At 33.7% G+C, this 284241-nt stretch overlaps 11 protein-coding genes and 2 long non-coding RNA genes across 37 annotated transcripts in view; 5 read left to right on the top strand and 8 right to left on the bottom strand.

The window, feature by feature from the left end:
- Positions 1 to 4915: 4915 nt before the first annotated feature.
- LOC105322178 (caspase-7) lies at positions 4916 to 13317 on the bottom strand. Its single transcript, XM_011420734.4, has 5 exons — positions 13180 to 13317; positions 8830 to 9029; positions 6929 to 7140; positions 6427 to 6544; positions 4916 to 6094 (listed from the first exon to the last, which is right to left on the bottom strand). The coding sequence occupies exons 1-5, from the start codon at positions 13191 to 13193 to the stop codon at positions 5874 to 5876; spliced, it is 765 nt and encodes a 254-aa protein (XP_011419036.3). The 5' UTR covers positions 13194 to 13317; the 3' UTR covers positions 4916 to 5873.
- Positions 13318 to 13482: 165 nt separating this feature from the next.
- LOC105322177 (spermatogenesis-associated protein 20) lies at positions 13483 to 23953 on the top strand. 2 transcript variants are annotated; one of them, XM_034446718.2, is made up of 14 exons: positions 13483 to 13619; positions 14384 to 14494; positions 15344 to 15563; positions 16254 to 16400; positions 16609 to 16810; positions 16982 to 17118; positions 17361 to 17465; positions 17690 to 17764; positions 17889 to 18092; positions 18456 to 18648; positions 18820 to 18985; positions 21428 to 21636; positions 22373 to 22572; positions 23529 to 23953. In XM_034446718.2, the coding sequence occupies exons 1-14, from the start codon at positions 13498 to 13500 to the stop codon at positions 23784 to 23786; spliced, it is 2349 nt and encodes a 782-aa protein (XP_034302609.2). In that variant the 5' UTR covers positions 13483 to 13497; the 3' UTR covers positions 23787 to 23953. The 2 variants fall into 2 exon arrangements, with proteins under 2 accessions (XP_034302609.2, XP_034302610.2); XM_034446719.2 differs by having other exon boundaries at positions 13484 to 13619; positions 14387 to 14494.
- A 3718-nt stretch (positions 23954 to 27671) lies between these two features.
- Positions 27672 to 36920, top strand: LOC105322176 (histone-lysine N-methyltransferase SMYD3). Its single transcript, XM_011420731.4, has 13 exons — positions 27672 to 27820; positions 28390 to 28453; positions 28541 to 28651; positions 28787 to 28856; positions 29166 to 29296; positions 29623 to 29690; positions 29915 to 30023; positions 30212 to 30322; positions 34475 to 34544; positions 35037 to 35171; positions 35408 to 35582; positions 35842 to 35950; positions 36609 to 36920. Exons 1-13 carry the CDS (start codon positions 27702 to 27704, stop codon positions 36723 to 36725), a joined length of 1389 nt encoding a protein of 462 aa, XP_011419033.3. The 5' UTR covers positions 27672 to 27701; the 3' UTR covers positions 36726 to 36920.
- On the bottom strand, positions 29141 to 34194 carry LOC117681578 (tripartite motif-containing protein 2). Its single transcript, XM_034446716.2, has one exon. It carries the CDS (start codon positions 32735 to 32737, stop codon positions 30647 to 30649), a length of 2091 nt encoding a protein of 696 aa, XP_034302607.2. The 5' UTR covers positions 32738 to 34194; the 3' UTR covers positions 29141 to 30646.
- An 812-nt stretch (positions 36921 to 37732) lies between the features above and the next one.
- Positions 37733 to 65175, bottom strand: LOC105322175 (choline transporter-like protein 2). Of its 6 annotated transcripts, none has more exons than XM_034446709.2 (23): positions 64981 to 65175; positions 47661 to 47709; positions 47464 to 47537; positions 46793 to 46871; positions 46615 to 46702; positions 45363 to 45473; positions 45189 to 45249; positions 44767 to 44911; positions 44588 to 44671; positions 44363 to 44475; positions 43906 to 44022; positions 43190 to 43289; positions 42935 to 43027; positions 42336 to 42471; positions 41708 to 41760; positions 41187 to 41363; positions 40871 to 40999; positions 40689 to 40758; positions 40446 to 40519; positions 40107 to 40177; positions 39700 to 39788; positions 39523 to 39607; positions 37733 to 39196 (listed from the first exon to the last, which is right to left on the bottom strand). In XM_034446709.2, exons 1-23 carry the CDS (start codon positions 65051 to 65053, stop codon positions 39078 to 39080), a joined length of 2190 nt encoding a protein of 729 aa, XP_034302600.2. In that variant the 5' UTR covers positions 65054 to 65175; the 3' UTR covers positions 37733 to 39077. The 6 variants fall into 6 exon arrangements, with proteins under 6 accessions (XP_034302600.2, XP_034302603.2, XP_034302599.2 ...); XM_034446712.2 differs by lacking the exon at positions 64981 to 65175 and adding an exon at positions 64237 to 64752; XM_034446708.2 differs by lacking the exon at positions 64981 to 65175 and adding an exon at positions 55763 to 55918.
- A 2244-nt stretch (positions 65176 to 67419) lies between these two features.
- Positions 67420 to 86990, bottom strand: LOC105322174 (choline transporter-like protein 2). 2 transcript variants are annotated; one of them, XM_034446714.2, is made up of 23 exons: positions 86611 to 86990; positions 82286 to 82334; positions 77451 to 77524; positions 77048 to 77129; positions 76379 to 76466; positions 75782 to 75922; positions 75454 to 75517; positions 74976 to 75120; positions 74507 to 74590; positions 73922 to 74034; positions 73456 to 73587; positions 73254 to 73353; positions 72683 to 72775; positions 72408 to 72510; positions 72223 to 72272; positions 71865 to 72041; positions 71587 to 71715; positions 71389 to 71458; positions 71192 to 71265; positions 71018 to 71088; positions 70744 to 70835; positions 70414 to 70498; positions 67420 to 69971 (listed from the first exon to the last, which is right to left on the bottom strand). In XM_034446714.2, the coding sequence occupies exons 1-23, from the start codon at positions 86675 to 86677 to the stop codon at positions 69844 to 69846; spliced, it is 2211 nt and encodes a 736-aa protein (XP_034302605.2). In that variant the 5' UTR covers positions 86678 to 86990; the 3' UTR covers positions 67420 to 69843. The 2 variants fall into 2 exon arrangements, with proteins under 2 accessions (XP_034302605.2, XP_065931442.1); XM_066075370.1 differs by lacking the exon at positions 86611 to 86990 and adding an exon at positions 83284 to 83395.
- A 38732-nt stretch (positions 86991 to 125722) lies between these two features.
- Positions 125723 to 189069, bottom strand: LOC105344015 (Regulator of G-protein signaling 3). 14 transcript variants are annotated; one of them, XM_011451583.4, is made up of 9 exons: positions 188946 to 189069; positions 184871 to 185038; positions 155348 to 155473; positions 151158 to 151393; positions 132332 to 132928; positions 129242 to 129417; positions 127184 to 127341; positions 126878 to 127044; positions 125723 to 126668 (listed from the first exon to the last, which is right to left on the bottom strand). In XM_011451583.4, the coding sequence occupies exons 5-9, from the start codon at positions 132776 to 132778 to the stop codon at positions 126483 to 126485; spliced, it is 1134 nt and encodes a 377-aa protein (XP_011449885.2). In that variant the 5' UTR covers positions 132779 to 132928; positions 151158 to 151393; positions 155348 to 155473; positions 184871 to 185038; positions 188946 to 189069; the 3' UTR covers positions 125723 to 126482. The 14 variants fall into 14 exon arrangements, with proteins under 14 accessions (XP_011449885.2, XP_011449881.2, XP_065931440.1 ...); XM_011451579.4 differs by lacking the exons at positions 151158 to 151393; positions 155348 to 155473; positions 184871 to 185038; positions 188946 to 189069 and adding exons at positions 144096 to 144109; positions 144417 to 144843; XM_066075368.1 differs by lacking the exons at positions 151158 to 151393; positions 155348 to 155473; positions 184871 to 185038; positions 188946 to 189069 and adding an exon at positions 146800 to 146818.
- Positions 189070 to 189269: 200 nt separating this feature from the next.
- On the top strand, positions 189270 to 197750 carry LOC105344018 (uncharacterized). 2 transcript variants are annotated; one of them, XM_011451591.4, is made up of 12 exons: positions 189270 to 189642; positions 190031 to 190244; positions 190583 to 190695; positions 191398 to 191431; positions 191968 to 192054; positions 192444 to 192523; positions 192871 to 193020; positions 193458 to 193641; positions 194686 to 194839; positions 195286 to 195377; positions 195928 to 196042; positions 196299 to 197750. In XM_011451591.4, the coding sequence occupies exons 1-11, from the start codon at positions 189362 to 189364 to the stop codon at positions 196012 to 196014; spliced, it is 1476 nt and encodes a 491-aa protein (XP_011449893.3). In that variant the 5' UTR covers positions 189270 to 189361; the 3' UTR covers positions 196015 to 196042; positions 196299 to 197750. The 2 variants fall into 2 exon arrangements, with proteins under 2 accessions (XP_011449893.3, XP_011449894.3); XM_011451592.4 differs by lacking the exon at positions 195928 to 196042.
- Positions 197751 to 200591: 2841 nt separating this feature from the next.
- On the top strand, positions 200592 to 259900 carry LOC105322268 (centrosome-associated protein 350). Of its 4 annotated transcripts, none has more exons than XM_066075363.1 (41): positions 200592 to 200646; positions 203491 to 203605; positions 210119 to 210162; positions 215151 to 215288; positions 217767 to 217845; positions 219163 to 219747; positions 225712 to 225774; positions 230163 to 230366; positions 230593 to 230727; positions 230995 to 231087; positions 231630 to 231719; positions 232678 to 232848; positions 233064 to 233162; positions 235566 to 235894; positions 236758 to 236891; positions 239325 to 239683; positions 246187 to 246300; positions 246554 to 246726; positions 246939 to 247019; positions 247220 to 247406; positions 247634 to 247895; positions 248114 to 248224; positions 248480 to 248615; positions 248704 to 248928; positions 249424 to 249624; positions 249911 to 250008; positions 250398 to 250672; positions 250805 to 250932; positions 251139 to 251306; positions 251440 to 251547; positions 251642 to 251710; positions 251833 to 251878; positions 251997 to 252105; positions 252705 to 252922; positions 253239 to 253515; positions 253705 to 253952; positions 254093 to 254271; positions 254364 to 254568; positions 254714 to 256350; positions 256653 to 256767; positions 256899 to 259900. In XM_066075363.1, the coding sequence occupies exons 2-41, from the start codon at positions 203527 to 203529 to the stop codon at positions 257543 to 257545; spliced, it is 8619 nt and encodes a 2872-aa protein (XP_065931435.1). In that variant the 5' UTR covers positions 200592 to 200646; positions 203491 to 203526; the 3' UTR covers positions 257546 to 259900. The 4 variants fall into 4 exon arrangements, with proteins under 4 accessions (XP_065931435.1, XP_065931434.1, XP_065931436.1 ...); XM_066075362.1 differs by having other exon boundaries at positions 247631 to 247895; XM_066075364.1 differs by lacking the exon at positions 249424 to 249624 and having other exon boundaries at positions 247631 to 247895.
- On the bottom strand, positions 203781 to 206200 carry LOC117681576 (uncharacterized). Its single transcript, XR_004596212.2, has 3 exons — positions 205886 to 206200; positions 204614 to 204830; positions 203781 to 204456 (listed from the first exon to the last, which is right to left on the bottom strand). It is a non-coding gene; the product is annotated as an uncharacterized lncRNA (long non-coding RNA).
- Positions 259901 to 262029: 2129 nt separating the features above from the next.
- LOC105322265 (glutamine synthetase) lies at positions 262030 to 266415 on the bottom strand. The gene is made up of 7 exons (XM_011420906.4): positions 266282 to 266415; positions 265353 to 265524; positions 264375 to 264536; positions 264055 to 264201; positions 263491 to 263618; positions 263125 to 263324; positions 262030 to 263010 (listed from the first exon to the last, which is right to left on the bottom strand). Exons 2-7 carry the CDS (start codon positions 265513 to 265515, stop codon positions 262725 to 262727), a joined length of 1086 nt encoding a protein of 361 aa, XP_011419208.3. The 5' UTR covers positions 265516 to 265524; positions 266282 to 266415; the 3' UTR covers positions 262030 to 262724.
- Positions 266416 to 274388: 7973 nt separating this feature from the next.
- LOC105322262 (glutamine synthetase 2 cytoplasmic-like) lies at positions 274389 to 277123 on the bottom strand. The gene is given in 7 exon segments (NM_001308841.1): positions 274389 to 274876; positions 275000 to 275199; positions 275402 to 275529; positions 275787 to 275933; positions 276053 to 276214; positions 276641 to 276805; positions 277079 to 277123. Coding segments are annotated over 6 exon segments (1086 nt in total). The 5' UTR covers positions 276798 to 276805; positions 277079 to 277123; the 3' UTR covers positions 274389 to 274584.
- A 4370-nt stretch (positions 277124 to 281493) lies between these two features.
- The window catches only part of LOC117681573 (uncharacterized), a 13756-nt gene continuing 11008 nt past the window's right edge, over positions 281494 to 284241 (top strand). Inside the window, exon 1 of the long non-coding RNA XR_004596210.2 lies at positions 281494 to 281619. This is a non-coding gene — a long non-coding RNA (uncharacterized lncRNA). The remainder of the gene's footprint in view (positions 281620 to 284241) is intronic.

Here is a 284241-nt window from a genome sequence, read left to right as displayed (position 1 = left end):
GCGATCTTCGTGAGCGGATCAAAGGATCTGATTTTAATCAGACTGGTGCATTATAACTGTCATTTAAAAATATACAATTTAAAGGACGTAATGATAAAAGACCATTGCAACGAAAAATATGAAACGAACTAAAATATAGAAAACTTTGAATTCACAAAAAATAGTACAATTTATTGAGATATACCAAAAAATACAGAATTTTAATTCCATCAAAGCAGATGTTGATATTTTTACAAGGACTATTAAGGTGGCAGCATTGCATAACCCCACTTTTTGTCATATCCGATCCTTTAGACATTTGTTTAACAAGGCAATTGATAACAAGTTTTTCTCTACCCCACTATTACGAAAAGAGAATTCTCATTTCCCAAACTTCTTGTGGATTATTCTTAGAAACTATAAGCTGCTAGGAAATCTTGCTAACTGAATTTAAAGTTGTTGCATTTGATATGGCATTTATGCGGATTCATTTTAAAAATTGATGAATAATAAAACATTACGTTTTTTGCGCTTCAAATTTGTTTTCCATTTGGGATATTATATATGCCAATTTTAACGGGCTATTCTAAACTATTTCGGCGAATGGTCCTAACTTGTTTATACTTTTGGGTCTGGTTTGCAACGTCATTCAGAATGTAGTAATCAAATTAAAAAATGGGGAGGACTTCAGCCTTGTCCCAGGACACAGTTATATCATTCTAATTATAATGAGGAATTTGAAAATAAATTGAACGAATTAGTTTTTTATTCCTCTTGAGACCTTTAGCTTTACTCTTATGGGACGCAACTTAATACAATTTCTGCAAAATGTGGATGAGATTATTTACTAAAGGAAGCCTATTGGTTTATGTTTGGTAGCGTATTGATCCGACTCTCCAGACCAACGTTACTTCCTTCCTATCCAAAACTGAAACAACACAGCACAAGCTACCATTGTGACGTCATCTGATTACATCGAAGATGAGCGTGTACATTGACGACGGACCCAATTCGCTTTGGGCATACAGTTTAGTTGTACAGCACAGGGGAGTGAATTGCAACGATAATTATAAATTCACAATTAAAAACAAAACCCTTTTGACTTATGTCTAGCTTCTGACCTCAATGTATATTGTGTATGTCACAATTCTTTTTAGACTGTAATTTTTAAAGCACATAATAATATAAACAATAAAATGCTTTCTTTGGTGATTCATTCAGGATATGAAGGTAGCGACATTGCAGAAAAAATACATAACCCGCATTAGCAGGTTATGTTAATTTTTTCTGCAATGATCGCTACCTTCATAACCCACAATTACCACAATTAACATCTCTCTTTAACAAATCAATAATTTGATTATGAAAAGTAAGTAAAATTACTGTTAATGTACGTAAGTAGGTTAGCTAAAAGGAACAGCCTAATCGTCTCCTGTGAGACTGAGAGTCTGGCATCATCATGATTATTTCGTGAAGTCCGTGATATTTTGTAGGTCGCTGAATGTTTAGACCAATCGATAAACAGGGCGTGTCAATGTCAGACCTGTCAATTTCTACTCAAGTTTCAGCCGCTGTCGTTTTCGACCAATCGATGAACGGGGCATGCAGATTTCAGTCTGGCTGTTTCTATAGAGCTATGAATTAACTATAAGTTTTCGTAAGAAATAGAGGGAATAATACTTTGTAGATGTATATATTTAAACAATAAAATGCTGTCTTTGGTGATTCATTCGAGATTTGAAGGTAACGACATTACAGAAAAAATACATAACCCGCGTTAGCAGGTTATTTAAATTTTTTCTGCATTGATCGCAACCTTCATAACCAGAATGAATCATCAAAGAAAGCATTTTATTGTTTATATTAACATCTTTCTTTTAGCTAATTGATAAATTGATTATGAAAAGTAAGTAAAATTCACTAAATTACTGTCAATGTACGTAAGTACGTTAGCTAAAAGAAACAGCCAAATCGTCTCCTGTCAGACTTTGAGTCTTACATCGTCATGATTGTTTCGTGCAGTCCGTGATTTTTTCTAGGTCGCTTTAGGTTTGGACCAACTGATAAACAGGGCTTGTCTATATCTGTCCTGTCAGTTTCTTATCAGTTTCAGCAGCTGCAGATTTCGACCAATCGATAAACAGGGAGTGTAGATTTCAGTCTGGCTGTTTCTATAGAGCTATGAATTAACTATAGGTTTCCGTAAGAAATAGAGGGAATAATACTTTGTAGATGTAAATATAATAGTGATCACTTGTGTTCTACAGATCTACACAAATTAGTAAATGGTACATATCATTTAGATAAGAAGATTGAGAGTAACATGTTTATTAAGAGAAATATCGGAACATTATTAATTTTCAAAGTTTTCCATTTGGAATATTTCATTGTACGTATGTAAAGTTTTATCAATCCACCTATGAAGTCATCATTATATACTTTCCGTATAGGCTAAAAGCTTTTGTAGGAAATTGATGACAAACACATGATCCATTATAACTTTGTATTCTTATTTATCATGCTGTTAAAAAAATTTGATCGGTAGAAGGGAAAATATGTTAAACAGTTTACACATATTAAGTGACCGTCATGCACCATAATATTTTGCTAGCGCTATTTTGTATGTTCAAAAGATCTAGAAACTTGAATATTAACAAGAGGCCCATGGGCCACATCGCTCACCTGAGCAACACTAGGCATGATAAAATCAGCTTAATGGAGTCATAATAAAAATATGTGGACAATGTGGTATATTACGCTCCTGTATAAATAAAAGTCCACCCCCCCCCCGGATATTTTTGTGTTTATGATCCAGTCCCAGATGATTTTATAGTCATATCGCATGTTGAGCATTGCAGTTGTCAAAAAGATCCTAAACAATTGTTTATTTATAAAACGGGATATAAATCTATATCACACTCACTTTGAACCCCTTGTGAGGCCAAAAAATCGTCCTGGGGCTAGAGTCTAAACAATTTTAATGAATCAGCAATATGTCAAAATGCTTGCATATAAGTAAAACCATACATGATAACATTTCAGTTTTTGTGAATAATCAAAGTGTTTTCCTTTGTACAACTAGATCCCCAATGTGGCCCCATCCTACTCCTCAAAATTTTGATTTTAACGAATATGAGTCCACACTATCTGAAGTTGATTTCACTTAAGTTACAGCTTTTCTAGGCAAATGGTTTTTTAGAAGATTTTAAGATTTTTCTTTATATATTCCTATGTTAAAATTTGCCCCCCCCCCCCCACCTGTTGTGACCCCATCCTACCCCCGGGGATCATGATTTGAACAAACTTGAATCTACACAACCTGAGAATGCTTCCACAACAGTTTCAGCTTTCCTGGCTGATTAGTTTCTGAGAAGAAGATTTTAACAGACTGTTCACTATATACTCCTATGTAAAATTTGACCCCCCCCCCCCCAATTGTGGGCCCACCCTACATCTACACAACCTGAGAATGATTCCACAAAAGTTTTAGCTCTCCTGGCTGATTGGTTTCTGAGAAGAAGATTTTTAAAGATTTACTCAATATATTCCTATGTAAATTGTGACCCCAAATTGTGGCCCCATCCAACCCCCGGGAGTAAAGCTTTTCACAGCTTTGAATCTACACTACCTGAGGATGCTTCAACATAAGTTTCAGCTTTCCTGGCCACATGGTTCATGAGAAGAAGATTTTTAATGATTTGTGCAATACCGGTAAAATCCTTTGTAAAATTTGACCCCCCCCCCCCTTCCCATTGTGGGCCCGCCCTAACCCTGGAAGTCATGATTCTATACTACCTGAGGATGCTTCCACATAAGTTTCAGCTTTCCTGGCTGATTGGTCTCCGAGAAGATTTTTAAAGATTAACTCTATATACTCCTATGTAAAAATTCCAACCCCCCAGCCCCCCCCCCATTGTGGGCCCGCCCTACCCCTGGGAGTCATGATTTTCACAACCTTTAACCTATACTACTGAAAGATGTCTCCACATAAGTTTCAGCTTTCATGGCTTATTGGTCTCTGAGAAGAAGATTTTTAAGGATTTACTCTCTATATTCCTATGTAAAAATTTGACCCCCAATTGTGGCCCCACCCTACCTACGGGGTCATAATTTTCAAAACAACTGAATGTACACAACCTAAAGGATGCTTCCACACAAGTGTCAGCTCTCCTGGCCAAATGGTTCTTGAGACGAAGATTTTTATAGATTTACTCTATATATTCCTATGTAAAATTCGACCAATTGTGGCCCCACCCTACCCCTGGAGGTCTAAATGTTCACCACTTTGAATCTTCACTACCTGAGGATGCTTCTACAAAAGTTTCAGCTTTCCTGGCCAAATGGTTCTTGAGAAGAAGATTTTTAAAGATTTCTCAAAAAATTTCAATAGTTCCTAATTATCTCCCCTTGTAAAAGGGTGTGGTCCTTAATTTTCACAACTTTGAATCCCCTTTGCTTAAGGATGCATTGTGCTTATTTTGGTTGAAATTGGTCCAGCGGTTCTGGAGAAGATGTTGAAAATGTGAAAAGTTTACGGACAGGTGGACGACAGACAAAATGTGATCAGAATAGCTCATTTGAGCTTTCAGCTCAGGTGAGCTAAAAAGATTATATCTGCACTTATCTGTCTTATCAATATATTACGGAAGCGTATTAGTGCCACGTTGTAAAAAAAAAAGTTCTTTAAAATTCCAACTTAAAAATAAACAAATTGCAAGGTTTTCTTTTGATTTTAATTAGCTCTTATTGTGCTTCTTTCTAAACCTGCATTTAATTGACAGACACAACTACAAGTTTGCCAGTGATATAATATATACAGTTGAGATGAAAGGTCTAATTTTAATTATATTTGTCAATGCCCCCCAAAATTAAAATTATCGATCTGCACAGTGTTGAATGCCATGATCACATAAACAAATAACACAAAACAAGTATAGGAAATGGGTAAAAGTTTATTTTTATAATGTATAAAAGCTACAATTATATAACAACAACCATTCTTAACAACTTTTCATCATGCCACATGAGTGTATATAAGTAAATTTTGGTAACATATATAAAAATATCGTAATATAATTGAAAAGGTTCAATATCTTACCCTGTTTTTATAAATGTTGAAATTTATCACAACAGACTGGATAATATACTGTCAACATCATGTATGATACCAGAATAAATAGCACACTGTCAGATAATAGTAATTCATCTCCTTCTTGAGCAATCAGAGGTTCCAGTTTCTCACACTGGTTATAAAAATTATCTTTGCATAGAAATTCAAAAGAGATCACCGTTTGATGATTGAGCAAAGTTAGATATGTGAATAATGGGACCAATAAAATGATACAACTCTTAAGGACAGCAACATTTTTTCATAAAAATCAAATCCTCTTGAATAAACATTTTTGCTCGAGACAAATTTGATGATCAGAAACTTTACAATCAAGCACAGATATTATAGCATTAATAATAAATAGCACTTACAGCTAGATAAAAATTTAGCAGGAAATTTTATCTTAAATCACTTTAGTGAAAGACTAGAGGTCACAAGAATAATGTCTTCAACAATACAACTATCATAAATCAATATCATTAAAGCCTACAGATACTTCATCAACAAAACACCAAATGTTAACAAAAAGGAGAATGCATGAAAACTCACATTTCTATCATTTTAACAATTGAATAACAATTTGATTTTCTAATGAATACATGCTATAAAATTTAATCCAACTTATATAAGCGACATTTTTTAAAAAAGTTATCCAAGCTTATTGGAATTACATGTATATTAAAAAATCATCATTATACTGTCATTTAACCATTACTTGAGTAATTTATAACAAACATATACAAACTGGTTGAAGGTTCATGTATAGTAGGGACAACAAACTATGTTACTTTGGGCTTGGCTCCTCTATCTTCAGATAAGCTTCTCTGGTAAGAAGTGAGGTCACGCAAGGTGCATCCACTGTCATTTTTTCATCACTGTAATGTTTACAATATAGACGGTTCATCCGTGTGAGGAGTTTTTGGATCTCTAAGGGATGTTCAGGTTGTCCGGGTTGTTCAGGTTTCAGGACATACTGTTCAAATCCTTCAATCCAGGTGGCAAGAGCTGTTAAATACATTCCAAACAAACTGACATATATCTCAATGCTCAAGTTTGAAGACAACATAGACCTTAATTGTTTGACAATGTTATTGTCTAATAATTATGAGTCAGATGTTGATTGCATGTTCATAAAATGTATGTAAAGTTGTATTATGAGGTCAAACATGGTTTAACAAGAGGCCAAATGGTTATTTACATCCACTTGGTATGTATAGTAAGAGTATTGATTTTGTTCATACTGCTTGAGAAAAAAAGGAAATATCATAATCTATAACCTTAAATTGTGAATTAATTTGTCTATGTATGAGGAAAAAGGTGATTTTTTTTTAAATTACCAATTTCTTTAGCACATGTATATATCAAAAAGTCTGCCTCTTTTGGAATCTTCTTTGGCTGTGGTGCCTCTGTTTCTGCCTTTGTACCGTCCTTTTTGTCACCTGGAGCTTCTTCCAACTGTAAAAAAATTTCAAATTATATCTTGAGGTTTCATTATTTCATGCAAATTCTCAATTCTGAGATTCTACAGTATTGTATCAAGTCATGAGAATATAAAATTGCAAGAGCCAAATTTTTGTTTAACTTTCATATAATACACAACTGTTAATGAAATAAAAGCGTAATTTTAGAAACCCTCTTTATATATTCTTTAATAATAATTTGATTAATTGTTTGTTAAGGTTTGTTCTATACATTTATCCATGCCAATTTTAATTAAAATCTGTCACTTAGAAAGGAAAACATTTGGGTTTTCTCAAAAACTTTCAAACAATCCTCATATATGATGATGATGATGATAAATTTTGGAAGTTTAACTGAATTAAAGTACATTATAAGTACCTGTAACATGAATATCTTGGGTTTCAAGAGAAGACCTCTACATTTGTTTCCCTTCAGACATTCTTGAAGTTCAGAGACAGGTAGTTGCATACCTGCTGTGGGATTTTTGGGTGATTGAGTCTCATCATAACAAGTAATTACACCATCTTGTCCATAAGACAAGACCATGCAGATAAAACAATAATCATCCTCTAAGTCCTTTCTAGCAGCCACTATAAATAAAGATGAAATAAAAGTCAACAACATTGAATTGAAAAAAGCATGAAATTCTATTCCTAAAGAAGTGATGTTTGTGAAACACTTATGCCCCCTCCCTTGGAGACTTCTGCGAAAATAATGAATGGAATGTTGTTGGAATGAAATAATTGAAATTTTTTGAAGTCCAAGGGGCATAACTCAGCTTTCAAAAATTGCTCAATTGTACCAAAAATGACTAGATATTATTAAGATAAAGCTGAACAACAAATTTCATTTGATTAAGTGCAACCCCTGAAAAGAAAACGAAAGGAAACTGCAAATAAATGGAATTTTTCTAGGTCAAAGGGGCATAACTCTGTCAAAAATTGGTCGATTGCACCTGACCTAGATATTATTAAGATAAAGCTGAACAACAAATTTCATTTGATTTAAAAGTGTAACCCCGGTAAAGAAATTTAGAAAATGAAAGGAAACTGCAAATAAATGGAATTTTTCTAAGTCAAAGGGGCCATAACTCTGTCAAAAATTGCTCCATTGCACCAAAAATCTAGAAATTACCGGGTATTATGATAAATATGTATACCAAATTTCATTTCAGTATGTGCAAACTTGGCAAAGAAGAATGAACAGAAACCATTGGTGGACTGACAAACTGACTGACAGACAGACAGCAAAAAAGCAATATGCCCTCCCTTCTTCTTATCATGGGGGCATTATAAACAACAGGCCCATGGGCCACATCGCCAACATAAGCAACAATAGCCATTATGAAAATAGATTTACGGAGTCTTTATATACCGGTACAAACTACCTGTAAAATGTAGAAGAATAGATCCTGTGTATTTTCAAGTTTTTCTCTAGATATTCTCATGTTAAACATTGAGCTCCTTTTGTAACAGGATGAATTCATTGTCATATCAAACACTGAGTATTGCAGTTCTCAAGATCTGAAACAATTGTTGAGTTCATATATCCATAAACCTACCGGGTACATCAAATGTTGAGCCCCTGGGGTGGCTGGGGTGTCCCACCTACCCCCAAATATAATGATTTGGATAAACTTGAATCTAAACAATCTGTGGATGCCATCCTTTTAAGAAAATGTTACACCTATGCAGATGGTTTTTTTTAAAAGAGATATCATTTTTTAAGATTTTTCTATGTACACATTGATATGTAAAAATTTTACCTAATTAGTTTTAGCTTTTCTGGAAGTTTTCTGGAAATTTTGAAGAGAAGATTTTTTAAAATTACCAATTAATTTTCATACTTTTTTAATTAATTATCTCCCTTTGAAGCAGGATGTGGCCCTTCATTTTACCAAATTTTAATCCCCTTTACACAGTTAAGCTTTGTGTCAAATTTGGTTGAAATTGGCCCAGTGGTTCTGGAGAGGAACTCAAAAATGTAAAAAAAAGTTTATGTAAGGACAGGCAGATAAACAGATCGACAGACAAGCACTTGACAAAAAGTGAACAGAAAAGCTGACTTGAGTTTTCAGATGAGGTAAAATCAATGAAAGAAAAAAATTTAAAGAAATTTAGAATGCACAGCACAACAAAATATTCTGACCAATTAAAGTTATTGTCCATATAAGTTAATGAAAAACTAATTTATAGTAACAATTTAGCATTCATTGTGGTCTTGTGTACCAATTCTAAAAAAAAAATTACTTAATTACCTGTAGATTTAAATATACTTACTATTTTGCAATAATTGGATCATTTGTGATTTGGTTTGGTTTTCGTGAACTTCAATACATGCATCTGTAAACCCCATCTTGTTTAATGTTTCCTTCATTTTAACCAAGTTCTCATCCTCTGCTTTAACTTCTCGAGTCAGGCCAGCGTAATCCTTATTCTGGACAATGAGCACTTTGCCCATGTGTTTTTTAGGACTATACCTATAACAAACAAACAAAATAAAAAAGTATCTTACAATACAAAATTGTATCATAAGCTATTGTATGATATGAAATAAATCTAATTTATGTTCCTATAATGTTGAATCACATTAACATATTATTCTAAAGCATATGTTATATATGCATATAACATATGTATTGAGGTACAAAATTATAATTCTATATCTATACATTAAATGTACCTTTAAGTCTCCAGGCATTATGGATTTCTGATAGTCTAACACTAAAAGCTTCCCCTAATAATCATCTCTTCAGTCAACAATTTTGAAACTCTATCAGCTTTAACCTTAGTATTTGTATATCGCCAATACTAAATCAAAGTAGTCATCATAATATACAGTTTCTAGCTATATAAAATGGATGCTGCATTTGACCTGTGAAAATAAGCATCAAGTGTTTCTGATAGTACAAAATGTATGATATTCGATCATCACCAAATTTTTACAAAACTAGTTATTATAAATTAAAGTGAAATAACCCTTTGAATATATCTTTTATTTTTAATTTTCTACTCTATAATATGTTTCATTGACTTTGAAGGTTTTATTCTAAATTGAATAGTTCAATTACTAAATGCACTGTAATTCACCCCATAACCGCAATTCACCACTGATGCGTTTTACAATACCATTATTTGTATGATTTTTAGGTACCTTTTTTTTTATTACAGAAAAAGATTAATTTTTAGGGCTCTTAGGCTTCAAAACTAAAAAAAAAATTTGAGCAGTCACGTGAAAATTCTAGCATGAAAATGGTTCATCAAATCTTGAAGTATGTTCTACCACACAATAAGCAAGTTAAGATACTGTGATATTATTGTTAAGATTTAAAGTAATTATATGGACGTAAACTAAAGTGATAGTAAAAATTGAGTAATTGTGTGATTTTAAGCTTTTTTATGCAGCGTAACTTCAGTGTTATATTAGACAAAAAGAATTTCTATACATCCCATGTCCTAAGCAATAACAGAATGTCATTTTTGGGAAAATTGACTATTGGAGACAAATGAGTGTCATAATTTTATACATTTTTTGACATTTTATGCTCATAGACTTGAAGTAACAGTTAATTTTACACTGAGCTCTGGTTGACATTTACACAATAGAATGCTTACTATGATGATGATCATGAACTTGAAGGTATGAAAATAGTGATCATTGCAGAAAAAATACATAACCCATTAAGGTACTTCACTAGTCCTGTTCACTACACCTACACTTATACTTTTTAAGACACTACGTCACAAGATGGCGATATAAATGTTTTGTTATAATGTTTATATCATTCAATTGGGTTGTATATCGTCGTAGCTCAGTGGTTAAAGTATTGGGCTTCTAAACCGCAGATCATGAGTTCGAATACATCTGGAGCTTTTGTTCATGTTAACTTAATTAAATTTTCAAAAATGTAATTTTTCATCCAAAATTGCACATATTTTTAGCATATTAGACTTAAATATGTCTTATCCATTATGATATATATCATAATCGAGTAAATTTCTGCTGATTTGAGAAAATATTTCACGGTGTAGTGAGCCACCTTAATGCTGGTTGTGTGAATTTTTTTCTGCAATGATCACTACCTTCATGAGCCTGCATGAATCAAAGAAAGTATTTTATTGTTTATATTTACATCTTTCTTTTAAAAATTTATTGAATTAATCATAAAGAGTAAGTATTTAAAGTAACTAAATTTTTGTTAATGAACATCAGTAAATTAAATAGAAGAAAGAGCCTTATCATGTTATGGCTAGCCAAATGCACAAAATTGAGCTTAACATAGTTCCATTTATGATAAACTATGTTTATCAACTGTAATCTATATAGTGTACAATTCATAGTTTTACAAATTGTGAACTTATACAGAGTATACTTATCAGATAACAATGTTTTGCAATCACAAATGATTGTTTTCAGTGTTAAACATAGTTTACACTTTTGAAACATAGATTATTGTGTTAACTTTGGTTTACAGATGTAATATACTGTGGTTTCATTAATTTTCAAGGGCATCAATTTTCGTGGATAAAGTGAAAATCACAGTTTCAAGGATTACATAAATTCGTGGCCAATGACCCTATCAATACAAAATGTTAATAAAAAATGCACTTCAATGAATATTTAATTTCGTGGATCAACTAAACAACGAAATCCACGAAAATTGGTATTCAACGAAAATTGATGAAACCACAGTATAGATCAACGTCGTTATTATTAACTATAATTCACAACTGATAAACCTATAAGTCTGTCCCAAATTGTTGCTTCCATCACTTTTTGATGATTTGTAATTAAAATATAAACAAACCAGCTGTCAATGAATTACAATTCAAATTGATAAAAGGGGAAAAATCTAAGATTTCGTAATTGATACCTAGAGAATTTCACAGGAACGAAAACAAACATCGTACGGAGATTCAAAATGGGACATGCTTACATCTTCTCTCCATTCAGAAGTACTGATCAGGACACCTCACACAATTTTTTAACGTTATCATCTGGGGTACTTTCACGCATGTCTCTTAAATTGCACTGCAAACAAATCCCTGTAGACTTATTCTAAATTTGGTTTTGTATTGAAACCTGAAGCGGCAGAGGGGGCATTTCAAAACTTACAGATAATATGGACTATTTTCATTTTAGTGAATGAATGTAGTTTAGGTGCAAGGTATTTATGATTATCGAGATATTAAGCAAAATGTGATGGAAGCAGAAACTTGGGACAGAGTAGACTCTTTATATAATTGCGTGCGATCAGTTCTCGCCATGTACCATTTCTCGCAAGTCGTTATTGCATTAATTGTTCCGTCATTTTCATGTATGATTTTCTGAGTTGATAAAATGACATATCATATACCTAGTAGTGTATCAGCCCTGATACACGTGTTTTGGACTAGGTGAGACAGCAACCGAAAGCTAGGGCTGTATCGCCCTCGGGGCTGATATTTCTCTGTCTCAGCCCGTCGTCAAGGGGGTGTATTGCCCTCAAATTTGAAATCGATAATTTTCATATATCTTCGCTTTAAATTAAAACTAGTTTGTGAAATAACGATAGAATTACGAATATATAATACAAATGATCACCTTACACGTCGGAACATTTTTATTTATTACCGAAAATTGAAAAATAATAATTCAAAAATAGCGCCAAAGAGTGATGTGTATCCAAATAAGGGGAGGTTACCTACACAACGGTTGTGTATTTAGAACCATAGCACGCTTTATTTAATATCAATCAACGTTTAAATTATGGAGGATATAGAGAAGGATGGAACAAGACTTAATCTTAGAAAACCAGAGATTAGACTGTAAAAATTAAGGGGTTAAAGTAATGGACGTGCTTACATGTATGAACGTTCTCAAACAACTTTCTAGTTGCTATAACAGTATGGATCTTTATGAATGGAATCTGACGGGAAACTTACTAAATCACAGTGAAAGAATTTGACTCATAACGAAGCTGCGTAGAAGGGAAGTTTCTCTCTCGATAATTTTGAATTCTAGAAGATATTGCTTCAATTCAGACGACAGACTCCCTTCTACTGTATTTCAAATGACGATGGTTTGTCAACAAAGTCCGACAACTCTTACAGTTTTAACACATATAAAAAGAAATAAAAACGAACAAGTTTTGTAAATCCGAAAAAAATCTATAGCTTCTTCGTGGTACATTATATTCCTTATTTGGAATTTAAATTTGAATTAAAGTCTTTGATTTTAGATATATGATATAAACAACATCACACTTTTGTTTTGATCTCGTCCCTGGTATCAGCCCTCGGATGGTATCGGCCCGCGCCCTTCGGGCTTGGGCCGATACCAACCGCTCGTGCTGATACCAGGGCCGAGATCAAAACCAAAATTTGATATTCTATATGTAACAGTGCAGTGGCGAGAAATGGTACTAAGCCAGAACTGGTCGCACGCCAGTATAGTTTATCACCTGTGAAAGTATGTTTATACAGGGACATATATACTAACTATACTTAGTATATACGTCCCTGGTTTTTAGCTCATTTTTGTGAATGTGTCGCCCTGTTCATATTGTTTTTTTATATGTCAATTGTTATAACTTTAATAAATTAACTGAAATATAAAACAAAATCTACTCGCTTTGCCATTTTTCATACCTTAATCCCGGCATTTCCAAAATAACAAATGTTCTACTTTCGGTTTCACGTTGATCTCTGAACAATTAGCAACCTTTGGCTAGCTCCGCTGGCTACGCTCCCCACGGATTTACGTCATTGTCGACAGTGTGACGAGAAATTCTGAATGTATGACAAGGACACAAACTTAGCATGGGCCTAATCAGTGTACAAAACACGATAAACTGATAGTTTTTATTATATATCAGTCTTGACTAAACACGAAATAACAATGAACGAGAAGACAAATTTCTACCAGACCGGAAATTAAAACACTCTCCTCTGTTTACTCTTTACCTGATGCAGAGACTGAAACATTTAAGATGGTTATCGAGCCATGTAATATCTCGTAGAGTAAATGGCGTCAAATATTTTGGATCTTCATTATTTGGTGTTAAACAGCATCAATTCTTTTTAAGCAGGTGAGGTAACATTAATCTGCAATTTAATCACGAAGCTCGCTGGTAGGATTTTGCCTGTTGTTCATTTATTTGTAATAAATAATTAAAATTTTCAAATCATGTGGTGAGATTGAATTCTATGGGTAACCTGGATAACTGGACTAAAGCGTAGAAACTACCCCAGTGCTTAGTCAGGATATACATTTTAATATAGTCATGCAGTTTTATTTCTTTCCTTGTCAGTTTGATGATTATACTGTCCCAACTCCCAAGATATTTATACAACACATTTTCGTACATTATTTAATAATAATGAGAATTCACATTTCTGGAAAGCTACGGCAATTATAACACCATAACATAGAAAGGGTGTTCAAAGGATATAATCCATATTGAATACTCACATGCAGTTAACAAAGTGCAACGTCACAATTAAAATTCAAACTTGTGGCTGTTACATTAACTCTTCCAATAATTTGAACTTACCCATATGATAAAACAGATTTTAAGTTGCAGACAATGAAGAAAGTTGAAAATATTTAGATATAAGCATCAAATCATTATTTTTTCTCTTATACATGTATATTGTTTCCTTGCTTTGGCCAGATCTTTTTTTAATGTCTAAATGTATATTTCTTCATGGCGATTTTATTAGCCAGAATAATTCATTTTCTAAGAAAGTACAATTATTTTTATCTATGTTATATTGTTATAAATGCTATGTACAATTATTTATTTAACCATTAAGCAATTTTTGACTTTCATGTTCTTCAATGTGTCACCAGTAGAGCCATGGCATCAGGTGGAGTAACAAGCAAGAGCAATGAAAAAAGGAATAGACTGTCCAAGGAGCTGTCTCCATATTTGCTGCAACATGCATCAAATCCTGTTGACTGGTATTATGATTTATTTACAATTTAAAATAAATATAATATGTACTGGTGGTATGCAAAATGAACCATTTTCTCAACCTCAATCATGGAATCACAGCGGGACACCAAAATAAATGGAAGATGAAAATTTGTACAATTGAAACTAAGAATATGGTAAGCAAAGTAGCCTTACTGCCTCTACCCAAATTGTCAAATTCATGGCCCCAGGGGCTCTGGTTTCACTGGGCTCTGTTGGTCATGTAGTGAATTTTAATGAATTATGTAAAAAAAAAAAATCTTCTTATCTATATTCTTATTTTTGACAAGTAAGTATTACATGGTTATAATGAACAACTGTGACTCTACCAAGTTTGTGAAGTTCATGGTTTCTGGGTCATATAGTGAATTTGTATAAATTATTTAAAAATTGCCTGTACACCTAGCTGACAGTCTTCGAACATCCTTATCATGTACTTAATGTGCCTGCCAGGATTAGGAAAAAAGTCACTACAAAGATTTTAAATTCATAACCGCTGGTGTGGTTTTGATGCTGGGTGAAGCTACTGTGGAATCATTAGAATTCGTGGTGGCTCAATTTTCGTGGTATTCGTGGATATCCATCTCCCACAAATTTAAATCCTCCACGAAAACATATTTTGAAAGAGTTATTTTTTTTTTACTGAAACTGAAAACCGACGCTTCCATGAAATTACATCCCCATGATCCAGCAAAAAACCCACAATCCACGAAAATTGGCGCCCACTAATTTAAATGATTCCACAGTATATTAGTTTTAAAACGCATTTTCTAATTTTTATAAAATATCCCTATACTCTTGTTGCTTTGAAAAAATGTTCTATTTTGCCTTATCAGGTATCCATGGGGTCAGGAAGCTTTCGATAAATCAAAGGTGGAAAACAAGTTGATTTTCCTGTCAGTTGGGTATTCTACATGTCACTGGTGTCATGTGATGGAACGAGAATCATTCGAAAATGAAGAAATTGGTCGTATATTGAATGAGAACTTTGTCTCCATTAAGGTAGACAGGGAGGAGAGGCCAGATGTAGACAGGGTCTACATGACATTTATTCAGGTAATTTTAAGGTACTCAACACTACAATGTTTATGAATTGATATGGATTTTAGAATGTGATGTCACAAACAACAGACAGATGCCCGTTCTTTGTTATTTGCAAAATAATGGTTTTCTATTTTTAAAGGAAGACCTTATTTTCTGTGGATTTTTATATTATTATTTAGTTTTTGAAATTTCTTTTTCAATTGAAAATTATAACATAAGTGGAGGACCCACCTTCTCTTGTTTTTTATTAGTATATTTTTGGAGAAATTGGAATTATTTTGATATTTTGTAAATCTGTTGACAAACAGTGATCCATCAAATACCATGCATATACAGGGAAATATTTGCCCCCATTTTATTTTCATCCCTTTTGTCCTCAACGTCAGAAAACAAATTTAACAGGTCAAATAACAGGTAATCTCTCTCTTGTTTCAACAAATTCAAAACAAGGTGAATTTGTTTGCAATTGAAAAAGAACAAAAAAAACTTGAGGCTGTATACCATATATATAATGCATTGGTGTGTTGAGTGTGCGTAAAGAGGTCAAGCATTTAAGGCACGGTTTTTTTAGATAGCAAAATGAACAGACTCTCACAGTTTCAAACATTAATATTTGGTCATAAATTCTGGAAATAAAAATTTTTGCTGCATAGCTATAAATTCAACAGTTTCTGTGTAGTGACACAGATTTTTATGTTGTAGGCCACTGTAGGAGGGGGAGGGTGGCCAATGAGTGTGTGGCTGACTCCAGAATTGAAGCCGTTATTTGGAGGGACCTACTTTCCGCCAGATGACAGATATTACGGACGACCAGGGTTTAAAACAGTTTTGACAAGTCTTGCTGAGCAAGTAGGAAATTTATTTTTCTCAAAAAGCATGAATCAACCAGTATGCATTGTAAAACTGTGACGATCAACTTATAAGAAAAGTTAAATGAATTTCTCTTATGAACCTGTGCATGTACTACGAAGCATGGCTTAAACTTAATAAGATTTAAAACTGTAATATCTTCAATGATTATGAACTTGAAACATCTGTATCTATTGAACTCCTACAGTGGAAGACAAAGGGACCTGTTTTAAAAGAGCAGTCCTCGGTCATTCTACGGACCCTCCAGGAGGGGACCAGTGCCTCCGAAGCCCCGGGACAATCCCTTCCTGACCTCAAAGACTGTACAGAGAAATTGTATTATCAGCTTGAAAGATCCTTTGATCAGGAAGATGGAGGGTTTTCAAAAGAACCCAAATTTCCCCAACCAGGTCTGTGGAGTTTCTTTTTTATCAATATCTGCATGAAACAATCAGCATACAGTAATTTAAATTTTTTAAAATGACTGATTTCTTTTAACTAACCCAGTAATAAATTCCAGGTACAAGACTTCATATATTTGTTGCAGACTGTGTAAATGATTTAACAATCTTTTTTTTCAGTCAATTTCAATTTCCTTTTCCGTTTGTATGCCAAATATAAGGATTCCTTCAGTGATATGGCAAACAGCAGTCTAGAAATGGCAACATTTACACTCAACAAAATGGCAAAAGGAGGGATATTTGATCACATTTCTAAGGTACATGTATTATCAATAATGATATTCTCCTTGATTACTGCATGGTATATCTTTAAGTTAAGTGATATTGCTAGTTGATAAAAAAAGGTTTAAAGTTATTAATAGATATGAATTAACCACTTCAGTTTTTTCCAACATTTTACCACCATTTTCCTGCTGTATGTAAACATGCATGCATGTACCATGTATGATGTCAGTAGTGTTATAGATGCAAATAAAAGAAATGATATTTTACACCCTAGGGCTTTCACAGATATTCTACAGATGCTGTTTGGCATGTTCCTCATTTTGAGAAGATGCTATATGACCAGGGGCAGCTTCTGTTTAGCTATGCTGAAGCATATCAGGCAAGTCTAGACACTTAGCATACAACCATTGTAAACTGTGTACCTACAACTTTGATTAAAATTTTTCAACAGAATGATGTTTAAAATAAAGTTATTGCTGTCTCTGTTCTACTCTTTGCCAGCTAGATGGTATATATAGTGTTGATATTTAGCAAGCAGCATCATTATCCCCAAGTATGTATATGTATAAATGTACCGGTACTTATATTGGCATTGTATTTCAGATCACGAAACAAGATAACTTTGCAGAGGTTGTACGGGACATAGCTGAGTACACCATGAGAGATTTACTGAACCCAGTAAGTTTTTTAAAGACAATTAATTTACACATAGATAGACAACTGAAACAAGGTATTTTAGTTTAAAAGTTAAATATCCAAGGGTTTTATCAGAGAATGCTTATCTAAGTGATTCTGTCCACAGTGTGGAGGGTTTTATAGTGCTGAGGATGCAGACTCTTTACCAACTGCAGAGAGTCCAGAAAAGAAAGAGGGGGCCTTCTGTGTCTGGACTTATCAACAGATACAGGATATCCTAAAGGAGAAGGTCAAGGACAACCTTTCTCTGGCCCAGATCTTTTGTTATCACTTCAACATCAAAGAAAAAGGAAATGTTAATCCGATGCAGGTGAATCCAATAGTGCTATTGCTGTAGTTTGTTAAGTGTTCTACCTTTTCACACTGACCAGATAATTAAAGTATTGATGGAGTTAAACAATCGAACAGGGGGAGTATAATTATTGAAAAAAAATGGCTAAGACAATATCAGTGTACCTCATTTTCAGAGAATTTGCAGACATATATTTTTATGGTTTTAGTAAAAAAAATCACACTTTCATGGATATATAATCAGTGGACCTACGAGTGAAGATTGGTGTCACTTTATCAGTAATTCATTATATCTCTTGAATCAAATCTTGAATAATGAAGCTAACACTTATAGCATCTTGTTTTGTCATTTATTGTCATTTATTCTCTCCCTGTTAAACAGGATCCTCATGATGAGTTACTGAACCAAAATGTGTTGATAGTAAAAGACTCAGTGGAGGAAACAGCTCAGAAGTTCTCTTTGAATCCTGTTGAAGTAAAAGATGTTCTTGAGAAGTGTAGAACTCTTCTGTACAAGGAGAGACAAAACAGGCCCAGACCACACCTTGATGATAAGATAGTAGCTGCTTGGAATGGTATTTTAAAAAATAAAACATTACTTCATTTGCTGAAAAAAAATGAAATTGTAATATTTATGGCTGATAGGGGTTAGTTAAGTCATCTTATACAAGATCTTAAGGGTTTTTACAGGTAAACAGAAGTCCTAGTACAATTTTTATAGGTTCATTGACTTTGATATTTGACAGGTTTGATGATTTCTGGACTGTCCAAGGCAGGGCAAGCCCTAGGGGAGTCTCTGTTTGTAGATCAGGCTGTAAAGACTGCCTCATTCCTCCAGAACCACATGTATGACAAGACCAGCAGTACCCTGTACAGAACCAGCTATGTGGAGAAGGACTCCATCTCCACGGGGCAAGTTACTAGACTTACTGAACATTGAATCAACAGACACTGAGTCAAATACCGTAGATGTTAAGTTACTGTCACAACTGATTGATTACTGGTACATGTATCTGGTAACAGGCAGTGAGTTCACAGACCTAAGTGTTAGCAGGCAGAAAGTAATAGACACCAAAGTCAAAAGACAATTGTTAGTAGACATTAAATCAAAAGACTGGAGACAATAGACCTAAAGATGTAGATAATAGACATCGAAACAAATAGACACTACCAGGGTAATTTAATTAGGACATTTGCTTGAATCAACAGATTTCAAGTCAATTACATGTATATTGTATACACAATGTTACTACATTTACCAATACATATTGAATAAGTTCACATTGAACTAAAGTCAAACAAAATTTTAAGTCAAGGCCAAAAAAAATTAATCATTAGTTTCTCGGGCCAAAATTTTGAAATTTTGATGAGGCAGGCAGGTTTTTTTTTTTTTTTTTTTTTTTTAAGACAAAATTTACAATGACGTTAACCAATATTTTATGATTTATTTGTGTACTCATCAGCAGATATTCATCAAGCTGATACATTGGCAAAGTTTAAATATTTGTTTTAATTTGTTCTTTTTAGCTGTTTCTGTTTCCTTTTCAAAGGTTGAGTTTTTGTAATTGAACAAACATGACAAATGGTTTGTGCCCCTGCTTCATTTTGTGGCCCATCTTTCCCCTCCACAGTAACAACACAAGTCTGAACTGAAATAGGGGAATTTCTATGGCATTTCACTAGTTGAATTTGCCATATAAAAATTTATCAAATAAAGCATTCATTTGGGGTGTTTTCTTATCAATCTCCAGTGCCTTGAGGACAGAAATCAAGAAAAAGTAAATTAGTCATCATAAAATTCTCAAACAATACAATTGTCCTTTATTCCTGCTACTAGGCAATATCACAGAGGCCTCAATTTCTTAAGATAACAGAGAAATTTCAGTGGTATAGTGTTAACAGGGACCAACCTAGAGCAAACTTTCTGAAATTCTCCCTCACAGAAAAATAGGGAGAAATTTGAGAAATCAGGTAGACTTCCATTCTTTGAAAATGACATAATGCTAATGATAATACATGTATAGAATATACAGATTCAACCTTAATTTGAACTGGATTAAAAGCAAGTCAATTAAAAATAAAACAACTCCTAAAAAAATTAAAATCTTATCCATTTTTTTAAATATAATTTATTAGGTGTATTCATACATTTTGTAGATGAAATATTTCGTTATTGTTTTGGCTAAATGACAAATGAAATCAGTCTATGTGTTTCAGTGTATTTTGGAGGTATTAGTCCAACCCTTTGACCCAATTACAACCGTTATATAGTTGGATCTGTTTTATTTTAAAGATAACTGTAGACAAACGGTTTTAAGATTATTTTAGCACGAACTTAGCAGAGTTATTAACTAATTACTATTTTTTTTTTTTTTTACAGTTACCAACTAATTGCATTATCAGCACCTAAAGTTATAAACATCGGTTGTAATTTTCAGTGCACAGTATGAGAATGCATCAACCGTATCTATAACCTCTAAAAATAAGACAGTCGCTAGTTATTAATCACAACAGGATTTAACTTAGGCTATGAAAATGTCTGTTGAATTAGATGATTATCATTTTATTGCTTTTGGGGTTAACTTTCACGATCGTAAACTCAGAATACAGGGCAACTTCAACCTCTCTTTCTGAGGAAATTCTGGCGAAGTAACCGACCATAAAGCGAGTACTTATATTTACATAAACTTTTAGTTAGCCCAAGTAGCCCCCTAGGTTGGTCACTGGGTAGATGTGTCAGATAAAATAACGTTTTTACTGACAGAGACAAGCCTTTATTCTGAGCGTTTGTTTACATTGATTTTATAATAGAGAAAACCGATATTGATAAGATATGAAAAATCCGGAAAAATAACAATAAAAAAGTTTGATGCGGCGATGATTTTACTGATGCGGCGGTGCCTGAGAAACAAATCATTAATTTTTTTTAGCCCAACAGATTCAAGTTACATGCATCCAAACACTTCATATTGAGAGACATGAGAACAGAAGACCTTCATTTAGCTAAAAAAACACAGTCAAAAGGCATTTGGTTGTAAGTCACCAAGGATGTTGCTTGGGACAATTACAGCAAGTCAATTGATACAAAAATATCCCTTCAAATATCTATCTCATGTTAATGCTTACAACTCATGTCCCAACCATAGTTTAAGCACTTTTAATGATGGTCTGATTAAGCCATGATTGGATTGCTATCATGTTAAAAATAATCTGAAAATCACGTTGAAAATGACAAATTATGATAGACTTTCATAAAAGAATTCTTAAAATATACAGAATCAGGGAGTGCAAATGTTCGTCACCTAGTATGTGTTCAGATTTATTTTCGTTATCACCCTTGGGATTCATTTTTAGGTCCTCTCCAATAGAAGGCTTTGTGGATGATTATGCTTACGTTATCCGGGGTCTTCTAGACTTGTACGAGGTCTGTCAGGATGAGCAATGGGTACAGTGGGCCGAGGAATTACAGGAGCAACAGAACGGTTTGTTCTGGGACAGCGAGGGCGGGGCTTATTTCAGCAACAGCGGCAGAGATGCCTCCATTGTCCTTAGGCTCAAGGATGGTATGTACTTTCAGTGTTGTGTCATATGCTCCTTGAAAGCCCAACAAAAAAAAGCAAAAATCCAGGATTCTTTATGACACCTATTATGACACTTATGAAACATTGTCAATTAATGCAATCATGTACTACTATAGTCTGTCCCAAGATATTTATGCAGCACATTTGGACGATTTTTGAAAAAATTACACATACCTGTGAAAGAAGTGCAATTGAAATCAATGAAAGAGAAAATTTCCAAGATAACTTCATTCACTCATTATCATTTTTCACTTGGAAAAATTCACAGGAACGAAAACAGATTTCCTACAGAGATTTATAATGGGGAATTTTGACATCTTTTCTCCATTCAGGAGTCACTCGGAATACATCGCACACTTTTTCAACGTTATCATCTGGGCTTAATCCCCGTAGACTTTCTATTTTTACCCATGTATTGAAACCTGACAAGCTAGAGGGAAATCTTTGGATTTTTTCATACTATTGAATGAATGTTGTCTGAACCAAGAGGTATTTATAACTATTGAATAATTTAAGAAAATATGCGACAAAAATAACTTGGGACAGACTATACCAGTTTTCTTTTTACTGAGATACACTGATTTTGTTCTTGATTCTTAAATGGTAATTTACCCTTTTTCATCTGCAGTATTATGATTATCTTTTACAACCATGCATTTTTATTCCTGCATGTTTAAGGTTTTTAGACCTCAAGCTTTATTTTCTTTGTTCGTTGTAGATCAGGATGGTGCAGAGCCGTGTCCTAACTCGGTGTCCGTCAGCAATCTGGTCAGGCTTGGAGCTCTATTAAACAATCAGGATTACACAGAGAAAGCTGCGACCACTCTCAAGGTGTTCTACGAGAGACTGACAAAGATACCCATTGCTATACCAGAGATGGTGTGTGGACTAATTCTTCTACAGGACACTCCTAAACAGGTGATTTTGTTTGTCTCTGATTTGACTGTAGTGGTACCATAGTTAATTAACATTCATTGAGATTCGTTGAGACTAAAAACATTTGACAGACATCTCTTCCAAAAGAGATGTCCTTCAAAATGCTTTAGTCTCAACAAATCTTGCAGAGGTTATACCATAGCCTTTGTGAAGAAGTTTAGAATTAAAAGCTGTTTTATATGTGAATGTCAAATCATTTTACCCCGGATTCGAAGGAGAAGGGGGTATACTGTTTTACCCTTGTGTGTCTGTCTGTCCTTCTGTCTGTCATTCTGTCCGTAACAAAAATTTCTGTCACATTTTTCTCAGCAACTATTTATCGCAGATGCTTGAAATTTTTAACACACTTTGCCATATTATATGAAAAGGGCAGGATTACCCTCTGAAAATCCCCCCCCCTTCCCACAAATTCTAGGGTAGGATTTCTCTCACAGAAATTGCATTCTAGCAACAGGTTTCCGAGGAAATGATATTTACTTTAGAGTAGAACTTTTCCATTGAGCCAGTTTTTCCCTTCAAAGCTTCTCATCATAAGTTCAATAATTTGAATGCCGTAGTTATTTTCCTTTTCCATGATCATCACTTTACTCAGAAGATGTAAAAAAGATGGGGGAAGGGGTCACTATGCTTGTAGATTTAAAATTCTCTTTAAACTCACACAACATGAGTCAACATTCTAAAAGAGTGTTTAATCAGTTACTACTTCTTTAAAAATCCCATTCTGGATGACAATAGAAAAGGAAAATGGCGAGAGCAAGGACACCTACCCCCCTCCCCACTTTGAAAGTCTGCAGTTGAGCTGAACAGAATTTCCTCTTTTCGGAAGGGGGGGGTATATAATAATTTTCAGTGCAATATCCTTCTCTATAATACCAGTACTCACAAAATACTAATTATTCAGGTATTAAACTATGATGGTTTTTCTTTATTTTTAACAGATTGTTTTGGTTGGAGATCCAAACTCGGATGATCTTATTGCACTTAAAAACTGTGTTGCCAAGCATTATTTGCCAAACAAAATTACTATAACATGTGATGGAACAAGTGACAAATTCATGAAGGCAAAATTGGAGTTTTTGAACTCATTAACAAAGAAAGATGGCAAAGCGACTGCCTATGTGTGCGAGAACTACACCTGTGATCTTCCTGTTACCTCTGTCGCTGATTTAGAGAGGGTTCTAAAAGTTAATCTTTAAGTGCTACTGTGTAGTAACTTGATCAATATGAATTTTATACATATGTTGTGTGTTTTTAAAATATATACAGATATACTGTTTGTGTAATGGTTTCAAACTAATTATACCAGAAAAAGCAAATGTTTTGAACTTGTTCGTGTATATATAATTAAACCAAAATATACCAGTATGTTTTTACATGAGTGGAATGATTTGAATGAGAGCATTAATGTATTTCTAATCAATTTTTAAGATTAAAATCAAAATTGTCATGACATTTTCTAATCATAAAGTTCATGCTGCATTGAAAGTTGCTGTAAAGACATAAACACAGAATTGTTTCAACTACCACGTAGTGGGGTACTTCAAAACTTTTAAGAAGCTGTAATATGCAAGACTGATAATTTAGGTATATAGTTTGGTCGATTGGAGAGCTGCAAGAGTAATCCTAATTTGCTTGTTGGCAATATGGAGATCTCAGGTAGATCTACTTTCCATGTAGCAGATAGATGTTGGAGATATCCTGGACCAGTTCTAGCAGAGGAATACACCCCTAGAGAAAATCCCCCTTTTTTTAGGACAATTAAGAGCAGGTTCAAGTTTTTAGCTCACCTGAGCTGAAAGCTCAAGTGAGCTATTCTGATCACATTTTGTCTGTCGTCCGTCTGTCCGTAAACTTTTCACATTTTCAACATCTTCTCAAGAACTACCGGGCCAATTTCAACCAAACTTGACACAAATCATCCTTAGGCAAAGGGGATTCAAAATTGTGAAAATTAAGGGCCACGCCCTTTTTCAAGGGGAGATAATTAGAAATTAATTAAAAATTTTGAGAAATTTTCAAAAATCTTCTTCTCAAGAACCATAAAGCCAGGAAAGCTGAAACTTGTGTGGAAGCATCCTCAGGTAGTGTAGATTCAAAGTTGTGAAATTCATGGCCCCCGGGGGTTGGGTGGGGCTACAATGGGGGCTCGAAGTTTTACATAGGAATATATAGAGTAAATCTTTAAAAATCTTCTTCTCAGAAACTAATCAGCCAGAAAAGCTGAAACTTGTGTGGAATTATCCTCAAGAAGTGTAGATTCAAAGTTGTGAAAATCATGAGCCCCGGGGTTAGGCTGGGGCCACAAATGGAGGTCGATGTTTTACATAGGAATAAACAGAGTAAATCTTTAAAAATCTTCTTCTCAGAAACTAATCAGCCAGGAAAGCTGAAATTGTGTGGAAGTATCCCCAGGTAGTGTAGATTCAAAGTTGTGAAATTCATGGCCCCCAGGGGTTGGGTGGGGCCACAATGGGGGCTCGAAGTTTTACATAGGAATATATAGAGTAAATCTTTAAAAATCTTCTTCTCAGAAACTAATCAGCCAGGAGCTGAAACTTGTGTGCAATTATCCTCAAGAAGTGTAGATTCAAAGTTGTGAAAATCATGAGCCCCGGGGTTAGGGTGGGGCCACAATGGGGGGTCGAAGTTTTACATAGGAATTTATGGAGTAAATCTTTAAAAATCTTCTTCTCAGAAACTAATCAGCCAAGAAAGCTGAAACTTGTGTGGAAGCATCCTCAGGTAGTGTAGACTCAGAGTTGTGAAATTCATGATCCCTGGGGGTGGGTGGGGCCACAATGGGGGCTCGAAGTTCTACATTGTAATATATAGAGTAAATCTTTAAAAATCTTCTTCTCAGAAACTAATCAGCCAGGAAAGCTGAAACTTGTGTGGAAGTATCCCCAGGTAGTGTAGATTTAAAGTTGTGAAAATCATGATCCCTGGGGGTAAGGTGGGGCCACAATGGGGGGGTCAAAATTTTACATAGGAATATATAGAGTAAATCTTTAAAAATCTTCTTCTCAGAAACTAATCAGCCAGGAAAGCTGAAACTTGTGTGGAAGCATCTTCAGGTAGTGTAGATTCAAAGTTGTGAAAATCGTGATCCCTGGGGGTAGGGTGGGCCACATGGGGGGGGGGGAGGGGGGGTCGAAGTTTTACATAAGAATATATAGTTTAAATCTTTAAAAATCTTCTTCCCAAAAACTAATCAGCTAGGAAAGCTGATACTTGTGTGGAAGCATCCTCAGGTAGTGTAGATTCAAAGTTGTGAAAATCATGATCCCTGGGGGTAGGGTGGGGCACAATGGAGGGTCCAAGTTTTACATAGGAATATATAGAGTAAATCTTTAAAAATCTTCTTCTCAGAAACTAATCAGCCAGGAAAGCTGAAACTTGTGTGGAAGCATCTTCAGGTAGTGTAGATTCAAAGTTGTGAAAATCGTGATCCCTGGGGGTAGGGTGGGCCACATGGGGGGGGGAGGGGGGGTCGAAGTTTTACATAAGAATATATAGTGTAAATCTTTAAAAATCTTCTTCCCAAAAACTAATCAGCTAGGAAAGCTGATACTTGTGTGGAAGCATCCTCAGGTAGTGTAGATTCAAAGTTGTGAAAATCATGATCCCTGGGGGTAGGGTGGGGCACAATGGAGGGTCCAAGTTTTACATAGGAATATATAGAGTAAATCTTTAAAAATCTTCTTCTCAGAAACTAATCAGCCAGGAAAGCTGAAACTTGTGTGGAAGCATCTTCAGGTAGTGTAGATTCAAAGTTGTGTAAATTGTGATCCCTGGGGGTAGGGTGGGGCACAATGGAGGGTCCAAGTTTTACATAGGAATATATAGAGTAAATCTTTAAAAATCTTCTTCTCAGAAACTAATCAGCCAGGAAAGCTGAAACTTGTGTGGAAGTATCCTTAGGTAGTGTAGATTCAAAGTTGTGAAAATCATGATCCCTGGGGGTAGGGTGGAGCCACATGGGGGGAGGGGGGGGTCGAAGTTTTACATAAGAATATATAGTTTAAATCTTTAAAAATCTTCTTCCCAAAAACTAATCAGCTAGGAAAGCTGATACTTGTGTGGAAGCATCCTCAGGTAGTGTAGATTCAAAGTTGTGAAAATCATGATCCCTGGGGGTAGGGTGGGGCACAATGGAGGGTCCAAGTTTTACATAGGAATATATAGAGTAAATCTTTAAAAATCTTCTTCTCAGAAACTAATCAGCCAGGAAAGCTGAAACTTGTGTGGAAGTATCCTTAGGTAGTGTAGATTCAAAGTTGTGAAAATCATGATCCCTGGGGGTAGGGTGGAGCCACATGGGGGGGGGGGGGGGGGGGGGGGTTAAAGTTTTACATAGCAATATATAGAGTAAAACTTTTAAAATCTTCTCAGAAACTATAATCAGCCAGATGATTCTTTATAATTGTTAAGACTTTGGCTCCAGGACAATTCTTCGGCCTCACAAGAAGGTTCAGAGTTTGATGTAGCTTTATATCTCATAGATAAACAATTATTAAGGATCTTTTTGAGAACTGCAATACTCATCATGTGATATGACTATAAAACCATCCTGTTAGAAAAGGGACTAATGATTATAAACATAAAAAATATCCAGGGGGGAAAATGGATTTTATTTATACAGGATCTACATGTATTATTGTACATTGTCCAGATTGTTTGTAATATGATTCCATTGAGCTAATTTTATCATACCTATTGTTCCTCAGGTGAGCGATGTGGCCCATGGGCCTCTTGTTAGAGTATGGGTAGGTGAACTGTGATGGTCATATTTAAATTAATTATTACTGGTCCAGTCTTCACCAAACTTGGAGTGATGGTGCATCTTAGTATGACAGAGACAGGGTCATGATTTTTGGAAATTTAAAAAAAAAAATTTTTTAATAGTATTGTCAATTTGTGTATTTTGAAGTGAGTGAGTGTGTATTGAATTGAACAGAGCCTCTACCTCAAATCGACTAATTATTGTGCTTTTTAATAAAAATTGTTAGGCACATCCTAAAACTGTTTTCTTTCTGACGTCCTAAAACTAGTTTGACTCTTTTCGGAAAAAGTAAGTTTGAGCAATCTTGGTTTTTCATTTAGCAAACTCGATGGAGTTCCAGTTTAAAAATATGGTTGAACCTGGCACTATTCTCTGCGTTTCTGAGCCTTTCGCTCACGTTTTGTCAAATAAAGAACATGATTATAGATGCGAAAACTGCATGAAAAGGTAACTGAGAATCCAAAGGCAATTTAGGTTAGAATGTCATATTGATATAATGCTTTCACGTTCCTGTGACCGTTTCGCAAAATTGTAACAATCCTCAGGGTTTATTGGATAAGCATGTTAATGACTCGTTTGGGAGAAAATTACTATAAACAGTTCGTTGAGATAAAATTCCTTACACATACAAAAGTAAAATTAAAATGATCTGGGTTGGGTTTATTACCCTTGCATTTTCTAATGCATTCTGTGAAAGAATTATACAATGTTGAACATGCCTCTGAAGTTTTTTAAATAACTCTTGTCATATACATAAAACATTGGAGTGTTAACACTGAAGCTGAGTCCACTCCATTAAGGGAAGAAGAATAAGTACAGATGTGTTGGGTTTTAAACTTTTAAAAAGGCTTTTTTTCGTGAATTTATTGATTTAGGCTGTTTTATATAAGAAAAATTCTTGGATAAGAAAGGGATGGTACATGTATCTGAGCCCATCATCTATAATTAAAGTTTATTTTCTTCTTATTTTTAATGGGTTGAATTTTTCAGTTTAATATATAAATTTGTTTTTACAGAGCAGGTGAATTGAAAAGATGTAGTGCCTGTGCATCTGTAAAATATTGTAGTACAAGGTGTCAGGTAAAGATAAAATCAATCATTTAAATTGAAATGATATTTAGTGCTTTTTTTTAGTTATATAACTGCTGTTATTTATTTGAAATATAGAAGTCTGACTGGTCTATTCACAAGAAGGAATGTCCATGTCTGAAGAGATTCCAGCCAAAGATTCCCACCGATAGTACCAGACTGTTGCTAAGACTGGTCATCAGATTCAATGTAGGTCCTATTTATTTATAACAACATAATAGTTGACAGATTCAAATTTTCCTCAAAGAGCTTTAGTTTTGCAGCTACATGTATGGTTATGAAATCCAAATACTGTACAGAATACGATATGTTTTTTGTTTGCAGGATAGCTCTACTGTACAAGAGTCAAAAGGAGTTCTTGCATTGAGGAGGTCTTTCAATAATCTTATGTCACGTAAGTTAACTGTATATATATCCATAGTAACTGTAAAACCCAAATTATCTATAATTATTTTTTTATTCAAAGTTTTTTATTGTTACACAAAATGTTTTTGCTGTAGGTAAAAAATTAATTGTAAGTTTCTCAATTCAAAAGCTTAAAAAAGGGAGAAAAAAAATGCAAAAGACTAATATTTCATTTGTACTGAAAGATGTGTTTCTTTCTTTTTTTTGGAGAAAGGTAATTGCTTAACTTTTGGGGCAATAATGAAAAACAATACAATTTAAAAACCACAGTCATGAGATAGAGACGTTTTAATTGTAGATGAAAAAGAAATAACAAATGATAAAAACCGATGTGATCAGCTCTCCCAGCATTTGTTCACTTTACAAAAGGTCACTGCTGGTGTCCTTGACCTTCCTTCTTCACATGACCTTCTACAGATATTTGGAAAGGTTAATGCATATTTATTTGTAGCTATTATGATAATGAAAGTAGGTTTTAAAAAATTCTATACACATGCGTTTAGTAAAAATCAGAACCCAGGAAAATGATGTATACCAGGTATTAATTTTCAATTTTGGTATATTAATACAGTATTGATGAACTTTTATAGTTCATTTTCTTTACCTTGCCTATATCTTAGTTTTTTTCTGACATCTTTCATTTTTTCGCTTAATTTTTGACAGTGCATGCATATACATTGTATGGAAATGTAGTCAACAGAATGAATAAGCTAGTATTAAAGTGATAATCTGCTAATTACAACTTTACGTAACAGATGACCACCAACAGTTTCACCATCTGTGGGGAGGAGATGCAGCCTATAGGTGTGGGGATATATTTAGGGTCAGTACTTGAAAACTGTACTTGATATTCAGTATATGTATAGAAGGGGGAATTAAAAGTAATAAAGTTTCGATAATTCCTACAGTAGCAATTGTTTTTGAAAGTGATAATAATGTCTTACTCTGCACTTTCCACCCCTAATATCTGTAACTTTTTAAACACATTATGTTTGTTTAAATGATATATAGATTTTTCTGACACACAAACAATTCTGTCACTTCCAGGCCCTCTCTACTGGACCACAGGTGTACACCTAATGCTGTCATCACATTCCAGGGCAAGTCTCTACACTTGAGAGCAGTTGCACAAATAGCAGATCCTACCCCTTCCAATGTAAGTTTTCCTGAAACTTGTAAGTTCTTTCTGAAAAAGTGGGGTTTTCTTTATTATATACTGCACAAATTTTATTTAGAAGTGTTGGGATTAAAGAAAACAATTTGTACTGGTACTGATAGTTTCATTACTTTATCAAGCCAGTTTTGTAGGTAGGGATCCTAATTTCTTGTGTATGTATCCTGTAGGTGTTCATCAGTTACATTGATCAGTTGAATTCCACAGCTGAGAGAAGGAGGATGCTGATGGAGCAGTATTACTTTAAGTGTAACTGTTCCTGGTGTCAGGACAAAGATTTGGTAAGATCAGTCTGTAGGGAATACATGTGTAAATTTCTGTACATGTGCTAATAAATTTGATTTTCTGCATCATCATCAATATCATCAATTCTATTATGATCCTTTCTTTTCACATAAAATATTACCAAGGTTAATACAATTTTATTAGTTATAAAGAAGAAAATTTGATTAAAATGCATAAAATTCTATCATTGTGAAAGGTAAAATACAATGCAAAAATCAGAAGTCCAAAATTAATATTAATCAATGTTCAACAGCTGGGAAGACGTATGAAAATGTGTGGCCAACATTATAATATAATATGTGTCAAGAACACATTCAAGACTAAAATTGACTTGGAATTGAATTGTCAAGCTGATACACAAATATTTCATGTTTGTCTGGCATGGAGACAGCAAGGAGTCCAGTGGGACTATACGCCAGGCCCGTCGGTCTTTCAATCCCATACTTCCTATCCACCAAGACTGACAGAAAGAATCCAAGCCTGGAGAAGACTACGACTCGGTCATTTCCAGCATCTGCTACATAAATTAGCCCATTATTATCCACAGCTATTCCTTTTGGATATCTCAGTTGTCCTTCTTTGACTCCATCATTGCCAAACTGGAAGAGAAACATTCCATATTTGTTGTACACTTTGATTTTATGGTTTCCTGAGTCGGATACAAAGATGTTGTCTTCGGAATCCGTAGCAAGGTACGAGGGGTTGTCATACACATTGCTAGGGTCCTCCTCTCCTAATTGTTTCTCTATAACACCAGTAGAAGAAGTTAGTGTGACAGTTTCATAAATCATGTCTGAGATGACAAATCTCCCATCACAAAGGGAAGCAACTCCAAAAGGAAATGACACAGTTCTTTCAGTGTATCGATTGGTAATGGAAGATATTTCAAAGGTTTCTAAATTAATTATTTTCAGACACTTTTCATTTTCGTCAGTGAAAACCACTTTCTGGTCCTTAAGTAAGCTTAATGATCGTGGACAACATCTTGGAAGGGGTACCATTTTGAGAAAAACTCCTTCTTTGGTATACATTTGAATTCTTCCATTGCCATTTTCTGCAACTACAAGCTTTTCATCTGCTGAAAATGCTATTCCATATGGAAGACTTAGTTGATACTGTTTTGTTCCCTTTCCTCCAATGTGACACAGTAGTTTTGCCACTGGGTAGCTAGGCTTGTGGTCCACTGGGTGACTCGCTATGGGACTTGACCTTCCATGGAAAAGTTTCATATCTTGTCTCCCCTTGACTCTGGATTCATAAATCCTACCAGGTATTTGATCTGAATGACCGTACTTCTTATGGAGGTCTATACATGTTGGTTTGAAGGTTGTTTGATCTCCATATATTATGTGACCAAGTTTTCCTACATTGCTAGACATATATTGAGCACATTTTGGAATGTCGACTAATTCTTTAGTGTAAATTTCCATGGTTTCAGTATCTTGGGTATCTTTCAATAGGGACTGGAAATTATCTAAAACTGTGTTGATATCTGGGACTCTGAGAAGAGATTCTAGTTTAGATTGTAGATTTGTTAAATGATGTATAAATCCCTTACAATTTTCTTTTCTTCTACTGAGGTCATCATATTTTTGTTGGTAGTCAACGTCTGTTTCTTTCAGCAATCTGCTCTGTTCTTGGTAGACATGATTTATCATCTTGTTGGAATGTTTCCTAATTTGAAGTTTTGTCTGTTCATGCTGACTTCTGATGTGACCTTCAATACTGGTCAAATTAAACATGACTTCATTTAAGAGGGAAAGCTGGGTTTGAAGTTGAGACATACTGTTTCTCATTTCAACCTTTTGAGGATTGCTGCTATATTGAACATTGATGACTTTGTGATTTCCATGCTCTTCCATGATGCATTTCACACAAATTCCCAAGCTGCAAGTTTCACAGTGATATTTCATTTGTTCATCCAAATGCACTGTACACTTTATGCTTTCATTTTCTCCTTGTCCAGATAAAACATGGAACATGATGTGATTTGATAAAACAGAATGAGAGTTGTGGTATGTGCAACACTGGGCACATAGGTACTTTTGACAATCGGCACAATAATGGTCCAAGGGATCGCTAAAGTCTTTCTCACACAGCCCACAAGTCAGGATTTTCTCACTGCTGCCTTTTTTCTTCCATTCTTTTAAAGCATCTTTCAATTTGACGACCCTAAAATCTTTAGTAAAGTCCAAGACCCCACTACCAGGGGAGTTAATCCATACTCTGCAGGTTGGACAGGGAAACCTCTTCAGTTTCAGTGTTTTGGAGACCTTTTTCTGGGACACGGAGATGTGGCCTTGTAAACACTGGGAACAGAAGGAGTGAAGGCAGGGGAGGGCAAAGGCATCCTCCAGCTCCCCAAGGCAGATAGCACACTGTAGCAGTTCAGAGGTCAAAGGCGACTCCATAGCTGTTCAACTTTTATTTCACGTTAATGCCTTCTTCTTTTGCTGTTTGAAATTTTATTTTGGTAAATGTCTCCAGTATTTTCTCACATCAATGTTGTGTACAGTTCAGTATAAAAACTGGCTCAGATTAAACAGGTGATATATGTCCCAGTACCAGTAATAGAAACTGTTTCTTGTTTGGTAACTAATGCCAATCACTAGTAATTTTACATGTATTTTCAATAAACTTTTATTCCATGCATCTTCCTCTTCAGTTTCTTCTCCATAGTTTGACACAGTGAAACTCCTTAATCTTTATATACCTCTGTTGCATCCATCGTAAGACAACATGACATGCACTATATCCTTAAACAAGAAACATGCTCCATGTTTCTCGATATATAGTAACAGCACTGAATCTCTCCAGGACCTTGTAAGACGTACTACACCTAGTACATGTGCATCATGTGCACGTGTCAGATAGTAGTGGCCATGTCATACAGGATCCTGTCAAGTACTGTGAGGGACCAGATGTTGTTTTAATCAAACTTCATAATCACCCTCAATCAATAGCTGAGACAGGAGTAGGGGTGGGGAGGGACTCATATTGATGTATGAGCCTCGCATGTGTTTTAATGTTCTATACGGTATAGACTTAGTAGGGACTCTTTCATTAGATTGATTACTGCCCCAGTATATTGGGATTTTACTTTTAGCACCAAATTAGATTGAGTGCTTATTTGGATGTTGTTCATTTTGGAGCTTTTTTATAGTTTGAGTTAGAGAAATGAAATACGGTACCAGTAGAATCAATTACCAGTATGCACATCTTTATCTATAAGTTGTTTACAGTTGTAATAGACCATTAAGTAGCATTTTATCGTTTTTGATCCCAATTTAAAAAATTTCCATCTAATTAAAAGAAAAAAATATTTAAATAGTTGAGTTGAAATAATCAGGTAGTAGGACTTTATTCACACAAGCACAAATGACAAGAGTGAAATAGCTGGATCAGTAATAAATTAAATTGGTTAAAGAATTGTTGTACATCTGTGTCCATCTCAGTGTGTACATACGAAGTGTGTATTGATTGATTGGTATTCTTGTATTGAGAGGAGAGGGTGACATCTGTGTGTAAGGAAACAGCTGTGAATGACATCAATAATATGCTGAATCTTCATTTGTATAAATCAATACAGTAATAACAAAATATATAACAGTTACACACAGATATTAAATAATTTGTTTTACAATACAATTTAGTATGAATCTTTATCATGTATAATATATGCCACAAAGTATCTGAAAGGTACACAATAAAAAAAAAAAATGTTTAAGTTAGTAAAGTAGTTATTAGAAGGAAGTTGAGAGGCTTTATTCATTCAGTCATGTAATGGCTAGATCACACATTTGTAAATTTATTGATTTTCCATGCATGAGTGACAGATTGATGCAAGTAATGCCAGTGGCAGTAAATTTTTTTCCTCAATCTATATAAATGATAGGTGATGTAGATGATGAATAACAAGATAGAGCTAAAGACATGTTTCCTAATCAGCATTTAGTACAAGTCATATTTACAGGTACTTTGCATTGAATGAAATCATACGATAATTAATTTACTAAAAAGTATATACTTTTTTAGTGCAGAATACTATATAGTGTCTGTACAGATACATGTACATATATGAAGACTGCATGATCATCATGGAATAATTTAATCATACCAATTCACTTTAGGTGATTTTTTGTCTTTAGGAGATTTCTATGCATGCAATAAAATGCCCAGACAAGGCCTGTGTGGAGGGGTTTATCTCACTGACTGATGGTGAGTAGTTTGTTCCCCATAGACGTGTACTGTAGATTCCTAATTAAACGCGAGGAAATTATATCTGCATAAAATTGCGAGAAGCACATCTCGCGAGTTTTAAAATCTAGCTTTAATTTTCTGACATATATAAACTAAATGAAATTATGATAACAATTTGGCATTCGCAATTTTATATTTTCGTGATTTGTTGCAAACCAGTTTAATTCTTGCGTAAAATATGGAACCTACAGTATACTAGAGCAAGCTAATAGGAGTGACTTTTCAGTCTTAAAGGTTATTTAAATATGTAATTAATAGTACCGGTATGTAGATAGCATTAACGCGTGTTTCTGTTGTTTATTTTTCAAGAAGAGAGAATGTAAGACATCATTGGAAACCCAGGGTAGTTTCTGCTACATTCTTATTTCTATTTTTTCTTTGGAGCAGAATCAATCTCGGGTTTCAGCTGATGATAGTTAGTGATCTAAGTAAAAAAAGAAATCTTTTCAGATGGTGCAATGCTAACTTCCTGCTTTGTTTGTGGTCAGTCAGTCAGTGACCACAAGTTTATTCAGACGGCCTTGGGATTGGAAGAGGAATGCCGAGGATGTCTGGAGGAAGCCAAGAAAGCCAAGCAGTTAAATGGCAAGTCTGTGTTATAAATGTGTTATAAATGGTGCTGTTACTGAAATGTACATGTATGAGAAAGATGCACATGTATTGGTACTCTTTCTATATGGGATCAAATATTGATACTATCAATAATTACCCCGTACTTGTGTCTTCATCCTTTCAATTTTTTTTTAATTTTTGATCAATTAATTAATGCATGTAATTTTTCTTTAAAATCTCTTATCTTATTGTTGCATATTTCCTTTTAGATCCAGAAAGAATCTTAAATATGTGTGAGAGCTGCTTAAATCAGAACAAAGACATTTTACATCCCCTTAATCTGAGCTGTGTAAAGATTTTAGACTGTTTATTTGATGCCTCAGTGGATCTCCAGTTATGGGACAAAGCTTTAATGTATGGAAGTGAAACTCTGCCTGCATACAGGTATTTTTGTACCATTACTAATGTAGTTGCCTTTTATTATAGTAATTAAATATCATCAAAATATGTAAATATGTTTCGTCTATGTTTAATTATAATAATGGTTGCTTCATCTGATATTATTACAATGGTGACTGCAGATAAAGACAGTGTTTTTAGGATACATAAGCCAAATACTTCAGATCTGCTGAATTTGTTTTTATTTATTTTGGTCATTCAATTTCTTGAAAGATATATTTTTTCAGTTTTGTTTTTTACCCAGGAAGTATTATCCCCCAAACAGTCCAAATCTAGGAATTCAGCTTTTAAAACTCGGGAAAATCCACCTCTATATACACAACTTAAAGGAAGCTCTCAAGCTCTTACAACAGGTTTGAAATCTTTTGTCAATTGAATTACTTTTTATTTCCAAGATAACATACCGGTAATTTTAAATTTGATAAATTATTTTTAAATATCAGATGCAAAGTTAATGGCAGTGTTGTTGAAAAAGTTGGACCTTTCATGTTAATACCCTGAAATGGTTGTGTCACTCACATGTACCTCTTCTCATCCATTAATCAGTCTCTTAATAGGTATTTTCCTAAATATTTTGCAGCATTTTAAAATGAGATATTCTTATTTATATCTTGATTGCATTCAATTTTCACCTTGATTGACATATTTTACCAAAGTTATCCCCCTTGGATATTTGATTTTCAAACAAGACCTTTCATACTGACACAACTAGTTTCTTTTTCTTGATTTTGCTATAAAGATGACGTGTTAATGTAATATACCAGTATTTTATTCCATATAGAGTAAAACATGCTTATAACGATGTGCCAGGGACAGATGATTTTGCCTCATTCTAAGCTTAAATTGTTATTTCCATCAAGTTTACGACATATAATAAAGTCACGGGCATTGAAAATCACTTTTCTCTAAGCATCAATTCATTTTAAGCATGTTCGCTATAACTGTGTTTTACTGTATTAATTATTATTGCACTAAATTTGACCAGAATATTTATTGTACTTTCACTTCCAGGCAAGAGATATTCTGTTGGTCACGCATGGACGAGATCATGTGCTTTATTCCCAACTTCTGGAGCTGTTAGACCAGACACAGGAAGAAATGAGAACGGAGCTGGAGTTTGACAGCTGATATTTCGTGATTGGACATTGAAACTGTGATCATGTTTTAGGATTCTAGTTAGCTGTAGCTACACAACAATTGAGTGACCATCATAAGGATAGCTAGGCTACACATACAGCAATCTGATTGTGCTATTTTTCACAAAGAACTTTGAACATACACATAAAAAACATCAATTACTATGAGGACTATGACTGCTATTAAAGTTTCTTTATAGAAAACAATGTAGTTGGTTTGTTGTTTTTTACTTATTAATTCACAAAAAACTATCTGAAAACAAATCATATTTTGCCTGTACGATATTTTGTGGAAATTGATTTTTCAACAAGTTAATGTAGCATATTTTTGAAAGTAACCATAATTCTTATTCATGTATGCAAGACTTTAGCAATAACTTGATTTAGCAGAAGCTTAATAGAATACACAGCAAAATGTAATACATTTACAGTACTGCTTAGGCTATTTTATAATTAATCCTCTTGCACCATTTAAGATGATGAATGAACTTAATACTGAATTAAATATTTTGGCCAAAATGACTTCGACACTGGCAAGACTGCTGCTTCAATTCATTTTATTGCTATATTGAAAAGGGGAACAACTTCATTTTTTAAATATGAAAATTCCACTTTGCAAATCTTGCATTAAATACTGCTTTAATATCTTGTCTGCCGCATTATATTTCAAATTTTTTTTGGCCCCAGAAACTATGAATTAATTTTTCTAGCCAAAATTCCCAAAATGTTTTATAGAATTCACAAGCCTTGTAATTGGTCAACAACGCATCAACTAAGTTAGAGGATTTACAATTTGCTTGCATGTACATTGGGAAAGCAGAAACGTATGCTTTGGAGTTTTTTTAATCACTACTCTCAAAACCTACAGTTTTATTACCGGTATCAATTCATCTTCCCTAGCCAAGGGTTTTTGGTCCACTCTATTTATGAGGTGCAGAGTGGACTGAAAACCCTTGGTTAGCAAAGATTGTAGTAAAATTGATTTCAAGAACAACTTAGATCTGCAATTATTATTTTATTTCAAACCGATCTCTGATTGTGACATAGCAACAGAAACATTACCAATTAATTAAAACAACAGTAAAAATAACTTCTACAGTACAAAAAAGTTTCAAATTACAAAAATAAAATAGGGAATGAGGAATTTATACTCATTAGTCTTCATAAAATGACATGGAAGCTAGACTTCATTACTAATGGCAAGTTTCAAGGTATTTCAAGTTAACTTTGGAGTATAATATAGTTTGTTTTTCTTGCATTTCAGTGTGCATTCTTGTAATACTTAAAGGAGGCTGGATGGTCAACAGACTTACCATCAGATCTACCGAAAATTTCAAGATATGATTTGATAGATAAATTATTGTTTAGTAAAGAAAAATTCCATAAATTTTACCTATGAAAATTGGGTATTTTCCAACATTTTTATATAGAGTTCTTCTTCTTAAGAAGATCAATACAGTCTAAAGTAGCCACAGCCATCAAGCCCCCTTAAATTACAGTTTTTGGCAAGATCTCTTGCATTGGGAACTAGGTGATCTTTTTAAAGGAATGGAAAAAGGAAAAAAAATAATAACATATAGGGAGTCTAAATTAAAATCTATTAGCCAAGTCTATTCCCATCTATCATAAAGTTAGCAAATCTAAACCCATTTGGCAATTAATACATAGATGTAATACTAATATGGTCTCTTTAGTACATGTGTGTACAAATATATATTCCAAATATAATAGTAAAACAAAGGAATTCATAACATATTGCATTGACAACATTAAATATTAAGCAAAAATAACCAAGCTGTCTTATTCATCACAAACACCCACTGACTGATCTTAATGATGCTGTTGTTCACCATTCTGACAGAGATCTGATGTTACGTACTACAGTACTAAATCATTAAGTTTAAAGCTTTAGCTGATATCTACATTTGTAAATGTCAACCCCTCGGTAAATTTGACACTTTGTCATAATTTGTTGATTCATATTAAAATATCAAAAGTGTGGCTGATTTTTCAAAATCACAGAGCAAATGCAAATCGATGGTGAAGCGCTAATGCCTTAATGATAATGATTAGTGATTTTCTCTTTGATATGCATATATTGATACCTGAGGGACATGCAACCTAGAATCTATTACAATTGCATGAGAAATCATCAGTGTATATACAAATGATCGGTTGGAAATGCGTGTTAACTTTTCTTTTTTAACAAAAAGTTATATATTTATAAGCACAGAAACTCAACTATTAATTTTAACAAATAACAATAAGAAATTGCATATCACAAAAAAAAAATAAAGTCATTAGAATTTCTTGATGAGGACAAGCCTAATTATCACAGACTTCATTAGAATTCTTTCTTATCACTGGGTGAAATGACATTTTTCTTCCCCAGGATTTTGCGTAGGTCTTTGCTCATGAAGTAAGGTTTCTCAGCAGAACCATCATTTCTCTCCAAATCTTCCACTACAAGTAAGAACATTGAATGATTATGAGGGACAGATACACTTTCTCCTACCAATGTGTACCGGTAACTAAGGTCATATCTCAAACATTTTTTGTGCATAGACAAAATGTTTATAATTCCTTTGAGGTCTATGGGCAGTATTGCTCACTTGCATGGTCAGCATAATCTGACCACCCAGCTAGATGAGCTCAGATGAGCTAAATGGTAAACAGAATCTTGCCAAGTTGGCAAGATGATAGATGTGCTGTCCATCTGCTGTACACTAAGTTGATTAGGAGAGTTTATTCTAAATGCTATTCATATGGTTTTTCAAGTATAAACTTACAGAAGCAGAGGAACAGTGTATCCACAGCCATCTCATATACACTGAAGAAACAGCTAGCTATGACATAGGAGCCCAGTGTGACCAGCTGAAAATATACATTGAAACCATGAGGCCTTAAGTTATTGAGCTGTAAATGTAAAACTACTCCGTAAAATACTTTAAGCAAAAGGTACTCACCACAATAGGGACTACGTAGAAGTTGAGGGACGGAGTGAAGGAAGCCAAGAATTCTATCCTGCCATCAAAAAAGAAGTAGGAGGAGGCAGCTGTAATAGAGGATGAAAAAAGTTAGAAAATTGAATACAGTAAATTCCTTAATATATTAATTGAGTACTTAATTTAGCAATCTTGCTGCTTTGTATCAAATCGCAATGAAAATAAAAAGCAAACGTGGAATTTTTCACTTTGTTTCTTATAGTTTTTAACTCTAAGAAAATGATTGCGAGATTTTAAAATCTTCGAAGGGTGCTTTTCGCCATTTTATGCAGATAATTATTCCTTGCGTTTAATTAGAAATCTACAGTAATCAAATTCATTCTAATTAGAGACAAACATCTGGGAGTAATGGACTCCCTGGTATTTACCTGCGAATGCCACCACCACCAGTTTACTGATTAACAGCAGGAAGTCTGTGACTTTGTCTATCACCACCACTCTGTCAAAATAACGGTGTTACATATCATACAGTCTAATTAGGTCATGTTAACATAAATTGAATTGAGGAGTATATGCAGCAGATCTAGAATTGAGAATATTTAGTGAAAAATACAATGTTAATGCATGAGAACTAAAGAAAAACTGGTGTAGTATCAATTTCAGGAGAGAGAGAGAGAGATTCTGTACCAGAATTGAGTTAAGATTTGGGGCAATTCAGTGATGTACATGTAGCTAATAATGCACACCCAAAGCCTAAGTTGTCTCACCTGACAATGTTCCTCATGATGAGCATAAAAGCATTCTTTGCTGAAGTACAAAAGTTTTTACCATGTGCTGCAATCTGTAGAATAGAAAGAAACAAAAGGACTAAATCATCTGTAATTCAATACTCTAAAAATTCCTTTAACAATTAATGACTGATAATGAATTAGATAAAGAATCTTTCCTTCAACAAGTACATTGCATAAATACATGAGTATTTAGCTTTTTTGAACGATACACTAGCTTACAAGAATGTATGCATTTTTGTTCAGGAATTTCAGGAATTTTTCAAGGCACCAGAAGCAGCATTTGAGACACCTACAGGAAAATAAAATGTGCACAAATATTATTGCTGTCCTTTTGCAAGTTGTTTTTTCAAAATCAGCACTATAAAAATGATCTATACAATGACAGTTTTAACTGCACTCACTTGACAAAAAATTTTGCGACGGGGTTTTCCTTTCCCTTTAGTTTTGCATCCACATACTCAAGAAGAAGGCGGATCATCTGTACTATGGCTATGATTAAAGCCCCAAAAGCCAGGGACCCCAAGTGATACCTAGCAAAGAGAAACCAGCCTAAATCATTGTAACTAATGATGATTATAATGTACTACTGGTTATTTTAATCAGAATATAAGACAGACATACTATTAGGTCTTCACTTTCTTCAGTTATACAGCTTGTATACTCTATATTATGTATTATTCTTTTCAGATTACTAATTTCATTAAAATTAATGTTTACCTAAAACATCGCCAGAGCGAACTCAGAATTGGGAATGCTGGGATGTCTTTCGGCTTCTCGAATGCCCAGTAGTAAGAAGCGAAGGCTCCAGCCAAAGTCATCTGTCCCAGAGCAACCACAAAGTTCACCAACCAGAACATCATGAAGAGGTTGAAGATTTGGGAGTAGAGGACAAAACTAAACAACAAAAAAACACTTTAATATACATTTATGTGTACATGTGCTTCATTATATCTAACAATAGTTATATATGTATGTAACTACTATGCAAGGTTCTGTGAGTTTGTGAGGGTTGGGGGGCTCAGCTGAGTCCCCATGCTTTTTTTGCAAAGTTGGACATAACCATAACCGTACTCCCGAACAACACTGTGCTGTAAACGTTATTTTATCCTCATTGGTGATATAAAATTTCCCTCGATAAAAACCCTTTTTAACTCCATTTTCTTTTATATTTAATGTATTTATTGATAAATATAATAATCGTGCAATTCTTGGTGAATTTGATTTCGGATAGCACATACTTTTCTTCCTGGTTCTTTAAAAAGGAACAAAACTCGGAGGCCGATAATGAAGTCTGAAAATTAAAATAACAAAACTATTGATATCAATGAATTCATGGCACAAAAGGGTCAATCAAGAAAACTCATTCACAAATGCATGTACCTGTACATCCATGTACACCTAATTTATCATTAAAAATTATCCTTATTGAAATGGACAAGCACATTCATGTACGCGTACATGTATATATACTGTAAACCAACCTTTATTCTCACACAAGAAAATTTCAAGAGGTTTGCGAAAGCCTCGTCATGAATATTTTTTACCGCGAACCAGTCCTTGTCATATGGTTATTAAAACAACTCGGGTCTGGATAAGGCTTAATCGCAAACATAAGTCGTTGCAAACCAATTTATCAGAAGTAAATTGTGAAATAAAATCGTCACAAATAAAAGTTGGTTTAAAGTGCATTTTTTCGTTCTTATTGAGGCTTTCAGGTAATCTGCGCTGAATGACTAAAGTGATATATATCGCTTTAATACAAATTTAAGCTAATTATTTACTTGCATTGTTTTTCAAACTTTCAACATTTTCTGAATCTGAAATGGATGCATTGATCATATCTTTTCTTTGAGTTGATTAACTCACATTGTCACAAGCTTGTCCAAAAAACTGAGATGTGGCGCCCTTTATCTTATCATAGTCGTAGGTACCATTGGGATATTTATAATTAGAGCTGTTGTTGAATTCAAAACTTTGGTTTCTTCCAGTGGATGCCAGAAATCTAGAAAGCTTGTAAAGGAAAGCTTGCGTGGCAGTACACTATAAGTTCTAAACACAATCTGATTGAGGCCTATATAAGTATTTACATACAATGTTTGATACCCTTGTAAGTAATCTCTATATAAAGACATCACCGCATAGCGTTTTATTATATGATATACCATATACATCAGTGGCCCAGCAGGTTCTACACAGTCATCTTAATTATTAGGTATTCTCTATTTGACACAGTAGCATGTTTAGATTTCTGTTTTTTAACTCCATGGACAGCCTTCATTGAGTAAGTGATTGCTTTTAATTTCTTCATTTAAGAGATAGTATAAATAAAAAGCATTTTGAATCTAATTTTAAATAATTTGACTATTGTTAGTACATGTAGTTGCTAACGTTTAGTAGCTATCTAGTTGAAGTTTTAGAATAAACTAACACACGTATGTTAAGCACAAACTGATGAAGAAGGATACACAGCTACAGTCAACCAGAACCCAATCACCACTATCTGTAGGAAGAACGGGAATATGGGACAAATAAGGGTAAACATCATCGTCCCCACAGCTCTGAAAAAACAGTTTGTTAGGTTCATTATGTGAAATTCATGTTAATCTCAAACTTGTTCATGAAACGGCAATTTCATATTTCTAATTTTTGACATAAAAATATTAAGAAGATTGCTGATTTGGAAGTTGGATTAAAAGATGATTTCAAGATTTTCTTAGTACCTGCTTCCTTCTTTGATGAGTGAGACAGCAATTCTGATCCTTGAGCACAGAAACAGTAGGATTAGGACTGCAATAAGTAGGATTATTCCTGATATGATGCCTAGAAAAAGAGAGCATTGGCCTTTGATCTTTATTATTCATAGAAATGAATCCAAGAATTAATAGCCCTATGAATGTCAAAATGTCGGTGAAAATTGGTAATCTACCAGTAACAAAATTGGCTGAGACAAATTTAAATTTCACAAAATTAAAACAGAGCAGCATGTACAGTACTAGTATTCGTACGTACTTCATCTATTTCCATGAATGCATGCATATTCTGCAGTGATATCACTCTCAAATTTTAACTTTAATTAATTAAAAGTCTTTTAGCAATTTCAAACATAACTTTTTATTAAAAGACAAACATGTAAAATTCAAAGAACTTTGAAATCATAATCAATGCTAATATAATTTGAAATACATACTGTGGAATCATTTAATTTCATGGGGGCCAATTTTCATGGATTGTGGGTCTTTTGCTGATTCGTGGGGGTGTAATTTCGTGGATGCATCAGTTTTCAGTTTCAGTATGTAAACTAAATCTTTAATAATTAGTTTTAGTTAGGATGTGAATTCATGGGCGAGGGCTACCCTCGAAATATACCACGAAAATTGAGCCACCACGAATTCTAATGATTCCACAGTATTGCATAATGCATATCATGCATGCATACCAAAAGCCAGGAATAGCTTGGGTTTGGACATGGTCATCTGGATGACGGAAAACTGTATATGAAAGCTTTGGTCAGTGTCCTTTAGTTGGTAGTACTGGTACAAAGTCCAGCCGGTCGCTAAAATAGAAAGGGATGAGGGATGATAATTACATTATTTATATACCCGGTATATACTGTGTACATAATAAAATATTGGCCCCCATTTTATTTTCAACCTGAGTCATCAGCGAGCAAATTTAAGACTGGGCGAATTCCATTTCTCAAGTCATTTTCTTTTAACACAAATGATCCAGTCTGAGTGAATTTAACCACTATGGGACAAAGCCATTAGCAACTGTAAAATGGAGAAAATAACATGGGGCATAAATGACTCTGCATACAGCACATTACTCTCAGATTTACAATAAGTTAAATTGTAAATATCAATGCAGATGAGAGTTCTGCACAATTAACTCACAGAATCCAAACAGGCTGATGAAGGCGAGGATGGTGAACCAGACCATGAATCCAGCGATCCATCGCATGATGATGATCCAAATCAGGGCAAAGATCATCGCCAGGATCAGGCCTCTGTTAATTCCATAAAGGTGACAAATAATGAATTCAAATAAAATAGCAATATTATAGCTTTCAGCTGAGGTGAACTAATAAAATGAACCTAAATTAATCTAAGGGGTCTTACATCAGAATCATCCACCAGGCTGTGACAACATCCTCAATGATTTTCTCCCCATATTCTTTGGCTTTCAGGAAGGTTCCATACACACTTTAAATGAGAAAATTCCAGTGTAACAATTTGATTTTAAAATGTTGAATAATGTCAACATCAACATTTTATAACATCAATTAATCCATATTCACCTAAGGCCGCCTTCCATCACTGCACTGTTATAAGGGTTTCCATTAGCATCTGTGGCATTGGCATTTGAGTTGCTAATTTCTGTTGCTAAATTTTTACCTTTCTCCAAGACATCAATCAGAAATGAAGGGACACAGCGATTAATCACTACAACAGAAGAATAGGTCAGCAAGCTCACATTCCTCTCACTTCCACTTTACTTGACATTAAGTTACAACACATAATGGCAGAGTATGCATTAATGCACACAAAAAATAAAAAAGGGACATAACTACTAAAAAATCATCACATCAAAAGTTTCTCCAACAATGCACATCTTTACTTTTCCCATCAATAATACAAAATTTTAAGTTCAAAAGGGCCATATTTTGCAGGGGGGAAAATGGTATTTTAATTTCTTGAGACTGATCAAATTAAATCTTACATGGTTGACTCTTAAACCAGTAGGCAGCACAATCCTCATCTTTCAGAATATTTTCCACTGACTGAAAAAATACCCATATTTATGATTAATTCCATTAATTTCTGTCCGATAATTCTTAAGATTCTATTAAACTGATAAAAACAAACATCATGTGCATCTTCCTTGCATGAATACCTTTGAACTTGAGGCTGCATCAAAATCATCTTTGCAGTACTTAAGATCGTTTACAGTGTCGGTTAATGATACTATCACTTTGTTTTCAGTTGGACAGGCGGCAACACATATCTGTAATAAAGATAAGGGTAAAAAGTAAAATCAAAGTTAGTATTAACCAGAGCTGAACGCATTAAAAAAGTTCTCATTTTATTACCTATACCAGTATAGTCGTGAAGGTTTACATTCAATTTGACATACTGTAAATTCCTTATATTACACCAGTACTTATTTCCGTGATACTGCTGTTTTGCATCAAATCGCGAGAATATAAAATCGCAGACGCGGAACTTTTCTCCTTATTCCTTATAATTCTCAACTCTTAATCATGAAATAATGGAAGCATTTTAAAATCAGCAATTTCGCGGATATTAATTCCTCGCATTTAATTAGGAATCTACAGTACTGCTTGAACTCTGATATCATAATGCTGACAAACTGAGTTCTTATTTGGCATATTTGCCACTTAGACAACTAAACCATCACTCTTTAAAGTGTTTCAGGTATGGTTAATTGTTTTATCATTTTGTAGATTCTGAAGATTTCACGGATACTTTGAATATTTCTTAAATTTATCTTTGAAAACACACAGATTCTCCTGGTGTACATATGTTTATGTCAATAATTTTCTAAGATACAGAAAAAATCGTTTCATACGAACACAGATATGGTGAAATCTGAGATATACAGCAAAGTTTGTTTAAATTAGTTTTAAAATTTTTATCAAATATTTGCAAAATTTTACAGTTATAATGCAGTTATAAATTTTTCAATTTACAATCCGATTAATTAAAGGTATCAGAAGAATGAGTTTTCATTCTAAGCCTCAAATAGCCAACATTCTCGTCTGGTGAAAGAAAACATGTGTATAGTGAATTTGCTATAGTAATTATTATTAGGAATTCGTTTTATGGATAAAACGAATAATGGATATAACAAAGTAAATCCAAGTAAATCCATTAGTCCCTTGGACTATATTTGCTTATAACCAAGTTTTACTGTAGTTGGTTTGTATGGATAATTATTTGATACCTACTGTATATAAGCCAAAAAATTGGACCAATTACGCGGCTTTAAATTAATGTAAGTACTATAGCCATATTATATGATCAAATATTTAGTTTTGGCATAAGAACCTCCTTTATGTAACTTTACGTATCTATTTATGATATTCATTTATGAAGAATTTATATAACTTTAGGGAGAGGGTTACCTGTGGGGTGGGGCACCCTGTGACAAAGACTCCCATACCCATGCGACCGCAGGCCACCAGGTCAAAGAACAGTAGGTATGGCTTTCCCCTGGAAAAAAAAGTGACTGTCCTCTTAAAGATAATACAGTAATCAAACATGGTGCATTTAAAACATTCTGCTTAAGAACAGTTAGCTTACAGTTGTTTGCCATATCCACAGATTTCATTGTTGGAGTTTACTGGGTAGACCAACAGGCGAGGATCCCCATACTTAAATGCTGAAAATAGAATGTAAATTAAAGAATATTCACCAGACAGACTTCTTAAATAAAATAAAGCAAACTTATTATAATATCATTCATTGATGTTTGATAATCAACAACAAATGTATATGCACATTTTGAGTAGCACAGGTACATGTACATTGATGATTTACATATTATGTACTTTCAAATGAAATGTGTACAATAAAAGTCATTGTGGTAAGTTAACACAATCCTGTAGCGAGTATAAAGTAAACAATATTTTACTCTCCTCCATTTTTCTTTATCTTTTAACCAGCAAAGCACCCTACTCCAGAATACTCAAAATTGAGGGCCAGTAGCACATGTACCAAGAGATACTGTGGAATCATTTTTATTTGTGGAGGTCAATGTTTGTGGGTACATATAGCCAAAGATTTCCTGGTTCGTGAGGATGTAATTTCATTGGTAGCACTAAGTTCTACTTCATAAATAAATATTAAACAAATGCTTGTATATGCATTTGTGGGGATGAAAATTTGCATGGGCAAGGGTTACCCATGAAAGCCACAAACATTGGTCTCCCAGGAAATTGACGATTCCACAGTATATAGATATGTCCACTCACCAAAGAAGGCCACAACAACAAGTCCGACGATAAAAATCAGGAACAACAGGCAGCATATTATGTCTGTACAGGACCTAAAAACAAATCGCAAGATCTTCTAACATTTGTTGCTAACATCATATATATACAAATTCAGGTTTTAAAAGGTTTACACCTTTTATACCAAAATATGGTTAACTAATATATGTAGTTAATACCTGTCCTTGATAGGGCCTTTGAAGTTCTTGTCATATGTCAGTGGTTTACCTAAAATAATACAACAAAAATATAGAATAAATCAGAGTTTGTTAAAAAAAAATTGAAAAAAAATACTGAATTATTTCCGTAATGTAAGCACAAGGGCCGCACTTCAATGTATTGGTACCTTCCAGTAATTGGAATATGCTGTAAGCACTTGAATAAAAAATAAAACCTCTATTTAATTAACAGAGCTTGAGGACATTTTTTAAAGAATTTACATTATCTTTACTGTACTTGAGGAGTAGAGGGCCTGACACATTAAGACTTCATGTACAGTAATTATGAATTAAAAAATAATTAAGATTTTGATTAGAGCATACGTATCAATATGTCATGTTTGCACTTGTCCCCTTTCAGGAAATGTCCTCTTATAAAGGATATCTCCAATTCAACCTTTGTCCAAAAATAGTGTGCATAGCCATGTACATGTACATACTACACAACACCTTTAAATACAAAAGTTGAACATTTCAATAAAGCCTGAATTTGGAATCTGAGAACTTTTTTCAATGCACTAGCTGAAATATGTTTTGTAAATTACATTTCAAATCTTTAAAGCCAAGACATAAAATTTTGTGAGGCTTGTCAGTTAAAATTCAAATTTATGAAATTATCACATATATCATTCAGCTATGAAATGTTGACTCCTTGGTATATGGCTAATTAACTCGACAGAGTGCAATGATTTTGACTTCGTTCCCTATTCTGTGCGCATGAACCATGAAAGACTTTGATCCATCCGCCAGTCGGATTATCCCAGTCTCCTTTAGGAGTATTAGACCATGCATGGTTATATATCCTTGCTACTATAACTATAAACTTGTTCACTAGGCAGACTGATGTGCTGCTCAAGTCAGTACAATTAATACTCTTTCAGATTGAGTAATATATACATGCATATGATTGAAACTTAATGGCTGAAATGTATTCTGTTTTGTTTTTATTAGAATAGCACTGACAATTAAGAACTACTAATTAAAGTACGCACCCAAAAATATCAAACAATGCTAACGAGTATATGGCGTTGGATGCTGTTAACTTCATCAAAACCTTTTCATCAATTAAATCCATACATTGAACTTGTATTTGAATTCAGAGAATTTATATTAAATCAATCATTTAGCATATAAAAGTGTGTAAAATTCAGCCCACATGCAATTAATAGTTTATATGCTTAATTCCATCATCACATATATAGTCAACAGGTTAGCAGTTGTCTTTGACATCCACTTGTTGGTTCCTTCCTGCGTCAGTGATATTTAGATTTTTCCGGCAACCCTTTTCCAGTAAAACTATATATATATGAAACATCAAGGGTTTACAAGCCAGTAATAACTTCCACGCCCTCTTATACTAGTACATGTACCAGTAGATCAATATCAATTTGTGGATTGTATACCGGTAGTTACGAGTGTAGCAGTATGGCAGGTCGATCCCCATGTCAACACATACTTAAAGCAGCACATACATGTAAAGACCAATAGATGCAATGTTAAAATATCTATTGTTCCTTTTCTAATCTTCTCACACTATTAATCAAATATGAACGACAGCTCACCTTTATGTAAGAAGAAATTATTAAATCGTAACCATAGTCACAGCTGCATGCAAATATCAATCTTCATAAAATTGATTAGAAAAGACAAAATATCCAAGCCTAACCCACCATATAAATTTTCATCATAAACTGCTGGACCAAAATCAAATTCATCCTCCCCCTCCTCCTCCCCCTCCTTGCGAGCTTTCTCTGGGGGTGGATCCTGCAAAGATTCCTGTTGATCTTCTGGTGGTACTTCCAATTCAATGTCCTTAGATTCCATTGAAACGCAAATTACATAAACAACTTATATAAAATTAACTTTATGAAACTATAAACATCTTGCGTGTACTGTATTTACACTTCATGACACATTTCATATTCATTGACACAGCTCACGACTTTTTTTCTCACTCACTTCCTTTACATGGTTTATATTTTATCTTGATCTGAAAATCAGCTCAGAATGCACAACATGAAGACATTGAGTGCACTCCAGTATAAGGTGTAACAACTCCTTGCTGCAAAAATTGCATCTTTCAAATCATGCTTTGTTTTGAAAATGAAAATGACACAAGTATTTCCAGTTTGTCTTCAGATCTGATAATTCAATCCAAGATATGAGCATTGTAAAGGCTGGCTAATATCTCTGTCACCTGCGTATACTAACATGTGTCACAAGCAATCAGTTGCTATGGCAAATATTGTCTTCAACAAATCATTTATTGGAATCAAGTGTCAGCTCAAAGCAATATAAGTATTTTTCTACTCTCCAGTTTCCCCAATCAAGTTGTGTTTACTGTCAACAGCAAAATTAGTAATTCACTGCCTGCTTCTCTGATTTCTAGTACATTGTATTTGAAATGAACATAGGATATCCAGTGAACGTGGTGACACTTGCCTGTTCTAAATGTAACTGATACATTTTGCTCACGTAAATAAAACACATCCTTCTTCAGCACCTATATATAACCACCTCATGTACATCCCAAATAGAGGCTCCAATTTAGGAAAAATACATCTTTAAATGACTTTATTTGCTTGAAATCACTTATTCCATACAATGTATCACCTATTATATTAACTACTTTCAAGGGTTTAAACTGGAATTTTCAAGTATTTGTTAACATATTTCTTCTAATTTGTATAACTAAGTGCTGTCATATCAATTGCTGGAGCTGTTTAAAGATTAAACTTGCATCACTAATAAACCTAATTAAGTCCCCGATACGTACATTAAACACATATCTGATGGATATGATTTCAATGCTTCAGTGCATACATGATCATTAATACCAAGGCAGTTTTCTAGCAGCCATTAAAATAAATAGTTTTATGACTGTATGAACTGAGGTTTTGCAAATGTTTATATTAGACTTCAAGATGAGTAAGATTAAACCTCAAAATGGATTACTCATATGTCTAATATGAAATTACATATAATATGCCACAGTGCAGTTTTATTTGTTATAAATTTCCCAAGACTAGGACATACACCTTCAAATTGATGGTTAGATTTAAGGAATAAGGAATCATTCTTTGAGTATTATGAGGTGATCATTTCGGTTGGGGTGTGGTCAAATCCAATAAAGTTTTATGATAGATTTGACCATGCTCCGACCGAATTTATCACCTCATAATATTCAAAGAATGATTCCTTATAACTTATATTTATATGATTTCCAATTTGTATACTTTCAAACAACATTATTTTAAAATCTGACTATTTTTTTTTTAATGTAGCACATGCTATGCATTACTACTATATGCTGCACAGCCAATGCCACTTTTGGGTTTTTCTATAAAACACGCCCATTTTGTGTTACTCATGTTTTATGAAGTTATTGGGTTTTAGGGTTCAAAATTGATTCATAATGTTATCACAATGACAGTTGAAAATGTAAATATATTGGAATAACAAAATGTCTATCATGAGTTAAAAACAAACATACAAGAGATGATCAGTAGATCATAAAAAATATCCTGGTCTGGACTTTTTACATTAAAATTTCCTTCACTTTAAAGTCATCTTAACTGACTCATAATAAACAGACAAATTGCTCTGCATGGCTATAGACTTTTTCCTTCAGGAGATTGAACCTATAGATAGAATCATACACACTCTTCTGTATCGGTATAAGAAAATCAATATTACACCTGTATCATACCTGTATTATACCTATATGAAATATTTACATGTTTTTGACCTTGCTATCAATTTCTATTTCTGTCAAGAAAAATGTTCATTATTCCAAGTTATAACCACACCCCCAAAAAATTAACCAATATGTAGTTTTAAATACTGTGTACACTTCAGATCAAATTGTAAGGGATGATGTTCTGTATAGTCATCATCCACCCCCGAAAAACAAACTCACATACAATTAAAGCATAAGCTGAAGTTGACTTGATGGGGATTTAACTAAAATAGATAAAAGAAAATGAATAAATGCAGGTTTAAGTGCAGGAATGAATATATCTGACTTGTAAATTTCATACAGCACTGAAAAGTTCTAAGATAGCCCAGTGATAACATGCTTAGGATTTTCCCTGCAGCTACTTTACAAGTAAAATATATTTGATATAAACAGGAAAAGTACAATAATCAATTTTCATCTTTCAGAATAAAAAGCATATAATGTAATCTAAAAGTTAACTCCCCTTACTAGGAGCTTTTATAGCAAACATTCAGCTGTTTCATTGATGATTAAATTTCAGAGACAAAGGAGCAAGACTTTAACTTTATAAGACATCAAACTATTTTTTAAAAGTCTTCCCTTTTCATATATATGAAAACATTAACCATATTTCTCCTTTTCTGGGCATGTTTCCTCTGCAGTCATAGCATACTTTGAATCTGGGTGGACAGACATCAAAGACTCTAAGGGTCTTAAAAATAACTATAAGTGCAAGTTTGTTGACATCAGTGTATATACATGTATGTACACAACCCCTAAGGCTCAATATCATGATGAGCACATGTAAGAACTACTCACCTCACTCTACACAACATTTAACACCGCTACACTGGGACAGGTGTTTAGTCATTTGATCAAGCAACTATTACTTGGTGAATGCTAGGTAAAAAACATGTATTTGTCTGGTAAGCTCTTCAAGCTGTTGCAGTTTCTCACCCAGACAAATCAATGTATGGAATAAACAAAATGCATTAAATGAATTGTAACATTTCTTGGTTGACACCAGCAGGAGAGAGAGAGAGAGAGAGAGAGAGAGAGAGAGAATTTTCTATGATTTACATATGAACACTAAATCCATGGTAAAAATTTTAAACTGTGCTGTAAAAATCTTATTCAATATAAAAATCTCAGCTCTTTTATCATTAGGAAAAAGTATACATGTACATAAAACCAATGGCCATTTATATGGCTTAGAGTTATAGCATAAATTTCTTATCATTTATTTATTATTTATTGCAAAATTTCAAAGTACGAGGTAGTTGTAATATGACACCCCAAAAATCAGGCACAGCATACTGGCATGAGATGCTAACTTGAAATATGATTAGATAAATTGAACATGAATAAGTCTTACTTTCATCCACTGTTTCCAATTGCTCCATGATGGAGACTTTATAATCCTCAGATCAAGCTCCTGACATTAATCAAACTTGTGACAGGTGTGTTTTAAGATAAAAATAAATTTTCACAACCATAATGGTGGGCTATGCCCCTCAAAACTTATCAATATATACAGGATACCATATGTGACAGAATTTGTCATCTTTACAATCCCTGTACCAAATGTTTCCCACCTATCAGACTCTCTCACACAAATATGTAAATAAGTAACAAACTTTTCGTGTGTTAAATCAATAAAGATGTACATGTACTTTCCTCTGTTACAATAAATAAAATAGATCAAAATCAAAACAGCTAGATTTATATTTTTTAAAGGACTTGTGATCTTAAAGGATACAAAAAAGGATTAATTTGTTTTGATTCGATCCAACAAGAAATGTTTTAAGGGCATTTATAACTCCATCTTTTTCATAAGATATCAACTCTGTTGGGGCATAGCTGTTTTCTTTGTTTAGCAAGGTTGATTTTACTACCATGCAGTAAAAGGTACATTTCACTTTGAAAAACTGAGAAATTCTCTGATTACTAAATGGGGCTTAATTTATATCAAAAATATACTTCAAGGTTGTTTTATTACCATTTTCTTTTTGGTCAGTATATTCTCCTTAGATGGTACCTCTTTTCCAAGTTTTATGCTTAATTAAAAGAATTAAAACTCAGTCCAAAAATATTAGGCAGACCGAATTTTCCTTTATCAAGAATAGTTTGATTTACCCATGATGAAGCTGAGTTATATAATTTACAGGCAGAAAGTTTAAATCTCTAGTATACATAATGTACATTCCTTATAAAACGTGAAGAATTAATATCCGTGTAAAATCACGAGAAGTATATCTTGCAGATTATAAAATGCCGCTATTATTTTTCGGCCAGATGCACACTTAATGGAACTATGATAAACATTCAGCGTTCGCAATTTAATATTTTTGTGATTTGATGCAAAACAATTGAAAAAGGTTGGGTCTGATCGGTACTGTAAGGCAAGGAAACTTGCTGAAAGTATTATAATATCGTACCCGAGATAACTAATGAAATGCCTCAGCATCAACGAACCAATACAGCTCTCCATTCCTGCCTCCCTTTAATAATTAGACTACAGATATTTTTAATTAATGGTAAGTAAAAGAATTGTACCGCCGATAAAAAGTTAAATTTCGGAGCAAGCAAATCAGTGGGGAGAATTTATCAACTAGTACTTTGATCTGCATGCATTTCCTTAAATTTTGCAGACTGTTTTTCTCAAAAAAGTCATGCAATATTTAGTTTTTGTAGTATAAAGATGTAGTACTATTTGATTTGATTTTGAGTGACAAGTTGCTTTGTGAACATCATTATTGCATTATTCATGTGTTTAATGGGGAAATTTTCAGCTGAAAATCAGATAAAGAAAAGACCTTAAAATTAAGTGTTGCAGCTTCACCACTGCACAATATAGTTCCGAATTGTGTTTGCTTGATAGAAAAGCTGCAAATATAAGATACATACTCGATACTTGGTAATCAGTGAGAAATAAATGTCATTTTTTTCATGAAAAAATAAATATACAGAGACTGTTTAGAGCATTAACTTATTCCAAAGAACAACATCCAGCATGATTTATGGAGATGCTGATAATGTCACTGTGGCTAAATTGATTTTCTCAAGCTAAAAGTTCACATTTTTAGTGAAAAATTTCCCAGTTTGAGCAAATTGTGTACCAAATAGTAAATATTCCACTTGAAGCATTTCAACTTCTGTTTCACAAAGATTTTATCGTTTTATAGAATGGGTGACTCATAGAGTTGATATCCATATTGCAAAGGTATGATACAAAAGGTCTTTAGTGGTAAAGTATATCTATGCAGTGGTCAGATTCTGCTATCCCCCATGTTTGTCATATTGTCCAATAAAAATTTAAACCTCTTCAAACTTGAAATTACTCTTACTAGTACTTAATTAGTTTTTATTCAAGGGTCATCAAACAGGGACCACAAAACGTAAACATAAAGTAATTTATATGACCTTCAGTGGTCAAATTATCTGTAGACTTATAAATCTTTAAATAGATAATGTGCAGAGTGGTTTTCAATGCTATATATCAGTCATTAAAGGCTTGGTTTTGAGATATTAATTTTAACTTCCGTGTGGTAGCTAGTTTTATTATATCATTTTGGTAGAAGCAACTTGTGTCAATATAAGGTCTTTTTCTTTTTATTGCAAATAAAAAAAGTTACAGGAAAAGATTCCCTCATTATTGCACTATGGGCTGTTTTACAGAGAAAGGTCATTCTTGTAACAACATGTTCTTGCAGTTTCATTTCACTTCCTGTTTTTGGCTACCATACAACAGCTAGAATTTTATTCCTGTTGTCGAGAACTTTTTCTTTTGTATAACTTGTTGTTGCAGATCATGCAATGAAACATTTCGTTTTCAAAGTAAAACATAGTTTGCTTTATTGATTGCCATAGATTTTGTAGTTTATGACATTTGACAATAAGAATTTCATATTCTTGGAAAAAAATTAAATTGTGAAAAGTCATCATTAATAAAATTTATGGTTTAGCAGTATAATATATGAATTGCATCGATAAAATCATACAATGTCATCCAATATCAGAAAAAAAGAAAAAGTTCCATGTTGCATAGTTAAATTGACTACAAAAATATTAAGTTTTCGATATACACATGTATATATAAATTATTATCTTCAATTTAATTTATTTCATATCGCAAAAATGTTATAAAAAATTAATTTTCAGTGTATTTTATACTCCATTTTACACAAATTAGGATACATGAAAACTACAAAAAGAAGCAAAAAAGTTTGCCCACCCAAAAACCAAAACTGATAAAAATAAACATGGCTGCAAAGTATGCACCAGGAAGCCATTTCATATCGATCTATCAGCCAATCAAAATGAAAACCTGAATAAATTCTTTTACCATATTCTGTTTCTTTGACCACAGGTTCCGATTCGGTCATGGATCCCCGGTATCTTTGGTCCCTTTTCTCCTTTTTACCCATTTTTTTGGTATATTTTTACATTTCATCAATTCATATTGCACTGCAAATTCCAGCTATATGTCCTGGACAGAACACAATACAGACAGCGTAAGCTATTTATCTTATCGAACACGGGTCATTTGTGAGGGTTTGATAAGGGACCCCAGGTAAAAATGTATAACATCCTCTCTCTACCTAGTAACCAGGTATGCATTTGAAGCATGGAATCTTTCTAATTGGTAGGATTATATGCCATTTGAAATCATTAAATTTTTGCTGGTGTGCAATAATGTTACTTGACTTATTGTTGAAAGAAATCATCAATACTTTTTCACTCCTTTTATCTTATATGACTGTCCCTTAATCCTGATCTGGTGCAGCTCTCTCTCTCTCTCTCTCTCTCTTTCTCTCATTTGTTTCGTTTCGCTCTTTTTGTCAGTAAGTAGATTAATACCTTGCAAATTCCAAAGTTTCATATTATCTCTCTTTTACCACAATATCATTGGGGCAAATTCAAAACGAGGCAAAAGCGTATGGAGAAGCGAAAATAACATGAGCCCTGTATCCAGTATATTTTAGTGGCAAAGCAAGTAAACTGAAACCAATAAATCTTGCAATGATAGTAAAATGTTGCAAGATTACATGAGACACGTTGAGCAACAGTCTCATGGTCGCACGACACACGCAAAAACAGCTGCAATCTAATTTGACTATCTTTGAAAATCGTGCATCGCTCTTTTGCGAGCACACAAAATGTTGTAAAACATTCGTACCAATGTTCGTGCGTTGTATTGCACTAATTTGGATTGCATTCGGTCGCGTCTGAATAGTGCGCATGTCCACAATTTTTAAGAGACTTGATGCAACCACAAAAACGCATGCAATGACTGTGAGAGTTTGTGCAACGTATGCGATAGCTCATGCATTAAAGCCAAAAAAATTTGATCGCAAAGTGTTATAAAGTGCTTGTGCGCCAATTGTGAAAGGGGCTTAAGATATTGTAATGGGATGGGAGAAATAGTGATGGAACAGACCAGGATTCCAACCCAGACCTCCATCAATTTCCAGTCAGGAGCTTTACTCACTAAGCTATCTGGTGTTGAGTATTCGAACTATAACACGTACGTAGTCTGACGGTCACAATACAATATGGGAAAAACTATAATTTTTATTTGAGTGAATTGGAAAGACTATACTGCAAATGCATTCATCCTTTAGTTAAATCTAGTAATCATGCAGTGAAGGGATACATAAGTACCAATTATGTAAATCAGCTACAGTACTAGTTGACAAATTTTTGGCTGGGTGTCTAAAAGGGGTGTAGATACAAGAAAAGTATTACATTCTGTGCCCTGCATATGTACAGTATTCCCTCCAATTTTTCTTAAGAAATCCAATTGTGTTTCAGAAAGCCTCTCACTAAACTGTCAGAATCAGTATCACATCAATTTGAATAAATTTTTAGCAAATAAATCATTCATTTTTTTAAACTGCTTTCAAATGCATTTTTTAACTCCTTAAATGTCAATGTTAATTCAAAGACAAGTATCTTTAATATCATTCAAAGATTTTTTCTTCACAGGCTGAATTTACGTAGATTTTCTTTTTTTTTAAGATTATGATTAAAACTTAAGCAGCATTGGGAGTTTTTTTGAGATTGATTAAAACTTTAGCAGCATTGAGAGCACAATGCAATTATCTCCTCGAACTGCAAAGGCTGTGACTTCAGACTTCATTTTCAATTGATGAACATGTAGTAACCACCACATATATGGAACAGTTAATGGCTGTTACTTCTATATCATTACAATAAAAACAATTATAAACTTGCATACATCTGCTTACTTCATTATCTATGAATATTAAATGGAAGCAGAATTCTTAAGGAAGTTGCAAGGGACCAAAAGAACTTCACTATCATTATTTATGAAGTTAATTTGCTACGTGCATATTTCTTTCATGCATCAACAAAGGCTGTTAAAATTTATATCCTATTGATTTTTATTCTGCAGAAATTGAATGTAGGTGCATATAAAAAAAAATAGACAGCTGAAAGCCAAGCCAGCTGTGTAAACAAGAACAGAACTGTTTGATTATTTCCTTCCTTTTAAGAAGGAATAACTTTTTTCCAATATACTTTTAGTTCTTCCATGCATAAATTCCGCTTTATTGTTCAGTGCCAGCCTGTCCAGATATCCATATCAATACACCACAACTAGTTTATGTGTCCATGATTGAACAATAACTTCCTGATCGGGTAAACAATGAAATATTCATGACCATAATCACTCCCTGTATTGTATGCCTAAACTAATGCTGTTGTTTCAGTAATCGCCATAGTAATGCTATCAGGGTTCTTTATCCGCATGCACTCGATCCTTGCAGTCTATAGTCCAGAAGGTATCAATCAAGCAGTTTTTTAAAATCATGATAAGAATACAATAGCCTTCCAGGCCTTTTCAAAGTTACGTACTACAACTTTGAAAATTTCTTTAATAGTTCTTTTCGTAATGATCAAATTTACAATATGCATATCTTTGCAGTATAACATGTATATTATTACTTACCGGTATATGATTTGATGGAACTTTAAAAAGGAATTAAGTTTCACAACATTTAAATTGCCCGGCAAAATTGACACCAATAAAAATGAACTTTAAAAGTAAACCTTAGTTGTTTGATATTTGTGCAGTTTCAAGAAGATTGATATCCACTGCACACAAGCAATTCATTTTGACAAACTCTTTTTCAGTACATTAAGTTAATGGTAGCTGACAAGCCAATTTCTCTCAAATTTCCATTCTTACAAGGAATTGATTGTTTAGCAATTTCTAATCAGTTGTTTGTACTCTTTTTAAAAAGCTAAAGTGATGAGATTAACATTAGACTTTTGGCTTGTTTCTCAATCTTTTATGTACTGTTATTGTAATACATGTATGTATGATGCTAATTACTAAATAAATATAGTTAAAACTAAAAAGCTATTATATATTCATATGTAAAAATGGCCAAAAGAATACAGTTAGGCATAATGAAAGATTTCAATTCTATTAGATGCTGTCTTATCGACAGTGTCTTCAAAGTAATTGTGAATACATGTACAACAGCAGTGTTATACAAAACAGTATTTATTAAGCCTCATGCATCAGACTAAACAGCTATACAAGCTACTAGATGAAAAAGTAGATGAATGAAATACCCTCAATATTCTAAAACCTTTGAACTAGAAGCTAATCACATAAGATCCCAATGATGTTATGAACACCCTCCTACCAGTGCGGAAGAAGCCTAGCAAGTACCATATATGCCAATAAAGGAAGTAAAATTTATCATATAGGAATACTTTTATAAAAAAAAAAAATTATATCAAATAATGTATGTGTGAGAGTGTGAGTGTGTGTGTGTGGGGGGGGGGGGGGGGGGAGCAAGTGGTTATCACTGGTAATCATTACAAAAGGTGCTTATGGTGTTCACATAACGTAAATTACAACTTCACAATTTTATCGAAGAAAACCTCATCAATCTAGGTTAAGAAGGAACAAAATTAATCAACTTAAAATTTTTAATTAATTATGCATTTTTATCATTCATCATTCAAAGTTATATTTGAAATCGATACATTAAAGTTCCTCACGATAATATAATGGATTTATACATTAAATTTGCTAAAAAAAACTGTTGATCCTGAGTACACAGTAATCTCCTGGTAAGATATCCCACAATGCACCTACCGAGTCCTTTCATAGATAAAACATGCTAGATTTTCTATTTCTTTTGATACATTTACCTTCCAAAACAGTTTAGATATATTTCTGATCAGACATTTATCTTTTGATCAATATAATGACAAGACGGAATCTTGAGCCATATAACGCAGATACACACATAATCTCTCAATCCTAGTTACGCTACTATGTAAACTTCGAATTCTGATGGCATATATCTTGCACCAGTAATATCCCACAGAGAACATTATTTTACCGCTTTTTTACTGATAGGAAGTTTTTATTGACAGGTACATGGTGTGAAAAGAACTAAATGTTAATCATTCTATTTATAACAAAATGATATACATACAGCAAAAATTTGTAAGCAATTATCAAGCTTTACTTGCAAGTTGTATCATTGTAATGATGAAAACAAATACATCAAATGGGAAAAAATTGATTTTAAAGATTTTCCTTCCACTCTAATGAATTTTTAACTCAATCTCCTGAATATTTAATATTGTTTTGCATGGTTTACTCTTTTATAGCGATTTTATAAATTCTGAATGTACTTTCCAGTATCAAATTCATTTTTGACATTTTCAAAGTTTATAAAACGGAATTTAATGGACAATGTATGGTACATGTAGGCCTCATTTTTACCATAGATTTGATTTCTCTGAAATTCAGTGTTGAATCTACAGACACAAGAATAGGGAACCAAAGCTTCAATAATCATTTTTAGAAATATGATGTCTCCAAAATACCTACCAGTAAAGGTACATCTGGTTTTACACTTTTCCAAATATTGTCAACAAATCAAGTGAACATAGGTTTTTTTTTACTAGAAAACAATGTCAACCATAATGAGTCCAAGTATTTGTGGCTGCATGAACTTATATTATTGTGTGAGCAGTATTTCCTTTCTACAGTTAAAAAGACAGGGAAAATGCTTAAGAACTATATACGATATTAGTCAAATTTGGCCCCCAAAATTCACTATTTTTAAAATGATTCAGATACATTAATTTGTTGTGTTATTTTAAAAAAGAGTTGACATGAAATATGTTTTTCACCTATTTATTTGATTTATCTGCACTCACTGGCAGTATATGACGTCAGAAGTGACGCTATTTTTATAATTTAATCAAAATCAATCAAAAATTGACATTTTTCTTGTCTTTTTTCGAATGGGAAATATAGAGCGACTCTTTGAACAAGAACGAACTTTTTGTCACTTATAAGTATTGGAGAGATACATCTTTGGTGAAAATATTTTGTTTGTTCAAGCAGTCGCTCAATGTTTCCTTAAAGAAAAACTGCCTCAAAACAAGCCTTTTTATGCTAAAAATGAGAAAATGGCGGGAAAAGGTCAACTTTATGATGTCATACTTTTAAATTGTGGGCACTAAAATCAAAATGAAAATTATGAAGAAACTTCAAATGTATATGTGTGCAAATAAAACAAAGAATTACAGTAAAATGACAATGTACATTTTAGGGGGCCATTTTAGGCCCAAACCATATATAGTCCTTTGGTCAATTTGATTGGAAATGTTGTTGTGTATATATATATATATATATATATATATATATATATATATATATATATATATATATATATATATATATATATATATATATATATATATATGCCTTTGATTGAGACATGATATACATATTAAACTTTGTTTTTTATGCATGTGAATTATAGGTATATTCTAAACTTATAATGCACAGTAGTTTAAAATACTAAGTGCATTGATTTATTCACTGTAACCTCTCTCTCTCTCTCTCTCTCTCTCTCTCTCTCTCTCTCTCTCTCTCTCTCTCTGAGAGTAATTATTTATCAAAGAGATGTAGCTACTAGAGCAGCAATAGTGAAGCAGTATGTATAACTGCCATCTCAAAGGTTTCTATGTAAAGTCTAGTTTACACACACTCTTTATTTTGGGCTGACTTGTTTACACAATAGACTAAACAAATGTATTTTCATTACAAGTAACTATCTGCTATCTGCTTTTCTTGCATGTTTTACAGGTCATGTAGAATAACTACACATCAGTTTCTTTTAAAGTACATGTACCTATTACTAATTAATACATATTTTTCAGTATAACATAAACAGAGCCACTTGACTAAGAGAATACCAGTAATGTTGAGAGCAGATGCTTCCACCCATCATTAGAATATATGACGCATACAATATGTAGAACTTTATTTCATTGGTAGGGTGACCAAACTGACCATATTTTAAAAGGCCCTCACCTCTAGGACATCTGAGTGAAAGGAACTTGTTAAGGTTTGTTTTTTACCTTAACCTTTGACTTAGAAACTTACTTCGAGGTCGCTGTACGTGTACATACTTTTGACACTACCACTCTTTGCTTGAAGTAAACTGTACCATTAAAGGTATAAAAAAAAATACATGTTCCCACAAAGGCTGACTAACAGAGAGAGAGAGAGAAAGAGAGAGATCTGTTTCAACTTTGACCTTCTGAGACCAATATTCACTGCTTGGATGAATAATGAGCTGGGTTGGGCTAGTGCTTTGGACAAGGATTTTATGTTTAAATCTGCTTTGACCTTGACCTCTGACCTTGAAACTTGGTTAAAAGTCACCCTGTTCCCACAAGCATTCCATGGGTGAAATGTGAGCCAGAGGATCAAGAGAATAGAAATTATGCAGCCATCAAAAATTTTACACAGAAATGTGATCTAAAAGAGTGTTTTAGGTCACTACACACCTAGCTTTCATCCAAAGACATTGGGTCAAGTTTGAAACAGAAGAAGTCCAGGGTATAGAAAATACATATTGCAAATCAAATTGATTCACAAAAGTAACATTGGTCAGACACAGAAATGTACATAGTTAGCAGTTATAAATTCTACTTATATAAAATTTCATCTGAAGCCAACATGTGCAGTTGTTCATGTTACCTGGTATATGAACAGAACTCCCAGGTAAAATGAATAAATAGTTAAACAGTTGTTTACATGTAACTACAGTATTCATGTTCATGCACACCTCGAAATTATAAACTAAACAGATGTTGCCAGCTGATTCTCCTATTGCATGAAGTATAGTTACTGCTATAGAAGTTATCATCTTTGATCAAAATAGTTTACACTGGTTACTAAAATGAGGGAATGCATGACTGTAATCACAGAAAAGAAAAAAGTGCTTAATTGGGACATTAGGAAATCAATGCCATCAATTGTCAACATTAATTTTTATACTGAACGAGTTAACTTCCACCATGCATGAAAAATTATCTCAGAGATCGACTTTAATTAACAACAAAACCAATGGTTCATTTATAAAAAGTTCTTTGTGTGTAACCTTTTACATTTATCAAGCTGGGGTTTTTACCCTGATAATTTAATATCGCTTCCTTGTTCTCTGTTTCCTTTTTATTTGTATTTCATTTTTCTTAAATATGAAATGAATGACAATGAACAATTATGATAGTTTATAAAGTAAGACATTAAGTCTTCATCACATTTAAATTATCCTAAAAACCTTATACTTCTTTGAATTTTCTGTTCCCAAAGTTAAATTTTGTTTCTGATTTTTTCTTAAAATCTTTCTTCCAAGTATTGAAATATGTTTTAATTGTTAATTTTTTTGATGTATCTTCTATTCAATTACAAATTAGAACCCAGTAGTTCTGTCCTGATGGAGAGGAAAGACATAGATATTGAATTTACATGTAATATTTTACATTGTATATACATATACAATGTAAATTAATTGTCATTCCTGTAACTTTATACATTTAATTCTCACAATGAGTTCCTTGTGAAACCTCCTCTCCCTCTAGACTTTCCTTAATACTAACCCTGAAACTTACAAATAGAGGAGTCGTCTTTTCAACAAATTAACCATGCCATTCATCTGTCTTTTGTACACTGTACAAAACAGATTTTGATTTGAACAAATTGACATGCATGCTAATCCATTATAGGTTTTTAAGCAACAAATAAGAGTTTGATGATTCTCTGTATTAACTTAACACATGCAATCATATTCATGGATATTTCTCCTAATGTGTGATTTTCTTACATATATTTATTTAACAGACTTATGTGTCAGTTCAATGTTTTATAATATAGCAAAATATAATATTTTGAAAGTGATTCTTTGAAATATATATGACATGCAGGAATTTTGCTAGAAAAAAACAAAATATTTACTCCTTTCTATTACTAAAGGGGGATAATTAAGCAACACTGGCAAAAAGTCAGTTAGTGAAGGGAGAATATTCCAATCAAGAAGTTAAAGTAGTGGTTTGAAGATATTGATCACTGATATGTTTTGTCTCTTCACAGTTTCTGTTGTTTATTCTATTAGTATAATAATGCATCATTTGTATTTTTAGACTCATTACATTAACTTTAGTTCATTGTTTTCTGGACAAATATCCTGCACTTTAACAAACATGGTAGAACAATTGGAGCTTAAGATCCTAGTAACTTTAAAACTTTGAAGAAATCAATCTTCTCCTGCTCAGTATTGGCACCAGAACGATGAAGACAGGCAAACTGACCTACTTTCTCTCAGAGAGAGAGAGAGAGAGAGAGAGAGAGAGAGAGAGAGAAAGAGAGAGAGAGAGAGAGAGAGAGAGAGAGAGAGAGAGAGAGAGAGAGAGAGAGACTGGGGGAGGAGGGAAAGAGAGGGGTTTCAATAAATGTATCATTCTCACCATAAGGTTTTTCCTCATCAATATCTCCCACTTTGTTACTCATTTTCCTATTTTCCACTGTGTCACTGATAAGTCATGTTTATGATCTACTTCAAGTGTCGAATCAGCCCGTCCATTGTTCAATATTTAAACGTGGTCGTAAAAACTCAGATTCTTAGACAGAAAAAAAACCCAAATGGTACGGAGACATTACATCACAGATACCCCCGTGTACCCGGTAGTTGTCATTGTTTAGGCCGGGCACAGGCGTATCATTTACAGGTAATGGTCCTCATGTGCATGAAAATTACCAAGGCAACCTGTGTAAACAATATCCGTATCACTTGTTAGGATAAACACCAGATATGTCAGGAGCACATGTCCTATCTAAAATTCCGGCGTATCCGTGTAATTGGGTTTTTATCGCATTTAGATCGATGCTAATTCATTACCTATCGGTTGGCCATCCAACAATCTAAAACTAAGACTACCTACATGTCCAACGCTGCATCCGTATAACTTGATCGTCTCACCTGAGTGCCACCTGTAGATCGATCACGTGTGTGATTCTCCGCAATTTTCTCTATCGATTGTTGTTCGGATGGGAAATTATGCAAAGCTATTCAGATATTTTATTTTACTCCTTGATGTTAAAGGAACCCAATTATTGTGTTTTAAGACCTTTTAACTTGTTGCCATCCGATGTTGGACGCGAACATTACCGATTTTCGAACCCAAAAGTATACATATTGAAAAACTACTCACCTCCTTGCTCCTTTTCGGTCTTTTTCTCTTTGGCGGTGTCAAGATCTTCTACTTTTGACTTTCCCGAGCCCATCGCAGTCAACCCTTACCCATCCAACATAGTTTTGAACGTGTGACAAAATAGACGTGCCAAACAACTCAATAGTCTTTTAAATATTAATTAATCAGCATTCAGAATCTCTCGACTCCCGTTGTCTCTTTGTGTCCAATGAAGCGGAACGTTTATGACGTAGATGGTAATTGTCATTAATTGGTTGCCGATTTCTGTTGGGTAGAACTAGAAACAGGATACCAAACACAGCTACTTTTTCTTTGGAATGCTAATTATTTCGTTTGACTCCTATTATTTCGCTTAGTTGCTTTAAATATCAAACTATATTTTGTGTATTTATATTTTCTTGCATGTACCCAACGAAAAACATCTGAATCTTTTGATTTGATATTTTTGTTGTAAAAAAAAAAAAAAAGAACAAGGAAAAAAAAATACAGTAGCCTAGAGGATGAGCATGTACACATCTCGGACATCCTCAACGGAAACAATGCAAACTAAAGTAAATACATTTGAAAACATGTTTTAAAAAAAACAACCAACTCCTTTGATGAAATACGATGAGATTTAAATGTTGCAAATCTGTACGTTTATAATTCAAATGTCTGAATCACGCTCTATGTCTCCCTGGGTCTCATTTACTTATTTTTCGCTTATTTTCCATAATTTATGCTATACCTCTGATATGTTGTCATTATGCCAACAATTGGAAATTCAGTTCTACAATATGTACCTCATTTACAGTCATGTTGATGGTATGAGTAAAATAAATTGAATTTGAAAGGCACTTCAAATTAAATCATATATTCATATATTTATACGACGCGTAATTCATGAAGAAGATAATCGTTAATTGATTTTCATTAACATTGGAAAATCAACCTGGCACAAATGCATGGCAAAACTTATTTACAGTAGCAAACTCACGATGATTTTCTTTACACCAGATTAACTCCTAAAATTAAATGACGAATCCCGAAAGCGTATTATATTTTTACTTTGTATGTTATCAGTATCTAGCGACGGGGCCCACGGGCATGTATATGTATATACAGATAGCGAATTTTGCATTAAGTTTACATTTTAAAACGTTTTATTTACACTGTAGGCAGACTAGATATATCTGTCGATATGTGCATCTGCATAAGTAAACAAGTCGATAAACGACTTTACATTGAAGATTTTCTTTCTTATTCCAGATAATACGCGAAAATTCCTTTAAAATACATTCGACGGGTTCCTGACATTTATCTATATACTTAGTACATTTGATTCATTGGGTTCCAAACATTTATCTATATACTAAGTTCATTTGATAATTTATTCTACCATCTTCCCCTTATGACAAAAGTACTGTAGCATATCTGTAATAACTAAATCAACGAATTAAGAAGGTTGGAGTAGATTTGTGTACAAGTATAATTTCTTGATCAGTCAGTTGTTAGAGGTTTTCTTGAAAATCTGTACGAAAAACTTTATAAATGTGTGTCTCTTTCGATAGTAAATTTAACTTATCTCAATTCTAATTAAATCAGCCGAGCATTTTTTTTAGTTTGTTATGCCTACGGAATAACAAACAGTAAGACGTAATGGCTAATTTTAATACGGCATAACCATGCAACAAAAAAACTGTAACAAAAAATAGGAGCTAATTTTAATTAGACTGACTCATCTCAATTAATAACTAGTGACGGAGAATAACTTTAAATAATTATGACTTCTTACGCTTTACTAGAGAGGCCGGCATGGTATTGCCAGTATCGTGATATCATGCAGTTCATAGAGAAAATGTGCTTTTTAAATACTTTGTAAATGCGATTGCTGTGCATAACAAAATGCATACACGTCTCATTTCCAGTTGAATGCCAATTGGTTTTGCAACATAAATAAAGACAACCATTTTCTTTGCAAAAAATAATAAATTGTATATATTGTTGGCTCCTTTGTGTTCGAAATTTGATTTACAAGTCTGGAATATTTCGCACACATCTCGGCTTAAGTATTAACAAAAAATATCTTTTTTTTTTTTTTGAGATAAGCAGAATTTAAAACTTGGGGGACAAGATCACAGAACCTTACAACTTTAAGAGAAAAAGAAATTGTAACTTTATGGAAAAATCATAATATTAGGTTACGATATATTTACATAAAACGACAGATTCCCTTTTAGTCAAAAGACATATCCATCATCTTCACAACGTCAAGGTTTTGTGATTACGGAACTCAACACAAACGTTTGCGTGGAGTTCCGTAATCACAAAACCTTGACGTTGTGAAGATGAATATCCATATGCATGTGTATTTTTTTTATATTTTTAAACGGCTCAAAATGGCCTCAAAACTTGCATACAAAACCAGTGACCAAATTTAACAAAAAGAAAGAACATTGAGACATTTTGCATGATTTATATTTTGCATGACTTATATTTAATAAATCAACATAATAGGTGGCAGATCATAAATTAAAAAAGATACATTAGTAGAGTAAAGTTATAACAACTCCTTCCTTGACACTGTACAAAAATTTCATTGTGTCAATATCAACACATACAATGTATATTACATGTATATTACAAGGACAACACTGTAGTGTAATGTGCAAGGTTATAAAATTATCTGGTAAAATATCATTACATTAAATTGCCATAATTTTTTATTCATACATGCACATACCAAAGTTGATTCTTATAATGAACTTTACATTGAAAAAAAAATAAGCATGAAAAATTAACCAGTAAATAAACATTACAGGGACCTTGTTTCAGTGTGCATGTAATTATCAGTACAGCTGTACTTGTATGTAAAGCATCAGTTTTGGACAGCTAGGTCAGATTATCACAGATAATTATAGCAAAATCAGAACATAATTATATACTAGAATCCACTGTCAAAAACGTCATTCAAAATAAGTGCACCATTTTATAGCTGGGCTGCATTTTACAAAAGAACTTCACAACTTACGACCAATTTTATATATGTTAATTATTCATCACCCACACAAATAAAAAAAAAAATACCATTTACTTATTCATGTTGCTACTGATAAAGTTTGGAATACATGTACATGGGTTTTGTTTTTATAAATAAAATTGCACTTTGAGGATCGTTCAATGAGACTAAGAAGATCGTTCTACAAATTTGTTGTAAGATTGGTTGGTAAATGCAGCCCTGAGATGCAAGCTAGTACATTGTATATGCATCATTATCTTATGTATATTTTCACAACTCCTGGTAGAGACATTTTCAATTCACACCAAGGTTTTATATTTTATCAAACCAGGCGTGGATAATCCTTTAACATCACTATCAATCAGTTGCTATAACGATCCAATCCTAATAATGTAGACCCCCAATCAAAACATCCACTCGATCAACATTGATTTCTATAGTATAGTCTAATCTTACTTCTTTTGTCTTACAAATATACAGACACATATATTATGCCATATTATGTAAAATTTATTACAAGACAAAGATATGACATTGAAAGCATGCCATACCTATTGAAGATTGAAAAAGCATTAATAATAATATAAAGGTGAACATAAATCTGACTATATGATTTTAACAAAATGAAAATGATAACTAATTAAAATAAAGGGTACATTGATGATTGGGAAAGGGGGAGGGGTAATCCTGGACCAGCCAAGAGGTTACAATAAAAACATCTATAAAAAGTTATACAAAAATAGAAGATCATTACACATGTATATACACCAGACATCTAATAATTTCTAGAAATCCTAATAAAAATCATATAATAAAATGATATAGACAGACTTCCATTTACATTTGCTTCCATATAAATTTTCAGATTGCAGCTTAAAAATCCAATGATTTTAAGCACATGTTAAAACATATTTGACATGGATAAGGCACTTGACAAAAATCAGATGTTGCTTTGTTTTAAAATTGTTCCTCAAACTTACGAGCTCAGTATGCAATCTTTATATCACCAGTGCTTTTAAAGAGCTGATATTACCATCATAAGATAATTACTTTTACAAGCTAGAACTAAATGACTAGATCTTGTCACAATTTTCTTATTCTAACATTTTCAATTTCTTCTCCACATTATTAACAAAACTTTAAAGGATGTAACCATTGTAATACAGGAATAATACTAACAACTGGATTTCATTCACTTTTTTAAACTGTACACTTATAGTTTCTTTCACAAAGTTCCCTATGTCTAATATCATAAAACAAGGAGTTGTATAAATAGTAAGAAAATCATACAAAAAACAAAATAAATAAAATCAATGTTTGAGATTGCAAATGAGCATGGATTTATAGACAAACTTTTTGAGTATCTCTAAGAAATTAATCAAATGATGATATGAAAATCAAGAAAATAAATGTAGATACACATTCATATAAATTTTGTTTAGTTTTCAATTCAGTTTTTACACACACTTTGATATGAAAATTTGGACACTGTGAGGATGATCAATTTCAGCTTCAACAATGTTAAAACTCCCTGATTTATTTTTTGATTATATTTAAGAGGAATTACAATAAAATTGTTCATAGTAACAATGATATATTATTACCAAAAAAATTTGATGATTTAATTTGCTTAAGATCGATTGTCATTAATAAATCCTGACATATACTCCAATTACAAACAGAAAACTCATACATTCAGTAACATTCTCGTATATTTTATAATCTCAAATAACCAACAATAACAAGAGAGACATCCCCTGGACCCCTCACACTTAAGTACATCTGTACTTCCTGTTACTAAATAAGTCAAGGTTGCATATCAAATACATTTGCATTATTGAAGTTTTTGCAGATAAGTTTTAGTTTTAACAGCAGCCGCAGCATTTCTTTTTCTCACCGGGCTTGAGATTTTTCTTTCCCAGAATGCTCATCAGACCTTTACTCATGAAGTAGGGTTTCTCTGCTGATCCGTCATTCATCTCAAGATCCTCCACTGTAAATAAACAGGGATAAAAACATGAACAATAGGCTATCAGTGGCTTTCATAGTTGGAAGTGTATGCAAGGTTTTTAAAAGCATCTGAACCTCAATTTAAAACCCTACATAAAAAAATCAGATTTAACAACTTATTACACAACTAAAATTGAGTCTCCCTAATCTTTGTACATACTGAAGGAGTAAGTATGTTTGTATACACAAGGAGTTTATATGCTTATATGACCAAGACATTGCCGAAAGACCTTCCTTACTTATTTTTCTTGTTTTATTTGTCTGATCCACTCATATTTTTCTTTCATTAGGACTTCTAAGACAGACCATCTTGTATCAATCTTTACAATGAGGTACAGTCAATTTTTACCTAAATTTACTAACAGAAATGGGGTACATTCAATCATCTATGAGGTACATTCAATCATCTACCTCAATTTACTTACAGAAACAGAGGAAAAGAGTGTCCACAGCCATTGCATAGACGCTGAAGAAACAGGTGCAGATAAGGAAGGTTCCAATGATGACCAGCTGGAAAGTAAATCAGTCAATATTCAAGTATCAAATAGATCAATTGTAAGATGACAACATGATTGATGATGATGATGATGATGATGATGATGATGATGATGATGATGATGATGACGACAATGATGATTGTAAAGAATCTTGAATGTAAAATGATAAGTAATGATGATAAGACAATTTCTTAAAGACTGAATAAACAATAAAATGGGATAACAAAATTGTCAAGGAATGGAAGACAGAATACTTACAATAACAGGGGTGATGTAGTAGTTTAGATTGGTGGGCACATAGTTCGAAAAATAGGTGACCTTTCCTTGGAACCAAAAGTATGCAGCAACACCTGAAGAAAATGTCAGAAAATAGTAAGGACACGTAGAATTTTGCCATTGATCTTGATCTTTGTTATCTTAAAATGCTTTCCCTCCAACTAACTGAAATTATTTTTAAGTTGGAATATTACTCAATATAGAAACACATTGTTGATACATTTTGGCGAAAGGTCACATTGCTGCATGAACTTACCAACAGATGCTGTAACCAGAAGTTTACTGAGAAACAGGACATAGTCTGTGATTTTGTCCAGTACCACCACTCTGAAATGAAGAAACCCATCAATAAAGTAATGAACGTATAACAATCATACTGGTGTCAATGTATATCTAAATTCAGCACAAGTATATATACACTGTAGATTACCTGACAATATTCCGTAATATAAGGAAGAAAGCGTCTTTGGCTGATGTACAAAAGTTTTTACCATACACTGCAATCTAAATTAGAAAAGAAACAAATTTGTGTCAATATTTTTGTTTGATGGTTCCATATCAATGCAAACATATATGTGAGCTAGTAATCATTCAATAGTGTTTATTCTTCCCTGTTACAATACTTACCAGAATGTATGCATTTCTGTTCAAAAATTTCATGAACTTCTCTAAACACCAGAAACAACATTTCAGGCATCTGGAACAAATAGAAAAATAACAGTCAGAAGATGCATACACTGGTACATTTAAGCCAGTACAAAAGAGGACCAAAGGAGAATAACTCCTGCAAACACTTATATCAGAGTAAATCCAAGAATGTCATACTTGAGAAAGAACTTGGCTAATCTGTTTTCGGAGCCTTTCAGTTTATGGTCCAGATATTCCAGAGCAACTCTTATCATCTGGATGATGGCTATGATCAAAGATCCAAACGCCAACGATCCAAAGTGGTATCTGAAAAAATAAAGTTCATCAAAATAAGAAGTCACTATTTGATTCCTTGATTTATTTGGTCTTGGATAGCATTGGATAGCAATTTGCTTCTTCACAAGCAGCTAAACAATGTAAAAGGTACAACAAAATATCATAAGTATGACCCTGACCTAAATGTTCTGTACAGTGAGGCTGAGAGAGGGAATGCTGGGATGTCCTTTGGCTTCTCAAATGCCCAGTAATAGGAAGCAAATGCCCCTGCCAACACCATCTGTCCCATAGCAACCACAAAATTCATGGTCCAGAAAAACATAAACAGCATGAAGACCTGCATCACTACAATATACCTACAAGGAAGAGAGCACATTGTGGTTTGTCTGGTACAATCAATGCACAGATTCTGGAACAATTTAATTTCTCATCAGGTGATGTTAGGTGTTCATAAATGCATCTACTATTATAATTATTTCAAAGTACCAGGGATACAGATATAAAGGCTTTGTAATAAGGTGAGAGATTTGTTCTTACTCTGTTCCTCCGTATTTCACAAAATCACAGTACGAGCCCTGGGTTGAATCCTGAAACAAATTACAAGGACAATGTACTCATGAGAGAGAGAGAGAGAGAGAGAGAGAGAGAGAGAGAGAGAGAGAGAGAGAGAGAGAGACTGGGAAAGGTAAGAGAGAGAGAAAGAGAGAGAGAGAATGACTTACATCCGGGGTACAAGGGATCCTTGAGAGATAGTAGTTGATACCATCATCAGTTGTGTTGGTACCATTTGTGTAATACTTCTGGTCACCAATGGATGCTATATATCTTTGGTGGAGTTAAGAGAAACTTTCGATTGTTTATTAAAGCTAAACATTAATGATCGGACGAGAATTTACCAGACAAACTGTTTGCATAGCAGGTAAAAACACAAAATCAATGTGAATATAGTTTAAGCTATACTGTACATTGAAACTAATAAGACTATGTATAAGGATACACTGAGCTAAAGCCAAAGTATCCGACAATGGCAAGCTGAATGAAAAACGGGATGATGGGCCAGAATAAGGTGAAAATCATGTTCCCGATGGCTCTACAAAATAAACAAACAATTATTTGAATGTCGATCATAAAATGGGAAAGAGAACTCCCTATTTCTTATTGAAAACCTGTCATGATTTTATGATTCTAATTGTCTTTCTTTGTCTGTATTTTCCAACATTAAACATTTACAAATGTACTTTGCAACAACGATAGGAGCAATCATAGTGCAACCTGTTTTATCTAGGTGCAGAGTACTGTTGATTCCTTTTTTACACAAGTTCCTAATTCAAGGATTCCGCTGTTTCATTTCAAATTGCGAAAATAAATAAGCAAGCACTGAACTTTTGTTTAAATTTTATGTACGGTAGTTCACAACTGTGAAAAAATAAAAGCAAGATTTTCAAAATCTGTAAGCAGTGCTTCCCGCGATTTTACTTAGATAATAATTCCTCGCATATAATTAGGAGTCAAAAGGATACAGAAACACAGGACAATGCATAACTATTAAACCAAACTTAACAACTAACCTGCTGGATTCCTTGATCAACTCGATAGCGATACAGATTCTGTCCAGAAGGAAAATCAGCAGTAGGACAAATATGGCTAAAAATGTTGCAGTTCCACAGCCTGTTATAATCCAAAAAGAAGGAAAAATTTATTTATTTCCATAGAACTTTTTTCAAGCCATCTAGAATTTTCAGAATAAACAAATGATATTTCTTTATGTACCAAAGGCAAGCCAGGTTTCTTTGAGTTTAAGGTAGTAGCTGAAGTTCAAGGCAAATGCTTCAGAGTAGCCCCATGTTCCTGTAACGTTGGTCGACTTCAGATCATAGTACTGTACATAGCTGTAGTAGCAGGCTAAAAACACAGAAACACATTGTCATCAATATTCAACCAAGAGTAAAACACTACCAACAAACAAGCAATTGTTAACAGAGTGACAAGATAATCATGTTTTATAAATTAATTATTCTATTGACTTGAGGAAACATTTCTTCAACATTGTACATGTACTTCCTCTTAATTTTTTTAAAGATTTTTAAAATAGGTAGAGATTTTTACATAATGTTGGGGGCAAACTTAATTATAAAAAGTTTGGTTTGGAACCGGCATTCAAAACACCAACACTAAACTACTGGTCACAGCCAACAAACATTTATTGCTTGAATGTGATTTTTGAAAAATAGCTCACCATAAGAAATAACGCCCAAAACAGCAAAGATACTGAACCAAACAATAATTCCTGTCAGCCATCTCATCAGCACGATCCAGATGAAGCAGACGACCATAGCTATACCCAGAAACCTACAGGGAGAAACAATCAGTAATGTTAAATGCCAGTGTTTATTTGTTTTGAGCATTTTTTAAGACCCCTTAATTAAATATACATTAAAATTGTGCAGTCTTTGAATGGTCAAATTCACTATACAATATCAATTTGAAAGCTTGTTTATAAAGATATAGTAACAAATACATGTATTGAGGTGTTAATCCAGAAATAAACAACAATTTATGTATTTTTGAGCACTTTGCTGCATAGCTAAACAATTTCACAATATGTAAAAATGATGTCATAAATAAATCTTTACACTGTATTAAATTTGACCACTAGCTAAAGACAAGTCTGTAAGGTTCTAAGCAGTTCATACGAATGGACTTTCATGAGGCACATGCAGTACATACAATATGGCATTAGCATACCCATACCTTTTTTATTTTAAAATATAAATGCAGGTTTAACACAACATTTCAATCACAAAAGTAATTTAATACTTACGCTAGAATTAGCCACCAAGAAGCAATGACATCCTTATAAATCATCTCTATGACTTGAGTGACGGACATAAATTTAGCCAACCAACTAGAGGGGAAAAAATACAGGTTGCAATGAAGTAAAAACAAGCAAGCAAATGGAGGTACTTCAACAATACTGTAAATTCCTAATTAAACGCGAGGAATTAATATCCGCGTAAAATCGCGAGAAGCATCCTTCGCGGATTTTAAAATCTCGCCATTATTTTCCGAGTGTTGAAAACTATAAGGAATAAGGAGAAAAGTTCAACGTTCGCGATTTTATATTCTCGCGATTTCGTACAAACCAGCGGGATCGCGGAATTAAGTACTCGCGTAATATAAGGAATTTACAGTATAAGCAAAGCAATGTATGAATTTTACAGCTTGAATTGGGTACACAGTTATTTGGAATCTGCCAAACACATGGAGGGTATGCATCCTTATATACTTACTAGCTAGCCTCGTTCATGGCTGTTCCCGTAATCCCCTCCCCGGCAGAGTTGGTCAGGTTGTAGTCAATGCCGGATGCTGTGACATACAGATTCTGAGCCAAGTCAGTGATCTCGAGGAAAAATGAGGGTATACATCGACCAACCACTGCAAAGTAGGTCAAATAAAATAAAAAAAACTTTAAATGACCATGGAAAGGGTTGAATCAATTAACTGTGAATTTCTAAACTAAAAGATGACAGCAAATATTGAATTAATTGTGATTTATGATGATTTGAGTTTGATTAAAATCATAATCCATAACAATTGCTAAAGTAGGAGAAATTCTTTGTATGATATGTTTGACCACTCTTTGTGTCTATGAATTAATTCATATTTAAAACGTGTGTAGCTTTTTAGATTCAAAAAATCAACAGTAATGCATAATAATTCAGTGTAACTTCATCAGAGCCTAACACTTTTGGATACTAGTCAATTTACCTGGTGTTGATTTCACATAGTAAGTAGCACAAGCATCTGTGTCAACCAAGTTCTGAATAGTGCCCTGAAAATCAAAATTTTACAGTAAAAATCTAGTAAAATGAATAAATCACAAAAAAAACAGATTTCCTTCATTTATGCAAAATTTGCAACACACAAAAAAGAGATTCAGTACTGATAAACTAACAGTACATTTTAATTGATCATACAGTTAATAATATGTACTATGTATGCATACAAAAAGCCAAAAAGCATCATTCTCTTGGTTTCAAATTCCATCTAAAAAGAGTTTTCTAAATTATGGCATGATACATGTACATAAACTCACAACAGAGGTGTCTGTTCCTGGTTTACAAATCATGTCTGTAGCCCGGTCAGCTGTAGTCTTAGTTGGAGATGGAAGTTGTGCTTCCAGGGCAACTTGATATAGATAATGCCAGTATGTTGTTGGACAGCTATCCACACAAATCTGTAATACAATATGTTACATCAGAAATATCATATTTATATATCCATGTATATCCTTTCTATAAAGTGTCATATTTTATATTTACATAATATACATTCTCATTTTTAGCATTTATAGATAGAGATATATTGAATAATATTTGATTGATTGAATACTGTGGAATCATTAAAATTCGTGGTGGCTCAATATTCGTGGTATTCGTGGGTAGCCCTCCCCCACGAATTTACATCCTCGACGAAAACAAATTTTGAAAGAGTTTGTTATCTTACTGATACTAAAAACCGACAAATCCACGAAATGACATCCCCACGAATAAGCAAACATCCCACAATCCACGAAAATTGACCCCCACGAATTTAAATGATTCCACAGTATGGCTTTCAGTTACTGGACATAATCAAAAGGAATCAAAATGTAAGATTTTGATGCAAATATTACGACTTCAGTGACTCGTACCTGTGGGGTGGGGCAACCTGTGATGATGACCGCTGTGCCTGTTTTAGCACACTGTAACATGTCAAAATATACCAAATATGGCTTCCCCCTAAAAACAAGATAATAAAATAGTTTTAAAGTACGTACTATAAAACTTAATTTTTGGGGACACACAAAGGTCATCTAAAGATATGATTTTTCAGTGCATTAGGCATGTGTAAAATATGACTTTAAAACGGTAACCCAATACAATTTTGTACGCAAATGTAAACAAAAAAATTCATACTTCTTACACTCTGCTACAATTATGTAAAAATGTGCATGCAATTGAAAAAACTTTTTAAGTTTTAATATTAACTCTTTAACACTTAGTGAACAAATTAACAGAATTTAGCTTATTCAAGTTTGCTTCTTAAGATATCATTTAAAAGGCTTAAGCATTGTCAAAACTTGGGGGGTTGTTTGGATACCATTTTTATACAGTATATTTTGTACAATCACTTGTTCTTGTGTGGGAAATAAGTCATTTCCAAACAGATATTAATATATTCTTCAAAAATTCTTTAAAATGCCAAATTGCTCTGAGTGGATACACTCATTATTGTCAAACCACGCAATTTTAAACAACCGATTTACATCCAATAAGAGAGTCAGACATGATGACATCCAGATATCAATCAATTTACTTACGTATAACCAGTATCATATCCACAAATGTTTCCACTGGAGTCTGTGGGATAAAGAAGTTTGTAAGGGTTTCCTCGGGCGTACCCTACAACAATCACATAGAAACCTCTCATCTGACATTCATACATTTTATGCGGTTTATAGTTGGTGTTTAAAAACCTTGCATTTGCATATTTTCTAAGATAAATACAATATATTTAAGTAAAATATAGGAGTCTGACATATCTAAATCATTTGCAAAGTCTACAGTCTGTAATTTTCACGACATGTCATTGAAATAAGCATGTAGTCCTGTCACGTTGCTCAAAGTTTGATTAACACTTGGAGGCGTATTTCCTCCTTAAACTAAACTTTCAAATTAACAAGTCGTCAAGAACTGACCAATGAATTGTGCTCCTTTACTTACCTATGATAGAGCAGGCAGCCATTCCCAGGAGGAAGACGAGGAATAACAAGCAACAGATAACATCTGTGCAGGATCTGATTAAAGAGAAAATAACAAAATACCGGTAATTAAATTAAAAAACGTCTCAAAATAATTTGTGGTAAGTTCCTGTCATGAGATTTTAAGAGTTACTCCCCTTTTGAAAGAGCAGTGTTGGGCATTTAAATATAAGGCTGATAACTTCACATTTAAAATATTCAATCTTACCTCCTTTGATGTCATTTCAAATCTTATTATGACAAATAATACCTAATCAAATCAAAGTGGGCTTGTTGGCCACATTTATTCTCCATATAATAATCTCTCGAGTGGTCATAATAACAAATATAACAGAGAAGCTTTAAAGCAATGACGGAAATTTGACAGTTACCATACTTCAACCGTTGACCAGAGTAAATAAGGAACAAAATAACTAAGAAACCATACTGTCTAAGACAATAGTTACTGGGAAACAACTCATCTTCTGTGGAATCATTAAAATTCTTGGGAGTCAATTTTTGTGGATTCCTTAAATTCTACAGGTTCCTGAGGACATAATTTCATGCACTCTCTTTAACTTACAAAAGCAAATACAACTTCATAACTATAATTTATTAATTCGTGGATGAATTTAAGGTACCCACGCTTTCCACAAAAATTGAGCCACCATGAATTCTAATGATTCCACAGTGTTCACTCTCCAATGTGGTTCTCTATTTAGTATCAATGGGTTACGGTATGGACCAACCAGCTAAGGTTCATAAAAACATAGATATTCAGAATGCATAAACTGAAATTATTATTCACTGCGCTAATGACTAGTAATCAAATCCATGAAACAAGTCGGCCACTTTAAAGACTTGAATGAAAACACCAAGATATCCATTACGAATTGTGTTTTATAGTTCCCAACATCAATATTATTAAATTCCAAGGAGTACGTGGTAATCAGCAGTCTGCTCTTAATTCTTTTGTAAATTGAATTCAATAAAGACTTTTAAAATAATTTACAAAAAGGTATCCAAAGTTGTTTTACAGAGTTAAAACAATTAATTTAGCAGAATTCATGATATGGACAAATATCTACTTTACCCAATGTCTTTTTGAGAGGTATTATATAACAACAAAGGAATCCAGCCATTTTCATATCAGAAATTTCCTCTAAATCATTAGCTGCTTGATTATGAAAACTTCATTCCAGTGGATGAAAAATTCTAAAATGTTTTTATATTTGATGTGTATTCTAAATGTATTCATGACCTTTTGATTCCATGTATTTGAATTCTGGTGGACAGATACATCTGCATCTATCATGGTATTACTTCAGAGAGATGGTGCCATTGAAAAACTACTTGTGCCTCCCGATCTAAAGCAGTGTTTTAATTTTCTGTAATCTTTTATAGTACAAGTATGGAATACAGAGAGAGAGAGAGCAAGAGAGAGAGAGAGAGGATACTTATTTCACATCTACTAATATATCTAAGTTCAATATTTAGTTATTTTACTATCATCAAGTAGTACCACCCCTGGTAGCTAGCTTCACAGTTTATTTTTCAACAAAACACAACTTGACACCCCAGCTGTGACAGCTTTGAGTAAAATTTTGATTACAGAAAATTAGTTTATCTTATTGATCACCAACTAAGCAGGCTATATATATGTATGTCTGGTGTATTGTCATATATACACTCTAAGAAGTGTTCACCCATTTTAATATATTACCTATATGAAATAAGCAAATTTATTTGTCTTGTTGCGGGGGTTACTAATTTCTGCTTAACTTTTAAACACTAAAAAAACAATGCTTTGACCTTGACCTCTGGTGGCCACCAGAGACCTTATATATAAATACTTGTATCACAAACATTTTGATGTTTCGTCATGGATAATATATTAGTACTGTAGCTGTTGTATTATTTTATCTGTGCTATTGATGAAAAGATATATATCAGTTACAAAATGTTGAAAATTTCATATTTTATTTCGTATGTTACAAATTATCAGAGTGAACACTTAGAAGTTTTGTTGATCAGTGTATGTCTAACAGAAGCGGTTATGAGTCTCAAACAAATATTAAATATCTCTTCTGAATGTGATATGTCGCTTTTTTCAAATTGAAAAGGAAATTCAATGCTAGATAGAACTTGAATTAATATTCCAGTGCAAGAATGAGCGAAGTCATTTTATCTCCTTTGTCACCCACACAATTACCAGTTGGTTTCAGACGAATCTCCATTTTTTTTCAAATCCCCCCAAATTATCTGCTCCTGCTTTATTATTTTTCTTTTCGGCAACTGAAATCTGCTCTCCATTCGAAAGAAGAAAATATGTGGCTACAGATATATACATATTTAGCTATAGGGACATTACCAATTCTGCTGAACTCTAAGAGTCAAATTTTATATTTTAAAACACTCTTTGATAAAATAATATACCGGTAGTCTCTCTTTAACTAAATTACTTCTTTGATTTTAAAAAACTATTGTTTCATTTCATAGGTTTTGAATTTTAGGTGCTTCATAGAATTAATTTTGAAGACAGTTTAAAGTTTCCTTTTCTATTCAATGGCCTCAATATCAACGCCTAATTTAAATCCTGCAATTTGAACCTCTACTGACATTCAGATTTGGACCTGTAAAAAATTCTTTCAGCCATAAATCCTTTTAAAGTACACAAGCATGGCATGTGGCCATTTACTTATAATTAAAAACACAAGTCAACGTTCATTTCGCAACATTCTAAATTTTACCATGTGATAGAGAATACCTCCATTCCAGTTCATGTACTAGACCAATGCTTTGTTGGAAATTAAAAGTAATTAAAATTTTTGTTGAGAGAAAATTTTACCACATTTTTGTGGAGGAGTGGTTTAATCTATCTTTAAGAATATAAAACATGAATATCATGCAGTCATCATTTATTGTTTGTCACAGTGGTATATGAAACAGAGGTCAATAAAAAATCTGATCATTTTTAAAGAAAATATATTTCTGCAACAATGATCACGATTATAAGGTCATGAAATCAGATATGAATACATGTATAATTCCTTTTATTCTCCATTTATGTATTTTGTTTAATTTCCTTAACATATGATTGTGCTGGGAGGACCAGAGTATGTGTATAGTTACATGATTTTTGTTATCCCTCCTACATGTACTGATAATATGGACCCCTGCTACAAAATGGATACAAGCTGACCTTTTCACCTGCATTTATTTCCACTAACTGCTTCAGCAGTTTTCATCAATATCGAGGACTTGAACTAGCTCCTGGATGTACAGAATCTAACTACTTAACATCTATCTCATGGTAACGAGATGGAATGAAGCTACCATGTATCAACATTTAAAAAGTCGAAGAGCTAAAACAGGTCAAGATGATATGCAGGACAAATATCGCAAATGATACGGAGATATATTGGTTGAATGAATCAAAATATGAAGATATTAGAAAATTTGTCAATATTTAGTATCAGCTTGTATTATTCAACAATATTATCCTTAAACATATTTATAAGGATACTGCACCTTAAAAGCACAAACAACAATAGTGTATACAGTGTAGGGTGATAAGGATTAAGGAAACAAGCACTGAACTCTCAAACTCTCATATTTCTTGATTGTGTATAAATAAGTCTCCTTTATGTCGTTTACCTTAAATTATCATATATACGGTATACACTGTATTTACAATTTTTGAATAAACAGAGTTAGCTTGACTATGCAACAGTCATGCACATGCTCAAGTTCCCTAGGTATTGTCATTGTTTACTCAGTATACAGAGATTTTATGACATGTACACTGTATTTATGACACACCTTTCTCATCTTAAAGTACACAAGTCAAAGCCATAAAATTCCTCCTTACAAATATCCAGGTATAATGTTTATCCTCCTAAATCACCAAAATCAATATTTTCAAACATCAGAAATTATATCATATGAAAGGCTCACATTCTCTAAAAGTTTTAGGGCATATATTTTTTACCCCACCCTCCCAAAAAAAATGAACAACAAACCCAGTTGTTTAGCAACCACACAACCATAATCAGTAAGAAAATATCATACATCCTACAAATCCATGTTAAATTAATTAAAACAATAATCAGCACCTTTTACCCCAACAGCTGTCTGCAGGCTACACGTACAGTAACCACTATATAAATAGTGCCTGTTTGGGAGGGTAACTGTTGAAACTGACACCCCGAGAAAACCATTGTTAACCGATGCGAAGCAGAGGTTGACAATGATTTTCGAGGAGTGTCAATTTCAACAGTTACCCTCCCAAACAGGCACTATTTATTTTATTACTGTGGTTTCATTAATATTCAAGGGTATCAATTTTCATGGATAAAGTGAAAATCACAGTTTCAAGGATATGTAAATTCGTGGCCAATGACCCGTTCAGTACAGAATGTTAATAGAAATTGCGTTTGAATGAACATTTAATTTCATGGATCAACTTAACAACGAAATCCACGAAAATTGGTATTCAATGAATTATTGATGAAACCACAGTATACTGAATGTCTTATTTTTGAAGAAAATTTTACTGCTTTTATATAGAAATGAAGTGAATTCTACGGCGAACCGTACGCGCATAATTTACGCGCATGTAACAATTCGTTGTGTTACCCGTTGCCAAGTGTGTTGCTAACGCTGAGGGTAATAGAACGGATTACCAACTGTGTCTAAATCAATCAGATTTCAGTATTTAACATGAAAGTATAACATTTACAAAATGAAATGTACTGGGGTGGGGTATATAATCTTGCTGTGACCTCTGCCCAGTGACTTATACATTTTCTGACCTACCTGTTTTTAATAGGACCATTGAAGGTTGGATCATATTTTCGAACTTCCCCTGAAAAAAACAAAAGATCAATTATTCAATCCTCACTCTCAAATGAATTTAACAATTTTAAAAAGAGAAAATGAAAGAAAATGAAATTTTTATGGATGCAGTATAAACATTTACTACAAAAGATTGTCTAATCAGCTTATTAGCTTCTAAATCCCAAAAAGGTAACGTTATACAATAATCTTCAAGTCTTCAAATGAAAAACAAATATCTTCAATATGCTTTATAAAAAAGCCTATTTAAGGTTAAATATATCTACCATCACACTAGGATTCAATAATTAAATTATACTAGCTAGCATGCATTGGAATATCACTCCAACATATACCGATACATGTAAAGTACTATATATAATGTATATGTATATTCTTGGCAATTTCTTTATGTATATATATAATGAAACACTGTTTACTCTTTGTTTTTAAAACGACCTGCAGGACTATATCACATTACAAGGAGGCCACCAGCTGCACTTGTATGTAGATATGTTCATCTCTGCCAGTGGCCTCCATGTCTGGATAAACAAAGAAGGGAGAAACTCGGATTGATCATCCCTCATCCTTTGTTTGCTTAACAATAGTTATATCTATCCATGTACACTTAAACCCAATACTGCAGCATTAGTAAAGAAGAGTATATTTAATAATTTGAGTGATAATGCTGTACAGAAGAGATGTAGGATGTCTATGATGATAAATGTATGATTTAAATGAGCAATTTTTAATTTAAAGGGAAAGATTTTTACACTGAACAATGCATAACACTTGAGATTCAATATTTTTTACATCATCAAATGCAAACACTGTCTGCATAATTATATTGAACACCACCATGCATTCCAGGTTATGTCAATATATTTCAATTTACACAGCTTACACACACTTAAAACAGAGTAAAGTTACTGGTTATTACAGAAAACTTTACAACAGAAAACAGTATTATTCTGAGATACCCATGTTTTCTGACGTCTTTTTGCCGTCATTGCATGTACAAATTTTGGCATCAGATTTTCCAGTCTCCTGTTCATCATCAGGTGTGTCTCTCCCCATCTCCTCAAGCTTAACCTCTTCTCCTTTTATGAAATTTTCATTTCTTTAGATATTTAGGACATAAGATTGGCTAGACTACTAGTATATGTGACAGCTGTTATTGTTTTCAGTGGTTTGATAAATCACAGTTTAATAAATGAAAACTCACAAGATTAACCTCACTTTGATATATCACAAGAACCTCTGATTGGTTAATTCTTACTTCCTAGATTTCAAAGGGCAAATATTTGAGGATCGATATAAACATATGCAGCTCAACTGCATGAAGATCGAAAATTGCAGCTCCAAACCCTAACAGATTACATATATATTCCAATTAATAAGAATCACAGACAGAATCACACTCGATATATATCATTCAAATCCACGTCACAGTGAAGTTTTTCTTGTTTTTAGCTGATCAACCACACAAATATGGAGGATTTGATTGTTAATGATTGCATTAATATGTATATATACTCTTCATGTTAAGATTCCATCAAATGTTTACTTATGTTTATACATATTATCAAAATCTGGTCTTCAAAGACCAGGTATATATAATGCCGGGGTTTTGACTTGCATTTTTATTAATAGCTGAAATATACTGGTACCAAAGATATGAACACTCTTGTCCCCTACTGTTTTAAAACTTATAAATATACTTGATTGGTTATATAATACCCTGGTAGTCTATCCCACATGCAATTATCTCAAGAGGATACAATAAATCAGTATGACACATCACTACTTAACATTAATACAGATGATAAGCTTGAAACAACTGTGAAACAAGTGCTTGTACTTATATAATCCCCAATATGAGACCAAATCTTGGGGCAAAACCTTCAATTAGACAGACAAAGCAAGTTTACAAAACAAGAATAAACAAAACAAAAAGTCCATTGCCTTCTGAATTGAAGCACTGATAACACCATAGGTGGTACCAATAAAGACATCATTGCAAGAAAAGAAAGACCTAACTGCAAACCAAATCAACAAAAAATGATATTCATGTATGTAGCATTTATTGGAACATGAATAAAACTTTTAAATTGAGTTTCTAAGTGAATAAATAGTTCAGACGTGACATTTGAAGTCTTCTACATGGATTAAATCCATTATTGTGTTAATAATAAGACACAGTACACAGACATTCTCAAAACACTGAACCAGGTTCAAGGATAAGAAAGTTTCAGGTCAAGTCATTAGACAGAACATACCATCAAGAATGGCTGAAGAAATAGAATACAGTAAAATACACTTATAGCGAACACGCTTACAATGAACTGATGCTTATAGTGAAGTGATTTCCATTCCCCATGGCTTTTAAACATATAGAGAAGCTGGCAGAATAAAAAGAATAAGTTTGGGAAAGAAATATCAACCCCGCTCAGCATTTTGTTTATAAGCGTGTTTTACTATATGCATAATCAACAACAAGTGATGCCTTTAAACTACAGGTACATGTACAGTCAATCTAAATAGGGAAGTAAATTCCACCAGTCTGCATCAGCATGGTCAGACCTTCAACATTGTTGTTGCATGTTACTACATGTATACATCTGTTGGTTTGTGTGAGAAATACATGTAGACTCCAATAGACATTCGCCGAAGGAGAGCCAGCTCAGTGTATGCATGTTATGATATACATGTTATTTAGTTGATGGCATGTGGGTTATCTAATTGCCTTATAAGAGAAAAAGAGGACATTTTAAACAAAAGAAACATGGAGTTCCCATATAGAGAAATGACATATAATGACTGGAATTAATGACCACAATTAAAGAGCAAGGGGAGGGGGAGGGCTAGTTTAGTCCTAGTATAATTATGGCACATTGTACTTTAATTATTACAAGGATGCATATAACTTGAAACTACATGTATATCTTAATATGTATGTACATGTTAATACTTGCACATCCACCTTTTTCAAAATTACCAGTGTATCCTATCATTCTGAATCAATGTACCGTATTTATTATTACCCGAATCATATCTGTCTGTTTCAATCAGTTTATCTCATTTCAAAATATGGGATAGTTTGTGTCTAGACCTTAAAGCTGAACACCGCTCGTAAATAGGCACTGTCCGCCATATTTCTCTTTAATCACTGCTGTCCCTACAACCCTTACTGTAAATTCCTTATATTACGCGAGTACTTAATTCCGCGATCCCGCTGGTTTGTATCAAATTGCGAGAATATAAAATCGCGAACGTGGAACTCTTCCCCTTATTTCTTATATTTTTCAACTCTCAGAAAATAATGGCGAGATTTTGAAATCCGCGAAGGATGCTTCTCGCAGTTTTGCGCGGATATTAATTCCTCGCGTTTAATAAGGAATTTACAGTATACAAGGGACAGACCTCTAAACAGTTCAAAGTACTTCGCTGTAGAGGTTTCACCTGTATGGACGTACATTTTGCCTCGCCGTGTTACCCGGTCGCGATGAAATTATCAAATTTACGCACTTTTTGAAGCCAGGAGAATACTAACATCAAATAAATTGGTCAATGCATTATTTACGAACAGCAAATGAACATAAGATAAGAAAAAAATGCATAAAATCTAAAGACCACGAAAGGAATACTACACGTTGGCCACGAGGTTCAGGTGTGCAATCGGGTGTAACGAAATCGAAGGGTTTATATACCAGGTATCTGTGTGACGGTACCTATTTACGAGCGGTGTTCAGCTTTAATTTTGAAAAGCTGAACTCGAAATGCTGACAATCTAAGGTAGGATGGGAGTGGTAGAGAGAAATAGTTATACGCAACTGAAAGGTATCAAACAACTGAAAAGGGATTGATCAGCTATCAACAAACACTGTCTGTTGAGTTAGGATGACTGAATGGATGTGGCTTTTGCATAGTATTGAGCTTAATCGTTGTTTGCACAGTGAGCAGATGAGATACACCGTGTTCCTGGTTGTCATTGCTATTCTGATATAATGCACAAGTTGACAAAAGATTTACCCGGTTTTTGTCGGTTTCTGTTCAGTCGTCATTCGACCGGAACACAGGCGACATATTACATTGATATTTTAGTAAAAATATCATTGATTTACAGGTGAACTTATCAACGTCCATTCCAATCAACCATAAATGCTTCCTTACTCTCAACGAGTCTTGAGAAGCGCTTACCTTTATTCTCTGAGAGAGATTTTGTAATTTAAAATCCATTGTGCCAAAGTGAAAAAGTTTTAATCTTTTAGATCGATTTGAAACAACCGACCATAAATTCTTCATACCTTTATATTCGGCCTTCTTCTCCTCTGAAGCTTTTTCTTCCGTCTTTTCGTCTGATACTTTCGACATAATTCCCCAAAATATGAATTTGTAGAGTTTCTTCCTCTTGTTTACCACCCAGGTATAAAGGTGGGATCCTTAATCCTCTTTAAACTGAAAACGTCGATATTGTACCTACTGGCCCAAACGGCCTAAACGGGTCACGTGAGTTCCGCATTCACTGGCAACGATATCAACAAAGACTGGACTTGTCACGAATTGGGTAGATCCATGATAATTTCACCTGCGGGGTTTTTAAATGTATTTTTACACAGACAAAAGATCTAATTATTAATAGCTACAGTCTGTGGATGTGCTATCCAGCATATACATACATTATACTGCTTCAAAGTACGTACATATGGAACGCCAAATTAACATATATTCAAATATTTGTACCTATCTTCAAATAATTGTACCTATCTTCAATTCAATTGTACCTATCTTCAATTCAATTGTACCTATCTTCAAATTGAATTAGAGATAGGTACAATTCAATTATCCCCGAGCACCCAAACTCCGTCACCATAAGTAGAAAACCTCCCGCGTTTCTCTGTAAATTATTTTTTGTGGTTTTTATCATTTGCAATCACTAAATATAATCTGAAACAATATAATTTATAAAATTATTAACAAAAATATTTTTATTTTTATTCAAATAAGCCCACTGAATACGACGTTTATCACACGTGCTATCATAACTTATGAACCTAACTCCGTCACCCACATGCTCTATGATTTGACGTTACCATCAAGAGTAGTGCATAAAGGCTATTGCGGTCTGAAAAAAATGTATTAATTACCTTAATCAAAAATGTATTACATGTGAAATGTTTCATCTTGACCTCTCTAAAAATGGCTGACCACCGTAAATGATCGAATGGGCCCGCATGTCAGAAATATCGATATTTTAGTGCACCCGTGAAAAAGTTTTAGCTGATTTTACACAATTAATGGTGCATAAAATGAACATGGTTTAATTCTGTTATTTTTTGACATATTCTTAAATTTAACCGTTGCAAATTGTTGACATTTGATTAAAGATTTTTGACATGTAAAAAATGACGTCATAATCGTACTTGATTTCAAACGGCGAGGAGTTTCCCGAAAGTGACGGAGTTAGGGTAGTGACGGAGTTAGGGGGCTATGCGATATACCTATCTTTAATTCATTTGAAGATAGGTACAATTGAATTGAAGATAGGTACAAATGCAATGAATTGAAGATAGGTACAATTGAATTAAAGATAGGTACAATTGAATTGAACCTATCTTCAATTACTAAAATATTGGCAATAATGAATATTCCCTGTATAGTACGTCATTTCTGTTACGTCACAACTGGCGCGAAATAAAATCGGGATCGGGATGATAAAATAGGCAATATGATTTTGTCAACTTTTCGAAAGATTGAGCCTTAAAACAAACAAAAACTCATAATAATTGTTACCGCTTTAATAAATAGAGTGATTATCAACTGAATTATACATTCTTTGATAAAATTATAGAAAAAAATAAAGCCAGTTTTTTATTTAGGTATATAGTGACCCTAACTACGTCACTACCCCAACTCCGTCACTTTTGGGGTATTCGGGTATACATGTTTTTGGCTTACTTTTTGATATACATGTATATTTTAATAAGTAAATGATGCCTTTTGCAGATATATTGCCTACACATATATATATATATTTATTTCTTCTTTCATCTTCGTTGTTAGTGCTTCCCTCGTTTCCCTCCATGTTGAAATGTCTTCAAGGGAGCGTTCATTATTTTCAACAATACACAAAACGAATTGAACCTAGGTATAATTGAATTGTACCTATCTTCAAATCCTTTGTAGATATGTCTGAATTGAACCTATCTTCAAATCAATTGTACCTATCTTTAAATGAATTTTACCTATCTTCAAATGAATTAGAGATAGGTATAATTCAATTGAACCTATCTTTAATTGAATTGAAGATAGGTATAATTCATTTGTACCTAGGTATAATGCATTTGTACCTAGGTATAATTCATTTGTACCTAGGTATAATTATTTACACCTATCTTCAATTCAATTGTACCTATCTTCAAATAATTGTACCTATCTTTAATTCAATTGTACCTATCTTCAAATGATTTGAAGATAGGTACAATTAATTGAAGATAGGTGCAATTATTTGAAGATAGGTACAAATATTTGAATATATGTTAATTTGGCGTTCCATACGTACAGGCATTATGTGTGCGGAAATACAAATTGCAAACAGGATATGTAAGTAGCAGTGATGTACATATAAAATCCGTGAGATTTATTTATTATCTACGCATCTTTACTGACAATTGTCTGAGCGTCATCTCTGTGTTTATTTATTTAATATCTATTGTAACAATTGAATGAATTTACATGTATCAATTGAATAAAATTAAAAGTGAAAGATTCCTTGTATTAATTTAGTCTAAACACACGAACGTTTAGAGCCCTGATGTTAAATAAGACATTTTCCATTACTTTGTTTAATGTTATATCAATGATATCATCTATGAAAATGAAATATAGTTTTTGTTGTAAAATTAAAAACTCCTATAGTCATAAACCTGTTTATTCACAGTAAGTCTCGAACCTCTTGGCTAAGGTTACAAAAATCCTCGAAAGGAAAATCTCCCTTTCGCGAAATTAACGCATTTATTCACGGAATTAACGCGTTTTTTATTCGCGAAAGTTTTGCATTTATTTGCAAAAGTATTTATTCGCGAATATTTCGCGTTATATTGCAAAATATTCGCATTATATCGCGAAAGTGAGGCATTTATCGCGAAAGTTACGCTTTTTATTTTTGCGAGAGTCTTGTTTTATCGCGAAAGTCGGGTGATTATTAGCAAAAGTTTCGCGTTTATTCGAGATAAATTAATGTTTTTACCTTCTAAAAGTTAGCTTGATGGGCTTTATGCATGAAAGTCTGCATAAAGGCTAAAAGTTATTTAATATGTCCGCAGATTAGCCTACAATAATTTTGTAGAATGCATCGTATAAATGTCGTATATTGACCTCCTATACTTCTGTCAGTGTTTATCCAATATACACATCCTATAAACGTTCTGGAGTTGCATAAATGCATCTATCGACGCCAGCAAGCACTGACATTCAACTACTGGACTCGTATTCTATTTTACAGGTATAGTAGTCATTTGTGTAATAGAGTAAAAAGTCGCTCACTTTTGGCAAATGCATCGATTACTTATTTACTTTAAAAATTATTAATATAATTTTTTGATGACGACAGAAAAATAATACGATGCAGGAAGCACGAAGCCCGCAAGTAAAGAGTTACATTGTAGATTACTTGGAAACGGGTTGTAGAGGAAATTTCCATGATTCAAGGCACTTCTACAGTGTAGGCCTAAAGCTAAGGTTAAACATATATTCTTAGTTATTTAAACCTCTTTTATGCATTTCTATGGTTTTAATGAAATTAATGTTTCTTTAAAAAAATAAAATGAGTTTGGAAAAGTAAACTATATAAAAATGCTTCTATAATTTGTAAATTTCTATCGATTATATGTATAGCGCACTTTCTGTATAAAAGTAATACGCAATATCGCTTATAAATTTAGTTCAATATAAAAAGGATTTTTTTCGTAAAAATTACGTCTGGCTATTTAAAATCACTATCAAAAGTGAGAAGCGGAGCGGATCAAAAATCCTTGACTTGGGAATATATGATAGAGCAAAATTATTAACCCGCTGACATACATTGTGCGTTCCTCAGCACGGTTCGATAACTCTAGAATTTGGGGAATATTTGTTAAAAATAATCACACATTGAAAATACTGGCGTGTAATTGTCTATAAGTCACTTATTTACTTACTGTTTATATAGGGCATTAAAGAAGGTTCTCTCTATCTATAAAAGGCCAGCTCTTGGAGTGTGTCCCAATTTCTGTTATTGTGACTTCCACTATCCGCCGGGACTTTGGACCTTAATTCCCATCTTCCGTTTTCCTTCTTCCAAAATCTCCTGATGATGACTGGGCCATGTGCTGGCACTTGCTGAAAAATGGTACGGGGCCAAAATGTTCTTAGGGCCCTTCTTAAAAATTCGAAGATGAGACTTTGTATGCTTGCTTAAATCTCTGCCATTCTCCAGCAGTCTGATCCATACAAAAGGATAGGTAGATTGCAGGTTTCATTTGGTTTAAACCTGTTGGTATGCATTGGAAAATCTCTGTTTCATATAATTCTTTGCTCCACAATCTAGCTGTTATAACTTTACTAACAGGTACGTAGCATTGGGGGGGGGGGGGGGGGGGCAGGGGGGCAGCCCCCCCCTCCCCCACTTTTTTGGGCACAACAGATTTTTCTTAAATTAACATACAAAAAATTGAATAACACGAAGCTGGTCCCCCCCCCCCCCCGCACTTTTATGGGACCATGTAAAAAATTGAATTGAAGTTAAAAGTATACCCCCACCCACGCATTATGAACTTCAGGATTTTCCCTTTTTTTTTGCCTGTCAAGAATTTTTGGATGAGTCTGCCCCCCCCCTCCCCCCCCCACCCCCCCCCCCCCCCCCACTTTCAAAAAACGATGCTACGTGCCTGACTAACCAAGGCTGTAATGATGTTGGAACATGAGAGGATGGTTTTTTCCACTCTGACCTCTAGTAGATTATTTAGGGTCATGACCTCTGTCAATTTCTTTATAACATTATAAAATAATTATGCATTTATATTAAAGTAGTTATACTGTTAGTTGTCTAAAGAAAGTTAATGCCATTGGCGTAGCTTGACCAGAAATGAAGTGCATGCTTAAAATGGCAGGGGGTGTGGGAGCCGCCATGAGCCATGAGCCCCCCCCCCCCAGTGGGTCTAGGGCGAAGCCTGGTGGGGGCCCAGGGGGCGAAGGCCCCGGAAACTCATGGATTCTGACGATTTTTAACACTAACGTTTGTTTTTGACCCACTCAAAGCTTTTATTTTACCTAGTTTATGGTAATGAAGCTATGGTAATGAAGCAATAAGCTGTGATATTCTATGGGGGGAATTTAAAATGATGTGTAAAACTAAGTTCAAATGAAAAATAATTTTTAGCTCACCGAGACGAAGTCAGGGGGAGCTTATGCTATACCCTCGGCGTCGGCGTCGGTGTCGGCGTCGGCGTCCGGAGCTGGTTAAAATTTTTGTTGCAGGTCCTGTATCTAAGCTATTACTTGTCCTATCTTCACCAAACTTGCATGGATGATGCATCTGGACCTACTTATGGACTTGAAAGACTTGGATGCTGAATCTGAGTCCTAAATTTCAGATGCTGGAGGAGGTTAAGGTTGTTTGACCAGGTTAAAGTTTTTGTTGCAGGTGCCCTCTGATGATTATATCTTAGTTACTACTTGTCCTAACTTCACCAGACTTCCATGGATGGTGCGTCTTATGATACTGATGCACCTAACAGTCTTGAATGCTGAGTCTGAGCCATAGGTTTCAGATGCTGGACATGGTTAAGTTTTTTGTAACAGGTCACATGTTTAATAGATAATAGTACTATTTCAAACTTGCATAGTTGATTAAACTGTAATATGAATGAATCACAGAGGAAGCTTCAGATGCAGAGCTTGATCTCCATTATCAAGGATGCTAAAAAATATATCTTAGTTATTACAGGTCCTAACTTCACCAAACTTGAATGGATGGTGTGTCTTATGATACAGATGCACCTGACAGGCATGGATGTTGAATCTGAGCCATAGGTTGCGGATGCTGGAGCAGGTTAAGGTTTTAATTGCTAGTGCCATCTGATGATGATATCTTAGTTATTACTGGTCTGAACTTCACCAAACTTGCATGGAGGTGCGTCTTATGTATACTGATGCACCTGACAGGCTTGAATGCTGAATCTGAACCATAGGTTTCGGATGCTGGATGAGGTTTAGTTTTTTTGGAGCAGGTCACATGTTTTATAGATGATAGCTTGCATAGTTGATTTAACTATATTATAAATGAAACGCAGAGGTTGCTTCAGATGCAGATCCTGATCTCCATTATCAAGGATGCTAAAGAAATCTCCTACCTCACTCAAACCTGCTCTATAGATAGATGTGTTTGTTGATAAATGATATAACATGATTCCTATGATATAGTATTGTATGGTATGAAACAATATTGTTTAATATGATACAGTATAACATCATATGTAATATAATAAAAAGTTATATGATACGATATGATATTGTATCATTTTTTTTTAGATATTTTATGTTATAATATTGTATCATTATATCGTTATGTATAGTATTGTATATTATGATTCAATATTGTATAATATTATATTGTATTATTAATTAATTATTTTATCACATGATACTATTACATAAGATATTGCAAAATATAAAATTGTATTCTATGTTACAATATTGTATATTCTATAATTTTGTATCATACGATATTGTATAATATGATATTAGTTACTGTAATATAGAATTATATCACATGAAATTGTATAATAAAATACTGTAATATTATATAATATAGTATCATATGATATTGTATAATATGATATTGGTTTATAATATGATATATTATCACATCACATGAAATTGTATTGTATGATATTGTAAAATATATTATTTTATCATATGATACAATATGTATAATATAATATTGTATTATATAATATTTTACCTTATCACATAATATTGTATCATTTGATATGATACACTGTTGTATCAACTTATATTGTATCATATGATACAATATCATATTATGTATCAAAAATGATACAGTATCATACTATATTTTACAATATAATATCATATGTTTCAATGTTATGATGTATTATGTAATATGATATTGTAATATAATACTATATTGTTTTATATATTATGATATTGTATTATGTGATCAAATACAATAACGTTTAACCAATACAATGTCATATCATTCATTACAATATCATATCTCATCATTGTTTATTATGGTATTTTATTGAATTATATGATATATGTTGTAAATATGATATGATGCAATATTTAATTTTATATTATTGTATTGATTAACATATGAACATATGATTATCATACAATTTTTTAACAGATGATATATGGTATTGTGTCAAAACAGAATCCATGAATATCCAAGATCATAAAGTATGATTTTCATTTAATATGATAAAGGTAGTCTCATAAGGTGAAGTCTCATAAGGGTGATGTCTCGTCTCGGTGAGCTTTGTAATCTGTGATTACCTATGTTTTTCTTTATTAGGTACATGCATTGTGTACTGTTTCTTTAATATGGTACTGTAAGACCACATCGCGTGTTTATATTTGGTACTTAAGACGTCTTTGTTTAGCATTGATAAATTTGTCAATGACCGCTGGGATGTCGATTCAAAGATTCCGGATAAAGCAGGACCGGGTGATGGAAACGGGTTGATGGAATAACTATGAATTCTTCTTTTTTTTTTTAAATTTCTTTATTTATATTTTACTGAGTTTCTTCCTTTTTTCCCCAAATGATATGCATGCTCAGGCATATAAGCATACATGGTAGCTACGCCACTGAATGCATCAAAATAAAATTAATAATCTTTAAAAATCCATTTTTTTAAATCCTGCAATATTATATATAACTCTCTTGCAAAAGTCATCAAATGCTTTGAAAGTATATCATGGAAGTCACATAAAATATCTGAACATGCTACAGCCCATAAATATATATCTATATATATATATATATATATATATATATATATATATATATATATATATATATATATATATATATATATATATATATATATATTTATATATATATATATATATATATATATATATATATATATATATATATATATATATATATATATATATATATATATATATATATATAATATTCATCATAATAATTGTAAATGTTAACTGTGACCCATTCGCTGATAATTCAATGTCAGATACCCCCAGGACATTTTACGATTGTAAACTTTTATTCAAAGTATTCAGTGGGAGGTAGTATGACGTCATAGTACGCGAACACTCTCCAGTAAGTAACTAGTAAAAAGTTCATTTGCGCACTGATCTAAAATATTATCATATTATAACATTTATCTCTGTTTATCTCAGCAGGTAATTAAAGTTTATATTGCCATAACCAAGTAAACATTTTAATTTAACCGGGGGGGGGGGGGGGGCTTACCTTTTTGCAAAGTTAAGCCTAACCATTAGGAACATAGCATCAGGAAGGGCACCCCCCCCCCCCCCCCCCCCACTTTCTCGCAGGAAACAAAATTGTTCCTAAATTTACAATTTAACTTAAAAGGATTGAAAAATTAATAGTGATTTAACTGGAGTCATAGGTATACTAGCCCCCTTCCCCCCCCCCCTCCCCCTCCCCCACGGATTAGAAATTTCATGATTTGGGAAAAATTGGGAAAATTTTTGGCAGGTAAGATTGGAATTTTGGAGTCATAGGTATCCCCCCCCCCCCCCCCCCCAATCACAGATTAGGATTTTCATGATTTTGGCAATAATGGTTTTTTTTCTTGTCAAGATTTTTGATGATTAGTCTAGCCCACCCCCCCCCTCCCCTTTCAATTTGCTTCTTTTATTTGGTTAATATGTCTACCTCCATGCACAGCAGCTATAATTTAACCATCGGTATGTCAGTTACTGAAATATGTGAAAGAAGAGGTGTAAAACACTTATGCCCCTTTCAAGACCTCTACGAAGGAATTGAACAGACCTAGATATATTTATAAAAAAATCTGTATGCCAAATTTCATTTCAGCAAGTGCAACCTCTGCGAAGAAGTTTTGTTGTGTTTTCTAAGTTCAAGGGACATAATTCTGTCAAAAATTGATCCAAAATCGAACTTGACCTAGATATTCTTTTGGTAAATCTGTATAGCAAATTTCATTTCAATATGCGCAACCTCTGCTTAGAGAATGAACGGAAACTGCAACTAATTGGAATTTTTTCTAAGTCCAAGGGGCACAACTCTGTCAAAAATTGATTGTATGCAAAATAAAACTTGACCTAGATATTCTTATGATAACCATGGGGGACGTTTCACAAAAAAACTTGTACGACTTACGAACTAATAAATGCTTATTAATTCACAACTAATCAATATTTCAATTAAATGTCTGTAAGATATAATTACAGGAATCAAAATAGTTGTAAATCAATTGTGTGTGTATATATATATATATATATATATATATATATATATATATATATATATATATATATATATATATTTGCCTCTGCAAAGAAAAAACTATTGGTGGAGCGACCGACGGACAGCAGCAATACAATGTGGCCTGTCTTCTTCGATTGGGGGGGGGGGGGGGGGCAAAATACATGTATAAATCAGCGAACATTTATGCATAGAGAGATTTTACACTTGAAGACTTGTAGGCATGTAATAAAAACATATGAATCATACATGTATCTTGCTAAATCTTATACTAAACAATGTTCTTTTTTGAAACAGCTTAAGCTTTGCTCGAGTCGCACCCGACTTTGAAAACAAATGGTTACGGAACGCATTTTGTAATTTTTTGTGCGTGGTTGGAACCCTCAACATTTTATGGAATTTTGGAATAACATTGATAAAACTTTATACCAATGTTTTTGTTGGCATGAAAGTGTCTTCAACAAATTTGGGTGATGGAAACACTTAAAACTTATATCACAACACTACATGGAATGGTTAAAAGAAGAAAACGGACTCAAAGCAAACAGAAATCTGATGGATACCAGGAAAAATGCAAATGCTATTAAACTGTACTTTATAAAAATAACTTAGTCTAATAATTTCTATTCCAGGTTTAGAACATGCTCAAAACTGCAGACATTGAGCATATAAAGAAAAAACATCAGACTGAAATAGAGACAGACAGAACGAAAATATTGCCATACGTTGGGTCTCCTTTAGCAAGATGACGAAATCGCGAACATCACAAAGTCGTTATATCTTTGCATAAAATGTCGGTACTTCAACTCAAAGCTATTAATTGTTATTTACCTGATTAGGTCACCAATATTAATCTGAAAAGGTCAAACCCACAAAATTTTAAATTTGCCAATGAAATACACGTTTTTAAAGTAGATCCAGTGTTCTGTGACGTCACACTTTTTTGTAAAACTTTGAATTCTTTAAAAATTGTGCAAGATAGTTTTATTTATTTTATGTGAATATAATCACATGGATGTAATTAGAATTATTGGTAGGTTAAAGATATTTTCGCACTTAATTTTATACTAAATTTCCAAATTTTTATATATTTTATCTATGCAAAGGGGAAATAACTCTTTTTCTGACTTTTCTCTCAGTTGTATGTCTAAATACTATAGTTTTTCTTATTCCAACGATTAATTTTAAAATATTTTTGTAATTTTAGTTTTCTGATAAAGTAGACATTAAAATTAAAAAAGAAAAACAAAATCTGCCTACAAGATTTTACTTTTAACAGAAAAAAATACATTTTTCTAATGCTAAAATATGCTTTAGTTTATGTTTATCTGGCATCTCAAAAAGTGTGATGACATGTATATTTTTTCTAACAATTGATGACATTTAAGTCTATTACAGCGAATTACAGAATACCGGTAGAGTTTTCAATAGCTTGTTGGATTGCTCAATAGGGTATTCAATTTGGTCAGCAAGGTATCACATCAGGTTTAAATCTAGGTCCTGTGGTTACTCAAGTGTAGATGCTTATTTTGCACTCAACCCATTCATTTTACACAAAGAAAACCTCTAGAACACTCTCTCCTATTGTTTGCTATTCTATTCATAGACTTTTAAAAAGAAAGTTCACCTGGACAGCACTGGGCTCTATAGAGCATCAATTCTGCTTGGAGTAATTTGAATTTTGTTTTTCAAAAAATGTAATTCAAAAGGCAGTTCTGAAGAAACAAACAAAAGAGACAAGCATAACATAAAAAAGGAGGTATTTTTCACTGCAAAAAATCATTAAACATTTTGGTTCCCTGATTTCTGGTGCATCTTACAGCACTAATATTTTTTTTTGTGCTGACTGCTTAATTAGTTCAGACTTTTATAGCAGTAATGTAGGATAACAGAGAGAAACAAAAAGGCCCAAAACGTGCAAATGTTAACCAGATTAACTCACTCTATTGCTGTCATACCTGAGTAATCACATGACCTAGATTTAAACCTAATGTGATACCTTGCTGACCAAATTGAATACCCTATTGATCAATCTAGCAAGCTATTGAAAACTCTACTGGTATTCTGTAATTCGCTGTAAGTCGAAATCAGTTCGGTTTTTCAACTTCCCTCAGAGAATTTTACGAGTATGGAGCTACCTTAACACAAACTCTTTTTTACGCGAAATACTTATTATGCCTACGGACTTTAAAAATATTAATCTCCAAAAACTACAAATTTGTCAATATAATCTAAAAAAAAGTACTTAAATATAGTGATTTTAATTGTGGTTATTTTACCCAAAAAAAAAGGGCCAAAATTTTATCCCTACCAAAAAAACCCAGCTATATGGTATAACCTATTTCAATATGTCTCTTAAGTGTGCTTTTGAGGACATTCTAGGAGGTATGTATTTATGTACAGTGGGAGGATGTCTGACAGGTACATGACGTCATTGTTCGAAAACTCTACATTAAAACTCTACATTAAAACTCTACATCAATTTTACATAACCTTATCTCAGTTCTGACCTGCGATGAACCCAGTTTAATTCTGGAGATTATAAAAAGTTCGATGTTCGAAGCTTTGGTAGACAAAATAAGTAAGGTTATTAAAACACTACAGTTTGTTGTTCGACAAAAAAACCCACGAAGTCTCTGTTGAATATCTGTTGAATATCGACTGAAAGTCGGTTTTTTTTTAACATTTAAAATAAAGCTTGCAAACAGATCTAATTATGAAAAGTAAATTTAATACAAAGCAATCCACATATTCCCTAGTAAAGAGTTTCTGATCCGCCCCGGATGAGAAATTCTTGACTTGGGAAGATGAGAGATCCACTACCGTTTGTTACATTTAAGTTATTTATGATTCAACGTACTCTACTGGCTATAACCAATGGTTTCAGAACGCATGTATGTTTTGACATACCGTACTTTACAACCGACGTTGGCACGAATAAAAAAGCTACTATATTTTTATTAGTTGTCAGAAAGATGAAATTGTGAAGTTGACACAATAAAGAAAGACTTTAGTAATCTAGTGGGAAAAAATGTGAAGTTTGCACAACGAAGAAAGTCTTTAGTAGTTAGGATATACAATGTATTCTTTTTCTTAGTCATTAAACCTATTCTAAGGACAGTTACCAAGTATATGTGGACATGATATATAAATATGTCTAACATTAGAGAGTCAACACTCTTATTAGCTTTCCTTGGGTTTCTTTTTTTGGTTGTTTTTTTTTTTTTTTTTTGGGGGGGGGGTACTATGTACCATTTGTGTGATAGTCCATTCTTACAACACTGAAAAAATTAATCCAAGTACATTAAAAGATGACTTTTTGCCTTCCTACAAAATGATCATTCCGAAAAAAAGTATATTTTGGCAGGGGAACTCATGCTATAATCGGAAAATAACATCTTGGCATATTTTGTGAATTCCAAACAAATTAGTTAGTAAAGTATTAAATTGCCAGAGATTTCCACCTTACTGTAGAAATAGAAAAATGAGTACAGTTCAATACAACGCACGTTATTGATAATGTAAATTACACAATCAGTTTATAACTAGGTAACACTGTTTTGTCCATAACACAACAAGTTCTATGAAATAACCCCCCCCCCACCAAAAAAAAAAAAAAAACTAATAAAAAACTATCTTACAATAAGAACATTTTGTCTGTTTGTTTCAAAAATGAATTAAATTATATTTGTTAAGATAAGATAATATTTATTTAAAGTCGGATTATACAACAATAAACGTTATAGCTCTGAGGAGCTATTTTCCGACTACACAATACAACATAAAATATACAATATGAATATCACACAACTAAAATCGTAACTACAAACCTGCCACCAGGATGCTTTAAGTAGTAATTACCACAATCATTCTGACATACTGAATTAAATTTGAATTTTGATGATATTCAGCTTATTATTGTAAGTATGTAAACACCGTGAATCTATTTTTAGATCGTACTTGAACAATACCCGGTGATATAAGAAGGACTCGCTGCGTCAGAAAAAAGCTTTTTAAATCCTTTTTTCCATATTACTACTTTTAATCAATTCAAACTAAACATAAGTAGTTGGTATGGAGACTATTGTAACTGTTGCGCTTGTGGCTTAATTTCCTAAACAGATTTAATTTAGTTAAAAAAATGACATGACCAAGTATAGAGCCTTGTAGAACACCTTTGTTTTATTCTAAAAAATCACTACAAACAAACATTTCCCAGTTTCATACACTGTTTTCTGTTGCTTAAATAGCTTGTTATCAAGCTTGTAGCTGTATTTGTAAAACATTTGCATTTAATTTTGCTACAATAATATCATGCGGAATACAGTTAACGACTTTTAACAATTAACCATTATTTTTCTATTTCTTTTATTTTTTTTAATTTTAATTTTCCTATCATAAGCTATTTGTTTTGTTTAATTTTTTTGCATTGTACCTCCTTCCAATGCTATTTATAATATTAATCTATTATACTAAATTCAGTTGCAATATATATGTATATATATCTTATATAAAATTATATTATTACTCATATTATACGTTGACTACAGGAGAGAACATAAATAGGCATTATGCCTGCTGTTCAATCCATTTCAATGTATCTATATACTTGAATAAAATACTTCTTAAATTAACCACTTTTAAAAGGTCCATCATAATGGCTGCCATATATTTTTTTATTATCAAGAGCTAACTTTCAACCTGCGACAATATTAAGCAGTACGCCCGGACAACCATAACCTGGTAAAAACGCCGATAACATATAATTAAAATGGTAGTTGAAAAAATCTGATCGTTGACTGTGAATTACCCTTTCAAAATTTTTTGATAAAGATAGTAAGATACTAATAGGTCTATAATTTCCCTTTTCGAGCTACTTTTCTTTATTGTCAACAGGGACAACTTATACTATTTTCATACGGTCTGGGAAAATACTTTGTGAAATACAAAATTTACAATGTTAGTCACAGGGGTCAAAATCTGTTCAATATTAATCTGAAAAGGTCAAACCCACAAAACTTTAAATTCGCCAATGAAATACACGTTTTTAACACAAACTGTTTCTACGCGAAATACTTGTTATGCCCACGGACTTTAAAAATATATGAAAATTAATCTCCAAAAACTACAAATTTGTCAATTAAAATCTAAAAAAGAAAGTAAATGTACTTAAATATAATAGTGATTTTAATTGTGGTTATTTTACCCCCCCCCCCCCAAAAAAAAAAAATGGGGCAAAATTATATCCCTGCCAAAAAAAACCCCCAGCTATATGGTACGTATAACCTATTTCAACATGTCTCTTAAGTGTGCTTTTGAGGACATTCTAGGAGGTAGTTATTTGTGCACAGTGGGAGGATGTCTGACAGGTACATGACGTAATTGTTCGAACACTTTACATTAATTTTACATAACCTTATTTCAGTTCTGACCTGCGATGAACCCAGTTTAATTCTGGAGATTATAAAATTGCCTGCAGTTCGATGTTCGACCTTAACTTAAAGAACAAATGATATTTATTAAGACGTGTGTATTTTTAATTTAGTCGTATTTCTGTTGGGAAAAACATATGTCTGATTTCGGATTTCTTGTTAAAAATAAGAAAGGTTATTAAAAAACAACAGTTTGTTGTTCGACAGAAAAAAACAAAGTCTCTGTTGAATATCGACTGAAAGTCGTTTTGTTACATTTAAGATAGAGCTTGCAAACAGATCTAATAATGAAAAGTAAATTTAACACAAAGCAATCCACATCTTCCCAAGTCAAGAGTTTCTGATCCGCTCCGGACTTGGGAAGATGAGAGATCCACTATCGTTTATTTGTTACATTAAAGTTATTTATGATTCAACGTACTCTACTGACTATAGCCAAGGGTTTCAGAACGCATATATGTTTTGAAATACCGTACTTTACAAACATGATGAAATTGTGAAGTTGACACAATAAAGAAAGACTTTAGTAATCCGGTGGGAAAAAATGTGAAGTTTGCACAACGAAGAAAGTCTTTAGTAGTTAAGATATACAATGTATTCTTTTCTTTTCAAAATCTGTTCATGGCTTAGTTTGATAATTTTAGCCGAAATACTATCAATACCAGTAGCTTCTTTCATGCCCAATTTGTTGATACATTTGCTTACAAAATTGTTGTCTAAAGGATGGAAAGAAAACAATTCCACATGACTCTTGTCTTTGTTGTTCTCACAGAGTTTAACAAAACAAGGATGTTTAGTTTTTACATCAACACAATCTGTTCCAATTTTTTTTTTTTACATCATTGACAAACCAGTTGTTGAAGGTATTACATACTTGAGTTTGATCAGAATCAAGACACCCGGCCCGTTTTCACACAGTATAATATTTTTTCCTGACATTTGTACCTTTGTTTATTAAAAATGGTTTTATATTCGACCAAAAATCTCTACTCTTTGGTCCACCTGCACACCGTTCAATGAAATATTGATTGACAGATTGACGCCTAATATTCACGGCATAGTTTCTTTGTTTCCTGAAAATTTCCCAATTTTTCTGCGATTTGTTGGAAATATATGAATTGTATAGTTGTCTTTTCTTAAAGATTGCCCATTTTAATTTGTTCATAATGATATTGTGCATTATTTTATTTAGTTTGTGTACTTCATTTCCATGGTTTTAATGAAATAAATGGAACTGGACAAAAAGGTTGTTTACAATACTTTTTTACAATACTTTGTCTGTTGATTCAATTGTCAAATTACCAAAGGTAAAAAAAACTTATTGATATTGATTATTTCACATTAAAGGACTGTTTTCTTTAAAATATTTCGTATGCTGATAATTAGAATTCCTGTTTATTTTTTTCTGTTGTACCAGACATAGAGATTGGGTAATAATTCCTTACAATAACAAAAAGAAGGGCTTTAAAAGTTTGCATCTGATACTGCTCTCACAAAGGATTATCTTTCCTCCCTGGAGAGTGAAGTAAACAGACACTTCCCTATCGCAGATTATTTAATAAAAATCTTTAAAGATGTGGGATGTACTGCAAACTATCCAGCAGAATAATGTCTTTTTTATCATACCGGGGGTATGTTGAGCAGCAACTCTCCTTCCAAACACAGCCATAGACTCCAACCTCCCTAAGAATTTGCAGAAAGATGCTAGGCTCTTTCATACAGACTTTTTTGTTACTGTTTTTTTGGAGTTGATTTTAACAAACTCTTCTGTGCAGTTATACTCTGACAAACCGGACGTGTCAAGGTATCCTTAAAAAATAATGCTTCTGAATACATTACATGAATTTATCGATTACTGTAAACCAATTTTTATTCGCGACAACTTTATTTCGCGATGTATTTCCTAAAAACTGGTTTGCGACAACTAATGTTCGCGACCAAGCCTTCTCCAAATCCGTCTTGTTATAACAACCTTGTGACATGGACTGGTTTGCGGCGAGAAATATTCGCGACGATACTATCGCGAAGCTCGCGAAAATTTCTCGCACGCGAAAAAAAGTTGGTTTACAGTATTTTCAAGTACTAAGTCTTGTCAGCGGTGATGATTTATGATTGGGTCCAAACACTGTTTCACTTCCGTTTTGCCAAAGACACTGCATAGGAGAGTTGATTGAAATTAACTCCCCAAAATGGTAACAATTAATACTGAAGTTTTCATTTTAAAAATGTTAAAAGTTTGACAAAAATATGTATGTCAGGTTTAATTTGATGTGCACATACATGTATTTCAACTGGGGGAGTGTCACTGTCCATATAGTCACTTTCAACCAGATCCAACATCCTAAAGGCTTTATAAAAACTCAAGGATATTAAATTAAAAGACAGGATATTATAATTATTAACATCTTTCGTTTACCGGCTCTCATTATATCAGACTGAATAATCTAATTGAAGGAAATGGGATTCAATTAGCAACAGCCCTGCTTTGGATGACACACCAGCGTGTTTCATCTATTTGACATTGATAGCACAATTGTAGTCGGGTAGCTATACATGTATGTTGCTGTTGAGAATATATGAACGTAAGTGTTTGAAAAAATAGGCATATTGTCAAACATTCATGAGATAGATATCCGTATGGAATATGACTTATTACGATACTGTTTATTCGATTCGAATACATTAAAAGATACTGAAAAAATGAAAGGTGTTACAAATGTAATTCACTGTGCTTTATTATTCACATGCATGAGATTTAACTTTTTTGTTTTTGGAAGCCTGCAATATTATGAAATTATTAACAATGTACATTCATTAGTGGCTTTATCTTGCCCAAAATAATGGGAGAGGAATAAGAAGAAAAAAAGGTGACAAGTAAGAATAAATTTGTTAAAAAAGGGAATTCGTAGAACTTGTTCAGGTTAACATTTCAAACTGTTCTGATAATTTACATTTTGCATTTTATTTCAGAAAAAATATCCCTTCTTGACATATTTCATAATATTTAATGTAAACATGAAAACCTTGATATCCATTAGATGTGGGTATAGAAGACCAAGAGACTACCATGCAAAAGCTAAATGTGCAATCTTTATAAAACATAAAACATTTAAATATAACTCTTACTATTGGTAAAAAAAAATTCTAACATTTGTAGTTATGTCTTCATTATAGATACACTATGTTTGAGATCTCTGATTGCCTTATTTCCTCACTTTATTTTATCTTTAGCTTAGTTTCAAAGCTACAATAACTGTTTCAGAAGTTTTCTTCAACCTTCAAAGTATACTTTAGAGTATTTAGCCTCTATGTTTTATTGGATTTGATCACCTCGACCGTATTTGATAACTTCATTACACTCAAAGAAGGATCAACAAATACAATAAAAAACTTTTTAATGAAATGCATATATAATTCACTGTTTCCACGAGTTATATTTCATATAAAATTATATTTGTATAAGTAAAGCCTGAATCTAATAAAGAGTAAATATTTTTCTTGTGAGTTTTTTTTATTTCACTTGAGATCCAAGCATAAAATTCGGATCTTTTCATCCTTACCGTCGCTTAGCAGTTATTTTATGAAAACAACCGAGAGTAGTCCGAATGCAGTAACAAGTTGTGTAAGCTGGTAATCGCCGTAGAACGTGGTGAAAATGACTTTTCTTTCAATAATTGCGATACTGACGTAAAAATCATGCGTTCTTGTGAAACTGTTCGGGTGTTGATTGGCTTGATGATTATTTACACTTGCTGTTCATGACATCACCAAGTGCACCCCTCCCTTTGTATCGGTTTTCTCTCTACATTTTTCTCTCTCCTTTTTAAAGTTATTTTCTTGGGGTAGTTATATCACCGAAGCCATTTAGCCGTATGTCCAAGAATTATGGTTTATTACCTGTTTTGATTAAAATCAATCAACTGTCACAGTTTCTTCCCAAATGTATAATGCATGAGGATTTACATGCAAAATTTTTAATTTCGATTTTATTTGACAAAGTATATAATTTTTTTTTTTGCAAATATTGTGCATCTTCCAATCAGCTGGATATTTATCAGCTAGCTGCAGGACTGTAGCTCCCGGTCTGAAAAAATTCGGATGGACGACCAGGTCGTCCATCCGAATTTTTTCAGACCGGGAGCTACAGTCCTGCAGCTATTTATCAGCTTGATATTTAATAATATTCCAAGATATCTGTTAGTCAATGCTCACTAGTGATACCCTCACTCTGATATTATTTAACAGGAATTCGAAGTTGACGTCTGATTGGTACAAAAATTAATTTATATTTACACTATATGACATATCTAAACAAAAATTGTTGAATTTTCAAGCATCTGCGATGAATAGTTGCTGAGAAAGCTTTGACGAAAATATCTAAACAAAAATTGTTGAATTTTCAAGCATCTGCGATGAATAGTTGCTGAGAAAGCTTTGACGAAAATTTGTTATGGACAGACAAACACACAGACCCCCCTCCGAAGCCATATATTTGGGGTTAAAATTGGCGCATATTTTGAAGACAATTTTTCTCTCACGGGACATTTAGCAGAGAAACCAAGCAAATGGTTATGACGAGCAGGGATGCCCATGACATAAGTGTGAAATTCATTACCCCTGAATCAGAGGTTCATGTCCCAGGGCGGGCCCAATATTGCCATATAGACAAATGTATAACATATAAATATTTTCTTTTGTACTTTCATATGCATAAATACCTTTGCGCTCAAACTACGTCAAACCACTATATAAATAATATGAAAATGTCCAGATTATCTGTTTTGAAACGCCCCCTCTACTGCTTCAGGCTCCAATACACTTCCCAAAATAGAAAGTCTACGGTGATTTTTTATTGTATCAGCCATGAAATAGCCCGGATGATAAGGTTGAAAAATTGTGCGAGGTATTCCAAGTGAGTTCCGAGTGATGAAAAGATATAAACATTTCTATTATAAATCTCTGTTATGAGTGAAAAATGATAATGTGTTTTGGATATTTTCCCTTTTATCGATTTCAAGAGTTCAATCATATATTCCTTTCACATGTACATGTAGCTTTCATCAAAAAGTGATGGAAGCAATGACTTGGCACAGACGATAAGCATTTCTTGTAATTAAATATCCACGTTGAAGCTATGAACCGTTTAGTTTTTGTTGATAAACAATATACTAAAGTCTGTCCCAAGTTATTGCTTCCATCACTTTTTGATGATTTTTATATAAAAATACACAAAAACACATACCTGTGAAAAAACACAGTTGAAATCGATAAAAGGGAATATATCCAAGATATTTTCATTGAACAATTATCATTTTCATTCATATAAGTTCACAGGAGCGAAAACAAATTTCTTACGGAGATTTATAATGGGGAAATGTTTACATCTTTTCTCCATTCGGAAGTACTCGGGATCATACCTCGCGCAATTTTTCAACGTTATCATCCGGGCTTATCAATGGCTGATGCAATGCAAAATCCCCGTAGACTTTCTATTTTGGGATGTGTATTGAAACCTGGAGCGGTAGAGGGTGCGTTTCAAAACAGGTAATCTGGACATTTTTCATATTAATGGATGAACGTAGTTTGAGCACAAAGGTATTTATGATCATTATAGAAATATCAAGCAAGAAGTGGTGGAAGCAAAAACTCGGGACAGAGTATAGTAATACATTTTTAAAATTCTATTACACAATCTAACATCAATTTTTTAATTTGTTTTTTTTTTAATTTTCTCATTTTTTAAAAATATTACTAGATTGAATAATTATGTTTTTTTTGCGAGACATTGCGACTGTTTCGAATAGAAGTGCTGTTAATTGAAACATCCTTACATAGGGTTTGTTTTGGAATTTCCTGTAAAAGGTAACTTAAAAACATCCTTTTAATAACAAATATAAAGAATTTTAAAAGACCAGCGACGTTAATGATTCATCTATTTGGTGGTATATAATGATATGTTTTGGTATGAGGGGGCTAGGGTTATAATGAATGAACCTAGTAAGCTAACCCATTTTGTCTTAAAGCATTTTACATTTTTATTTTATGCTGGATGGTAAAAACACATATTTTCCACAAGTGTTTCATTATATAAATAATGCCTGTTTGGGAGGATAACAGTTGAAATTGACACCCCAAGGAAACCATAGTCAACCGACGCGAAGCGGAGGTTGACAATGGTTTTCGAGGGGTGTCAATTTCAACTGTTATCCTTCCAAACAGGCACTATTTATTTTATTATTCTGAATGTCTTAATTTTAGAGAATTTTTTACTGCTTTTATATAGAAATGACGTGAATTCTACGGTGAAACGTACGCGCATAATTTACGCGCATGTAACAATTTGTTGTGTTACCCGTTGCTAGGTGTGTTGCTAACGATGAGGGTAATTGAACGGATTATCAACTGCGTCTAAACCAATCAGATTTCAGTATTTAACATGAAAGTATAATAAATATATATAGCAGTATAGGTTGTTTGTCATCACTTTAAATATGGGTAAAATATAAAACTTCACACCAGGTCTATTCCTCTGTATATGATCTCCTCATATGCGTAGTTAATTGTTAACTCTATCTATCTGCATAGTAGAAATGACATATTTTTCGTTTAACAATCATCCTTACTAAACGACTGCTCTTAAATCTTGTATTTAACAATACTTTAAAATAGATGAAACCATTGAAGAAAATTTATTACGTTTCGATGATCAGAAAGTTGGAGTGGGATAGAAAATCATTTTAAATCTTAACGAAACAAAGTTTAATACATTTTACGCAATGTTTGATAATTGAAAACCTCCTATTTTCAGACTGATAATACATATATGATGTAAATTTTTAGAAGTAACCAATGGACAATATTCGCATTAGTACATGAGTTTTATTATCAATTTAATTTTTTTCAAGGTATAGAATAGTTACAATTAATTGTGATGTCTTTATTCACATATAGAAGCAAGTGAATATGCTAGATATAGAAGCAAACATTTTAAATATTATATAGAATAGCATGTATGAATTTTTACATGTTTTAGATATATTTGTCTTTATAATTTTTTTTGTTTCATGTTATCTACTTTTCAGCGTAGACAATGCTTTTCAATAAAGCATTATATAATTTAAAACCAAATTTAAGATACTGGTTTAACAGCACAGAAATAACTTGCTTTTATTGATATGGTTCGACGTGCAGTATAATCTAGGACCGACAACTCTTCGCGTAATGTTCAAATTCTTGATATCATTATTACCAAAATGAGAGAAAGTACATTAATTGAAGAATTGGATACTTTCTTTGATGACTAAGACAAAGGTGCCAATCATTGTAGGTATGTAAACATAATCGTCATAGGTGCATGAGTCACAAAAGAAATTTTATATAATTGTCTATCATCTCTCTCCTTAATGTCCTTATAAAGCAAACAAAAGTGCACAAATTATCATTTTTTGTCGACCAAAACGTTGCATGGGAGATTCTTCCATTTATGGATCAACTACGAGTATTAAGTCAGTCTTTTCTCTAATGTAGGTAAAATCGACGTTTTGTCTACCATGGAATGATAATAAAAAGCAAATTAATCCTCTAGAATATAAAATTAGTAAAAATCGTACGTCAAGTAACTATTCAAAAATACATCATGACTAACTGAACTAAAAACCGCTAAATAATGCCTTTAATTTCAATGAATGTGTATATATATCATAAGCGGCAAGATTGATTAAAACGGGGAAGATTTTGTCTGTATTTGAACAATTATATTTACACCTTATAAGTATTTTCTGTCTTTAGAATTTCTAGAGAAATAACGTTTATTAAAATTCATATGTTAAAGAGAAAGTTAACATTCTTACTAAATACTTTTGAGATTTACTAGACATTGATTACATGAGTATTTCATGATCGATCGATAATTCAGCTACAAATATCAGACCAAAATTTTACCTTCCTTTTCTTCGGAAAAGAGCTGTTCATTCATCGCCTACAAAATCAGATGAGGTACGAGTCGACAGATATATTCATATATGAAAGAATTGGCTGTTCCTTTTATGCAATGCTTCGACAGGAATGATAACGTGATGAAATACGTACTTTGGTTTAACTCATATAAATTAAGGTACAATCAGACCAGGAGATGTAGATATGATATACGAGTATCTTTATTCATATTATTAGTAAAAACGGGGTTGTTAAGATTGCAACCATTGCAGAAAATACAACTTTTCAAAACCCGCTAAAAACTCTGCATAGTAGCGAACACTGATGATTTTCTGCAATGCAAGCTACCTTTATAACCATATGAACCACCAAAGAGAGCGTTTTAATGGTAATATGTACGAAAGCCGAGAAGGATCATTCGAGATTCGAGATTCGAAATACGAGATTCGAAATACGAGATTCGAGATTCGAAATTCGAGATTCAATATCTAAATTAACCAATCAAATAAGGATCTGAAAATATGTATCCTAGCGACATCAAACTGCTCTAAATAAAAATCATACGTACATGCTCTTATATACAAATAAATGCTATGTTCACTTCTCCCTACCTAACTAAATAATTATTTGTATTTACTTTTACACAGAATATCTAAGTAGACTGGTAATAATGCAGTGTGCTTCGCGGATCTAAGTAATTTTGTTTGCCCTGGTGCATTTCCACCTGATGCGTTTGAACCCTAAGGTATTTCACCACCAGTAATAGTTTAAAACCCGGGTTTATTCACCCCTTTTGTGTAAAAATGCGGTTATGGTAGAGAACTTCATAAGCGTAGCTAATTTTTTCTGTAGGGGGTCCTAGGCCAATTTTAAAAAATTTTACTATGTAAATTTAATAAGCTCCAATTTTCCCGAGGAGGGGGTCCAGATCCCCTGACCCCCTCCTTTCTAGATCCCCGCATGAAGATTAGTACATGTATCTAGATAATCTAAATATAAATAATCTGTCCTGTTTCACTAATAAATATAAGCATTACTTATCGTTTTTATGTATGCATACAGTGAAACACTAGTACTATGATTATAAACAAATCATTGAGATATTATCACATCATACGGAATTATTAATAAATACAATTTTTTTCCTTTTCCTCAGTAAACAACTTATAATGAGTCTTACTTTTGGAATTGTTTTCAATATAGAAGGATACCTACTCTCTACAATTAAAGGTAGGGATGATAGGGTGCCAATTTGTTCACATTGCCGATTTCTTGTGCAGAGAACAGTAAAACCTTTTATTTGATTGTGCATGAATATTTCAATGAATATTTCAAAATCAATTGTTGTACATATATTTTGTTATAATTCATTCATTGATATATCAACAAGAAAGAATAAAAGCATATGTTTCACAGCCAAGTTAAGTTTCTCTGTAGTTTCCTACCCCCTACCCCCACCGCACCAAAATTGACAATAATTACATATAAGTCACACAAATGTTTACTTTTTTGTAAGTAAATCTCTAAAGATGTAAATAAGCACTGCAAACAAAGATGTGTGTATTTAATATACTACTACATTACACTTAGCCAGATAAATGTAATCAGGATGAAGCTACAATGGGTGAGTGGTGCAAATTTACCAATTTGTCGCCATACACACAGAACACCAAATAAAGAAACTGTGAGTGGTGTGTGGAATGCATAAAAGACGGCGGCAAATTATCTCAAATAATCAGTGCAAAAACCCACAAATTAAATAGGCTGTTATTTGTTACATATCCTGCAAAAACATTGATAAAAAATGTTATCGTCCCATAACATAGCCGATTAAGTTAATGTGTACATATGGTCAACGTACATGTAATTCTAATATACAAGAAGACGGACGTATCAGGCGGGGATCCAGAAAATTAAATTTCAAAAATGATCGGTTGAATTACATTAAATGCTTTGAAAATTGTTTTAAACTATCGCACGGGCCAAAATGCGTGATAGAAGCTATGTACAGTGTAATTGGAAACTTTCATTTTATATCAATATGTAGTATTACCTATTATAACAAATGAGAGTATAGCACAACTGCCACAAGCAATACATGTCCTTTACCGGCACCACCTCCCTCCCCTTAAAAAATTAAACAATTGCCGCTTTATTTGCTAAAATGTGTGTGGTTCAAGATTTTTCTAAAGGACATACCCGATTAGAATTGAAAAAGAGTCGTACGTTTAAAACTAATTTTGTCAAAATTTTTAGATTCATTTGGTTATATTTTGGTCCATTTGGGTAAAGATATGCACCAGCGCAGCTCTAATTTATATATAATCAGGCCATAAATTCAAAATATTTTCAAAAATTAATAGCTTTAAATCCAGTGGATGAAAGAAAAGGAAAGCAAGTCGAACTCGATGAGTGTTAATACCTGTGTTGAATGAATGGTACAGTAGGATATGCGCAAAAAAGTCCCGTCTACTCTTTCCTACCCTAAAATTATTGGAATATTAAATCCGATTATAAGAGTCAAATTAAAAATCAAGTACGGATATGTACCTGTTTATCAAAAGTAAAACTACTCATAATTTATCTACAGTGCATCGTTATGGAGATACACAGAAAGTTTTATATTAATTTGCCGAGCCAAATAAAAAAAAACCTGGAAAACGAAGAGAAAACAAAGTGGGGACAGAATAACTGACAAATTAATTAGGACTATATAGCCCCCCCCCCCCCCCCTCTTGAAATGTATATACTGAAAACAGATTATTGGCGTACAACATCCGCACACAATTTAAAGAAAATTTCATGTTTTTTTATCATTTTCGCTAGCTAATGTAAGACATCACAAATACCCCAAACCCCCTCACGGAAAAGGAAATGCTAGGTGATTGAGAGAGAGAGAGAGAGAGAGAGAGAGAGAGAGAGAGAGAGAGAGAGAGAGAGAGAGAGGATGTAAATCACAGGTGCGCTAACACCGTTAAAATTAAAGCTTGCTAGTTGGTCTGCCCTACCGTAGCTACCTCCTCTCTTTTCTCGTTTTAGAGGCTTAATTATTGTCTATATATGCTTGTAACAAATCAAATCAATTTCAAATTCTAAATCAAACTGAATTTGACACTACAAAACTCTCTCTGTGTCTGTCTGTCTGTCTGTCTGTCTGTCTGTCTCTCTCTCTCTCTCTCTATCTCTCTCATATCGACAAATCGACAATGGCATTGCCATACCCTACAATACACTATTCTTATCTGGATTTTTGTCTTTGAGGTTGTAAATCATTATATCTTCTATGGTTTAAAACTTTATCATAACCTATATTTTGACATGTCGATTATTTCATTGAGTTTCGTTTCATAGCTAAAACATTTAGATTAAACAGATCTTTCTTCGCGAGCCAATTTTTACACAGTTGGGGCGAATACACTTCGGGTTAAAATTGTTCGGGGGGAAATACATACAGGGCAAACAAAACCACTTAGATTCGCAAAGCCAACAGTGTTATTTCTAATTTAATGGTTTATACTGTGTGGGGTTAATTCATCAATGTTAATTTAACCATTTTTTAACCACTATATAAGAGCTATTAAGACATTTATTTGTAGGAAAGAGCATGTACGAATGATCTTTATTTAGAACAGTTTGATGTTGCTAGGATACAGGTTTCAGATCCATGATTTGATTGGTTAATTTAGATATTGATTCTCGAATTTCGAATCTCGAATCTCGTATTTCGAATCTCGTATTTCGAATCTCGAATCTCGAATGATCCTTCTCGGCTTTCGTAAATATGAACACTATCGGAGTTCTTAAGAAAAGGAAAGTTGATCTTTTCAGCGCAAATTCTCTTTATACCTTTGCAGTTTTAAAATTTCAAGATTTGTTTATTCCATATATGTTTGACTATTATTGAAAGAGTAAGGCCCTAGAAGTTTTTATTGAAAAAAAAACCACGAAGTTTGTTCAAAATTGATCAGTGTTTAAAATATATGGAGGTTCTTATACAAATAGACTTATTTTCTCTACCAGAAGTACAAGAGACGGTGAAGTCTAAAAAAGAGGCGTTTGAACGTCTTAATTCAGTGCATTTGAAGGGGATATAATTAACTATTGGCCATCTTTTAAATAATTGTGTTGGGCATTGTATTACCATATATACATGTAGTGAGAATACCCTTTTAGAAAAAACACCTTTGTTCTTAATTGATACGTAAATTCAGTAATTTCAAATAATGAAGAAGAAGAAATATCCAGCTTATTATCTTCTTTCTGATATAAAACGCCCTGAAGTTACAGGCTTTTATTTGAAGGTTTATTTAAATATTAAGTATTTTTGCTTCAATGCAGCGAATGAATTGTTCTTTGTGTCTGAAGGTCATGAGGTAAAAGTAGTAATATCTAACGTTTCCTAATTGCTTTAAAAAATCATTTATATTTCTCACCTCATAAACACTTTAATACAACCCACTCAAAAAGTTTGACGTTAAGAGGCACCTGCACACACCCGCACACACACTTACCCCGCGGCGGTGTGAAGGATATCGTCGTACGTACATGTACAGTGTGACGCCGTATGCCCTTCGAGGATAACAGGATAATGCAATTTACACCTCTTTTCTGCAGACCGATTCCATAAAAAGACCCTCATTTCTTCACGGAAACGAATTATCCATACACTTGTGCTACAGATAACTTGTTGATATACGATCATTCATAAAAACCTTCCTTGCATGTAATAGTATATATTAATAGAATAGGATAATTTATATAGATATCAATACATGTAGAGACATTTCTCCCGAAAATGATACGTCGTTATTAGGTACAATAATGTCACCAAAATATCATTAACGTAGAAAACATGCAGAATTAACTTCTTAATAGTCAACATGATCTGCAGTTTGAATATCTACATTGTGATGTAGCTACAAATAAAACAGGCGAAGAACTAGTCTTTATCATTAGATTATCCAAGACATTGTCAGAATGCGCAGCATGGATTGAACAACCATATGAATACGGCTGGTCTTTGTAAGAAAAATGTGAACATTTTCAATTCAGTTGAAAACCGCTCTTTTGGAAAACTACAGTAAAACTCTGATATAGGGATGATGTACACACCTGACGCTTTACTTCGCTATACATATCTGTTATTTCTATACAAAAATAACAAGACTTAGTGCATGTATATACGATATGAAGGCTTTCTTCCCAAGACTTCCAAGTTTGTTTTCATTGCATAGTCTTAAATAAAAACATTTCAAGAGAACCACAAATCTTAGCTATATATTCGATTTCGCTTCATTGGTACTAACTAAGTGTTACAATATTTTTTATAAAACAATCTAATCTAAGTAATATGCACGAACAATTTTACATAGGTCTGACTGTTTTGCAAATGCCCCTGTTTTTAATTTATGACAAAGATTATCTACAGGCATGCAGTTATCTCGGACATACTCATATATCACACTTGAGTTTTACTGTAAATTTGTATAAAATGAATTAAGATTTCTGACGCAGTTTAAATTAACAGTTTGTAATCTGTGAATCATCATTGTGTCACTGTAAACAAACATCCAGAAAATAAGCGTCGTAGGCTATTTTTGTGCGCCGTAAATATCAAGTTCCATTTCAGAAATGATAAACACCACTAATGGTCTGCATGATAATTCGTTTTTATTTTTAAAGGGGGCGTGGTCACGATTTTGGTCAAAAATTATTTTTCCGATTTTAATATTAACAATGCTTTAGAAAGGCATTTTTAATAGGCAACCGAAATTTGAGTGTCATTTGTTGAGTTATAAGCGAGTTACAGGGCTTGAAATTATTCGCTATGATAACAAAGCTTTTGTTTACATTTTGAACGTTGATGTTAAACGTTAGTAACTGTTTATCCATGCTTAAAATAAATAAAAAGATAGACAAATAAGCTGGAACAAGATTTTTTACTGGTACATTGAACCTATGTAAACAAAAACAGGGCACGAGCCTTGTTTACATGACAAAGAACTGTGAGCCCTGTATCTTGCTTATATTTGATTATTAGAAATGCATTTCCAAAGCACTGTAAATAATAAAAACATAAAATTAGAATTTGACCAAAATCGTGATCATGCCCCTGTAATAGTGATTCGGGAAATACTAGTACTTCCTAATCACCTTATGATGGATACTTTCTGACTACTGTACTATAACCAAATTTGGTCGAATGTTTCCTCAAATGATTCCAAAAGGGACGTTTGCCAATTTTCCAGACTATTATGGGACCAATTTCTCAACTGACACAAACCAAAGCCAGCGCAACTTGGTCAGAAGCATAAGGTTTTTAAATTTACTCTCCTCAAACAGCAACAAGATATCAGTACTGATTGGATGGAGTCTCAAGTCCACGCAGAAAATATATAAGGGGGGTAAATCCGGATTCGACAGAGAAAATTCAGCTTGCGCATGAGCTAGCCTGGTTCCTGTGCGGGATTATTGGTTGGCCAGGAAAACAAGCTAGTACAAGTTAATCTTAATCCGAATCGGGGTTCCATACCGTGACCATATGTTATAATTCAAAGGCGCTAAGATTATAAAGATTTTGGTAAACAGTACAGAAACATGGTGCTAGTATTCCTCTCGAGGAAGTGATAAACATGCGATATCAACTGTCAGTATCAAGGATTATTGATAAGTGTATGTTATGTCGAAAATACAACATACCTCAAATGGCATAAATCGCGATGTTTTGTTCTTTTCCGAAATAGCTTAACCTTACTTCAAGTCGGGGCTAATGTACTTCCGAATAAATATTTTACGCATCTACGGCAAAATATGATTTAATGTCATTAAACGAATGAAGAATTATGTGACTGTATAAAAGTTCAAATCTAAGACAAAAATTGTATCAATATATGAAATTAAAAATTTACACTAAGCTCTTAATGTATAGTCAACACAATAGTGCGAGGCGTAATGTGTGAGCAAAAAGTAAAATTTCTAATGCTACGCATGTAATATTCACTTATTAGGGTCTTCCGTTTCCAACGGAAGACCCTATTGTTTTTGTTAGGTTTCTTTTTCTCTATTTTTCACTATTATTAGGGTCTTCCGTTTCCAACGGAAGACCCTATTGTTTTTGTTAGGTTTCTTTTTCTCTATTTTTCACTATTATTATTCTTTTTTTTCTTAACATTTTTCTTAAAACTCAAATATCTCAAATATGCTACAACGGATTTTTATGAAAATTTCACGAATAATACAAAATATCAAGGTCTTTCACCATGTACATTTTTGTTGATGACGTCACTTCCGGTCGGCCGTTATATTCGTTTTTCTTTTTGTAAAAAGTGGTCTTGTCCTCCCTTTTTCGCAAAAACGATTAAAGATAGAAAATTAAAAGTTTCAGGAATGATAGATTTTTGAATTTCTAGGGCCGATCAGGTAAAACTACGATCGCCCGTCACTTCCGGTCCGCTCAAACAGCATTTTTGGAAAATTGTGTTTTAAATTTTTTTTTAAATCAAATAATCTACAATTTTTTTCTATCAGAACAGGTTTTAAACTTATCAAATTTTAATATGAGCAGGTCGTCCGTCACTTCCGGTCGTCACCGGAAGTGATTCTAATATTTCGATTTTTGGAAGCATATACGTTTTGTTGACATTTTTGTACTGAATGCAAAACTAAAAACCGTTTTAAAATCGGACAACGCATTGCGGAGATATTGAAGTTTAAAAATGACGTTTTCCGGAAATCTGCATTTCGCAGTGTAGGTTGAAAAATGAGTTTAAAAGGAAGTTCATATGATAGTAAATCGTACCAAATGTCAACAATTTAATTGAACCCTATCAATTCAAAATCAAACGAAAGACCCACTTGTTGCTCGCAACAAGGTGCTTTCAGGTAATTCAGGCATTCTCGAAAGATTAAGCGTCAAAATTCTGAAGCGTAAGTCTGAGTAGCTCAGTCGATAGAGTCGTGGACATGGCCCAGGTGACCCGGGTTCAAGCCCCGAATGCCGCAATTTTTTTTTTTTACTATTTTTCGCTTAGATCTACGATTTTATCTTTGAAGTGATAAGTTTAATCTACTCTATTCAAAGATCGGACGGAAGACCCATTCGTTGCTCGCAACGAGATCGTGTCTAGTTATTCTTTTTTTTCTTAACATTTTTCTTAAAACTCTAATATCTCAAATACGCTTCAATGGATTTTTATGAAAATTTCACGAATAATACAAAATATCAAGGTCTTTTATAATGTACATTTTTGTTGATGACGTCACTTCCGGTCGGCCGTTATGTTCGTTTTTCTTTTTGTAAAAAGTGATCTTGTCCTCCCTTTTTCGCTAAAACGATTCAAGATAGAAAATTAAAAGTTTCAGGAATGATAGATTTTTGAATTTCTAGGGCCGATCAGGTAAAACTACGATCGTCCGTCACTTCCGGTCCACTCAAACAGCATTTTTGGAAAATTGTGTTTTAAAATTTTTTTAAATCAAATAATCTACAATTTTTTTCCATAAGAATATGTTTTTAACTTATCAAATTTTAATATGAGCAGGTCGTCCGTCACTTCCGGTCGTCACCGGAAGTGACTCTAATATTTCGATTTTTGGAATTTTAAAGCATATGCGTTTTGTTGACATTTTTGTACTGAATACAAAACTAAAAACCGTTTTAAAATCGGACAACGCATTGCGGAGATATTGACGTTTAAAAATGACGTTTTTCGGAAATCTGCATTTCGAAGTGTAGGTTGAAAAATTAGTTTAAAAGGAAGTTAATATGATAGTAAATCGTACCAAATGTCAACAGTTTAATTGAACCCTATCAATTCAAAATCAAACGAAAGACCCACTTGTTGCTCGCAACAAGGTGCTTTCAGGTAATTCAGGCATTCTCGAGAAATTAAGCGTCAAAATTCTGAAGCGAGAGTCTGAGTAGCTCAGTCGATAGAGTCGTGGACATGGCCCAGGTGACCCGGGTTCAAGCCCCGATTGCCGCAATTTTGTTTTTTTTTTTATTATTTTTCGCTTAGATCTACGATTTTATCTTTGAAGTGATAAGTTTAATCTAATCTATTCAAAAATCGGACGGAAGACCCATTCGTTGCTCGCAACGAGATCGTGTCTAGTTTAATTCATTATTATGTTAGAAGTATGAAGAGAGGGGACGCCATTTTGGATACCGCCTCGCTTCATTAGCTGTTTTCTTTTTCTTATTGTTAAACTATACGTTCATGTATGCGTCGGTTTTATGTACATGATTTCTTCATTCATACATGTAGCTCACCTCTGCAGAAATAATTTTAGTACGGTAGGTGAGATTTCTGCGAGTTTTATTTTTTGTGGGAGAAGTCATGGATCGAGTTGTCGATATTGATTCTTTACGCGAGAAATAGACAAAGTTTGTTGATAAACATTTATACGTAAATGGATAAAAAAAATACGGAGATGGGATCTCACAGAAATAAACAATAATTTAGGAAAACGTTCTTGCCTGCTTTTATAATCCAGTGTAATAAAGAGCAAACAACTTTAGAAAGTTGTGATCAGTTACTGCCGAAGAAACAAACTTCTTGTGCACCACAGTTTTACAATAATGAACATTAAGGAATGCCAAAAACCAAAAATGTTGTAGATTTTAATAAATAAACACCTTTAAAAGATTTATTTGAGCTACAATCCTTATTAAGTTGTGTTTACAATGTTTACACCTCGATCAATTTGATCGTCATTGCCGACTTTGAACATCGTCGCTTTTTCGGCAATATCATCGTTTTTTATCCGTACTAGTGACTCAAACATGTACGACTGAATAATAAGATTCTTTTAATTTAGTCAGCATGTAAAAAAAACAACTTACATGGTGAATGAATGTCAAAATTTAAAGAAGATAATGCTAATCCTACAATTTGTTTACAATCAGCTGTTCGAAGAAGGTCGCATGTGACGTCACTGTACCACGTGACACGCTATCTAATTAACGAGTTTTTAAACGATCGGGGCTATAATTTAAATTAATATTATGGTTAAATACCGCTTTTATACCGTTAACAAACTGTTAGGAGTAATTATTAGATACACAAGGAAGCCAAAAAAAGTAAAATGTCGTATACTTTAGAGACATGCGATATGTCCTTTAAATTCTAAGATATAAGGGTCAGAGCTGTACGATACAATGATCACATTTTAAGGTTAAGGCAATATCCAGGTTAGCTTCTATTCTTCATTATAACACTTTTGCAATAAGAGTGCACATGTCATAATATAAATCGGGGGGGGGGGGGGGGGGGGGGGGGGTAAGAACCAGTGAAATCTCTGATAACCTCGAATAACCGTTAGACTTTCACATTTCGCACATGGTCCACGTATTGCTGTCCTTCTTCAAAGGACGGCGAATTGTTTTTATACAGATAGACCCATTTCACAATTTTAAACTACAAAATTACATTCTCATTAGACATTCTGTATTAATAACAAAGAAACGTTTGAAAACTAATTCCAGGCGGCAATTGCATCTTCAGAATTGTTTGATACACGTGTAGCGTTTTTTGAATTTTACGTTTGTCCCTATAAGCGTACAAAATGTCACTAACATAATATCATTTCCAAGACTTAATGCCCCTAAATGTCGCAGTGCAATTTTTCTTAATTTTTTTTAAACCAGCTACAAGTAATAATTTTTGAATTCAATATCCATGTAAATTTTCTCTTTCAATATCAATGTCAGGGAGGCCGACTTCACTTTTCATTGCGCATGTTTTTGCGCATTGTATCAAAATACAGTGTATTTACGTAGTACACCTTTTATTAAATTGTTTTGATACCATTTATTAAATTGAACACAACATACAACTTAAGTATAAAAACATTAAAATTTTTAAAGGGAATTTTATTATTCAAGCGATTTTTCCGTTTTGCGATGGGTGAGCGTTGCCATTGTGCTTTTACGATGTTTTGATAAAATGAAGCTTTATGGGAGTACTTTATTAGATAAGAAAAACATAACAGAAAATTAAAAAGTGTACGCCTTTGAAATCTTACACACAGAATAATGCTTTTTTCTGAGTTATTTTTCTTTATTTTTGAATGAAACCATTGTACCAATCCTCATCTGTAACACTCCAAAAAATTTAACAAAATTTGGTGCATTTTGATATTTAGAGATAACCCCCACTAAACACCAGCCGAAATGGAGGTAAATTGTATTGTAGATTTTTAAAAATCTGCCGCGAAGTGCGGAAAATGACAATTTCCTATATTTTCCTATAGGAACTGTACTAACCATGGTTACTGTAAAAAAAATTTAAAATTAGATTAACCAACGATTTGACAATAATATATAGTAAACTTTAAAAACATTTTAAGTGATAATTAATTACTCATACTTTATATTTATATTAAATAACAAAATATGACTAATGTTTGAGCTATTTAAAGCAAGGATGACAAGTTGCTTTCTGCTTCGTAATGATATAACCAATGTAGAGGAGTTCCTTTAGAATCGCTGGATGACTAGTACTATGTTAGAGACGACCACGCACCAACTACGCAAACAAAACATCTAATGAAAAAAATATCATATTATCTCAAGTCTCTTGGTCTCAATTTAGAAAAAACAAAACAAAAGAAAACTAGAGGTACTGTGAGCAAGCTCAAACACAAATGATGCACCCGCTAAGAAAATATCAAAACTGAAGTACATGTACTAGTAAATAAGAAATGCTTTTTTTTTTCTTACGGCGACACTGAATGAGCACAAATGACCAAAGCCCAAGTCAGGACATGTTTACAGGTCACAAGCAATCTTTTTGTCAAATTTTAGCTTCCAATCATTTTTTTTTATCACAAGACAGGGCCCAGACAGGAATTAGGCATTTTTTTAAAGAATGACCTTGAACATGCACAACTGACCCTGAGTGAAGATCATGGTATATAAGGTCATAAGCAAAGTTTGTGTGAAGTAAGAACTTCCAATGTTCCTTCATAAAAAAAAAAAATAGGGACCGAACACGAATTTTGCACTTAACCCGCCAGTGACAATTACCTTGCCAAAATGACCTTAGGTTAAGGTCATGACACACTTTCAGGTCATAAGCAATGTTTGTGTGAAGTAAGAACCTCCAATATTTCTTTATAAAAAAGATATTGACCCGACACAAATTTTGCACAGACATACTAAAGGAGGGGCAAGGTAATTCCTATATACCCCACGCCCCCCCCCCCGAAAAAAAAATTGCGGGGGTATATAATAATGAAACATATAACCAGATCCAAGAGAGGACTGGCCTAATTAATAGATTTACGAATTTTTTACACTGGGTTTTTTAATAAATTCAGACCATTATGATAAACGAAATATCTTTTAAACTGACAATATCCTTTTCAGAAAATAAAAATTCAATAAATCAATAATTTTGAACACTTTAGTTTTTTTTGTTTTTTTTTCTCACTAATATCACTTCCGTAGTTCTCCGGCGACAAATACACAGAGTAAATGTCTAGATGACAAGACAACGCCACAAAAAACACACACATACATTTACACAGACCCCAATGATGAATTCTCACAGGCCCCCATGGCCAGACGCCAAGCGTCCACAAAGTAGAAGAAAATGTCTGGTCTGGTCCTCCTTAATCGTTCACCCATGAATTGTATAGTACATCAAACCATAGGGTAATATAGGGTAATGTTGTTATCCCAGAGACATAATACTAGTCGTTTCTTAAAATAAAATACAAATGAAGCTTTAAGTATATAAAAACAGAATTTTCCATTTGAAGAACTTGTTTCAAAAGCTATTTATTCTTATGCGTTATATGAACAGTTAAACAAAACAGCATCAGAAACTGCAAAGCAAACTATAAAGACACAAAGCACAAAAAAGGAAGAACAATTCAGACACGCGTCCGCTCTGCTGGACAGCAGGGACTGATGAGCAGAATTCAAGAGGGCTGGATGGTAGTGGCCATTATTAGACTGTCTCTATCTCCTATAGAAGGAGAGCTCTATTCAAAGATATAGGAAAGTACTCAAATTTAAAAACTTGTTGGGGTTTTCTTTTTTGACTAGATCATAGCTTATAGATTAATAAATCATCTCTAAAAATTTATAGTTATATCTCCTCCTTAAAAATAGAAAAGCACATGTCACTCAGCAGGTAAAAAAAAAACTGAGACGAGTTCAGCGGAGCGGATGCTCGCTAACGCTTACTAAATTTCATGTTGCAGAAATAGAGAACTGTGGCAAGCGCTCGAGAGCACACGATCTGATGAACACGCCTCTTGTTATAGGAGAAAAGGCAAAAGTGGAGAGAAAAAATAAACAACACAAACAAGTGTGTTACAGAGACCCAACGTAAAGTAAATGCTATCTTACAGAAAAAAAAGGCTTGATTGTTATATGTTATAGAACAATGCACGAACTATATGCTATTTTAACAACTAAGTTCAGTCTCCAGAAGAGCCCAAGTGGGCTATTTGGGTTATACTTGAATCCTGTCAGTCCCCATCTGCTTATCGGAACCTTTTCTTTGATGCTTTTGTTTTATTTTAATTCAAAGATACAACCTTCTTACAAACTTATTAGATACACTTTTAACTGTTTGACTGTTTGCATTAAATGGACAATTAGTAAACACAAATTATATATGCTTGAAAATACAATGTATGTACGTACACTGGGTCCAATTCCACATCTTTTATTGTTTTCTGAAATAGGCATAAATAGAGGAAAATTGATTAAACTTTACATTTTAAATGTAACCTGCACCAGCAACAACTAAAAAAGCTTTTGATTTTTAACCTACTTACACCCTAATAATTTAGTTTCCTTGGGATTTTTTTCTATTTATCAGTTAATTCAGGTATTCTTCAAAATAAATGAAATTAAATGCATGTATGTCGTATTGCCGATATAAGGAAAGGTTATAAATACATGTCAATGGGATCTATGATCAGATTCAATGTCATTTTGAGAATTAAATGGAAATAAGTGATCAGAACTGATGTCAAGGTCGTTTAAGGGTCCTCCTCACACCTGGGAAAAGTTCTGCATACAATCTCATTCTTTTAAATTACTTAAGATATGGAATTTTAGCATGTGTTAGACTGAAAATGAACCCCAAAAAATCACTTTTTACCGCTGTTCATGAAACAGAAATTCCTGTAGTATTTTAACTCTGAACCTGCAGGTTGGTAGACTGAAGCAACACCCACTGTGCCACAGATAGACAACAACTTTCTGTGGTATAAACTGTTTCAAAATGCGCTAAAATCACCATGTTGTTACGAACGGTCATAAGAAGTGGGAGTTGCGGGGTGTCGAGGATCCTTAATCATCAAATGGGAAAAGAGCGACTCAAATTATGAGTGTATCAGTCGCTTAGAAAATAAGCGAAATTCTAGGGGGTTTGAAACCATAGCAACATAGTCTATCTCCTTCATTGCTTAATTGCATATTAATTTTATACAATCAAACAATAAAATGTTTTCTTTGGTGATTCATGCGGGTATAAAGGTAGCGAGATTACAGAAAAATACAAATTCGTATCAAAGAAAGCATTGAATTGTTTATTATTATATCCTTCTTTTAACAAATTCAAGAGTAAGGAGAGGTTACTAAATTAGTGGTAATGTACACCAGTACATTAGTTAAAGAAAATAGACAAGCTGTGAGTATGACATCATCATAATTATTTCATGCAGTTCGTGATTCGTCTTAGGCTGCTGAGGGTATCAAGCTATGGATAAACTAGTAAGAACTGGATCGTGTAGATTTCAGAAAGTACTCGCTAGATGTAAATTTGAAGTAATTCAGTTTAAAAGCAAGTGAAAAGCTGTCAATGTGACAGCAAACCGAGATTTCTTTTATGTGAACTGTATCCATAATCCATGTCAACCCTGAATTGATAAACACTACCAACCGTATCCAGTGAAATGGAGTACCCTATGTGCAATATTTTGCCAAAAAATGACTAAGTTCAAAAGCTGGCTTTTTTTCCAGAAATTATCAGAAATCAAAATCCTAGCAATATACACACCTCTAATATATTTACAATTGATCTGCAAATGAACAACTTCCTATCTTGAAAACTGTAGGAAGGGTTATCCGTACAATGAGGGTACCCTATATGCAATATTTTGTCAAAAAATTACTAAGTTCAAAAGCTGTATTTTTTTCATAAATAATCAGAAATCAAAATCCTAGCAATATGCACGCCTCTGATATATGTACAGTTGATCTGCAAATGAACAACTTCCTATCTTGCAAACTGCAGGAGGAGTTATCCGTACAATGAGTGTACTCTTTTGGCAGCCGCCCACCCACCCGCCATTTTCACCATTTTAATAACCGTTTTTTTTTTCATTCGAACACCCCGTTAAAAAACCCCGATATTAAACCCTGATACTGATAAGGCATCATCAAAGAATTCTTAGTTTTGTTTTATTAAATTACACCTGTAAAATTTATCTTATATTGGTGCATGTTCAACTTTGAAAATGCATTAAAGCATACCGAATGATCATATTTAAAACCCATAAATCATTCTAGTACTTTGATTTTAATATTCCCATAATAATACAAAACAACACTGGTGTTATTGATTTTAGTGTATTTTATTACAGTAAAATCTGTAGTAAAAACCATTTTCATAATATGGGAAGTGGAAAAAAACCTGGATTTCAAAGGTTGGAACAAGATTGTAAACAGCCGGATGTCACGTGATTGTTATGAAGGATTGGATAATTAACAATAATAAGAGATGGATAAAGATGAAGAAATCTCTGTAGCAAAGACATGATATAATCAAAATATTAACATTTCCCATAAATGGAAATGTTTACGATCTGTACACAAACCTTAGTAACAGTAAGTTGATAAGAATTAAATTGACCAATACATGTATTATTCAGTGGTAAAGAATACAAACATCTTAAAAACAATCAAGTGATGACCAAATGCAAAGTGGTCGCTTGTACATCATAGCAACCCAATATCACACGACAGATTCAAAACAAATTCTAAGTTCAATAACTGTAAACAACAACGCGGCTGTTGAGGACAAGAGAACCAAACAGAAAATACATCCTTTCTTTGCTCAAAAGGGCAAAGTTGATTGTTGCTTTCTTGAACAAATCTTCTTTTCCTTTACTCTGCTAATTGTCTTGTCATGTACTGCAGATAATCTGTGTGACTTAAGGGAGGAATCCAGACTATATAATAATGACTGACACTTTGCCTGGGCTGGTTACCCAGGAAGCTCATTCAACTGTCATCCCAAAAACTGCCCACTCTACTGTGCCAGAAACTTACAGACCATACAAAGGACTTGACTCTACTCTTGATTAATTCATAACAGGATGGAATTGATTAACAATATGTTCGATAGAATATAGGACACCTGCTGTCTTATACAATTTATAAAAAGTTAATCAATGTGAGATTGTCAGGCTTTTCTTAAAAAAGGGATAAGTATCAATTTATATATTTCTACAGCTCCAATCAAATTGGGGAAAAAATCATCTATATGAGGTACCTCTCCTTGTTTGGATAGATTGTGTTGGGAGGGGGGGGGGGTGCAGGGCTATACAGACACATTTCATTGTTTTGTAAGAAAAAAAATGTTCTAATTAGAACATTTTTAAAAAATGTTTGATATTGTATATCTTTATACTGTTATCTTGTACGGACATATTCAAATTAACTCTGTTACCTTATTTAGTCCTATTTATTGATCCTGTGGTTTCTTAAGAGTTATATTTTTGTGTTCCTGTAGTATTTTTAATTCTTTGATACATACTACAAAACCACAAAAAATGGATTTTGTGGAAATAATTGTAATACAATAACTTCATCAAGAGGGAGTATTTTCATTGATGAAAAGAAATTTCTGTATTGTCTTTTGAAGAAATAAATTGTTGATTTTGGCTGAAGATATTATAATTCACTGACACTTTTAGATGAAAAATATCCATTGTAATTTTAGAAATCCAATACATGTAAATGTATGTACAAAAGAACACGTAATAAGAATTTTTCCAAATCTTCTTTTTTAGATTTGGAAATGATGTAATTCATCAAGAAACAATAAAATGCAATATAACAATGAACTTTAAAAATAAAAAACAACAGTATTCCATTTTTTCATTAAAAAATAGAACAGTCATGAGCGAACATACAAAATACAGAGATAATTATGGAAAAAAAATGTTTGTCTATTTACATGCCTGAAAGCCAACTTGAGTCTGAGATCACAATCTGTATTTACAACAAAGCAACAGTTGATTCCTTTTCTATCCATCATATTTATCCTCATTAGGCTTTAGAACTTGATGGCGTATTGTTCAGTAACTGAAGGTAAAGGTCTGATTCAAGGAATCGGGGGTAAGAGTCTTTTTCCATTAAAGCTTGAATTTTTTTCTGTGCATCTTCAAATGCGTGTCTTGTAGGGTGCTCCAAGTTAGTCACAGTTATCATTCGTGTTTTAGAATCCAAATTGATCTGCAAGTAACAGAATAGAGGTAAGTATATTGTCAAGCAATATATTAAGGCAACTCAATACAAGTGAAACTCTGTATTTATTGGATGAAGTGTCTATATATGCTCAGGAAATAATTTCTTTTACTTTGTCATATTTAAAATTTTGTTCTTATATAAAACTAAAGTGTGATTTCATTTTAATATTGTAGAATTACTAAACTCCTGCATACCTCTTTCGGAGCTTGCACAGCTACAAAGTCGCCGTATATCTTTTGGCTTTGTGAGGGAAGCATTTGAGAGTCCTCACACTGTTTGTATTCCTGACACGCAATCCAGAACTCTAGATTCTCCTCGCTGAACTCTGATCGTAAAAATCCCCTGAATAACTCTATACCACCTGAAAAAAAATCCAAAGAACAAATCTTAATAATGTTTTCAGCACAATTAAATATTTGTTAAAATAATGACTTTTTTTTCACTTTTTTCAAAGTGCCCATCAAGTTGGTATTCTGGTATAGATCTATATGGACACATACCTTTATCATTAAGGAGACTGTCGAAAGACCTGCTCCATTTCTGGACTTGATCTGGTGTGGGTCGCCTGAACACCGAAGAACTGTGACACTCGCCTCCGATCGCAGTATCTGTGTTTCTTCGTCGAAGAAACTGGAATTTCTTTTTCATATTCTTTGCTCTGAAAAGACAAAAAAAAAAGATAAGAAACTAATTTAAAATCAAAAGCTGATTTTCCTATTTTTTTAAATTGCTTAACCATATCTATTCCCAAAGATTTTCCAATTTACCTCTTGTGGAGACACTTTTTTATGAATGACATTGTTCCATGCATATTTCAAAGTAAATCAATGAGAAATGACAAATGCATTCATGGACCACACTATATATATGTTTGTATTGTGATAATATGACAAGCCAACTGAGGACCCGACCAATAGAAACACTTTCTCTTCATCCAGCAACCAGCTAATCATTTACAAGGGGAGTGTTAGCCATGTTTTCACAGGGTTATTTTGTAGTCATTATCACTCCGTATCCTTAAAAACTAACATCCCTAGCACATCATCTGTAACTGACTTGTACCGTTATGAAATGACTTTTTCTCTACATAACAAACCAAAGAAATTGTAAACAAATTGACAGCACTGTCACTCACCAAGATTATTTTCACATGTAATTTGGAGACATCAACATTGTCATCATAATTTTGTTAATAAGACTGCACTGCTTGTTGCATACATTATTGATCTGATCTGAACATTTTTTATCTTAATATAAATATTCCCTTACAATGAGATTGGACATAAGTTATAAGGACTAGCTTACATGCACATAGACCCTGTCCTGTATATTTTATTTTATATTTAATATTTTTTCTCCATGTATCAAAACATTCATACGACTGCTCATTATTATTGCAATTAACACAACAAACAAAGAAATGACAGGTATGAAGCAAATTGTATCAAAAATATTAATTGACAGCATGTAGATGTTCCATAATTTAGTCATAATACAAAACTATAAATTTTAGCTGCAATTCTTTCAAATTTGCATCTATCCAAATCATGAATTGCACTCAAACCATCATTCACGCAACACTTACGACAAAGTAAAAGATTGTACATATACGTACCATGAATATTCTACATCCGCAAACGTCATCTTTATTACAATTTGACATTTTAATGATTTGAATGCATTTACTTGCAAGGGTTTTTCTTAGTCTTTTGATCAAATGTGAAAGCCATTTTTTCCTTTGATGTTATCTATATTTTGCGTCATGCTTTTACTCTGTTAGTCAATTCAAACTTCAATTACCATACCTAAGTCACTATACCACTTCAGTTCATAATGAAAGCATTTCTTTAAGTTATAGACTGAAAAGGATTAACCAAATTTCGTGACAGCATTGCACATTTTTCATATAGCTGTCAAATGGTGTGAGGACAAACGTAATTTTCTTTTTAAAATGGTTAAACAAGTTGTACTAGCCTATATTTAACAAGTGCTTGTATTTGGCTTGACAAATTATTGGGTTCTGTACAGAATACCCTATATTGAGTAAGCTTTTTCAAAATGAGCACAACTGGCCACAAGAAGTGCAGCTAGCAAAGATGCAAGGTTGAAACGCACAGCTGTGATCGATGTACAAAGAGGCTGTTTTGTAACCCGCCGGTAAATCATGTCAACTGCAGAGGCACCACTGACCTATAGTGGTACAGTTCATATTTTCCTGGGCCTGACACAGGTAGGCTTTAAGTCCAAAAAAAAATGTAGCCGCAAAGTGAATCTGCGTTTAATTAACCTTCATAGCAGGCTACATACTGTACTTCAACCATGAGAACTCTTTCTTTTACAGACTGCTTTAGATAAGCCATTAATAACTTTTTTTTACAGACTGCTTTAAATAAGCCATTAAAAACCCTCCTTACTTAAACCAGTAAAGAACTATGGAAGAGGACATATAACAGTTTTTCTCAAATCTGAATGCCTTATGACTACAAGTAAAAAAGAAATGTTGATATTTTCAAAAACAATTCGAACCAAAGAGAATAAAAATGCTACAGTTGACTTACAAATTACTGGGCTTTTTAAGCCGAGACTGTGGATTATTCTCGTCAGTTCCCATCAGCGTGGCGTCTGCTGAGCAGGTCTTATAGACAGGCTTCCTGGCTGAGCTGTCCTCGCAGTCTCCATTGTGTCCTATCAGACGTTGGCTAAAGACCGCAAGTTCTGAGGCTCGGCTCTCCAACTGTAGTAAAAAAATTCAATTCTACCTATTTCATATTTATCATTTTGCTATATACATGTTTTATTTATCACTTTTGAACAATAACTGGACTTACCTGGGTAAACTAAGTTTGTTCGAAATTATTAACAAAAAAGTTACGGTACTTAACAGTGAAAATTTTGAATTGGTTTTCCTATATCGTAGTAATCTGAATTATTACCGGTATATTGCTATCAGGTTAAGGCACAGTTTTCCAGATCAAAATTACCTTTCTAATTTGTCAATAAAAAATTGAGTTTACCATATTGTGAGATGAATTATCTTATTTGATTTGAATTTTAAAATATTAAATACGATTTGAGGCAAGTACCATACAATACTGCATGTTGTTGGCCATAAAAAATTACGATCAGTGAACACCATTCATAAAAAAAATCTCTTGCTCAAATAAAGGGCTGTAATGGAAAATTCTTGTTTTGTACTCATTGCAGATATTTTCACTTGAAAAGGGCCAACATGACAATTCCACACAAAGCAAACACCAGTGTGTTTGGGGGCTGCATAAAAAAAAATATATACATATTCGTCATTTTGCGTCGTAGGTTCATTCATGGACTGGCAATACCTATACCTTCACAATTCCCGATACCTGACCGTGTGAAATAAACAACTTGTTTGTACGTTCCAAGCTTGTTTGTGATGCAAAACCTGGCTGATCAACAAGATGAGGCTGACCTAAGCCAAGTCTCATTTCACGAAACACCACTGATCTATAATGGGCTGTAAATCTATCTCACTTTGAACAAAGCCAGGCCGCAAATAGATCAGTAATGCTTGCACTGAACTGACAGGTCCAGAACAATATTTTGCTCTCTCTCTTAGTATAAGGCCTATATATAAAATGAGGAAGGATTTCCCTAGTACCGTAGTTGATTGAATAGGAGTAACTGATTCAGTTTCAAGAGCATTTTCTTTTCTTTTCAAGAATAATTTTTTATTAATTTTTTTGTTTGCTTGCTGTTATTAAGTTTGATATCATTATTGAATTCTAAATAACTTATTTTCAATTATAAAATACATCAAAGCAACTAGGAACATACATGTAGGTTCAAGCCAGAAATCTATTTTTGCCTCTCATTAATTAATGTTTTAGTTGTATAATACTTAATTTTTAATTATGAATACATCAAAGTAACCTGGACCATAGACTCAAGTCAAAAATCTATTTTTGTCTCTCATTAATTAATTAATATTATTACCTATCAAGTCTATTTTTCAATTAATCACTTTTTTTCCAAAATCTAAAGAATTTGACTGATGAGACTAGAGTATGTTAATATACACTGTTAGAAATGCCCAAAAGCATAACAGAATAACAATGTTTTTGAAAATATTTCACTCCTCAAAGTGGTTGCTATATTAAAATATCTGACATAAATCAAACATACCTAATCTAACATATCTAAAAATTACATGGCAAAAAAGGGGGTCTACGTTAAAAAGTTATGACACATTTAATTTGGTCTTTTTGCACTTAATTATCATTCTTACAGTATTTGTTGCTAAAAAAAGTCAAAACACATTTTTACTATTGACTGCAATGCAATGACGAAATAAAAATATGTGCTGATTAAATGAATATATACAATTTACTTATAATACTTATTATGATCATGTCAGCTTTGAAATTTTTAAAACATGATGATAAGTGAGATACCGGTATCTTATTAATTTTGCCAGATTTTTCAATTCAAAAAGGCATATTTTTAAATCTAAAAAAAAATAAACTTGATGATTTTAATCTGATTGAAGCAAATAAAGTCATTTTCTCTTGTACTCAATGATGAATTGAAATTTTGAACCTCATGACAGCTAGTCCGATTAAAAGTAACCCGGCCCTTCTATAAAAGAGAGGGGGATCTAATCAGACAGCATCCGACTTAGCATAAAAAATAGAGATTCAAACTGTTAATACTGTAAGTGATTTAGTTAATTTTCAAATGATATTTGAATACTTTAGGTTTTATACTGAGCATTTTCTGTCGTTGATGATGCCAGTGAAAATCACAGTGAAAGGGGAGCAACTCGTACTCACTACTAAACAACTTCTGTGATCAATGGTTTAATACTTGAATACAGTTACCGTACTTCTCTTCATTTCATGATTTAATTTAACCCTCCCCCTTTCTCTCTCTCTCTCTCTCTCTCTCTACTATTTCATTTTGATACAATCTGCAGAGTATGGGTGTTAAGAATATGACGTTTACTTTCATAGGTATTGAGTTGTAATTTACATGACTTATCAGCATATTTGAGAGGGGCAGGGTTGATATGTCTATCAAAATAAATTAAATAACTTGGGAGGAAGGATTCATATGATGCCTGACATTTTGCCTCCAAATTCTAAATCAGTTTCATGTTAAAGAATTCCCTTAAAATCCTGCTTCCCCCCCCCCTCCCCTAAAAAAAAGACTTCAAATTTTAAAAACTTGATGCTGGTATAACTTTGTTATCAATTAAAATCTTTAAAAATAAGAGTTCAAAAACCAACTAATCAAATTGAACAATTTTTTTAAGGGACTTATTTTAACAGTGAAATTAAAACCTGTTCGTAGTGTTAATTAGACAGACTTAATCTCAAATGTCACAACTGGACCAATGATGACAATATGCTTTCATCTGTCCGGACACATTTTTATGCATTCTTTATTAAAGCCCACCACTAATTGGTCATTAGGAGCTTTTAGTGAATCTACATGTAGATCTACAGCACGAACAATTAGCAAGTACTATCTAATCACACATTGTTATAAATAAGTCAAAACCTCCTCTTGTTAATGTGACCCAAATGAGGCAACATTAAGTCAAAAAATAGAAGTGTGCATTGAAAAGCCTCATTGTGCTCCTAAACAAAAACTCTTTTGAATTTACTTACAGTATCTTCATCATCAGTGCTTTTTTCCATGAAGTGTGTTGGAATGTCTTTTTCCCAGCCTGCACTCTGACTGCGCCTTAAAGGCCGAGTGATCATGCGACGGAATCGCCTCTTCTTGGAATCTTTTTCTTTCTTTGTGGCCTTTTGCTCACTGTGAGTTGAGGCTGGTGTTGCATGTAACTCAGACTCTGAGGCCTCTGTCGACGAGTCACACTGAAATGACGGCTTGTTTCCTGAGGAAGAGGAGACACTGTCGAAGGATTTCTCACAGTCCGTGGACCCGAAGGAGTCCATTGGACTGGTACAGTCTTGAGCCTTCGTACGATTAATCCTGCGCTCCATCATTCGCTGTCTCCAGTTCTGTTTCACGTCCCTTACATCCTGCTTTTCACCGATTGCACATTTTTCTTTCAATTGACTCGATAAGTCAGCCGACTTAAGTCTCATTTTGTTCCCAGGATTTGCGAGTTTTTCGGCAAAGTCCTCAGTGTGCTCACTCAAATCCTGCTTGGGATTTGTTAAGTTTCGAACAAAGTCACTCAAATCAGTGCTGATTTGTTTTGAAATGGGGGAGGTCGATTCTTCTAAGTGGACTCCCTGCAAGAAGGAAAACAATCTCTTAACTATTTGCAGTGAAAAAAGAGAAGGCCTCTTTCAACAGCTTCCTTGATCAAAGCTCATGCCTCATCTTAACTCTAAAATCTTATCCATGGCAAGGTCTAGATATTCCAAACATGCTGGAATTTCACCCATTATCACTTTGACATGGATATTTATGAACTCCGTTACATCTCAAATTCATATTACATGCTTACAACCCCACAGTTCTTTGACAACTTGATGATATATAAAAAAAAAATCCTCTTATAATCACCTACGTATTTTTTGAAAAGTTACAAATTACCTGGTAGGTTCATGTATCATATACACCAGTACTCTCACCCTGCACAGCCTAATTATTTGATAGTAAATGCTAGCTAATATCAAATCATTACCTCATAAACTTTGACAACTTCCTATTGTCAGAAGAAACACTTGTAATTCCATTAGGCAACACCCCACCAGATATCGTTTGAAACAATGTGTGCCATTTACACTAACATTAGGAGAAACGGAAATGGCCAGGAATGTAAGAAGCAATTAAGAGCCCAAGGCCTGACTACCGACTACTATAAAACTCCTGAAAACCTGGGCTACTTACTGACAGCTATAGACGTACATGTACTGGACAACTACTAATGATGACCCACCGGTCTTACAACACAGGTAAAGCCCCACAAGCTGTTTGACACTACCTGTAACACACTGCACAGATTTATGAATGGATCAGAAAAAAGGTGCATTAGGGCTCTCGTTTCGAAATCGATGATTATAACCACAGGAACAAACAGGTATAATGACACGATTTTGCCATCCCATCTACGATCAAAACACATGAAATTCACTCCCTCTACATGAAAAATACAGGATGTTATTATTTACCAATTTACTTGAAGTCACCTTTTTTCTTTGTCAAGCTGTTGTAGCACAAACACCATACCTTTAAAAGGTTCACAGAAATTTGTCATGATTTGCCTCGTATTATGGTAGAGTCATTCATGTATCATATTTGTCAGTTTTCTCCCACGTATAACCATGTCTTTTTAAATTGAATTGCTTCTTTTAGATAATGAGCAGTCATGCATGAAAACAAACCCAAACCTGCCGATGTACCTACATAAAGATTGGGGAAAGAGTTATTTGGGATGAGAAAAATTTTCTTAAATTTCAAATAAAACACCCAAAATATTCATTACCTGTATCAATACATGTGTACTTGTATATTCCATTAAATATCTTAAATATCTATTGATAAATTATGATATTACAACTATTGTTATATTACCCAGTACATTAACATTAATTGGAGAAAACTTTTGTCTGTATAATCAACACTTATAAAAATCATACAATTTAAGACCTGAAAATTTACCTTTTTTAACTTCTGCAAAATCTTCCAAAACCACATTATTATAAAACTGAAATTCCAAGTGTATAATCCTAAGTCCAATGGAACATTCAAATTGAAATGTGCGTTTAGATATACATTATTTATAGCTTGACGCAATGATTTCTTTAAGTGCATCATACATCAGCGTTTGATAGGTTTTGGGGTGGGGTCAACTGATTTTCTGGTTCCTGCACTTAGCCATCTGTTAACTCTCTCCCTACCAATATCTCGCATCAGGGGGGACATTTCGCTATAACTGAAAGACAGGATTGTCCGCGAGTGATGTACGCTACGTGATTTTTCTCACTAAAATGATGATCGTGCCTACTCAATGTAAGAAACATTTTGTACCGATTCAGATTTCTAATATAAAACTCTAAACGAGAGATGGATACGTAATCCTTCAAAGGCAACAAATTTTAAAAAGTTGCAAAAGTTTTATGGCTCCGAATATCTATGACAAGCAACAAACGTTTACTATTGCACATATTGTGAAATAAAAAAAAATATCAAGAAGTCCATGTAGTTTCTAAACTTTAATGAGAACTAGCACTGTCATGATTTTTTTTTTTTGGCTGAAAAGTTCAGATATTTTAAAATTGAAAGGAAATCTAAAGAAAGTTAACATTTTTTAGTTTTTAATTAACATAGCCTCTGGTATTTCTTAAATTTGTTCCAGGTTCAAATTGATCCATTACAACTGGTAAAATTCTAGCAAATTTTTTACTTATATTCTGAGGAATTCACTTTGTTGTTTTTTTTTCAATAAATTTGTATTCAGTATAAATATCCTGTAAAAGATATGGGAAAACTTTCTGATGAATATCTTTTTTATCTATAAAATTAGCTTATATAAACTTTACTAATGTTTATCTAATTTATCCTAATGCTGTCAATTCTAGATAACTCTGAAGGTTTTAATTACTGATACTTATTATAATACATATATTTTAACAGACAGATCAATTAACATACAGGTCATTTCAGAGCAATATAAGTTTATGCCTTGAATTTCTTCCTTCCATTAGAAAATTTCTTTCATCGACCAGTCAGAGAGCAGTGCACCCCCCACCCCCTATATTACAATATGCAACTATTTCCGCCGGTGAGGTTCCGTGGTCAGCTGCGGGCAACGACGGAAATAGAATGACCTACTGACTGATTGATTTCTCCTGCAGGGGGGAAAACTTCCAAGTGTCTACGTGACAGGGATCAGCTATATCCCCACGGAATATCCTAGCTGGTGGCAGAAGAAGACGAATCCAGACACTAATCATATTGTTCTGTTGTTACTGATCGCTGTTCACAATTATAAAAGGCCTACACACTCAATAATTCACCAACATATAACGCCATTTGATAAATGTAGCTTTGGATGAAAGTGTGAACATTAATTTTAGCTCATGTGGAAAAAAGAAACACAGATTTTTCCAATAATTTTATATACTAGCTGCCATCAATGATAAAAAGTTGACTCATATAAATTAAAGAAAACGTTGAACATAGTAGCATGTAATCATAGATAAAATATATTTTCTTAATACATTATCAAGAAGTTAACTATAAATTACCATTCAGAAAAAAAAATCAAAAGACTTTTTTTTAGAATAAAAAATGAAATAAAGAAAAGAATTAAAACTCTCTTACTTATCGAGTCCCAGCTATTATTGTGACTGTGTGCATTGTACCAAGAAATACCCTTTAAATAAGCTGATCCTTTGCGTAAATATAATAATTTATTAACTGAAAAATAAACCAATAGTGCAATAATCCACTGACATTTTACAATAATATGAAACAATATCTGGGAGGACCCAGTACTTTATTGAGCCATACACAATTTCTTCAGGAAAAGTTTTATGATTTACTCTGAATAATTGATAAACCAAATGACGTATATACTCTTGGCCGCATTATCACATTGGACCACAGATGGCAGACTGAGTTTGGGGACCGCTGAGAACAGAAATATTGGGCCAGATCTGGGATAGTGCCTGATGCATTCATAACTCCATCAAACTATTCATATGATGTCATCATTGGCAGGGATGATTCAATAACATGTTTCAAAGTATTGACAAAAGACAAATGAAATAGAACAGAATCCAAACACATTAGTACAAAGTTTCCAATTTTCCTACAACTAATAGTAAAAAAAAAATTCCATCTGACAAATGTGTATAATTGAAAAAAACATGCATATTTATGAAAATGAATGAAGTTACATCAACTGCCTATATTCTAGCCCTTATAAATTTTTCTTTTGAGCATCAATTCCAATTTTTTTTTTTTTACAATTTAAATCTTCATTTAATTCATTCAAGAGAGATCATGCCTTTAAAAAGAATTAAATTCAAAATATCAAATACTGTTCATTCAGTTTATGCATAAATATAAATATAAATATAATATTTTGAAAATGAAACAATTTAAAAAAAACAACAACAAGTATTCTGCTTTCATAATTCTCTTTGAGGTATGCTAATCATGTATGCATTATATCAAATTTAATATGAGGGAACAATAAATCATAAATATTGGAGAAAATAACCATTTTAATTCTATTAAAATGAAACAATAAATCAAATATGTCAGAGAAAAAAAAACACATTTTAATTTCATTATTCCGCATAAATTTTCTCAATTAATTAGACTGATCGAGGTAATATCTAATTCAAACAAATTTCATATAAACACAGAAACCACCAAAAGTACATGATCAGTGCCTATTGACAACATCTGAACGGCCATTCATTGATTATCAAGAGCTCTTCTTATTAACTTTAATCATTTGAACCATATGTCCAAATCTGTTTAAGCCAAGAGTTTTAAACTCAGTGACTCTAATTCTGATATTGACCGGGGTCTGAAATAGAAACACAGCTACATAAACATCACAAAACAGCACTATTTTTTTAAGAGCAAGATCTTCTCATTTTACTTTTGTATTCATGCCCGTATAAATTCCATCCCTTTTCCCCACCTTATGAAAACAAACAAGGCCAAACCTCCAACATCTAATCATTATTCTTGGAACTACTGATTTCTGAATTCAATATTTATACCACACACTGTAAACAATACAGAGGCAGTTTTAAACTACACTCTAAGAGCGGAAAGCCCAACAATTGGCTCCATTAAAATAAAACCTGATGTATGCCAATGCTTCCTGTTATAAGAATGGCTGTCTTAATTTGACCATGTAACCATAAGTGGCCCCACTGCTACGGGCTATTCTGTCAAGCACTCTGACAAAGTCAACAAAAAGCCATAGAAAAAGACCACTTTAAATTGCTAAAGACACATTCAGTTCAACTGATCGAAATACAATAGTTCAGCTTCCCCATTAGGGTCTTCCTATTGATCCATGCATAATAGCTTTAGGCTAATTAATAACGATAATAATTAAAATGCAGAATTACTGATATCAAATGAACAATCAACCTTATATCTACCGGTACTTGATATACATTTTTATCAAACAGTTAAAGTGTAATAAATTTTTTGGTTACAAACATGTGCATTGCATAATAGTTTCAATAATTTTTGTTTAACACACTTACATTTTAATAAGTTTGAAGAATTTTTTGACTGTATACATCAAATTTATACTCATATAAAATGGATTTAATAGTTAATAAGTTTATCAATAAGTGTTTTGTCTAGAATGCTTTACACTTTATAAAGTATATAGTGTCTCCACTCTAATGCTTATAATTCTATTAATTTGATAACTATTTAAGTCATTCGTAAATCAGCTGTGGAAACCATGGAAATGCAATTCTGTTGTATGTATCATGAAGTTAGATATTTGTTTTTGCTTAAGAAAAGCAACTTAAAAGTAGTAATAAGCAAAGATAGAGGTTATTGTGTTTTCTATATAAATCTGAAATAAAAAATGCCAAGTTTGATTGAAATTTGCTAAATTTTATTTGCAGTTGCTGAGAAATAGATGAAAAGTTGTAATATATTTAAGCCTTTAGACGATGAAATTGACACACACTAGTCAGAAAAGTCCAAATGAGTGTTCTGCTGAAATGATCAATCTTTAAAAAAAAAAAATCAATGATTTGTCTATTTTTTATAGTTTCCTCTCTTTCTTTTTTGCTGATGTGGATGAAAAGCATATAATGCCCAATTTTCAAGTTTAATCCATTATTCCAAGAGACAAACATCTCATAGGTTTTACAAATTACATATGGTCAATGCATGTACATGTTCACTTTTATACATGTATATGTCAATGCATTCGATATCGCAATTATATATATATATATATATATATATATATATATATATATATATATATATATATATATATATATATATATATATATATATATATATATATATATATATAGTAAAATAATAACATGTTATTGGTTTTATTTAATCAAATAAAAATTGTGGCTGTTAATTGCATAAGAACTTTTCATTTATGAAATTGGGCTTTGTAAGAAAAGAAAAGTTTTAATAATTAAAGCCCAAGGCTATTGAATTTCAAACAAAAGTAATGTTTTGTCTATTTGCATTAACGAACTGAAAAGGCCAGGCGAATAATGAATGTTTAGATAACAACAATCCTTACAATTATATGACCTAACGACTACTGCTTAACGGCTTACCCCTGAAGAAGAACCAAGAAATTCGATTCTGAAATATTTGCACCACTTCTTCCCCATTGTCTGCGAGACAGTAATTGAAATCAATAAATAAAAAAGAACCCCTAAAAACCAAATATATATTGGGAACTTCCTTCCTCTCGGAACAAGCTTGCTCATTTCTCATATCAGAGTACATTTTTTGCCGCAACATATCCAATCAAATTCCCCTTAATAGTTGGCACGGAGTACTTAAAAACAAAAGAAGTTTACTTCCTTTCCCAATTTCCAATCATTAGCATTTTCTCTGGAATTGACACACTTAATTCAATTTAAGTGCTTGTTTTGTTCTTTCTTTGATCTGAGTCATTTGATTAACAGTTCATATTTTCAAAAACTTGAGCCATATTTTCCCAAAGTCCTAACAACAGGAACATGCTTGACTCAAAGAGTGCAGGCACACAAAAGTGCTGGCAATTTACAGGTTAACACGTTCTGCCATGCAAATATCATAAAATGTGTTTTGTGGTAAATTTAATTGCCACACAACATTTTTATTTCCTTTTAACATAACCAAGAATAGATGCTAGAAAATACACACTCAGCAGCAACATGCAGGCTTAATTTTGTTCTGTTATTGCTTGATGAAGAGTTTTTTTCTTTTTTTTTTTGGGGGGGGGGGGGGAGGGTAGGAGACAAAACAAATAAAAACACTACAAACACTATCTCGCAATTTAAGCATATAGTTTTCCATCTTGTCTTGAGTATATGTTGTTTGTTGAAGACTACACTATTCCTCTACAATTGCTAAGTAATTAGTACTGGATGAAACTAGATCCATCTAGAAATGTACTTACTTTGACTATAGCAATTACATTTGACAGCCCTAACCAACAAATCCCTATAGTTGTTTCTTCCTTTATATTAGATATACATATATGCTCCCATCACAATGAAACTGATTCAGAAGATGGATTAATTATTGATCCGAGAAGTTCATAAAGTTGTAGGCGGCTTGCTGATGGTCTCAAATATCTTCAACAGCTGTACCTAATTACAAGGAGTACATACTGACTTATAACACAGATCAAGCACTGGGCTTTTCTCTTCTTGACCCAAGCAAATGTTTTGATGCTTCTTGCTTGTCTGACCATGCACTAACTAACCATGGGCAAGAGCTAGGTCAAGTGGTTTATTTCTGCATTCTACTGATAAAAACTTTTAACCCCAGATATTCCAAAGCTGGACAGTACATTAGCGAGTGTCAATGAACTTTGTGGATTTTCTCATATTCATATATTCAATTCATATATCCCCCCACTCACCCACTCTCTCTCTCTCTCTCTCTCTCTCTCTCTCTCTCTCTCTCTCTCTCTCTCTCTCTCTCTCTCTCTCTCTCTCTCTCTCTCTCTCTCTCTCTCTCTCTCTCAGTACATTATCCTTGTATTGAAGTCTGAACATACCTGCATACATGAAGACAAACATAACAATATCAGTCACTCTATAATAAACATCCATGAAACCACAAACACAGTGAGAACCATAAACCACTGCAGATTATACAGATCACTGAGCCTACCTCATCCTCCCGCAGACAAGCTACCACCAGCAAGGAGCTTCAGAGGAGAATTAGCCACCTCTCTGCACAATGTTCTGTCACATGCCACAATAAATAGCTCACAACAACTTCTGTACCCTGCCAAATCCTTAGTGGCTAGGTAACATACCTTTCCTCATTTCTCAGGCTCCTGTCCAAAATCCCCCTCTCTTCACTGTGAGGATACCCCCCAGTATAAACGTCTTCTTACTGACTCATCAGCTCTATCTATCTATCTATCCATGGAGACAAAGGTGTTTTTGGATGTCTTACAATGCCTGGATTACGATATTGTACAACAGAACTTGCATTGTTAATACTTCCCTTTCCCTAATCAAACTCCGTGTACACCATGGCATAAAAACAGGTTTCTTACATGTAGCTGCAGATGATAACTTAATTGCTTTGTGCTGCAAGTTATTTTTGCAATGCAATCAGAACAGGGGTTAATGGCATGATGTTTAGATTATATAGGTTGCATTACATTTATTATTTCAAGTTTACAAAAATTGATAGAGATGTGAGTATTCAAAAGGCATCTCACCTCTATTAATGAAATAGAGTGCCTTGAACAAAATATAACTTACGTTAAATTAGATCAATAGGTTTGGCAAAATAGTATTGAAATTTTTTTTTAATAAAATTGTCACTAGTTCATTTGACCAATTCATCTATGTTAATTTCCTGCAATCACTAGTTTTCTGTCAAATTTAGCCACTTGTACTATACTAGATCTTGACTGGGAACCTCTTACGTTCATGAAATTCCTGCAAACTGATCACTGTATGACTTTCTCCATATTTTCTGTCCTTTTTAAAAGTATATGTACATTTAATTAGGAAACTCAGTATTAGCTTTATTGAATTTTTCATTGGTAAGTAAAGTTCACCATAAATCAATATGCATCATGATATGAATATAAAAGATACTTTGAATTATTAAATAATTACAATGCTCATGTTTGTTGACTTAATATTAAATGTGAACAAGATCTATAGCGTTTTTAAACAGCATGCACTTTTATGATCCTTTCTTCCCAAAAATTCAATACAAAAACAGAATAATACATCAGACATTTTTTCCTCCCTCATTCATGTTTGCACATTGAAATTTGTGTACATGATCAATTTGCTGTGAATTCACATCTCATCCTCTTAATAACTTTCTTCTCTCCTTCAATGCATCAAAATAGCAAGCAATGAATGGGCAACTGTTAGTAACAGGAAGAGCAGCCAGATAAAAGCTTTTAAACAATTGTTTTTCATGATCGGCTTGTTACTATCATTACTATAGAGAAAAAGGGGGGAAGGAAGCGGCAAAAGTGGATCGAGATTCATTCATCATAATCAGGACTGCTAAAACAATCCTAGATCTCAGAGCACTCCAGGGAATAAGTGCTAATTAGCTGTTTAAATATATCCATCAATATTGCCCAAATTAGAGCTATGTATATGGTACCTCTGAACAAGAAGCTGTTGTACTGGAGATATGATACTCTATTGACAATCTCTTTTCCCCTCATTCACACAATAATTGATGGTGAGAAATCAATATATTGGGCTCTATTGGATACTTCATGGAAATATGTACGCGAGATAATGTTACCGCAACTGATGAGAGCTCGGTTGAAAACTGTCATTAATTTTCCATTTCATATGTGTGTATTATGTATACATTGGACAACAATGACCCAGCAAAGCACTTACTAAAAATATTCATTCTAACCATACTGACTACACAATGCTGAGAAAGTTTACAAGCCCCCTTTTCCCTATAATCAATTCATTTCGAGTTTTCGAAAAATGAGTATACCTTATATATCATACAAATCAGAGGTAAATCTACTCTTTTGTTTTGTAAAATAGCTATTATAGCTGTTAATAAAGATGTTGGGTTAACAGACTCATTCATTCTCACAGAATCCTGGAAAGATAACAAGCTTTTCTAAACTCCTCCTTTGAAGTAACAATCCTTTGATGTTGACAATTCATAAACGTTCCTAGAACTTTCAGTTCATGATTAAAAAGTCATTTTTTATAATCAAAGCTACAGTCTCTATTAGGTAGAAATAAATCAAGAAAAACGCTATAAGGAAGCATGGAGAATCAAGGCGGATTGAGAAGATGTAAAGTAATGAAAGGTCATATGTATAAAATCTCCTCGGAGAAGCTCTTTAATACCTGGTGATATTTTCTCAGTGCCCCATTTTAATGAACTACTACCAATCTCTAATGATGACGTATCATTGAGATGCCATATAAGAGTTCTTTATATTCTGCAGAATCAGCATCTTCTCTTGAAAACTTCAAGGATGCAACTAATTCTTAAATTATAGGACACAATATGGTGACTAAGCCCTTGAGAGCATTAAACATTTCATGATTATGGGTTATATGCAACTTCCTGTTACTATTTAGTTTGCAAAGACTAAATGACGTAACGTTTTTTTCCCTCTGACATTGGATATTACATCAATTGCATGAACTAATAAAATGTAATTATTTTTATTTGATAATCAAACTTTACATTAAAGAAATATGTTACTGAATTTAATCTATTTATAATTCAATTCAGCCTTTCAAGAGTAAAATACACTTTTGTGAACCATACACATCAAAATTTAGAGCTTTTCAAATTACACAAATTTTGTTGCATCACTTTTTATGGACTTCTAAATAATTCATAGCAGAGCAAAATTACTGTATTGGATAAGTAATAAACTATCAGCAGTAGAACTCTTGCAGTATACAGATAAAGTCATTTAATCCAATCTGTCTCCAAAAGCTTTTGTGATGTGCCTCTGTATATATATACAGATAAACAACAAAGCGTGATGTAGAGGGGAGAGCTGTCAAATCTTCCTCCATTTGTCTCTATCTGCCATCAGCCTCCATCAAAAGCCTCTCATATAAAACCAAATATTGTCTGCTCCGGCCCTCGGGGACCTGCAAACTTCATTCGGCCCCTAGCAGTGAACTCCACTCAGGGGAGGCCGGCATTGTCATTCAGAACTATCTGGTCTATTCCATTAATATCAAGAACTCAATAACTTTATTACCAGCTCCCAATCAGAGCAAGGGAATTGATAAGCAATTGGTTCTGCTCAAATTATGCTGCCTAACCAAATCATTGTTTTCAAAGACTGCATATTATCTGTAAAAATGTGTGTATTTTTTTCATACAGTTGATATGGTTGATAGATGCAAATTTCATTCATTTCAGTTTTCTATATATAAAAGCAAAATTTTTAAAAAGTCCTGTTTTATAAATTTTCAATAAATAGAATAGAGTTAATTCACAAAGTTTCCTGAAATACAGATCGACACTATAGATAATGAAATACTTAGGAGAAATCACAACGAAGGCAAGATCGATAGGGATAAAAGGAGAAAGATAGATATACAATTTCATTCACAGAAATATGATAATCCTAAAATAACAATTCATTATTTTTAGGAAAAAAAAATAAAACATGCTCTGATGATATTCAACTATGTATAAAAATAGAACAAGAGAGAGAGAGAGCTTTGTGCAAGATATATATATACTGCTGTGTTATAGTACAAGAGTACGTACCATCATAGCTAGTGCTGCAGTTCGAGAAAACAAGGTATATTTAATAAATTCATCAAAGGATAAAATAAGAGCATTTTTAAAATCATCAATATACCTCAAACTGAGATATAAGCTTTCTCAATACATGTATCTGGTCAATTGTTTTCACATTAACAGACAAAACTACTGAATGGATTTGAAATCTAAGAAACTGAATGCTAAAAAAAATTTAACTGCTTATATATCTGCAAAACTGACAAATCTCTGACTTAAATTAAAAGAGGAAAGAAAAATTATTTAAAAATCAAAAAACCTGGATGATTTCAACATCTCAATTCTTACCCTCATGTTTTGAATTCAAATTGGATTCCAGATAACAAAGCCTCCGAATAAATCTCCTGTTTATCTTGCGGCTCTCAACTGTCCCTCATTCACAAAAATTCCTGGTCCTGGTGCCTAGTTCATTCAAATAAAACCTAATGATCCACCAGCTGATTGGTTGACATAGCAAGGGTTAACCCTTCGATTGATTAGACCACTTCCAATACTTGCTTAATTATAAGCATGTAAAAGTAACCCCCTGTGGTAGCTCCAAGCACATGACAGAATATTGATGGAGCTCGACTCTCCTAGTATCTATAGCCACTGTCCACAGTCTCCTGACTTTATAGTATATCTAGTACTTTCCCTGTAGACTCAGGTTTCATCAGCCTGTTACAGCTTGGGTACTAGATGACTTGTAAGATATAAGTACTGCCAACATCTCATCACAGTACCAGATTACTCACACTAGGAGTAAGTCCTCACTAACCACTCTCCTATTTCATACAGTCACCTGATATCTTTAAAAGTTGAAATTTGATGCTGCGCAGCATACTTTAGACCCTTATAGCAGTTCAGTGTTTGCCTCAATAGTTGAGTGTAACTTACATATGATAAAAAGAATTCAAGATCTTTTACATGCATATATGCATCTCTAAATACTAACACTTTAGTCACTGAAATTAAGACGTGAATATATGTTTAATGCTTCAAACAGTATCATGTTGAAAATATCATGATGGAAATCATGAGAAATTTACATCAGTGACCTTGAAAAAGCTGCCTTTGAATAGTTTAAAAAAGGTCTGCAAATTAAATTCAAATAAAACTTGTGTGTAAAAAATGTGATAAACTAAAGAATGGTGAAAAAATTCAATTCTACAATAAAGACTTTGATGAAAATTCTATGCGAGTAGGAAAAGATTGCTTAGATTCAAATCAAAATGATATTAATGGAACAAATCATATTATATTTTTGTTTTCGCTATTTTAAACATTAATGATTCTTTTACAGGCCTAATATCACCTGACGGTGATTAGTTTCCAACTTGATAAGATAGCCTGTTCCTCTGGCACTTGTAAATGCCATTTGGGTCATTTTACAAAGGTTTTTTTTCCCAGATTTGTATATTGATTTTAAAATTCCAAGCAATGGCCATTTTGCATAAAATTAGAAATAGATTTTAAAACAGGTTGCTCATTGTCATTTTTTTTTTAAATAAGGGAGCATGTCAAAATGAATATTTTATTATTTACATAAATTGAAACTGAAAAATTTATTTTGATCATAAACTGTTGCTGAAATAATTGCTCATGATAAAATATCTGTGCGAAATTTGCACAATCTAAAGCGACCAGTGTGCGATGCAAACACATTAAATCAACTGATATTTCTTGGGTCTATATTGAACTGTTGTACAATGAAAGCGAGTTTTGTAAGATAATGCAATAGGATCACAGGTGATTGGACGATTAAATGTGCGCAAATGCAATTGGAAGTGCGGCGCTCGTGCGATTATGTTTTCCATGGAAGAATGCTCATGCATGTTAGAGAGGATATATATACTGCCCTTTTTTAACGCTCTTTAGTAGACATAGTTAAATGCAAGAGAAGATGCCGCACAAGAAGATAACCAAAGCAACAGCCAAAGCCAGTTCATCTAATGCCCTTTAAAATTTGTACATCACTGTTGTGAGGACACAAAACATTGTAAGACGTTTGTATTAATGTCAGTGCATTGCATTGCAATAAATTGGATCACATTCAGTCACGTCTACATCGTGTGCATGTCCACTTTTTTTAGGAGACTTGATACAACCACTACAACGTATTCAACGAATGCAAAAACATTCAGATTGCAAAATTTTTTTTAATTGCATGTGCTTAAGAGTCAAACATGGCTGAGGATTGTTATAAAATCTATGAATTAATTGTATAATTTCATTATAAACTTCTGATTTTCGGCTATTTAGTAAGTAAATAAAGGTTACGCAATTAAAAAATATTATAACCTCTTTTGATGGTCATGAGCGTGTTGAATTTAATTATTTGGTCTCTTTATAACTTCCTAATAGGAATTATATACAAGTATACCAGAAAGCTTCGAAGCTTTGCAAAAATGACCAACAAATTTAAAATTCATTTAATTTTTCTAAAATATTATTAATTCAATAAATCTTAATAATTTTAAATGATATTTTTAGAATTTATCAATTTAGTTAGGTACATGAACAGGTATTTAAAAAAATCTATATTTCTGGAACTTGGTTTTAGTGCATAAGTACTTTTTTCAGGAAAGTGACAAATATTAGATGGCACACAATAGGAACTTAAACTGACCTTGTGTCTGTCTTGATTAAATTCTCTTGTGTATGATATTAAGATAATAAAATTTGATCTTGCCTCCTTATAAACAAAATCCCTTGGTGTCAAGTCTGTCTGTCAATGTGTTAGTATTAACTGATATCCGGTAATTTCGATCTTCACTTCCATCACCAGAAGTTCTCTTGCACTAAATAATTGAAGACGCACTAAAAAATTGAGGATGTTTGATGTATGATCACTATTTCAACATCTTAATTACTGTGAACATTCAGAAAAGTTATATAATTTATTTTGCAGTTGTATTCCATTTATCTTATCTTATAATTATAATCAACATCATTGCAAATGATGCAAAAATCCAATCCTAGCTTTTAGAAATTTCTGCTTACCGATACACACTTAATCAATTATCAACAGTTTACCGAGTTTTAAATGAAATATGAATCTTTGCTAGTCCACCATTTTAGGTCCACCCTGATTTCCATTGACTCCGGGAAGCAGAGTGGACCAAAAACCCTTTACTAGCAGAGGTATGACAGCTGTTAGTCACTGAAAAAATTTGGCATTTTAAAATGTGTGCAAAATATCATTTTGAAATCAATTGAAACCTATTTAAGGGAAAATTGAAGGAAAATCATAAATGCTATATCAATTACATACCATGAAACTGAGAAATATAGTTTTTATTTTCATTTGGTTAAATCACAGTTAGATTGCATGGAATGTAAATGCTACAATATTGGAGTACATGTCTTGAATTCCAACAACCTGGAGTCAGTGTACAACTTGTACCAAAATTCCCTTCCAGCTTCAAATCACCTCTGGTAATCGGCCCCCCCAGGTGGTAAAAAATCTTCAACGATAATCTCCTCCAGCAATGGGTTGTTTGATTTGCTCCCCATATAAAACAAACACCACCACCAGATAAAAGATTTGCAAATCTTCAGCATGTGTGAGGCTGGAATTAAAGTTTCTCCTGCCGAGGTCCCTTGTTTATGTATATTTAAACAATAAAATGCTTTTTTTGGTGACTCACATGGGATATGAAGGTTAAGTAACATTGCAGAAAAATACATAACCCATAAGGGATATATTGTGCAAACTGCATTATGCAATACATGTATTTATAAATATCATCGACACAGAGAGTCTTTCATTATGCAAGATGTGAAACCTTCAACAATTAGTTCTAACAAAATCTCTTGAAATGACTACAAAGATTATTCCAAAATCATTAAACTTAATTCATATCAGTAATATATATGCTATTGAATTAAACAATTACCCTGATAAATTAAAATGTAACAACATTCATAAACAAGAGGCCCAGGGGCCACATCGCTCACCTGAGCAACAATTGCCTTAATTCTGATCAAATTAGCATTACAGTATCAAAATATCTTGACAACTGAGTACAGTAGATCTTGCTAAAAAAAAATTGAAAATCTGCCAATTTTTATCCACCTCTTATTTTTTAGTAAAGCCCCTTTTGTTGTTGTACCTGTAAGAAGATTTTTCTCTATTCCTATAAACCCTCCCCCCTCCCCATTTCGTGGCCCCACTATTCTCTAGGGAATCATGGTTTCATCAAACTTAAATCTACCTTTAATCTCATAACCTGTGCTTTCACACTAAGTACTGAGTTTTGGACCGAAAACTTTCCCAGAATATTTTTAAGGATTGTAAAACTTGATCCCCCAATTGTGGCCTCACCCTACCCCCGGGGACCATGATTTGAACAAACTTGAATCAACGTTTCCTGAGGATGCTTCCATTTTAATTTGAGCTTTTCTGGCCTAATAGTTTTTGAGAAGAAAATTTTTAAAGATTTTCTCTATATATTCCTATGTAAAACTTGATCCCCCAATTATGGCCCGACCCTACCCCCGGGGACCATGATTCGAACAAACTTGAATCTACACTTCCTGACGATGCTTCCATTTTAATTAGAGCTTTTCTGGCCAAATAGTTTTTGAGAAGAAAATTTTTAAAGATTTTCTCTATATATTCCTATGTAAAACTTGATCCCCCAATTGTGGCCCCACCCTACCCCCGGGGACCATGATTTGAACAATCTTGAATCTACACTACATGAGGATGCTCCCATTTTAATTTGAATCTTTCTGGCCTGATAGTTTTTGAGAAGAAAATTTTTAAAGATTTTCTCTATATATTCCTATGTAAAACTTGATCCCCCAATTGTGGCCCCATCCTACCCCCGGGGACCATAATTTGAAGAAACTTGAATCTACACTACCTGATGATGCCTCCACACAAGTTTAAGCTTTACCGGCCTAATAGTTTTTGAGAAGAAGATTTTTGAAAAATACCAACAAATTTTCAATAATTCTCAATTATCTCCCCTTTAAAAAGGGCGTGGCCCTTCATTTGAACAAACTTGAATCCCCTTCACCTAGTGGTGCTTTGTTTGATTGAAATCTGCCCAGTGGTTCTTGAGAAGAAGATGAAAATGTGAAAAGTTTACGACGAAGACGACGACAACGACGACAGACAACGGACAAATTGTGATCAGAAAAGCTCACTTGAGCCTTTGGCTCAGGTGAGCTAAAAAGATACCAAAGGGCCTTTGTGGTAACCTGGGCGTAACACTACCTTGTAAATAAGAAGTTCCACAAAAAGCATAATAAACTATTGTTGATCAAAACAACATTGATTGGGTGATGAAGGATCAACATCCCTAATGGGTGTAGTGTATTCTGATGATTTTTTTAAATATTATTTTTCATTCCTTTTCTTGTAAAAGGCATAAATACATACAGCCGGTATGCACCATCAGTAAGAACAGCATACCGGTAAATATCTTGCCATCATGCAGGTTAAAGTAATTGAATTTAGTTTGGTGAGACAAATAATGGGCAACATTCTAGAAATATGCTCAGTGCATGTAATAGCAATAGAGGACAAGAGGCCTAGGGGCCACATCGCTCACCCAGGCAACAATAGCCTTACCTCTTATCATGCAAATATCAAAATATCCTGACAACTATGTGCAGTGGATCTTGCACAAAGTGGTTAAAAAATCTGCAGATTTTTATCCATTTTTTTTTATGGTAAATACCAAGCCAATTTTGTTGTTATAGTAAAAGTAAGAACATTTTCTCTATTCCTAATTATCATCCCCCTCCCCCTTTGTGGTCCCACTTTTCTCCAGAGAATTATGGTTTTATCAAACTGTAATCTGCAAAACCTGTGCTTTCACACAAATTTTAAGCTTTTAAAGTAGATCCAGTGTTCTGTGACGTCACACTTTTTTGTAAAACTTTGAATTCTTTAAAAATTGTGCAAGATAGTTTTATTCATTTTATGTGAATATAATCACATGGATGTAATTAGAATTATTGGTAGGTTAAAGATATTTTCGCACTTAATTTTATACTAAATTTCCAAATGTTTATATATTTTATCTATGCAAAGGGGAAATAACTCTTTTTCTGACTTTTCTCTCAGTTGTATGTCTAAATGCTATAGTTTTTCTTATTCCAACGATTAATTTTAAAATATTTTTGTAATTTTAGTTTTCTGATAAAGTTGACATTAAAATTAAACAAGAAAAACTAATTTCTGCCAACAAGATTTTACTTTTAACAGAAAAAATTACATTTTTCTAATGCTAAAATAAGCTTTAGTTTATGTTTATCTGGCATCTCAAAAAGTGTGATGACATGTATATTTTTTCTAACAATTGATGACATTTAAGTCTATTAAGTCGAAATCAGTTAGGTTTTTCAACTTTCCTCAAAGAATTTTACGAGTATGGACACCTGAAGTATGCAATGAAGGCTGCTCAAGAACAATTTCAAATGTTTCTGTTTTTTCCAGTACACTTGCATAACAGTAAAGAATCCTACGTTAGCAAGCATGCACTCTATAGTGTCATTACTTATATTTTCTGAATTAATTCTTCATAAAAATTCAAGAATGTTCATTACTTTAGTATTTCATTACCAGGTATTCCCTGTATTCATATATTTTCATTAATTATTCATGAATTACATTTTAAAAATATATCCATGAATAAATTTCATGAACCAGCTTTATGAACCAGACATGAGCCAGTCATGAATTTGACAACATATCTACATAACGCAATCATGAGGATTAATTTTTTTTAAATAATTTTTTATTCTCTACATGGTTTTAACTATTTAAATCTTATTTTCAGATTTCTCTTTATGGCTTTAGATTTAGGAGTAGAAAAATACTGCATATAGTCCTTCGGTATGTATACATGCATCCCTTAATTAGCCTGCTAGACACCTGGTACCACGTAAGAGGACTTTTCAGTAAACTCACAATACACTGAATCAGACCATATTTACAGCCCCATCTACCCCAAAAACAAGGATCCTGATACAGTGTCACAAATTTCAAAATTTTGGTATAAGCCTTGATCTACATACATGTACTTTATTTACCTTCAAAGTGTCCAGTAGTCGAGAAGATGACTTTCACAGAATTGTGCATGTTTACGATAAGACCCACAGGCAACTGAAGTTCAGTTTATTTCTTATGGTTACAAGATTATCCCCTGTACTATTATAACTATTATATTACAGGGGATAATCTTATTACTGATATAGAAGACAAAAATTTAACATCGGGCACCGGTGATATGACCAGTCAGGCCCTCATGGAGTGGTACATCAGTGACCTGAAAAAAAAAAACCCAAGAAAAATCAATGAAAGTTTTGTGTAACATAATTAATGGTAATAATAATATCTTTGGATATATGTGTGTCAATAACCAGAAGGTAAAGATGACAGTTATGAAATTTCACTTTATCATTTATATAACTTGGTTTAAAAGTGTATGATATAAATTCTGGTGTGTCAAATTGAAATCAATTTTTCTAATATATGACATTATAAACATGGTGGCACCACTGTTCATTACTCACACAGTAAAAATATCACACCTTTGATATTGGCAGGGAGAAGGGAGGCCAAGAATTGTGAAGCAGTAGATTGTGTACTTTTTTGTTTAAGAGGGCATGCTTTTCATGAAATCGTGCTGACAAACAATATCAAAACACAATTATTAACACCCAATGTATTGGAGGTTGTAAATTGTGTACAATATTTATATCAAAGTCCCTGCACTCTTAAGAGTTGATAACCTTTAAATGCCGTAATTTCCTTCGATTGACCACAGGCCACAGTGCTCACCGAGTGGGTTTCACTACAGATGATATATACTGGGTTATTAGCATGCTTTGATTTAAGAATAAGTAGATTTGATTTTAAATGGAAAACAACCTCACATAAAGAACAAATATTCATTTACTAAGGAGAGCAATTAGATAAAAACCAGAAAATGCTAATAAAGCAAATGGCATTCAATCTCTTTTTTTTATGTACATCATTCCATCATTCTGGAATACAGTTGGACAATATGAGGTTATTGACACAGTCAGATATTCCTGTGTTTTTATATATTTGTCTGATAAAGTGGCAATACAAGGTTGTATCAACAATAGGTACTTAGTTCTCTGAACAAAAGAATTCTTCTCCCACATCTTAATCAAACAGTCAAGAAAGTATTCTGGCAGAAACAAATATGAATGCCCACTCAGTGAAGCACGTTGCCTTCTATACTGTGCTTGCTGTTTCACCCGCAACGGTACTTAATGTCAAAGAAGTAAAAAGGACATAAAAACCTGACATAAATAAAGAACACAACACCCTAACACCTTACATTTAGAAGGACCCAACCTAAAGGAATTCTAACCAAACCATGGCTGAAATGAAATATTTATCAAGAGGCCCATGGGCTACTTCACTCCCCTTAATAACATACAGTTATCATGTAAATTTTTGTATCCCTTATTACACTTTCATTTATGAAACTTAGAGATCCTATTAATTTTAAGCCAAAGACTAATAAGATAACAATTTTCTTGCATTTCTGTTGGGGAAGGGTCACAATTAACCAACCATAAATGTCCACAACATTGAGATACTGGCAAAATAATACTTTAGTCATTTAAGCTTGTATTGATCAAAAAATGGTAAAAAAAAATTGTAGGCAGCTAATTGACCTTATGAAATTTACATTTTAAAAACTTTATTACATAGAATTACATATATTTGATTTTAAGAGGCATCTCCTCTACAGTTGCAGAATTGTATCTCTCAGTCAAAATACAGGTAATTGGCATTAAGAACTGTAGCTCAGAAGAAAATTTTGGTAGACTGACCAAAGTTACAATTCCATACTTTTGATGAAATATTTGCAGTTTATTATGCAATAATTATATATGCATTTATTTCCCCAAGTTCCGGAATTTGATCTCTTATTTTGAATTAGAAATTCTTTAAAACACTCTCATCACATCCATTAACTAAGGCAGAATTGTTTTATGCATGGGTTTAAATAGCAACTGTCAGTTGCAAAAATTGCAAAACTAAGGAATACTAAACAATGTCAAGATTAAAGAGAAGGCCAAGGTCAGAAATATTATACGACAGTATAATTGTTATCACCAATGTGTTATATCTTGCTATAATGTTTGATAAGCAATATCTTAAAAATTGTTTTTCTAATCCCTAGCTTGATGCGAAATAAAGGATAATGAGGTTAAAGTCACAGGAAAGACCAAAGTCACAAAATTATGACATATTTTAATTGATCTTATCCATAAATTGTGTATGAAATTGGTTAAAAATATCTCAGAACTGTTTTTGAGAGCTTAATAAAAAAAAACATGGAATATTGAAGTCAAGGTCACAGTAAAGGTCACAGTAAAACCCAAGATACAAAAAGGTTTGTAAGGACAAATATGAAATTGCTATTATCAATATCATCATTGTTGGGGGTTTAATAAAATTATCTAAAATGGTTAATATTATTTATTATATATGTCTAGAGTCATAGAGGGAAATTATAATGAAAATGATAAAGAAATCTCAATTAGTGTTAAGAGGTTCTTTTTGGCTAGTTATATGACAAAGTTAGTCCTTCACTGTGAGCATCTGGGAGTGAAAGAATCTGGGTGGGAAATAAATCAGTAAACCATCAGAATATTAGATCTGACTGGGTGCTTGTCCAGAGTTTCAAATCACTATTAACTTGATATCCTACTTTCAAATCTCAGTGAAACATTTCACAATAGTTATTCATTTCTTATTCATGACATTTTAGAGAGATTGTTTAATCTAATGAAACTGCACTGTTTGTTCAAATTGCACATTTAAGTACACCTCTAATTGCTATTAGTCAAAATGTAGTGGCGGCAGCTGTCTTTCAAAATTCTATCATATTCTCACCCTCTCACTCTCCTCTCTCTCTCTCTCTCTCTCTCTCTCTCTCTCTCTCTCTCTCTCTCTCTCTCTCTCTCATAATTTATTTGTTGGGTGGTTAGGGTAGGGCTTGGATCTAACACCCCCAACAACCTATCCCACTAGCCAGTCCAAAGCTAGATGCTTCCACTACACTCGCAATGTAGGAACATTATGTGCTGTCACTAATATTTGTGTTGAAATGTGCTCTGTACAACACCCGGAACAGGACATTACCTTGAAAAAACATTCAACCCTTACAGCTGGCATCTATTCTCAAGATGCTTGCATTTTGTATGTAACTAGCCGAGTGTTATTATACTGTTACTCCCAGAACTCCCTTGTGTCCTGTCCTTAGGCCTAAACATTCTTCTCCGTCACATCAGAGTGTTGGACTACACGTTCTTTGTGTTACAGTTTACAGTGTGCATGTACTGATAATACTGTTGCTTGGTTTTTTGTTGTTAGTTTTTTTTTTAACATGTACATATGTTCCTACCTCTACTTCCAGTTTGGGCATTGGAGATTTACCATGATTCTAATGCTAATTACGATTACCACTTGTTTCTATATAATAAATCATGGTTATTTGAAGGGGCCACACTACATAGCCCAAGAAGGAGATGAGGAGTCACAATTAATAAATATTAAACAAAGTTTACTCAAACTAAACATTCACAAGTGACCTGATTTTAGATATAAAAAAATATGAAAAACCCAATTCAGGTGAAAATAAGAAGTAATATAATATGTCTATCCATGATCTCTAATGAAGTACAGGTGCAGACATTCTACACCTGGCAAAACTGGTTCAAGTACAGTTGCAGACTAATACATCACAGGCCAAAACAGATATATATGTATCATACATGGTAATAATAATATTATGTACACCTAGGCAGCCTTAAAATTTCTATGAACCCAATTAAGAGTAGACAGACAATTCAAACACATGTGAATTTTGTTAAAGTATAGCATTGGTTTTTTGAAATGTTAGATCATAATAAGTGCTTTTATAACACATGGCAGTGATTTAGAGATCCAGCCATTTGTGTGATAACTGGGCATCTAAGACGGAGGCAATTAATTGCAGTTGCACCAATTTCCTTTCATCTAGCCACTGCAAAAATGCATGTGCAATTTCATGGTATATAACAGATTCGCATTACATTTGAAGTCTACGATACAAAATAAATGTTTGAATGTTTCAAAAAAACTGAAACTGCTATGATTTCTACAAAGAAGGTTTATGATCTAAAATCTATGCATGTTTTTGAAAGAAACTTATGCTAAAACCTTGCATATTGGTAGCCTGTGTTAACCATACCTGAGAACAACTAAAAAGTTGCCTTGTAAGCCTCAGCTCCAGGCAGCCATTTGTACAAACTGATAACAATATATCTGTGTTGTTTTCCAATACAGTCCTTTGATGGGTCTAAGATGAATTTCAATACTGTAAAATGATAAAAAAAAAAATACAGTTAGATTAAGTTACTAATCTGTCACGCTTCCCTATTGGTTAAAGAATCTAGGAATTCCATTAAATACCCAAGAATACCAAATACTAAATACCAAAAAATACCGTATATCTGGTAATTTTGGTGATGATCTAATTTTCCCTTTTTTGACAACCTCTTTCAAATTCCAAAATATTGAATATGCAGAAAGTATCATGTATCATTTTCTAAATGACACTTTTAAAATCGCAAAAAATGACAGAATTTAAAAATGCTACATATTTTCCCCATTTTGGCAAATTTTGTGACATGAAACAAAACCCCAGACATGCGGTAATTTCCAATTTCTTTTACAGTATCATAAATACAATACAGATGAAAATGTTCTGTACGACAACCTATTTTTTGGAGAATGCCTTCCCTTACATACCCAAATTTAGTGAAAGAATAGTTTCCATCCTTGTGTTAAGGCATCCTCATGGCAAAGATGTGAATCAGGAAAATTGCAAATAATTATGGAACATGAAACTCACAAAAGCAAATCCACCTCCAACAAATAATAATTTCAGTGAATTTTGTTTTTAAAGGAATTGGACAATTACTTCATATTCTCATAGAAAATGCATATATATGTAAATTTCTTGCAAAACATTTAAATTTTGGAGCTTAAAAGTTAGACAAGTCTGAAAATTTGTTGTTTACTTAATACAGTGGGGATTCACTCTGTTATTCAGACACCTACGTTATCTGGACAGTGACAATTTTATATGGGAACAGAATTTGTCTCTTTTGTCAAGAAATCTCATCCCATGTCTGAACATTTCATTTTTACAACATTAAAAGACTGTACATATAATGTCTCATTCATTTCGATGGTAAACTTTAAAGTTTCCTTATCTCAACATAAGTGATACTTGTTGCAAAAACACTGCACATCATTCATGATTGGCATGGAGCATGAGTCTCTCCTTTTCATGTCACATCCTCTGGTAATTTTTTTCAGACATTGTATTCTTGTGCAATTTTTTACATACATAATATATTGTGTAGTTTATTTAAGATCTAGTATTATTATTTTAATATTGGTTGAATATTACAGAAGCCTGTAATTGTCTATAGTCTTGCATACACTTCTGACCATGGGCCAATTTTTTTTTTTCTAGAGAATAATTCATCTTCTTCTTGGATAAAATGGGTCATTCACATTTTCATGTTGAAAACGGAATCTCATTAATCCTATTCATGCTTGTGCACGCATCTATTACCAACATAATATTTAAAACATGATTGCCGCTTTCATACCTCCAAGAAATACAGTTTCAATTTGTCATTGGTAAATTTACTAAAATGACAAAAGCTCCATAATATCATTATATGGTCCATGCTTAGTTAGTGTGTGAGACAGTGGGTTTCCAAAATGACCATGATGCATGCATGTATAGTCCAACCATCCCCGGTTACCAACGATTTTGTTTTGTTGTGCTTTTTTTTTTTTTATGATCACTAACAATATATGATTGTAAATGTCTTTCACAAGGATACAGGGGTTTACATTAAAGAATAAAGTGACAAAGCCTCTGATAGTGACAATCGTTTTCCTTGTTGATCTCACTCACCCCTCGGTCGGATGACTGACTGATTTGTTTACTTCCGTATCGTTCCTGTATCTGTCCAGCCATGATATAACTGTCACCTTCTGCCATCTTTGTTTGGCAGATGCTGGCAGCCTTCACAAATGCTGCACCATAAAACAGCGTCAGGTGCCTGCCTTTGTTTGCTGACATATTATTCCTCATATACTGATTAATGCATGTAACATTAATCATACTTCTGACCTCTATTTTTGAGATTGTTTTTGTACATTTGGTTCAATTGCAATGTAATACAGTTGCTCAAACATCTAAATACCAAACTGAATAAAATAAAATAGCCCACGCATTCATGTTCATTTCTACAAGTCGCTTACGAGCTGCATAATTCACCTGACTTAAGTTACTGGTATGTTAACTTTCTATCCCTTTCTGTTTATTATAATTCTATCATTTATAAAACTATGAGTAAATAAAATCATTCCTAAACAGTAGCTACAGATCATTTTTTGATATGTGCACGTGTTTATGACATATTTTAAATAAGGTGCTTCTTCACATAATGATTCATATGAAAAATTTTCTTTAACCAATAAGTAGAGAACATTTCTCTCGAGTCGGAAGTCTCCATAATTGGCCCTTTTGAACAAAAACCTGACTATTCACATGGCATTAAGGGATATATCAGTAATATCACAATGGTAGTGACGTGGTTCATAAAGAAAGAGATTACTTAAGAAATGTATAAATATTTCAATGTGAAGTACTCACTCACTCAGCACCTCTCCTATGGCCCCTATTTGATTGCTGTTTATGGTATGGATTTTAAAGAGGCTGGATGGTCAACATATTAACCATCAGAACTACCTAACATTTCAAGATGTGAACTGTTTTGCTATGAACTAATATTTAGTAGAGAAGAAGTTATTATATTTGACCTTTTTTTTCTTATTCTTTATATATGGGAAATAATCTAGTCTACAATTGATCACAAAGAGATTTGCTATGACCTTCACATTACTTGGTTCACGGTCACTACACGCCCTTTACTCAAAAGGTCTCTTTATTTGAAGTTCAAGCCAAATAGAGCTAAGTGGAAAGTATATAAGCTCTGAAAAAAATAATATTTGCATTTTCAGATACGACCTTGACCCTTGACCTACAAACTTCATTGAAGGCCACTGTACACCCTTTGACCATAGAAACTCTTTGTATGAAGTATGAGCCAGATTGGACCAAGGGGATTTTATATAATTCTGCTATGACCTTAACATTAGACCTAGAAACATAGGTCACTGCATACCTATTACCCACAAGCACTCTGTCAGTGAAGTTGGCCCAGATTGGGCCAAGGGGAGAGAAGATATGCTCTGGACAAGTGATCTCAGATGAACATTGGATGGACAGATGGATGGTTGGATAAACAGATGGAGACTGATAACTATAGGAATATAGAAGATTGGGTTTATATATACAGCCTACTCCAGATATATTGAAATTCAGGGGACCATGCAAATTATTTCAATATATCCGTATTTCAATATAAGCGAAATTGACTGACGTGATGCCCCCATTTTTGAAAGTTCAATCCCGATGTAAGCATAGAAAACCAAACCCAAACAAATTATTAGATCATCATTTATCTATTACAATAAACGGATTACTTGGAACATTAGTCCTTGAAAGTTTGATTAAAATTATATCCGAAAGTTTTGTAAGTTTCGTTTTGTTACTATCTTAATCCTTATCATAATCTCAGATCGCATTCTTTTACTTTTTAGAAAAACGTTAGAGAAAAATCACCACACTCAAATGCTTCAAATATTGCTGAATGCTGCTTGTATATCATCGTAAGTGTACACGCGATAATCTCAAAATCCTTAGCTATTTCGAATTTAGGCTTTGTTCTTTCATCAATAGCCATAACTAGTTTGTATTTAGCGTCTGGAGATAAGGTATTTCCTTTCCGTGGGGTTTCCATATTACGTCTAGCCTCAATACATCCGAATTCGTAAAAACAAAAAATTAAACAGTGAATAAATTTTACTTTTTAATAAAAGTATAAAAACACACATGAAGAGAACTTATCAATTCACACCTTTGTATATCAATCCGTCAGTCTGGCATAATTACTGTCACCAACCGTGACGACAGCCGCCAGGGAGAACTTCAATATAACCGTTATAAAAACAACTAATTATCACCTTTGGGGACCGATCAGTGGATTCGGTTTGTTCCCGTTTTGCACACATTTGAAAATTAGGTATCGAAAAAATGTGTGCGAAACGGGAATTTGACCAGGTGAGATAATTGCTTAATTGCTATAGTCTATATCACAATTCCTGTGAGGGCTATTGACAATAAAATAAATAAATAAAACATGTACTCCCAATACATATTTACATCTATTTTATGTTACAATATGAATTGCATAAAAGCTCATTTACATAACAGTTGACCTGCATGTTTTTTAATATAATTTCAAACATTACTACAGTAATTTAGTCATGAACAATTTCATTAATTTATTTAAACAAGAAAGATTATTGCAAAAATGTTGGATATAAAATGCTTTGTTTAACTTGCTGTCTATAAGAAGTACATATACATGTACATGTTTGACTTTGAAAAGAAAACGTATTTTTATATTCAATTAAAATTGCTTTTGCTGACATAAAGTGAGGAAATGTGTCTAGTGGAAACGCTGCAAAATATTTCTCATTTATGCTGTGGTTTGTATAATCGAAGAAAATAGACAAAGTTGATGATGGTATGATGATAAATCAGCAATTTTATATGCTTCAAAAACTGTAAAACCTATCAAATGAAGACCTAAACCTTCTTCAGATTGAAGTATATAGAATCAATATTCAGATTATTATTTTTGTCAGAATTTTTTGTGCTCCGTGTATTTAGCTACTGGTTTGAAAAAAAAAACCAGAAAATGTACCGCAATATAAACTAAAGCGGTGACGTCATAAGAAATTATTGAATCAATATTAAAATTATCATTTTTGTCGGAAATGTTTGTGCTTCGTGTATTTAGCTACTGATTTGAAAAATCAGAAAGTGACCTGCAATTATAAAATGTAATTTATACTAAAGCGGTTATGTCATAAGAACTACTGTCAAAGCCACTACTTCGATGATTGAAATATTTTGTGATAAAGATCTGTTTTTCTTTTTATAATATTCTTTCTGTTGATACCAACCAACCAATTATAAACATGCATTTTACATATTTCGCAAGCAAGTTGTAAAAAGAGACAGGGAGTACCCCATCATCTTCACAACGTCTTGACCTGAGTGGAAATTTAAGACTAAAAATATCATTATCTTTATTTTATCAAAAGAAAAAAATGGTGATAGTTACTAGTTGTTAGACCTAAAACACAACAAAATACAATTGTATCTATATTCTTCATGTTTCATCGTAAAGGCGCTGATAAAACACAGGTAAAAATCCAGGTAAAATCTTGACTTTGACTGAAAGCAGACTATAATTGCTATCACAACACAATTCACACCTATTGTTCTATACCCAATTATCAAATGTGTGCAAAACGGGAACACACCGTGGATTCAATATAAGCGATATTTAAAAATAACCGATTTCATTATATCCATGAAATTAATGCAAAGAATATGAGAGGTAAAAACTGGGGATTTATTTCTATTTCAAAATAAGCGGAATTTCAAAATAAGCGAGTTCAATATAAGTGGAGTAAGCTGTACTAATATCCAGTTAAAATTAAGTTCAGTAGATCTTGCATAAAATTTTAAAAACCTGCCAATTTTTATCCACATACTAGTCTTTAAATGCACTTTTGCTTTAGTATTTGTGAGAAGATTTTTCTCTACTCCTATTCCCCCCCACTCTATGTGGCCCCACTTTTCTCAAGGGAATCATGGTTTGATCAAACTTTAATCTTTACAACCTGTGCTTTTACGCAAATTTCAGCTTTTTTGGCTAAAAGCTTTTCCAAATGCTTTTTAAAGAGTTTTCTCTATATCTATCTATGTAAAAATTTGACCCCCCCCCCCCAACCATACCAAGAAGATAATGATTTGTACACTTCCTGAGGAAGCTTCCACACAAGTTTAAGCTTTTCTAACCATATGGCTTTTGAGAAGAAGATTTTTAAAGATTTCCTCTACATATAAATTTGACCCCTAATTGTGGCCCCACCCTAACCCCTGGGACCATGATTTGAACTAACTTGAATCAATACTATATGGGGATCCCTCTACACAAGTTCCAGATTTTCTGACCAATTGTTTTAAGAAAAAGATTAATAAAGAGTTTCTTTATAATATTCTTTTGTAAAACTTGATCCTCCAGAGAAAGGAGGAAGATTTTTGTAAAATACAAACAAATTTTCAATAAATCTAAATTATCTCCCCTTTAAATAGGGCATTGCCCTTCATTTGAACAAACTTAAACTCCCGGCCTTCACCAAATGATTGGATGGCGCTGCCGACGACAGACAATGGACAAATCTTGATCAGAAAAGCTCATATGGGCCTCAGGCTCATGTAAACTAAAAAGACATCCACCCCATATAATTGAGTCTTTAAACATGTCTTCCCCACCACCTTACATTAGTGTGCGGCCCTTAATTTCATGTGCAGCTGAAATTGGCCCTGTGGTTATGACGAAAAAAAAATAAAATAAAAAATTTAATACAACAATAAAATTGAACATATTTTGATTTGAGCTTTGCTGTTGGTAATTTATAACTTGAAAGCCAAAGCGTTTAAGGCCCTGGTTAAGTCAATAGTTACATACTGAGATGCTGGTATTCCATTATGAATGAAAGTGATTAATAACTTCTACAACTCAGCTTGAAAAATTGGCACTATTGTAGACATGGATAATCTAATCTAATTATAGGCAGCACAAAGTGCATATTAAATGCTAGTTCACCTAAATCAACCTTGTTTAGAAGATACTTCTCCTCAAAAAGCAAGGGGTGTGTAATTTACTTTCCATCACAATTATTTGAACCAGTAATAGTAGAAATGATAAACACAGTGATGTACATTACTAGAACAATACAAACATTTTGATAAGCCTCAAATCATTTGTTCAATGATTACAATATTGTTTTAGAGAGAGAGAGAGAGAGAGAGAGAGAGAGAGAGAGAGAGAGAGAGAGAGAGAGAGAGAGAGAGAGAGAGAGAGAGAGAGAGATGTGTTGTAGTAGTAATCAATTACTAAATAAGTTTTTATTTTTTTCTATATTTGCAATAATCAGCACTTTCAAACTGCAAAATCTCTCCCTGTAGAGCTGTGCACATACATCACATTTACACCAATGAAAACCAAGAACGAAGGGCTTTTCCTTGAATCCAACACCAAAACCCATTTGGAGACTCCAATTAACTGAGCACTGTAAATTAAATTAATCATCTAATGAAGACATATTTCGGTGAAACTGTTAAAGGTCAGCCATAGATCTTCCTCCTTCTGAGTCAAGAATTAAGACATATGTATTGGAGTTTCCTAAAGAGGTCCTATAAACTCTTGTACACTCAATAAATAACAGTTTGTCCTTCATTAATCAGCTGACTAATCAATATATACATCCACTGAAGAAATACAACTGTATTCATTCTATTCTTTCAGATTTAAGATTTAAACATAAAAACACCTCACTAATGCAATAAGAGGAAGTTATCATTTTAAGGTAATTCCTATTTCAAACATAAGAGTAATGCTCAATCAAATCTAATTAGGAAACATGAACCCACGCAATCTAAAATTTATATTTCAGCATCAGCATTTTAAGTTTTAATAGCCAGATTAGCTACTACAAAGCAACAATTTTTTTTTTATCAAATTTCATTAAAAAACAATGTGTGTCAAATACAAAGTTTTAATTAATGATGTTTTATCTGGTGTAAATTTGTAATCGGTAACACACAGATGCATGTATACAGGTGTGTGTGTGTGTGTATATATATATATATATAGAGAGAGAGAGAGAGAGAGAGAGAGAGAGAGAGACTAAAGCTTTTATGTGCATTGTACATATTACATGTACAAGTATTAGGGTCAGGTATTTTTTTTTCACAGCCAAGAAAATAAAATTGATAGATCATAATATCAATTTTTAAATTAATGCATAACTATAAAAATACTGCGATCATAATATAATAGAAAAGAAAAGTTGAATTTTCAATTTTTTTTTCATTTTTTAAATTGAGCTTTCATATTGATTTGCAAAAATTCATATATAAAGCAAAAAAGTGAATCTGTAGCATTTACCTCTAAATTTCCAAGTCTACATAACAATTTTCAAAGGATATGATGTGAAACATGATCCTGACTAATTTGACAACAAAATAAATGTCATAGTTTTTGTTTCAGTTAGCATGCATTAAATCTTTGATTTGATGTACCCTCCTGGACAAATAGCATACCTTTCATATCAGCCAGAAAATTATCAAATTGAAGATATTTACCTGTCTCCAAGCTTGATTAAAAACAAAGTATTTGAAACATGCAATGAACACATGGATATTAAAAAAAAGAATAAGACACAAATTAATAGAGAACAATACATGCCTGTTTCCATATTACAACCTGTATCATCCCTAGACATCAACATCAACCAGAGGGCCTAAGGCTGAAATTGGACAAAGCCTGATACAGGGTGCGACAAGGAAAATGGTATGTATTATTATTTGAATTACATATTTATAGTCATACATATCTAAGACATTTTTATGCCTAAATTCAATAAAGAGGCAATAATGCATAAAATATGTTAGATGTTTTGTGACGAATGAATCAGTTGTAAAATTGCCTTAAACTTCTACCTAATTCTAAAGTGGAAAAATAAGAGTTCCGAAAGCGGTGCGAATACCACTAAATACAAATCAGTGATTTGCCCTGCAGAATCCGTATCAGCCCTGGAAACTGATACAGGTTCTTTAAGTAAGCTGTATCACATATATGCAAACCCTGTATTTACATACTAAATGTGTAATAAATTTATATATCGGAAATGTCATTGCAAGTGAAGTGCTATAAAAATAATGTGACTGCCGCGACATCTATCATATCATATCAAAATCATATCTTGTAAATAAATAATCCTGCATGGAACTAACATAGGACTAAAGGGTACATTAAGGATTGCCTTTGTGTATATGTCTAACTGCTGAGATGAGTTTTCAAAAATTCATCAGAAGGACACTGTGCAAAGGCCGAGATTTAAGCCAGGGTTTGACACTAAGGCACGTCCGAACGACTTTGTCTAGTAAATGATAGGTACGGTCGGGGTAAAATGTCTGTGTACTAGCCCGACTGGTCGTGTGAAAAAAAAATGTGCACATAACTTTAAAAGCACCTTTTCCTACAAAAGGCATAAATTCTACAAACTACCGTAATTTAAGTACAACCCAATGACTTACCTAGGAGATGATGATGGCGAAATACTCGCTTTTTGATCAGTTACTTCGCCGGAATTTCCTCCGAAAGAAAAGTTCAAGTCACCCTGTACACCGAGTTCACAATCGTTTATGTTAACCCAGATGCAATAAATTAATAATTATCTAATTCTAAAGACATCTTCTCAGACTAATTTAACACCTGTTGTGATTAATAAGTCGAGACGGGTGATGAAACCATATGCTGTGCAAAACAATGTTGATTACTTTTAGGCTATATTTCAGTTGGTTGGTAAGTTGTAATTAGTTAATAACTCTGCCAAATTAATTCTAAATAATCATAAAGTTTGATTACAGTTATCTTTAAAAAAAAAGATCCTCAACATACGAGTTGATTAAATTGAATATTAAATCCGGTTTGAATGATTCATTATTGGTAAAGATAAACCAATACAATTAAACAGAAAAAAACTTTAATATTTGGTGTTTGTTGTTACTTAAGCTTTTAGTTCATTTTTGTCAAAATTGGTCAGGGCTAGTGGTAAAGGAATCAGGGCTAGTAAAACATTGCTGAGGTAGCCCGACTGGTCTAGTAGTTTAAAAACTTAATGTCAAACCCTGTAAGCAGTAATCAATGCAGAGATACTTAGCTCCCTTGGCAGGGAGACAAGAGCAGAGTGACCTCCCCTTAAACATGAGGATGTCTGATTCTGCTGACACTATCGCTGTTTTATGTATCAACAAAACAGTGAAAATCTAAAACAATGAAAAGTAAGAAGTTGGCACTGCCAACATGTTAGTCAGACATCATCGTTGTTAAGTATATTTTTTAGTGCAATTGCATCATATTATTTGAGGAATAATCTTGCTAAATTATTGCAAATTGACCTTCATAACAAGTTATTCACTGCTTAATTTATATGTATGTTATATTCTATATGATGGTAACACATCCATGTAGATATTTCAGATTTGTTAACACACAAAGTGACAACTGCATTTACGTATTTACATTGAGGAACATTTATGCAATGAAAGCATGAAACAGCCAGATGTACCAAGATATACTCTATATAACTTGGATGTACATTTGCATGGATAAATAAGTCACTGTGTGTTTTGTAAATTATCACACTGCTCTGAATTGGCTAAAACAAGCAGTTCATCAGTAGCCAAATCAATATATCAAAGCAGCAATGCATTAACTTGGTGAACCCGCTGACCTAAAGCTTAGAAAAGTACTACTCAGAGAACCCCCTAATCACTTGTTTGTTTGTCTTGGGGAGATGAAGCACATTGGCAGACCTTAGAAAATGATCACATGCATGTCTTTGGCTTGGGTTAACCGCATGCATCATTACAAAGTGTAAACAAACACTTAGCTGTCTGGTCAGAGGGCATATCATTTATATGCATGGAAGACTAATGATATCCCTAACAAACAAACCAAATGGATGAGAAAGGCTTCATCTTTGGTCAGTGAAACATTCAACTCTTCAATAAAATGAGGGGTTTAAATTTTCTTGTCAGGCATTTCTTGTTTATCATATTTATAAAAAAAAAAATAAAATAAAAATACACCATTGTTGTTATCATATGTAACAATCAAATTGTCACTGTCCCCATATTGTGTAATTCACAAGAGAAATCATTTTTTAATGCTTGAAGCTTTAACATGAAACAATGATCATAATTGCAACAAAAACCCCCCACAAATATGACATGAACAAAAGATATCTGTGAGCCAATGCTCACTAGTAATACCCGTTCTGATGTGAATATACAAAATAAGCAAAGTCGTATGTCATTTAACAGGAAGTTGACCTCCAATTGGTACACAAATAGCATGCCTATAAAGAAAGACTGTGTAAAATTTCAAACATCTTTGGCTAATATTTGATGAGAAATCTTTGACAAAAATTTGTTCGAGAAATATAGGCTAAAAATAAACTAAGTCATCATATCACAGAAAGGTACAAAAATAGATCCTACAATATGGCATGCCTAAACAAAGATTGTGTTCACATTTCAAGCTCCTGTGATAAATAAATTGCCGAGAAATCTTTGACAAAATTAAAATGAAAAATTTTAAGCTACCTATAAATAAAGTCATTATTTAACAGGAAGTTGACATCTAATTGGTACAAAAATGGATCCCACCTTATGGAATGCCTAAACAAAGAGTGTGTTAAAATTTCAAGCTCCTGCAATATATGCCGGTAGTTGCCGAGAAATCTTTGATGAAAATTTGGTAGAAAATTTTTTAAGCTGAAAATAAATAAAGTCAAAATTTTACAGGAAGTTGACGTCCAATTGGTACAAAAATGAAACCCACCATATGGCATGCCAAAACAAAGAGTGTGTCAAAATTTCAAGCACTTGAAATGAATAGTTGCTGAGAAAAATGTGACTGAAATTTTTGTTACAGCAAGACAGACAGAAGGACTGAGAAAAATGTGACACATTTTTGTAATGGTAAAACAGTATACCCCCTTCTCCTTCGAAGCTGGGGTATAAATATATCATCTGCATTGCACACTACTGTCATATCGAAATGAACCACCAAAGAAAGCTTAGAAAGCATCTGCTTTTATCTTTGAATACCTTACATATTTGTCGAGAACAATTCCATCCTACAGTTAATTTAAGAGTTACAACTGCTGATTTAAGAGATAGAACTGATTATGTAGGGTATTTAAGTGATTTAGTGCTGGCGGGGATAAGCCAATCCCTATTGAAGATGTATAATGACAATACTTGCTTTGGTAGTCAGTAGATTTGTACAATGCAATATTGAAGGAACAAACTAAATCTTTTCTTTTAAGGTTCTCCAATCCTCATGCTGCCTCAAAGTATTTTTTTCATATCTTAAAAGCATTATTTGTCCTTCAAACTTTATAAATTAAATGAAATAAACAGAAATTTTTAGATGGTATCCATGCATTTTACAATTTTATAATATAACCATCCATTTTGATGGATATGATGGAATAAATATACAAGTTGAGGTAAAAAAAAAAGGTTTTAGTGATGCATTGGTGCCTCGAACCCCTATACATGTACCTATATGTAGTAGATCTCCATGGATCCACTAGGCCAAGCATTTTGTTGAATAACTGATCATAATACTAACACTAGATGACAAATTAAAATTAGTTATGGTACGAATTAATTTTTTTTTTTCAATTTCATAATTATCAGACGTGGCTGAGGATAAGAGATCATCAATTGCTGTTTGACTTCTTCCACCCACTTTCAAATAAAAGCAGTGATTTCTGTGTTTATGGAACTTAATTTTAGTATTTTTATGACGAACATCAATCCAAAATTGATGTCAAAGATATATTGTTACAGTAAATAAACAATGTTTTTTTAGGGGCCATTTTAGGCCCTTATCATATACAGTTCTTTAATATTTGAACTAGTTAGAATAATAGTTGTGCAAATTTTCTGGCTATGGTCAAAGCACAAAAACCCAGCTACATTAGTTTGTTTAAAAAATTACGCTTCACAAATCATGGGAGATCTTTACCATATTAAATCTGGTATTTACGTGTACCTATTCATCTTTGCAATTTATCTTCTTTTTTTCCCATATGATAGCTAGTTTCCTTTTTTCAAACAACTAATATCATTCTTGCTTGCTTTTTTTAACTTAATTAGAACATTGCCTCTGAGATCTTAAATGACCCTTGTTTTATCCATAAAACAACAAATACAAGAAACCTTTTTTAAATACATGTATTAGCCTACAAAGTTAAAACAATAACAATGCTCTGTGGTACCTTAAAGCAGTTTATATTTTCGAAAGATATATTAAACCCTTTTTTCAATGGTGAACAAAGTGATCATTGTAAGAGAATAAATTCACTTAGACCTACCATAAAAACAGCAATTAATCTTTCTGTTTGAACTTGAAAATACTGGAATGACAAAATAAGAAAGGTGTAGGTATTCATCGATCATCTTTTTTTTTGGAGGGGGGAGGGGGGAGTTGGCCTTGGGTTTCCCATTTTTTTTTTACAGTAGTTTGTCTTTATTCCCAATATGCAGTCAACAACTTACTACAACACTGGACTCAGATTTCTTTTTTATATCACAATTTAAACACAATTAACCTTCTTAAAGCCTAGGAATACATTCAAACTTAATGCAAATCTATAACAAAGTTTCTAGGAAATTTAAAAACTTACTCAATAAACTTTAAATCATTTTTTTTTCAATCAAATAATTTTTTACCCGATGGCATTTGGAAATGATTACTTCTATATATAGAGCTGCAGGATATTTCTCTTTAGGGAGAGAGCATGCTCCTACTAAACCAATAAATCTTACTTCAACAAATTAGTTTATTCTGCAATATAAAGGGCTGAGCACACAGTAAAATAGCTACGAGAATTTGGTTACAATTAAGGGTTTCAGAAAATGGCTCCATCAGTATCCTCACAAACCTTAACACATTTTGGGGGGGGGGGGGGGGGGGGGGGGGGGGAGAGAATCCCTCTGGTGGTATTGAAGACCTTGGGATAAAAATAAGGATGAAAGTACTACATCATATTTAAAAAAAATAACCATACAGATTCTAAATTTGCAATTTGAAAAAAATTAACCTTAAGGTATCACACCGGTAATTGTTTTCACTATATAACACTATAGAGGGGAAAAAATTCTTAAAAATCAGTTTGTATTTTTCATGACAAAATATTCGGAGGAAATGTTATTTGTTACCTATCTCATCAGCTAACACCATAAAAAGGGCAAGCGATACTGCATTTTCTCAAAATATCTAGCTCCAAACAGGTCTACCCTCAAAACCACGTGTTTTCCATTTGTATGTAAACAGACTGCACACTCCCCAGGAAGCTGCTGCATGAGCCCTGAAAGAAGTAGTCCCTGTGAAAAAAAATCATCACCTAACAAAATACATGAAATATCCTACTCAGTGGTACAAAAAATTTTAAAACTGAGTAAAGGAAAATGTAAAAATGCAGTCAAGGAAAAAAATAATTCTGAAGTATATATGGAACTACAATTGACTAAGTTCATTTTGATTGGCCGATTACCGGTGTGATACCTTAAAATACATGTACATTTTATCTTTATTCTTTTACAAATAAAAATTATAAAACCCCCAGCAGGTTCTGAACTTTTGACTTGCAGTCAGCTAGATGTTTTTTCCTATTGCACTATACACTATAAGACATGAGCATTGTAAAAAAAAGTTAACTTGCTGAACTACAGAGCCTAGATTTGCATTTTTGTTGTTTTTTATTTGGATATTTATTTAATGTAAAAATTTATCAAGTGTTCTTGATAATTCTGGTCTTATGTATTGAAAGCGCTAACTGTACACCAGTTAAAATTCTTTATATTATGCGACGCCATCATTTTTTAATGAATTCCATTCAATATTAACAGCAAATCACAAAGTAAGCAATGCTAATCATTGTATATGTGGACAAATTTGCCAAAATGAAATCAGGTTTGAAATTAGGCATACATTATTATTCTTCACAGACATCTACAGGTTTGAAACACAATTTCTTACAAATTTCAAAAGTTGCATCACAGGTAGCATTCATTAAGTTGATAGTAATTTTATGTAGTCTTATTTTCTGATTCAAAAAATCGATTTTCTGATATCAGAAAATACAAATGATTTTTTGATATCAAAAAATGATTTTCTGATATTAAGAGTTCAATTATTTGATATCAAAAAATGATTTTCCGATATCAAGAATTCAATTTTTTGATATTAGAAAAAAATGAAGTTTAATTCTTGATATCCAAATATCTATTTTGTGATATCAGAATCATTTTTGATATCAAGAATTCAAACTTGTGACATCAAAAAATGATTTTCTGATATCACAAAATAGATTTTTTGGTATCAAGAATTATTTTTTGATATCAAGAATTATTTGTTGATATCAATAATTTGAATTATTTATATCAAATATTCATTTATTGATATCAGAAAATACCATAAAAAATTAAGATGGTGCATCATAGATTTCAAGAATTTGATTTTTTTATATCAAAAATTCAACTTTAACTCTTGATATCAAACAATTTATTATGTGATTTCAGATAATCATTTTTGGTATCAAGAATTTGAAGTTGTGATATCAAAATGATTTTCTGATATCAAAATTAATTTTTTGATATCAAGTATGTTTTTGATATCAAAAATTATTTTTTGATGTCAATAATTCGAACTATTGATATCAAATATTTATTTTGGGATATCAAGAACTCATAATTGGGCTATATTTTATCATACATCAATCAAAATGGAGGTGTGAAATATTGATCAAGTAACTATCAATGTGCAGTAACACTAAAAATATTGCATATAATTTTGATTCACCATGTCATTTGAATTTAGGTGTTTTCATAAATATATTGAAGATCATCAATTTTTTGGTTACCGCAATTACTGTGGAATAATTAAAATTTTCATGGATTGCTGAAATTTTACAGGTTCCAGGGAATATAATTTTTGTGTATTCTCTTTTACAAACAAAAGGAAAAATTGCTTTATTATCCTAGTTAATCAACTCATGGATGATGTTAATTCGTGGATAAGAGATACCCATGATTCCATGAAAGTTGAGCCACCACAAAATCTAACGATGCCACCACAAAATCTAACGACTCCACAGTAAATCGAAAAAGATTTACAGACAACAACATAACTCTATTAAATACCAATTACATATAAAGTAAACTAATTAACACTCTGTTGTTTATGAAGAAAAAAACCAACTGAAGATGAAGCTACCTCAGTCTGTAATTAGAAAATCTAATCTGAGGATACAGCCAGACAATGACGATCATGATTACAAAAACCATCAGCAGCAGGTGTTTATCATGTTTATCAGGGGCAAATGTACTGTCTGCTCTAATGATATATAAATCAATTATATAATACAATATCATAGCATACAATATTGCATCATATGGTACAATATTATATATCACAAACAACATTTAAATTTGTCAGTAGTAAGGAGGTCTCAATATGAAATACATTCTTGTCATGACACTGAGAATTAGAGATACAATATTAATTAATCCTTTTCAAATTTTATCTCTTGAACAAACAAAGCTGCTGGGGGGGAAATGATGAAGCAAATGATGTGTTTTTAATATAATCTGTACTAGTAATTGTACATGTATACGTTTTCTTCTGTATATTCCCATATTCTTTATGATCGACCTCCTCTGGAGTAATGACGCAGGTTGACTGTATTTCTTCCAGTTATATTTAAGAATCTAAATAACATTAATGGTATCATACATGTATCGGAATGTATGTGTCTCCACGTAGCAACTAAATTGAGAAGATTAATCTAAATACTGTTTACAAACTGTTATTTGCGTCAACTTTATTTTGCCATTTACCTGAGAAGAACTGGTTTTTCAGAGAGTAATTTTTGCAACCAAGCCTTACCCACACCAGTGTTTTTTATTACAACTAAATTTATTTCAAATACTGGTCCAGGGTGAGAAATATTCGTGACAATGAGGCTCTCACAAACTTCGCAATAATTTCTTGCATGCGAATAAAAGTTGATTTACAGTAAGTAATACAGGCAATTTTCAAGTTATTGTTGTTACACAATTACTTGCAATCAAAATTAATACACAGCTTTAAAATTGATCATAAAAAAACATTTATATCTAACACTTTACAGATGTTTTTGTATTTGAAAAAATTTGTGTTTATTCCAAACCTGTTATTTTGAAAAAAGATTAGAAGAAACTAAACTCTGACAGTAGAAATGAGAGGAATGTTGAAATACTTGAGAATTGCTCACTAAAATTAATCAGAGGCAACATTACTAGAAGCTTCAGGTTGCAACTGCAATGTGTGCAGTAAGTGCGAATAACAGTCAGGGTCATGTGTTGGATAATTTTCTTTGATGTTGATTGACAGGAAATAAACAGAGAAGGATCATCAAAATATCCTCATATGATTGTAACAAACATTGTGATAATCGGTCAGAAAATGGCATTTGCAATGTGGATCAATACCAGTAAACTGAAGCTAGTGTTTGACAACACACAGTGTTCAGAACTGTACGATGTTCATATGGGGACAATGCAAAAGCCCAACAGTACCTTCAAAAAAGCTGAAGTTCTGTCACACATCTCCCCATCGAGTTAAAGTAACTTCGCTCAACACCCCACTGCATTCACAATTTTGATGTGTTGTATGATGACATTTGCCTTGCGGGCTTACCATCAAATTTTCAAATTAATGTATACAGAACTTGTACATGTATACTTGAGATAGATAGATGGATAGATAGATAGATAGATAGATAGATAGATAGATAGATAGATAGATAGATAGATAGATAGATAGATAGATAGATAGATAGATAACCCATGCAAAAGCCTGATTTTATTTGCTGGGAATACTGCAGTGCCATGATGTCTCCTATTAGCAAGTGGGGAGACAGTACTCTCCCAAATAGCAATATCGAGATAATTAACTGTTAATACTCTGTATGTATATCCTAACATGGGCTTGAATAATATATGAAGAAATAATTTACTCAAGTAGGAATTACACAGCCAAGTTATTTCAATCCTACTTTTCGTGTAATGTCAGGCAATACAGTTGCCAGCTTTAATGTGTGATCTACAATATATGGGTGAAGATTTGTCGAAGACATTATAAATAATTAAGCAGGAAATCGCATCCCATATAGTTCTTGGCAATCCTATCTTGATTCCATTACAATAATTTCATCCCTATTTTTGAAATCTTACATTGATTTATTGAAGGTCTAGTATAGGTGGAGGTCTGTAGCTCCTGGTCTGAAAAAATTTAGATGGAGTCATAAGACCTTGAAGTCCATTCAAATTTTTTTCAGACCAGGAGCTACAGACCTGCAGATAAAGCCCCTTTCACAATTTGCGCATGAACAGAAGCGACAAAATATTTGTGCAACTGAAAAATAGATATGGTTCGTAAACTGTTGCCAAAATAATACTTATAGAAAACTCACACGATTCAGAGCGACATTGTGCAATGTAAACACATTTAATCTTGCGATTTATCTTGCACCTGCTGTACAATGAAAGTGTTGTAAGATTATGCGATAGGATCGCACGAATGACTAGATGGGTCCACCATAAAGTCCACACATACAGAGGGTTCCACTTAATCTGATAGTCAATTTGTCCAAAAAAAATTAGCAGATTAACCGATTATTAGATTAACCGATTTAGCGTTTTTTTGTGGTCTTTGATTTTGGTATAGAATAAAATATACCTTGTTTCAAGACATAATTTATCAATGAAAAGATATAATCTGTATGTCAATAGTTTGAAATGAAATAATTTACCTTGCATTAGCAATGAAATAGCATTTTAGCCTCTATTTTGTTTGTAAATGCTCAAAAGAAAATGTTCAATCTTTACATGTACTCATAAAGAAATGATTCAATGATGGATGAATTTCAATGGCCACAAATGTGACTTATACATACCCAAAAATAACATTAATACATTGGGATTTTATTTCTGATATGTTTAAACTTAAGTTGCTTACAAAAAGTGCTAAATTTACTTTGCCCAATCCTTTGATTCGATATATGGCTAAAAGTTCACACATTCTAGAACCAATGCTAGAGAAATTGGAAAGTTCAAAAATTTATTGTGTAATTTTTTTTATCCATAGACACAAACACATTGTAACTGGAATTATAGAGCTTTATAAAACCGTGGAACAATGAAATCTAACAATTCAGAGGTACCTTTACCAACTCATTGGTGCAAATGTTGACAAGAAGCCAAATAGTCAGTACAACATTAAATCATGTCACTAACGATTTAAGACTTTTACCAATAAATGCTCCATGATGGTACAATGTTATATACCTTAACCAATGAAAGTGTACAGAAATAGAAAAATCTTTACAATTGTAGATACAGTCTGCCTTAAGTAAATTTGGAGACCTTGACACCAATAGCAACTTACTGCATTTGTGAAGACATATATTCTCTTGATCTCCATAAACTTACCATGACCAACAGAATTGCACTTCTAAATTGTCTAGACCTTTACTAGATCATTCTTAGAGTTTAAGTCTTATAATCTTCAAAATGGGCCTCTGTTAATACATATTGCTTTTTACTTTAAACTTTTGCCTTCTCTTAAATTGTCAAATTACATATTTATACCTTTGGTAAACCTTAATCACCAATGAAGTTGAACTCTCTGAAAGAATGTGTTGTCATAGAAAAAATACCCATAGCAAGGATCAATCTACAAACAATGCAAGCAATGGAATCTTGTCTTGAGAAAAAACAGTTGAAAGGGGGTAGAATGGGTAGATTCACAAAATTGAAATTTTTTTCATTGAAATCATCAAAATCATATTAAATCTTCCAATATTTCATGAAACTTTCATAACTGTGTACCAGGTAATAGATGTTGGAAAATCAAATCTCAATCGAGATCGAGCCCAGAACCTCTGGCATACCCTAAGTCCTCTCACCACTGGGCTATTGATTGCTATTGAAACACATTAAGTAGATTCTGTTTCTAAGCCCCCCCCATCATAGCATCAAATTTAAGAAAATGCTGTATTTGAAGGTCACTTGGTTATATAAATTGTATCCAGAGCACAGAAAGTAACGTGGTGAAAATATAAAGTCTCGACAGTGGTGACTCAGCGCTTTAAATAAACACAAAGCTACTAAAACCTGATACCTGGACTAATATTCCCACACCTATAAAATCAGTGAAATTTGTTAATACTGCAACATTTCAAGAAATGTGACTACCGTAGAGATATTCATTAAATACGAAAGCCGAGAAGGATCATTCGAGATTCGAGATTCAAAATACGAGATTCGAAATACGAGATTCGAGATTCGAAATTCGAGATTCAATATCTAAATTAACCAATCAAATCATGGATCTGAAACCTGTATCCTAGCAACATCAAACTGTTCTAAATAAAGATCATTCGTACATGCTCTTTCCTACAAATAAATGTCTTAATAGCTCTTATATTGTGGTTATAAAATGGTTAAATTAACATTAATAAATTGACCCAACACAGGATAAACAATTAAATTAGTGATAACACTGTGGGCTTTGCAAATCTATGTGATTTTGTTTGTTCTGTATGTATTTTCCCCCCGAACCATTTTAACCTGTTGTGTATTCGCCCCAACTGTGTAAAAATCGGCTCGCGAAGAAAGATCTGTTTAATCTAAATAATAAAAACTGAGTGTGGTTTTAGCTATGAAACGAAATTCAATGAAATAATCGACATGTCAAAATATAGGTTATCATAAAGTTTTAAACCATAGAAGATATAATGATTTACAACCTCAACGACAACAATCCAGATAGGAATAGGAATATTTCATGTTTTTTTTATCATTTTCGCTAGCTAATATAAGACATCACAAATACCCCAAACCCCCTCACGGAAAAGGAAATGCTAGGTGATGAGAGAGAGAGAGAGAGAGAGAGAGAGAGAGAGAGAGAGAGAGAGAGAGAGAGAGAAAGAGAGAGAGAAAGAGAGACGGACACAGACAGACAGACAGACAGAGAGTTTTGTAGTGTCAAATTCAGTTTTGATTTAGAATTTGAAATTAATTTGATTTGTTACAAGCATATATAGACAATAATTAAGCCTCTAAAAGGAGAAAAGAGAGGAGGTAGCTAGGGTAGGGCAGACCAACTAGCAAGCTTTAATTTTACATCGACTCTCGCTCTCTTGTACTCCAATAATCTGTTTTCAGTATATACATTTCAAGAGGGAGGGGGGGGGGGGGGGGCTTTATAGTCCTAATTAGTTTGCCAGTTATTCTGTCCCCACTTTGTTTTCTCTTCGTTTTCCAGGTTTTTTTTATTTGGCTCGGCAAATTAATATAAAACTTTCTGTGTAGCTACATAACGATGCACTGTAGATTAATTATGAGTAGTTTTACTTTTGATAAACAGGTACATATCCGTACTTGATTTTTAATTTGACTCTTATAATCGGATTTAATATTGCAATAAATATAGGGTAGGAAGAGTAGACGGGACTTTTTTGCGCATATCCTACTGTACCATTCATTCAACACAGGTATTAGCACTCATGGAGTTCGACTTGCTTTCCTATTTTTCATCCACTGGATTTAAAGCTATTAATTTTTGAAAATATTTTGAATTTATGGCCTGATTATATATAAATTAAAGCTGCGCTGGTGCATCTATTTACCCAAATGGACCAAAATATAACCAAATGAATCTAAAAATTTTGACATAATTAGTTTTAAACGTACGACTCTTTTTCAATTCTAATCGGGTATGTCCTTTAGAAAAATCTTGAACCACACACATTTTAGCAAATAAAACGACAATTGTTTCATTTTTTTATGGGGAGGGAGGTGGTGCCGGTAAAGGACATGTATTGCTTGTGGCAGTTGTGCTATACTCTCATTTGTTATAATAGGTAATACTACATATTGATATAAAATGAAAGTTTCCAATTACACTGTACATAGCTTCTATCATGCATTTTGACCCGTGCGATAGTTTAAAACAATTTTCAAAGCATTTAATTTAATTCAACCGATCATTTTTGAAATTTAATTTTCTGGATCCCCGCCTGATACGTCCGCCTTCTTGTATATTAGAATTACATGTACGTTGACCATATGTACACATTAACTAATTAATCGGCTATGTTATGAGACGATAACATTTTTTATCAATGTTTTTGCAGGATAGGTAACAAATAACAACCTTTTTGTGGGTCTTTGCACTGATTATTTGAGATAATTTGCCGCCATCTTTTATGCATTCCACACACCACTCACAGTTCTTTATTTGGTGTTCTGTGTGTATGGCGACAAATTGGTAAATTTGCACCACTCACCCCTTGTAGCTTCATCCTGATTACATTTTATCTGGCTAAGTGTAATGTAGTAGTATATTAAATACACATAACTTTGTTTGCAGTGCTTATTTACATCTTTAGAGATTTACTTACAAAAAAAGTAAACATTTGTATGACTTATATGTAATTATTGTCAATTTTGGTGCGGGGGGGGGGGGGGGGGGGGGGGGAGGGGGGGGGGGGGGGGTAGGAAACTACAGAAAAACTTAACTTGGCTGTGAAACATATGCTTTTATTCTTTCTTGTTGATATATCAATAAATGAATTATAACAAAATACATGTACAACAATTAATTTTGAAATATTCATGCACAATCAAATTTTTTAAAAGTTTTACTGTTTTCTGGACAAGAAATCGGCAATGTGAACAAATTGGCATCCTATCATCCCTACCTTTAATTGTAGAGAGTAGGTATCCTTCTACAACAAACAATTCCCAAAGTAAGACTCATAATAAGTTGTTTACTGAGGAAAAGGAAAAAAAATTGTATTTATTAATAATTCCGTATGATGTGATAATATCTCAATCATAATATCTCAATGATTTGTTTATAATCATAGTACTAGTGTATCACTGTATGCATACATAAAAACGATAAGTAATGCTTATATTTATTAGTGAAACAGGACATATTATTTATATTTAGATTATTTAGATACATGTACTAATCTTCATGCGGGGATCTAGAAAGGAGGGGGTCAGGGGATCTGGACCCCCTCCTCGGGAAAATTGGAGCTTATTAAATTAACATAGTAAATTTTTTTTAAATTGGCCTAGGACCCCCTACAGAAAAAATTAGCTACGCTTATGAAGTTCTCTACCATAACCGCATTTTTACACAAAAGGGGTGAATAAACCCGGGTTTTAAACTATTACTGGTGGTTAAATACCCTAGGGTTCAAACGCATCAGGTGGAAATGCACCAGGGCAAAGAAAATCACTTAGATCTGCGAAGCACACTGCATTTTTACTAGTCTACTTAGATATTCTGCGTAAAAGTAAATACGTTTAATTATTTAGTTAGTTAGGGAGAAGTGAACATAGCATTTATTTGTAGGAAAGAGCATGTACGAATGATCTTTATTTAGAACATTTTGATGTTGCTAGGATACAGGTTTCAGATCCATGATTTGATTGGTTAATTTAGATATTGAATCTCGAATTTCGAATCTCGAATCTCGTATTTCGAATCTCGTATTTTGAATCTCGAATCTCGAATGATCCTTCTCGGCTTTCGTAATTAAATGCTATCCAACTTATACCCTGTATTAGAATGAATATATGGTTTATCACTGTATCAAACTACTTTTTTTTATCTTTATTGAAAAGTGTTACCATATTTCAAAGAGCAAATACATGTATTTTGTTCAAAATACAATATGACATCTTGGTTGCTATTGTTCCTGACAGGGGTAAAGTCTCATTTAAGTATAGTTGACCTTTGGCCTCTTTAAATGACCTTGACCCTTTTCTGTCATGGGTCAGACTACTTAATTATCCTCTCCATACCCTAAAAGAGGAAAGAGTGGCCATGGCACTGGTCAAAACTTGAAACAAAATTAACCTGTCAAAGTAATTAACATGCAGATGGGTAAGTGGGCTTAAAACAGTATGTTGTCTGTCCGCAATCTGTGGGATATAAAAAAAAACTGTAGAGAAACTTGCTGTTTGTATATTAGGGTTAATAGATGAGAGCATGAACATGATTGATAGCTAGCCTTATACATGAGCATTGTCTGGAGAGTTCCTGTGGGCTTCAGGGATCAGAATCTCTGTTTACCTAAAACCAGCTCTATCCAACCAGGAGTCACCTTCCATCACCTTCAGGTAAACAAAGGTCTAAGTTTAGCCATCTTGGTAGCATTTACTGTCAGTAATAAAGACTGAGGGACAACACATGTTGTAAATCAACCCCCATCACAAATACAAACACATCTATGCATGGTGCGTATAGGTACTCATGGGGCAAAGGTAAATTAAAGGGAAACAAGCAACTGCTCAGTGGCTGAAATTTTGACAACTGCAGGAATTCTGTAGCAACCATGTGTTTAACTGTGCTTTCAGTACATATATTTGCATGACACTGTACATGCATGGAAAAAGTGAAACTTTTGGTGTCTTGTGTTGTATTTTGATGTACTTTCAATACAGGAGTATATATTAATTGTCTAAAACATATGTTCAGATAAGATATTGATACATTTGTAATACTGTGTGTATACGGGTGTTGCTAATATAACAGGCAAGAGTCCCATGGGCCTTAAAGGTCACCTGTAAACATACTCTCCTTTTGGCCCCATTATTGATACCAATTATTTAAATAAAATACTCTAAACATTGTCTGAAAGATGTATTTAAAAAAGAGTGAATTTTCACCATATAATAAAAAAAGCTATGACTAGTACCATGAAAACATCTGGGCCTAATGGCGATGAATACTTTTGGCTCAGATAAACAAATATTATACTCAGGTTGTCTGCTTGATGCCAACTATTGCCAAGGAATAGAGAATTTTAAATCATTGAAACATTTAAGGCATTTTGTGTGAATTTGAAGATTTTTACAACTATTATTGCTTAATGTACTCACCAGTACATGTACTTTAATTTGTAGAAGATGTAAAATTGTTAATGGACAAATGACACAAGACAGACAGTAGTGCTTTTTACATCGTTTTAAAATCAAACATGCAATGAAGCTTGGGGCTTTTACCAATTATAAATATTGTTATAATCTTTTTAATAAACAATTTTATTGCCATATGACACAATTAGACAAAAAAGTGATGGGTGCTCCCTACTCTTACAATCAGGGAAATACAAAGTTCTTGCAAAGTGTATATATAATTATATGTACCTATGAAACAAGATGACGATTAAATAATCTCCAACAATTAATTAGCCTGGATATTGTAGATATATTATCATGTGTTGCATAATACTTATAGATAGATAATCAATATCATTGGCAGCATTAATGGAGATAGAGACAGCTTTGGTGGTGATCAAGTTTGCTTAATTAATCATTAATTTAAAAATCTGACACCAAATTGAAATCTTTCATAACCCCTCTGCACAATAATTTCTCAAAGTGTGATGGTTAACCAAAAACCAGCACTCTTGAAATAACCAATCTGTGTAAGGGATATTTACAACCCCGCCAAAGCAATTTTAATTATAAATCACCCACTGGTTATTCCAAGGAATAAAATGTTATCCCAACTTATTCAACGCATCCTTGTCAGTTTGCCCCAATATATTTCCTCAGATAACAAGGCAATTCAAATGAAATAGCATAAGAAAATTCTGAAAAACCTCTTCAAATATACAGTTTTTCAGCTCTTCCAAGAAAACCTCCATTTTATCCGAATATTGACTCTTTTAACATAGATCACTGAAAGTTTCAGTATCATAGCTCCACTAATTGACCCTCCCTGGAAAGAGATAATCATCGCCTTTGTCTGCAGTTTCTCTAGTAATTATAAGTTTAAGATGCAATGGATGGATTCCCCAGATCTTGAGAATATCAGTAAATGACAGAAGAATCTCCACTCCTTTTTATACAGACAATTTAAACGGTGATAACTATATATACCATGAACTGGTCAATTTTACTTGATGTTTGAACACTAGAGACTTACAATTAATATACTGTATTATCATTTAATATTTGAGCAACATATTATATTGGAATAAAATTGCAAAAGCCAAACTTTTATCATTGTAATAAGTACATGTAATTCACAACTGTCTGGAAAATAAAACGAGATTTTAAATTTGCACAGAATGCATTTTGCAATTTTACTTTGATATAAATTCCTTGTGTTTATCTAGAATTAAACCAAATTCTAAGAAACAGAAAGGGCGATTATTTGTACCATACAGTCGATCAATATCTCTATATATTTATATATCAAATAATCAATTAATCATTCAGCTTGTAAACCGCGCTGTTGCAACGGAAAAACTATCAATGTCTCCAGTCAATCTCACAATATCTAACACTATCAAAATCTGTTACCCAAGTCCTTGTTTTTTATCTTTAAATTTACATTTTATGAGTCAGATGAAACTGGACAGACACTTGTAATGATTACTACATTATTACACCTTATTTTATTTGTAGGAGCAAGGAAGGAAGTAGAAGAATTGGAATCAGTTTTGTTAAAATAAGTACATTCACATGACATTATGCTGAACAAGGCATGATGGTGACACCTCAATGACAACACCAAGCATAACAAATCACAAGGGATCTGGGAACACTACATTTCTAGCCCGCTTTGATTTTTATCTTGTATTCATTGTGTATTCTGTATTTTATATTCCATCAATCAGAGTCTTTTTTTAAATAATACTCTCAAGTTCATCATTAGATATACACTGAAAGCATATCGCTTTTTGGTGGGTGCCTGTGTACAAAACAAGTGCCCTTTTACAGTGTGCAAGGTACGCCTCTGACTGTCTGAAAAGATAATCTAAAATTGGGAATGAAGTTGTTTTTCTATTCAGTCTGGCACTTTGTTCTTTATAAGTACTACATGTACTACTGATTATATTGACATTTCATAACTGAATAACAACTGTAATATGGTACAAGCTCATGTATATTTACATGTGTTTCTTAAAATAGGATTAAATCTAGCTCTGCTCTTCTATGGCAATGGTTATTAAAAAATATACATAATATCATATATATTAAATAACAATTTATATTATTAAATGTGCCATTTAATTGGTATTGATAAAAACTAGGTTAATGATGTAAGCATAGGAATTTGAACAGAATGATGATATTATCAACTCAAAACAGAAACTGCCTCACCAAAAAATAAGGCTTCTGGCAAATGGTTAATTACCATAAATATGCGAAGAAAAGTTTGTTGAAATTTGTAGTAAACATTTGCTGCAAATTTGCAACAAGTTTAAAATTCAAATTAGCTTCTGGCAAATTATTTGCTGTAAAGGACTATATATGGTTTGAGCCTAAAATGGCCCCCTAAAATGAACATTGTCATTTTACTGTAATTCTTTGTTTTATTTGTACAAATATACATTTGAAGTTTTTTTCATAATTTTCATTTTGATTTTAGTGCCCACAATTTAAAAATATTACATCATAAAGTTTACCTTTCCCCGCCATTTTCACATTTTTAGCATAAAACGGCTTGTTTTGAGGCAGTTTTTCTTTAAGGAAACATTGAGCGACTACTTGAACAAACAAAATATTTTCACCAAAGATGTATCTTTCTAATACTTATAAGTGACAAAAAGTTCGTTCTTGTTCAAAGAGTCGCTCTAAATTTCCCATTCGAAAAAAAATAAGAAAAATGTCAATTTTTGGTTGATTTTGATTGAATTATAAAAATAGCGTCACTTCTGACGTCATATACTGCCAGTGAGTGCATATAAATCAAATAAATAGGTGAAAAACATATTTCATGTCAACTCTTTTATAAATTAACACAACAAATTAATGTACCAGAATCATTTTAAAAATAGCGAATTTTGGGGCCAAATTTGACTAATATCATATATAGTTCTTTGTAGCAAGTTCAGTTTTCTTAAGCAAACTAGTTTCGGGCAAACCGTTTGCAACAAAGTTGCCGCACATTCAGTTTTCATGTGCAAATTGGTTGCTGGCAAACTCTTTGCAGCAACTTTGTACAAAGAAGCTTACAGATAAACAGTACAATGAGCAACTTAAAAATATTACAACATATGAAAATCAATAATGAACACTAAAAATAATTCAAATATGGTTACAAATAGTATGATTTTTCAATTAATCTACAAATTAATAAGTTATAATGGTGGTTAACCAAAACATGTAACTTGAAAAGTTGCAGCAATATCAGAGATCTAAAACTGGAATTTCAACATGCTTGACATGTTGTTGAAATGTTAAAGGACACCAGTAAAAACAATAATCTTGAAATTTTATACCTTTTATAGATTTCAAAAATAAACCCCAAAATTATGAACAAATCATGATACAGCTTGAAAAATAGTACTCGGTGATGATTTAGAGCTGGAGATATAAACATGATTGCAGTTTGATCGCACAACCTGCACTGACAGACTTTGACAAGGTTCACAGTAAGCAAAATTCAAATCATATAGTTCACAAGTCCTGTACTACCACTGGCTATATTACAATCGATCATGGCTTTCTTCCTGGTCATTTCCAATGTCCCAAAGTTTGGTTGAAATTGGCTCAGTCGTTCTGGAGAAAAGGATCTTTAAAGCATTGAACCCTGTTTTTAATCTTTCTTTAATATTTCCCCTTATGAAGGAGAAATCGCCCTTCATTTGAACAGAGTTAAAATCCCTTCTCCAAAGATGCTTTCACAAGTTTGGTTGATAATGGGCAAGTGGTTTTTTAAAAACCCGTTCCATTTTCATTTTTTCCTAATTAACTTCCCTTTGAAGAGGAGCTGGCCTTTCATTTGAACAAAATTGACAGCTCTTTCCTGAAGGATGATTTGTGTAAGGTTTGATTGAAATTGGCCCAGTGGTTTTAGAGCCAGAAGATAAAATTGTGAACAGCATGACAACCAACAAATTTTGATCAGAAGAGCTCTCTTAATTAAGCTTTTGGCTCAGGTGGGCTCAGGTGAGCCAAAACAAGGATTTAAAAATTCCGTCCAATAGTATATGGTATTGGTTTATGCATCTTTTTTCTTGACACAGCTAAGCCTTCTATATCCTTGAATTTCATCATTTTTCATTTTTTTTTTAATGTATTCAAAAGCATTGCTTTCCAAGGAAACTCATTTATAAACACTTTGAAAACAGCAAGATTTTAAATGGTACAAACAATTTAGATATTTTTTGTAGGATACAATTTTCAAGAATATATTGATTACTGATACGTAATGAATCGTAAAGTTTGATGATGTTAATTCTATCTTTAAACACTATAAATTATGATTTATATGGGGTTGTCCGTCTATAGCTCTGAACTCCTGTCGGAAAATCCTGATAATTTGTATTAGTAAATACAGCTAAGACATTAATTGCCATGCAAAATTGCATATCTTTGATTTTAAAATAAATAATTATCAATAAAATCAACTCCTGTCAGTACTTTAGTGCTCTGATTTTCTACTAGGCAGACATATTTTTGTTAATAGCTGTTTACAAACTTAAGTTGCTCTCTGACATTTTACCAGTACATGTAATAAAAGGATAAGAGACAGACAGACAGTTAGTCAGACAGATTGCCATTATATATTATCAAAAGAGCCCTACTTTCAGTACATCAGCACTTTGATTGTTAACCACACATTCAGGTATGACATGTACTTGTATTTGGAACCAAAAATCGATTCTTTCATTTTTGATCATATATAACTTAAATTAAAGAGACATGGCCACAATTCAATCATTAGAAATGCATTTCTTAAGCATTATAAACATAAAAATAGTAAAATAAAATTTGAACAAAATTGTGACAATGCCCCTTTCAAAGCATTCTTACCTTTTTGAATGCATGGATTCCACATCTAGAGAATACACATCAACTAAGTCCTGTTTGGGATTTAAATCCTTATAATTGTAAATTGGTAGCTATAATTTTAGTCATAAAAGTATCCACTTGATCTTGTCCTACAAGCATGGAACGACATGTGTTTTTCTGGGGGGTGAGCTGAAAAAAATTTAAGATACCAGTAACTTAATAATTCATGATCAGTTTAACATCTAAACACATGTATGCGTAGCAGAACATTACAATTGTCACTGCATGCATGCATTTATCAATAATTCTATCAACACATGATCATTCTTAAAATTTTTAAGAAATTTTATAAGCAATTTATCAAAATTAATCAATGACCACATTGTACAGTAAATCTTCGGTTATGCCTTACTTTATTATTGCATTATTAGTACATTTATAGTATTTAATGACCTTTAATGTTGGTTGTCAGGAGATCAATTTTCTACCCTAAAAACACAACAACTATTCATATATTACAGTACATGTATATGATTTAAGGAACACAATCAAATATCTTACAAATTTAAAATAAAAAATAAATTCCCTTATAATTATTTTTCATATAGACCCTCTCCCCATTCTAAAATAATCCTGCTTAATGTTAATCAATAATAAATATAACTGATATTCTTTTATAACAAGAGGCCCAGAGGCCATATTGCTCACCTGAGCAACAATAGCCATAACCCTTAACAAATATTGAAATCAAAATATCTCTACAACTACATACAGTGGATCTTGAACAGAATGTTAATAAATCTGCCAATTTTTATCCACATAGTTTTATTGTAAATACCAAGCCCATTTTGTTGTTTTAGTATTAGTGAGAAAATTTTCTCTATTCCTGTACTTAAAAATTTCCCTCCTTTATGGTCAACTTTTCTCCAGATAATCATGGTTTGATCAAACTCACAGTACTCTGCCCACACATACTCTGCTTTCACACAAGTTTCAGCTTTTTAGGCTGAATGATTTTCCAGAAGAATTTATATTTTTCTTTATCTTCCTTTCTGAGGATGATTCCACACAAGCTCTAGTTTTTCTGGCTGATAGAAGATTTTCTTTCAATATTTTTATGTAAAACTTTATCCCCTCCCTCAATGTGGCCCAATCCTACCCTTAGTAACCATGATTTGAACAAATTTAAATCTACACTACCTGAGAATGCTTCCACACAAGTTCAAACTTTTTGGGCAATAAAGCTCATCTGGCCTTTGGCTAAGGTGAGCTAATAATAAGCGCATTTTGTATTGCCAATTGATAGTGAAAAAATACATACCAACTATGACATCAACTAAAGATTACAGGTATCATACCAAATTCAAAAAAGATAAGGCTTATTAAAATATAAGCTGGACAGGTCAATGTGCATTGATTCATCATCACTGCATAAACATAAAATTGAATGACAACAGAGTGAAACTAAATCACAGCAAACACACTTATTACAAATTCATGCTAACTGTAAATGAATTAAGGTTCATGGTACTTCGTTTACACTGGGTTTTACAGTAGCAACAATAATCACTCCTATTCTTGAGCCTTACTTAAAATGTAAATTATAAAATATATATCAAACATGCTATAGAGCTTAAAGTCATGCAGCTTCTCTGTCACTATCATATTTCTTTGCAATAATAGTTAAATTCAACATATTTAATTATATACCAATTTAACATTTGTTTTGTTTTTTTACAGTTAATTCCATATAAAGGTCTCTCAACAACAGTGCAGTGTACAGATGTACCGAGTACATGCATGCATAATAAGCTTTTCTGTCTGATTTATATGATACATTGTAGTTACATTATTGATTACTTAGATAAAAAAAGTTTGTAAAAACTGTTTAGATTACAATGAATTTAAATTAAAACTATGGTTTACTTATTTATTAAAGATTTTAATGATCAAAGTTAATTATGTTTATTATCAAAACCAGATTTTTTTTTATTAAATGTAAAATAAAAATATAATTCAAATATTTCAAGTGTACACACATTAAAATTTATATCAATATGTAATTATATATTTATTTTTTTTTACAAGAAAATTCAAAATTAAGTAACCAGGTATGTGCAATTCATGAAAAAAAACCCTCTGATTCCTGAATTTAGTTGTATACTCCATTTTGGAGAGTTTAAAGAGTTTGTTTTTGTATTTGCCTTATTACTTGTGTATGTGCAAGAGACTGGTACCAATCTAGTGAAAACCCAAATTCCAGAAAATAAATGCGCCAAGTGATTGCCATTAAAATTCTTTGCAATAATGGTATTATGTATGTGCCATTCACTGTCAAAACTTAGTAATTTTTATAACATATGTACATGTATAATGGTGATCATTCATTTATTGCATATTTTGTGTGGTTTGAGACAATAATATCATATGTTACAATATTGTATCACCATATATGTTAATTTCATACTTTATATTTGTACTACTACACAGCAATATTATATTAAATGAAACAATGGTATTGTATCATATGTTAAGACGTTGGATCAAGATATGGTATTGTGTCATATGATGATATTGTATCATAAAAGGATATAATATATTGTATGACATTGCATCATATGATAGGATATTGTATTATATCACATGATCATCATATCATTATCATTTAATACAATATTATATGATACAATATCATATGATAAAATATCATTAAATGCAAGATCACATCATTATATATTAAGTATCATACAGTACAGGCAATGCTGACCCCGGCCGTGTTTCCCGTGCCCCGTCACGGTATAAACACATAGAGGTGATCGGTCAGGTGAGACAGGTATACTGCGTTCCCATCACGGTAAACTCATCATCTACCTGTCCCCACCACCGTAAAATTATCGATGGAAAAGTATCGTATACAAGCGGGAGTTATCTCTCCGAATGACAAATAATTGCATGTTTATTTAATGACGATATTTAACCAGATTTTGACAAAAATTATAACTGAAATACTTGGAGTCTTTTTAATTACTATTTTTTTGTAATTTCATAGATATTAAATAAATTATTTAATTTAATACTTGTGCAGCATTGCAAATAAAATATTTTCGATTCCATATCATATTTTAAGAAGGTCATTAAAATATAAATTATCATTGATATGATTTTAATTGCCTAAAAAAATTATGTAAAAAAGATTGTGTTTTCTTAATTAATTGGTCCGCCTACATTTCTATTGTTTAATTGTTGTTGAAGTCCATGCATGTCAACTAATGATGTATCAAATGACATTATACAATATTGAAATATCAATATTTAAACCTGTGGCTTTGAATCAGCATCCAAGCCTGTGGAGTGCATCAATTTCACAAGATACATCATCTATCCAAATTTGGTTGAGACTGAACAAATAATAACTAAGATTTGTCTATCTAAAGGCACCTGCTCCTAAAACTTTAACTACCTCCAAAAAAACATATCCTCCTCCAGCATCTGAAACCAATAGTTCTGATTTAGCATTCAAGCCTGTCAAGTGCATAAGTATCATAAGATGCACCCGCCATGAAATTTTAGTGAAGATAGGACCAGTATTAGGTTAGATATAGTCATCAAAGGGAATTTGCTCCAATAGCCTTGACCTCTTCCAGCATCTGAAAAATATCCCTCAAATTCAGCATTCAAGCCTGTCAGATGTATAAGTTTCATAAAACACTCCATCCATGCAACTTTGGTGAAGTTAGGACCAGTATTAGGTTAAATATAGACATCAAAGAAAGCCTGCTCCAATAGCTTTGACCTCCTCCATTATCCGAAACCTATGGGCTAAGGGCATTCAGCATTCAAACCTGCCAAGTGCATAAGAATCATAAACACGCCATTCATGCAAGTTTTGAGAAGTCAGGACCACTATCAAGTCAGATAGAGTCATCAAAGGGAACCTGCTCCAAAAACTTTAACCATCTCCGAAAAGCCCGCCCCGCCCCCTCCCCCCATTTTTTCTCGGTACAAATGTAAGCGAAAAAGGTAGGAGGGGGTTTAACCCTAACCCATGAATAACAATTTTTGTGAATCATTCATAAAGAAGCATTAAACTTCGTACTTGACGTAGTTCAGGAGTTTGACAATGCAACGTGGAAATTAACATGTTCAAGTCATGTGCGATACGAAAGGCAACTCCAAAATATACCATGCACTTCGTACGTGCTGGAAATCTTGTTTACAGTTTGCAACGAATAAATAAGATTCCATTAAAGATGAGACGAAGATAATTATCAAGTTATATGATTGATCATTAAAGGTTTAACAACCTTTTAAAAATTTAATTGAAAAAAGATACGAGAGAAAAATAATAATTAACAGACATAAAGTGAGAAAAAGAATAAACATTTATCATAAATGATATCGGTTTGTGTTCACGAAAAAATTTTAAATATGAAATTAACCCGAACTTGTTCTATATTTTTACCCTACCTATACTCCGCATTTTGCTTTTCGTGTTTCTGATGCCACGTAAACATGAAGAGAAGAACTTTGTCAATTTTTTGTGATACATTAGTAAAATCGCTAAAATCTGGAAATGTGTTAAAGGGATGTCATCGTGTTGTGGCTCCAGGTATTGTGGAAGGAGGGAAAAGATCATTTCACACTCAAGTGTCGTCATGCAGTACGACAACTATTCTATCGCAGGAGGAACAACACATCTCCAGGACATGCCACCTTCCACAACTGGATGTTCCTGACAATCCAGACGATCTTTTCAGAGGAATGTCCACTGACTTCCCTTGCCTGACAAGAAAGTAAAACCAGTGCTCCTCAACTATCATTTAACTTGTCCTATACAGTATATGAGACATCATTATGTAGCTAGGCCTATTATTCTTAAATTTAGATACTAGTATGTGAAAGCAAGAAGTGGGGTTAATTTGGAAATCAACTAACTTTTTCAACTCAAACAAATTAGATATTGTACAACTTGATGTATAAAACCATGCAGACAACATTTCTTTTTGAATAATGCATGTATACATGTGTGTGTGTGTGTGTGTGTATATATATATATATATATATATATATATATATATATATATATATCATCAAATCAGTATTGTAATTTTTTAAACAGTGTTAAATGCATTTTATTGTTGTTGCATTTCAAATTGCTGAATTATAGTGTTTCTTCAACAGTAAGATGGCAGGTCCTGAACCAGAATATGACAAAATCATAACTGGTTACAAACTCTTTCATCACCAACATCCTTTTGAGATGAAGTACAACAAAGCTCGCCTACCTGAGTTACAAGTGGCTTACGAAACATGGGGGAAATTGAATGAAACCAAGAGCAATGCTGTGATGATACAAGCAGGTTTATCTGCTAGCTCCCATGCCAAGAGTCATAGGGTATTTATAATTGCATGTAACATGGTTTTTTAAAGATCTCTGAAGCTATTAAATTATTGCAAGCATTAGCTTAGTAAATGAGATCAACTGAATTTCAAAGTTTTAATCAAGTCTTAAATTTTTATGTTCTCAATGATTCAGTAGAATTCATGGATGTGAGTTTTCTGCTTAAATGGTGAATTCCTTGGATTTTAAAGCCAAAATGTTAGAATCATATTTAAGATCAGGGCAAACCCAATATACTCATTTGATTACCTCTCCTTTCTTCCTTTGCCATTTAGATTAATTAAACACCAGCAATTGATTTTTTGTATCAATAATTCAACATACATTTTTAGGAGAACTTACGACCTGGCTGGTGGGAGAAGTTTGTAGGACCAGGATGTGCCGTGGACACTGATGAGTTTTTCGTCATATGTCCAAACAACCTAGGAAGCTGTTATGGTACCACGTAAGGTTTTTGTTATCTGTATGATATCTGTATGAATATCTGTAACGCTGATAGTTTTGTGCATGTCCACCTGTGTACATGCTTTACATGTTTTACCTGAATGAAAACTTTATGCACAATTGATTTATTGCTTTGATTAAACCAATAGAATGTATTTTTTTTTTTATCCATATAAACAATTCAATTTTTTTTTTTACACATCGCCTTTACAATAAACATTTAGTTTGATTAGGTACATGTGTATTTGTTAGCATTGCATGTGCATGTTTCCAACAGTAACGTGTGTCAGAGTGTGCTAACTGAAAATAAGTTGATGAGAAGATTTCAAATTCTGTATTCATTTTTTAGAATTTCCCAGTAGTTTTGAACCTATATTCTAGCTGTTATTAATTTTAAATTATCATCTTTCATCATAATCCATCTTTTTGTGGAATGACATTTCCTTAAAGAAATTAAGAAAGCAAGTGTATGGATGCATCCACTTCACGACCACTTGATTGTTAGATGGGAAACCATCATTTAAACAATTGTACAATATACCGGTACTTGATAAAATGGATGGACACACTAATGCAAAAATCATTATTATTTTTAAATATTATTTTTAAATATTTGTACCTTTTTTGTATGGTTCAGTTAATCAGTTTGTTGTACTGCCATTTAAGTTAAGATGTCCAGACATCAACCTTATTTTTCTTTCAGGGGCCCATCTTCTGTCAACCCTCTTACTGGCAAGGTATGAGAAAAGAGCCAGAGCGGTATCAGTTTTGATAATTCTGTTATCAGCTTTTTCCTTCATTGTTGTTTAAAAATTATTGTTAAGTTTTTATTTGCTTTGGAAATCAAGAATTTACATGTGCCACATACCGTTCTTGCTCATGTGCGATATTTATAGAATACTGGTAGTTATTCTTAGACAAATTCAAAATTCCTCTAAAACTTTCTATTAATAGTGAACAAACATCTCAAATTTTGAACTGAAATGAATATTTAGTTATATGTGGTATATGTATGATGTACAGTAAAATCCGTTTATATCGAATTTTAAGGGTCCATAAAAAAAAGATTTGTTATATCCATAATTTGTGATACGTGTATGGCAAATTCGTAGGAAATCTTATTGCAGATTAGTTATAAAATATTCAGTTGACAATTCTTCAAACTTTTGTATGTCTATTGCTTTTGTACTGTATTTTTATTTGATAAATACCATACAAAATTTTAATTGAAACTCTGTCATTATTTAATAATCATATTTTTTTTCACTTTCAGCAATATGCCACCACCTTTCCACTAACTAGTATAGATGACATGGTACAAGCCAATTTCCTCCTATTAGATGAACTTGGAATTGACAAGGTTTGATACATTTTCTTGCATTTCACATTTGTTGTTGATCGCCACTAATGTATTGCATACATATACTTACAATAAATTGATTAGATCTTGTTGTTTTTTTCCAGTGCATTTCTACAGAATCGATGATTTCTCACTACTGGTTTTTTTTAATATTTGAATGTTTATAGAGTACAGTTACAGGCCTGCCTTGTACCTTGTATATCGGTACTTTGTTTGCTTTCCTTTGTTTGTTTTCCTTGCCTTCAACTCTTCATATCTTTGCTTGCCAATGATGAGGATGGTTATAGTATCTTAGCATTGCTTTATGTTTTGTTTACAGCTACCTACATGTATTTGGATTGTTCGAGGTTGGGTTAGTGAATTTTATCACAGGTTTATTTTGTTTACAGCTCCATGCCTGTGTTGGTTCCTCCCTGGGAGGCATGCTGTCTTTGATGGCAGCAGCTGAGTTCCCAGAACGAGTTGGAAGGTCAGTAGAACATGTATTATGTCATGTAATACAGTAACTAAACATTTTTGTTAGTTTAAATTTGTACCCATGAGCATGTCTAATTACCACGGTATATAAGTCTAATCTTTGTCCTTGATGATTTTGATATATTCCAAGCTTGGCAAGATTTTGCAGAAAAAGAATAGAAGCCCAAACATCCTCACAAATTTAAATATCACTTACATAGTGCTGTTTTGGAATTATTTCTTTTGTAGTGCTTTTCTTTCAACTTTTAATAAGTTTATTCATAATGGCATATTGTTATCTATTAAGCTGTTTAAGTAGGTTCAAAAGCCAAGGAATAATAATGTGTGGACTAATTACAGAATCATCTCCATCTCCTCCTGCGCCCAGTCTCACCCCTCATCCATTGCCATGAGATACCTCCAGAGGAAAACCATCATGTCCGATCCAAACTGGAACAAGGGCCATTACTATGATGGACCCTATCCTAAAATGGGCATGAAGCTGGCCAGGTCTGTGACTTCTGTTGTACTGTATGGCACTTTGGGGCTGCTATTATCATACAATTTTTGTAAAAAGTCTGCAATGTAATTATCCAGTTAGAATATTCACTTGGACCAGCGGACATAAAAATTCACTTACGGTACATGTAAAAGATCTTGTACCTCATTGTATTGTTTTATCCTTGCACTCATTTTACCGAGTTCCATATGTGGTATATGGTATTATCGAGATTAATACAGGTAAAAAGGACTTACCGTACCTGGTAAAGGTGATGTTGTAATACGTGTACTTGCATGTACCGGTATATGTAATGTTGTTTGCTTCTATTCTCATTTAAAACTTGATACCAGTAGATAAGTGTTTACATTAATTGTATGTCAGAGGTCATAATCTTCCTTATGATTAAAGATGATTCCATAACTCAATAATGATTTCATTTCCACAGAGAGATAGCTACAATGACATACAGAAGTGGCCCCGAGTGGGACCAACGGTTCAGCAGAGAGAGGATTGACCCTGGCGGCCCCAACACCCTGTGTCCCACTTTTACCATAGAGAGTTACCTGGAGTATCAGGGAGAGAGCTTCAGCACCAAATACGACCCCAACTCACTCCTGTACATCTCTAAGGTTGGTGGTCTAAGGGTTACAAATATCATACATTACCAAATATGACCCCAACTCACTCCTGGTCTAAGGGTAACAAATATCATACATTACCAAATACGATCCTAACTCACTCCTGTACATCTCTAAGGTTGATGGTCTAAGGGTTACAAATACCGGTATACATCAATATCTTTTGTGTTTTTTATGTTCTGGTACATGTATATATATATACATTTATTGATAAAAAGATGTTTGGAAAAAATATCTATTATAGATAATATATTTACAATAGACTTTTGAAGTGTACATTGTTCAACTGTTAAGTAATTTTATGCCCCCCTTCGAAGAAGGGAGGGCATATTGCTTTGCTGCTGTCGGTCGGTCCACCAACAGTTTCCATTCATTTTCTTTGCAGAGGATGAACTTATTGAAATGAAATTTGGTATACAGGTTTATCATGATAATATCCAAGTCAAGTTCAATATTGGATACAATGGAGCAATTTTCAACAGAGTTATGGCCCTTGGACATAGAAAAATTCCAGTTATTTGCAGTTTCCGCTCATTTTCTTCGCAGTGGATGAACATATTTGGAATGAAATTTAGTATTCAGATTTATCATGATAATATCTAGGTCAGGTTCGATATCGGGTACGATCGAGCAATTTTCGACAGAGTTATGGCCCTTGGACGTAGAAAAATTACAGTTATTTGCAGTTTCCGTTCATTTTCTTCGCAGAGGATGAACATATTGAAATGAAATTTGGTATACAGGTTTATTATGATAATATCTAGGTCAAGTGTGATATTGGGTATGAATTGATAGAGCAATTTTCGACAGAGTTATGGCCCTTGGACGTAGAAAAATTACAGTTATTTGCAGTTTACGTTTATTTTCTTTGTGGATGTTTCCAAGGGAGGGGGCAAAAGTGTTTTACAAACATCTCTTGTTAATGTGTGTGATGCAGAAAATTTTGTGTTTTATTAAAATAATGTTATGGTTTAGAGTGTTCTGTGATTTATTATATTTTCCCAATATTAATCTTGTTGGTCTTTTCCACACCAGGCGATGGACCTGTTTGACATGGGGGAGGGCTACAGCTCCCTCCAGGAGGGTCTGTCCCGGGTCAAGTGTCCGGTCATGGTCATTGGCGTACAGACAGACATACTGTTCCCCATCTGGCAACAGAGGACACTTGCTGAACTGCTACAGAAATCAGGTAATAAATCATGGTATAAAGCATTGAATTTTACATAGCATATTAATCGATTTTTACATTGTATATTAATATGCAAACACAAATCCTCAGTTTTGCTTTGTATGAATGGTAGCACCTCAAAAACATAGTTTGGTCCATGCAGCTAATGATGTCAAGATTTTATAGATCATGTGTTAAAAAAATTACTTTTCATGAAATTTTTAATTCCTACATTATATCATAATTCTGGGAAATACTTCTCTCTATCTGTCACTGGGTTAACAGGTATGTGACTGTCAGTCGATATACCAGATCTCAATAGCTCAGTGGTTAGAGCTCTGGCACGGTATGCCAGAGGCCCTGGGTTCGAGTTTTTCTTTGAGACTTGACTTTTCACCCCTGTTTCATATCTATTTTGCTATGTTTGTTCCTCTCTTTTGTAAATTGTGCATTCATTTTGACTGTAGGAAACCTTGGAGTGACATTTTATGAGCTGAATTCTCTCTATGGACACGACACATTTCTTCTGGACATCAACGGGGTGGGGGCAGCTGTTAAGGTGGGTACATACAACCTAGTAAGTGCTGATATTAGAATAGACTGTCAGAGGCAATTCAAATTTGACCTGACAATCTGTCTTTTATTCAGCACTCTAACATTTGGTTCATTTTGTTGAACTTTGAAATTAAGAGTTGTCTTTCTTTGTATTTTTATCATTTCTGTGTTAGTCTGCTAATAACTGATTCAACAATGTTTTGATGGTTGTTTTATAATCTAAATGTTATGGGTAATTCAAAATCAAGATCATTACTGGTATGTCTTTCTTGTTATCTGTAAATACCAGCTGCTGATTTGTTCTTATTCATGTAATTTTAAATTCACTGACATTGAAATCTTTTTTATTTATTTAACTTCTTTGTTTTCAATTTTTCTGTTACCGGTAAATTAATATAAATCAATAAAAACAGACACAGGGCATTGCCAACATCTTCGGTCATTCTGGAAGCCTTTGATTTGTTTTGCTAGTGAGACCACTGATTGACCAGTCATGCGTTTACTAGGTGTTTACCATGTGTGTGTGTGAGTTTTGTTTGTGTACACTTTTGCAGGGATTCCTGGAAACCAATTTGAAGTCACTGGGGATAGACTTAGTAAATGAGGAAAAATTTCACAACAAAGATAGACGCTTGTTTTAAATGCATAAAATTATGCTTTTATTCTCAGGTATGGTGAGTCCATCACAAACTTTTATTGGTCGAAAAAGATTTAGAATCAAAGGAATATATTCCAGGGCGTACAAAAATTTAAGAGAGAGAGAATTAGCTGTAAAAGATTAAATGCTGCAAGCTGCTTACACATACACATAGTCATGCAAACTAATGCTTTGTGAACAATTAATACTAAAGTAGTATTCAGACATGATTTTACAGAATGAAACTTACTTGTGTTAAAAGATGTTTCTTTTTTATGTTCTACACAGGGATATTTGGAGATTGGTCGCCAGTTTTACCAGCACCCGTAAGAAGCCTAGGCCAGCTTCTGATGATGGGGTGTCTTTTGGTTGAATCTCCTTGAAAAACCCATTCCCTATATGCAGAAAACCAACAGATGTTTTTCTACTGCTCCCATCCATAATCTATACCTTGGGGATGTTGGCATTTATTATAACAGGCTATTATTGTATTTGGCAAAAATGACTTAAGGTAAGGTTTGCGGCTTGCATTTTTGAGAGGTTGTACCAAAGTTACATACCATTTTGTTCACTATACTAAAGTCTTTTTTCTCATGAAATTCAAATGAATTTTGCCCGTCCCGTTTTATCACTACAAAAGTTCAAAGTTCATGATTTCCAATTTTCATTTTGATGAAATGTAAACAATTTCGTGAAAATATGTACATTTTATATGTGACTATTATGGGGCTTATTTATGCTTAAAATGTTCGAAAATAATATCACTATTAATATCATGAATCACTTTTATTAATTTCTGATGAACTATCTAAAAATAGAATGAAATGCAACAAAAGTCTTAATTTTAGACGACTATTATGTAAACGAAAACATCTTATTTGAAACTTTTCCAAGTCCACCGATTTCAGGAAAAACGTATCTTAGAATATGTGTAATCTGATGTTTCTAAAACACTATTCAAAACCATATGATGCGGATTTCGTTTTGGTGGAAATTGATAAAATGCTTGTGTCGTCTTATTTTTTCATTGAAACTAAAAAACCCCGCGAAATAAAAAAACTGAAATCAATTATGACGTCATATAAATTTTGACGTAATAACTGAAATAAAGGGTAGTTGGTGTTACGTCACAATGAAAATGTGTGAGTTATCTCCCTGTAACCGCAAACCTTACCTTAAACATTTTTGTACCGGTACATGTTACATGTATATACATGTATGTGTGATTTTTTGTATAAAGGTACTGAATTATTGATGAAAATTATGTTTTACTATTATTAAGACATGATTGGGGATTTTATTATATATGATTGACACTTTATGATATTTGATTGACACTTAATTGTTACCATTATTTTAAAATTTGTATTAATATGGTTGTATTATGTATATTACTTTGATGGATATGTACTTCAAGAACATAGGGTGAAACATATTCTGACATCTATAACCTGGTGATGTTTTGATCTTTCAGTTGATTTTTTGCAAAGACATATGATCACTAATTGTTTTGAAGTCCATCAGGAAATTTGTGATAATTCATTAATTTGGAGTAATTAAGTTCATTTAATTACATGTATAACATAATAATATGTTGTTTGTATGTTACTTTCAATACACCATTGAGATTTTTTGTAATTCACAATGGCAATATAAACCTGTTCTCATTATTCTTTGTAATTTAATTAATTTACATGTAATTTGTTAATTAATAAAATGAAATTAAATTTTAATCTTTTCTTTCTTTGTTGTCCATCAACCTAAGATTGTTTTGAAGTATTTAGTTAATAACTTTGATACAGTTAACTCAGACTTTGTTATTGTTATTAACTATATGTGGTATCTAAAGTCAAGGCACATCATACATGTAGATGTTGCTAATACTTTCAGCGGTTGAAAAGGAGAAATAACATTTGAAATCTCAACCTCTCTAATAAAAATTATTTTCAACGTCAGACACCTGTGGAATGAATGATACAGTAAGATGTTTGAAAATTACATCTAGCGTCATAAAAATTACTTTGATCAAAAGTTTGTCACAATAAATTATAGCAAAATGAACATATATAGTCTGATTTATTTTATCATAAACTGTTAGTTTGCGAACACTTAGATGGACGATTTTTTAGTTTTCTTATTCTCCGAGTTTATGCTTGCGCCGGGTACCCCGACCACCGATTTGTTTATTTACCGTTGTAAACAAAATATCAAACATTTTTTAAATATTACTTTCTTTAATTATTTGTTAAGGTTTCTTCAATGTTTATGCCAATTTTCACCCTAATTGGTCGTTTAAAAAGGGAAATATCCGTGGTGTCTTAATAATTTCCGAACAACCCTCGTAGTTCAGTAAATGAAAATTATGTCATTCCACATCATTTGCATTGTGCCAAAAATATACCAAACCCGCTGCATGATGTGGTTTCTGCATTGATCTATACATGTACCTTCATAGCCCGCATAATTAATTATAAAACACCATGGTAAGCTAATGAGAGTATGGTCTTGAAGTCAATTTAGACTTGTTCAACGAAATAATGATTGCATCAAACATAATCTTTAATTTATTCGTTGTTCGCTACTGTTTTCGGTGACACATCCATTCTTTGTAAGCATATCTTGTCTATATCTTGTTAGGGCCTTCCATTTCTGAGCATTCTCGATCTCGGCCTAGCGTGTGATGCCCGCTCCCCTCTTTTTTAATCAGACTGTTCTCCTTATACTAATCAGTTGAAAGCAATGGCATTAAAATAGTAATAAAGGAATGAATATATTTACATTCTACTGTGTTTTCCCAATAAACCCCCACCCGCAACGCGGAATTAAAACAGATGAGACTAGCTCCGTTGAGTTGAATGAATTTTATTTTATCAAATCTGTTTAATTGGAAATAATCCGTCTTATATAACAGGCAAACGTACACTCTTGATTTGATTTAAAAAAAGAAGAAGTTTGTTTAAAAGTGGCTTTCATTTTGAGCCTTAATTATGCTACGTATTTTAATTCACAAAAATATTGTTGTCTCTGAACGAAGGATCGATATAATTTTCGTAATAATACTACAAATGATGGTGAGTTTTCTGTGGGATTTTTCTTCAAAATTTGACTTAGTATTGCAAAAGATAAATGTAGATTGTAGAAATGCGTAAAAAATATGAAGATATATACGATATAGTGAATATATTAACTTATTACAGACCATATAGTTGCTCGTTGGTGTAATTTTATTACATCGAGAACTGGAACAATCAATATGAATGCGATCTATATTTAAAGAATTTAGTTCATGGGGCTTAAATAAACTGATAGTAGCACAAAAAAGGACACAATAAATCGTTATATATCAGGAGATATTTTGTATGAGATTTGACGTTATTAAAAAACTTGTTGTTTATCAAAACAAAACTTCAAATTTTCATTTTTGTAAGGGAAGATGCAGGTATGTTTTTGTTTGTTTGTTTATTTGTTGTTTTTTTGAATTTAATTAAAAATATGATCCATGTATATAGTAAATAATTTTAACCTCATACGGTTTTGATGTTACATTGTAAGAAATAGTGACTGATTTTAAATCTTGATAGTGCTAACTCAATTATACGCCACTGATATTTATAATAAACATAGAAAAGTACATCTTCAAAAACCGCGAGTTTTCGGTTGTTTGTGGAAACCGAAGAGAACTAAAACCCGTAAATTGGCTCGCTAATTTGATGTCCAGTCTTGAAAAAAATAAAACATATAGCAGTCAGGTAGCATCGGGAGGAGGGGAGAAGGACTGGCCCCCTCCACTGTGACTACGGATTAGGGTTTCGAAGATTGGCAATTTTTAAGGGTCAAGTTTGGGATAAGGCTGCCCCCCCTTTTTTTCCGAAAACGTGCATGTATAAATGAAATATATAGCTTTCTTTGTCAAACCTAACATGGTGATAATGGGATTTAATTATACACTCTTGTTAAATATATTAGGTGTAACTAAAATATCTACTTTTACTTATATTTAAAAAAAATTGAAATAACAATACAACCAGGCACGTACTATAGCATCGTTTTTGAAAGTGTGTGTGTGGGGGGGGGGGGGGGCAAATTCGTCCAAAAAACGTTGACAAGCAAAAAGAAAAAAAGAACATATCAAAATCCTGAAAATCCTAATTGGAGGGAAGGGGTGGGGTGGGGTGGGAGGATGGGTTGGCAAAGCATAAGGTACCGATAAGTATAGGCCTATAACGTCATTTTAGTGCTAATTTCCTTCCTTTCACTTCATTTTTTTTTACATGCTCCCAAAAAGGGGGGGGAACTCCCTCTTCATATACTTTTTATACTTTTTTTATATCCAATTTTTAAAATAATGTTTGCTGCGAAAAAAGGATTGTTGCTGCGAAAGAAAGGGGGAGCCCCCCCCATGCTGCGTGCCTAATAAGGCCATAAGGTAAACTCTCCGAAACAATTATTTTTCACGTTTTAATTTATACATTTTGTTAAAATCTGTACTGTAGTAAGATTATATTTTGCAAAAGTCTGTCGTTACTATATGATGTTACACGTAGCTAAACTGCAGATCGGAACTTTTAATTTGAACGTCCCGGTTTTTAGCAATACGCTTATTTTACCCATCATGCAAATAAGCATCAAAATGGCGGTGAGTTCAGTGTTAGTTGAGGCATGTTTGGTTTGTAAACATCACTTTGGTATATGCACACGATTTTGAAATATGCCCAGATATAAGCGATAAGAATATGGATTCATATTTTATTTTGATATATTTATTATATAAGTCCTTTCACGGATGTTTAGATCGATTATAAAAAAAACACTTGCATGTATTGATGTAAACAAACAGTGCTCAGAGTAAAATTATGCTTTACCAACCTCTCCTGATAAAATGTGACACATAATGCGTACTCGCTGTAGAAAAACAAGTTGTTGTCACGTGTTCAAGCTTCGAGATTTATGATTAAAAACTTGTCAACCTTGCCAAACAGTTGCCTGCAACTTGCTTGGCAACGTTTCAAATTCATTGTGCATGCTGTTACATTCCAAGATTAGAGGGGCGTTTAAGGTTTGGGGACCTTGAAGTTCAGATTAGTAAACTACAGTAGGTTTACCCTCAATTTCGAGTAAAGAGTAAGACATATATAACATAATAAGCATTTATATACATTAGATATTTGGCAGAAACTGCAGTTTACATGCAATTATAGTGACATCTAAATGGTATGTTAGAACATCATTCGAGTGCCTGTTTTGATCCTTGTAAGTCTCTCTTAAAAAGCAGGCAAAGCTTATACTCATACACTAAATATGATAAAATATTTAAAATTGGGTGTGATTATTTGGCTAGGTACTGTTTTAGGGTACAGTTTTAATGAATTTGTAAGCCTAATACACTGATTTAAATTATGAAAACAGTCCAGAGAATAGAAATCAGTGTACAAGCTATATGTTATTGTTGTCAGTGTGTTTTGACATGAATAAATAGTTATTATACAATATTTTAGAATGCAGTATGCTAGATATTGGTTCAGTATTATTTGTATTTTTATACAATTTCATAGTTTATCTCATTTTTGCAAAACACTGATTTAACCCTCCATGTCAGTATCTGTTTATTCAGTGTTCTTATTATTTCTGCATTGCTTTATAGTGTAGCAAACTTTGTCAGGTCAATATATTTCCAAAACGATCTTAAAATTTGTAGTTAATAGCTAGGATAAGAAAAAATTATTTAAAAAAAAAAGTTAACAATATTGACCAATGTATTGTTACTGTGATGGTAAAACCAATTCGATCGGCAGTCCCAAATATATTACTCGCTAGAGCTGCAGAGAACCCATGCAGGTTCGAATCCCTGTCTGGTTCGATCATTATTTCTCCCATCCCGTTGCATATGTTGCTATGATTGACCATAAGAACTGACAGGTTAACTCCTGTCAGGGGAGAAAACATAGGATGTGAAGAACCTGACAAGAGATTCAAGGAGCCCAAGTTTAAATCTCAATCTGGTCCATAATAGATCACCCATCTTGTTACACAATACAAATTCTGCATCATGGAATAGTATCTGGGTTGAATGTGCTGCAAATAGGCATATAACTTGGTCATGTAAGGCATAAAGTTCATATGGTGCAGGGATGAAACTCCTAAAAAGAATGTGCTGAGATTTGATTTTTCCTATCATATTTAGTGTTTGCTTTCTATGTAACACATTTAATGTGTGAAATAGGCCATATCACACATATGTTCAAATCTTAACAAATACTGATCCCAGATGACCACACCTTACTGAAGGGAACATGAAACTGTGCAGCATGCCATGAAACATTGATGCTTTTCACTGTCTTTCAATTAGGTCAACATTGTTTAAAAACACAATTTCAGAGATTTATATCATGAATCAGACCACAGAAGACTGTTTGAATAATTTAGGCACACCACACTCAAAAGGCATTTCAATTTTTTTATGTAAAAATTGTACAGTTTTTTTTTTTGCAGATATTAATCACTTTAATTTTTATTACTTGGGTATATGCATTTTTATGCAAAACATATATAGAGAAATTTTATGTATGAATGATTGCATATTTGAAGATTTTAAACCATTACAGATCAAATAATGGAAAAAGCAAGTCATTCTTAAAATAATTAAAATTTATACAACAACATGAACAATGGTGCCATATTTTAGTTCGATATTGAAGAGGAGAGGATTCTTACTTCTTGAGTAACTACCTGACTGTGTAGTTTTCATTTTAGCCCAACCCTCATCCGGTTGAATATTTAAGTTTTATATACATGTATTAAAAGGCTATAAATGTGTTGACTTAAAAATTGGTAGATTTTTTTCTCTTAGTTCCAGAAACAAAGATTTTCAGAAAATGACTGGTCGAACTAGGATGATTAGATATTTTCTTTAATTTGTGAATTATACAAATTAATAAATGTTTTTTCAGATATAAGTATTTTCTTCATTTTGAACTACATGTATTATCTTTACCGATTGAAGTATTACCTGATACCAGTAATTGAAGGATGCTCATATAAATTAAGAGATATGTAAATTTTGTTCATGTAAAATTCCAATAAGATTATGTAGAATGCAATAGAATTTGAACACTGCCTAAATTTAGGCTAAAGTAACAAAACGGCCTATTAATGTTATGTAATTATAAAATGATTGTGTATACATTGAATTTTTTAGTTTATTTTTTCCAATTAGATGCAAATAGAATTATAATTGGTTATTCAAAGCTTACTGGTGTAATCTATAATAGCATATATTAAAAAAGCATATACATGTACTTACAGTTGGCAGGGCTGTACATGTTATATATATATATGTGTGTATATTGCATACTTCTTAGAAGTGTTTGAATGAGTATGACCACGCAGTGTGCTTGGTGAAAGCTTAACTTTGCTGAGATGTGTATGGACAAATTAAACTTTGACAAAGATCAATTTAATCAATGTGTGACAATATTTGTAGGTGTAGGAACAAAATGGATGAAAGAAAAGCTGTGAGATGTTGAGGGGAAGAAAAGTGACCAACCCCACTGTGTCAGCAGCAGGGGGTGGATCCCACAGGCAGGATGGTGATCGAGGTAACACACCCAGTCAGACCCTCTACCCCCTCCCCCCCTCCCCCAGCCTCACACACCTAGTCACTGAAAGAACAATAATAAATACAAATTTTGCAATACTGTTCTAAATTCCAGTACTTTTAAATTTATTATTGAAAACTTTTGATTTCAAATCTTTGTAGTGGCCGGTATTTATTTTTCTTTTAATTGTATATGTATGGGAAGGAAAGTGGTTCAGAATATTGTCATAGAGGTCAAAATGGAGATTTATATTTGAAGGATAAAATAAACATGCATAATAACCCTGATTAAAATTCACAGATTGTGGGCGTTTTTGAGGACTAGGTATTAAACTTCTGGACAGATAATTCTATGCAGACATTTTCAAATTTTAATAATCATTGTCGATATTTATATACCAGGGTAGATCTTTTAATGGTTTTAAAGAAAAAGAGGGATAATTATGTTGTCACCCCCCCACACAGAATATGAAATTATTCTTTAATTGTATGTATTTCATGGCCTTTTAAAATTTCTATCATACATTCTGTATCATGAATGCAGCAAAGATTGTAGAATCCTATCTCTGAAAAGTCCAGCTGGATAAAAGTTCTTAGGAATGTATTGATCAGCTGTTAAATTGTCAATGATGCATTTCAGCAGATAAGAAAAAATGATAAAGGGAAATGTCAATATGAATTTATTTGTAAAACAAAGCTGTGATTTATGAGACTTCAGTACAGGTGCTTGTCCCATATCGCTGAGAGCCTATAAAGTCCTAATGTGTCGATCTTTACACACTCCAAAAACATTCTTTCAAGGAATCATATTTTTTCCAGGCAGATATGTTTTATTGATCCATGAATGAAGAGCTGAAATTCAAATAAATTAAAGGGTAGAACTGCCATAAATGGCCCATTTTTAGGTATTTTTGAGGAAAAATAAAAAGCATATTTAATATATTCAATGCTGTGATAAAGTGAGGGAATTTTTATTATTCACATTCATTCAATACATGAGAAGCATTACCTACAAGGATTATATCCATTGCAGTGAATAATTCTGCCTGCTGACCAAACCTGACTTGTAAAGATGAAGTTTAGTATGCAGTTTCTCCCCATTGAAATCCTCTAAAGTGGGAGAATTTTCATATATCGTTGAGGTTTTCATGTACAAGTTGGCTAAGTTAGGCAGTAAAACTGGATTTCCATGCATCCCCTCCAAAGCTTACACAGAGCTATATGAGCTGTAAAAAAACGATTTCTCTTTATAAGGTTTCGTTTATACCGGTAGATGAAAAGTTTTGATGTCTACCAGTATGGTGTCGCAGATCATTTGGCAATGTATTTGACAAAATTTGGACCATTTCCAAGTTTTTACAACTGTTTTATCAAAATGTGTTTTCCCCTCAAAATACTTGATATCAAATAGCTATTTTTGTTCTTTAAAAGAAATTTGCCAAGGACCAACTCCATGTATACATATGATCTTGCTTTGTTTGGGATAATTTAAAACTTATTAAATTGAAGTGTTTTTAATTTCATTCAGAATTGAACTGTTTTGATAACAACAAAAATGAATGTCTTTTTTTCCATCATGTTGCGGTAATTTACCTTAAAAAAAATTGTTATGAAAATTCTTGTCATGAAATATTTTTATCAGTCAAATGTGGCTGTGTATTCGAATTCTTGGCCCTTCATTTTGTCTTGATATGACACTCTTTTGTGGCTGGCATTCAATTTAAATCAGACTTATTCGATCGGATCAAAAGAGTACTGGAAACATGGAAGAAGTACACTCGAGTTTCCTTCATTATTTTTTTGCAAAGATGTAATGTTTATCTTGAGGCATAACTATTTTCCTTATCCTCCTATTAACTAGATGGCATAAAGCTGATGTTGACCCTTGTGCACTAGTTTTCTGTTTGTTTGATATGTCTTCATTATATCATTCATTTGACTGAGTAAAAGGTCCTTGTTTAATGTTTGTTAAGTAAAGAACCTAAGGGCCAAGGGCAGACTTTTTGACAGTGCAGGGGTCTGGTCCTTAGTATGGTAATTATTGAATGTGTTTTAACAATTCTCTCAATTTTTTTTTCTGAGAAAAATGAAGTATTACGGTAGATGTATAAAATGCACATACATGTACTTCCAAGAAATGAGGGGTATCTCATTACTTATAAATTCAATTGTCATCTGAAAATTCCTTTCTTGTTACATGTGTATTAATTTTACTCCATTATGATTTACCTTAGTATGCCCATTGGGCTGAAAATTTGGAAAAAATAAATTATTTACTTACTTACTTATCCCTTGAATTATTTTAAATTTTATTTAATCATCTGGTGTACATAAACTATGCAGCTTCATAAATTGTATGTTTGTGCACTTAACATTATTTTGTTTTGCCTGGGTCTATTAGGTTAAATGATTGACAAATCAAATCTTCTTCCGTAGCTGGTACATGTAGCCACCGCCAACTAAAATTGGAAAGTGAAAGTAACAAGATACAAGTACTATTTATACTAAGCACCAATAGAGGGGGTGTTCAATTAAAAACTCATTTACTTTGCAAATTACAAAATGTTTTGTTTTTGAGATATTGTCAAAAAATGTCGGCAGTTCCCAGGTTCATTCTGAGTGAAATACAATATCATAAAAAAATGGAAAAAGAATTATTCATTTTATATTAGATTGGAATTTACAATTTATATTTCGTTCCTCCTTATTTGATTTGATAAGTTTTGTACAGTTTAAAGACTAAAATAATTGCGAATTAGATACACATCTTTATAGGGAACCAGTCTACAATCAGTGACCATGAACATAACAGGTTGTCAAAATCTCAGTCAATTGCTCCAAGCACCCTTCTTCTTCAAAGTCACTTGCCCCAGTATGGGATCTAGAGATAATCAATGAAGCCTATATGTAAACATTCTGATTTCTCCCAGATAATAATTACATAGTGAATTTTATGCATGGAGGACTCCTTGACATAACTATTTTCATCTTCTTGGAGTCAAACTTACGGAATTTCCCATTTAATATATAACGTAAGCATGAATTTCATCAAAGGTGGAGAGATAATGATGATTTGTTTTGATTTAAATAATTTATGAACTCTCGATAGAATAAATGCATGTTTTGCGTACATGCAAACATTTAAACTTTAGTGACAAAATCCTGCAGGAGATATCGTGAAAAAAGCCATGTGGGGACCATCTGATCATTCTGGATGGTGCATCAGATAATACATTGAAGTTGTGTTTTCTGCAGGGTTCCATTCAGTGCTTTTAAAGTGGATTTTGATTAAGCTATGAGTAAATTAATAAGGTTGGTTCCCCTTGATTAGTCACTCAGGTCTCTTCTAGCTGACAGTCTGATTATTGAGGTATAGCCTTAGTATATGGCATTAACTCTCCATACAGCGCTATTACAAACATAAGTACATGTGTATATATATTTAAAGGTAGCCCCCAAAATTTTAAATGCAAAGGGTAGTGTTTGCTTTGAAAAATATCCAATAGTTTTAAAGCCTGCCCAGACAGGCCTAGATAAGGTATTGGCAATTTTATAAGTACCGGTATATAACAATATTGGATCAGGGCCTAACAAGTTGGACAGAAATGAAATGGCGTTTGTGGAGGCTCTGTGTTTTAGCACTGTGGTTCTGATGTGATTCTTAATTTTCACTGGTTTCGGAATATGGATCCTTGAATTGTATCTTTGGCACTTGGGTTTTATGTGTATTGGATAGATTTATTTTTTCTTTATTTGTTGTGTGTGTGAACCTTTTATGACAGAATTGAATAATTCTTCTGCTTTTTCGTTGATCAAAAGGATTACCTGTTTCATCTCACAAAAGGTAATATTTTTGTTTTATTTTTCCCCTTTATTTTGTGTAAATATTCTTTTTGGATTAGTCTCTGACTTTGTCAATAAAAAAGCATTAGTTTGTCATCAATGTATTTAAATGCAGACATGCATTAGAGCAGCAATCTGCAAATTCCCATCCAAACTTAATAATGATGCATCCATAAAGCCAAATATTTCAGAAGAATGTCAGCATCAGGGTATTAAGATGATGGATCTAGATAATGGACATATCAAAAAAAAAAAAAATGTTTAACTAGAATGCAGATTAAGTTGCAACAAAAATAGGGAGGCAATTTTCTATAGTGGACTGGATTTGGCCTGGTTTGGATGTAAAGGTAGCAAAACAAGTGCTACATGATGTTTGGATATTATGGTCATAAACTTCATACAGATCCTTTGACTATAGTTCAAGATTTATGGCGGTGAAAGTTAATTAAATCGATGGAAAACGAGGCTTTCGGTGGATGATGCCTTTAATGAATGAATGAATGGGAAGTCTATAATCTGGTCTCTATAATTAATACAGCTGTAATTTTACTAGACAGGTTAGAAGGCCACAAGTCAATATGTTGGAGGGATTAAGGATTATTATACAGGAATGCTAGGGTACCATAAAACCATGAGTGTTTCTGGACCCACGAGGGCCTAAGTAGGACAATCTTTGTTACCCTGCGAGGATAATATTTGTTGTGTCAAGCAAAATGGGCTTGATCAATATATTTATGAAAGATGAATGATTGTCATGTTTCATTGTAATGGTTATTAGCTGTGTAGGAAGAGTTTTTGAAAGTGGAATGAGAAGAATTAATGATAACCATTGATTTTGTCGTGTGTGGTAGTCAACTCATGCAACACATCTACCAAATGCAGAGAGGTTTAAGTCCACGTGCAGTGAATTTTATGTGAATTTCAAACCAATCAATTTTATAACAGGTTTTTGTTTTTTGTTTAGTCGATACATTTAGTACAAAGAACCAGGAAAACTATGGTGTTGCAGCATTAATAATGGAACAATTTTATGACAATTCATACAATTTCATCCATCTATTGTAAAGCGTCCATTAGTTTATTGATATGCATTTTAGCGGTAAGCTTGCATTGCCTGGCCAGAAGAAAGAAAATATAAAAGTTCTGTCATTTGATGCATAGATTTAAATGCATTGAAATGTTTTATCTTCCCGGAGGAAAATTTTGCCATTCATTTCAAATGGCCATTCTAAGAAGTCTGTTAATAGATAGGGAAAAATTGGAAGTACATGTATATCTTTGAAACATGTGGCCTAGATGAGAATAGACAATCTTTGGGGTAACTTTTATGTGACTTTGATGACAAGCAAAAATCAGCCTCTGAGATTGAAGAGTAAAGGTTGCAACACTGATGTTAATGTCCATTTTCTGACTATTTCTTAACATAACACACTATACAGCGCAACACTCTGCCAACAGGATCAGGTTCTTGGGTAATTTACAAAATGCTAATTTTGAACACTTGTCAAATTCCAAATCTGTACTTGAGGATTATAATCAAGACTGTAGAGTGATTACAAGAAACCTGTTAACTTTGAATGCTTTGGCTAAAATACTGAATGTGAAAGTAAGATATTTTACTATATGCCATATAGTTGTAATTGTGAAATTTTTGGCATGCTTACTAGTGTGTAATTGGTGTTTAAAAGTAAATTGATATATTCTCTCACCCCCAAACAAAAGAACTGGTAAATTGAACAAAAATGAAACCAAAGAAGTCATCTTGATAAGACACCTCCCCATTGAGTTATTATTTAAAAAAACATACCAAAAAATAGAAACAACAAAGAATTTAGCAACTTAATTTACCTTATTCAAGGTTTTTTTTAATCCTTTATGGAAAAGTTTAATCACATGGTCAAAGTTAGGAGAGAAAAAACAACTTCATTATTTTTATTAAATGTTCATTTTTTTACCCACACAATTGTGCTAAAACTTACTGAGTGCATGCATGTTCACTTTAGAATTTATTGTAAAAAGAATTCACTAACAGGACAAGGGGACAAATAAAATGCAGGCAAAAAGACAACTTTAATGATCAGTTGATAAAGATTAAAAGATAAAAAACATCAAACACAATTTTTAGAGGAAATTCATCCAGGTAGTTCCATTTCAGAAATGAGCTGCAAATCTTAGCAGGGGAGTCTAATGAGAGTATTTGCAGAAATTGTTTCACATCCATTTTTAATTTGACTTTAACCCTTTTTTTATGATATTTTATCTCGAAAAAATTCATATTTGAAAGGACTCATCTCAAATGATGAGCGGAAGAATTTAATTATTTGCACTGAAATGTGCACAGCATACATCTCGCTATTGATCCCGACACCATGGTCTGCAAAATCAAACACTAGCAACCAACTAGAATACGCTATTGGTCTTTCAACTTTTGAGTAGTGTCATTCCTACCATTTTTTTTTTTCATTCAAATGTTTATTTTATCTCTAGGACACATTTGTTTCTGAGTCTCCCTAAAGTGTCTGTAGATGGAATAGGATCCTGTAATTAGCGTCTTTTGCTTACACCTTAAATACCTAGTGCACGGGTGCTTGCAGTATGTAGTCATAATTTTGTTAAAAATGTTCTTTTTAGTGTAAAATTTGTTTTTAATGACAACCCTTTTGTGTTGTAGATCTCAATCGAGCCTGGAACAACATCCACAAAGTCAAGACAGAGGTAAGCAATTCCCCCTTCCCTCCCCCCACCCCCTTCCTTACTACTTTACCTCGTCTAAACAGTATACGACTTTATTAAACATTTACCGGTACCTGTTTCGAATTTCCATGTTTATAGGAAACAGGTATTGGTGAAAAAAGTTTACTATATTAAATGTTGCTCATTGCCATAAGTGTAGAAAATGGCAATATCTTGGCAAACAACATAGCCTCCTGTTGAAGCATTATATATAGGAAAAAAGGTTGTGTGCTTTTTGATAATGTGCTGCTCCTGCATAATGGCATTGAACGTTTGATTTGTTTGTGCTTATGCCAATTAAACTGCAAAAAACAGTTTTAAATGCTCATTGGGGACAATCTTTTTAAAAAAGAATGGCTAACATGTATTTAAGAATCATTAACCTCTGGTATTTACTACCAATCTAAACTCCTTAATGAATTCAGACAGTATGTGTGTGGAGATTAGTGTTGTTTGTGAGACAATCATTAGATCCATTTAAGTTTTACTTACTTTGCAGAATACATTCTCTCTTCAGTAATTATATTTTCAATATTAAATTACGTTCAAATGATACATCAGGTGAAGAAAGGGTTGTTTTGAAAATAAAAGGAAATAATGTTTTATTAATGTCAGAAAGAGGAAATACATGTGGCATGATGATATTTTACATTATCATAACTTTTTAAAAGTCTCTTTATTGTTTTGCACAGCCAATGTTTGTAAAATGAATGTACCTTACGTTACGTCTCCATTAGGCACACTCCTGTTACTCACTATTTTGCTTTAAATTAAAACATTTTGAGTTAAGACTATACTTCATGGTACCTCATCAGCAATTGCTTTTTGACACTGTTGGTGACATCACTTTACATAGATGTTAAGTGGCAAAGCTGTTAGAGCAAACATGTGTATCAAATGGCAGCCTTCTCCAGCTCGCTTTAATGTTTCTACGTTATTTTGATGACAATCAGCTGGTATTTACATAGGTAATGAATGGAAAAAGGGAAATTGGCATTAAAACAAGAACATAGACCTGAAAGATCAATATTTGATTCCACTAGTGCTATTTTATCAATGTTCCTGGCAAACACTGATCTTGGAATGAAACTTTTCCGACTAAATTACCTAAAGGTAGATAGATGTTGGTCTTGGAGACCTTCTGCATTCCATTTGTAGATTTCTGCAAGTGGTAGTTGATTAAAATACTTTGTCCCACTACTGAATAAGGAATTTGTCATTGGAAATGTAGATTTCTATTGTATTTTAATCAGACTTAATTTTGCTGGTCTAAGCTGAAAAAAAAGAATCTGCTATACGACATTATAGTGCAAAGTGAACCTTAGACTTATAAGGGGAAATGGGTGTTTTCATGTAAGCTGCTATATAGTTACTGATTTTTTGTCATAAAAGATAAATACTTTTGTATCTGATCTTCAAGCATAAGAGCTTTGCACCAGTGACATTTTCTGTAATAATTTTAAAATTAGTTTGCTAAACCACTCTCCCTAGAATAGTTTAGAATTTTTTGCGATCAATTGAACTGTTATCAGCTAGAGTCAATCCTGTTGAGAACTCCATGATTTCATGTACTCTAGCTGCGCAAAACTTCATAAATTACCCTGGTGTTTGCTTTTTACTTTGGGAAATTAGAATAAATAACACAGTGCAATGTACTCCCCACTGGCTTTATTTTAATAACGCGTATTACCATCCTCATAAGACTCCTTATTTGTTGACATTTTTTCAACACTATGGCAAAAGCCCCCCAAACTACGAGGTTATAAAAATTCTGAAACACCCCATAACAAAATCTTGAGAGATTGGGATCTAATTCTGACAGATCTCTCGGAAGATAATAAAAAAATCATTTTCTTCTGGCATATATGATATGCATTTATTATGTCATAATCACAAGTCTGCAAGACACAAGAGTCCCTTTAATATTTTTTTTAACTTGCTAGGAATTTTATTCACATTTTAATTAACATAAATTGTGTATAAAACTATCGATCGATAGTACATTTTTATATTAACATTGAACATACATATACTACTGTATTATATTCAGTTCATGTGTTTATTCTTAGCGGATACTTTGAAATGTGCATTCAAGTTTTTTTTTAATGCATTATAGAACAGTTATTGTTTCCAAGTGGTGGTATCCCAAATCGTTTTTTTTGTGTTTTTTTTGATGTGTTAAAGAGATTGTAAAGACTTAGAATAATATTCATCAGTATATCAATTTAAAACAGATTAATAAGCATTATCAAGGACAGTTTCATTGTGCCGTGTCGCAAAGAGCTGTATAGATTGTGCTGATTAGAAGATTGGACACTGGTTCACAATATGTAGCTTTGACCTGCACAAGCTCGATCCAGAGGGGTAATACCCCACAGAAATTCACACCTATAGTAGAAAATACATGGCCACTTCTAGACAGTGGACAGCAGATGGTACATTTTCTGTTGATTGGATTTCTTTGGACTGCTTTCAGATTTTTAGGTCATAGTTTAAGCCGGATTAAATGCTAGATTCTGTAGTCTTTTCCATGAAACCAAATCTTGCTTGTTGCATTAATTTCGTCCATGCAGGTTCTTAGTTGGGTACTGGTTCTTATCTTGACTGGTTCATACTATGTACATTTGAGACTTTTTGTGCTGTAGAAGCATGTAGAGAGAAAGGATGCCTATGCATGTTTGGTTATCATGGAATGTTATTGCATTTTTATATCTCTTTGCTTATTAAAATACTGACCTAAGGATATGAGATTGAAACCAGACTCAGTTTTTAAAAACAATTACCAGTAGGTTAAGATTTAAGTTTTCGTATATATACGTTTTCTGAAAGTCTTCACCAATAGCAATATGCATCACCCATGGTCCTATAGGTTTTAGATAAAACTTGAAGAAGGTGGATGGCCACGAAGAATGTAATGTAATGTAATGTAATGGAGGTAAAATGTACAAATAGTTTTGAAAGGATTTTGAGAAGTCTCTAGTTTACAGAGAAAGTATTGAATCAACAACATGATTGAATGCTAGGCTGGATATATGTAGGCCATTATAAAGCGCCCATTAAATAATAGAAGCAGGGTGTTTACTAAAAGAAAATTTACCTTACCATAATGAGTTTGATATTAATTTCTGCACTTGAATGTGATTTACTTGAATTGAATGGAAAGCCTCCAGTTCGCCATTGTTGGTAATTGATCTCAAATATATTTGGTAAATATCAAAGGGTGAAATATAAATTAAAAATAGGAAAATGCCGGGGCTTCCTTTCAGGGTTTGGGCACTGATTTTCAGCACCGACTACGGTATGCCGAATTATCATTGCATGCAAAGAGCAGACAAATGAAGTATTATACAATTTTATGAGCTGCCATTAAAACATCATTTACAGATATGCTTTTATTGAAATGGAACAAAATTAATAGAACAGACAAAAAATCTAGCTACTGGGACCCCATGCATTGAGACTCTTGCTTTGCATTTTGAGGGGTGTGGAATTTTAATATCGGATCACTAAGAGGATATTTATTACATGTGAAAATACATCTGTTGATAAAGTAATCAATGAATATTAATGTGAACTATGTATATACAAAAACTTTAAGATTTTATCTAGAATTTTATATGCGATGTTTGATTGTCATTAGCTGACTTAACTAGGCATGTTTTCATGGAAATGAGCTATATCTGGGTCTTTTATTCTCTCCGTTAACTTTTAAAAGAAATTATGAGCTGACCAACAAATGTTAAACTAAGAACATTTTCTTTGAAAGCCATAAAATCCATTTTACAAATAGACCCAATATGCTTTAATTGTGGTAAAAGGCCGAGTGATTTTTAAGTGGTTTAGCATTGTTGTTCTCATTAGAAGTGTATCAACATTAAGGTATTGACACACTTTTGACCTTCTTACATAATCTTTGACTTTTAAGTCAGATGGCTATCAGGTGTTTTAAACCACTGAATACCAAATTCCGCTTTTGTTGTGCTAAGGCACTTACAAGCAGTGCCAGCAAAAGAATTTAGAATGATACATGTATTGGTCAGTTTTATCATATGTTTCGAATTTTTTTATTTTTTTTCTGGGGGGGGGGGGGGGCACAATTATTCAAATTTGATCTACAGTTTTTAATGTCATTCAGGAAGCAACAATTAAAATATTTTTTTAACATAATTATTCAAATTTGATATGATCAATATTAGAATACATGAATATATTGAAGTTTTAAGTTTTCTTGTTGTTGAATTCAATTAAGATTGGCATTATCAAAGGTATTTTTAACTCACAATTTTAGTTAGCTATTAGATTAATAGAAAATTTGTGTAAAAATGTCTCCAAAGTAGTAACCATCTGTTTCATCTAGGCTTTAGATCTCTATAACAATATGCTATCATATGCAGTTTTAAAGAACAACAGCATGTTTGTCTTCTTAAATAATTCTAGCTTTTTGCACCGCCTTTGGTAAATCTAGCAGCCCAGTCTGTAGTATAAATTTGATTTTGCCAAACACCTGAGCAAATTTTTGGTGACTAAATGAAAGAGTTTTTCATCTTTCTTGGATATGAATACTTACTTTAGCAATTTCTTTGCATTCAATCATTGCATATTGGAATTTGGAGGAGATAACAGTCATTCTTGACGTAAATGAAGTACAGATGGAATAACAATCTTGATTTTTCAACAGAGTTAAGGAAAAGATTGATTATTTGTCACATATGGTTATAAAATTTTGAGGTCCAATTTTTAAATTGTGTTATTTGTTTTAATTGGCAGGCTGCATGACAAACTCAGTCATTGATAGCTCCCTTTAGAAAATACATCGTAATTTCAGTCCTTCCAACTCCCTAGTGAAGAGCGAAACTGATGATTCTTTCTCATCAATTTTTAAAGGGATAGCAATTAAGATATGCAAATTATGAATATTTCACTTTTTTACTGTCCGTTTCTCTTAATTTTTTGGCTTGTGTTTGTTTCAGTTACGGAAGATTGAGCACAGACTAGGCGAGAGCGAGCACCGAGCTGTTCTGAATGAGATATATGAGACCAGCATCACCGATTACTCGCCACGCACTGATCTGAATTTAACTTATGATGCAACAGATTCTGGGAGAGCCGTACGTAATTCATAACATTTGTTTTTGTCGGTGAATCAAATCGTAAGGCAAATAATTATCAAATCGTTCTTTGAATTTTTCCCCGTTAAAGTGCAATATATTTTTCATTTTCATGCCACGTGATAGAATCTTGTCCAAAATGTATTTTGTATGTCAATAAAATAATCGAGAGGAGTGTATTATTCTTAACAAGGCAAATCAGGTAGATATATACAGCAAAACTTTTGTTAAAAAAAATCTAGTTCCTTCTTTTTTATGTGTCTGGAGACTGGAGAATTCACTTACGCAGGGTAGGGCCTCCTGATCGCTCATAAACTTTTCTGTTAGGGTGTAGGGAATTATGGCGAGGGCTTGCATTGTTTTACTCTCCTCTGGATCAACCAAGAATGGAATCCACAAAATAGACTTTGACAAGTTTTATGCTAGAATGCAATGTTGAGCCACTTGTTTGATATTTTAGTAAGCTTACTGAAATGGCAAAGCCTTAAAACAGAAAGGCCTTGCATTGGTTTTGAAGAGTCTATATTCCTGGATGCCAGGCTGTTAAGGAATTTGGTTGAACTTTGGGATTCTTTAGGTTAATTTATGTACTAGCTGGATACGTTTCTGGAGGTGCTTTTAAACCTTACCAGTGATAAATCTAAAGCAATCGATAGAATTTTTTGTTAAATGAAAAAAAATGTTTGTCCAAATGATTGAGATCGAGGATAAGACACAAAGCTCATTGATAGGCCACCAGTACTACAGCTATTGCATACCGATGGGCTCTGGGGGAGAATGAAGTAATGGTTTATTTTTTTGGATGTCTATACTTATTGACTTGCATAAAAGGTCTCAAATACACTTGAAGTCAATTCTTGGACAATTGGAAGCAAAGGACAAGGATTATACGAGCTAGGTGGTGTTTTGCTTAAAGATTTTAAACGCTGTTGTGATCCAGAATAATCACTCTGATAAACTTTCCGCATTCCTTGTCATTTTCTTTGACGATTATTTGTGTCATTGTATTTAATTCAATATTTGACTGATCTATTATGAAGGTATCGGCTTTCGTCTATTCAATCAATGTTATTCTTCTTCCACTGATTTAATAGTAGTTAATAATGAGATCTTATTTTGAATTAAAATGTAATGAATAATGAATTAACCTTTGTGAACTAACATTGTTTTAAAATTGTCCCATTTTGAATGAAATAGGAAAAGAATAATGAATTAGATTTTCATACTTTGGCTTCGTTGTTAAAAATATCCATCTTGTTATGTTTTAAACTTTAATGTTTTTTACTACTTCTGTTTGGGATTACTCTATAACTGGTAAGAAAATGGTTTGGCAAAATATTCTGAAAATGTTAAAATAAAAAGGCAAGGAATAAAAAAGATTGATCAATTTTATCAATTAATATTATCTTGTTTTTCAAACTTTCCATTTGATAGTTTTTTACTATGGAACACTGGAGAGTAAACAAAGTTTTGTTTCATTTGAAGTATCAGGTTTTGTTAAAAAAAAAATTTTGCCATAGATAATGTAGAAGGCTGTTGGAATTTGTTTGCAATGACTGCAATGAATGTCACCCAGCACTGCACGACTGATCGCTTCTTTTTTTTGGTTGGTTGTACAAGTTAATGCTGATGCTTTTTTCATCAGCCGTCTGCTTCGAGGGATCAATATATGAGCAGTATATCAATTCTCTGTCCTTTCCTTTTTTTATGAAATGGATTGAAGGAAAAACAATAAATTAATCCAGCTTCCTCCTCCTGTCAAAGCCTCGTCCTGTTATTTTATTGTCAGGGACTTACGCTGTGATCTATTGAAAAGTCTGTACTCGAAGTTCGGAGTGCCTATTTGCTTACAACTCTAAGCAAATTAACCAAAAATGTCCTTTTCATATCCTGGTCTATTGAATCCTTATAGCTCTCCCTTAGTTCTTGGCATTAAGTATTTTTTAGGAGAAAAACAATATGCAAAGGTTGTAATTTTTTAAATGACAGCTCAGGACTGGGAATAGACAACATCAAAAGATGAATTGATGAGTAAGAGGTGGTTACCATACAACCCAACCACTGAGTACTTGACAAAATAGCAACACGCACAACTCCAGATAAAATGCATCAATGTTTGGCACCAGCAAATACTTAGTGGACAAATTTCAGTTTTTCATTTTTTCTTAAAACATGCAGACAGAAGTACTTGATGAAGAAAACAATTTTGCAAAATAATCTCCTAATTTCATGCCAGGCAGTAAATGAGTAAACAAACCCTTTTAACTCTGAAAACATATTTTTGATTTTGTTAAATTCTCACCTTTTGGTCTATACTTGAGACTTTAATGGGTTCTGAAATTTCAGTGTGGTGATACCTTTGGTTTGACATGCTTTATCAAAGTGTGTCACTTACTTCATATTTCTGTCCTATTCCAAAAATAAAGTTTATAGATTGAAACACTTGATGCATGTATTATTTTTGTTTTGTTTTATCAGGCTTTTGTTGACCGACATGGATGGACTTCTAGTGCTAGGAATAAATCTCATCCCAACAGCAGAAAGGTTTCGAGGCTAGGTGAGTATCAAACAAGTCCATCATTAGCACTCGTTGTCCATTCTGAAGCAGACCTTCAAGAGATAGAATTGTCTGTCTGTGTATCTGTCACACCTTGCTGAGAATGTTCAAAAGAATTGAGCATGCACACTCTTGTTTCAAGACCTTTTAAACTGACATCATATAGTGACAAATAATGTGAGACTTTACATTTTAAGGTAAACCATTTAGATATGTTTACAGATAGAAGACTTTATAAGAAGTCCTCGTAGCACTTACATTTTTAACATTCTTGCAAACGAAGTAAATGGTACCATAGTTCTGCCAGACAGAAGGCATGTTCTAGCTTCTATGGATCTGGCAAATGCATGTGATAATTAAGACATTATATAGATACTGTAGCCTAATTAGAGGTTAATATACATGTAGGATAGTAACAGAGGAAGCATCAGTGTCATTGATTAAAGTGTTAAATTAGATCGTGTTGTATTATGGATTTATTGTGTGAGACAATTAACTGATGCAGTAAGTGGCATAATTACATTGAGAAGGAAGAGTTACCTGTTGGATTCTCATGTCTGGAGACGTCAACTTCCTTTTGAGTCCAATCTTTACTTTTTATGATCTTGCTTCATTATCTCAAAAGCCATTCGTCTGGATTTGTGCAGGAATTAGAACAACCTTGCCTGTGATTGGCTCAGGACATGCAATATGTGCAAAGTAGTGCAAAGCAACCATCAATCGGAAAAGAATGATTCCCTTTTTCATACAAATTTATAGATTGCCTTAATTCGGGAAGAAAAAAAATTGCTTTTCACGAAGAGATTAGTGGCATCCATTATGTAATCTAAGAAATAACTTTCCCATGCATGAAATGGAGAAGATTTATTGTCACAGCCATATCAGTGGAGAAGTATAAGAATAATTATTCATTTTAAGACTTTGAAAACAACTTAGCGCATCATTTAACCAGGACAAACCCTGAAAACAGTGAAATCTTGTCTCAGACAGGAAAGATTTAAAGGAGATGGTGCTGCGCCATTCAATTTATATGTCAATCAATGTATATATGTGTATATATGTAAAGAAACTGTCCATAAACCCATTTATAATGCAGTCTTCTGCTTCATTGATCAGTTTTATGCGTAAAAAGTAAAATAAAAAGGATATTGGCAATCTATAAACATATAAACATACTTTATTTAAAAAATGGTTTTTAAAAGTTTTTGGAATGATTTAACTGAATGTATAGATATGCATTAAAATGATAATACATACTTCTTGAGGGCTTTAAAAATCTACTGCTTTCAATAGCCATTTGATATGTTGTTCTTTCAGAAGACAAGTACCAAGAGATGGATGGGGCTGGTGCCAGGAGTAAAATGGACAAAAATGATGGCAAAGGGACCACCCATGGAAAGCCGGGAAGAAGTGGCATGGAGGTCATGTCCAATGGAAGTCGAGAAAGGAAATACAAAACCGGCAAAAATGATGCAGGCCCACATTGTGTAGAAAACGCAGATGGGATGTATGGTGATCTGATCGGGGCAACTGGAGTGACCAATGATATTAATTCTTTGGGTTGTGACCCTCTGGATATGAATCAGGATACATTGACAGATTCCAGGGCAATTAGAGAAACAGAAATTAGGTTTTTAAACAATAATTTATCGACTTACGATGATGTCAGGTGGGGTCAGTCTGTGAATCCAACCAATCAGAATCATTTAACTCATGTGAGTGTGACCGTCCCGAGAGCTCGCGACTCCTACCACCACGAGCGATACCCAGTTAGAGCTACGCATTCAAACCAGGCAGAGAGAGAAAGGAAATGGGAAGTGGGATCCACAGATTCAGCTGCATCTGATACAAGTTCGCAGATTGGTAGAAAATTGAAAAAGACTTTAAAAGATTTAGATTTCGGTAAGTTGATTAAAAAAGTTGTAACACCTAAAAACAATTTGCAATATCTGTTGATGAATCAAGATTATATAGGGATGGGAGATTTTTTGTATGTAGAATACTATTAAGAAACAATGTATCCCAATGTAAGGAATTTTTTTTAAAGTTGTAACTAGAAATTTTGCCGAAGTCAAGTTTTTACATATAAATACTGATATTTTGTAAAAAGGAGAAATAAGTACATGCACTACAAAGCCATAGTGGTGCTAGTTCAGTGCACTGTAATGAGTCTTTAATGGTTGACTAATGATGCCATGTTTTGATGATGTTTGATTTCTATATGACTGTTAAATGACCTGCTAAATACAGAAATTAATATAAGGTGGAAGTACATTTTCACCCAATTATTTTACATTCCTGGATTCATTAATGGTTAACCCATAGTCATTGATGTTCACATTTGTGAGGTCTAAATTCAGTTCATTGCATTCTGCAATCTCTTTCAAGGCTGCAAATTAACCAACTGTAGGTAAAGTTTCCACATGGGAAAGTTTAATCTAGTATATAATAAATCAAACGTTGTATTTTTTGTACTCTGCTTACGAGCACCTTTTGCATCGTCATCAAATTTGGCACTAACAATCTAGTTGTAATACAAGTAGGAATTGAATAAAACTGTTAGGAATATTAAAGGGATTAGAATGACTTTTGTTCTGTAGCCCTGTCTTTAAACTTTTATGATCCACACAGTCACATCGAACTGCTTTACTCATGGGCTTACAACTCACAAAGACTTGTTAACGGGTATGTTATTATGGGGACACTACCGAAAGCTCTTTATCTGTTTCCAAATTGTATTTTCATGTCAAGCAAACTAATAGGAATCATAAGCAGATATGTTAAGTACAGGGTGAATTGAAATTAATTGAGTTACATGATGCACAACAAAAGGGCTGTAATGTGTGCACTTTTAAGAAAAAATTGTTCTTTATAGTTGGCGCTTTTTTTTTTTTGGAACAAAAATGTAGTGTTTTGCAAAGGATTTCCATTGTCAAAATATGACTCATCCATAAAAGGAGAAAGTTTTTTGAAAAAGTCTTTATTGACAATTTATGATTGCACATTCCTCCGGCACCCAAACGATTTTAACTCATAGAATTATGCGATGCAATGATTCTGCAGTTTGTTTTGCAAAATTTGAAGGCAATTAATTCAGGTTTATCCATTAGGTCTGGCAGGGTTCTGAACAAGTAGTACCACCCCTTTAAGGTAGAGTTAATGAAAGGTTTGGACAGTTTGCGGTTCTGTATCAAGAAGATGGCGTGCCATTATTTGACTAGGTTTGGGTTTATATGATTTTGATAAGCGGGTAAGTGGTGGTGTATTGCAGTAACCTTCAAGATTTGTGTCAGCTGTTGATCCAGGGCCATAAGTAAGGACATTTATTTTGGAGGCTTCTCAAAGAATCTTAGAAACCCCGGGGACTCCAGGTCTAAGTGCTTACACCAGAACACATTTATTTTACACAGAGTCTTTGTTCTCCAATACACACACAGATATATTCTGGATAAAACTGTCGTTAATAATTTGGATAGACAGGCAAGCATGGATCATAGATTGCAGGTCAATGTAACATTTTGGACTCGTGCTAAAGAGCACAGAAAAGCTTGTACCTGTATTTCTTCTCATTGTATTTAGACCTAGTGTTTAATTAATACATGTACTTCGCTGGATTTGAAACACTATCTCTATATTAATTAAGTGAACTTTGAGACTTTTTCTGGTTTTGCATTGAATATCAATTAAACACATTGAATTTCAGTGAAACATCACCTTTACACAATCAAAAAACTCAGTCATTGACCATTACATTGTGTTTAGTGTATCTGAGACAGTTCTTAACACTTTCTTTCATGACTTAAATCCATCAGAAGATTGCATTCATACTATATTGTACATGCTATACATATTCATACATCTGTATTTTCAGTTTTTCAATTTTTAGCAATCCAAAATCGATTTTGAAGTGATCACAAATGATCCCATGTGCATGACAAGTGACAAAATGGTGCAAAAAGCAAATTCTGTCGTCTTAATAAGCCTCAAGGAAACAGTTTGTTGCAAAGCTCCTTTAAGGGCAAGAGTTATAGGCCAGCTGGCTGAGTCATGATTGCCCGGTGTCCCACAGCTTTTGAAATTGACTTCGTCTTTGGTTGGATTTCTCATTTGAATGGATATAGGTATTAATTGTAGTGAAAATGCATAACAAATGGCAGCAAATCATTATAAAAAAAATACCTCCTCAAGGGAACTGCAGGTGTAAATTGAATCAGATTGCAGGTGACTTCTTTTGTGATTCTAATTTAACGGGGGATCTTTTCTTTAGCTGAATTTCGCCTGACCTGCATTCCTCCTTCATATCGATATTGAAGTATTGACGTAGGATTTGTTGATAATTACCCGGCGATTGATAACATTTCTTAAGGTGTTTTTATCGTTTCTGTGAATTTGCCATGAATTCTAGCCACTTTTGTCACTAACAAATTGTCTGGTTTTAACTAGCTGGTCCACTTACTGCTAATTTGTCAAGATGGGATTAATATGATTTTCATTTTTATGACAATATTTGAACAATTTTTAAATAGATTGAGCTTAGAACTTAATCCTGTGACGTCCAACTGTTAAGGTATAATTGCAGAATTAACAATTACAAGTCATTTTAATTTTAAAGGTCAAGGCATTTGTATAGGTCCAATAATCCTTATGTTGTATCTAGTAACTGAATGTTCTGTGGACTACCTAGATAGCTGTCAAACCACTGTCTCAGCAAATTGAGATCACTACAGCTCTTTGTGACAAGAAAACATAAAGTGATAGATTTTTTACAGGATATGAAAAACACCCATATATCTATTTTCTTGAATGCTATACCTTACCACTTCTCCCAAGAAAATACCATATATATATCAAACGTGAAGAGATTTGATGAGTTATGTCAATGTAGAGTACTTGCAGTATAAGAATGCTAGTTTAAAAAAGGTGGAACATTTTAATGGTGCATCCTCCATCTTCATAAACAGCCCAGATGACAAATTGAATGACTCCATTTGCTTACTTAACTCTGAAAATTTTGGCAAATTGAGACCAAAGAATTGCTGAAAGTTTCATTTTGACAGGTCATACTGTTTACATAAGATTTTCATAGCACCTTTAGAGTACAAGGCAAACTAACATAAACTGTGGAATAAAATCTTCCCGAAAAAAAAACACCTCCAGATTTTCGATTTTTTTTCTATGCCTTGTACAAGCATTATAGCTTGATGGGGAAAATAAAAGGGGTACTGTATATTCTGAACCTATATTCTTAAATGACATCAGAAAGATAAAGATTCCAAGAATGAAAGGGAATATTTGCTCTGGTATTTTCTAAAGTATTTGATCAGTGCAAAAGTTGTAGGGAAAAATATTAATCTATTAGTTTGGGTATGATTTAAGTGGGTTCAGTCCAACTCTTGATTCATTAGCATTGAAATAAAACTGAAATTGCATTTATATTAGCCAGGACATTTTAGCAATCTTCATGTATTTTACACAATCAACACAAAACGTTCTTTATTCCCTAAAGAAGTACTTTCACTTGCTATAAAAATGAATTAGGATTTTAAGTGGCCATGGGCGCAAAGCTGTTTTATTCTTGTAAAAATGGATTTCATTGCTTTAGGGTGTGTTATAGAATATCTGTACCATATCCCTGAATCACACTTGATGTGTGTGTGGATTTAGTGTCTTCAAACAGAGACAAATTAATTTCCATAGTCTCTTTAATTCCATCCACCATGTTAAATCCCCTTCAAGGGTCCTCTAAACCTGACTCCATGGAATTGTTGTCCAAGTTTTGTAAAGTCCTATTCAAACCTTATCAGCACATCTCCACAATGTTATGAACTGGACATGGTCTAACACTGTCGGCCAGTCATTGGAAACCAGAAAGTGGCCACAGAATCAAAGTACTGAATGTACTGAAAACTTTTCATGCATTCAGAAAATTTAAATTTTTGTTAATTTAAAGCTATTTTTCTTTAGATATAACTAAAACTTGTAAATAATTTATCATAGAATGATATGATAAGGTACAAATTACTTTGGAAATATTTTAATTAAAATGTCAAGTGGAATGTTGGGATTGAAAATCACTAAAATGATTTTAAGAATCATATAAAATTAACTGTTGAAACAAAACAGTTTGATAGATTTCTTGAATAGCTATGGATTGGCAATTTTACTTGGTTTGATTTACCATTTTGATTTGAATGGACTCCTAGCGTGCAAGCCAATGTGACTGCATATATGGAAGTGTATTTAGAATTTCTAACTTAGAAAATCAGTCCAGAGGTCACATTTATACTTCAAAATATGTCAGTTAACAACTTGAAAAAAAAATTGACCTCAGTCGCCTGCAAACAAACGTAGTATGAGACTTTTTAAGCTCTGGAGAGTTGACATATTTAGTCAATAAATTTTATGAGGAGTTAACCAAATTTCACCAGTTTGTAGGAGTGATTGGAATTGAAGACGGCTTCAGAAGCAAATGTCAATACATTGATCACTGATTAAATACATATACTTATTGTTCTTTTACTGAGAGCTTTAACAAATTAATCTTTACCTTGTTTAGGGAATTTAACAACTAGGTGTTACTTTGAGAAAGCAATTTTGGTCAAGAAAATTAAAAGCTTTATTAGGTAACCTTTTCCTAAAATATGTTTGATTAATTACCATTTCTTATTCTTAAGCATGTATATAGTGTTTGACATACAAAAATAACATATAGAGTGTTTGACATACTAAAATAGACATCTGTGTGTGTTACATGTTAAAGACCAGACCTCTACACAGCTGTGAAAAATGATTTTGAATATTGAAAAAATAGAATTGCGTAAAGGTGTTGATATTAAGTTTGTCTTACTATTTCGTCAAGGGTATCACTATTAGAAGTACTTAAAAGCATTTTAAATGAGGTTTACCAAAAAACTCTACAGGAGGCAGTATAGAAAGTGTCAAACTATAAAATAGTGTATGGAAAGATAGCAGCTAGTGCATAGACTTGACCAGATCGTAGAATTAATTGTTTCAGCCCTAAGTCTGTGGAAAGCAATAATCAATTGATAAGCTTGAAAAATGGGTCTTCATTCTAAGACAAAGAAAATTCTTAGAAGATCCCAGGATCAGGCTTGTTTGAGCACTAATCTTAAGTAACAGCCATCTAATCCAATAAGTAATTGAAAAATGAGTGTGGACTGGGGAGAAATGTGTGGGGAGATGACCTAAGGTCGATCGATCATCATATTAAAACCATACATTAAGCAATACCATTGCTACTCTCGTTAATGACTTGTTTGAAAATTTAGATGGTTTTTTGCCATGTTTTTAAAGATTGATTTGACTGATTTAGGTTGTTTTCTGAAATTTTATGTCAATTATTTTTTGTCATGTTTGGAAAGGTTGATTTGATTATTTCTATTGTTTTTTGAGATTTCAAGTTGACTTGTTATTCAAATCGGAATGCATCCTCCTTCATATTTTTTGTTGTTTTTTTTTAAAGGATACTTAAAGTTTGTTTTATCCAAACATGTCTTAAAAGTATTTACACTCTCAAACTGGGTTCAGAAATCCTTCTAATCAACATTGTCCTTGAATCAGGAGTGTTGACAATTTGACAACTTTACCAATTGTACCTTTAATGGTATTTGTTGTTTTTAATAAGAAAATAAGTGTTGAAAAATGTCATTCTGCTTAAGTTATAATTTACCCTCTGATTCTTCTGAAATGTAAACTACAATGATTTAGGACTTTGAATGTATTTGAAGATTCAATGTACCTAAATAGATTTGTGAAAATTTCAATTTTATCTTACTCAATATATTGAAGCCTTAACTTCAGTAAAATCACATTTTAATAGTTTTGCTTTTATTTTTTTTTATATAGATGCCTTGTCCAAAATAAAGGAAAAAATCCGTAAACAACAACAACGATCAGCATCTCCCAAAGGTTTGTTATTTCGCTTTGTCAAAAATAAGAGAATGATTCTAAGATTTATATACAGTATTGTAAATTCCTAATTAAATGCAAGGAATTATATTTGCATAAAATCTCGAGAAGCACCTCTCATGAATTTTAAAACCTCCCTTTTATTATTTGGATATATGTTGATTGCAAGAAGCTATGATAAAAATTCGGCATTCGCGATTTTTTGTTCTGGCAATTTGATGGAAAACAATTGAATTGCAGAATTAAGTACTCGCGTAAAATAAGGAATTTACAGTATATTGCAATGGGATCATTTTCGGGAAGATAACATAGGTCATACTAAATACAGGGAATTGTTCCTCTCCCCCATTTTATTTTTGCCCCTTTCACCCTCATTGTAGGCAGGCTAATTTAAGACTGGGCAAATTCAAAAAAATGTTTTAAAACTGTTAACATGCAGTGTAGAAAAGTGGGAAAAAAAATTTGGGGTGATAATAACCCTGTTTACTGTGTAATTTTACAAATTGAAAGTCATAAGGATAGGAATAATGGAATAAAAATTGATTATTTTTTTTGTAACACGCACTAGCTGGCATAAAAAATCAATACCATTTGAATTCCTAGATATTGCTTATATGATAAAATAAAAATTAAGTTTTTTGTAGCCCATCAAATTAAGGTTCAAACTTTTATCACAAGTATTGGACGTTTTTAGTACTGTGGAATCATTAGATTTCGTGGTGGCTAAATTTTCGTGGAATTCGTGGGCACCACTCACCCACGAATTAACATCCTCCACAAATAAATAAATTAGGACTATAAAGTCATATTTCCTTTTGTAAGTATCCGAGAATACACGAAATTACGTCCCAACGATCCTGTAAAATTGAAGCAATTCACAAAAATTGGCCCCCACGAATTTTAATGATTCCACAGTATTTATTTCAATGGAATGAAAATTGGTCTGCACTCATTAACTTGTTTTAGTTAGAGACAGCAATGGAACAAATTAGTCCTGCTATATATAGAAAAGAAAGTGAATGGTTCATGTTGTCAGAAATCTATTACAGATATATTGAAGTTATAAATTAGCATGCTAGAATCCTATTTCAGAATTGAAAATTGATTCTGCCCAGACAAAAAAAAAGAAAAGGGTATATATATATGGCACCCTAGTCTTGATTAAGTTTATTTGCAGGAGTTTGAAATGAAATCGTTTGAAATGCTGAAATATCAGTACAGCTGATATTGAAGTCAAATTCTGAAAGCACTGGGCAATGGGCCAAGAGTTTTGTGTACAGACTTTTCTAAACCATGGAGGATTTTTACGCTATATTTATCTGCCTAAATTGAAAAATATCCAACTTTTCCACCTAAGTACATCTCTCTTAAATACCTGAACTTTTATTTATGCTGATCTGAAGAGTGAAAAACACTTTTTGAAAGGAGGGGGTGAGGGTCGTAAAACAGCAATTTTTAGTTTATTCTGGAACAGTGAGGTAGAATGGCAATTAAATGAATAATGTGAGTTCGAGTTTGGAATATCTTGTGCTATAAGTATATATAGGCATTAGAAATATGGACCAAATTCAATTCATTCAGTTATGAATGCAGTACAATATGCTTCTGAATGGGAATAATACCTGACAATTATGTTCACGGCAGGACTGAGATTGGCAATACAATACACTGTTTAGCATTGTCAACTTTCCTAATCAAGCAATGAAAAGCTTTAGTCAGCTTTGGTGTATGGGGTACATCATGAAATTCTCAAGCTTTTTTTGGCATCAAAATTGAGATGATTTTGTACAAAACAGATGTTCCCAGTAAATGTTAATGTTTACAAAATAGCTTAGAATTCTGTGATAATTTGAACAATTATTGCACTTACTGCTCCCTTGGTGAGAATATTTTTTGGAGACTTGAGTTTGTCCATGTGCAGAAAAGTCCATGTATGGTAAATAATGTATTTGTATATGTATTACAAACAATTAAATCAAGCACTTGTATAAATAAAGCTTATTTTGAGTTGATTTTCCCTGTATATTATTGTCTTATTCTTGGTTTTGACATTTTGTATTATCATATAACCATAATGAAATTCCATAGATGAATCAAAGACAAGAAACCTAGAATATAATGAAGTAGGTATTACTTTGACCTGAAATAAATCCAGAAGTCAAATTTACACTCTTGCTACCAAAGTAAAGTGGTAGGGTGTTTGTCTTTCCTAGGGTTTGTCAGTAAATAGAATTTTCTGTGGGATTTGTATACTCTTCCTTTGGTTTGGGAATCAAGTTCTCATCTCCATGTCTGCTGAATACCCTGGACTTGTCTGCTGTCTGTTTTTGTATGAATGTATGGACTCTAAGATGAGAACTGGTAGTAATAGCTTCAATGTATGTCAAGTGAAAAGCAAAGACATTTCTTGGACTATGGAATATGTGAAGTAGTTAATAAGGTGTTTAACAAAGTTTATAATCAGTTCATTAGTTGACTGTAAACAAGAAGAGGAGCCAATTTACCTGACCAATATCAGGTGCAATATTGACCTTGACTATGTCATATTAAACTGGAAAACGGAATGGGGGATCCACATTGTAGCTCTTGCACAAGGTTGCAAGATATTTTAGAATTCTACAAGGATTTTTTAAAGGCTAAAGAAACATTTTCATGCAAAATCTTAAGTGCAGGTATATGCTTCATTTGACCCCTTTGCCTTTGTGCAGTGTTCACCTTCAGTTAATTACTCAAGTGCAGGAATCCAACCATTGTTCTATTGCAAATTTCTCCTTGACCATGAAAAAAGGTCCTTCGAAGTCTTGCAATGTCAAAGTAAGAACTTGAAGCACAACCATTTTCAGGAGGAACGGGTGGTGGTTATTTGTACTTTGTGTCACGTACTATGCTATCTGCTGAGTTTGTCCTCCTTGTACCCTAGGCTATTGTGACTGGCATTGTTCAATCATTCTATCAATATTCAGTGGAGTGTTAGTGTGGACTAGGGTATAGGATAATGGCAGTGTCATATTCCTGTACAAAATCATTACAGCTTTGACTTAACCGTGGAACTCAATACTGAAATGTAGCATTAGAGGCATGAAATATTGGGGTCAACGTATGAAAGTAGTCTCCAGTACTCTATGAAGTATGAAAATTTATTGATGGTTGTTAACAGAGTCATTAGGATATAATGTGCTTGCTAAGTAGTCAGGGGATTAAACAGCAAAGGAAGGGTATACATTAAGATTTAGTATTGAATCATTTTGACTTGTTGACAATTCGTGGGAAATGAATAATAGAAAGATCTGTCGTAGCTAGCGTATGTTTTGCCAATATGATGCAGGGTTAGTGCGTTTTCTGTTTACAGGTTTTCCAATATTTTCATCCCAAAGCTAAGATAGGCAAACATATGATATTGTAATGAGATATGGAGATGAACAAATTAAAAATGCAAAGGGTTTTTAACAGGGTGCCTCAAGTCAGTGCCTGTAAACAAAGCAGTGTTTTATTTTGGGGATCATCTGATGTCTAAATAGTTACACCCATTCTGACATTTGAACTTTAACTGCAGTATGTATACAAACACCCAGTGGGTGTTGATCGAACCCTTGCAGGCCTAAATTGATGTCATAAATGTTTTTATTTTGTCAACTTACCACTTGACCTGTCTGCTTTACTTTGGACTTTTAGGTGGCATTGGAAAACACCCATTTTTGAGAAGGTTTTTACACTCTAAAGAAGTCTTAGGGATTGTTTCACATACCCAGGTTTTTTTTTCTCTTCAAGAGTTCAATAATTTTGATGGCATCTGATAAAATTTATAGCAAAAAATGTTTTATGCATCGGGATATTAAAGATAATGTATAGAGGTAAAATCTCATTAAAATCATTCAATAATTTTTGGTTACACTTTTATGTGGTCATATATCATGTATATGACTGTACATGTACAACACTTTTCTTTATGTACAAATACATGTAGTAACATTTATCATATAATTGATTTTCAACAAAAATCATGAATTTAATTTTACAGACGATATCTATTATGGTACAAAAATGATATTAAGGTCTGAAAAAAAAAAAGAATTCCTATGCCATTAAACATTAAAACAGTAATAAATATCTCCGAACCATTTAGATCTGGAAGTGCTGTTGTGCATCAAACGATTTCCTTTCCTCATTAAAAAATCAGTTGCATGGATTTATTTAGTTAATCACATTATGAGCTTAGAGTCTCCTTTGAACTTGCCAAGCAAGTTGATCCTTGCTGATTAGTCATATATGGGTTACAAAATGTATTTTTGTTTGAAGAAGCTTGTGTCTCTACATGTTGATAAAAAAGAGAGAAAATATCTCGAAAATCCATGACATTGTGTCATCTTTTTTGTTTTTTATTGGTGTAGAAAATGTGAACAATAACGCCGGGGAGGGGGATGATATACCCGAGGGTGAGATGAATCCAATGAACGGCCCCCACCACCATATACACAACGAGTACGAGCCCATACTCAGTCGAGCTTCCTATGACCTCCCGCCTCCAGATGGCGCCGACAGTCAAAAACGTGTGCGAAAAGTAGCTGCTGCTCCCACTGTCCCTTCTTATAAAGGTAATGGTTGCTAGATGATGTTCCAGTGAAGGTACATGAGAATTGAATTAATTCAGTGAGAAATAATGAGTAGATAATAAAGCTGGGAAATGAGTATTGATTGAAATACACAAGCATGGCTTTTCATTGAGTTTCTATCAGTGATTGCTTTCAAATTAATTGATTTAAGATTTTACAGTTGCATTTTGAATGATTTTGGTTTTTTGTGTTTTTGCTCGCTATCCAGGCTTCAGTGAAGCAGAGGTGAGATATAAATATGCTGATTTCAAACAACCCAAAGTCATGGACTGGAGGAAAAGGGAAAAGAAAAAGAAGGCAGCTTTAAAGTTGCAAGAAAAGAAAATAGAGCAGGCAACAAAAGGTAATGAGGTCAAGGTCACATGTCATTGTTCATCAGCTAAAAATAGATATTGAGTTATACCTATTCCCCCAGTACTATTTCTGAAAAGAAAATCCCACTTAAAAAATCTAATTAGAGCTAATTGGATTGATACGGATGATCTGTTTTAGATTGCTTATCTTCTGTTAGATGTAGAGTCACAGTATTGTGAAAAAAAAGGCTCTGCCATCTTGTATACTGTACTTCTATCACTACGCTTTGGTTATTGTTTTATGTCTGTTATTGTAGAAGCTGTCCCAGAGGAATCCAAACCAAAGCCAAAGAAACTGACGAGAATTGTTGCCAGTGGCAACAAAAAGCCTGAGAAGCAATCAAAGAAAGGTATTGGACATGGAATGAAGTCAAATTAATCAAATGAAATGAAGACAAATGAGTGATATAGATTAAAGAGGACTGAAAGAATGGACAAATTATAGGCTATAATGAAAAACTAAACACTAGTTATTGCCGTGAGCAGAGAAAATAATGCATCTTGTAGATATTAAAAAGTTCAATCTTCGCAATTTTTGATTAGAAATTTACTGTACATTACTTTCTTATTTTGTGATATATCTGATACATGTATCAATTTTGATTTGCTTTTGTTGTTCTCTTCATTCAAAACTACATTTTGTTTATTACTTTCATACCCAGTACATTTAAGTTGTTAGTACATGTATGATAAAAATAATCATGTATTTCTTCATTTAAATGTTATTTAATATAATGAATCTTCCAAATGTTGTGCTTTCATGTTAAATGGAAATTAAAAATGAAAGGAAAAAATTAGAATTAGTTTAAAAGATTTTATCTTAGAAGGATAAAAGAAAATAATATAACGGTATTGTTAAGTACATGGTTAAGGCTGGCTATGTATTTTGTAGATATTATAACAACCTCGTCCTGGCGGGCCGGACAAGAGCTCATTTTGCGAGAACTAGGACCAGCCAAAACTCGGCGGACGTCGCAGACAAGTGAGTGTCCTAGGGGCGCGAGATCGTAGAATGAGTCTATTCAGTCCCGAAATACTGGCCCACTTCACAAGAACACCCTACACTGCAAGATTATGTCAGGAAAAAGTTCTGTGTCAATAGATGGACTTGATTCATTTTAATAAGATGAGGCCAAAAAATGAATTATATCTGCACCTTGCTTTTAAATATTGTTGATAGTAAAGCTAGGGTGGGTGGAAAAGTCTTGAAGTAAAACAGAATGAAAGGTAGACCATGTTATATTGTAACATGCATGTTAATCTGTGTTTTATCAAAAGAAACTGATGTAATTTAAATGGTTTTGAAAAAAGAGGGCAGGTTAATTAATGACACAGGGTGTATCTTTGAAGTGTCATTCAGGGCGTCAATATCACTGTTTTTAGTAATATGAAATAGGACCAAAAATCTTAAAAGTGAAAGGCGACGAAACTTTGAAAGTCATGATAGTCCAATTAGCTGTTAGATTTCTATCTATAGTGTCTTCTTTCTTGGATATGATCACGTAGGTACATAATGATGAATTGATATGATAAACTGCAAGTATAATAAGTGTGAGGTGTTTCAACCCTATCGTCTGTACTTGACCTTTGACCTGAAGACATGTCAATCCATTCAGGTTATGACTTTTGATTACCTCTGCTGTTTAGTAATTCTGTAATATGAAACAGTGATGGGTCTGTATGGGGCCAATATATGATATATTTCAAGGTAATGATAATGAAAGATTGAAAATTTAAATATCATCATGGCTTTTAAACCTCATACAGTTGATAACCTTATCTTTAATTTCTATTGATTGACTTGAAGTTGACTTTCTTGTTAATACCTCCTGTGAATTAATATTTTCTTTTCTTTGGGGATCAAAAAAGGGGAGGGATAGGGAAGAATGAAAAAAGAGGTTTGAGGAAAAGGTTTTATGAAACTATTTGCTTGCTTTTAGGTGAAGCATCTGTTGATGTTCGACCCCCAGCCACTGGAGCCAGTAACCATGACAATGAGATGGACAGGCGGGAGGAAGTCACCGAGACCAAATCTGCAACTGCCATTGAACTGGAACGAGCTAAGGCCCTGTCTGAGGAGGCTCGCAAAGTCCTCTCTGACCTCAATATGGGTACAGCAATCATGACTTCATGAATATCTGTAACATAATGTTTGGAAACAGCTATTTCTCTGAAGATCAGTAGATTATCACTCTTTGAGAGTTTTGATGTTGAAGTTTATAACCTTTGGTGTATTTGTTCATGAAAATCTATCCTTTCACCAGCAATTTCAGCAAATAAATGTGAGATATGAAGACTTTAATGGCACAAATATATCATTGACTAGGTTCAGAAAATGAGGATGAGGAACGAAGGGGCAAAGAGAATGATGAAAATATTGTGAAGCGACGGAGATCCTCCAAGAGAAAGGCCAGTAAAACATCAGGTGAGAACAGGTCTCAATTCTAGAACACAGCTGGCCAAATTTATCTTATATGTCAAACTGTTGGAATGCTAAAGCTGGCTTGTAGTAATCCATTGACTGTTCATGTTCAAAGCCTTCTATGTCTAAAGGTTGCATCACTTTAAAATTTTTGTGAAAATATGTGCAGGATATTTGAATGAGATAGTAAACACACATCTTGGTACTTAGCACTGTCAGCAGAGGTGGCTGACCCTGTCAATGGAAACAGATCTCTCCTTATTTGTTTGAATCAGTGTTTGTCGAATTCTACGCTATCTGATTCCAGCCAAGGCCTGGCCACTTTATGAGACCTGATATCATGTTCACTTAGAAGATAGAATGAAACAAATTTGAAGAAATCAATTTTCGAAAGTTGAAAACTTATAGCAAGATAAGGTATTTCAGGAGGGGGGTGTGGGGGGGGGGGGGGGAGAACTGGTCATTGTGAGGTTGCAAAATGGGGTTACCGGACTATAGGCTCCTCTAAAACATTCATTTGATTTTTAATTTGAATTTTTAATCTGTTTTATTAAATCGAGTGAGTTCATGTACACAAAATAGCAAAGATTGCTGGTATATAAATTTATGGAATGTTTATATGAAATGAAAACATGGAATTAGAATTTGCGAGTAAGTAATTTGATACATGTACATGTCTTGCAGAATTTCACAAATAATCAATGTTTAATACCCGACTCCATGATAAGCCTTGTTGAAACTTCTAGATAGATACCCTGATAAGCATTGGGAATGCCCTAGTTGGGCATACTTTAAATGCCCATATATTGAATGCCCCAGTATGTAGACATAAGCCTTAATCAGTTCCATCATGTATCCATTTTATTGTTTTTGTGCACCAGTAGATTTAAACATGCCAGATTTTTTTTTTTCTAAATTGGCTTGTGTATATCAGAAATGGGATACTGGATTTAATCTAGATCGAATGACATGACAATGGGGTGTATAGAAAGCATTTAATGGAGTAATGCCTCCGTGCTGAGACAGGAAGGCCCAGCGTGATTCTGCCATGATAAGAACGCAGGACACGCGGGCCAGAAACTTAATACAAATATTTATTATGTAATCAATAACGAGACAAATTCAATTAAATTCAATTTTCATTTCTTCGTAACAAGATTTTTATGAGTGCTATAAGTCGGTCTGGTTAAATATTTGATATGACTGTTAACTTAAGTAAGACCCCATTCGGTTAATATGTCTCCCACCTCAAGTTTTTGAAAACCATAGGCAATGGAATTAAGGGAGGGGAATTTTCAATTAATTTGTAATTACTCTAGAAAGTAAATATATGAATTTGTAAAGAAGGATTGCAATTGATTGTCAAAACAGGGGAGGGTATTTGATTACTAGAAGGGTCAAGGGTCAAAATTATTTACGTAATGTGGACTGTTATGTGCTGGGAATGGACGTACTTTGCCAATGCACCCCTGGTAGATTCTATCAGCTTGTCTCATAGTGTTGTTTCTCAGCCAAAAACTCATAACCTTGATCCTATTTATTACAAGTAGGAAATATTAATGTGAATTGTATTGATTTATTTATTGATTCTTCTTTTGAAACAAAAAATGAAGTAAAATGTCAAGCCAGGGTGGTATATTTTTCCTTAAGTTTTTTAAGAGAATTTAATTGTAATTTCCAAAGTACAATTTAGTGGGATGGGGAGTCATGAATGTCTAGTTAGTGTGGAACAATGTGGTTCTGTTGACTCAACAATGCAATGCTGCCAGTTTTGGTAAACATTGGTCACATGGCAGCCAAATATCCGATATTTGGAATGATTTATGTGGTTTTAAAATGTCCCGTCTTTTGTTTGAGAAACAATTTCCATTGATTTTTGATTTGATTAAAACTGTTTACCAGTGACTTAAACTGTATCTTGTGGTGTATTAGTGGCAGGAATAGGGCCAAAGTAGATGTGCTGTCCTAACTTAGCCCCCAAATAGATTTTTTTTAGAGTAAATCTTATCTGGTAACTCCAATGTAAGTAAGAAAAGTGTTTTTTATTGATCATAGTGTTTGTCAAAGGCTCCGCATTCTTAGAGAAACTAAAGAATGACACGATTGTTTCTTTGAAATTCCAGAAAATCTTTAGAAAAACCATTTTAAAAAATCCATTAAATGAACTCTGCCCTCAATGACATCTGTTTTATTTGAATAAAATTGAGAGTTTTGAGTAAATCTAAAAGCATTAAACTTTGTCCTTTCTATTTTTGTCCAATAAGTTAGAAATAAAGATGTTGAAATTACCACTTCCAATGTGATGCATCTTTGAAATTAAATTGGTTAAATATACATATATCTCAATGATGTGTTTTAGAAATGTTTTACCAAAACTGTCAATAAAGATAAGCTTCTTTATCTTAGAACCAGAAAAACAACTGAGTGCAAAACAGCGGCATTATGACCAAGAGGAGGTTCGGCGGTTCATGCAGAAACAGAAGGCAGACAGAATGAAGCAACAGCGGGAGGAAGAGAGGAGGAAACAGAGAGCACAGGAGATGAGGAGTCAGCAGTTAGAGGAGCTGAGGTCCAAGCAGAAACAGACGGCTCAGGGCCCAAAGCGGTCGTCCAAGTCTGCAGGTGCCCGGGGGAAGGGAAAGACTCACGATGAGACTTTCACCCACTCGCCGTTAGCCTACAAAGATCTGCCACGACATCATCCATTCCATGAAGATCTTCAGTCTGGGTCAATGGTACTTACTATCATATAGCTCTTTATACGTTAAAGCATGGCTTAGTGAACCTGACTGAGTGTTCTATTGTGCATTTTTGGAAGAAAACTGTACCTATATTAAGCTACTAAATCAAGTACCGGTACATTAACATTTATCATGCAGATTTGTACTCAAGACACATACAGAAATGTGCTTTATGAAAGGTTACATAAACATGTTGAAAAACTCAAAGTTTACCAAATATCATACACACTAAATATTATACCAATAAACAATATTTATTAAATTATGAAACCGTAAGAGTTTGTTATAAAAAATTTCAATTGGTTATTTTCATCTCTACAAGACTTATTGATAGTTTGCAACATCCAAATTCTTAACAACAGATATTTTTTGCAGGAGTATCAAAATATCGAACTACCTGTATTTTTCTTACAAAATTCTACTGTATGAATGTTTGAAAAAGAAATACATTTAGCTAATGTTAATTTTGATCTTTTCTTTGATCCTCTAGTCACAGATCTATATTAAAACTGAATCTTACCTATGTTTGCACTGCTTGGTATTTTTTAATAGGCGACTCGTGAAGTGCAGATAAGAGTTGATTTAAGGATTATTGAAACCTCTAAAAAGATAGAAATTGTAAATTACTCTGTGCAAGGTTATGCAAAGTTTCATTGACAGTTTCACTTATGAAGCTCTGGAGGATTACAATGTCACTGTTTAAAGTAGCAATAAAATGAAATCACTCTCATAAACTACATATTGTTTCTTTACCAGCCAGGATTACCGGTACTAAGTAAATGTTGATTGGGATGATTTTTTTAGAAATAAAACAGCAATATCTGTGTTGCTCAAGGAAGAAGCCTATTAATTTTCAGGCAACTACGGATTCAGAAAGAGAAAGGCATGTTGGGATACCTCCAAGAGACGAGGAGGAGATGGAGATGTCAGATGACAGCTCTACACTGACCGGGGAATCCCTGGAGGCTGTCACCCCCACCATCACCCCCAGGTACCACCTAGGGAACAACTTATTCTACTTTGTTGTCTGTTTTGATATACCATGTTCTTATAGAAAACTCATTTCTTGATTTGATATCTTTCTTTCTTTGGTGGGGGGTGGACATGTAATGTCATGATAATCGAAGAGAATTACATTAACACTAAAAGCATTTCCACTGTTCTATTTGGCTGCTTACTGAAGTAAGGGTTTAAGATAAATGTAGGCAGTAGGCAAGAAACAAACTGTGCAATCTTGAATGACAGAAGTTACTGTAATTTAATCTTGTAGTGGGGTCTTCATTTAAATGTAAAGAAATGAAAATTGATTATAACACTGTAGTTGTATTACACAATTATGAGCCAATTGAAAGAAAAGTATGGATCATCTTTCAAAGATTTAAACGTCTTGATTTCTCTTGACACTCCCTGAAGACACATGCTTAGATTCTGATCCATCACGCAAAAAAGAATTTGTTCGGCTTCTATAATTGTATTAAAGAAGTAGAAAGTTGGTCTGTTTAGCATTGACCTCTGGAAATATCTGTCAGGCACACACAACAGATGAAAGATCCCAACAATGACCTTACTGTTAGGTTATTTGAATATGAAGGTTTATTTTTCCAAAGAGTATTTGATATTTCACTGTAAAGAAGGGGAGTTTTTCAAGGCAGATCAAATATTTATTTATGACATTTTATGGCTGATAAAATTCTGGTTTATTTAAAGTGGGAATTTGATGTGTTTGCAAAGTGAAAACAACACACACACGGTAAAAAATAATGCTACTTAACACTTTAAAACATATAGAAGGAAAGTGGGCAAAGTGGAGCAGATTTTTCATCAAGTAAGCCCAAACAAATAAAGACCTCTACCGGTTCTAATTTATTGAATGAAAATATTTGGGTTAATTCCTATACATGTATATACAGACCCTGAGGCTTACTACAGCACTCAGCATATTATTTCAAGAGTTAAATTCTGCAAATCTATGAATTTAGTGATACTGTCATAGTGGGCATCCCATGTCAACTACTAGAGTATGTAACTTGTTTCAAGCAAGGTTCCTTGCAAAGTTTATATCAGACATTCCAAACCCATGTTGTTGTAGTATGTACTTGATTAAAAGAATGCAAAAGTATTTCATTTTGATTTTCAAAGGCATTGCATTCAAAACAGGGAATTTTCTCTTGTTATTCAATCAGGTTTTTCTTTTTGGAGAAAAAATTAATGTGTGCATTTACAGTTTATGATTGCTTCAAGGTCTGCAATAGAAAACCTCTAGTAAACAAATGTACAGTGAAACTTCTCAAAACCGGCACCCCTGAAAACCAGCACCCCCTCAATATCGGCCGATTTAAAAAGTCCCGGCCAGCTCTCTCTTTATTTCTTATATATAAACCCTTAGAAAACCGCCACCCCCTGAATACCGGACATCGGCCGTTTTTTCTCGGCCGGTCTTTAACAAACATGTGAAATATACCCTCACTAAACCGGCATATAGCCAAAAGACAGAGACACCCCTATAATTGACGGAAAGTGTGAAAACAGCAGGTACACCGACTCGACAGAGTGTCAGTGTGATAGGTGTTAAATACGCGTATTGAATATGGCTTTATAACGGGTTGTGTAATTAATGTTGTTATTAATTAAATGATTGAGAGATCGTGTTTTTTTTTGTTTATTCTTGTTTTATTTTTTGATTCATTGATTCGATTCGTATTTAGTTATTGTATTTTATTTTATACTACACTGAGTTAAGATTTGAACTCGGCGATAAATCGAGTCAATGATACAAGCGGCAAAACTGTTTAGATTACAAATTCTTGATAAAACTTTTTTAAATGTTTTATCTACTGTGATTTTATATTCTACATTCACACAAAAAACATTTGAATTTCATTTCAGATGTTTCCAAAACTAAAACATTTTATCAGAGTTTCGATGTAAACGCAAGTTGATATAAGCGGCCTTTCAAAGGAAATTTGACATATGACTGTACACACGTACATGTACAAAGTTGGTGTTCTATCTTTGTGATCATGTTTGCGCAATGCTTTTACATTCAACTGTAATTGAAATTATATTATTATGCATGGTTCATTTCTACAATAAATATAAATCTTATTATTGTCTATAAGTTACAAAAAGCATTATGCCTGTAATTCTATAAATGCATGTATTGTATTTAATATAAATGGATCAAACAGGGACATAACTTCCTTGACAATGGCTAGTTTTAACTGAACCTCAGTAAACCAGCACCCCCTGTAAACCGGCCCTTTTGTCTGGTCCGGCAGCCTGCCGGTTTAGAGAAGTTCACTGTATTTGTAGATTCATCTATTATGAAAATTATCAAGAAAAAGATCAGATAGAAAGAAATAATAAATGTATATAATGATATGTAAACATAGACCAGGTATGTTAAAGCTTCAATATTTTCCAGGGTTGACCTTGATGATGCCAAACCAAAACCAAAGAACAGTGGCCAGGATAGAAATAGTGTTCAAGATGGAAATTTAAACAGTGCTAATGTGAAAACACTTGGTGGATTAACGTTTAACGTGGATGGAGTTCTGAGTAAATTCTCGGAGGCTCTCCATAGTCGCGGAAATGATATTAATTCTGGATACGGAGGGTCCGGGTCATCCACAGGAAGTCAGGAGCGCCCCCATGTGTACGGGAGCGAGGATCCGAACACCAGGAGTAAGGCTGATCGGATACAGGCCATTATGAACACTGCAGCCACATTGCAGCAGAAGATCCAGGCAGAGACGTCTAAAATCACAGGGGAGAAACCCGAGTGTAAGCTTTTGTCACCAATCTCTGCATGTGCATATTTGGCTCTTAAAGTGTTTATATGGTGCTGGTAGAAGACTGATCTCTCAACTCTTCCATTGGCTGAAGAATGTCAGCTTATTATAAAAATGATTGAGATCAACATCATTCAACATTTATATCAAGCCTGTGTGTATGTCTGACTTTCTTTTCATTCATGGACCTTCCCAATCAAAGTTATCTTCAGTATTTTTTTATGAAAGCCACACATGCAAGCACTATTTTTTTCATTCATCTTTTTTATTTAATGAAGTTACGATGGATTAACCCATTTATCAAAAATCATCTCTCATTGCCCAACAAATTAAACAAAACCTACAGAATCCAGAGCAAGATCAAAGTGACAAAAAGACACTGAAAATTGATAGCCTCTCAAACGCAGTCTTAATTCTGCATGCACCTTGAAATGCATTTCATACACATTACATTTGCAGAAATGGAGACAGTTACCATGCAGAATGCATTTCAGTAAGGATTAATAATAAATTGTCTTAACTATCAGATATCTTATTCATCTATTTGAATTTTAAGGAGTAAAGTGATTACTTCATTCAAAAGTGTGCATGTCCCTGACCAAAAATAGGTCAAAAGGTGCAGGGCAGGGGCCAAGAGAATTGTGGGGCTAAGCAATCAGACAGACATTGTTGGGCTCTGTGTATCAGCTGTTTGCTGTGGAGGTTTGTGAGTTATGTTCTCCACAATTGGTCTGGGGAACAATGCGTTTAAGACTAGAATTAAATGTTTACTTAATACCTGTATTCAATACACTCCAGTAGATTATTTCTCATTATGAATATGTTTGAAGGCAGACTGTGAATAAAAGATAATAGTGTTCAGCATAGTCAGGGAGAACTTTTTAAAAATGTCATTGCAGACTTAAATACACTCAATACATTCATATTGTTTTCTGCTCTTTCAAATTTCATATCTTTCTGAATAGTAGAAATTTTAAAAGAATTTCGAGAACTATATTTCATGAAAGATTTTTTACCACTATATTGATTTAGTTATACGGAATGCAAATATGATTAACTATGTATATATATATGTTTAACTAGTTGTAATCTTGAGGAAAAACAAAGGTTTCTACTATGGATTGTGTTTTGAAGTTGTTGTCATAACCAATCCAGTTCTATAGATGCAAACACTGTTTTCTCATTTGATTATAATTAACACATATTTTTAAATTAAATTTGGCATGATTTCAAACCTAAAATTCTGGGACATTATTACTGTACCTTGAATAGTTCATTGAACTAAGTATTAGTTGTTTTTCAGTTCATTTTCAATTTTTGAGGAGTGTATTTTTGACTGGTCGGTTAAGAGGGGTATTTAGTAAATGTTTACACTCTTTAAAGTTTATTGACTGCAAAGTGAGTGAGAAAACTTTTTCATTTCAAACACAGGAAAGTTCCTTGTAGAGTTGACATTGAATATGTTCGGGAATTTGTCTGTCTGTTCTTCCATTCATCCAGTGTCTGTTTATCTATACGAGAGCTTGGACATTGGTTGTTACATAGAATTATAGGTCTTGACTTACTTGACTTATTCCTGTTCGCTCCTTGGGGAGCATAGGGCCGCAACCACTCCTCGCCAGCGGACTCTGTTTTGTGCTACTTTCTTTAACTGGGCCCAGGTGAAGCCTGCCTCTTTTGCCTCTGACTCTACTGATCTTCTCCAGGTTTGCCTAGGTCTCCCCACCTTTCTCTTTCCCTGTGGGTTCCAATCCAGTGCCTGTCTTGTGATGTTTTCTGGGGATTTACGTAGAGTGTGGCCTATCCATCCCCATTTTCTCCTCTTTATTTCAATGTTGATGGGATCTTGTTTGGTCTTTTCCCATAGGCTTGTGTTTGATATGGTGTCTGGCCATCTGATGTTAAGAATATGGCGGAGACATTTGTTGACAAAAGACTGGAGTTTGTTGTTTATCGTTTTTGTTACCTTCCAGGTCTCCGAGCCATACAACAGGACTGATTTGACGTTTGTATTAAAGATTCTTGTTTTGGTGTTGATGGAGAGTGCTTTTGAATTCCAAATTTGACGTAGGGTGTTGAATGCATGTCTTGCCTTGTTGGTACGACTTTTAACGTCGTTGTCAGCGCCCCCGTCCTTACTGACAATGCTCCCAAGATAGGTGAATTTGTCGGTCTCTCTGATGTTCTCTCCATTTAACTGGATTGGTGTATTCTGTTTGTTGTTTATTCTTATCACCTCTGTCTTTTTAATGTTTATTTTTAGGCCAGTCTTTTCTGCTTCTGCTGCGAGGCGTGACAATTTCTCCTGCGCATGTTGTTGTTTGTGGGATAGCAGGTCAATGTCATCTGCAAAATCCAGGTCCTCGAGGTGTTTGGTGAAGGTCCATTGGATTCCAGTCTTGTTGCCTTGCGTTGTTTCCTTCATGATCCAATCAATAACAATTAAAAATATTGTTGGTGAAAGAATGCAGCCCTGCCTTACTCCTGTTTCTACTTTAAATGGATGTGTTAGTTTTCCATTGTGGATTATGTGACATGTGGCGTCGTCGTACAGGTTTCTAATGATGCTAATGAACTTCGGTGGTATTCCATAATGTTCCATTAGTGTCCAGATGGTTGACCTATCCACACTGTCAAAAGCTTTTTCAAAGTCCACAAATGTTGAGTATAGTGGGGACTGCCACTCAATAGACTGCTCTATGATGATTCGAAGGGTGGCGATTTGGTCTGTGCATGATCTGTTCTGGCGAAACCCTGCTTGCTCTGGTCTTAGTTCCTTGTCCAATGCTTCTTTCATTCTTTCCAAGATTACTCTTGTTAGAACTTTGCTGGCAATGGATAAAAGCATGATACCTCGCCAATTTCCACATTGCGACAGGTCACCTTTCTTTGGTAGTTTTACTAGGTATCCTATTTTCCAAGCATCTGGAACTTTTTCTTCTTCCCATATCTTTTGTAGTAGAGGTTGTAACATCTCTGCAGACTTTGTTGGGGTAGCTTTAAGAGCCTCTGGGGGAATGCCATCTGGACCAGCTGCTTTTCCGTTTTTCAGTGTTTTAATTGCCTTGGTAATTTCTACTCTAGATGGGGGTCCAGTTGTGATTTGAAGTTCATTCATTATTGTTGGTATGTTTGCAGTACTGGGTGGTGGTGGCCGGTTTAGAACTTCCTTGAAGTGCTCTACCCATCTGGCTCTTTGTCCTATATCACTGCTGATAATCCTTCCCTGCTTGTCTCTTACTGGGGTGTTAGTGTTCACATTCTTACCTGACAGAGTTCTGCTTATTTCATACAGCTTTTTCATGTTGTTCTGTCTGGCTGCTGTCTCTGCCTCTTCAGTCATGTCATGGACAAACTGTCTCTTGTCTTTTCTAGCATTCTTTTTTACTTGTATGTTGGCTTCCCTATATTCTTTTTTCAGTTCCTCTTTTTGTTGAGCATCCTTACACTGGTTAATTTTCTGCTTCAACTCTTTCCTTATTTTAACTATTTCCCATGTTTCGGCTGTTATCCAATCTTTGTGCTCCCTCTTTCTCTTTCCTAAAACTTCACTGCATGCAGTTTTCCAGACGTCTTGGAGCTTAACCCAATGGTCTTCAATAGTTGTTACTGTCAATCCCTCTAGTGCATCGAACTTGTTGCTTATTGCGATGTTAAACTCATCATTTTTTTCTTTGTTTTTAATAAGGCGGACATTAAATTTGTAGTGAGGTGTTTTTGATTTATCTTTAAATGCTCTGAGTTTCATTCTGAGCGTAGCTGTAACAAGTTGGTGGTCTGAGGCTGCATCTGCTCCTCGTCTTGTCCTTACATCAAGCAAACTTCTTCTCCATTTTCGCATGATGGTAATATGGTCTATTTGATTTTCTGTCTTTCCATCTGGAGAAGACCAGGTTGTTTTATGTATCTTCTTATGTGGAAAGATGGTGCCTCCTATGACTAGGTCATTGAAATTGCAGAAGTCTGTAAAAAGTTCTCCATTTTCATTAATGTTACCAATGCCGTGCTTTCCCATGATAAGTTCTTTGTTGGTGTTGTCCTCTCCAACTTTGGCATTCATATCTCCCATCACAACTTTTATATCTCTGCGAGGTGCACGGTCTATCATTGACTGTAGTGCAGCATAAAATTCGTCCTTCTCCTGCTCCTCTGCTGCATTTATTGGGGCATAACACTGAATGATTGTGATCTTCCTTCCCTTTGAGTTGAACCTGGCTGACATGAGTCTTGGCGACACTGGTTCCCATGCTATCATCGCTTTTGTTGCTTCTGGTGACAACATAAGGGCAACCCCTTGAGTGTGTGCATGATCCTGGTCCTCATGTCCAGAGTATATGATGGTTTCTCCTGATTCTAAGCGAACTTGTCCTCTTTCATTCCATCTAACTTCGCTTAGGCCAAGTACCTTGATGTTGTACCTTGTCATCTCCTTTGCTACTTGGGCAGCTTTTCCGACCTCGTATAGGGTTCTGATGTTCCAGGTCCCTATCCTGGTGTTGGCCTTAATCGACAGAAGATTTGTCGGTGCACTGGCTTCCTGATGGCTTTCACCTGCACACGTCATGAGCTCATCTTGCGAGCCATCTTCCGGATCTAGGTCTCGCTCTTGATGTGGTGTTGTTGCGGTTTCTGTAGCACTGTGGTTTTTTTATGAGGTGGAGTTGCTAGCCCCACGCCCAACCCCCTGGACCCGGAGGGCCGGTGGTTTTCTGTTAGGGTTTTCCTTCCCTTAGTCACTGGTTCCGGTTATTTAAAGGCGCCGGAGGCTCGCCTTTCGCCACTGTCACTCAGCTGCCGAGGCATTTCCAGGGTCACCATGGCGTGGAGGTGTGACATGTGACTTGCTGGCAGAACCTATTTGAGACGGTGGGCATTGACTCAAGGTTTTAATAATGGCACTTAGTGACACTTAGTGACATCCCTCGAGACCCATACCAGCATTTGACCCCGAATTATAGGTCATAGCTGGGTTATTCTCCTTGGTCGTTTGGATGTAGTTCAGGGTCTCCTCTGAACAAAGTTTATATTCCTTCCAGCTTTTTCTTCTAGTCCTTTATAAATTTATGAATTAAAAAAACTCACAATTTTTTAGCATTTCAACTGATTGATTTATACTTGTGTTGTACAAATCTTCCATTGATGATAGAGGTTTTGAGAATTGTGGTATAGGATGAATACTATTGGTTGTCATTTCATGCAGAGAATCAGGCTGGTTAGGTTGAAATTGAAATTAAAGATACGTTTATTTATTTAGACTTGGCATATATTTTTGAAGATTGAATGCTATCCAATAAGTGAATGCTTCCGTAAAATCTGCCGAATTTTTTTTTCTTCTCAGCACTGCAGCACTCGTGGTTTCCATTAAATGAGGCTTATTCCAAATGTCATTCAAAAATACGTTTATTGGTATGTCTCAAATTTGATAAGAGTTTTATTGCATTTCTGTGAGTGAGCTTGCCTCATAAGTATGGAGAAATTGGAAAATGTGACATGTTTGGTTTTCAATTTATTTGTTTGCTGAGTGGGTCCAAACAAGGAATCACTTTGTTTGTCCTAGCATTTATTTGTCTGATGGAAAAAAGGAGTATTTCGCATATTTATGGGGATCACATTATTTACTTGAACCCGGTCTCATCTGTATATTGAGCAATCATACAACTCCAAAGTACCATTTATCACAAACGTGTCAGATGTCTCCAGAAATAAATATTTCTTCTGTCAGAGTTTTACATGCACATGAAAATTGAGTGATTCTCGGAAAACAGTGGTAGATGAAGTATTTTCAGTATTTTCTTCGGTGCCTTGATAGCAAGGGAATATTATTGTGTGTAATACATGTAGTAAGAAAAACTGGTAGATCAAGTTTTATCACTGTGCATTGTAGCAGATCTTGATTTGATTGGCATTCATTTTGAAAAAAGGCCTTGCAAGGTCCACTGGAGTTTTTGATTGGCTAAGTCAGGCCAATGGAAGTGCTGAATGGAAATAACCACAGTCCGTTAATGAACATGAGATAAGGCTTATATCTAGTTCATTATTGTCATGTAAGAAACAGAACAATTAAAGCCTTAAAAGATAGACACCCATCCAAATGATGGCCAATTTGTAGCGTAAAGTCATAGATTTTTTTGTTCACAATGGGAATATTAAATTACTTGTTGTACATGATAAACTTGAAAAATAATTGTTTTACAGATAAATTTACCTGAATAAACACAAATAAGTTTCAGTGCTAATTTATATTTCTGAATCAGAGAGAAATACAAGAAATTTTAATGAAACAGATCAAGAGACATACACTGGGCTTGTCGTTTTAACTCAATCAACAGTAACTGGCCCAAAATGATACACATAGAAAATAGTGTTTAGTTTGTTTTAATACAATTAATCCTAATGATGTGTAAGTTGATGCTATCCAAGATATCCACTTTGACTATTGTGTCATTCTATGGACATGGAGTGAAATATTTATAAACTGTAGACTATTTCCTTCAGTGTACAATAGGCGGGCGTTGTCAGAGTCGGAAGAAGAGGGAGATTATGTAACACGTTATGACAGAATCACTGGTGCTCAACAGGACTTCTCTGTATTCTCCTCCAATCTGCCAGGTACACACATCCACACAGACATAATTATAAACACAAAGAAGGGATTATTGAGTTGTTTTCACTTGTCTTTAAATCTTACAAATTATCCTTTATCCCAAAAGCCAAATCAAAATTGATAACATCAAGCAACTAAATAAATTAAACACATTGATGATTTAAAGAAGCTTCAGTAGATGACTTTTTGGTATAATGACAGCACTGAGCTGTATGTTGCAGGAGAAATATTTGCATGTTCTTGTTTTATATAAACCAGGCCAGCAAAGGATATCAAGAGAAGCGGGGCCAAACGAGGAGACGATGGTGGAATCTGCTGCCATTCGTATCCAGGCGGCGTACCGCGGACACACGGTCCGACAAAGTCTGCACTGGAGGCTGCCATCAGGGGACACTGTCCAAACTAGTCACAGACGGGGCCTTCAGGAGGAGGTAGGGGGGTCTTACTGAATTACACATTACACATTTCTGTCCTCTTATTTTAGTAAGAATTCAAGATACTTTCTGAAAATATGTGAATTCCAGTGTGTTAAGAAAATTGTTGGACTATTTGATCAGGGGCAAAATGGCTTAGATTACTGGTTGGTGGGGGAATGATGTGTGTAGTTACAGGACAACTAACTGGTAATGTGATGTTGTTGTAGGAGGACACTCTGACGGAGACGGACACGATCTCTGTGACGGTCACCGATGAACTGGAGGAAGTGTCCCTTACGCAGCGCAAGGTAACCATGGCAACAGACAGGCACACCTATTGTAGAGATTTTACTCAGATAACAATTTGCAGTAACAGTCAAAAGGCTGAAAGAAAAATATTTCCCTCTATCTCTACTTTAAATTTCCACATATTTTGAAAAGACATTTTAAGGATGTTTAATCCAAGAGAGGTAACTGGAGGCAATTTTTGTTTAAACCTCTATTACAGGTTGGATCTGGCCTACAAGATAGGGATTTCCATGCTGGCAGCAGAGGTGTTCCCCAGAGCGATGACTTTGTGATCCCCCGCCCTACTCATCCCCCCTCCCAGTCCAACAGATACTCCTCCTGGGACAGCCCCTCCCCAGACCCTTACAATGTACTCAGCATATTTGCCAGACATCAAAAGACACAAGGTAAGAATGAGCATTTGATAGCAAAGACTGCTTTGAATGCAATTGAAGGGTGAGATTATGAGTTTTTGTAGAAATTGATAACTATGAAGCCCAGTTTACACATGTAATGGCTATTGTATCTGTCTTTGAAATGAAGAATGTGTGTTACCAACAAATTTTCTGCTGCTAAGAAAGATATTACATTAATTGAAAAAAGCATTGGAATTGTACTCATATTTTCGTAGCAGGGAGACCTCGCTCATCTGCTAGTGAGATGCAAGGACAACAACGAACGGCTGTCAAGGATGATTTCCGCGCAGAACCCACTCATTCCCAGCATTCCATTCCTTCCAAATCGACCAAAGTGACCTCAAATTTCCGAACTCAGAGTCCCTCCAATGCTCGTAACTCGACCAGTGTCAAAGGTCAAAGTGCAGCATCGGCAGGGTCACTCCGAAGTGAAACGTCTCAGCCAGTCTCAGGGAGCCAAAGAAACATCTACAAGTCTAGGTTAGCCTCATTTGATTGATTTGATACAAAATTACAAGAACACTTCCTTCCATCAGTAGAATTCATAAAAATAGATTTAAGGAATTTTTTCATCAGTGTACATCTTGGTAAATTCCAATATGATACAGAGAACTTAGAAGAGGTTTGTTTCTGTGTTTGAGCTTAAGAGTAGTTTTTAGGACTGTTTATAATTGTGTATCTGGTGTTCTGTGATACAGGAGTGATGCCACCCACCCCAAGGTGTCGGGGTACAGCGTGACAACAGCCGACTCCCACGACAGTGATGAGGACACCATAGAGGGCGACTCCTACTCACAGTCGTTTGACAGGTTAGTCCACTTCAAGTCACTCCATTGGTAGAGCATGCTTTGGTAAAGTCTGCATTGTTTTTTTTTAATTTGTATTCTGTAATGGGTACTTGTTTTCTATAACTGACATACATTTTGAAAATACTGCACAGAATAACTTTTATTATCTGACATGGTATCTAGAAATCATACAGGGAGTAGGTAACTAACATTCAGCATGTTAATACGATAAAAGGCTTAAGCTCTAAATAATTGAGGTTTTATTACTTGTTTCAGTGATGAAGAGAAACACTCAGGAAAAGTCAGTAAGCTTGTTTCGGAGAAATCTTCCATGAAGTCTGGGTTCAGACCTGTGGGGGGTAGTCATCAGGCCAGTCTGAACCAGAGGGAGGAGGTGTCCATTGATGAGGAAGTAGGTCACTGACCATCAATGTACAGTACTTAAAATGGCCATTTGTACCTTAATAAGGCTCATATATTTATATCATTATTATTTACAGAGTCCAAGTATGTCACTGGGCCGAGTTTCTCCCCCGGGGGAAGATTCCGAGTCCAGGAAAACCCCTCCTCGGCTGTCTCCTAACTCGCTGGAGCGCAAGTTTTACCTGGAGTTGAATCAGCTAGAGAGCATGGAGGAGTCGATGAGACAGCTGACGGGGATGGAGAGGACTCGGGCTGTGTCCATGGCCCAGCAGGAGTCGGTCTCACTGGCCCAGATGCTCAAGGTATGGCCCAACCTGCAGAAACATGCTCCTATTTCTGTTTTCAGGACTAAGCTCTCATAAAAGTTTAAACAGATAATTATACATATAGGGAGAGGGCAATATTATAGAGAGATCTTGTGTGTCCAATTGCTGTGAATGTAACCTACATGTAAATATGTATGCGCAATGATATTTTTTAATCAAAGCTGAAAGTGTAGTAGAAAGTTTAGTCGGCAATGAAGAGAGATAGGAGCATGTCAGGGCTAGATGTTTGCATAGTTTAAGTGTTTTTGTGACATAAGGAACTTCATACAAAATGGTCATTATAATACTACAGGCAAAATATTCAGTCATATATCAGATGTATCATGCCAAAGTTCTTCATGCATTATTATGCTAGATTCCTTCATTGTATATAATGGCCGTAATGTCTCATTTCATCCAACATATTCCAAGCTAGTTTGTCTGTGAATTCTTAGTTTGCTATGTTTTTGATGTCACCATGTGTCTATATAGGCTAGACAAGAGGCTCATGAGAAAGACATGATGCTGCTATCGAACAAGGCCCAGCTTGAGGCCATGGAGGCCATGTCAGGGCTAGAGACTGCTCGACTGCGAGGCACTGCTGCCTCCCAGGGGGCTGAGGAGGTCCTGTCCAGGCTGTCACGCCCCATGGAGAGCAGCGATAACATCAGGCCAAGGAAAGGCAGCAAACAGGTATACAGGGGCTCAAAAACCACAGGAAAAACTGGTGTACAACCTTGATATAGGATAATGTGTTGGTGTTTGTAGTGTGTGTATTTGTTAGTGCTCTCTGGTGATGTTAAAAATAGGGTAGTTTGATAAAGATTAAAAAGTTCATAGAGTTATACCTGGTATGTATAATTATCATTAAATCTGATTTACTGAATTATTCTTCCTTTTAAAAATGAAAACAAGTATCAGTGTACAAAGAATACAGAAAACATTGGAGGTTTATTATAAATGAACATTCTGTCTTCAGAGTGTGTCTCATGCCCCTGAGTCTACTCGCTCAGCGAGTCGGTCCTATACACAGCTTACCACTCGCTCTACACCTGACACATCAACCAGGAGTCAAAGGTCAGTTACCATTCAATCAGGTTGAAACCTATTAAGTGGATAAAACTTTTTTTTGAATCATGTTATTTACACAAAAGAATATGTTTTTATGAATTCAGCTATCAAATATTCCATGTATATATCCTGCAATACTGTAAATTTCTAATTTAACGTGAGGAATTAATATCTGGGTAAAATATCGAGAAAAACATCTCACGAATTTTGAAATCTCGCTTTTATTTTCCAGACATTTCAAGAAACTGTGTTAAAAATTTGGCATTCGCGATTTTATGTTCCTACGATTTGATGGAAAACAGTTGAATTGTGGAATTTAGTTCTCGCGTAAAATATGGAATCTACAGTACTCAACAGTTCTTCAGTTCTTATTCATGCTTTGTTGTGATTCACAGTTCTGTAGACGAGGTGAAGACAGCTAGTGACACCCAGCGAGGAGCTGACAGTGACTCCTCCATCCCGTCCCTCAGTAAGGCTGAGGGCAGGGACGACAGCATGAAGGAGGACAGCATCAGTGAGGAACTGGAGGACTACACGCTGGACGAAACAATGACCGAGGACGAGATGGAGCGCAGCTTCCGCTCGATTCTTCCCTCGGAGAGCCATCGCAAACGTGCCAAAAAACAGTTGGATAATGTGTCCGTCACTTCTGACGAGGGCAGTGTGTCAGGTATGAACAGTTTGACTTCTGTTAAATGTTCATCGGATTTTATATCGGAATAATATAAATGACATATCAATAAACCATAGAAGTTTAATTTAAGGTCAGGTTTTCTAACAGAGATTCTTGTCTTTTCGGTAGCTCCAGCAACTCCACGGTACTCAATGGATGACTTGGGCTCATTTATTGGGGAAGACTCTTTCAACAAATTCACTGAAGAGATGGTCAAACAGTTTATGAGAGAGGAGGAACTACGGGCTCAGCATCAGGTCTGCTCTTACTCAAATCTTCTGTGTGTATTGCTATATGGATGTATCATATATAATATTGATGGACTTTGATTAAGATAGAATTTTTTTTCATAATTACTTGTCCCAAGACTTGTGCAATAATATTGTAAAAATTTCGTTTCTTTACCTAAATTAGAATATTTTGAAATCACGCATAAATGTAGAATCTTAATCTGTCTTTCTAGTCATCTTTACTGAAACTTCGTGAGAAAGCATTAATGGAAAAGACGAAAGCAGAGTTGTCTTGGCTGGAACAACAAAAACAACGAATCCGCAACAAAGGAAAAGATGACAATTATCCACAAATAAACAAACGACAACGGGGACTCAAAATGAGGCTCCAGGAACAACAGGTAGGAGTACTGGTTTTGGTCAAATTAATTCTGAGTAAACATTGATATCCCTGTATATTGAATTCATGCAATATGGCAAAGTTGCTGTTTTAAAAATGTTGCAATGCATCAGAAAAATGGGTTTCCTCTTCAGGCGGAGATCAAACGTCTTCAAGAACAGAATGAGGCAGCATCCAGAGAGAGACAGTTGATTCTCCAACAACACGAGGAAATCAGTCGACTCCGAAATCAGACGCAAAAGGTAGTTACACATCAGGATATTTTTTTAGCATATATTGCCATAACTTTGTATTAATTGACATGGCATAAATTTACATGGTTGTGACTTATTTTAGACCAAGACAAAGATTGGAGGGAGGCTAGGTCGACCATCAGAAGTACATACTGAGGATGAAGTCAGTGTTGTAAGGATTTTATTTTATCAAAGAATAGTTGGATTATCATATGAATTATTGCAGTTTTTAAAACCAATCACATTCAATTAAGATGAGCAAGGTTTACATTTCATGATTTTATTTTTTTTCAGTTTGATGAACATTCTGATGCAGCTGCAGAAACAAAATTAAAGAAAGGTATTATAAAGTTATTTATAAGTCAAATGAAATTAGGTTAATACTTGAAATTTTTAGATTAAATAACACACAATATATGTGTCTAAATGTCTACAATATATGTGTCTATCCTTTACAGATTACAAGTCTGATTCAGAGATCTACACAGAGCCAAAGTCTGTCGGCAAAAAAGGGAAGGCTGAAGGCAAGGCGATGGAGAAGATGAAGAAGATACATCTGGATGAAAAGTCAGTCTTCTACTAGTGTAAAAAAATATTGTATTAGATCAATGTCTTGGTACATACCATCAAATATTTAACTTGCTCAGTAATGTCATTGATGAATAATTGTATAATTCATAATCTTATATATTTGTGTTGATTTAGTAAATATGAAACAGTTTTCTATATACACTATTAAGCAGCATTTGATACCAATGATGTTGACTTTTAGATGAATAGAGTTAAATGATTGTGGTTTGTTGTGTAGGTATCTGACCATTTATTTTGTTGCGTAGGTATCTGACCATTTTGTTGTGTAGGTATTTGATCGTTGTGAAGGTATCTGACCATTTTGTTGTGTAGGTATCTGACCATTTTGTTGTGTAGGTATCTGACCATTTTGTTGTGTAGGTATTTGATCGTTGTGAAGGTATCTGACCATTTTGTTGTGTAGGTATCTGACCATTTTGTTGTGTAGGTATCTGACCATTTTGTTGTGTAGGTATCTGACCATTTTGTTGTGAAGGTATCTGACCATTTTGTTGTGTAGGTATCTGACCATTTTGTTGTGTAGGTATCTGACCATTATGTTGTGAAGGTATCTGACCATTCATTTTGTTGTGTAGGTATCTGACTGTTCGCGAGCAGAGACTCCATGACAGAAGAAGAAATGTGGAAGATCTTCTCAAGTGGAAGAGAAGGCTGGATGAGGAAGAAGAGAAGATTTACAAGATGGAGCAGACGGCACTAAAGATCTGGGATGGTGATAAGAAAGACAAGGATGTCAAGGGCAGTGAAAAACAGAAAGACAATTTGAAACCGCCAGTCCGAAAAGACAAAAAGGGTTGGTATATGTTTTTGATAAGAATTGAATTACAAAATTTAGTCGGTATCATATATTTATTGTTTTTTGGTTTTTTTTAATAAAGAATCAAGTTAACAGTCTAGACTTATGGTCAACATAAACTGTTTTGTATAAAGAAGGATTGGAATTTCATATGTCTTGTGCACCTATTCTCCATAACTGAATTAATTAGAATTCAATACATAGTAAATTCTTTCGTTATCTTAATTTGAACACTTTTTAGGAATGTGGAAAAAAAATAGTGATAAATATGATTAATTTGCAATAGATTTTAGAACTAATCTTTATATTTCAGACACACAAACTTATTCTTCAATACAAGAAGACAGTTTTGTTTCGGAAGCCATCTCCACGGCCAAAGATGATTCCATCAAGAAGTCAGTGACAGAAACGCCCCAAACGGAGCTGGTTATCAGTGCAGAGAGTTCACCGGAAGAGGTGAAGGGAGTGTCAGCAGAGCGGGCGGCCAAGTACAAGACATCTCTTGGGAGAAGCGCGAGTGAGAGCTCTATCCCTGAGGAGGTCCTGTCCCAGTCCAGCATAGAGGAAGCTACTGTCACCCCCAACAGAAAGTATGTTGTATAGATCTATTTATAGATTTAGCTTTATTTGATTTGCTTTTAAATTAACAAAAAATTACTGTTAGATTTTTTTTCTCAGCTGAAAATTTGATACTAGACTTTTAAGAGAAATAAATAGGGCATTAAGATGTTGTATGTATTTGATAGTAGTTGATTATACTGTTATTTTTGTAATTTTAGGATTAAATCATCAGTTATTGAGTCTTCGGCACTAAATGACAGTTATGGTGACAATACATTTGTTGATGAGTCCACAATGGGCACCAGCCGCGATAAAGTTAGCAAAAAATCCCCTCGATCTCCTCTAGAAAAGCTCAACAAACAAAAAATCAACATCCCACTTGCAGGAAGAGACTTCAAAACTCGTCGACATGGCAACAGAGGTCGAAGTTCAGAAAGTGAATCTGAAGAGTCCATATCACACACAGGTATGAGAACTTTCTGAATAAGAGGCAATCACTGCATATACATATGACTTTAGCTTATAACAGGAAGAAATAGTGACATTTTATGTTATAAGTTATCATTGATGCATTTAATGATGGACAATTATTTTTATCCTTTTCAGATGTTTCTACCTACACTGAGACACAGTCTGATCTGAGTGATTTTGAAGGGCGTGTGAGAGCCCTGACTGAGGAACTGAAGCGAAGAAAGATCCAGGCTGACAAGTTGAAGAAGGAGAGGAAAAAGAGGAGGAAAGACATCCTGAAAAACAAGGAAGAGGCCCTTAAAAAGCAGATAGAGGTTGGGCGCACAATATTATTGCAAGAGTAAAACAGTCCTTTTGATCTCTTTGGAAGTATTTTGATTGTTATCTTGTTTCATTTCTTCTATAGGCATTGGATAACCAGATTGATCAGCTGAAGTCTGAGATCCACAACACGACAGAGCGAGAACCGTCCAAGGTTAGGCCCCAGATCCTGAAGCCCAGCGTTAGTCCCGCCAAAAAGTTACCAGAGGCCACCACCCCCAAAGTGGTCAGCAACGATGACAGTGGGACAGACTCCACCCAGAGTTCCCCCTCTGTCATTGAGGATAAAGGTAAAAGAATTGGATTCAGACCATGGTTTTTTTCTTTTGGAAAGTGATTTGTATTGATCATTTGACCAGTTATTTGTCAATGTTATATAAGTATTTACTAGAAAACAATCCCAGTATACTGATATTGTGCTTATTTTTTTCACAGACTCCAAACCAAACTCCCCTGTATCCAAGTCCACCCCAGTGTCTAGTCGCATTCCTGCTCCACTGGACAAGATATCAGAGGGAAGTGAAAGTTCCAGATCTGCAAGAAGGAAGGATGACAGTTCAGTGACAGAGGAAATAGAAACCGCAGCTGATGACAGTAGTGTGTCAGGTGTCCTCAAAATCCCGAAATCACCTGTCAGTGAAAAGCAGACTACATATAAGGACGATGATTCCTACTCCATGGACTTTGAGAGGACTCCTAGTCTTGCTGGGCTTCCTTCGGAGAGACCCCCAGTCAGTGCCAGAAGTACAGAGGTCAGCCATCTTAAGTCTGGATTCAATGACCAAATTTCTGAAGCTATATCAGCCGTATGCAGTGAACACATTGATGATTCTGTCAGATCTGAAAGTTTTGTTAAACCTCTGGACTTGAAAAAAGACCTTGATGAGCCTATTTCACCCCAATCATCCCGGCCTTCCAGTGAAAAGAGTGAGCAATCTTATACAGGGCGTTCCACAGACTTGGAGTCTGCGTCTGAATCTGAGCAGTTTTCTGCTGCCCCATCAGATCAGCCAGAGCGACTGATGAGAGAGGAGAGTGTGATTGACAGTATCACTGATGCAGCACAGAATACAGAGGACGAATCGGAACAATACCCAGTGTTCCAAACCACAGCCAAGCCTCAGGAAGAGGAAGATGAAACACCCATTAACTCCCCCAGGGATAGCTCTGATTTCTCTCAGATTGATGACCCTATGGCAGACTTTCAACTCGGGGATCGTGTTTCTGTCACAACCGGTGATAGGAAGCGAAGAAGAGGACAACTTCTGTTTAAAGGAAAGGTTCATTTCGCTCCTGGAGTATGGGCTGGTGTTGAGCTGGAACAGCCGGAAGGTAAAACTGATGGTACAGAAGACGGCAAGCAGTACTTCAGCTGTCAACCGGGATTTGGCATCTTTGTGCCTGGGAATGACCTGATGCCGGCTCCTACCCCCACCCCCAGGAGTATCAGTCATCTGAGTGCCGGCAGTGTTACTGATGAGTCTGAAGAAGAACCAGAGGTGGCTGAGGAACAGGACTTGAGCAAACTGATCAGTGAGGCTGACCAAAACGTCAGGGAGTTCGAAGAGAAAGCAGAGAAGCAGGACAAAGTAGCAGACGTGATCACGGATCAGATCCTGGAGAAAGTGGTCAGTGACGAGGTTAATGTTATAAACGAAATCTCCGACAAGAAAGTTCCCCCTCCAGTGGCTCCTAAGCCAAAAAAGCCTGCAACAGAGGCTGTTCAAGAGGACAAGGAAAACCAAGTTTTGATGAATGGACACTTGTCTCCCCCAGAATCTGACAGTGGTAAGAACTCGCCTCTCCAGAAGAAAATAGATGCATCTAACAAAGTGGTGGACAATCTTCTAGACGATGCGTTGACCAAAATGTTGAAAATCAACAAGAAAAAGAGAAACCTAAATAACAATCTAAAGGTTACACCAGACTTGGTGGATCTTTCCGTTTCCCCGACAAAAGAGCTGATGGATGTTCTAGGCCGTGAAGATGAGGAGGAAGAAGAGGAGGACCAGAGCAATGTGCCCCCCAGACCCAGCTCACCGATGCCAGGCAGCTCTCCAAAGAATAGTCGGGTAGGTCCTTAGTTCTATTTCAGAACACCTGTCCCACATAACATATGAAGTAAAATTCTGTGTGTTGCAAATTTTGCAAATATGAAGAAGATCAATAATTTTTGTATGTAATCCCCCCCCCCAATTTTAAGAATCTACATGAAAAAGATCATCATTAATTTTCTTGATATATTTCGGTATAATAGATCCTAGTAGTTGACTCATTGAAATTCTGTTTTCTTGGTACAATCTTCGGACATGTGTCTAATGTGATATTGTATCTTAGAGAAGTTGATTCAATGAAACTGGTTATTTTTTTACAGTTGAAGGCATTGGATGATGACATCAATGCCTTGTTTGACAATGATTTCGAGGAGGATGAGATGTTCACTGGACTTACCCCAACAAAGGATCCCCCTCCTTACCCCGGGACCCCAGGTATGACAGAGTTCATTAACAGTTATCATGTAAATAGTAAATGTATGCTAGGCAAGAGAAAACATGTGTACAAAGTTCACATATACAATGAATGTGTCATTATATGTTAATTTTATCATTCAATTTTACAGAACCTAAGATGGATATGAAAAAGTTGGCTGATGAAATGAGAATAGCAGTTCCTCATAGTAGTGACCAAGTCAGGAGGATTGTTGCAAGTGCTGTTGAAATTCATTTCCAGCATCGTACAAATGGTGAATCTATCAACGGACTTGAGCCTCCGGAGTCCTATTTCACACAGGAAGAATTGGAAGAGGAAGGACTGGAGAACAGCAGTCGGCGTGTGTACAAGAAACTGTTGTTTGATCTGACAGGTGAACTATTGAAGGAGATATACAAAAACGAACTCAAAGAGGACCCGCCACCCTGGCAAAAGCCCAAACAACGACGTCAGAAATATTTCCGTGGTGCTTCTCCACCGAAGGGGGTGGATACATTAACGCCAATTGTTCAAGAGGCGGTCATAGACATGTTAGGTTTGAATGGTTCACGCAAACTGGATCGAAATAAGTGGAATGTTCGTAAGAAGAAAGATCATGTGGACAATATTCTAGTTCAGGAGTTGCGTGAAGAGGAACCTGAGTGGGTGAATTATGACAATGATGAGATCGCTGTCAAAATGCAACTGACTGACAACATTTTTGAGACGCTGTTGACAGACACTGTGCATGTTATGAGTAAGATCTACCAGAAAAGAAAAATGGCTGTGAATAATTGACTATATGGCTACAAAAGTGTTTGAATGTAGAACTTTACAATGAGACGTCTGATTTCCAAGAACTCTGTGCTTCTAAATGGCAAACATAATGGAGATGAGTCTAACTGTTCTTTTATAGGAATGAGTTTGTAAAAAGAAAAGTGTTTGTTATTTATATCTTGTGTATATACATGTGTAGATAAAATATTTATTATCATGACCTCAAGGGGTGTGCCATGAACTGTTTGTGGCAGAGTGAGGATGAGAGAGGGGAAATGTTCGTTGGCATGTATGAGAGCATTTGAAGTGAATGAATAGATGTTTGTAGTGCATGCAATCATTAAGCATGATTATTTTAAGGTTTTGTGAGGTCAAAGAGCAACAGACAGACATAGTCATTGATGAGAGATCTTGGACCAATTGTTATTCACAAAAGTTGTTATTCAGTTACATTTTCAATTCAGCAGTGATGATTAAGAGATCCGATGTTATTTACTCATTTTCCGTTTCATATCAATGATTTCATTATTGACTTTGTTTTATTTCAGTCATATTTTGATTACAATGGTACCTTTGTTGATGTTTTTAATAATTGATACACATACTCAGGATAAGTTATCTTGAATCCGTCCATTTGTGTTGTTGAAAAAATTATGGTTGAATTTAATTCAAATAACATAGAATTCACGATATAAGGCAACACACATCTACTTTATTCTTCTGTAGAACAGTTTGGGGGTCAAACTTCTGTTTTACCCTGTAGGAGAGATTTTAGGGAAGTTACTTTCGAATACCCCTGTAGATCGTTATATACACTGCCAGGTATCCACACAAATTCTAAACACTTGTAAATTAGATAGGGATTTTTTGAAGTGATTTTATTTGTTTCTGAAATGTTTAAAGTGGTTGACTGTTTTTTCTTATGCTAATACAGCTATATTTACTAACCCAGCTTGCATTTATTTTTGTCATTAAGATCAGTAACTGCATGTATTTCAGCTGGATATTCAGTTAAGCATTTTATCTCCTTTTTTTGTCACATAGTTCATGGTCACCTTAATTTAATTGGTTCTTCAAGTAATTTTTTCATATTGGAGGGAAAATTGTCATCATTGGATTGAGTCAATTTTCATTTAACCATCAGTGTCTTACTTGGAATTGGTGCTTTGGAATTTTTCATTTAGTGATTATTTTCACTCTCATTTTGAATTTTTTTTTTTGTCTCCAGAAATTAGACTGTGACTAAATCTTGGCAAATACATCTCATTTCATAAAATCTTCAAGTAAAGTAATTTTCTGATATTTTTAGTTGAAGGGGTATCATTCCAGTGTAAGGTTTCATTATAATGTCATATTTTAAAAGTGCTCAACATTTCTCTCTGGAGACCAGATATACTTCTACATTAAGAAAATCCATTGTCTGTTGTATAGTTTATTTTTCTATTCTTTGTTAATGCAGAACTGAAAAATGGTAAAATTGTTCCCTGATTTTCCATTCAACCATAACCATGAACCCTATGAATGCGAGATCTGCAGAATGTTTGGAACAAGTGCTAACTTTTTGGAGTTGTTTTGTGTGTGTATTTTGTTTTCCGTTTAAATGATAATATTTTGTGATATTATTGTATACCTTTACACATGATAGTCGAAGTTTAAGGTACATGGAACACTACAGAACAAAGAGTAGATAACTCTAGTTTAACAGAAATAGATCTGAATATTTTGTTTAGGACTCTCCTTTTTTGTTTTTTTCTGTATACATAACATTAGACCAAGCTGTAGCAGCTTATACTTATGTAGAAAAAGATCTTGTTCATTTTTCTGACTAGAGTCTGCACACAATTAAGTGAACTTTACTGGAAATGTGTCCACTAAAAATATTTCAGTTTTTATTTATTTTGAAAAATTGTGTTTATGAAACCAATAAATCCATTCAAAATTTTATTTTGAAGTCTTAACAGATCTGGTGACTGAACAAGAATCAATTGTACATATGTAGCTACTTGAACCATACTTTCTTACTTTATTTATTTGTTATTTATATTTTAAGTGTCTAATTTATTCTCTTAGCAATAGATTTTTCTTCCAGTGTAGGTTTAAAAAAATCAGATGCACATTTTCTCACCTTAAAATTTAGAAGAAATAGCCATCAGCCTTGATAACTTCTACAAACAAATGAATACGAATATTTTGCCCTGTCATATTTTCTTATTTTATACAACATGGTTTTCATAACATTTTTTGCTGGAATTTAACAAGTATAGTTGAACTATTTTTACAGTAGTCATTGTTAAGAAAACTTTTTTTTGTAAACTATGCAAAACCCTTGTCTTGCTTCTTGATGATAGAGGCAGAAATAAAACTATAAACCAACAAGCCGTGTTCTCTTGATTTCATTTCGTATAGTGGGTTCAGGGAAAACTGTCAATGATTCAGGAACAAGTGATTTTATTTTCAAAAGAACTTTTATTTACCTGGTATTAATTTATGTATACGGTAAATTCCTAATATTAAACACAATGAATTAATATCTGCATAGAATTGCTAGAAGTATCCATCGCAAAATTTATAATAAAGCTTTTATTTTTCAGATACCGGTAGTATGAAATTATAACAAAAGTTTGGCACTCATAAATTTAAATGCTTGTGATTTTATACAAAGCGACAGAATCACAGATTATACCTGTAATGCTCCCAGGTAAAAAAGGAACCTACAGAACAAAAGTTGTGAAAGTTTTGTATTCTATATTAAGAGCATTGTTTTATCTCTCGACTGGAGGAATGACTGAATGCTGTAATTGAGTCTGTGCGTTGCTGTGTACCACGTCATATTTATCTACACAAAGGTAGAGACCTTATGGTGAATTATTTTATTGAAGGCTCACTTCAGAAATAGAATGAGTCTAGATTGTGTGTAATTTGGTTTCTACTGTTCAGTAAGGACCAGACATAAAAGTACATCTATATAGGTCTAGTGTGTCAAGCACTAAAATGACCTTGACATTATGCCAAACACTAAGGGTCAGAGCTTGGTTTTTTTTTTGGTTAATATAATGTTGTTTGCACTAGCCACACAGATGCAGCTTCTGCTGGGGGTAATTCATCTTTGCACTGTTGCTAACCTATCTTTATCGAATTAAAAATTATGCTTAAGGGGCAATGAAAACTGTACACTCAGCTTATTCTTTTCTATTACTTGTACTGGTATATGAATTACCTCTCTTTATTCATGTTGATCATTTTTGGAACAAAAAAAATAATAATCAGATCACCCCAAATATTTTTAACATATCTATTAAAAATATCATTTTGTTTGAATTATCTTAATATATTCATGATTACATAACTTAAAGAATGGTAACACCACAGGCTAGTTCCTTTGACATTCCTTTCTCTATGTTCAACTCATGTGTTCAAGTGCAGAAAACATGCTCTCGTAACCCAAATCATTAATTAAGGTGTACTACTTTCTCAAAAATCACGGTCACCAGTGCTGTACTTATACACTAGCAACTGCATACAATTTTGGTTCCTAGCAAAAATTTCACTAAGTTTGTGAGGAGTATACAAACAGTACTGCAGCAAAGATGCTGTGGGAGGGACAGGATTTAATTTTTAAAGCATATGTTGATGTTTGCTACACTAAAAAATTTACAATGAACGCAAATATGCAATGTTTAAAAAAATATATACTTCTCTTTTTATACCAGTGGCATATATTTTTTTTATACATAGCTTATTTTGCGTTACCCCCCCCCCCTTTAAAAAAAAAAAATCATTGTTGATATTGTGTGTAAAAAAATGTTTTAATGTAGGCTAGTCTTTGTACTCCTTACCTTATGCATGTTATACAACTCACTCTCTCTCTCTCTCTCCCCTCTCTCTCCTGCAATCTGAAACTGACACCATCAGTCAATTGTCAATATAAATGGTATGTTGAGGCTTACATGGAGTGAACTATCTTATCAAGTTCATGGCAAGGTATCCGTAGGTGACCGGTTCAAACCCTGCCATGAGCACTTGCTGTGCTATTGGACATTGACCCAATGATAATGACTTTCATAGAGCAGACTAGGGTTATAGATATGACAAAAGAACAGGCTGGTTATGTGTATATAACCCGTTTTCCTGACCAGCTTTACTTATCTGTTAGATGTCCTCTATGCACTGTTCTAAATGCAGACTGGATTGGAAAGTGCGACTGTTCAAATACAGCTATCAAAACAACTGTTATCTTGTCAATATCAGTCCAGCTGTCAAAAAAATCGATCGTTGCAATCTCATTCTTTGATCAGATTTGCGCAAAATATCACATTTGTTGACTAGTCATGCAGACGACCAACAGTCATCATAGAGTATTCACAGCTAGGTCATGTATATCAATGTCAATTTATGCTAAATTTATCCAGCATTATCCAGATCAAATTCATGCACGTCCGAATATATTTGCACCAAGTTAAAATGCGCAAAACCCGATATTACTCTTGCTATTCATTTACAACAAGTTTTGAAAGAGTTGTTTATTTTTTTATTTTATGTAACAATTTATTAAGTTGCTTTCAAATATACATGCATCAGAGAATGAGATTCCCCTCGATAAATACATTTTGTCAAATGCATGAAACCCAAGTATACTATAATGGTATATCTATCTTTTGGATAGCTGTTAATGACAAACTAGTATATAAAACAATAAAAATGCAAAATACAAAATTTAAAATAAAAAAAACATAATCTGCATAGGACATGACAGCATGATTTACAATAAATATGAAACCGATATAAAAATATAGTACCAGACTTTTGCAGCATGTGGTTAGGATAAAAATACATCTTAAGCGTAGCTTTATATCATCAAAGTTCAAAATAGAGTCAAATTGAATTTATCACACTATGTTTAATTATCTACAAACTAGTAAATACCATTTGACACTACTTATTCACATTTGACATATAAAGGTTTGATGAACACTTCCAGAATCAATCACACAAGTCTTTGATGAAAGATCAACAAAATAGACAAATGAACTCATACAAACAACCTTTTATCATTACAAGTACCAGTACTGGAAAATAAACCCTTTTCTTCCAGGAACAGAACAAAAAGACCCTTTTATACAAACAGAACAAAAAGATCTTTTTTTATAAACATAACAAAACCAACACATGTACAAACATAGAAACACTATTGAGGCAGCGTCTAGTCGAAACACGTGGTCCTGACAATGACTTCCGTCACAGCGTAGGGATCACAGTTTGAGGAGGGTCGTCTGTCCTCCAGGTAGCCCTTCTTTTCCTCTGCCACTTGGCGAGGAATTCGGATACTGGCGCCGCGGTTAGCAATTCCTGCAGAGAAGTCATGGATACTTGAGGTTTCGTGGAATCCCGTTAGTCGACGCTCATTGTCCTTTCCTTCTTTGGGATCGTAGGCTTTGATGTGTCGTACATGGTGTTTGGAGAGTTTTTCAATAGCATCCTCAATATATCTGTTAAAGATGAGGACAATCAGATTAATTCAAGAACATTAGACGACCAGAGGTAATAAAAATAATATTTGACAACCATCTTTCCTCATGTTGTCAAATGAGAATTTCACTCACTTGATTCCTCCATCCTCTCTCATCTGCAGGGTGCTGTAGTTACAGTGGGCTCCAGCTCCATTCCAGTCTCCCTCAATGGGTTTTGGGTCAAGGGTCACGACAACTCCAAAGTCTTCTGCTACCCTGTGTAATAAATATCGCCCGATCCACAAATGGTCTCCCATATCTATACCCTCACAGGGTCCAACTTGGAATTCCCACTGAAATATGAAAATTTTGGTGTAATAATGACATGTTTACAACTTTCCAGCAAATATCAGCAGAAAATATACACATTAAAATATTAACATTTTTATCTCCTTTAATTGTTAAAAACTATTTTGATCTTGGCATCTGTTTCAAGGTGGACAACTCTGTTATGCTTACCTGTGCTGGCATGACTTCAGCGTTACAGCCAGCGATTTTGACTCCAGCATAAAGGCAGGCCCTGTAGTGAGCCTCAATGATATCACGACCGTACACCTTGTTGGCCCCCACTCCACAGTAGTATGGACCTGGAAACACAATAATCAGGTCAGAGTAAAAAAAAAAGTTACCTGTGAAAGAGGGCAACCATATAAAAATAGCACAAAACATTAAATAGATTGGAAACAATTCATGCAATGAATACCAATAGGGCAGTGTCATGTTAAAATTATTTTTGCCACAATGTTATCCTCATGCACTCGGACAAAAGATTTGAAAGGTTTTACTCCTTTTAAGTGTCAGTTAATTTACCTCATTCCTTTTGAAGTTAATAACATGACCTTGAACTACATTTACATTGCTCGTTTATGAAACTGACCCCACACAGACTTGTGTATTTGTTTGTTTATAAGCCCCTGGTCATAAGGTCAATAAACAAGCCAATCAAGATTACTCATGCATGCCCAGAACTAGTATCTTATTTGCATAGTAACTTTCTGTAAATTGCTTTGTGTAATGTATTACCCTGGGGTCCTGGGAAGCCGTTTTTGGGCCAGCCAAATGGGTGGCCGTCCGTGTCCAGCAGAGTATACTCCTGCTCAATCCCAAACCAAGGCTTCTTGTCCTTGGCCTGCTCCATCACCTCATTGCATGTCTTCCTTTGGTTGGTTTCTAATGAGAGTGGGAAACAAAGCAAATATTTACTTCTACTTATAATTAACTGATGAAAGAAATAACAGAATATTTTTTATTTAAAAATTGAACAGGAGAAAAGAAAGCATAATTTTATGCAAGAATTCCCCTCAACACACTATATAAGGCCTAACTAAGTATTGAATTATTACCTGCTGGTTTTTTGTTGTATTTGAAGACCTCACAAAGCACCAGCTTATTTGGGTCCCTCCTGAAGGGGTCTCTGAAGATGGCCACAGGGTGGAGGTACATGTCAGAGTTAGAGCCCTCGGCTTGGTATGTGCTGGAGCCGTCATAGTTCCAAATTGGACAATCTGGATATTCCAAGTTTAATTACTCTATTAATTTTTTTTCAGGAAAAATATATGTATTTATTGGAAGAAATTAAAAAAAATATACCAAAAACTCACTTTATTTGACTCCGAATTTAATTCATTACCTTGAACTATTTTTTTTTATTTACATTTTGTAAATATAACATAACCAGGCCCTAACCACTCGCCTTAATGCACTCGCGAGTTTAAAAAACCCCACTTGCTTTTAAAGCTATAAATAAACCAGCATGATGCTGCAGTGATCACGTGAAGTATTTATATAGGTACACGCAAGTTGTTCATGGTGACCGGGTTTTCTGCCTTTGAAAAATTGCTTAACAGACACTTCTGTAAGTCAAGGTTACTACAGCATGAACCTGCATTATCCTGAAAAATCTGGCCATGATGACAATCATTTCAGTTCTTTTGTACTTATCAGTTCCGTTTTCACTCTTGGCCATTTAAGGGCCTAATATCATCTATAAAGACCATGGAACCATGAATTTGTCATTTTTAATGTCCTCCTTAAAGATAAAGTGTCACCCTTAAACAATGAATGCCCCCCCCCCCCCCAGAATGATTCACTAGCATCTGTTTTGAGTCATCTTCAACTTTGTCCACATAATTAATGTATCATACTGTATCATATCAAAATCCAAATGTCATGATGAAGAGCTCTTCAATTCCATATCCCAAGTGCGTAAAAAAAATAATTATAATTCATTGCCATGCTACCATAAATCTTACGTCAAAGAGATCAAAATATTCAAGGAATTAATAAATCTCAATAAAAGAAACACATCATGACAAATTTACCTTTTGGGCTCTTGGGTTCAAAGTCCAGGGTCCTGCATTTAGAACGGACCCCCTCCCCTGTTCCATCGATCCAGATGTACTCCAGCATGACTTTTGTGTCAAGAGGAAGGGTCATGTACCGTTCCAGAACATTCTTATCTGTTGCTGCTGTGTGTAATGACATTTTGGAGACCTGAATTTTGAGAAACAATAATATAATGACACTTCTTGCAAGTAAAATCAATGAGTTGTCTATTCCCCCAACTCTTTGATAGCCCTTGCCTTTTGCCCAACAAATTATTGGTATCTTATGAGTATCATCTCTGAGTTCGACGTGACCTGCTTGCAGATAGAAGTTTCCGTACTTGTTGGAACCTTTTTATTAGTTAGAGTTACAAAAGCAGCTCCGATCATTGCCATGTCATGCTGTTTACTCGTGCATCATTTCCTCACTGTGAGCAAGTGCACGACGCCCTGACCTTCTAAATACAATGAAGACGTTCCTTAACCCGGTGCAAATAACTACAAGATCTACTGTGTTTATTAATTTGCAAATTATGAAATGCATCTAAATAACTGTTCAAATATCTCATGGCTGTATATGAAATACATCATTATGTAACCCGCAAAGAGCGATGTCAGTCAACGTTAAGCCTTATTTCCTATAACTGTACATTAACGTTAAATAACTGATCGAAGAATTATATAACTAAATGCGCTGGGGATAGTTTAACAGTTTTAATGCACTTGATTTATCAAACCTGACATACGGAGCCGAGAATTGTGTAACCTGCATACTATTAGGGCAAACCGCACAAAGAAAATTATCAACAAAAATCAGCTGATTTTGATAGAGTGACTCTCGTACTCGTGTGTTCAATTGCAAGAAGAATAGTTACACTTGATAAATGCAAAGTAAAAACTAATTAAAAAATATATGTCGAACTTACCTAGTTTGTACAATAAAGACTCCCAAATTCGGTATGACTGCTCAATTTGATCACTTTTTACAGTTTGAGTAAAATTTTCCAGCGTTGCAGAATGAGTACTTTCATGCTGAAAGCTGATTGGTCAAATTAGATTTTCTTATTTTTCATTGGTTGCCTTTTCGTTTCATTAATAATGTCACGTTCTTTGTGGCTGTATAGGCCAAGATTTATTCACTCATGAACATAGAAATATGCCTTTTTCCGGAAATAAACCCTAGATTTTAGATTATTAAAAATACATGCAAAGTTAATAGTAGATCTTTTCAAAATTATAAAGAAGAGACTGGTACATTTCTTTTAAAAAAATATTGGTTTTCATCTGTGAAATAGATCTATGCACAATAATATATGAGCTGTATTCTTTAAAATATCCATTTTGCTGTAAAATGTGCTAATTGATATGATAATTCTGATAAAATTTAAGATTAAAACGAGCAGTAAATTTAATCAGAAAAGTTGCTTCTTTTCAATTGATATATTGTACAGAACGACAATAAACAGATATATAAAGGTTTGCTTCAATGTTAGTCTTTAGATACGCTTCCCCTAAAAATACAACTCATATAAACCTTTATAGTTTATCATTTCAAAGAATCTGCACTGGAAATTTCTAAAATAAAAAAAATGTAACTCGGAATAAAGACACCTAATTAATTTTGTATATCTTTTATTTGTTTTGAAAACCAGTCACAATTAATTAACTCGTCCACTTGATTAGATTAAAGTTTTACTCTTATTAAAGATATGACATCTGTCACTCATGCTTTCAGTGCTAATTGCTATTGCTTTCGATTCTTATCAATTATCGGAATGTACGCCACGGGCACAATTCTTGCAGGTCCAGAATTTACTAGAAAATTCTTTAATTATATCATCTAAAGCATTTGATAATGTCGTCGATAAATAAAAGAAACAAACACAACCCACCTCCCGATTATGTGTATAACAGAACAGAAATTTTATTGAAAAAAAAATGATATCTAAAAATATCATAGATTATTTAATTTTCATTAGGGGGCATATCTCATAGATTTCACCTACCTCTGAATTTAAAAAAAAAAAGTGATTAGTCTCTTGATATCCAGCATGAGATGAAGTTTGGAGCATACATATGTATGAAAGTGGGACCATGCACTTTATGTGTACATGTGTATCGAGTATTTTATTACCACAGGGCAAATACAGATGGAGACAAGATTAAGCGCTGAGAGAGCTATGGTGTAGCAGGTAACCTAGGGAAGGAACGGAAGAGGAGGATCAGATTGAAGAAATATATTCATCTACTTTTTGAGAGAAGGTATGGTGGAATATTTCTGCCCCCTACATGCAAGATAAATTATGTCAACATGCAAGATAATTATGTGTACATGCAAGTTACTTATCATTAAAGAGACCCTGATTTTTATATTGGTAAAATCACTTACTTACGCCGGCATCTGACATCACAGATGCAACATAATTATGACAACATGCGACTTATTTATGTTGACATATGCATGCGACTTATTTATGTGAACATGCAAGTCATTTATGTTTACATGCGAGATAATTATGTTGACATGAGACTTATTAATGTTAACATGATAGTAAGTTATGTTAACATGCAAGATATATGTCAACTTGCGAGATAATTATGTTTACATGCAAGTTATTTATAACAACATGCGAGATAATTTGCATGTTGACATAAATATGTTGCATGTTAACATAATTAACTCGCATGTCGACATAAATAAGTCACATGTCTACATAAATAAGTCGCATGTTGACTTAATTAACTCGCATGTCAACATAAATTAAATATATTGCATGTTAACTTGACATAATTAACTCGCATGTCAACATAAATTAAATATATTGCATATTAACTTGACATAATTAACTCGCATGTCAACATAAATTAAATATATTGCATGTTAACTTGACATAATTAACTCGCATGTTGACATAAACAAGTCGCATGTCAACATAAATAAGTCGCATGTTGTCACAATTATGTTGCATCTTACATCTGTGATGTCAGATACGGGCGCAAGTGAGTGATTTTATCCATATAAAAATCAGGTTTTCTTTAATGATTTGTTTCTTGCATGTATACATAATTATCTTGTATGTTGACATAATGTTCTTGCATGTTGATATACTAGTAATTTATCTTGCACGTAAGGGACAGAAATATGCCATGATAAGAAGGTAAACCAACATCAGTCAGAAGGTAAACCAACATCAGTCAGAAGGTAAACCAACATCAGTCAGAAGGCGAACCAACATCAGTCAGAAGGTAAACCAACATCAGTCAGAAGGTAAACCAACATCAGTCAGAAGGCGAACCAACATCAGTCAAGAATATCCATCCAAGTAGATTTTGTATCTTCTTGGGAGATGAAGTTAGACCTTGGGCGACGGCTAGAGTTTACAGACAGCATCCAGACAAATCTTCCCTCTGACATTATATCAAATGAATGCAAGAAGATCATAATATTGGAGCTTATATACTGCCCCATTGGAAGTGGGATGCAAAGAGACCTTCTAGAGATAGAAAACAAAGCACCAAGATCTGGCAGACGACATCCGTAGCAAAGGATTGAGGACATGGGTATTCCTAATGGAGATTGGCTGTGGAGGATTCCCGGCACAATCTACCTGGAGAGCAACGACAGCTCTAGGAATCAAAGGAAAGGACTGACAAGCAGGAAAGCAGAGACTGTCGACGACATCTGAGAAGTCATACTGCTGGTTATGGTGAAGAAGAGCAGCGCAGAGCTGGAGGCCATCTACAGACGGGCAATGATTTGGGCAATCATTGCTGACTTACCACTATAGGACGCTCCAGAATACAAGTCGGAACGACAGACGACCGACGACGAGCGAACTGGCCGACGACGTCTGTGGATTTAGCAGCTACTTCACTGTTCTAGGTATTATTAGATACATTCGATGCTGTTAGAGGACATTGTGTTGTGCTTTTGGCCTTAGCTTGCAAGTACATACTACTTTGATGTTATGAGGGGTTTAGTTTTGTGGTTGATGAGTTATTTTTATGTATAATTAAGATGACATGATGTACTATTTCTGCAAAATAAGCAAGTATACCGAACTTTTAATCTCGGGGGGGGGGGGGGGGGGGGGGGGTTGTTGTTAAACAAAAGAATGCAGGTACATTAGAACTTAAGGATGTAAGGTTTACCTTTTGGACAAAAAGTATGTATGCATGATGTATACAGTTTTATCACGTTTTTGTTACGTATATAAATACATAAACATTTCTTACACAACAGTTCTGTCATCAAATCGAATACTTCGGCATGGAAATAGTTTTCCTTTGATGTATCACTTGAGTGATATTCCGGTGAGCCACCAACACTGAAAAAAAAAATACATTAAAAGTTACAAAATACAGGAAATAGTGAACTATGTTAATGCATTCAAATTGCTAGTTACGTAAACATTAAAAACTTGAATACACGTGTACTTTCAATGAACAAATGGAAATGCACCAACTTATTTGATAACAGAGGTTGCAAAAAAAATCCACACAAACAAACAAACATAAAACACATGTTAACAGAGAAGAGAGAATAGCAGAAGTTTCCAATTGTGAGAGTAGCAAGCACGTACCTACAGCTAGGGACGGGGAGGACCCCACAAACTTTAATTAAAAAGGTGCATTTGTATATTTATTAGAGACCTTTGAATTTACAAAAGCAAATAGCAATAGAAATTTTTGAAAAATGAGAAGATTTTGCGATACACAGACACTGAAAATTAAGATACCCACCAGTGTGAGACAATTTCAAATAAATTATGATTACCAACAATTAAGAGAAAGTCGCTGCTACTGTCCTAATAAGCTACCGTACTGAGAGAAGTCGGAGGTCAACGTTCTAGGTTGTCCTACTTCTAACTCGGTTAGTTCCAGCGCTATCTAGATCGCTACTGGTTTTTATTCCTTTCTAGTTTTCAGATGTACATTGTGTATATTCAAAGGATCCCGGATTTCATTTCTTTGATGGAAAATTTCTTTTTAAAAAATTTTTAAACTTTTCAAACTGATGTTTGAATCACTATCATTTTTATACTACGTTACACAGTATTTAGAAGATGCCCCAAGTAGCATATCAATGTGTGATTTTCATTGGCAACTCATATAAAAAACGTCAGAAGTCTGTTTGGGGGGAATCTCTCTCTCTCTCTCTCTCTCTCTCTCTCTCTCTCTCTCTCATATATTATGGAAAGCTGACCAATCAATATGGGAAAGATGTTTACATAACAGTCTCGGTTCGTAGACATCGGGGTCATTGTGATGTCATGTTTACCTGTGATGCAACAGCAAGGACTCAGCTAGGAAATTTTCCGAATATCGATCAATTTTTAGATTATTCATTCAATAGACCAGAATGGGAGAACACATGACACACACGACAAGGTTCGATAGATGATCAAACGCATGCTTAGTGACGAGAATATTTCCTGTACACAATTTTCAAATCTTGACAACTAAAATGTTCAATACATAAAACGTACTCTTGTGCGGTAACCGATTTATAATTTGGCACAAATGAAATAAAAGGACATCGCATGAATTGATTCATTTTTGAAACGTTCACCAATTATTTTTTAATATACACATTTTCTCTCGCAAGGAATCTTTTCCCCAGATCTCTGGGTGTAAGGAAGCAGAGAGAGACTGACGGATTAGGGGAGGGGTAACAACGAACGTCTTTATGTGATTTCATCTTTTTTGTAATGTTGGGGATAGTTTTTTCATCAGTGTAATGTTGGGGGAGGGGTAACACCTATTATGTCCATTTGAGGTTATATATAGATGTGTTTCCATGTAATTTCTTTTTTTTTTGGGGGGGGGGGGGGGATAATAATTAACGTTTGCATGTAAATTGGGGGAGGGGTTGCAGATACAGTGTTTTAATCTAATGTTTGTTTACAATTTGCTAGTGTTAAAACATCCTTGAATTACTAAAGAAGAGGTTAAGGAGTCTTTTGCTTCACGCACCATCCATTATCTACATTTTTAAGGACTCCGTATCATAATACAGTATGCTACATGTACTTCTCCTAGTGTTTATAAGACCGATGCTATCTTTAAGTTTCACAAAACTCAGCTTGTTGTCTGGCAAAAAGATTACAAAAACAAAATGCCCACGGGCCACTTTGCTCATCCGACTAACAGTAAATAAAGCGAAACAATCCAATTTTAATTAGATGTTAGAGCAGATCTAGCAACTGATTTTAATTAAATTGTAGATTAAAAATGTTGTTGTATTTTTTTTATAAGTTCAAGTTTTCAAATTAAACTCTGATATTGGCGATAAAATTTGGGTAATGTTGGAAAAATAGCCACTCCTCGGAATATCACTTGATATATTCTTAAAACACATCATTCTGCTACAATAAAAACTATATAATTATGCAAAAAAGCTGATAAGGTATCCTTAAAATCCTAATAGGTGCGGGGCGGGGGTTACTTTCATCTTAAATTTTACTGCCTAATTCCTTGTTTTCCATTCAAATTTTACATGATCCAAAAAAAGGGGGGGGGGGGGCAACGTGTCTGTAAAGTAAAACTAGGCTCTACTTAGCATCCTTGATAATCTAGATCAGCTTCTGTATACATCTGAAGTTAGCCAATGTTTTAAATTTAGCCAATGTTTTAAATTTTAAACGTACACAAGCCTCTAGATAATCAAGATCACACTCTGTATCTGAAGCTAGTTCTGTACTTTTTCTATATGGCTTCCTCCAAAAATCCCAAGTTCTCCAAAATACTACGTTTCAGAGTCACCATCCAAGCCTGTCAAAAACATTAGTATCATAAGATGTATTATCGAAGTTTGGTAAAGATAGAACCAATCATAACTTAGATATGGCCATCAAAGAGCACCTGCTCCAAAAACCTCATCCTTCTCTCGAATTTGAAACATATATATAGCCTAGATTCTAAGTAACACAAGATGCACTATACATACAAGTTTGGTGATGATAGGACCAGTAGTAATTTGGATATGGCCATCGAAGGGCACCTTCTCCAGAACTGTTACCCTGTCCCTAAAACAAAGTTTGGTAAAGATAGATGCAGTGATAGATATAGATATGACCATAACATGCGGTTTACAATGAAGATAGGCCAAGCCAGGTTGTAGTGTATGCCCATAACGTGATCTCCCCTTGCATCTGAATTTTTTTTTTAAAGTCTTTTTAGTCCAAAAGTATTCCAGATACACCATTTATAAAAGTTTGGTGAAGCTAGAATTAGTAATATATAACTTAGACGTAGCACCTGATCCAAAACTTTAATCGACGTCACCGCTGACGCCAGGGTTGTAGGATTTTTGTGATCGGCTTCGGCCGATCACTATTCAACGTGCGCACACATTCCGCTTGCATAAGTAGTTCTTATAAAAACTTGAAGTCTGGATTAGTAGTTATATAACATTTTACTCAGTTTTATTTTTAATTCATTTACCTTAAGAGATGCAAACATAGAAAAATACAGTTCGACCTTTTAATTCAAGAATGCACATTTTGTCTCACGCGTAAGAATTTCGATCGAAAGATTCATTCAGTAATGCAGTTGACCTCGATGAACTGACCTCAATCATAAGAAGATGCTCCACGAACTGACCTCGATCTATTGATGTTGCATAATAGAAGCTAGGAAGACGGCTTGATTTATAAACAATGTTACGTTATAATGCGACCTCAATAGCAAGTTATGATGGCATTCAATGTTTTTCAGTCGCATTAAATTATTCTAATACAATTCATTCTTTCTATACGTGTTAATGCTCTTTGAAGAGCCCTATTCAGTATTCTGAAGAAGAAGAAGATACATCAACATTTAAAAATTACGTGAAAAATGAAAAAAAGAATAGACAAGGAGTTTATGAACGGATTTTCCCAAATTTATTTCGAAATTAAATTTGTTGACGGTTTAAAATGATGAAATTATGGTGTACAGATTCAAAATATTCTATATTTTGTAAAAATACAGTACTTTTTAAAAATATTTTGCATCAAACTGATCATGTTGATTGCTTCTAGCTATCAATATATCATTATTGCCGATCATTCCTTTAAAAGGAATACTTGTTAAAGTTCCCCGACTTTGTGTTGGTGAGCAAATAATCAAAATCAAAATCAAAGTACTGATAGTACTGAAAAGTGCTCACCTAGCTTGGTTCTAAAGGAAATTCACTTTGTGTAAGCTTAGTTAAAAAGAATCGATTTGATGTTTCTATATTTCAGCTTCGGTATGCGCAATTTATTTCCCTATCAGTTCGTGGCAGCCCCTGCAGTGATGTTCGTAAGCCCCGCACATTAGATCCTCAATAGCCCGAACAACAATAGCCCGTGCAATTATGTGCGTAAACCCCTGAAACTTGTTCTCTAACCAGTTTAAATGATGTATATATCTGTTCATATGGGGCGGTTATTCGAGTATGCTTAGTGCTTTGAAAATACTTTCCAGTACGGGGTCACTCTAGGCTGTGATCAGTTGTTAAAAGTCACTTTTAGGACGATGTTTGGAAAAAAATATTACCGGTATTATTGTTTCTCATGTTGAAATATACAATATCAATTTAAAAATGATACAGAATTACTACGATGGAAATAAGAGTTGCAACGAGAAAAGAGAAATATTTTAAAATGTGAAAGGTGTTTGTCTTTTAAAACAAAATATTAGATATATTTTATTTGTATGCTCAAATATTAATGTATCATTAAGAGAGTTGTGTCAATGCACAATGTACGTGCACGATATACTGTATTATAGTGTATTGCTGATTGGGATGGAAGGCGTCCCTATCTGCATATTTTCGTGTTTGCGCATGGATTAATTTGACCGTTTGAACTACATGTTTATATTTCAAAATTCATGTACAATTTTAGATCTATATTTGATCAAGTTATGGGTCAGTTTATGGTAAGGGTAATCGATTTCAACAGTCAATTTGATTTCAGAGTACGTCATCATCTTAGACATCGTTTTCCAGAAACATATTTATAGGTATGTAGGTAGGTATCGAAGAAATTGCAAATCAACAGAATAAAATTTAGTAAGAAATTTTAATACTTTAAAACATGGTTAATATCTTGTAATAAAAATAACAATTAAAATCAGACATATTGAATATTGCACATGTTCTGATCATTAAAATTTAAAAACTTGTTCCAGTGGCATTTGTAGAGTGCCGTTACTGTAAGTACGGACAGACAGACATCCAATCGAACAGACACACGCACACTTAGCATTCATCCAGACAGGTAGTCCTTATGAGAACTTCTACCACAGAATAGGGATCACAGTTAGACGAGGGGCGCCGATCCTCCAAATACCCGAAGCCGTCTTGCGCCACCTGGCGGGGAATGCGGATGCTGGCGCCACGATTGGCTACTCCAGCAGAAAAGTCATTAATGGTTGAAGTCTCGTGAAGTCCCGTCAACCTCCGTTTGTTGTCCTCTCCTTCTTTGGGGTCGTATGCTTTAATGTGTTTATCATGGCACTTGGAAAGTTTTTCAATGGCATCTTCTATGTGTCTGAAAAAGAAGCAGGAGTTGAAGGACGGTTGCAGCAAACGTAAACAACAACAAATAATGGTCAGTGCCTTATTGAACAGATTCTACCTCGCTATAATAACAACAAGAAATCAATGAACTCACTTGATTCCTCCGTCGTCTCTCATTTTGACAGTGCTGTAATTTGTATGTGCGCCTGCGCCATTCCAATCACCTGGCATTGGCTTAGGGTCGAAGGTTACTATGACACCGAAATCTTCGGCGACTCTGTGCAGAATGTACCTGGCCACCCAGAGGTCGTCACCCACGGAGATACCCTCACAGGGGCCCACCTGGAACTCCCACTAAAACAGAAAATTCAAAATATGATTATTCTAGTACATCTGACTGTACTTGTAAACAATTCTATCGACGTTTCATCTGCGTTTGCTAATTGATTACACTTTGACCTTGACCCATTAACATGTGTTTGCATGACCTCTAAACAATTTTATTAACGTTTATCTTCATAACTAAATGATAAATCTTTGACCTTGCTCCACTAACCTGTGCAGGCATGACCTCGGCGTTACAGCCCGCGATTTTGATTCTGGCGTACAGACATGCCCTGTAGTGAGCCTCAACTATATCCCTCCCATATACCTTGTTGGCCCCCACTCCGCAGTAGTAGGGTCCTGTGAAATAAAAAGACACAAAAAATGTGGATAAAATCGTGCAGGTAAAATTACTCGTATTACATCAACTGGGTTATCTAAAGTTCTATGTACGATGACATACATTTTCGCGGAATTCTTTGATAAGAAGCTACGATTCTTTAAAATTACATTGTTGTCTGGATGATATAAAAATGCTCATTTTTTTTTTAGCAAATATTACGTAACCTTTAACATTTACTTTTTCTAGACATCGTATTTAGTTTCTGACAATATACCTTGGGGTCCTGGGAAGCCGTTCTTGGGCCATCCTAGTGGGTGTTTATCCACATCCAACATGGTATATTCCTGCTCTATTCCAAACCATGGAATTTCTTCCGCAGCCTTCTCACATACTTCATTGCAAGACTTACGGTTGTTGGATTCTAAAAAATATTAACGATACAATAAAATATAATCGACATGATTCTTTTACGTACAATATCATATCATGTTTTTAGCGGAGACGGTGATGGGTATAATGATACAGGGGCGTTAACGCTACCTGCGGGTTTGCCGTTATACTTGAAGACCTCACACATCACCAGCTTGTTTTTGCCCATCCGGAAGGGGTCGCTGTACAGTGCCACGGGGTGGAGGTACATGTCAGAGTTAGACCCCTCAGCCTGGTACGTGCTGGAGCCGTCATAGTTCCAGACAGGGCATTCTGAAGAAAATGTCATTACATCATATAAAGGTAATTTTCATGTGGGGGAAATTTTAGCGTATATATAATTTGTGTTTAATACTTTCACGGCAAAAAGAGCAATGATTGAAATATTTCTGTTATCCATATTATTTAACATATAGCTTAATCGTTGTGTTTATGAATTTGAACGCTTTTTAAATGATTCACGGTTATTTTTTAAATAATTTAGTGATGGCGTAGAATTGTCATAATAGCGCTTTTGTAGCTAATTAAATTCTTAAAACAAGAATATTATTATGAATATAATTGAAATCATTTTCTTATTACAATGTATCAAATCGTTATCTTATTAATTTATCATTTATTAAAACACATTTGGTTTTTCGTAAAATTATGATGGAGAATACCGTAAATAAATATACTGAAAACCATTTCAACTCTCACCTTTTGGGTGTTTAGGTTCAAAGTCCAATGTCCTGCACTTGGACCTGATTCCCTCCCCTGATCCGTCCACCCACAGGTACTCACACATGACCCTGTCCTCGGGCTGGGGGATCCTCATGTAGCGCTGAAGCACGGTTTTTCCAGTTTTATCCGTCATTTTGTGATCTAAAATTACAAAAACGATTTTTCTTTAAATGTGTTAAAAATTAGATTATAAAGAAAGGATTTTAAAAGACTTATTGTAAAAAAAAAACCCAATCTCCACCCGATGGAAAAAAACTTACTTGGGAAAACCAAGATTAACAAAATCAATGGAAAGAAACAGTGATTTCACTGCTTCACCTGGTCTCCGACCTCCTAATAACACTTTATCACAGCATATTCATCGAAGCAATATATAAATTCAAACAAAATTGAAAGCATCAGGCAACTTTATACCTTCACAAGTCAAAATCACGTCCGCCTGGAACCAGAATTTGGTGGAAAAAGAGCGAGATGAGGGGTGGAGTTAGTCTCCACTGATAATGAAGTGGGCCAAGACCTAGTGACACGCAACTGCAACACTGTGCGAGGTAAAGAGTGATGCAACGTCTGGCGTGCAACCTTTAGGTTACAAACTGAGGTTATCAACGAGACAAACAAACAGCAAAAAATAGATGCTTGTGTATCCAAATGAAGTCAGCTTTTGAGTTGATATCACTGACGATGAAATTCAGTGAGAAATAATCAATAAATATGTGTAAAGACGGCGTAGTAAACGAGTTTTTACAAATTGTAAACAGCGATCAGCTGTTCCTGCCGTGATTAGGTATCAGCTGATCGGCGAATGCTCAGTGAGTCAAGTCAAGGATCTACTTAAGGATGACTGAAATATGCATAATGCATAAAGCATGTACGTCTACAAGCAAACTAATAACAAGATCTCTCTCTCTCTCTCTCTCTCTCTCTCTCTCTCTCTCTCTCTCTCTCTCTCTCTCTCTCTCTCTCTCTCTCTCTGATTTGGGAACGAATGATAGACGATTCTGTACATTACCAACGTATTGTGTTATATTTTATATATTTCATTGTATTGATGAATCATTTTGCATATTTTTGCCTGTAATATGAACCTGGACATTCTAGGCTATTATTTCATTCATTATTTGTTATAACCATGATATTATTTTTTTAAAATGTATACGCCCACTGAGGGCCCTTGATTGGTGAATAAACTTAAATATAGTTGAGACTTTTCTAGTAACTCAAATTGTTATCATCCATAACTTTCAATTTTTCTTTTTTCTATACAAAACACATTAACAAACATAATACACTTACCGTTCTATCCCTTTTACTCCTTCGCGGTCAGACAGTTTTCTACACTTCCTGGAAGACGGTACTTCTTGGTTCTATTTAAAAGTACTGAGAGGGAAAGGGGCTGTCAGATTATTGAAATAATACTCCCACAGTCACCGCTACTGCTCAAAACCGCGGATGTCTAATTACTGGTATCATTCTATTTACTCGTGTACAAACAAGAAGCCACTAAGTCAATGGTTTGACGTAACTCGGACTCATATCCTAGCTGAATACAATTGACATAATAAGACTCATTTATTTATTGAATAGGTCTAAATGGAATCGGTCTAAATGATTGTTCAGGCTTTTACTTCCGCATTCTTCCCTTTCTTATCTTTCAAAGAAAAAAATTTAAAACACACCTGTTTACTTTGTTATGTAATTTTCGGGGAATTTTGGAGGTTTCTTATCAATGCGATGATGTAATGAAGTAGTAAGAAATCCACCCACATAAATTTAAAGATAACTTTTTATAAAAGAAATTTATATCAAATTTCAATTTAAACATATTTTATTGAGTAATCAAATGGATTGGGTAACCGGCAAAGCCTATGTAAATCCTCTCCAATATACAAAGTTATTGAAATCCATACCTTTGAATAAATTAGAACATAATTATAAAACCAAATAAAAGATGTACAACTTTTTTCTGCAGTGGATAATTTGATTTGTTGGTAGTGGTATTGAGAAAAGTGTCAGGCAAAAGGTTCAAAACTTAGATTGTGTTAATCCAAACTAGGTAGTTGAGAGAATGTCAACAATTGTTTTGAATGTTTAGTCAATCCTATTCCGGAAAGTGGATGAAAACCACTTCATTAATTTGTAATAATCACAAAAAAACATGTCAGAGCAAAAAGAGATCCGAACTGAATTCAAATGTAATTGAAAAAAATCATTACTGATCAATCACTCCGACATTTTCTGTGCTTGATTTTTTTCTTATTTTTTATGTGATCCAAAGAAACTTTGGAGGGCATTGTCGTTGACGATTATTTGTAATGGAAAAATATATATATAAAAAAAAATAATCATATTTAATATTTTCATATTAAAACAAACCCCTTACTGGACGAGATTTTTGTGCGAGATTGCTATAATTTACTTCGATATTTTATATTTCATTCGCTATTTACATATTTTATTATAAAAAATCCGCTGTAAAAGCCAAAACAGTTTTGCATATTTTTGTTTGTACGCGTAAAAATGTTGTTAAAGTATGTCAATGAGAAAACCAGTCTGAATGTAAATTAATACTGTATTATCAACAGGTTTATAGCTTTTGTTGAGTCAGAGTGTAGTTATATAAGACCACCCAACCAGGCTATTGAATAATATATCATATGCATACACATGTATCAACACAACAGTTCTACAGCTGTAAACATTTATGTGTATGTTAATGCCGCATGCTTGTGTAAGCCTACAATTCATTAAGAGGGCTTTATGGTCGTGGCCATTTTTAATCTTTATTAATCTCCATTACAAAGAGAGTGTTGTATGAAGATATAAAACAATTTTCAATTTCAAACCTAAAACTTGATTTTTTTTCTTTACTTAATAAAAGTCATCTTTGCTAGCCAAGGGTTTTCGGTCCACTTTGCTCCCAGTAAACATTTCTATCTTCTCCAATTCATTTTCAATTAATAGTATTTTTTGTTTCATATTTCTACTTTTTTCTTTACAGTATTCTATGCTAAGGTATTTGACATTGACACAAACAATTTTAAGAAGCTATTTTACATTTTTGGAATTTGCAGATTTTGAATCGATCAATATATGCAATATCTTAAAAGACACGAGAGAGAGAAAGAGGGAGAAATTGTTTGTTTTAAACTTTTTCTAATTGTGTGTGTGTGTGTGTGTGTGTGTGTGTGTGTGTTTGTGTGTGTGATTGTGAATTTTGATATACTGGACATGTCGCAAGTCGATATATATACCTGTTTATATAACAACTAGCTCAACTGGAAACAAGAGCAGGGTCTAACTCAAAGTTAACTAACAAATTATATGCAAGAAAAAACTATGAAGATCCAGAAATATTTTTCATGCTGAAAAATAAAACAATGAGCTACAAAATGATTTGCTTTCAAACAACATATTATATCAGAAAATTATGGAAAGGTAGATAACTCGATTTAATTGAAAACTGTTTAGCAATTTGTTATGGGTTATCTTTCTTTGGGTTTATTTAGTTTTCAATAGTTTATATTGTGTAGAAATGCCAAATTGATTTATGAAATCATACTCATGTCTTAGAATTTTTGTAAGAATTATTGAATATTGCAATTTACAATTGAAATCCATAAAATTATTTCCTAAACTGATGAAAACCATCTTCGCTAGCCAAGGGTTTTCGGTCCACTTCGTTCCCCTTTATGGGGAGCGAATTGGACCGAAAATCCTTGGCTAGCGAAGATGGCTGAAAACTGAAATTCTCACATCGCTTAAATTAGAAAAGAAAGATATTTCATACCAAATATTCTCCCTTGCCAGACAAGATGTCGAGGAAAATTTAAAGTTGATATATATTTAAAAAAAAACCCCACAAAACCTTATCAAGTAATATTATATTTCTGTGCTATCTCTCCCACGTTTGACATCAGTAATTAAAGAGCTTAACAAAATCAATTTTTATTTATATGTTCTGTAATGTTTCATATTTATACCCATATGGAATAAAAAAAAGGAATATTTTACTTGTAATATTTACATACTTCTCTAATCTCTCCCAAATCATAAATGATAGGCAATTAAAATTATACATGAATAAACGAATAAACGTAACTGTCGATCAGTACGCAGCATAGAAATAAAGAGCAACTCAGCTAGGAATAATTCACACTAAACGGTTTCCGAGTCGACCCCCCATCCCCGGGTGCAAACGCAAAATTTCAGAGTTATGCCTCTTAGAATGTTGCATCGCAATTATATACAAAGTAAATGAATGTTGCGACATTAGTTTCGTTTCGATGGCCGCTGTGTGTGAACTGACGGAACGAACCAGTAAGCAACAAGTCAAGGGAAGCCAATAGGTTATCATATACATCACGTGCTATTGTGCGTGAGCACTATAACACTGTCAGTTCATCACGTGATATCGGTAACGATTTGGTTTTCCCTCATTTGCAGGCCAGTTTATGTGTCTGTAGATCTTAAGATATATCTACCAAAACCCATCAATGGGTATCCGATAAACCCTATCAATAAAACGCCCGAAACGTCAAATGTAGAAATCTACGAAGCCGACCTTGCAAGATGGAAGTCTCATTAAGCCGAGTTTGATTTGTTGCAAAAACATGGACCCTCCTCGTTAGAGAAAAATTTTGGCTGTGACTTCACTCGTTATACTCACTAGTTTAGAGCTAATTAATAGCGAGCGCCCAATGCACCATCATTAGTCTCAGATCCAGTTCCTTTGGGGTCGAATATATCACCTTATTAAAGTAATTGGCTCATTTGGTAAGATTCGGTCCCCGATTTCTCCTGATTTATTCAATTGTAAGTACTTTTCATTTCATTTTGGTCTAAATTTTCCGTGAGGATGAGGTGATAATTTTTCTATTTCCCTGTTTCTGTTGGCTTTAGTTGTTCTTTGCATTACCTGTGGATGAAGAACACGTCATTACACGTCCATCCTTCAGGTAAGCAAGTGTCAGAGGGGAACCTGATTTGGGATACATGTCATACATTCTACCGATCTTGCGAATGTCTTTTTCGTTCCTTGCTCGACTTCTTCCTCTTCAGCCACTTTTCAGTCTTTATACACATCGCTTCATAAATACAATATTTGTGATATTTTTAAAATTGCTATAATTTACAAAAAGCAAATTGTATACACACAGTGAATTCGTCATTTATTTGTTTTTATAAGATAATGGGAATATTGATTATCATAGATACTTCAATATAAAATTACATTAAACGTACTTTTGTGGTTTGCGGTGTTAAAATGTAATTAGAATAATCTGCTGTAAGTGTTTACAACACTCCTTTGAATATTTTATATTTAAAAATCCAGTTTTAAATTGTTTAAGTTATATAACAGACCGATTAACTCTAAACATCAAACTTAGACGAACATCAGAGTGGTTGCATGGTCCATTTCTCTATCAACGTAAAACGTTAATAAACGAATACAATTCAAGTTGGCGTATTCTAACAAATAAAGTTTATTGAAAGAACAAAAAGGAAAACTAACTAAAAACGGTGTAAACTGACAGACGGACAAACAAACCTATAAAAGAGCTAACTGCAGGACAGACTTCCGAACAGAAAAAAAATTAGTCCAGAACAGAAAGTAAAAGAGGTTAAGATGAAATGGAAACGGTCAGATAGACAAGTTTAAGAGTACCCGATAACAGACATACAGGCAGATAAAAAGATCAGGGATAAATAAGTGAGAGATGAACGAAAGGGGTAGGTAAAAGTGCGACACATTAGACACGAGCCGGGGGTGGGCGCAGTAATAAGAGCGCTAAATAAAGGCCATACAAAAGTGGTAAATAACTGACAAACAGACGGACAGGTAAAAAACTGTATCACGTCTGACTGGGAGGCGATCTAGTCATTATGTTAAGAAATTCATTTCAATCGTAGTTAATCCCATTAACCGGACAAGTAAAAAACCAAAGGAAAGAGGAAGGCAGGTACAGGTTACTTGGAGCGCACTGTAACTGTGTTTAAAATACAAAAATTGTAATTTTAAACAAATTAAAACCAACTTTAAAAGATAAAGAAAGAACTAAATGCGATAAGATCTAATGATTTTTTTAAAATTTGATTTATATAAAGAAGATTATATAAAGGAGATTTGGGATAAAATAACATAAATGCCCAATGGTTTATTCGTGAAATACAAATTTGATTTTTTCTAATTAAATCTATTTGATATTATTATACTTTCATGTTAAATACTGAAATCTAATTGGTTTAGACGCAGTTGGTTATTCGTTCTATTACCCTCGGCGTTAGCAACACACTTGGCAACGGGTAACACAACGAATTGTTACATGCGCGTAAACTATGCGCGTACGGTTCGCCGTAGAATTCACTTCATTTCTATATAAAAGCAGTAATATTTTCTTTAAAATTAAGACATTGCGTATAATAGAATAAATAGTGCCTGTTTGGGAGGGTAACTGTTGAAATTAACACCCCTCGGAAACCATTGTCAACCTCCGCTTCGCGTCGGTTGCAATTGACAATGGTTGTCTCGGGGTGTCAATTTCAACAGTTACCCTCCCAAACAGGCACTATTTATATAATGTTTGCAAAAGTACAGTTTCTAACTATATATTTAGTTTTTAATATTTACACAAACGATAAGAAAAAATAATTCCCTTAAGTTTTGGTGGTATTGAACCCAAAACCTAAAAAAAAAGTTATATATAACGTTACCTATCGTCTGATGCTCTAACCACTGAGCCATTTCAGTCACAACGAAGTGCTATATCCGATCTTTGCCACGAATTTACGGACTTGTCTTATTTTTCCAAAATGTTCAATTGATGTGATACAAAATGATAATTGAAATGTAGATTGGGCCATCTCTCAACGTTTATGTTGATTAAAATCGGTTTGCTTTCCATTAGACCTTATTTAGACTATACCGTATGCCAAAACCATGGAGCAAAGACCCACTCTAAAAAAGAAAAGGCTTTGAAGTTTTAAAAAAGGACACTATCTGGAGGTTTTGATGCGCATATACACAAGTTTAAATTACTGGTATCCAAATATTGAACATATTTAAGGGTTACAAATCAATGTTATTTTAAATTAAGCTTATTTTGAAAGATTTGTTTTTAAATACAAGATTTGTTGTTATTTTAATTTTTCAGTATCTTATATATCCTTATATAGGCATTTTACATGTCTTATCTACCCATCTTCTATTTTAGATGCATGCATCAAAATTCTATATAGTGCTAATAATAAAGTATCACGCGACTGAACAAAGTACATGTATACTAGCATCGTTTGTTTGACAAAATGCAATTTAAGTTCTAGTTCTAATCCTGCTTTTAAAACGGCATAGTTATCATCATCATAACAAACAAACAATGCATGTATATGAACAAACATTATACCCATTAATTAATGCTTCGCTCACAAAAGTTATATTTGTTAAAAAGCCGTTCCTCCGATATTTTTCTTTAAATGAAAGAAAAATCATCCAATTTATTGCAGGAATAATGAGCAAGGTTACAGAAAGTAACAAAAGAGACGAATGCAAAAGAAATAAACGAAATCTATTTTGTACTTAG

Source organism: Magallana gigas, chromosome 2, assembly GCF_963853765.1.
Source record: "Magallana gigas chromosome 2, xbMagGiga1.1, whole genome shotgun sequence".
NCBI lineage: Eukaryota > Metazoa > Mollusca > Bivalvia > Ostreida > Ostreidae > Magallana > Magallana gigas.
Note: the sequence above shows the minus strand (reverse complement) of the source record. Positions and strands in the feature narration are given on the sequence as shown.

Bases quoted from the DNA above. Each gene is read 5' to 3' on its own strand.
- LOC105344018 (XM_011451591.4), top strand. From the start codon at position 189,362: ATGAAGAGAAGAACTTTGTCAATTTTTTGTGATACATTAGTAAAATCG. The intron at 193,642-194,685 runs GTTGGTGGTCTA...TTTCCACACCAG, and splicing joins CACTCCTGTACATCTCTAAG to GCGATGGACCTGTTTGACAT. The intron at 195,378-195,927 runs GTGGGTACATAC...ACACTTTTGCAG, and splicing joins GGGTGGGGGCAGCTGTTAAG to GGATTCCTGGAAACCAATTT.
- LOC105344015 (XM_011451576.4), bottom strand. From the start codon at position 134,459: ATGATGCACTTAAAGAAATCATTGCGTCAAGCTATAAATAATGTATAT. The intron at 129,418-132,331 runs GTAAGTAAATTC...TTTTTACTACAG, and splicing joins GCACTGATGATGAAGATACT to TTGGAGAGCCGAGCCTCAGA. The intron at 127,045-127,183 runs GTATGTGTCCAT...ATTTTTTTTCAG, and splicing joins CAGTCTCCTTAATGATAAAG to GTGGTATAGAGTTATTCAGG.
- LOC105322175 (XM_034446706.2), bottom strand. From the start codon at position 49,523: ATGGAATCTAAGGACATTGAATTGGAAGTACCACCAGAAGATCAACAG. The intron at 42,472-42,934 runs GTATCCTTCTTC...CAAGCTTTCTAG, and splicing joins TTCTGGTTGACTGTAGCTGT to ATTTCTGGCATCCACTGGAA. The intron at 39,608-39,699 runs GTGAGTACCTTT...GTATATTTTCAG, and splicing joins TCTACGTAGTCCCTATTGTG to CTGGTCACACTGGGCTCCTA.
- LOC105322174 (XM_066075370.1), bottom strand. From the start codon at position 83,380: ATGGGGAGAGACACACCTGATGATGAACAGGAGACTGGAAAATCTGAT. The intron at 73,588-73,921 runs GTGAGCTATTTT...CTGTGTTTTTAG, and splicing joins TTTGGGCGTTATTTCTTATG to CCTGCTACTACAGCTATGTA. The intron at 69,972-70,413 runs GTAAGTAAATTG...GTTTATTTACAG, and splicing joins CACTCTTTTCCTCTGTTTCT to TGGAGGATCTTGAGATGAAT.
- LOC105322268 (XM_066075362.1), top strand. From the start codon at position 203,527: ATGTTGAGGGGAAGAAAAGTGACCAACCCCACTGTGTCAGCAGCAGGG. The intron at 231,088-231,629 runs GTATTGGACATG...TGTATTTTGTAG, and splicing joins TGAGAAGCAATCAAAGAAAG to ATATTATAACAACCTCGTCC. The intron at 236,892-239,324 runs GTACCACCTAGG...AATATTTTCCAG, and splicing joins ACCCCCACCATCACCCCCAG to GGTTGACCTTGATGATGCCA.
- LOC105322177 (XM_034446718.2), top strand. From the start codon at position 13,498: ATGCAGAGACTGAAACATTTAAGATGGTTATCGAGCCATGTAATATCT. The intron at 14,495-15,343 runs GTATTATGATTT...TTGCCTTATCAG, and splicing joins GCATCAAATCCTGTTGACTG to GTATCCATGGGGTCAGGAAG. The intron at 16,401-16,608 runs GTAGGAAATTTA...GAACTCCTACAG, and splicing joins TGACAAGTCTTGCTGAGCAA to TGGAAGACAAAGGGACCTGT.
- LOC117681578 (XM_034446716.2), bottom strand. From the start codon at position 32,737: ATGGAGTCGCCTTTGACCTCTGAACTGCTACAGTGTGCTATCTGCCTT.
- LOC105322176 (XM_011420731.4), top strand. From the start codon at position 27,702: ATGGAGTTCCAGTTTAAAAATATGGTTGAACCTGGCACTATTCTCTGC. The intron at 27,821-28,389 runs GTAACTGAGAAT...TTGTTTTTACAG, and splicing joins TGCGAAAACTGCATGAAAAG to AGCAGGTGAATTGAAAAGAT. The intron at 30,024-30,211 runs GTAAGTTTTCCT...TGTATCCTGTAG, and splicing joins CAGATCCTACCCCTTCCAAT to GTGTTCATCAGTTACATTGA.
- LOC105322265 (XM_011420906.4), bottom strand. From the start codon at position 265,515: ATGTCATTACACACAGCAGCAACAGATAAGAATGTTCTGGAACGGTAC. The intron at 263,325-263,490 runs GTAAGCATAACA...TTCATATTTCAG, and splicing joins CTGAAGTCATGCCAGCACAG to TGGGAATTCCAAGTTGGACC. The intron at 263,011-263,124 runs GTGAGTGAAATT...CATCTTTAACAG, and splicing joins AGAGAGGATGGAGGAATCAA to ATATATTGAGGATGCTATTG.
- LOC105322178 (XM_011420734.4), bottom strand. The intron at 7,141-8,829 runs GTAAGTATATTT...CTTTATTTATAG, and splicing joins GATCCAATTATTGCAAAATA to TGGCTGCTAGAAAGGACTTA. The intron at 6,545-6,928 runs GTACTTATAATG...ATTTTTTTACAG, and splicing joins CCAAGATATTCATGTTACAG to TTGGAAGAAGCTCCAGGTGA.